The 209693-nt window shown below is 39.6% G+C and overlaps 47 protein-coding genes and 1 non-coding gene across 73 annotated transcripts; 22 read left to right on the plus strand and 26 right to left on the minus strand.

The window, feature by feature from the left end:
* Window positions 1–24229: 24229 nt before the first annotated feature.
* LOC108125859 (uncharacterized) lies at window positions 24230–25226 on the plus strand. 2 transcript variants are annotated; one of them, XM_017242201.3, is made up of 3 exons: window positions 24230–24387; window positions 24445–24569; window positions 24621–25226. In XM_017242201.3, exons 1-3 carry the CDS (start codon window positions 24339–24341, stop codon window positions 25128–25130), a joined length of 684 nt encoding a protein of 227 aa, XP_017097690.3. In that variant the 5' UTR covers window positions 24230–24338; the 3' UTR covers window positions 25131–25226. The 2 variants fall into 2 exon arrangements, with proteins under 2 accessions (XP_017097690.3, XP_070132874.1); XM_070276773.1 differs by having other exon boundaries at window positions 24237–24569.
* Window positions 25227–25277: 51 nt separating this feature from the next.
* LOC108125882 (uncharacterized) lies at window positions 25278–26475 on the minus strand. Its single transcript, XM_017242223.3, has 5 exons — window positions 26317–26475; window positions 26201–26257; window positions 26032–26130; window positions 25906–25971; window positions 25278–25851 (listed from the first exon to the last, which is right to left on the minus strand). Exons 1-5 carry the CDS (start codon window positions 26367–26369, stop codon window positions 25386–25388), a joined length of 741 nt encoding a protein of 246 aa, XP_017097712.2. The 5' UTR covers window positions 26370–26475; the 3' UTR covers window positions 25278–25385.
* Window positions 26476–26674: 199 nt separating this feature from the next.
* Tsp33B (Tetraspanin 33B) lies at window positions 26675–27947 on the minus strand. The gene is made up of 3 exons (XM_017242405.3): window positions 27089–27947; window positions 26930–27037; window positions 26675–26872 (listed from the first exon to the last, which is right to left on the minus strand). The coding sequence occupies exons 1-3, from the start codon at window positions 27827–27829 to the stop codon at window positions 26756–26758; spliced, it is 966 nt and encodes a 321-aa protein (XP_017097894.2). The 5' UTR covers window positions 27830–27947; the 3' UTR covers window positions 26675–26755.
* A 161-nt stretch (window positions 27948–28108) lies between these two features.
* On the plus strand, window positions 28109–28979 carry Sirup (Starvation-upregulated protein). Its single transcript, XM_017242406.3, has 2 exons — window positions 28109–28458; window positions 28527–28979. Exons 1-2 carry the CDS (start codon window positions 28404–28406, stop codon window positions 28826–28828), a joined length of 357 nt encoding a protein of 118 aa, XP_017097895.2. The 5' UTR covers window positions 28109–28403; the 3' UTR covers window positions 28829–28979.
* Window positions 28980–29007: 28 nt separating this feature from the next.
* Window positions 29008–33264, minus strand: Wwox (WW domain-containing oxidoreductase). 2 transcript variants are annotated; one of them, XM_070276774.1, is made up of 6 exons: window positions 33075–33264; window positions 32506–33015; window positions 32256–32438; window positions 29491–29620; window positions 29298–29426; window positions 29008–29241 (listed from the first exon to the last, which is right to left on the minus strand). In XM_070276774.1, exons 1-6 carry the CDS (start codon window positions 33164–33166, stop codon window positions 29065–29067), a joined length of 1221 nt encoding a protein of 406 aa, XP_070132875.1. In that variant the 5' UTR covers window positions 33167–33264; the 3' UTR covers window positions 29008–29064. The 2 variants fall into 2 exon arrangements, with proteins under 2 accessions (XP_070132875.1, XP_017097893.2); XM_017242404.3 differs by having other exon boundaries at window positions 32256–32435; window positions 33075–33262.
* A 289-nt stretch (window positions 33265–33553) lies between these two features.
* On the minus strand, window positions 33554–36392 carry Spn28Dc (Serpin 28Dc). The gene is made up of 2 exons (XM_017242399.3): window positions 35429–36392; window positions 33554–34568 (listed from the first exon to the last, which is right to left on the minus strand). The coding sequence occupies exons 1-2, from the start codon at window positions 36235–36237 to the stop codon at window positions 33653–33655; spliced, it is 1725 nt and encodes a 574-aa protein (XP_017097888.2). The 5' UTR covers window positions 36238–36392; the 3' UTR covers window positions 33554–33652.
* Window positions 36393–37457: 1065 nt separating this feature from the next.
* On the minus strand, window positions 37458–38548 carry LOC108125864 (uncharacterized). The gene is made up of 4 exons (XM_017242207.3): window positions 38305–38548; window positions 37996–38240; window positions 37765–37938; window positions 37458–37701 (listed from the first exon to the last, which is right to left on the minus strand). Exons 1-4 carry the CDS (start codon window positions 38506–38508, stop codon window positions 37491–37493), a joined length of 834 nt encoding a protein of 277 aa, XP_017097696.2. The 5' UTR covers window positions 38509–38548; the 3' UTR covers window positions 37458–37490.
* Window positions 38549–38723: 175 nt separating this feature from the next.
* Window positions 38724–39744, minus strand: Glyat (Glycine N-acyltransferase). Its single transcript, XM_017242220.2, has 4 exons — window positions 39535–39744; window positions 39228–39475; window positions 38995–39168; window positions 38724–38940 (listed from the first exon to the last, which is right to left on the minus strand). Exons 1-4 carry the CDS (start codon window positions 39730–39732, stop codon window positions 38724–38726), a joined length of 837 nt encoding a protein of 278 aa, XP_017097709.2. The 5' UTR covers window positions 39733–39744.
* Window positions 39745–40576: 832 nt separating this feature from the next.
* On the plus strand, window positions 40577–46498 carry Tg (Transglutaminase). 2 transcript variants are annotated; one of them, XM_017242506.3, is made up of 3 exons: window positions 40577–41051; window positions 43651–45617; window positions 46189–46498. In XM_017242506.3, exons 1-3 carry the CDS (start codon window positions 40916–40918, stop codon window positions 46411–46413), a joined length of 2328 nt encoding a protein of 775 aa, XP_017097995.2. In that variant the 5' UTR covers window positions 40577–40915; the 3' UTR covers window positions 46414–46498. The 2 variants fall into 2 exon arrangements, with proteins under 2 accessions (XP_017097995.2, XP_017097996.1); XM_017242507.3 differs by lacking the exon at window positions 40577–41051 and adding an exon at window positions 41776–42107 and having other exon boundaries at window positions 46189–46496.
* Window positions 46449–48417, minus strand: LOC108126065 (inactive pancreatic lipase-related protein 1). Of its 2 annotated transcripts, none has more exons than XM_017242509.3 (5): window positions 47787–48417; window positions 47561–47723; window positions 47164–47506; window positions 46813–47101; window positions 46449–46757 (listed from the first exon to the last, which is right to left on the minus strand). In XM_017242509.3, exons 1-5 carry the CDS (start codon window positions 47965–47967, stop codon window positions 46525–46527), a joined length of 1209 nt encoding a protein of 402 aa, XP_017097998.2. In that variant the 5' UTR covers window positions 47968–48417; the 3' UTR covers window positions 46449–46524. The 2 variants fall into 2 exon arrangements, with proteins under 2 accessions (XP_017097998.2, XP_017097997.2); XM_017242508.3 differs by having other exon boundaries at window positions 48166–48413.
* A 394-nt stretch (window positions 48418–48811) lies between these two features.
* On the plus strand, window positions 48812–49501 carry baf (barrier to autointegration factor). The gene is made up of 2 exons (XM_017242191.3): window positions 48812–49027; window positions 49118–49501. Exons 1-2 carry the CDS (start codon window positions 48902–48904, stop codon window positions 49262–49264), a joined length of 273 nt encoding a protein of 90 aa, XP_017097680.1. The 5' UTR covers window positions 48812–48901; the 3' UTR covers window positions 49265–49501.
* Window positions 49502–50082: 581 nt separating this feature from the next.
* Window positions 50083–58761, plus strand: Cka (Connector of kinase to AP-1). Of its 6 annotated transcripts, none has more exons than XM_070277786.1 (6): window positions 50083–50223; window positions 51460–52067; window positions 54377–54857; window positions 54917–55135; window positions 55418–55474; window positions 55659–58761. In XM_070277786.1, exons 2-6 carry the CDS (start codon window positions 51678–51680, stop codon window positions 56768–56770), a joined length of 2259 nt encoding a protein of 752 aa, XP_070133887.1. In that variant the 5' UTR covers window positions 50083–50223; window positions 51460–51677; the 3' UTR covers window positions 56771–58761. The 6 variants fall into 6 exon arrangements, with proteins under 6 accessions (XP_070133887.1, XP_070133890.1, XP_070133891.1 ...); XM_070277789.1 differs by having other exon boundaries at window positions 54941–55135; XM_070277788.1 differs by lacking the exon at window positions 50083–50223 and adding an exon at window positions 50622–50640.
* A 929-nt stretch (window positions 58762–59690) lies between these two features.
* CCDC53 (Coiled-coil domain containing 53) lies at window positions 59691–60462 on the plus strand. Its single transcript, XM_017242331.3, has 3 exons — window positions 59691–59800; window positions 59858–60279; window positions 60338–60462. The coding sequence occupies exons 1-3, from the start codon at window positions 59699–59701 to the stop codon at window positions 60375–60377; spliced, it is 564 nt and encodes a 187-aa protein (XP_017097820.2). The 5' UTR covers window positions 59691–59698; the 3' UTR covers window positions 60378–60462.
* On the minus strand, window positions 60458–61671 carry RpL36A (ribosomal protein L36A). The gene is made up of 3 exons (XM_017242332.3): window positions 61517–61671; window positions 61107–61280; window positions 60458–60697 (listed from the first exon to the last, which is right to left on the minus strand). The coding sequence occupies exons 1-3, from the start codon at window positions 61517–61519 to the stop codon at window positions 60560–60562; spliced, it is 315 nt and encodes a 104-aa protein (XP_017097821.1). The 5' UTR covers window positions 61520–61671; the 3' UTR covers window positions 60458–60559.
* Window positions 61672–62017: 346 nt separating this feature from the next.
* On the plus strand, window positions 62018–64935 carry pkaap (A-kinase anchoring protein pkaap). The gene is made up of 4 exons (XM_017242542.3): window positions 62018–62190; window positions 62305–62544; window positions 62890–63933; window positions 63993–64935. The coding sequence occupies exons 1-4, from the start codon at window positions 62163–62165 to the stop codon at window positions 64496–64498; spliced, it is 1818 nt and encodes a 605-aa protein (XP_017098031.2). The 5' UTR covers window positions 62018–62162; the 3' UTR covers window positions 64499–64935.
* A 194-nt stretch (window positions 64936–65129) lies between these two features.
* Window positions 65130–65869, minus strand: LOC108125774 (uncharacterized). Its single transcript, XM_017242101.2, has 2 exons — window positions 65859–65869; window positions 65130–65730 (listed from the first exon to the last, which is right to left on the minus strand). The coding sequence occupies exons 1-2, from the start codon at window positions 65867–65869 to the stop codon at window positions 65130–65132; spliced, it is 612 nt and encodes a 203-aa protein (XP_017097590.2).
* Window positions 65870–67211: 1342 nt separating this feature from the next.
* Cyp303a1 (Probable cytochrome P450 303a1) lies at window positions 67212–68726 on the plus strand. Its single transcript, XM_017242103.2, has one exon. The coding sequence runs from the start codon at window positions 67212–67214 to the stop codon at window positions 68724–68726; it is 1515 nt and encodes a 504-aa protein (XP_017097592.2).
* Window positions 68727–68776: 50 nt separating this feature from the next.
* On the minus strand, window positions 68777–72249 carry heix (UbiA prenyltransferase domain-containing heix). Its single transcript, XM_017242531.3, has 2 exons — window positions 71151–72249; window positions 68777–70653 (listed from the first exon to the last, which is right to left on the minus strand). The coding sequence occupies exons 1-2, from the start codon at window positions 71619–71621 to the stop codon at window positions 70015–70017; spliced, it is 1110 nt and encodes a 369-aa protein (XP_017098020.1). The 5' UTR covers window positions 71622–72249; the 3' UTR covers window positions 68777–70014.
* A 271-nt stretch (window positions 72250–72520) lies between these two features.
* On the plus strand, window positions 72521–73950 carry LOC108125811 (transcriptional repressor RHIT). The gene is made up of 2 exons (XM_017242145.3): window positions 72521–72709; window positions 72772–73950. The coding sequence occupies exons 1-2, from the start codon at window positions 72578–72580 to the stop codon at window positions 73933–73935; spliced, it is 1296 nt and encodes a 431-aa protein (XP_017097634.1). The 5' UTR covers window positions 72521–72577; the 3' UTR covers window positions 73936–73950.
* Window positions 73951–74008: 58 nt separating this feature from the next.
* On the minus strand, window positions 74009–75333 carry GMF (Glia maturation factor). Its single transcript, XM_017242146.3, has 4 exons — window positions 75179–75333; window positions 74921–75014; window positions 74609–74799; window positions 74009–74543 (listed from the first exon to the last, which is right to left on the minus strand). Exons 1-4 carry the CDS (start codon window positions 75179–75181, stop codon window positions 74415–74417), a joined length of 417 nt encoding a protein of 138 aa, XP_017097635.1. The 5' UTR covers window positions 75182–75333; the 3' UTR covers window positions 74009–74414.
* Window positions 75334–75539: 206 nt separating this feature from the next.
* Window positions 75540–77872, plus strand: c(2)M (crossover suppressor on 2 of Manheim). Its single transcript, XM_017242104.3, has 8 exons — window positions 75540–75779; window positions 75842–75999; window positions 76064–76353; window positions 76413–76584; window positions 76640–77039; window positions 77099–77424; window positions 77483–77617; window positions 77671–77872. The coding sequence occupies exons 1-8, from the start codon at window positions 75634–75636 to the stop codon at window positions 77793–77795; spliced, it is 1752 nt and encodes a 583-aa protein (XP_017097593.3). The 5' UTR covers window positions 75540–75633; the 3' UTR covers window positions 77796–77872.
* A 95-nt stretch (window positions 77873–77967) lies between these two features.
* LOC108125822 (BOS complex subunit TMEM147) lies at window positions 77968–79110 on the minus strand. The gene is made up of 4 exons (XM_017242156.3): window positions 78940–79110; window positions 78706–78847; window positions 78537–78645; window positions 77968–78480 (listed from the first exon to the last, which is right to left on the minus strand). Exons 1-4 carry the CDS (start codon window positions 79011–79013, stop codon window positions 78119–78121), a joined length of 687 nt encoding a protein of 228 aa, XP_017097645.1. The 5' UTR covers window positions 79014–79110; the 3' UTR covers window positions 77968–78118.
* Window positions 79111–79250: 140 nt separating this feature from the next.
* Syx5 (syntaxin 5) lies at window positions 79251–81266 on the plus strand. The gene is made up of 3 exons (XM_017242293.3): window positions 79251–79371; window positions 79463–80319; window positions 80382–81266. Exons 2-3 carry the CDS (start codon window positions 79650–79652, stop codon window positions 81113–81115), a joined length of 1404 nt encoding a protein of 467 aa, XP_017097782.2. The 5' UTR covers window positions 79251–79371; window positions 79463–79649; the 3' UTR covers window positions 81116–81266.
* A 247-nt stretch (window positions 81267–81513) lies between these two features.
* cni (protein cornichon) lies at window positions 81514–82788 on the minus strand. Of its 3 annotated transcripts, none has more exons than XM_017242294.3 (5): window positions 82633–82788; window positions 82388–82570; window positions 82218–82330; window positions 81914–82057; window positions 81514–81849 (listed from the first exon to the last, which is right to left on the minus strand). In XM_017242294.3, exons 2-5 carry the CDS (start codon window positions 82535–82537, stop codon window positions 81822–81824), a joined length of 435 nt encoding a protein of 144 aa, XP_017097783.1. In that variant the 5' UTR covers window positions 82538–82570; window positions 82633–82788; the 3' UTR covers window positions 81514–81821. The 3 variants fall into 3 exon arrangements, with proteins under 3 accessions (XP_017097783.1, XP_017097784.1, XP_043067451.1); XM_017242295.3 differs by having other exon boundaries at window positions 82388–82583; window positions 82633–82750; XM_043211516.2 differs by lacking the exon at window positions 82633–82788 and having other exon boundaries at window positions 82388–82616.
* A 178-nt stretch (window positions 82789–82966) lies between these two features.
* fzy (cell division cycle 20 protein fzy) lies at window positions 82967–85234 on the plus strand. The gene is made up of 3 exons (XM_017242290.3): window positions 82967–83505; window positions 83589–83913; window positions 83979–85234. The coding sequence occupies exons 1-3, from the start codon at window positions 83194–83196 to the stop codon at window positions 84929–84931; spliced, it is 1590 nt and encodes a 529-aa protein (XP_017097779.2). The 5' UTR covers window positions 82967–83193; the 3' UTR covers window positions 84932–85234.
* On the minus strand, window positions 85228–97860 carry cact (NF-kappa-B inhibitor cactus). The gene is made up of 7 exons (XM_017242291.3): window positions 97705–97860; window positions 96399–97130; window positions 95403–95580; window positions 94959–95169; window positions 87010–87098; window positions 86690–86947; window positions 85228–85588 (listed from the first exon to the last, which is right to left on the minus strand). Exons 2-7 carry the CDS (start codon window positions 97100–97102, stop codon window positions 85517–85519), a joined length of 1512 nt encoding a protein of 503 aa, XP_017097780.2. The 5' UTR covers window positions 97103–97130; window positions 97705–97860; the 3' UTR covers window positions 85228–85516.
* A 1191-nt stretch (window positions 97861–99051) lies between these two features.
* LOC108125807 (NIF3-like protein 1) lies at window positions 99052–100042 on the plus strand. The gene has a single exon (XM_017242140.3). It carries the CDS (start codon window positions 99164–99166, stop codon window positions 100025–100027), a length of 864 nt encoding a protein of 287 aa, XP_017097629.2. The 5' UTR covers window positions 99052–99163; the 3' UTR covers window positions 100028–100042.
* An 82-nt stretch (window positions 100043–100124) lies between these two features.
* mRpL4 (mitochondrial ribosomal protein L4) lies at window positions 100125–101200 on the minus strand. The gene is made up of 2 exons (XM_017242139.3): window positions 100483–101200; window positions 100125–100425 (listed from the first exon to the last, which is right to left on the minus strand). Exons 1-2 carry the CDS (start codon window positions 101151–101153, stop codon window positions 100206–100208), a joined length of 891 nt encoding a protein of 296 aa, XP_017097628.2. The 5' UTR covers window positions 101154–101200; the 3' UTR covers window positions 100125–100205.
* A 221-nt stretch (window positions 101201–101421) lies between these two features.
* Window positions 101422–102662, minus strand: Uro (Urate oxidase). Its single transcript, XM_017242192.3, has 2 exons — window positions 102051–102662; window positions 101422–101984 (listed from the first exon to the last, which is right to left on the minus strand). Exons 1-2 carry the CDS (start codon window positions 102619–102621, stop codon window positions 101500–101502), a joined length of 1056 nt encoding a protein of 351 aa, XP_017097681.1. The 5' UTR covers window positions 102622–102662; the 3' UTR covers window positions 101422–101499.
* Window positions 102663–104567: 1905 nt separating this feature from the next.
* LOC108125841 (uncharacterized) lies at window positions 104568–106671 on the plus strand. The gene has a single exon (XM_017242182.3). The coding sequence runs from the start codon at window positions 104574–104576 to the stop codon at window positions 106629–106631; it is 2058 nt and encodes a 685-aa protein (XP_017097671.3). The 5' UTR covers window positions 104568–104573; the 3' UTR covers window positions 106632–106671.
* A 746-nt stretch (window positions 106672–107417) lies between these two features.
* Window positions 107418–116828, minus strand: LOC108125830 (uncharacterized). 3 transcript variants are annotated; one of them, XM_070277144.1, is made up of 6 exons: window positions 116644–116828; window positions 116146–116588; window positions 110506–110852; window positions 109042–109274; window positions 108735–108928; window positions 107418–108281 (listed from the first exon to the last, which is right to left on the minus strand). In XM_070277144.1, the coding sequence occupies exons 3-6, from the start codon at window positions 110792–110794 to the stop codon at window positions 108110–108112; spliced, it is 888 nt and encodes a 295-aa protein (XP_070133245.1). In that variant the 5' UTR covers window positions 110795–110852; window positions 116146–116588; window positions 116644–116828; the 3' UTR covers window positions 107418–108109. The 3 variants fall into 3 exon arrangements, with proteins under 3 accessions (XP_070133245.1, XP_070133244.1, XP_017097656.2); XM_070277143.1 differs by having other exon boundaries at window positions 107418–108305; XM_017242167.3 differs by lacking the exons at window positions 116146–116588; window positions 116644–116828 and adding an exon at window positions 114743–114847 and having other exon boundaries at window positions 107418–108305.
* A 144-nt stretch (window positions 116829–116972) lies between these two features.
* LOC108125826 (cilia- and flagella-associated protein 53) lies at window positions 116973–130076 on the minus strand. Its single transcript, XM_017242162.3, has 8 exons — window positions 129862–130076; window positions 129715–129803; window positions 120660–120810; window positions 119125–119259; window positions 118872–119062; window positions 117838–117984; window positions 117384–117774; window positions 116973–117326 (listed from the first exon to the last, which is right to left on the minus strand). Exons 1-8 carry the CDS (start codon window positions 129919–129921, stop codon window positions 117171–117173), a joined length of 1320 nt encoding a protein of 439 aa, XP_017097651.2. The 5' UTR covers window positions 129922–130076; the 3' UTR covers window positions 116973–117170.
* A 1035-nt stretch (window positions 130077–131111) lies between these two features.
* LOC108125856 (adult cuticle protein 1) lies at window positions 131112–132120 on the plus strand. The gene is made up of 2 exons (XM_017242198.3): window positions 131112–131165; window positions 131449–132120. The coding sequence occupies exons 1-2, from the start codon at window positions 131112–131114 to the stop codon at window positions 131854–131856; spliced, it is 462 nt and encodes a 153-aa protein (XP_017097687.1). The 3' UTR covers window positions 131857–132120.
* A 3954-nt stretch (window positions 132121–136074) lies between these two features.
* On the minus strand, window positions 136075–136730 carry ATPsynGL (ATP synthase, subunit G-like). The gene is made up of 2 exons (XM_017242227.3): window positions 136562–136730; window positions 136075–136505 (listed from the first exon to the last, which is right to left on the minus strand). Exons 1-2 carry the CDS (start codon window positions 136599–136601, stop codon window positions 136222–136224), a joined length of 324 nt encoding a protein of 107 aa, XP_017097716.2. The 5' UTR covers window positions 136602–136730; the 3' UTR covers window positions 136075–136221.
* Window positions 136731–139289: 2559 nt separating this feature from the next.
* LOC108125854 (adult cuticle protein 1) lies at window positions 139290–140510 on the plus strand. The gene is made up of 2 exons (XM_017242196.3): window positions 139290–139363; window positions 139542–140510. The coding sequence occupies exons 1-2, from the start codon at window positions 139358–139360 to the stop codon at window positions 139974–139976; spliced, it is 441 nt and encodes a 146-aa protein (XP_017097685.1). The 5' UTR covers window positions 139290–139357; the 3' UTR covers window positions 139977–140510.
* A 2322-nt stretch (window positions 140511–142832) lies between these two features.
* On the plus strand, window positions 142833–143850 carry Acp1 (Adult cuticle protein 1). The gene is made up of 2 exons (XM_017242194.2): window positions 142833–142882; window positions 143126–143850. The coding sequence occupies exons 1-2, from the start codon at window positions 142877–142879 to the stop codon at window positions 143522–143524; spliced, it is 405 nt and encodes a 134-aa protein (XP_017097683.1). The 5' UTR covers window positions 142833–142876; the 3' UTR covers window positions 143525–143850.
* Window positions 143851–145720: 1870 nt separating this feature from the next.
* Window positions 145721–155542, plus strand: LOC108126096 (sodium- and chloride-dependent glycine transporter 1). 3 transcript variants are annotated; one of them, XM_043211522.2, is made up of 11 exons: window positions 145721–145954; window positions 147762–148392; window positions 148910–149041; window positions 149100–149275; window positions 149334–149374; window positions 149438–149558; window positions 149620–149959; window positions 150015–150172; window positions 150233–150361; window positions 150457–150663; window positions 150725–151353. In XM_043211522.2, the coding sequence occupies exons 2-11, from the start codon at window positions 148014–148016 to the stop codon at window positions 150983–150985; spliced, it is 1944 nt and encodes a 647-aa protein (XP_043067457.1). In that variant the 5' UTR covers window positions 145721–145954; window positions 147762–148013; the 3' UTR covers window positions 150986–151353. The 3 variants fall into 3 exon arrangements, with proteins under 3 accessions (XP_043067457.1, XP_017098029.2, XP_070133600.1); XM_017242540.3 differs by having other exon boundaries at window positions 147770–148392; XM_070277499.1 differs by lacking the exons at window positions 145721–145954; window positions 150725–151353 and adding an exon at window positions 155371–155542 and having other exon boundaries at window positions 147494–148392.
* LOC108125846 (sodium- and chloride-dependent glycine transporter 1-like) lies at window positions 152327–154986 on the plus strand. 2 transcript variants are annotated; one of them, XM_070277655.1, is made up of 9 exons: window positions 152327–152655; window positions 152862–152993; window positions 153053–153216; window positions 153287–153384; window positions 153443–153924; window positions 153982–154136; window positions 154194–154322; window positions 154378–154584; window positions 154654–154986. In XM_070277655.1, the coding sequence occupies exons 1-9, from the start codon at window positions 152493–152495 to the stop codon at window positions 154933–154935; spliced, it is 1812 nt and encodes a 603-aa protein (XP_070133756.1). In that variant the 5' UTR covers window positions 152327–152492; the 3' UTR covers window positions 154936–154986. The 2 variants fall into 2 exon arrangements, with proteins under 2 accessions (XP_070133756.1, XP_070133757.1); XM_070277656.1 differs by having other exon boundaries at window positions 153988–154136.
* A 1109-nt stretch (window positions 155543–156651) lies between the features above and the next one.
* LOC108125829 (sodium- and chloride-dependent glycine transporter 1-like) lies at window positions 156652–159110 on the plus strand. The gene is made up of 9 exons (XM_017242165.3): window positions 156652–156841; window positions 157047–157178; window positions 157245–157408; window positions 157479–157576; window positions 157635–158110; window positions 158169–158317; window positions 158373–158501; window positions 158557–158763; window positions 158829–159110. The coding sequence occupies exons 1-9, from the start codon at window positions 156679–156681 to the stop codon at window positions 159108–159110; spliced, it is 1800 nt and encodes a 599-aa protein (XP_017097654.2). The 5' UTR covers window positions 156652–156678.
* Window positions 159111–159411: 301 nt separating this feature from the next.
* LOC108125995 (sodium- and chloride-dependent glycine transporter 1-like) lies at window positions 159412–162121 on the plus strand. The gene is made up of 9 exons (XM_017242396.3): window positions 159412–159708; window positions 159941–160072; window positions 160137–160300; window positions 160378–160478; window positions 160570–161045; window positions 161101–161249; window positions 161321–161449; window positions 161504–161710; window positions 161772–162121. Exons 1-9 carry the CDS (start codon window positions 159546–159548, stop codon window positions 162045–162047), a joined length of 1797 nt encoding a protein of 598 aa, XP_017097885.2. The 5' UTR covers window positions 159412–159545; the 3' UTR covers window positions 162048–162121.
* Window positions 162115–165063, minus strand: Ntl (Neurotransmitter transporter-like). Of its 2 annotated transcripts, XM_017242397.3 has the most exons (9): window positions 164777–165061; window positions 163938–164233; window positions 163820–163878; window positions 163642–163765; window positions 163236–163569; window positions 163032–163183; window positions 162841–162969; window positions 162583–162783; window positions 162115–162525 (listed from the first exon to the last, which is right to left on the minus strand). In XM_017242397.3, the coding sequence occupies exons 1-9, from the start codon at window positions 164946–164948 to the stop codon at window positions 162217–162219; spliced, it is 1776 nt and encodes a 591-aa protein (XP_017097886.2). In that variant the 5' UTR covers window positions 164949–165061; the 3' UTR covers window positions 162115–162216. The 2 variants fall into 2 exon arrangements, 1 of the variants encoding a protein (XP_017097886.2); XR_011441960.1 differs by lacking the exon at window positions 162115–162525 and having other exon boundaries at window positions 162642–162783; window positions 163032–163178; window positions 164777–165063.
* On the minus strand, window positions 164278–164466 carry TRNAY-GUA (transfer RNA tyrosine (anticodon GUA)). The gene is made up of 2 exons: window positions 164430–164466; window positions 164278–164313 (listed from the first exon to the last, which is right to left on the minus strand). It is a non-coding gene; the product is annotated as a tRNA-Tyr (tRNA).
* Window positions 165064–166163: 1100 nt separating the features above from the next.
* On the minus strand, window positions 166164–174301 carry Tep3 (Thioester-containing protein 3). Its single transcript, XM_017242395.3, has 15 exons — window positions 173889–174301; window positions 171301–171478; window positions 170760–171238; window positions 170370–170700; window positions 170031–170314; window positions 169855–169966; window positions 169640–169786; window positions 168904–169579; window positions 168704–168835; window positions 168220–168638; window positions 167806–168153; window positions 167567–167744; window positions 167150–167505; window positions 166634–167090; window positions 166164–166576 (listed from the first exon to the last, which is right to left on the minus strand). The coding sequence occupies exons 1-15, from the start codon at window positions 173975–173977 to the stop codon at window positions 166347–166349; spliced, it is 4416 nt and encodes a 1471-aa protein (XP_017097884.3). The 5' UTR covers window positions 173978–174301; the 3' UTR covers window positions 166164–166346.
* Window positions 174302–177384: 3083 nt separating this feature from the next.
* On the plus strand, window positions 177385–187706 carry Tep2 (Thioester-containing protein 2). 9 transcript variants are annotated; one of them, XM_017242354.3, is made up of 9 exons: window positions 177385–177442; window positions 177563–177646; window positions 178223–179500; window positions 179553–179814; window positions 179876–180143; window positions 180295–180490; window positions 185358–185536; window positions 185597–186495; window positions 186553–187706. In XM_017242354.3, the coding sequence occupies exons 2-9, from the start codon at window positions 177585–177587 to the stop codon at window positions 187648–187650; spliced, it is 4242 nt and encodes a 1413-aa protein (XP_017097843.2). In that variant the 5' UTR covers window positions 177385–177442; window positions 177563–177584; the 3' UTR covers window positions 187651–187706. The 9 variants fall into 9 exon arrangements, with proteins under 9 accessions (XP_017097843.2, XP_017097841.2, XP_017097835.2 ...); XM_017242352.3 differs by lacking the exon at window positions 180295–180490 and adding an exon at window positions 180858–181008; XM_017242346.3 differs by lacking the exon at window positions 180295–180490 and adding an exon at window positions 181547–181769.
* Window positions 187707–187730: 24 nt separating this feature from the next.
* Window positions 187731–188290, minus strand: LOC108125972 (uncharacterized). Its single transcript, XM_017242355.3, has 3 exons — window positions 188082–188290; window positions 187892–188019; window positions 187731–187829 (listed from the first exon to the last, which is right to left on the minus strand). The coding sequence occupies exons 1-3, from the start codon at window positions 188235–188237 to the stop codon at window positions 187793–187795; spliced, it is 321 nt and encodes a 106-aa protein (XP_017097844.2). The 5' UTR covers window positions 188238–188290; the 3' UTR covers window positions 187731–187792.
* A 1793-nt stretch (window positions 188291–190083) lies between these two features.
* Window positions 190084–190489, minus strand: LOC108125870 (uncharacterized). The gene has a single exon (XM_017242213.3). It carries the CDS (start codon window positions 190482–190484, stop codon window positions 190143–190145), a length of 342 nt encoding a protein of 113 aa, XP_017097702.2. The 5' UTR covers window positions 190485–190489; the 3' UTR covers window positions 190084–190142.
* A 63-nt stretch (window positions 190490–190552) lies between these two features.
* Window positions 190553–191610, minus strand: LOC108125869 (protein lifeguard 3). The gene is made up of 3 exons (XM_017242212.3): window positions 191376–191610; window positions 191064–191312; window positions 190553–191008 (listed from the first exon to the last, which is right to left on the minus strand). Exons 1-3 carry the CDS (start codon window positions 191484–191486, stop codon window positions 190643–190645), a joined length of 726 nt encoding a protein of 241 aa, XP_017097701.1. The 5' UTR covers window positions 191487–191610; the 3' UTR covers window positions 190553–190642.
* A 4452-nt stretch (window positions 191611–196062) lies between these two features.
* Window positions 196063–200345, minus strand: erm (earmuff). Its single transcript, XM_017242551.3, has 2 exons — window positions 200070–200345; window positions 196063–198426 (listed from the first exon to the last, which is right to left on the minus strand). The coding sequence occupies exons 1-2, from the start codon at window positions 200079–200081 to the stop codon at window positions 196570–196572; spliced, it is 1869 nt and encodes a 622-aa protein (XP_017098040.3). The 5' UTR covers window positions 200082–200345; the 3' UTR covers window positions 196063–196569.
* Window positions 200346–209693: the final 9348 nt, after the last annotated feature.

Here is a 209693-nt window from a genome sequence, read left to right on the forward strand (position 1 = left end):
TATATTTCCAACATCTGCCATAAAAGGAAAGCACATTTTCACCCTTTTTGTACCTCAGTCGCTTTTGCGCGAGTTTTTAGCTTCAACCAGTTGTTGCTATTGCTGTGGACTCTGACCTTGTGCTGAAATAAAACTGAAAATAATGGCAGTTAGCGCTAAATGGAAGCAAAGTTGCAGCAGCATTAGTGCTGAAATGTTGAAATGCGATATGATGAAATGAGGCAGAAGCGGCGGCGGCGAGTTCTGGCCCCAAACGAGAGTTTCTGGCTAAAGCCCAGCGATAAAATTGGGGTTTATATTTGATAGTTTAATGAGTTGCGGAATGGTTGAGCTTAAATACAAAATCTATTACAAAATGTACAAAGTTTCTACTTTGGCACTAATCCAAATTGAATTTTCGAATGCTTACCACTTAATGTTACCTCTGTGAATTGCGATTTCAATTTACAAAAATATAATGGTAAGAGAACCATTTTTTAAATTTGTTAGCCTCTTGCTTACCCTTTTCAAGTTCATTTGCTGAAGGCAACAATAAAGTGTTGTTTAAAACCGGCCAGCTGACAGCAATTAATAAGCCATTTGGTTTGTGTTTTTTCCCCAGACCCGCCACTGCCACTGCCACCCTCGTAAAAAATTGCATATATCCGAGCACAGGGCTCTGCGGTTACACTAATGTTGATTAAATGGCATCGGAGTCACGCTTCCCGACGCAGATTGCACTCGTTGCAGTGGCCCTGAAAATCTCCAGGGATACTCTGCAGGATACCACAATGCAGTGCCAGTAAACAGGAAGGATACACATCAACCATCCCTAGTGTGAAGTCTAAAAAATATTTTAAAACATTTTAATTTCCCCTTCATATAATAATGTCTCTCAGAACAATATTCAACAAATTCTTTTTTTATTTCTCTCATACTAAGCAAATAATAGATCAAAGTGTCGGCTTTATTAAATTCTTTGTTGGCTTCTAGAGCTTGGAAAATTGCAATGAAAATGGTTTTGGGGAAAAATATTATAGCCAAATTCATGATATGGTTTACCTTACCGCAGTCTCAACCTCAAGCCTCCTGCTTGGAACTCTGTCTCTCCGCCAGCTGGCTATGATATAAGCTGTCCAGGCTCAGTTGCCAGATGAGTCAGTGGCTAAGTTGGTAAGCATTTGTTATGGCAAATACACACACAAAGACATACAAACGACAAGGAGCAACAAAAAGGCGAAGACACCGCGCACATTTTCTTTACAGCCATTTACCAGGCGATTTACGTAAATCTTTTATTTATACAGAATACGTATAAGTTGCAATTTATCAAAATCTAAAATGTTTACCCGCACAAGTTATTCACTTGAAATCTGTACAGCGTTGCAGTGTTGCAGCCGGGCCGGGAGCCGGGCATCCTTTATATCCTTTATATCCCAGTGCCCGTAGAATCGTATATATATAAATATGTAGGAGTATTGCTGGATCCTAGACGTATTGTAGTTGGGCTGCGCGTTACGTATACGCGATGTGTGCCAAGCGTCCCTTGAGCCTGATGCCAGGCTGGAGCTGAACAACTGTGCCATGCATATGCACATTGGTGTGAGTCTCTCTATAAATATGTATGTATGTATGTGGTTGGATATGTGCATCTCATTGCCAGGATGTACGTGTCCAAGTGTGTGTATGGTAGTGTGTATTATTTTGTGTTTTGCGCGCACAAATTGTCTTGTGACAGACAGTGAAAACTGCAGAAGCGGCGCCGAGGATGTTGCGGCTGCCTCCCAGCCCCCTGCCTTCCACAATCCTTTTTCCCTTGCCCCTTAGGGCATGGTTTTAGTCAATTTGCGGTTGGTGGCGGTGCAATGTGTTTTGCATTTGCCTGAACGTGTGTATATCACACACAGATACACTGTCTAGCGTAAAAGCAGTTTATTCTCATCTTATCTCTTAAAGCCAATAATACGCTCCCAAGCCCACTTAAATGCGCAGCCATAGAATATCCTTATTTTTCCCGTTGCTATATACTGTGAGCCTGAAAAAAAACAAATTCCAACGAAAAAATATATAAAATCAGGACAAAAAACTAAAAGCAATTGAATGATTATATTACTAATTGGATAGTCATAAATATATCAATTATGGTCACTGCTTTTCATCTCTATTCATTTTCATAATAAAAGGAAAAAATTGAAAGGCACTAAAAACACTTCGACATTGTGACTCTCAAGCCCATTAGTTAGTTAGTTAATCAATTTTTTATTAGTATTGATATGAAAAATAATGGCCATGAATTTATTTATATGTTTTGATTAAGCTGCCAGAAAAATACCAATACACAATATTTTTAAAATGTCCTTGCAAATACACAGAAAAAGAAGCTCATCTATTGAATACTTTTGATAAAAAAATGAATATTTTCTCATATGGAGAGGCTATTTTTTAGTCACATCTCCTGTCAACCCAATAAAGATAATAAAATGGACCATAACTCTCAATAATAAGATACTTTGTCTTGTTTGCAGTTTCTTTTAGGGCCAAATGTCAAGTGTAGGTGGAAAAATAACCTAGCCTGAAGCAAAAGGGCAAAAGCATCCGCTTACCTGTTCAAAACGGAACTCGGGAAATTTTCTTAGAAATTTTTGAACTTGAAAAGCTACTCAAATATTTATTTGTTGTCTTTAAGACATGTACATCTAAAACACAAGAGTGTATTTAATTCTTGGGTTTGGTCAGTCATCAGCTGTTTTTTTAGTAAGCCAACTTCCCACTCGGCTCAAATCTTATTTTTGCAGCTTTGGTAAGAGCTTTTGCTCCCAAATCATTGTATAATAATGGCAGGAGAGAGTCAGTATTTGGCTTAAATAGAACGAAAGCTTTTACAGGCTAAGCCTTCTAAAAATATAAGAGTTTGGTTGGGGAAAATGAATCAGACCTCGTGATAGGATATAATGGGAACAGTTTAGATTTGGGAGTTAAGGCTAAGACCTTATTAGCCAAAAAATATATAAACTAACGTTTCAATATAATTATAAGCTTCAATATTTATCGACGTATTTTTAGATTAAACATTTAATAAATTATTAAATAAATATTAAATACCCACGCTTCCTCTTTAAACCTAAAACATCTTTTTTTTTTTGCACACATGTTCGTATAATAATTCAAATATCATAAACATATGCATCTCCCACTCATTATAGATTAAACATCAATTTCCGTTTTTCCAAAATAAATTATGAGCTAATTATTCAGCATGGGAATACCAATTTCATTTCGCTAGATAATATTATACACGTGGTCACGAACAAATGTGTTAACAAACTAAATAATGTTTAATTCCCCAAAAAATGTAAATATCGAAAAATAATAATTTGCGCTTAATTAGACCTGGGACATAAATGCAATTTGATAATACAACTGAAAACCCCAAAACAATTCTAATTAAATGTTTGGGCAGCTTAAAGCCTTGATGACAAAACCAGAACCGAGAAATAGAAGCGAAAAACATGAAATACATTACAAAAATAATTTAAGTGCCGACATGTAGCAATAAATTAAAAATTTGTATGTCGGTTGACCAGGACAGAACAAAACAAACCGCAGCCGCAAAAATAAGGCAAAATTGCCAAACTGTGATACTCATTCTGGTAGTTAAAAAATAATTATAAAGCTCATTTGGCAACAGAACATGGTGGGTGGGTGGCACACAGAGTCACATTTTCGGATGGGCTGGAGGGTTGGCGGGTGGAAAACACACGTAATCAGCATCTAATAACTAAAATCCAAATTAGCTAATTCAGAAATCAACACGCACAATTGACAAATTATGCCGCAGCAACATTTCCGGCCAATTGGATGCGTGAGAGAGCAGATCGATGGTCTAAATGAACTGACGGGCGATGCCATGGATGGTAGGAGGAAGGTAAAAGGTGATTTGGAGACAGGGAGTGGGGGATAAGTGGTCGAAATGTTAGGCACGTGCGGAAATATTGTCAAATTATTGGCAATAGTTGTTGCTGCTGTAAATTGTGTCGTCTGTTGCTGAGTTATTCATTAAGTGGCATTATTCGCAGACATTTTCCACTCATAAATAAGAACCGCAAACTGGCAACGATTTAAACCCTTTGGAGGAGGAAACGGGGGCGTTATATGTACAGGTAAGAGTCCAATGCCCTTACCAACTGACATTTCCACCTCATTTACAGTTCAAACACGTCGCATGCATTAACCCCAGGCTGCCTGGTTAAGTGCGCGACGCTCTTGATGGGAATTCTACTACGGTGCTAGTGGTGCTGCCTCGGCTTCTAATTATTAACTAATAACATCAAATTGATTTGCAACAACATCGAGATCACGGGTGCCCACATGGCTCACTCGCATCGTTAAACTGGCACTGAGAGAAATTTATATGTTTAAAAACAAAATAAAAATGATGTCATGATAAATGTGAAGTAAAATATTCTACCTAATTATGAACTTTAAAAAGCTTTATGTTTATTAAATTATTGTATTATTATTTTATTGTATTATATTTGTATTATAATATATATATTTTTTTGAGGTGTGGTTATGCTTGATTTCGTTTCCGTTCGGTTCGGTTCGTTCGGCGTACTATAATTAACATGCATTCCACATGATTGCCCCTCTGGCGCATAAATCTCTGGCACTCATACACAAGCATACAAGGTCCTCAAGCCCACCCTCTAGGCCTTCGACATCTCCCCAAACCCTCCCAATTGAACCCTAAGTGGTGCCAGCAATCAGTTTTAAGCAGAGTCTAGACCAAAGCCGAAGAAGGAAATTAACATTGTAACATAAAACGTGGCCCAAACTGGCCATTGAACGGGCACTTAACTTGCTGCCAACTAACCGGCAAACTGAGAAATCCGAGCGGACAGAGAAGCGGTCGAGACGGACAAGCGGACAACCGGACTGGCGGACAAACGGACAGACGCTGCTCTAATGCACGATGATAGATGGCATACGATACGTTTCAGCATTTGTCAGCTTGTCTTCGGCGAAGCGCAACACAAAGCCAACGCCCATTGCCCATCGTCCACCAACTACCGACCATCACCCTGGAGATTCTAGGTCTTGGAAGGAAAAATCGAAAGGAAAATGGAGAGGTGTTGGTGGGAGGGCGTGGGCGACAGCGAAACGAAAAACCATTTTCACGCTCACGCGAATGCTTGTAGCAAGTTTTCGTTGCTTCCGGTGCTTAAGTTGCCTTTTTTTTTTAGATATTTTACTGCCACTGCCACAACTATCAACTGACTCACACCTGGCAATCCACCAAAACGCGTCCCAAACCGACGACTCGACTGACCACTTTCTTGGCTCGAGAGATAAGCAGACAAGAAAATGTAAGAAGGATGATTTGGATATTGTGGCTAGTGGCTTAAAAGAAAGGAAAGGATATTAAATAATCAATGAATCTCTCTTAAACTAAGATTTTAAATAGACGATCAACAATTATAGATTTATTTCAACGGAAATCCTTTACAGCCAGTACCCCATTTTGTTCATCATACACTATCCCTGGGTATCACCACAACCATCATCGCCACTTAGTCAGCCGTCTCAAGTCTCACGTCGCGGGTCATAATTTATGTGGCGCTGTCTACGCCGGAAATGGGTTAATTTGCTATGATTTAAGCGTAAAATTATTGAATTATTGGCGCTAAGGATTTAGTGGCGCTATTCGCGCTGTCTATACTATATAAGCGATAACCGAAACAAGGTGCAGCTGAAAATAATAATAAATAAGAAACCAAAGACCAAAGACCCATTTCATTATGCTGGTTTGGGGGGCGTATGAGTAATCTGTTGTGCATCTGACGTGCCAGAACGTTAGCACGATCCGACCGAATGCATTTACCAAATTGCTATAAACTGATATTTTTATAGTTTCCGTTTCCATCCAAGCCCAAAAATGCCATGACTACAAGTTATTTGAGTTGAGGGATATCAAATTTTCTTAAATTGACAAGGCTTGGCCAAGTTGCAGAGGCCAATGACTCAATCTAAAAATATTAAAGTTTCGGAAATAAAATTGTAGTATTTTCTGATTTAATTTCTTTTTAACTTAAATAGAAATGTTTAAAGTAAAATTTTAAATTAAATCAGTTTGTATTTTGTAAAGATAAAGAGACATGAAGTAGGAAAGAGCAAATACAACTAAAGTTCTGGCTCTGGTCTTGAGTTTCCTAGCAACTACCAAATTTTATGTTGATGCATTTTGCATTCCAAATATGCTGACTCTAAAGGACGCATTTGCAAAATTACAATGTGATAACGCTATATAAGGACTGGTCTCTACTCTATAGTTTTTTTTATCTCATATTTATGGGTCGTGGGAAGAAATTCTAGACGCTTTAGTTTTCGGCATACTGGCACACGCAATGAAGATAAACGATATGCAAGGAAAAAATGACGCCGATTTTAAAGTGCAATAAATCAGGCGGCCAGCAAGGAAAAATGTCTGGGGCCTAGTCGTCTGGCACTTTTTTTCTTATTTAGTTGACAAGTCTCGGGCGGAAGTTGCGCCATTTTGCGCGGAATGACGGTTTCCGGGATGGAGTCTAAGCCATAACCATCCAAGCAGACATATTTTGCCTATTGCAGTTTCAAGTCCCATGAAGTACTTGGAAAGATTTACTGAGGAAGGCAATTAACTTTAAAATGGTGGGTTTCGTCGACAGAAGCAGCAGTAAAGCACTTTGGATAAATTTAAGAATTTAATAATTCTGCCTATATTTACTCTAAGCTTTGGCTTAACATATTTTTTTCTTTGACGCCATGTAACAAGAGTTCCTTGTACCTCTTATGGGTTTTTATGGCGGCCATCATTGACATGTCGTAAAATGCGAGTGACGACACCCGGCACACCCGTCAAATATTTCATAAGCTTGTGCTTGAATTTTTTACATGCTCTGCATGATGGTCGGAAATGCCAGCTGTGCGGATTGTAAACACGTGCTGCAAGCCAGAACTTCTTGCCACTTGCAGGCTATTTGAATTCGAGTTAATTATTTGGAAGCTCAGCTTCGAACTAGGGCATCCGTATTTTGGGGTAGACAATAAGACCAAAATGGATAATCAAAAATAGCTTGCAGACAAATGATTGATACATACAGAGGTGACGATGGCGAAATCTAAAATAGGGATATTTTGCAGAGATTGACAATTTTGGAAGAGAAGGGGAGTAGCGACGGGCAGTCTTGACGCCATTCATCATATAATCGTCACGCTTGTTGCACGAGTGCCCTGAAAAGTATGCTAAAAATGTCTCGAGTCCCAGCAGGCAATGAATTTTACAAACATATGAGTGCACAGGACGAAATCATTTCGTTATTATATTGAAAATGTACAAATTAAGGGAATTTGCAATATATGCATTATTTTTTGAATGTAAAAGATGAAAGGGTAAAAGTATCAGCTACAAATAAATAATATAAAATTTTAAAAGAATATAAATTTAAAATGGCATAATAAACATTAATTATGCCATCATTTTTTTCTTAAATGATTTTTTCGTTAATTCGAAATGTAAAAAATATAAATTAATCCCCTGTACAATTTTTTTGCAAGTGTGCGATGCACGGTTGTCTGGTTTTCATGTCAGCAACAGGCTTCTTGTTTTCAAAAACACAAAAACAAAGCAGCACCAACAACACTCACAAACAATACCAGCAGCTATTCATTATGGCGCAAACAACGGGTGGGATGGGGATAAAGGGGCTGTTCGAAAAACCACAAAACCCAACCCGAAAGGGAGAACTTCATCAATGCGGTTTCTCGTATGCAATGCGTTTTCGATTTGATTCGTTTGCAATTTTCCTTTGCTCCGATTTTGTAATCACGCACGCATATGTAAGCCAAACCCATATATATTCGTATTGCCATTGGCAATCCCTATATTTATGGCCAGCTTAAAGTGAATTGCAACTGAAAGTCAAATACGTTAAACTAAACAATCTATTTTTGATATCCCAACTAAGTGTAGTTGGTACTATATATTTTTGTGCAAGAAAAATTGAGTTCCAAAGCAATCCGGTCGCTGCATCAACTAATCCATTTTGGCCGGCTAATGACATTACTTAAGTTATTATTTTCAATGCTGAAATGCTATGCTCCCGCCCAAGGACAACTGGCAATGGCAGGAGCCGTGGCAAGAGTGGCTAAAAATGCCACAACACCAACAAAAATTCAAGTGGAAAGGCGAAATTTTCTTTCAACTTACAGTTGCACTTGCCACGATGCCTCCAGTTGCTTGAGTTGGGGCAGGGTACCCTTGTTTTTCGTAAAAAATAAAAAGGGGTATTCGGGGAAAAGAAAATACTAAAAAAATAGTATTTTACGCAAGGTTTATCTTTTTAAAAATGGAGAGACCTATTATTTAAATAATAATTAAATATTTTATTATTTTAAAAAAGCCAAAACTTTAAGTCCATCATTTTCAAAAACCTTTTTTCTGCTTTCGACTGTGTAGTTGTGTGAGCAAGTTTTCGCGAAGCGCATTTCATGTAATGGACTTTAATGGAATTACAGTTTTATATACATTTCTGTAGACCCTTGAACACACATACCATATCTATATATATATATATATTTAGGTATATCTCTATTTTCGCTTGTGAGTGTTTGTGTGTTCAAGTGCACGGCATAAGCACGAAAAAGGGCGCTCGTATTTAGTTACAAAGTTTACTCGAGCTTGGGCTATTATATTATTTTTAAGTGCCAACCATGTGCGCACTTAACAACACCGGAAGCAGCTTCTTGGGCATCTTGGGCAGTTTCTCCTTCCCCCACTCTACTCTACGCCCTCCACCGTCTTCCAGCAATTTGGCTAAAATGCAACAGAGGCAAGGGGTCTTCGAGCAGCTTCAGCTATTGACACTTTGAAGCTCCACTCGAGTGGCATAAATCAATGGCCAGCCAATGGCGAGCACGTAAAATATTTCACAACTCTCCTTGAGGTCAGCACGTGCCACTCGGCCATGCTTAATCTTCGTTAGTTTTGGCACTTTGCTCGGGCTTTGCATGCCAAGCAAACTGCAAGCCATACCTCCCCCACATACTCCCGTAATACCCGTCTAAAAAAATAATAAAAAGTCTTGGGAATTGGGGGCGTGGCAGAAAGCCAAACTCATCAAAAGTGGGCGACAGGTCCTGTGGTCCTGCGGTCCTGCTGCGACTTGACACCGACTTGACTTGCCTCAAACTGGGACTTCAGGGAAAATATTTTAAGAAGGAAATGAGTTTGCAATGCTGTTGCAGTGTGTTTAAAACTTATATGAACCTACACACAAACATTCTTTGTCAGTATTTTAAAGGCTTTTTCCATATTGTTTTGGGGTAAATGGGAAAATAAAGCACAAAATACAAACTTTACACAAAACGGCCATAAGACCCACAGAGAATATCATATCTCTGCCAATAATCATCCGATTCTTGAGCGGAATACCTTAAACGATTTGTGGATGGATTCTCCATAAATTTGCATTAAAATCTAGAAACAAAATATTTTTAAGATTTTTTGTCAAATTTTCTAGGGGAGACCCTTTTAAAATGGGGAAATAGCGTGGCAGCCCAATATGGCCAGAGCGATGGCCATATCTTTGGCAATAATGATCCGATTCTTGAGCGAAATACCTTAAACGATTTTTGGATGGATTCTCCATAAATCTACATTAAAATCTAGGAACAAAATAGTTTTTCGATTTTTCGTCAAATTTTCTAGGGGATACCCTTTTAAAATGGGGAAAATGCGTAGAAGCTTAAAGGTGTTGTATTTTCCACCAATCTCCATTAAATTCTCATGAAAATACCTACATTTATTATTATTATTTTGTTCTATAATCAAGTTTTAAAGAATAGTTGGGAATGCGTTGGATTTCAAACATTAGAATAGCTTTCATGTTCATATACCATAGTTTATGAAACACCGATTGCATGTGCGTAATATTCATGTTACTGCTGTCAACGCGAAAAAGCCAAACGCAAGCTTAAAATGCAAAAGAAGGCAAAAATCAGCAAAAATGGGTGGTCATGTACCGCGACGTTTGTTTGCCTTTGCATCGCGTAAAAAAAAAAAGAGAATACCATGCGTGTTGCTATTTTTTTGTTTGTTTACTCCCTTCAGCTTGTTTGCAACAGTGGCACATTATAAATGCAGGAGCAACTGCAACGCAGCCGCAAACTATGCAAATCAGACAAATGCATTGCTCGACCCAACTTTCTACCCAAAATGCCGATCCCTTTTCTTTTCTAAAGTCTTTCTCTTTAGCCACCCACACCTTTGAATTTTTTTGGTAAAAAGAGGTGTACTTTAAAAAAACTTTTCGCAAAAAAAAAAGTTTAAATAATAAAAAGTAGTTTTAAATCTAAAATTTTAATGATCAACACAGCAATAAGTATCATAATTATTATTCAATAAATTTTTAACATTTTTTCAAGTGCAGGAGAAACTCTAAGAAGTTTTACAATGTGCATCTCGTATAAAATTGGCTGCCTTTCAGCGGCGTTTGCATTGCATTTTCTTGGAAAATGTTCGCCCTTGTCTTGGCCAGGTCCTCGTCTCCGCCACCCTTATCGCCACCACCCTCGCACGATACCCGATACCCACTTTTCCGATTTCCCTCTACCATTCCCTCTGAAAAGAGCCCGCCTGCACAGCTGCATACATATGTGGCCAAATGGGTATTATCTATAAAATGCCCGCAGGTACTTTTCCACTGTTTTGGCCATATTTCAATGCAGCCCGACTGCTGATAGCCAACTGCTGCCACAGCCGCGTTGCATTGTTGTAAATTTTGATAATTCAGGGTGTTGGTAAAAACTTTGAAGTGGCATTAATACGCCGAATGTTGGTTCTTGGCTCTCTTTTTCTTGGCCAAGTCTTTTATCGGAAACTTGGCTCGGGTGGCATTTCCGTTTCCGCCTGCATTCATTTTTTTTACGGGGGGGTTATATGGAGCACAATGAAGACGTTTAAATTAGTTAGCTTTTTGGTTTCGAATATGTCTGTCTGCGTGGCCCAATTCCCTATGGCTAACTATCGTTATCCTGCTTGATTCCTGTTCACATCCTCGACAGCCCTAAGTTTCAAGCCTTCGTGATTGTTGTGGTTAGAAGTCCTGCGCTGTGGTTTGGTACTCTAAGATCCAAGAACCAAGATTTGTTTTGGAAAGGGCATAATGGGGTATATATTACATTTTAGGGTTTTGGTGTTCAATTATATTTGGAATAAGTATAATATTTTTGGAAAACTACCAAACAATAGGAACTATCAATTACCTTTAGCTCCTACTTTTTTTAAAACCTCTTGCAAATAAAATAGAAAACCAATCAAGTCGCCTATAACTCACTGAAAACTGTATAGAATGTAATATTGTTTTGGCGCAAGTTCGGGCCGCTTCAAAGTTTTGGCCCATTGTTTGGCTTTGCCTAACCACATGCTCTGCATTTAATAACATTTAATGTTTGGCTACCTCAGCGGTTTCTTCTTTGTGTTTGTGTAGCGACGATGGGGGGAGAATTGGAAGAGGGGCGGTGCCCACCTGAGGGTCTGACACAATCTACATTTTTGTTATAAATATAAATTAAGTGCACCCATTGTTGCATTTGCCGCATTGTTTGCCTCCGACTTGTACGGAAGTTTGTTGGAAAAGTGTACGTTGGGAACAAAGAATATGCATGCAGGCTATGAATATTGATTGATTGTCAAATTGTGTTATAAATCTATCAAGGATCCGAGAAGGACTCAATTGTGTGCACCTAGAAGGCAATGAAAGGATAAGAAAGGAAGCCACAAACAGTGTAATTGGATTGGATTAAGTTGGCTCCATGAAAGGTTTTAAAGGAATAGGAAATTGACTTATTTCCAATAAAAGTGAGAGGTCATTATGAGGTTTAATATTCAGTATTTTAATATTAAGCTTCACTATTTTAAATATTTGTTTAGGCTTAGAATAGTCAAGCCCTCTCTACAATTATTTCAATTAATAAGTGCTACTACTTAATAAGGATTTGGCTTCCTGTAGAATGCGTTGAAAACAAAGAGTCCTTCAACTGGCTTTGGTTATTTAATCCTCTTTGGAATAACAAAAACTACTTCTTCCATTTAAGTTGTAATCTCACACTTGAGAAGTGCTTTTATTTATTGATTTGTTTATTTAACCTGAATGCTGGTTGTCCAATTCACTAAACCAAGGCATCAAAATTAGCCTTGAGAACCTCTAGAGTGCCGTCGACCATAACCAAGCTCCTGCAGGACTCGAGCTTTTGTTTTGTTTTAGCTTTTATCCTGCCGGAGGATACCCCTCGCTAGGATGTTGCAGCCTGGATAGAGCAACATTTCTTGATTGCATTTTGAAAGAATAATGAAAATTAGCCGCACACACACAAAGCACAACATTCGGTTCATTTTCTCCCTTATTTTTTGTATTTTATATTTTTTCCTTTTTGTTTAAGATTTTTTTTTTGTCCTGACTGGAGGGCTAGCCGAGTGTATTGTTTTTACGTATTCCGCGCAGCTATCAAATTGCTTTTGCCGGCGCATTTTTAAGCAGCACCAAGTTGCAAGTTTCGCTTAGAAGGACCAAGCCTCCAGCTACCCAGATAGTGAAATTAAATAAAAATGTAACACAAAGTTTGCCACGCTTGGAGTTCTTGGTTCTGGTTCTCGCTTCTCTGTTCTTGGATTATTTGAATTTGAATTATGCTGAATTAAGAATGTTTATTTTTTGTGTGTGTAAGGGAGTGAGTTGTTGGGTTTCATTTCGATATGCAAAAGTTGATTAAAGTTCCTGGCATAAGGACAATGGGGAGAAAAGAACACTGCTGCCAAATGCATAATTCATAGCAGTTTGCCTTACAATTAGCGAAGAACCTAAAAAATGCATTAAACTTTCAGTAAGCGAGTACCCCAGTATACCCGAGCACAATGTCTGGGGCAGTTAAACTTTAAAGAATACAAATTCCCAGTTCCCAGTTCTCCGTAGAAGTCCTGGCAACGTCGTAGTAGTCGTCTTCGTTGGTTGGCCTTCATAAATCTTCATTAGGGTCTTGCCTGCAATGGCGGTGAGTTGGAAAGCGTTGAAAAGTGAAAATTCAGCGCTCTTAATGAGCATCGTTGAGTAATTAGCCAACATTGTGGCTCGCCAGACCTTATCCTTGTACCGACCGACCAACCAATGCAGTTGCATTAAGCATCCTTGCCATCGTTACGAGTCCTGGCCCTATTTCTTTAACTCAGCTAATCAATTATTTATTGAAGTCGCTTTGCTTTTTCTTACATTTTTATTTCGCTCTCTTCGCTTTTCATTGGCAAGCCGAAGCCAATTCAAAGCCGCACAGAAAAATAGCTAAAGTTGTTGAAATTTAGTTTTCTTTTCTTTTTGCCGGAATTCTAGAGAATATTTACTGCATTGAGGTTGCAGGATAAGTGCTCTACAAATGAGTTCATCAATTAACGCTCAACTCGTATAGGGGAGTGGGGTTTCCTTATAATTAATAGAGTCCATCGATTTTTTCTTTGAACTAATTAAACCAAAAATGGGCATAATTTTAAACACCACATGTGTTTATTTGTTACCAAATTAAAAACAGTTTATTTATTGAAAACTTTCTCTCTTATCAACTTTATATTTGCCCATTTTAAGCACACTGTTGCCCCTTTTCAGCCAAAAACTGATTGAGGGCCAAGTCTGGCAGTAACCCACATTCTATTGGCATTCTATTGGCCTTGATTGCTTTCCCTTTTATGGATACCTGGAGTTCAATGCTCAGGTTAGCTATGGCTATACAGTATACTGCTAAAAACACAACAACGCACTTTAGAGCCCCACAAAACATTTAATTGGTCGCTCAGCTGTAAATTCACTCGACTGCATCAAAGATTTACAACTTGGCTCTGGACAGGACCCCCAGTAGGGGGTGTGAGGGGATTTTCCAATTGCTTGGTCCGCAAAGAGGTAATGGGAGCTAAAAGCGAGTAGAGCAGGGCAGGGCAGATGTTTTTGGTCTATGCAAGCGGTTTGCATTTGGCATTTATTGCCAAGCTACCAATGGTAACTGGGCAACACCATCTCCTCCCCAACTCCTCGACTTTCCATCTCCCAAATGCCACTTCCAAATGCCTGATTTCGGGTCCTGTTCCTGTTTCTGTTCCTGTTTGGCTTAGCCATGAGCAGCTGCACTTGGCTTTTGTGCTATTTGTTGTTTGTCCTTTCTGGCTCTAAGCCGGCAAATTCAAACTCAAATTGCGTTGACTGCAAGCCCGTGAAGAACGACCTTTCAGGCAGGCTAATAAATTACTTAATTGTTAGCTGACACATTGACTTTGATTACATTTTAAGACAGTACTTAATCACTTTTGTTATTTCTTCGTTTGGTCTAGTTATTTTGAGCTCTTTAAAAGTAGTCTGTACCTTAATTATCCTTTTCTGTTTCATAACCTGCAGGACCATCAATGGCGCTTGAAAACTTTGATTCAATGTGTTTCCCATACATAGCTGCATAACCGACCTCTTTTCGATATCCGGATGGACAACCGTTCAGCTGTAAATTTGTATTCAATTAAAAATCATTTCTTTGTCAATTATTCATTCATTGTGCAACGAGTCCTGGCAAATGGGGCGCCGTTCTGGCTCAGCCAGTCAGACAACCAGTCAGCCGTTCATTAAATTTATGAAAAACATAAAAATCAATTTTTATTTATATACACATATATATTTATATTCCCCAACAAAAGCTTTGCACATTCCCGCACCAGCCAACTGCCTGACAGTCCGACCATATTTATTTCATCTATTTTTTTGTTGCATTTTTTTGTTGCACATTCGAGGCTTTTGTGCGGGCCTGTGTGGGAATTGTGAATTTCGCATTTTTACTTGACTGAAAGTTGCATAAATCAAAATTGTTAATCAATACACATTGTCCATAAACAAAATCCAAGTCGGGAAAGTAAAAACAAGGGGTAGCTTTCACAGGAGATCATAAATACAAATATTCATTTGTCTCGAATGATTTTTTATTATTTTTTACGGTTGTGGTTTAAAAAACTCACATCAGTTGAAATATTTTGTTAATGACTTGTGTGTCTCATAGACTTAATATATAAATTTTTGTTAAAAATTTAATAGAGAAACTTTAAATTTGTATTTATAATAATGTCTAATATTGAAAGCACAATTTCCATTACGCTCTTGACCCAGTTTATCCAATTTATAATCTGTTAAGTAAAACTAATAATAAACATTTGACAATCTGGGAAATCTGGACCAACTACCAGGCCAGTGTTTTCCTTGAAGCAGAAACCTGATACAAGAGAAACCAATCTGAGTACCTCTTGTGCATGTGCCTGTGCCGATCCAGTGGGGGAACACCATGTGCGCCATGTGTGTAAGCCCCATAATATATATCGATAATATTTCATTACACCATTCCTCCCGCCCCCACATCCATTCTCTCCACCCCTCTGACAGGGCTACCCGTGAGTGCGTCGAAGTGCGCACATAAATTTGGCAAAAGTAAATGCACTAGCATATTGGCCAAGAGGTTGTAAGAGGGCTTTCCAAGTCCAACTCACAAAGATGTTTTCCCGGACGAGGGCAGTTTGCTTGTAATGGAGCTTAATGCAATTTCCACCCACAGACACATCCACCCACTACCTCCCACACACTCTACTTCGATATTGAAGCAAACGCCAGGACAATTTCACTCACAGAATACATATTTTTACTTTGAGCTGTTAACCTTTTGGTCAAAAGGCAAAGAACAGGCAAAAGTAAGTTAAAAACATTAAACAGAAAAATACAAAAATGAGAACATTGAAAGAAAGGGAAAATGCCATTTGTTTGGCACTTGTTATACGGGGCGTATACACGATGTCGACATTTGCCACTCGAGAGTCTCGCTAATTAGCTGCTGGCAGATTTGCAACCAAAGAAGCCACCCGGCAACATCTGAGCCGTAAGTTAGAACATGAATGGCATATTCCCCATCCTTCCTCGAAAGCTCCCATCCAAACTGCAGATCCTGTGGACTTCTTGCCATCGCTGGCCGCATAAAAAATCGCTTAAGTTAAGCGAAGCGTCAAGTCGTTTGGTTGTCTGTGTCCACCACAAAGGATTTGGCCAGTTAGCCAGCCAACACTCCAGTGGTTACCACTTTGTCCCCATCCTCCGTTAAAGACATGGCTTAGAGATGTGCAGCGGAAGTTTGTTGCCAGTTTTTATGAGATTTTGCCTTGAAAGTTGCATTTTAAAAGGAGTATTCCAAAAAGGCAACTGTGTGTGTATATTGAAATGTATCTTAGTTTCAGATATTCAAAATATCTCTTAGTAAACCCCATCCTGACCAGCTCGTCCATCTCTAGTTGCAGACCAGTGCGGAACTAACCAACTGAAATGTTGTCTTTGACATGGCTGTCGGTTTATCGCGCCGCTTGTCAGCACAGCTTCCTCTTCCACCGCCAGGATCTTGCTTTTTTTAGCTTCTCCTCAACCATTTTTTTTTTGTCTGTGGAATAGCTTTTGTTGCATGTCATTTGCCAGTGGGAGAGCTAATCGAAAGAACGAGATAGAAAGAGCAAGTAACCGGAACAGCCTCAATTTATTTGCACTTAGGTTGCAAAGGACAAGAGGTTAACAACGCCACTGGCAGCTGCTTTGGCCAACTCGCTGCTGGTGTTCACTCACTCCACCATCCTTTTGACCTGTTCCATTGGCTTATCTCCGGGGAAAATGGTTGAATGCAACGCACACACCTGTGGCCAAGGTGACCGGGTCGGACCACTTAATTGCTTAAAAATGCGAAAATAATTGCAGCAAATGCATTCAAGCCATGGCCTGCCAAGCAGCTGCAGTTAACCGAAAAATGGACCAGATGGCCAAAAGGGCCAGAGAGACGGGAAGCAGCTCCCGAAAAAGGCCCCATGCATTTTCATTACGTTAACGGGAGAAAAACACACGGAAAATGCAATGCCATTTCGGCCAATAAGCGACAATTGTCGCTACCAACTCGTCGTCGTCGTCTTCTTCCGGCTGCAGTTCTGCTTCTTTGGGTCTTAGCCGGCCAGCCATGCAAATTCAATTTGGCCAAAGGACCGGGCGAGAAAAAACGCTCGAAAAAACACGCCAACATGCGTCCAAAAGTCGCGAATCGTCAAGTGAGTGACAGGTGAAGTGGGTCAAGAAACGAAATTTATTTAACAAGAGTCGAATTAAATATACACTTTATTTTCCAGACCAAAATCATTTGTTTATGATGTATTTTATGTACAAGTATTATGTATGTATTTTAATATGTATTAATTTTTATGTATTTTAATATTTTGGTAAGAACTCCTGCACCTTCGTGCCAGAATTACCATTTTTTTCGAGATGGATCTACCTCGATACTATGAACTTAAACGTAAGCTGCAAAAGTATTTTTCACCATAAACATTTGCAGACTTTTTTTTATTATTGTATGTTTAAAAGTTTGTTGTTATGTACTTTAATATTTTCATAGTCTATCTTACATGGATTTTATTAAAATATTCCTTTTTGTCATCATTTAAAGAGTAACTAGTATATTTAAATAGTATAATTCATAGTTAGAGTCTAAGAACTTGTCATATCACTGTAGAAGTTCCTTTGCTGGGTCCTTTTCGGTCCCAAAATGTCGACAAAAAAATATCTCGACAAATGACGAATGCAATTGGGACATCTCCCGAATGTCCTTTTCTCCTTTCGAAAGTTAAACATGCGCAGCTTCAGCTTTGTGGCTTAAACTACTTCTGGCTTTTTATTATCCAACCAAAGCGATTTTGAACTTACCTTTGGCCAATTTTGGGCAATTGTTTTTACTTTTAAAAGAGGAAACTTTAAGGAAACATTGCATAAATTGATTAAGCTTAACCCCTCTATTAAAACCTCGAATGATCTAATCCCTAAAAAAAAGCCACATTGAAAATGAAAAAGGATATGTCTGCACATGCATTTGCATTTTTCTTTTCCTACATATCTTCCTCTAAACGCTGACCAAATATATGTGGTATAAATTTTCTTGAACAATTTACAAGCCAACTGTATGGGAAAAAAATAGCGCCACCCACTTTCATGCTAAAAATTATGCTATAATTCAAAAACAGCGCCAACGCACAAACACAGACACACACAATGGCGAAAAAACATGGGCCGTTCATTAGCACAAAACCCACACATTAATTTTTTTCCCGCCTGTATGTGTGTGCGAACTGCTGCTAATCTTGTGGGAGTAAAAATGCAAGCCTGTATGTGTTACATGCATGTGTGTGTGTGTCGCCATAAAGGATATAAGCCGTGTTTTTAGCACGCTGTGTCTGTGGGCATGTGTTAGTTACTTTATGTAGCACCATGACTGCAGCAGGAGCATCAAAAACATGAGATAAAGAATAAAGATGTTTTAGTTAAGGATTTTTGGGACTATAAGATACCTGGTACGATCAGTTTTTTAATGAAAATATTGAAAAGATATATTATGTTAAATAAAAAAAAAATGAAGTCACAAGACAAAGAATGATTACAAGATGAATTTTGAAAATATTCCGTATATTGTTATAATTTTTTACTATTTTTAAAAAATATTTTTCCTATAATACATTAAATCTTCAAAGATTTCATTAATAATATTGCCAAATAACACAATATACCCCACAACCAATATTAAAGCCAATGCCCACTTTTCGACTCCTTTCGCTCGAGATTCTGTGGCAGCTTTGGTTTAAGCCATGACACACAGCCGGGCGCCAGGACTCAGGAGCTAGGAGCCAAGGGAGCCAAGAGTCGGGGCCAATTTCAGTTTCGGTGATAAATTCCCTATAATAAAGAAGACATTAAGCAAACGCCGGCAACTGTCGCTGCGAATGGTGAATGAGGATGACAAGGACAACGACAACAAGGACCGCCCGCTGCCTGAACACATTTTACACCTTGCTGGAGTAGCACTAAAAAAATTTATATTATCCCCACCAACAAAAAAACGTGTATTTTATAGTGTAAACGTTTTAGGGTTTGCTGGTATACAGTCCCAACTAATTGCGCCCTTAAATTCATCCAGCGGTCTGGTGAAAGTGGAATTCTATGAGATATTCCCTTTAAAATGTGCTAACCTTTCAACAGTGGCGGCAAATGAATCAAGTTTATTGATGCCCCTGGGGTTATTTGGGCATATTTAATTTTTGCCGAGTTCATTGAACCAAAACCCAAAAATAACTACTATAAACACAAAATCTGAGATAAAAGCATTCCATTTGTGTTGCTAAAAATATGGAAATGCATTGTGCTGAAAAGAAAATTTCATTCAATATTTATGCATATTTATTATTGATTATGATTATTCCGCTTTACGGGTCATCGATGGGCACTCTGCACCTGTAATGCCTTTCGGCAAATTCCTTTTTGAATGAAAAATGAATCAATGAAAGTGCCAAAGAGACAATTATAATGTATACTCATATTCCTATTTAAAACTTATTTAAAAATCCAAGAAGGACCACAACCGGAAGACGGTTACTACCAAAAGCTATCCACCTGACAAGCCAACACAGGGTCTTTTACCACCTGTGTTGCTGGTACTTTGGACTTTTTTTTGTGGTTTTTTTTTTGGAAAACATCTTGTAGTTGCGTTTGACACTTTTCCCTTAGAAACGGAAACCTGCTGCAGTGGAGCAATCAAAGTGCACCAAGGCAGGGACACAACAAGCCATGCACGTTAAAGTCAGACGGCTTCGTGGCGGTGATACGGACTGAGAAATAAGAAAAGGGAAAGGGGCACAAAGGACGAAGGACATACGCAACCAAGGACCAACCACAAACCAAACAAGCGGCAACAGCAGAAAGAAATTACATGCAAACAGCAAGACAACAAAGTTGTCAATGTCGATGTTGTTGACGTTGTTTGGCTTGCAACAAAATTTCCATGTGTTAGACACTAGAAAAAATATAAAAATACTAAAAATTACAGTACGAATACCATTTAAGAAATATTTTCTACTGATTTGATTTAAAATTTGTGCAGATTTATGACAAATGACAAATGAATAGATAGAAGACAAATGATTATCAGCATTATGACATAAGAAAAAGCTTTTTTAGGTTTTCAAAAAATATTTCTTAAATATTTTGTAATATTTTTTAATTAAAATCCTCTATAATAACTATTTCAGTCAGTCCATCTTCAGTCCAGACTCATATTCAAAGCTTAGATAACAATGCTGTGGCCACAACCACCTACATACACCACCGCCTTTTTCCCTTTCCCTTTCAACGTACAAATATTAGCTGCTAAACAAGTGTTACCTTTGTTGCTTTTGTGTTGCCCGTCCCCGCCGAACAAACAAACAAAATTCACAATCACACATGCAATGCCCGAAAAAAGCAAAGCTATGCAGACAAAAATTCAACAACAACAAAATTGCATAAAAAGCTTACAAAAAATGTAAATGCAACAAGAAAAAAAAAAATTGTGCTTCGTTAAGTTTTCGATGTGCATGTGCAACAAGAGAAACTATAAAGTGTTAATGTGTGCAAACTAATGTGTGCAAAAAAACCACAAAAAATGCAAAACACATGCCCTGTAAAAAGGACATAAAAATGAGGACAGACACAGGGAGCAGGAGCACACTCGATGGATGATAACTCAAGGATACAAGACGTTGTCATTTTGGAAGCAAATGCAAATGCAATAAAGTGAAATATTGTAAAAAAAGAAATACAAATGTATCCGCTTGATTTAGAAATACATAAATTTAGTATTCAAATAAAAAATGTCAGTTTACATATTCCTTATAGAAAATGAATTCTTTAGGAAATGTTTTACTTTATAGTCCAGAGTCCTTTTTCAATTCAAAACATGTTTAAACATAAATTAAAAATTGAATTCAGTGTTGTCAAAATGTTGGCTAGTTTAAAAAACAATTTATTTGCAAAAAGCTTGAGTTGAAAAGTGGCAACTTTTAACACCAGCTCCACGAAGTTGAAATACAACGTGTAAAAAGTAAACGCTTTGCCAAACTTTTTATGTGGTCAACCCGTGGAGCAAAGTTGTAGCTTTTGCTGTCCGCAACGCTGGCAATTGTTTTTCTAATTTACCAAAAATAAAAAAAATAAACAGAAAAAACACACCAAAAATGCGTTTCTCTACATTTCGTTTGCATGGCGAACCACCTGCGAGTACCAGTTTCTTTCACTTTTTTTGTTTTTTTTTTGGAAACCCACTGGCCGCTAACTCTAAACCACAGCTCACCCACTGACCCCTGTCCTTTCACCTCAAACGAGAGGCGAGAGTTGAAATTCAACAAAATGTCAAAATGCCACTTGAAGTCAGTTTTGGCTTTTTCGCTACCATGCAGCTCGCTTTTTCTCCAATTTTGCACCCTCTGCAAATTTGACTTTGTGTGGGGCAGTTTTCTGCATGAGTTCTTCAGTTTAAATACCCAGCATGTGTCCCTATAAACCGAATTAGATGCATGGTTAAATAACAGTTTACTAATCAAATTTATGAACTAATTTTTAAAAAAATAGGATAAATTTATAAAAATATTATTTTTATTAATCGGTTTAGGTATTTTGAGCTTCTAACACCCTTGGCCACAATCGAGTCTCCACTTTTTTATATTTTTGGCTTAATATAACCAAACTCTTCTGTTGCCCAATGCGAATAAAATAAGAGCTACCAAAAAAAATGGCAGAAAAAGTTTCGATGTCGTCGTGTTGGCGGGCTGTGCTTCTTTTGCATGAAAGTCGCCAAGCAGTCGCAACTGCATCCAATACTAACCCCAATGCCCCACCTTAGCCTCTGCATTTTAGTAAAAAATAAAAAACACTAAGCCGTTTGTGTTAGCCCGCATTTTGCACATTTTTTGGCTGGCATTTAAAGTCCGTTCAATTACCGCTGCCTGAACAAGTTTGACAGGAAAAATAAAAACATAAAAGAAAAATATTAAGTCAGGGTGAAATATTAAACCGGCCGTTGAATATTTATAGCAATTTTCGCTTTTGGCCTTAACCCTTAGTAGTCAGTGAGGCAGCTAACACTTATTTGATTAGCAAATATGTGCCCCTCTCGATTGGCTTTTAGTGGGGCGACCATTTTATGTTTTCATTTTCATGCTGGGGCAGTAAAGGCTTTTTGCCATTAACTTTTGTTCGCCAGATTTCCGGAACATTAGGCAGCCATTATTTGGCTAATTTTGCATCTTTTGGCCATATAATTTACACCAAATAACACACGACTGCACACCCACGCACACATACCTTGGCCACATACCGTTAAAAGGGCTGCGTGACTGTTGCTGAAATATTCGCGTAACACTCATACGCCCTGTAGACCCATTTCCGGTCATACGCCAATTCCAGGGCCGCCAAGCAGCCTAATCAATGATTTGGAAATTCCTTACACAACATTAATTTTATGCTTTAGTATTTGAATGTTTGCCTTTAAACTAAATCTAAGAAATAGGAACCTTTAAAAATGACAGAGTTATATTAATATAGTAATGTGCATTGTCTATTATTAATGTACGATGTATCGATAAAATCTTGAAAGCGATACTATCGAAGATAGTTCATCATCAAGAAGAACAATAAATGGTAACTCTGTCAAGAATTCAAGAATTTTTTCTCTAATTTAAATCCAATAATTGTCACAATTTGCACAGTTTTCTACATATCTGTGGTAGCATACCGAAAAACTGAGTTTTTGGTATTTGCATTTGCATTTTCGCAGCATACGCTGCACAAATAAAATATGCAAGCAACAAATTTGTTGCCAGACATAGTCAATAGCGTAAATTTATTGGCAATTTTTGGGATTTGCAGAGACTCCGTTGGCCTTTTGCCTGCCTCTGCTGCATGGCCATGGCTACAGCTCCTAGATACATTTCCATTTCGAGTTCCTGCCTCTGCGAGCCTTGCAAAAGAGTTTGATTGTGCAAAATTGCAAATCAAACATGACTAAGGGACACCAGCTATCCCTGGGTGGGATATGCTATGTGTGGGACCGGAATTCCTATACAATTGGCAACAAAATGTTTAGAATTTTTTTTCTATAGGATATTTTTTCATGTTTATCCTGCACAGCTGCTGCTGGAAAATTTGTGTTTCCTTCTATTTTATTCTTACTTGTAGAACTACCGAATATTGTGAAAAGGAATTTCCTTATTAAGTTTTGGTAACAAATTCAAATGTATTTAGGTAAACTAACAGACTTTGTATGTGAAAATTATATTTACACTGCACTTAAGTTAAAGTACCACCATTTAACATTATATTTAAGCACATACAGGTCCTGACCATCATTTTATTAACCCTTTTCATTGATGTTCCCTTTTCGAGTGCTTGGAATTTGTTAGCCAGCCCACGGGTAAGCTGCTTATGAACCGCAGGTACATTACCGTAAACAAGCTTAAATGCTAAAAGCACACAAATGCATAAATACATTTTGGAAAATTTCTCAATTCTGTTTATTTATTTGTTTTGTCTAAATTCAACTTAAGCTACAAAAGTGAACTTTTTCACATTCCGGCTATTACCACTATTTGTCGACTAATTTAGCAACTCCACATACGGATTCAGAGTTCAGGGGTCAGATGTGAGGTCAGATAAGGATACAGTTGCAGATATGTACACATGCAGATGCAAATCCGCCCCAGGCGCTTAGATGTATGCTATAGCTTCACCACAAATTCGCGTGGTGTGCGCCGAGATAAATGAGCGTGTTTTAGTTAGACTTCCTCTCCTCAGTTTCCGTGCCAAATAAAATGAAATAAAATATATGCAAATAAACATAAATAACATAAATAAGATGGAAACCGCAAGCAGACATAACTAACAGTGAGTGCTAAATAAAAATGAAATGCGAATGCATGTGTGGGTGCATTGCATATGCTTATATTTATGTTTGTGTGCAATTTCCCCCTTGGCCGTCATGTCCTTGTGCAAAAATAAATGTTCCTGTGTGTGTTGCAAATTTGGTTTCCTTGCCGGCTTCTATTTCCGCTCTTGGGGTGATGTTTGATTAGTTTGAATTTTTTTATAATTGAAATAAAAATTGGGTATTTAGAAAAAGTTTTTTTTTAACACGATATAAGTATATTTAGAAATAAGTAAATTAAATATATATATTACCTTTTATAGTGTTTCTAATTTTTGAAAAGCTTATAATTATTTTAATCGTTATTTATTACCATCTCTAATAAGAAGAAGAAGTTCCGATAAGTTTTTTTGTTTTCGGTTTTGTTTTCTTTTTACTTTTTCTCTTGTTTTCACACGAATTCCGTTCATCAGTGAGGTTATAACTTCGATTTAAAGAAATTAAAAACCATAGTCATGGAATTGCGCAGTCAAACATTCAATAATTTAGTTGACATTCTGAAAGGTACTCAAAATTGTAATGTGTTGAATATTCTTGAAATTCAAAACCGCATCATCGCAGGCGCTGGCGTCTATGAGGAGGGCATGGACATGGAGGAGATGCGCAACTTGGCCGATGCTATGCAACTCTCAACCGCCTGGCCCCAACAATCCTCTGTAGATCAGGATTTGGAAAGGGCTCTACTGGTGAGCTTAAAGCAAATTTTATTTCACAACCTAATCCTCTACCTTTTCTAGGAAAGCGAACTCGAATTCATGTACTTGCATCCAGCTCAACTTCTAAATTCCACAATGATTCAAGAAAACCCGATTGCAATTCCAGAATCGAGTCCTGATCGCGACTGCGATAGTCCTCCAACTGCACCCATACATATGACGGTCCGTGCATTGGTTCATCATCCACTCGACTGGAGTCCCACATCCCAAAGGCGTTCATTACTCAAGCGGCCATCTGTTTCTAATAGTTCTGGCCCTGTTTTGGGTGGCAAAAGAATTGGAGTCGTCATCCGCGATGGTGGCAAGCGTGGCGATCAACCGGGAGCACCTCCCGAATATAATCCCGACGAAACGCCCATATCGGTGGTAGATTCAGGTGTCAGTAGCCAGGAGATTATGCTCTCCAGCCTCAGTTCAGAGGGCAGCACGGAGATATCCATCGGCGAAATGCCCAGCCGTCATTTGATCAGCACCAGTAGTGCTGCTGTTTCAGATTTCTCCTCTAGCCACGATCAAGAAAATCAAGAATGATCATCGATCAGATCGTTAAATCGATTTAATAAAATATTATAGCCTAAGATTTTTGTGAGTTAGCGAAGTTCCAAATAAAGAAAATTAAAATATGAATGAGTGCTTCTAAGTTCTCCACTAAGATTCTTTATTTGTTAGGTAAAAAGTTGATCTCAAAATGATTAATAATTCAATTGTTGACAATAAATGATTATAAAAAATTAAAATTATAAAAATTAATTAAAACTGAAAGCTTCAAGCTTGGTAAATAATTCCTTAAAAAGAACGTTTGCGCAAAGTCTTCGATGAATTCGAATGTTGCTCCAACAAGCGATCAAGTTGCTCTCGCAAAGACTTGAAGGCTTCAGCGCTGACCCGTTTCTGGACTAGATCCGACGACACCTTATGAAAATATGCGGTGACCTCCATTGGTTTAGCCAGAGGCTCAGCCACTGAATCCCCTTCAGGGGAATGAATAGTAGAAATGCTTCGCCGTCCTCGCCGAGCTACACGTCCGCCAATGGTTGTCGGGAAAGAATAATCCGCTTTCGAGGCACAATTGCGACGAAGATCGGATACGGATGGATAGGGCTGTGACTCGTTCATCCTCTTTCGAAAGCGTAGTTTAGGCGGCAGTACCGGAGTGGTGCATTGGGAACCTGAGGGAAGTTCCTCATCCTTAACAGAAGAAACTGTGCTGCCAACTTCCAAATCATCTGGATTAGGGCTTGACTCGCGCTCGCTGTAAAAATGTAAGAGTTGGAAAATGTTTCTGAGGGAAATTGGATAGACTCACGGAGTTCGTGCGATGTGGCTGACTATCATTGACCAGTCGGCTCCATCATAGCTGTCCATAGTCACACTGCATATAGAGATATTAATATTATACTGAGTTGGACATGTGTTGGACTACTTTTCTTACTCTTCGTCAGTTCCAGCTTCCGTTCCTTCATAAGAGACATAAGAAGTCTCTGAATGACTTGGAGACTTGGGATTGGGCGAATTGGAACTCTTGTTTTCACTATTTAAAAAATTTTATGAAAATATGTATGAAATTCTGTAATTCGCAAAATAGCCTTGAAGAAACTTACTCAATAGACACGGAATCGTCATCACCAACAATATGTGGAACGACCGATATATGGGGCCTGCAAATTAAGAGATTTTAATTATTCACATTTCACATTTACAAATTCACTTTGATTACATGGTATAAAAGTATCTAAAAATTATGAAGAGAAACTGCCTGATGGAATTCATGTAGACGCGTCTGCCAACGAAAAAAAAAATGAACCAAGCCGGAAGTTTTGAAAAATTGGTGTGTTAGCACTGAAATATATTGCAAAGCCCACGTGGTATGGAAAATTAAAACTGTTGGATTCGTAATATAAACTCGATAAAATTAAACTTAAAAAAAAAAAAATAATAAAAAAATTATAATTTATTAATTTAAGAACTGATGGACAAAATATATAAAAATTCAAATATATACAAATTTATGCAGTGTTGAATAACGTCAAAATTAAAGCTCAGACCCGTAAGTGTCACCACCAAATTACTCAAAATTTCGTAACCAATACATTTAATCAACTAATTGTTAAAATTAATATAAAATATATAAACTAAAACCAAAAAAAAATAAAAGTTTAGTAGTCGTTGCAATTATCTTCATCCACCTCATTGCAATTGCAGTAGTTGGGTGCTATATCGGATCCCAGATCTTCCTCGCCAATAGTAACACAACGCACGTTGCATGGATATTTCTGAAAAATCCGTTTGAATAAAAGAAATTTCAAAATTTAAATTTAATATAAGCCCACCACTATGACCAGCGGATGTCCATTTTCATCTGATAGGCCAACATTGTCGCACCCATCACCTTGGTTCTGCCGATTCAGGATGTACTTGCTTATGCAGCAAATCATTATCTGAAAATTAGCTTATCGATAAACCTATTCATTTAATCCTATTTTACTTACTAGAAACTTCAAGGATAATGCCCAAAGAGCCAGAAGAATGTAGACAAAATTCGTAATAGCTCCGTGGAATATTGGCAGACACCCGTTCGTGTTTATCGACTCCACGGTGAGGGCAGGGATGGGCCTGCTTTCAGAAATACCACCACCGGGCGAAAAGTTGTTGTAGCAACTTTCACAGGATCTTTTGCAACAGGCATATGGAGCAAGGATTGTCAACGAACAGTTATCCCCCTGGTTGGGCATCCACTCTGCATTCATCCAGTCCTTGTAGTCATGCGCACCGCAGCACTCTTTGTGCCACTGCAATCCGTCCCAGAGCAGTTTCCACTCCGGGCACGAGTAATACAAGTCGATCCCCCGGATTAGAGAGGTTTCAACCGCACTTTCCAGTACATTGACTCCATGGTATAGGTTCCAAACACATCCGAAGCCAGAGGCTACAATAACGCAGGAGTACAAGAGCCACAAGGCTAAGATCAGGTGGACGTTCGGTGTACATCGCCTCCTCCACAATCGCCGCCACATGGAGATGCTAACCAGAAACGTCACCAGTAGCTGGACACCGTACATGTACAAACCGAACACGTAGCCGTAGACAAGTCTGGACTCAATATCTGCCAGGTAGCTGGTAAGTACAACGTGATAGTAGGCGGTAACCACCAGGAATAGTAATCCGATCACAGCCTCGGCTATCAACAGCAGGGTAACGTAAAGGGATGCACGTCGGAAAGGTTGGCGCATTTGGTCATCCTCGTGGGCATAGGACAATTATTTGGGTTGTCGACAATGTGAAAGATCTGAACTCGAATTTCATTTGAAGTGACGGTCAAAGCAAGGATTGAAATCAATTCCAACAAAACCTAAGGGTATTTTATACTTATTTGTCTTTTAAATATTTTAAAATTTGCTACATTTTTTAGCCAAAACATTGTTTTTTTTACAAAAATTTAAACAAACCTCCCGTTGTTTATTTCGAACGGTACGGCAGCACTGCTCCTGTGTTATTCAAACGTGGCGCCATTATGAAAAATGTGACCAGATAAAAGGTAGCTAATGGGAAGATGGTAGCGACGTTACACAACACTGGATTTGAACAAGACCCATCTGTTTACCGAACCACCCAACCTTCTTCTCCGGGGCTATAAAAACAATACTCTGGCTGTTGATGCAACTCAGACGTGGGCAACCAAAGCCAGAGAAAAGAACTCAAAGTAGAGACACCTGTGAAACCCCAAAGTAAATAAACAACAGAGTTTGGAGCCATTCGATTTGCCGGCATCTTGCATAACCAAAAGACTAAGAAAACAAAAACAAAATGCAATCCATGGCCAGACAATCCGCTAAAATGTTTCCCCAGGTGGGAAAACAAGGTGTGTGCGATTATCCCGTGTCCATTGTGAAGTGTTATTAATTATAATTATTAATTTTTTTAAATTAGTGAGCTACCTTTCGACCAGTGCCTCCTGGAGGGCAGCAACTGGTGGCAACGACATGGTTGTGGAGATCAAGGAGCCGAAGACCCGCTCCGAGAAACTCATGGCCTTCCAAAAGAAGCTGCGCGCCAAGACGCCGTTGGGCAAGCTGGACGAATTCTCGAGGCATCCCTTCCAGGAGAAGGAGCCCCTGAAGCCGTGGCCGAACCAAACGAATCCCTACACCGGAGAGATTGGAGGACCATCTGGTCCGGAGCCAACGCGATATGGTGACTGGGAGCGAAAAGGTCGCGTCTCGGATTTCTAGTCACCCCTTCCGAACAAGTTCCTTAATTAGAAAATAGGCTGTCATTTAAATGCTACCCACTAAGACTAAAAGCACATGTATACTCGAGTAATAATGTTTAATGTTTAGTGTATAAATAGAAAAAAAATACAAATATTTTTGAAAAACTTAACTATTGATTTTTGAATTTAATAACTTAATTTTCAGATAAAAGATTATTTATTGTTTAAATACATGGAATACAAAATATAAAGTTCTTATTCAACTAACTCTTTAATGAGGTTTTCACTGATTTCCCAAAGCTGTCGCTGCAATGAAGGGCTTTTCGACAACTTGCTGGGCTCGCAAAAGAAACAATTATTAAAGTACAGTCCAGACAGGCCCGTCAGTTCATTGGCAGTGGCGCAGTAAATGCTGGTAGCAGCCGCTTGTTGCTGGATAGTGGATACATCAATAAATAATTGGGGAGAGTTCAGTAGAGAAGACTTACCAAAGACTTCGTAAAGGGTCGAACTATGGCAAATAGTACCCTGTAGAACCAATAGTTACGCGAGAGATCAGTGGATACCATATTGCCAGGATGCACGCTGAACACAGAAATCCCTCGCTGTTTCCAGCGCTGGAGAAAAAATAAATATAATTTAATTGACCCAATTTTGTAATAATTAAGCTTAATGACTCACCTGAGCTAATTCCTGGGCAAATAAGACATTGCACAATTTGGCATTATTGTAGGCCATCATGCTCCAGTACTTCTCTGGTGGCGGGGACAGATGATGCACTGCTAGATTCTCCACAGGAAGATTGGCGAATCTGGGGGAGAGAGGAAAAAGGAGCATTAGTTTGCCACACATTCTATCTTGTCCCGGGATTGTTTGTTTCACTCCACATCCAGCTGAACCCATTGGACTTTGCCCCGCCGGCCGACACAATCGCAAAACGAGTCTTGATTGCCATTGTTGGTGGCTTTTCATTAATGAGATGCAGGCAGAGGAACTGGATGGGTCGCTGACAAAGACCCGAGGAGACCCTACACCTAACAAAGGCGCCAACAAGTGGCTGGCAAAACACAGCCCGATAAAAACAAGGACACTAGGAAATGATCAATGAACTTTTTATAGAATGTACCCTATAAGTGGGCAAGTCCATAGTTCTGGTCACGTGTAGTGGATGCTCATGTCGCATACTCCTCAGGGAACATGTATGTGGCTTGTACATAAACTACTGCGCACATTTTGGACTTTGGATTTGTTTTCATATTATTCACAGACACCCGACGATGCTCGGAGTCGACTCGACTTGGTTTGGCTTGGCTTGGCTTGGGGGCGATGTAAAAATAACGTCGCAAAATGTATGCAAATTCCAATTTATTTATAAGACCTGGGTGGACAGCTATCGCCGCTTTCCATAATAAATATGTAGAACTTGTTGTGGTAGGTGCAGGCTGGACGAGTATGATATACTATATTGTTTATCTGGTTAGTATTTGAATAAATTATAAACAAATTTCTTTCCAGGGGTGTTAAGAGTATTTAAATTGCAGAAATCAGCTATCCATGGCGTGATTATTATTTGTCTTTTTAAAAAGATTTGCCCTTAAAAACAAACTAATTTGATTAACTTTATAGCTAAAGAGGTCTATCTTAAAAATAAAAGTATCTACATCCTTTTATGAAATATACTTTTATTGAAATATGATTTAGAATCTTTTAAAACCCTTTTTTTAAAAGAAAAATTCGTGATCATCTTCAACCAGTTCCCAAATTTGTGTTTAATTCTAATTTTAATAATAAAAAAATATATTCCAAATCTTGTTAAAAAGCAGCCTAATTTAATGCTTTGTATTATCAGTTAGCACTTAGTACCGATTACTCTACTTTGACCCCATTAGCAACTAAGTCGGTAGTATTAGTCATATCTGGAAAGCAATTGGTGGCATACATGACTATCTGCGAGTACTCCGCTGTGGCGCACGAGACTCTATGTTGCACGTTCGCCAGATATCCACCAACCCTGCCAGTTTTTTCTGTATTTCTCTCGGTGAAGCCAAAAATGTTGTACGTGAGAAAAGCAACGAACGCAGCAGTAGAGCACCAGATACAGATACAAAGATACTCAACTTCAATTTTGGTTTATGTTTCTTCCGCTGCTTCACGCGATTCGTTCAATGATGATTTATTTGTGACATCATGCACAGTGGATCGATAGTAAATAAATTAAATAAAACTAATAATTTAAATAATAAGTTTTTATATTAAAAAAACAAAATATTTGCAATGATCTATTTGAAGTTGAATTAGAGCGAGTTTAAAAATATTGAGCTGAAATTTTAATACAAACATGTATTCAAGAAACATAATTATATCCTTACAAATCCTTTTTTAAAATCTTAATTTAAATTTTTAGTAAAAAAATCCACTTCATACCACTGTGTTTACATGCTCGCACGTGAGGGCGATCATATAGTTTCTATAGGTTCGAGGGCGGTATGGAAGTGGGGGCTTTGAGGTTTACTGATAATACAATCACAGCTGTCACAATTATATGGTTATTCAGATTTCTTCATTTACAAAACAGAACGCAGATGGCAATGTAAACAAAGCTGTTGGGGTCTGGGAAAAAAAAGAAACTTTATTCCCCAACTGGAGTTCAATTGCGTTTCGCCTTGAAATTATAACAAACAACATCTCGCTTGTAAATAAAACACGAGACTATGGAAAAACAAAAAACAATTTAACAAACACTACACTAGCCAACATAACAAGGCAAGAAATACATATTTATATCTGGCCTGGTCTATGAATAGTTTTGGCCTGGCCCCAAAGTGCGAAAAGAAACCGGTCGGTCCAAAGTCCAAAATGCGGAGGCATAAAAGTGCAATCAACTCGCCAAAATAAAAGACGACTACTTGGAATGCTAGACATATATCTGAAATTATGAGGTAGCGACTAGGATATATCCTGTAATTTATATTTTTTAAAACTTTTAAATATAGTCAGCAAAACAAATAATTATGATTAAAATGTGACCCCTATTTATATTATTAGAATAAAGGTTACAGATTCTAATAAAAAGGTGATAAGAAAAATGTATTATTATTAGTTTTTTACTAGAATATAGCGATTAAATATATAATTTAATGAATTTAAATCTCTTTACGGTGCGGGGAAAATATGAGAACTTAAACTTGAAACTAGCTTGACAGTAAAGGCCATAAAAAATGGAACACATACCCCTTTAATGAAATGTACTTTTTAAAAAACTCACGTAAGTTTATCATGTAAGATTTTTTAATCTAAAAAAAGGAACTATCGTAACCAGAAAGACATTGTAAATATTTTAATTATAATTCCTTACCCTTAAAATGTTCCTTCATGCTTATTTAACCAATTTTTTATTATATTCCTGTTCTATTTACGTGATAAAGTTCTCAAATTCCAAAACTTACCTATGTGACTCGGATGACAACACCACAATCCGTGTTTTGTAATCAAATAAAGTCTCCAGTTGCAATGTCAGGTAGAAATGCGACAGGTGAGAGACCTGGAATGTGGTTTCCAGACCATCTTCGGTTTTCGTATAAGGCAAGGCGAAAACACCCGCATTTAGAATTAGATAATCAATGTGACTGGTAGGGAGAGTATTTTTTAAATAAATATTGAAGAGGATGACGCAGAAGCTTTGGTTCGAGGACGTACCTCACACTCTCTTTGATCTCCGCAACAAATTGCTTCACTGAGTGCAAGGAACTCAAGTCCAAAGCCACAAAACGACATCGAGAACGGGCTGCTGGTCGCTCCTGGGCAATCCTATCGATGGCTGCCTCAGCCGAGTTATTGTTCCTACAGGCCAAGATTATCTCGCACCCATGTTGGGCCAGCGATCGAGCCGTTTCGAAACCAATCCCACAATTAGCACCGGTTATGAGGGCAATGCGGCCGTGCAAATCCTTGCCGTGAAGGACTTGAAGCGCCGTGGAGCAAGAGTCAAACCTTTGACGTACCCGGGTCACATCCTGCGTGGGCTCTTCAACAGCAAAAGCTAGCCGGGGATCCACATTCGTTCTTTGCTGCGTTGTCTTATTGAGAAACATAAACCGGCGACTCTGATCGTCGTAATACTTTTCCCATCCAATAGGAAGTTCACCGGTGATTCTTTTAGAGCGCCCGGTACGTGGGTGTGTCCATTGGGAAGTCTTACTTTGTTGGCTGACAGAAAAAATTGAAGATAAAATTAAGGTTGCTATAGGAGTGTCTATTTTTCTTACTTGACATAGCAAACGGTTCCATCGTCGGTGGCACGTTCTTCCCAGCCTGGTGGCAGCTCATCCTCGCTATCTGAATCTGGCAAAGCTATCATTTTTGGGCGTTGGAATGTATTTTTCTTTAAAGTTTAACAAAGCTAAACTCCCTAAAACGAGTTGATAAAAATATAAACATAGCAAATCAGCTGTTTTGGTTCATGACTTTGCTTTTTTGTTATCGCCGGTTAGAGTTAGTGATGTACCTTTTAACATAAACTGTTAACTTAACATAAGCTGTTAAGTGTCAAAAAGTTAACAGAGAAACGTTATTAATTTAAATTAAATCTATTTTGAAAAAATAAAATGTAATCTGTATAGTAACACCAATTTAAAATTAGTTTTTTACTTTGTAAATTGTTTTTACCATTTAACTAATTACAACTAATGTCTTTTTAAACCTTGAAAGTAATTACTAGCCTCCCAATATAGCAAGTAAAATAAGCTTTTATGATCTTAAAATATGAATTATATTTATTTTTAGCATCATTTTAAATGATATCATTGATTCCTAACTAAAAGTCGACGAACTAAGGTGCTACTTTTCAGCGTTCAGCCGGTGGCTGGTTGATGATCCCGTAGAAAAGCACCAGCTTGGTGGGATCGTGGCGCACGATGACCATGAATGGTGTGTCGCACCGGAAGAGAACATCCGGGCCGGATTTCTTTAGGTACGTGACCGTGGCAGCCGCCGCTTCCGTACCCTGTTCATTGACCGTGAAATCCACTTTGTGGACTATATCGTCCACCACCAGATCAGAGCGTCCTCCTCCCGCTCCGGCGGCTCTTCGCTGTGCTTCCAGATTCTGAAGGCTGTTGCCGCCACCATAGGAATTGGCCGCCGTGGGCTCTCGTGTGGCAATCAGGGAGAGATCATTTTGAACGGCACTGAAAATGCCACCCAGTCCCATCTTTTGCAAAATGGTTTTAAGATTCACGGACTCCGTAAGGTGCAGTTTGGGGAAAGCCAACAGAGCCGTTCGTCTGTACATTTTACCAATGAGATCTTCTATAAGCTCCGGAGTCAGTTTCCTTTGCAGTGCCTGCAGTTCCTGCTGAGAGGATTGCAGGGGCTGGATAACGTACATGGTGCTCAGGTTGCCTCTGTAGGGAAGTCCAATGATCCTGCAGCCCAGCTGGTGATCTTCGTGGTAGGGGAAGGAGCCAGCAGTTGCCATCATCCTAACCCGCACCACCGGCTGGGTGCCCTCGCCGTTCGGATAAAAGTTATCCAACCTGGTAGCACTCTCTATGAAGTCAGTTTCCCAAAAGGCCTTAAAGTACAATGCGTTGGCCAGAATCATCTTGGTGCTCTGAGGAATTTTACTCGAAATAATGTTATCAATGTGGTTGTTGGTGTTCCTCGCCACCCAGTTGTTAATGTTGTATCGGGATCCCTCAGGACTGCCTTCAAAGTCCATGCTCTGAATTTCCGATCCATATACTTCGGCAGCTGCTTGTCTGAAATTGCGACAAAATGGAACAAATAAGTAATCAAGTAAACAACAAGGTGTTGCATATTTTAATATTAGTATGCAAACATCATCAGGTATGCAAAGTGGATCAAGATCATTGGGAACAATTGATTTCTATGGGTGGGTACTGATGTGTCATGTTTAAAATATGTTTTTACTAATATTATAAAGGGCTCGTCTATTAAGTAATTACAAGACCTTTTTAAAAAACTCTACTTTTCTGATCATAAAGACTTGAGAAGAAATCTTTACCCCTTTTTGCTTTAAAAACCAGTTTAATTCACATTATATAACTTTAATTCATCACTTTAAAACCTCATTACTATATAACAAAAAAAGAATCACTTTCTTATCTTTAAATCATTTTCAGTTCCGGTAGTATTTTAGTATTATATTTTTTAATCAAAATAATTGCAAAAATCTCTCAAATTTAAATGGGAAATGCTAAGTCAAGCCTCTCGTGTTGTTTTTTTTTTTATAAATATTTCCCACACTAGCTTTCTCATAGGGAAATTCTCAAACAAAAAAAAATTCTATGAATATATGATTAGCATTTGTTTCCTTATTAGCTCGTAAACATTGTAACTTTGAGTTCAAAAATTCATTTTGAACTGGGACTTTGTACCATAATAATATTACTAAAATATCTAATAAAATATGGTTTAAAAGAATATTCAGAGTTCATCAGTTAAGCCTTAGTTCCCTATATTTAAAAATAGACTTTAATATTTTTCCCTGTGTAGAACATCAAGGCAGCCTATAATCATCTGGCTTTTCCCAGCACCCATCCCAACCTGATCTCGCTTCGGATCCAGTTTGCGTTCAATTATCCACACCGGCACTCACCTGTAGTCAGGGTTGAGCGAGTACCCATTCTGGGTGAATATTCCATTGGCGAGGTGCACCTCATGGGCTCCTGGCCTCTGGGCCCGGCGATTGGCTCGCATTCCGTTGACAGCCCTCCAGTTGACCACAGGTCGTCCCTGGGACACCAGATCCCTTGTCGGTTGCTGCAAATCCTTCAGCATTAATCCAAACTGTTCATGCAACTTAATCGGATCTACTTGTGCGAAAACATATTCCAATTCACGGTGGCTAGGTCCCTTGGCGCCCAAATATAAAAGTGCCAGGGCGTTGACAATGCTCAGTGGTGAGAAGATTTCCGTTTTCTTGTTGCTCAAATTTTGGCCCAAAAGATTGGCAAAGTGCAGGACACTTTTGGCTACTCCATCCGAGGTGGCTAGATCGACACGTGTTTGGCCAAAGCCGGAACTTGCAGCCGGAAATGGATTTTGTATAGCACTTGGAGGCTGGATGCGGGCCCCCACTGGGTCGATTTTATTGCCAAGGCCATTGACAAGGCCGGGAGAGGTAAGGGGTGGCAGTGTTGGTAACAAAACAGTTGGTTGGTCCTTTGAAAATGGATTTTGTGGTTGAGACTGTTGCTGTTGCTGCTGCAGTAGTTCCTGTTGAATTTGTTGTTGTTTCTGTTTCTCTTGTTGCTTTAATTGATATTGTTGTTGCTGCTCTTTCCATTCTTGGCCAATTCGATCTATATAGGCCATGTTTTCGGGCGACCTCAAATCTGGCCGCCAAAGATCCATCTCACAGCAAGCCGCACTTATCATCATCGATGCCATAAGTAAGCGCCACATTTTGTAAATATTCAATTTTAATCTTTTACGCACACAGCACTATAATATATTTATTCTATATATAGATTTATTTCTTCTATTTTTTTTTTGTTATATTTTTTATTTTTAAACTAAGCGCGATGTGGCCGTTTGGATTGTTAAAGCCAGACTGAGCTGATCCCGCTCAGTGCCCATCTTTTTAAAACTGGAATCGCAAAACTCGTTATCTCGGTAAGCTATGGATCGAGACATACTCTGGGCCTTTGAATATGGATGGATGGCTCTCTGGTAAGTACTCAGCTGATCCCGGGGAGCTCTCTGATGACGAGTCATCGGTAATGCCCCAAGTTTGTTTACAATGATATTCTGCACTTGTTATTATTGATTAGTAGGTACCTTTTGTATTGATTTTTCTTTGAATCCACAGAATGGAATCCCATTCAGGTTTCCCTCTCCAATATCTCTTGACTTATGACGTTAATCTCTATTCTCTATATCTCTCTCTATTGTACCTTTGTATCTCTTCAAACCCGGCGAGAACCTATTTGAAATATTTATAAGCTATACTATATAATTTATGTTAGATGCGTATTCTAAAGCTTTGTCATTGGAAAGTCTGAGAGTAATAATGCTGGGGATTACCCATTTGGATACCCATAGGACTTATAGTCTATTTCCTTAAGAACTTTAAGAAATGCAAATGACTTTAGATGACTCAAATTAAGTCATTTCAAATATCCGTAACGAGTTCAACAGAAATCTGACTTGCATCTCAATGTGTTTGCAAATTCTTCAACAAAAGCCCTTTGCCTTAAAATGATATATTTTTGTATAAATTTTAAAATATTTTTATCTGGGTGCATCTGAAATCATCTTATCCGGAAATTAAAAGGTTCTGACAATTTTAAAACAAAGAGCGATCGGTCACGCGTTGCAAAAAGTTAATAAATAAAAACTAAACGTGACTTTAATTTAAAAATTCAAAGGACAGGTGAATAATACATTTTATAAAAATAAATAAATTACTTTTTTACTAAGTAGTACTACGATGCTACCTTTTAAACTAGTACTATGTACTGCTTTTTATTTGTTTTAAAATTATTACAAAATATTAATACTGATTCACGAATTATAGATATTACCAGTTTATTTAGAAAAATAACCTTTAATAAAAACGCTCACTCCATAATTATATTTTTAATAAATGTTTGCTAATTCATTTTATTTTTTTAAAATTTTCAAATATAATCCTGACTTTTAAACAATGTCTTTTTTTAATCAGCCCAATAGATTGTATCGATGGCGCGGAAACCAATCTTTTCAAACATAGTCCGGGAAGGAATATTTTTGGTAACCACTGGAGCCAAAACTTGATCCCCCAAGGCGGAAATTTTAATGGCCATAGATTTTACTAGTAAGCTTCCCAGACCCAGACGTTTGTGGGTATCAAGAACTTGCAGTAAGCCCAAGGAGCCAATGGGTAATCTGAAACGTAATATGAAATATAAATCAATTCTCAAGGTAAATGTTTAGTTTCCAAAAACCCACCTTAAACACCACGCAACTAATTTTCCATTATCATCATAAGCTCCAACATTAACATTTAATTTTATAAGATGTCGCACAAAGTTAACCGATTTATCGCTTCGATGAGGCCATATTTCATTGATAGTTTCGGCATCTTCTATTTTTAAGTTTGATAAAGTAATTCCAGTAGGGGCTCTAGAAGAAATTTGATTTTTAAAAGTGTAAAAGAAAAGATATATCTTTAAAACTTACTCAATTTTAAAAGTATCTATCAGATCTTTGCTGACCTGATACCAAATAGTATCCACAATATGAAGCTCCTTGGTGTAATATTTTTTGGAAATTGTTTCAACCACTGGTTTCAGACGTGAACAAAATCCGAAGAATGTATACTCATTCTCTATGTTTTTCAGGCACTCAATAGCTCTTGTCACACGGTCCAAATTATCAGAGAGTGTGTTGAAATACAGATGCTTGATGCCGACATCCAAATCCAACTAAATTGTGGGAATTCTTTATTAAAATTTAAGCTGACTCTGATAATATTGTGACTCTACTTACAGTTAATAAAAAGGTTCCGTCGTCTTCCCAGTTGCCATTTAGAGATAAGATTTTTGCTTCTATACTGGGTTCATATTCCACCCAACTGATGAAATTATTAAGGCAAGGATAACCCTGAGGATCGGTATCCCTGTGGGCATATAGAGCCCTTAGCTTCGTCCATTCGGTGCGGCGAATCTCAATTAATGAATCCTCTCCAGACATAACGACTACCTCCCTTTGCAAATTCCAATCGAAGACTGATCTTGAAAACTAAATAAAAATAAAGAGAAATGATTTTCTTTGTCATAGATTTAAGAGAAAGTTCGTAAAAAAAGAGTGCAAGATAATGAATTAGTCGAATTTTATAACATGCAATAAATAATTTTTAATAGGGTGAACAATACTTTTTATTTTAAACAAAAAAAATAAAGTTTACATCATGGAATTACTGCCCAATATAGTATATTAATTGGTCTAAACCCCAGTTTTTCAAACATATTCCGACTACTTTTATTTTCCAACAATACTGTGGCCAAAACTTCCGAGCCAGTTTTTAATATTTCTTTGGCTATAAATTGCACAACCATGGACCCCAAACCCTTTCTTCTATGATCGGTTAGGACATGCAGATTTCCCAGACTTCCATGGGGAGATCTAATAGAAAAAATATTAAAAATATTTAATAAAAAAATAGAAATATTATTTTACCTCAGACACCAAGCTAAAGGCTCTCCGCTTGAATTAAAAACACCAGCACTGACATGGTGTTCCATTAATCCTCTTATCAATGTTAAAGAATCGTCGGAGCGATAAGCCCAGTGCTGATCTATCAAGTTAACATGTTCCAAACTAAGATAATCAACTTTAAACGAAGGGTTTACACTAAGAATTTTAAAAATCAGTATAATGTAATTTACTATTCAATTTTTAATAAAATTTACCCATCCGTTTTCATGTTTTCAACTTCAGAACTGGGCAAGTGATAAACTACAGCACCCGGATGTTCCAATTTATTCAGATCTTGACCTCTTTTCAACCAGTATTGCTCCACTAGTGGTTTCAAGTCTTCCCCATAGGCATTTATCAAATGAAAACCTTTGATTTTTAAAGAACATAATAAATAACCAAGATCTTTTAAGGATCCTCTAATGGTATTCAGGTACAAGAATGACATTTTGGTCATTTTATGCTGAAAATTAAATTCATAAATTAATTATAAATAAAAAGTCCGATTGAAATACTTCCTACAATGAGTATATAGTTGCCATGGGCCGACCAATTCTTATCGGTTGTATATATCTTAATTGACTCGCCATCTGATAATGGCTGGTAGTTTATAAAGTACTCCAATAGATCGAATCCCGTGAGATTTTTGCGATCGCCGGCATATAAATCTCTCAGAAGTGCCCACTGATCTCGTGCGATTTCTGTTGTTGTAGAACCCATTGAAGTCAAATTAAAGCTAAGACTGCAACAAAAAACGTGTTAAAAAGTACAGATGTTGTCACAAATACATATAGCCACCCCGGAGAGTATATTTTTATTCTCTTAAAGCTTTATTCTCTTAATTCTTTAGAAGATTCTCTCACTTGGAACACCTTCAGAGATTCTTACATTTTAAAAAGATATATCGATAACAACGGATTGTTTTTAGCCAGCTGTTAATATTGGCGGTTTATTTAAATTTTAAAAATAATTAATGTATTCTTAATTAAATCTTTTTAACAAAGTTAAGGGAGTAGTTTTAAGCTAACATTTTTTAAGTCTGAAACTTAGTATTTAATGATAGAATTGTTTGTTTTATTCTGTTTGGTAATATTTTGGAAAATATTTTGTTTATAATATATTTAACTATTTATTAGTCATATTTATGTAATATAATAAATAAATAAAGAATCGCCTATTAGCTGTTTCCTAATCATCAATCAATTACCTTGCATTATTTGTTAGTTTCCGATTTTCCAAGAAATAAGCCCTGACTGCGTTTCTGCGTTAGCAGGGAAGATTTAATGCCGGACACACCTCTCCAGTGACATCCTAGAAACACCTTTTGGAAGCACTTTGGAAGCCACAAGCCACAAGTGGCAATCAAAGTCAAAATAGTGATTCAGAGTGACCCATGTCCATACTACTTACGATCCGATCAATTTACACACGCATGTCTGGTTTTTGGACACCCGAGGCCATCGACTAGCTGACACTGGGGTCGCTCGGGCATCTGCTATATATGTAAAATATTTGTGTGTTTTGTGGAAAAGATTCTCAAACGCCGGAGAAGTTGTCTAATCAGAAACAGTATCATTCTAGCGTCGGAGCATTCTGGTCCGATTCGACTTACCTCCGTAGCCACCGTGATGACGTGATCGCAGCTGTTACAGTTTATAAACCTCCTCAATTTTGCATTCCCAAAAATGACACGCCAGTTAATTGCGGACAGCTTAAACGTCGCGATCGTCGAGTTACAGTGAAAAAACGGCCACAACCCCAAGTTCAAATACCACTCCTACAAATTCATCAGAGAATCAATAGACTTACTTGGGCTTATCAACAGACTGGCAGGCGAACCGGTTTGCCCAATAGACTTCAAGCCCCCAATTGGATAATACTATTGAATAGTTCTACTTTAGACATGGGCCAGAAGCTAACGTGTTGCAGGAAGTGCGAGGAGTGGCTGGAATCCCACAGAAATGAAGACGAGCCCAAGCTGCGTATACGTAATATCAATGCCAATTACTTGGCAGGAGGCCCAAATAAAGATCAAATAGGTGAGATATTTAATATGATAACCTTCAGCTCCTGCTCCCATTTGATAATATCTCTCAATAATACACAGTAATATTTTTTGAAAATTGATTTATTTTATAGTTTTTGTGCCATAGAATTTGATTTGATCTTTGAGTTTTGCTCGGCAAGCGTTTAAAATGGATTTTCTTTGTAGCATTTAATGCCTTACGAACAATTATGCATTCTGTTCTGTAGTTTTCGCCTTTTATGAATGCAAATTTGTTGCCGTGGGTGTTAGACACTCATAGATGACTGCCCACAGTGGGGGTATTACCCATTAAATTGCTCATATCGTGCTTGCAAATTTTTCGAGAATCCAATTCAAAAATAAACAAACACCTGCCTGGAAGAGCAAATTGGCCAAAAACTGTGATATTTATTATTGAAATTAATGATAAACATGCAATGAAATGATTAATAAGAGCACGATGATGCCTTTAATGGCGAAATGCAAATTAAAGATGGGTTCCGCTTGAGAAAACAATTTGGAGAGCACTGTGACCGTTTTGGATCAAGATGTTGCCAATCAACGATGACGTAGTGGCTGGTAACCACAGCTTCTGGCCAACAACGGGTCCATCAAGCTGAGCCAAAACATAATTACTAATAAACCGAGAGATGTGAAGAATCTTAGAGAGAATGAGTATCTTTTTCATTCGAAATTGGAGAGAAGAACGCAGTCGAAACTATCTGGTAGAACCAATAATTTCCGATCAGTTGAGTTTCAAACGTCGCGCTGTTCGCACGCTAGCGGTTCTAGCCAGTCCGAGTATCTGAAAGATACAAAACGCTCTTTGAAGCGCAGTTTCCGTTAGTTTCATTCTGACTTGGTTGTGGCTTTTGTGCTAACCGTAACACACTAATCGCGGCTCAAAACGGTGTTTATTGTTACCAGAATCGTTAAAGCCGGAAACTAGAAATGAGTTACTGGTATCGGAACTATGCCCCAAGTTGGTTACAGAAATGGTGGCACACAAATAATCCCCCCCGAAGAGTGAATCCCTTTCGTAGTACTCGACCACTGGCCAATATTGAAGGTATTTTTGTGAATCATGTTAATTCGATTTTAATTGGTTTGGTCTTTATTCCAACCAATGACTTCACTTTCGCGGGTTTCGTTTTTATTTTGAATTCTTTTGGTTAGCTGTCTGACGGGTTTTAAGGTTTAAAATAAAATAAACATTTGTTTAATTCACTTGTTCAAATCAAGAGGTCTTTTTACGGTAGATGACTTCATTGATTGTTTTTATTTTTTCAAATAATATTATTATTATTTATAGACCAACATTTTCAGATTAAAAGTTCACCCTTAGAATATGATAATCAAATATAATGATCTGAGAGTGACACACATGTTGTCAAGTGCTGTAATTATTTTCAAATAATTTGAATAGTTTCTCTATTTATTTTATTTTTGGTGAATAGTTTTTGTTTTTGGACTATGACTTCATTATATGTGCCTTTGTTTTGTGAATTTCGGTTTCCGTTTTGGAATTTGCGTGCTGGCTGGTTTGACACGTTCTGTGAGGTTTTTGCTATTTTGCAAAATTATTAGCATATATCCACACAATATTTCAGAACTACACACTTTTAATATTCCAACAAATATTTGAAATGTTTAATTTATTTGCTTTAACACTTTGCTAAGAATTTTTTTCTAAAAACAGCATCGATCAGGAAAAGAAAACACATGCCTTTACTTATACAATTGCAATATAATTTTAATTGAAATGATTTATGAAATAGATCTCTTAGCTTTCGGCGGATTCTTTTGATGTCCATGAAGAAACCTATTTTTAGGTGCAGGAATATGACCCCAAGTCACCCAAGTAAATTGATTTTCATACAGTATGCCCTTTATTGAACTTTCCAAAAAAAAATGTTAGTGCTCCACTTAAAAGGTTTATTTTAGAATTCCAGGTATCTATAAGAAAAAAGCAAATCAGTGTTTTGATTGGCATTAATAGAAGAATCAATCATTGGTTTCTTAAAAAAAATGTATTTTAGATTTATGAAGCAAGGTGTCTTAATGAATAAAAACAATCAAGTTTTGGTCTGTAGCTTTGTCTTTAAAATTAATGCGGGATATTTCTACCCAACAGCTGCATCTTAAAATTTGAAATAAAATTACTAAATAGAATTTTAAGCTGTGTTTTTTATTTAAATTACTATTTTTGTTTTTTTAGTGAGGCGTTGGCGTCACTTTGATTGTCTTCCGAGACAATTAATTGCCTTGGCATTGATCTTTTGGTCACCGCGGCACAAGTTTTCTATGTTTATGGCCAAAGGCGATTAGTCAATATGATTCTCTGGGACTTTCGGGTCTTGACAGGCCATTTGCTTTATGATATCATAGTCTCCCCAAGGCAGAGGCACTTTGGTCAAAATAAGATCGTCGGATATCCCGCCTCCATAACGATGACAGACTTTATTCAGAACCTGTCGAAAAACTAATTATTGCTCTTCTGCCGAATAAAAGTTTCAAGAAACTCTAGATTCTAGACATATTTTAAGACCAATAAGCTTTTATTATTTTATAATCTAAAATAAATACTAAAATTTCCCTTACCCATTTTTTAGATTCTGCCAACTCGGCAGTGCTGGGAGTAGTTCGGATAGATCCCTGCCTGGAGGACAACCACGATGAGCACCATACGAGTCACTTTTATGCCGCAGCTGCCAAGGAAGCCCTCATCGTGAGGAGAGGAGAACCCTTCAGACTCCGCATCCACTTTAATCGCGACTACAGTCCCAGCAAGGATGCCATCAGTTTTATTTTCAGTGTGGCCGATGATGTCAGACCGAGTCCTGGCCATGGAACGCTCACAGCTTTGGTGCCCCACGATGGTATCGATTACCTGGGCGACACCCTGGAGTGGGGGGCTGGAATTGAGTCCCACGAGGGTCAAATCCTTACAGTCCTGATCAAGCCACCTTCCACTTGCCCGGTGACCGAATGGAAATTGGATATTGACACCAAGCTTCTGGGAGATGGCTCCAAGAGTTATCCCCTCCCTCTGCCTTTGTATGTGCTCTTTAATCCTTGGTGCCCTGAGGATCAGGTGTACCTGAAGGATCATGATCAGCGAAAGGAATATGTGATGCACGATACGACTTTGATCTGGAGAGGATCCTACAATAGACTGCGTCCCTCGGTCTGGAAAATTGGGCAATTCGAGAGGCACGTGTTGGAGTGCAGCTTAAAGGTCCTAGGCACTGTCGGGAGGATTCCTCCTGCCTACAGGGGTGATCCTGTGCGGGTGGCCCGTGCCCTGTCCGCCTTGGTCAACTCCGTGGATGATGATGGTGTGCTGCTGGGAAATTGGTCAGAGGACTTCTCCGGTGGAGTGGCCCCCACCAAGTGGACCGGTTCCGCCGAGATCCTTCAGCAGTTCTACAAAACCCAGAGATCCGTGAAATTTGCCCAGTGCTGGAACTTTAGCGGTGTACTGGCCACCATTGCCAGGAGTCTGGGAATTCCGGCCAGGATTATCACCTGCTACTCCTCCGCCCACGACACCCAGGCCTCCCTAACCGTCGATGTTTTCATCGATGAGAACAACAAGAAACTAGAGGCGGAGACTACGGATTCGATTTGGAACTACCATGTGTGGAATGAGCTGTGGATGCAGCGTCCTGACCTGGGAGTGGGTCTGCACGGCTCCTACGACGGCTGGCAGGTGGTAGATGCCACACCACAGGAGGCATCTGACAATATGTACCGCGTGGGTCCTGCCTCTGTTCTGGCCGTAAAACATGGCGAGATCCTGCGACCCTTTGATGGAGGCTTCGTCTTTGCGGAGGTTAATGCAGACAAGCTCTACTGGCGCTACAATGGACCCAGTCAGCCCCTGAAACTCCTTCGCAAGGATACCCTGGCCATAGGTCATCTAATAAGCACCAAGGCGGTACTGAAATGGGAGAGGGAGGACATCACGGACAGCTACAAACACGCCGAGCGTTCCGAGGAGGAGAGGAGCACTATGCTCAAGGCCCTCAAGCAGTCCCGTCACGCCTTTAGTCGGTATTACCTGAATGACAACTTCAATGAAGTGGAATTCGACATGGAGCTCAAGGACGACATCAAAGTGGGTGAGAACTTCAGTGTGGTTCTGAAAGTCTCCAACAAAAGCGAGACTCGCGTCCACTTGGCCACAGGGCAGATTAGTTGCGATGCTGTCCTCTACACCGGAGTGGGCGCCGTGGAGGTCAAGTCCCTGGGCTTTGAACTGGAACTCCAGCCGAAGAGCAGCGACTACGTGCGCATGGAGGTCATCTTTGAGGAGTACTACGAGAAGCTGTCCTCACAGGCCGCCTTCCAGATTTCGGTCGCCGCCAAGGTCAAGGACACGGACTACGACTACTATGCACAGGATGACTTCCGGGTTCGCAAGCCGGACATTAAATTCCAACTGGGCGAGGCCAACATTGTGGCCCAAAAGGAGCTGGACGTGATTGTCCGACTGGCCAACCCCCTGCCCATTCCCCTTCACAAAGGAGTCTTCACGGTGGAGGGTCCTGGCATCGAACAGCCTTTGAAATTTAAGGTAACTTTGGTGTTTTCTCTCTTTTATATCAAGGGCTTTTCCCATACGATTCTTAAGCGGAATACCTCAAACGATTTGTATTTCGATTCTGCACAAATCTGCATCAAAATCTAGAAACAAAATTTTCGATCGATATTTTTCCCATTTTTCTGATGGAGCCCCCTTCCAAAATGCTGATTTTTCATATATGGCCCCAAGTCATGACTATATCTTGGCCAATTCGCATCCGATTCTTGAGCGGAATACCTCAAACGATTTGTATTTCGATTCTGTACAAATCTGCATCAAAATCTAGAAACAAAATTTTTGATCCATATTTTTCCCATTTTTCTGATGGAGCCCCTTCAAGAATGCTGATTTTTCATATATGGCCCCAAGTCATGACTATATCTTGGCCAATTCGTATCCGATTCTTGAGCGGAATACCTCAAACGATTTGTATTTCGATTCTGCACAAATCTGCATCAAGCCCCCAAATTTATAGGTGTCCTCAAGCCATGGCTATACATTTATATACAAATTAAATTGTTTTCCATTTTCTGATATTAATTTATTTTTTATGGTCCTTTAGATCGCCGAGATCCCTGTGGGTGGCACCGCGGCAGCCACATTTAAGTACACTCCTCCGTATGCGGGTCGTGGAACCATGCTGGCCAAGTTTACCTCCAAGGAGCTGGACGACGTGGATGGCTACAAGCACTACGAGATTGAACCTCGCCCGGAGGACCTACTGCAGCCCAATGGAAGCCATCGAAGAAGCAATATTATTCGCCGACGTACCGATGTTATTCCCTAAGCTAACCTCTCTAGAAACCAGTTTCTTTTTGTATTTTTAGATATAGTTATTTGTTGTAAATAATATTAATAATACATATTAATTTTTGATATTTAAAAACGAGATAATAGTTCAGTTACTCAGAATTTCATCGATTCCCAGGGCATAGGTTGGTTTGTTGGCCGTTTTAACAAAGAAAATACCCCTAGCATCCCGAGGAACAGGATCACCCATAAGGATCTTTCCGCCAGTACAGTTTTTACCCTTGAGTTCATCAAGTCCTGTACAGGGAACACCGTAAAATCCTTTTGGCGAGTTGATAGATTCCGCATAATATTCATAGGATCGTCCATGACTGCAGCCAGCTGGAAAGACTCATTAGTTAGAATAATTAAATTATTTCCAAAAATAAAGTCTTACTAAAAATCTGAGATAACTCTTTGCATCCTGGTTGTGGTGGTCCACCTCCATTTGGATAGAAATCAACCATTCCAATCGGTTTGCGGAAACCCAAATATCCGGCACAACTATGAATGACATCCACAAAGTTGGCATCCGTATCGTCCAAATGGTTCTCGGGCCCAATGCAATCTTCGAAAGCGGGACGTGCCGGATCCAAGCCAGTTATGCGATTAACTCTGTATTTTGTATAAGAGCCAGCATAACCCATTATATGGGCACCTAAACTATGACCTATTAGATGTATTCTCTGCCGGTAGAAAAATAAATATTATTTATTTTGTGGACTATTTCAAATAGTTATCCAAGTACCTGTGGATCTGCATCCTTTTCCTCAACCAGAAGATCTATCAGCTTGGCCACTGCCCTGCCCACTTGGACAGTATATCGTGCTGGGGTCAGGTAATAAATATTATCCGCCTGATCCTTCCAATTGATGGCGAATACATTCACCTGACCCCGTTCTATGTAGGCTCCTCGAATCGATTGAATGGAATTACTCATGGTGCTGGACTTCCAGCCATGAACAAGGATTTTAGTGTCCAGATCGGGATTAAACTTCTCGGCCATTTCCTGCCAGGTGTCGCGTTTGTGGCGTTGCGGGAACTCGAAATTATTGTCGTCTATCCAGAAGTCGGCACTGGAACTGGACTCACTAAAAAATAGTAGGTCAGTTAAAGCTTAAATAAAGATTTATGATAAGACTTACCTTCCATAAAGTTCAAACTTGATAAGTTGCGGCAAATTAATACGATTCTCTGGAGGAGGCTCCACCAAGTAGGCCACTTCCGGCTTTCCCTCCCCATTGGGCATATAAATCCAGGTCTTGTTGTAATCCTCCTGATTCAGAGCCACCTCGCCACGTATGCCAACTGAAAAAAGATAAAGAAAAGTGTGTAAATAAAATATCTTGAATTATTTAAAAAGAAATTTACAAAGCAAGAGCACGGGTCGCACCACCTGGGCTAGGGCCGCGAATCCGGTGATGAGCCACTGCACCACCACAAAGGTGGTGGACACCTCGTTACGGCAGGGATTTATGACATTGCAGATGCAGGCCAACGCATTGGAGGACATCTTGACCAGGTGACCGTCGATCGTCAACTGATCGGACATCGGACTGGAGGCCTCAAGCTCATTAAGACGGCTGACGCATTAGTAATCCTCGAAACCGGTTCTGACCCAGCAATTAATTCTTGGCCTGGAGCACTTTAATTACTCAACCTGGCATCAGGGCGTTGTATTGGCTCGAATCTCGGTCAGCAGACAAAGCCCAATCCCATCGAATTCGCAGATCCCACGTATGAAACTTACCCATCCAGGCAAGGGTTAACCCAAAAAGCCAGTGTAATTGCAACATCTCTGCTGCAATGATACTTTAACTCTAATTCTAACGAGGAAAGTTCGTATTTTATAATGCCTAGCTACTGGTCTATGATAAACTAGAACAGGGCCAAGTGTCAATCAAGACTGGAGTTTGGCTTTAACCACAAACCAGGTTGAAGCCTCGGTTTCGGGAGTCTTATCAATGGGTCACAGCGGGATGTCAAAGGTACGGCACTGTTTAATTGGGTTGGAGATAGTTTTGCGATGCATACTAATTAAAAAGAGGTGCATTGCCCTTTGATTAAGGGGAAATAACATCAAAATTAACAAAAAATGTATAATTTTAAAAAAGCTTTACTTATTTTTCGGAAAAAGTCATAAAGAAAATAGGTAACAACTTCAAAAAAAAAAAAAAAGAATAAGAAGAGTCATAAAAAAATAACTTAATTAATCTAAGATTATTAAAATTTACCTAATTAAATTAATAGTTAATTATAGTAATAGAATATTTAACATAAATATATGGCGGGCAACAAATGTTAACATTTATCATATTTACATAAATTGGCAACACTGACCGATAACTCTTTAGAGATGTGTTCGCAAAATATCGATACATCGATGGTTTTACCATCTATAATATGCGTCACTTTTAGAAACGCCGCGAAGTTTTTTTTGCACAAGAATCTCTCCCCGCTTACACCAAATTACAAAGAACCTAAATATGTCGGGAACCTCTCAAAAGTACAGGAATTTCGTGGCTGAGCCCATGGGCGACAAGGCGGTGACCGAGTTGGCTGGCATCGGTGACACGCTGGGTGGAAGGCTAATTGAAGCTGGTTTTGATAAGGTGCGTGTGTGTAAATATGATGACGCCATGTGCGCAAATAAACAAAGTGCCTGAATGTTTACAATTTTAATCTGACATTGATTTCAACAGGCATATACCGTTCTGGGCCAGTATCTGGTCCTTAAGAAGGACGAGGAGCTCTTCAAGGACTGGATGAAGGAGGTCTGTCACGCCAGCTCCAAACAAGCGTCGGATTGCTACAACTGCCTGAACGATTGGTGCGAGGAGTTCTTGTAAGCGGCGCTATACACCTGGAGCAGAGTCAATCTGTGCATCTGAAAAAAAATCCTAAGCCGAAGCTAATCAAAGCATTTATTTATAAGGCTTTCGTTTACGTTCTTTGTTAGATTTTAAGGTGTAATAAATGTACAGTTGCCAGATAGATCCTGCAGGTGGTACAGTTCCGTTTGGCTGCTAATGTAATTTATAAATTCCAAATTTTTTAACCTGTACAATAAAAAATAATAGCATATATCCTGAATGTACTCCATATTGGCACATATCTCCGTTTATGTAATTATTACCCATTCTACATTATTTACAAAGCGTGAAGATAGTGAATAAAGTATATATGTATTTCGTAAGTAAAAAAAATTGTATAACTAAAATGTAGTTAATTGTATCCTAGTGGGCGTTGAACTTGATCGGGCGATGCTGTAACTCGTAGGTGTCAGTAGATTCTGTAAAATGTGGTGCAGTGGTTATAGTTTAACAAAAAAGATATAGATCAGCTTAGATAAACAAGAGGACAGACATTTTTTATTCAGCCAACCTAGATTCTTTATTTGAAATTCTGTTCTCTTTGTAGTTCTGGCTTGCAATATTCGAACTCAAATGTTAACGTTCCCGCTAAGTATTCGATAGTTGTTTTTTAAATTTATCGAATATATCCGCCGCCGTAAAACATTAGATTGGCACGATCTAGTGCGGAATAAGTTTATATCTCTAGTCTGCAATCCATACGAGTACAATCCGCTTGCAAGATCGGTAAACCTGTTTTAAATGTGCTTAAAATATACCTTAATTATCGATATATCGAAATACATTCCATATATCGGTACTTGAATCGCAGCTCGTGGTATCGATACATTAACTCTCTCACCTCTATTTTACTGACGAGAATTACGCGTGAAAATACCAATGAAAATCAAGAGGAAAATCTCGCAATATAGCCAAGCGGTGCAGTAAATTGCAAAGTAAGCGAAGCAGATCGGCTTGGGCCCACGCAAGGCCCAAAATGCAAAAACCACACACGCCAAATTCAACAAAGTGAAAATATTCGGTGTAGAGTCCTATGTGCTGGTGTGTGTGTGTGTTTTTCTTTGTATATAGACTTGAGACAACCGTGCGAGGCGGGCCGCGAGTGCGAGCGAGAGAACTGCTGTGGTGTGGCTGTGTTATTTCAGATTCTTAAATAAATCCGAATTAAATCGAATTGAATCGACTTTTATCATTCGGCCCTTTCGTCTTAGTTGATTAGTAATTAAAAACAGGCGTATTGCCAGTGCTAAAACTGCCCTATGGCCAAAAACAGTGCCGCTTGGGGACTTTTGTAGCCCCCGCCGCCTCGCCGTCTCGATATTTATATGTAGTTTGCTCGCCCAAAACGAAAGGTAGCAACAACGTTTCCTTGGAAAAAGCTGTAAATAGTAAACAAAATTGTCAAGTAAACGGGACGAAGCTATTGAAAGGTTTCGAGAGTTCGAGTGCGTTGTCAGCGGCTGCCCAGCGAGCTAAATCCCCCAGGCGCTGCCCTGGGCTAGCTATAGAATCGGGGAAAAGAAAACACAAAAAAAAATTTAATAATAACAATAAAGAAAAGAACATCAAACACTCAATACAGGAACTCTCTTTGCCCAGATCCGTAATCGTCTTTGAAATTCGTTCCTAGTGCCATTCAAATATCCGTGCCAGTGGTGAGTGTCAGTCTCCGTCAAATCTAGCCATTTTTCCGTGTTTCGAATATCCCGGATTACGCCTTACTCGGGTATCCTCCGGGAAAATTCCAACTCCGTCATTACATCAGCTGTTTCTACGGCTTTTGTGCTATAATTTAGCCTTTTTCTGTTCGCGGGTCGCGCGTGTGACGTTGTTGTAACCGTAAAACGAGAGAGAGAGGCCGAAAGAGAGTCGTTGGAAAGCGGGCGAGAGAAAGCAGCAGTGAAGGGCACGGAGCGGGGGCGGTTCCGGTGCGAGAGAGCGTAGTAGAATATAGTAGATAGGGCGGCTAGTGTGCAAGCGAGCAAGCGAGAGGGAGCCAGGGTGTCCAAGAGAGCGAGAGCGAGTGTCCTGTTGGTGCTCTACCTCCCTTCTCCCCCTGCTCCACTCCCGTGTACGGAAAATTCAATGACCTCATTTGTCTCATGTACGGAACTTTGCCTTTTTTTTTCCATCCATCCATCCCCCCAACCCCCCCGGGAAAATCGAAACAGGACTAAAAGGAAGACCAGCAGCGACAAGGAACCAACCAAGTTCGAGAGCAACAAACAAAGGGCACACCACTAGGCTACAGCAACGGCAGCACCAGGCAAAAGAAAAACTATTTGGAGCTGGACAAGGAGCTGCTGCAGAACCAAAACGATAACGATAACGAGCACCAGCCGCAGCAGCAGGAGCAGCAGCAAGTACCCACACAGAGCGACGTTAACCAATGGGCACCAACTCGGGAGCCACCGCTGGCATCAATAACAAGCCGGTTGGCGGTGCGGGAGCAGGCGTACTCGGCGGTGTTAACTCCTCGATCGGCGGCGTTCTAACCAACAGCCTGGGCGGCGGAGGAGGCGGCGGCAGTGGCGGTCTGAGCATCAGCGGTCTCAACGCTGGTGGGCAGAACGCCAATGTGGGCGGCTTGGTCACCGGCATGGGAAACGTTGGCGACGAGGGCGGTAACGGTATGGCCGGTGGCGGCGGCGGACCCAACAATCAGCAGGCAACAACGCCCCAATACACAATACCGGGCATATTGCACTTCATCCAACACGAATGGTCACGATTTGAACTGGAGCGGTCACAATGGGATGTGGACAGGGCCGAATTGCAGGTGAGTTATCCTTTAAGTCTATTTATACTCTAGTTTTAGAAACTAAACTAATCACTTTAGTCTACTAACTTAAGTAGCACCCTACTACATAAGACATTTTCGATTTTTTTAGCCATGGAGTTCGGTTTGGGGTCCTTGGGGGCCCACTTTCCATTTCAATGATTTGTTTCCGAGGCGCTAATGCATGAACATGCAAGGAAGGAGCACCACCAGGAGGTGGAGGAGGGCCTTTGCTGTCTGCATGCAAGCGAATCGTGGCAACCAATTGGCGTAATCGAGTTTCTGCTCCAAAGAGCATTTTAGCCAAAAAAAAATGGATGTACTTGTAACTGAAACGAGGAGGGGGTGGGTGGCAGTACTACCCACCTTATCATCAGTGTCAACGTCTTATCGCTTTCACCTTCCAACCAGGTCGGGACGCGCTCCAATCACACGTATTATGGGTATCGATGGCATCTCTCGCCTCCGGACATTCCGTTACGCTCCAAATGCAACGTGACATTCAAATCTCTCTCGCACTCACACACTTTGCATCTCTGCCGCGAACTGGAAAATGGCTAAAATACAACAAGAAAAAACGAGTTAACATTTGTCGCCGGTCCGGGCCGGGATTTATGAACCTGTTCGCCTTGTTTGCCATTTTGGCCAAAAACGTACCACAAGTTCGAGTGGGCAGAAGTAGCAACAACCCACAGTGGACGCCATTTTAGTTTCGTGCGAGGGGGGGGAGGAAGAACACTATTCCCGCTCCCTTTCCAAGCCCGCTTCTATTTCCGTCCATGTCGTGCACATATTTTTGTGTGTCAGTGTCGACGTCCTTGTCTCACAGAACGACGGTTTCTTCTTCTTCTTGTGAATGCATCCACTTCCACTTCCTCCTACTGGGCCGGCTTTTCCTGCTGTATGGCTGGTCTGGTCTGTCAGGCAATTACCAAGTACAGTGGGGTCTAACTCGCGCATCTAACTGAGTAGTTGGTAAATAAACTTTTAGGTCCCACTGTACCATTCAATTAACACTTATAGTCCCCCCGCCCCCCAACACTGCCATCAAGAAATGACGCGACAGCTGCTAATAAATTTTCAATCATTTCTCTCTGAAAGCTGAAAGGCTGTGTGTGGGAATGCAATTTGTAGAAAAAGCAAACTATTTCATATTAATATTTCTATTTATAAACATTATGTAATAGAAGGGACCTTATTCCATGGATGTGATTCGCCGAGAATTATAAATCTTCAGGGCCATTAAGTAACAAATGCGCACTTGTCATGGCATTTTCGTGAAAACTAGTTGCATGTGTAAGGTGCTAGCCACCTCTTCGGGCCATGCCATTATTTATTTGGAATATCCGGCATAGCGCGGCTTCTAATTAGCCAGCTTAAGGAGCCAAACGAAATGCCATTGAGCTGTAATTTAAATGCATAACATGTTTCCATTAACAAAACCAGCACAAAGTATCCCACTTTTCTCTCCTCTCTAGTTTGTGCTCTCTCTTCCTCTCTCTCTATATCTCTGTGTTGTTGTTAGTTTTGGTTCTGGGCTCCACTCATTCAGCGGATATGCGTTTGCTAAAGACAGGCGAGGGCAGAAAAATAGGAACTACTCATAAATATTATAAATCAAATTATAGGATAGTTATAGTACTTTTTCCAAACAAAATCTTGAATAAATAATAAACTTATTCTTATTTATTTTTCACCCCTACTGTATTTATTTTTCTGACCATCACTGTAGTTACCACCCACTTCTCCCTTGATTGTATTGGGGGCGTTGTCATGGGCTGCTAGGGAGAACTAGGAAAACACAAAAGGAAAACTTTCATTGCTTTACGCACCTTGCTACCCGCCACTGTGTCAGGTCAGGTGCAGGGCCACCCACTTTCGGGTCCACCCTACCAAATTGCGCAGTCTGTTGCTACGCTTCGTGAATGAACATGAAATGGGTGGTAGCGGGGCTGTCTATACATTGCAATTTTTTACGCATTTCGTTTAAATCGACAACAACAACAACAAAGCTTAGATCCTCCCCATCCCCCAGCTAATTGGGCCAACATGTAATTTTAATTTTCTTTTTTTTTTATAATGAATTGAATTTAATTGTTTTTTTTTGTTGTTGTTGTTGACGCAGCGGAGCGTCAATTATGGCCCGCTACGCAACTGGATTGCAACGTTGGGAAAGCCATATGGGAGAGCTTTAACTAGCGATACTAATTGAGTTTCTATAGTTTCCATTGGGGATTTATTACACAAATTAAGTAAATTATATTTTAAACTAGTAACTGGTCTTAAAAAAATCTCCCTTTTCTTTACAGGCCCGCATCGCAATGCTCCTGGGCGAACGCAAGTGCTTGGAAAGCCTCAAATCGGACCTGACGCGACGCATCAAAATGCTGGAGTACGCCCTGCGTCAGGAGCGGGCCAAATTCTATCGGCTCAAATACGGCACCGATCCGCCGCAACTGAACGAGTTCAAGCCCTCCAACGAGGATGCAGCATTGGCCGGCGAGGTGGCCACCGATTCGGAGGTACCATACAGCAGTGTTTCAAACACCACGTGGCGACAAGGACGACAAATGCTGCGCCAGTATCTGGCCGAGATCGGCTATACAGACAACATCATCGATGTACGCTCCAATCGGGTGCGCTCGATCCTCGGGCTGAATAACAATGCCGAGCACGATGGCAGCGGCGGTGGACTGGGCGGTTTGGGTGGCGGCAGTGGGACCGGTGGCGAGAACCTTAACCCGAACATCAATGGAAACGAGAGCAACAAACGCGCCTCGGAGACAGAAGGTAGGCGATTGTGTTGAATGACCCCCTGTTGGGAGATTTGAATAATTTGCTCACATTAGGCCGTCATACTCCCGCTAAAAAAGTGCAACAATCGATCGACGAGATCATCGTGGACACCGAGGCGGCTGTGATGGCGAACTTTGAGTTCCTGGGCCCCAACGAGATGTCCGACGACGACGAAATATCCGACGACCTGGAAATGGTGGCAACCGACAATGATGACACCGACGTTAAAATGGCCAAAAGGGCCAAGTCTGGCAAGGATATGCTAACCGAAGGTAGGTTCTTAACCCGTTACTATCCCAATGATAGCCCTCTTCCCGCATGGGCCCGCCTCGCAATCACGCATTTTGGTTTTTTTATGTTTTCCAAATCTTAGCCATATATTAGTATATATATGGATCCAATTGAATTCGATTGTTTGCTCCAGCTTCCCAGCTCCAGCTCCAGCTCCCAAAAATGTCCTTGTAGCTGTAGCTTCTGTCTTCTGGCTTATTGTCTTATGATTTTTGTTTCTGCTTTTGTTTCATTGGCAACCACCTTCTGCTACGCTCGTGTAGATCTTGAGGCCGAGGTGGGAGAGCAGCTCTTGAACGAAATGAATCTTATGAACGAAGGTGCTTTGCGATGGATCTGACTTGCTTTTGTTTCTCAAATCTGGTTAGAAGCCATAAAGGGAGTCCTCCCCCTCTTCTATTGGCAATAAAGACTCAAAATTTAAGAGGACTGACTCCCTTTACGACTCTACAGATCATCATAATAATTATGTAATAATAATAGTATTTGTTAATCTTCCCGCAGAGGTAGACGGCTCCCTGGGATTGGGCGAACTGGCCCAGCTAACGGTCAATAATGAATCTGACGGAGCTTACGACACAAACTCCAAGGACGGAACTGGCGGCAGTGCCGGCGGTGCTGGTTACCGCAAGACCTGGAACGCCAAATACACGCTTCGCTCTCACTTTGACGGTGTACGCTCATTGATTTTCCATCCGGAGGAGCCGGTCCTGATCACCGCCTCCGAGGATCATACGCTTAAATTGTGGAATCTGCAGAAAACCGTACAGGCCAAGAAGTCAGCCAGTTTGGACGTGGAACCGCTATACACGTTCCGGGCACACACTGGCCCAGTTTTGTGTTTAGGCATGTCGCCCAGCGGCGAGACATGCTACTCAGGTGGATTGGATGGCAACATTGAATGCTGGCAGCTGCCATCGCCGAACATTGATCCGTACGACTGTTACGAACCGAACGTGCACTCCGGCACCCTCGAGGGTCACACAGACGCCGTGTGGGGCCTGACCACGATGCAGAGCAACATTGTGTCCTGCTCGGCGGATGGCACTGTCAAGCTGTGGTCGCCGTTCAACAAAGAGCCACTGCTCCGCACCTACTTGGCATCGGAGGCCGAGGGTGCGCCCTCGTCGGTGGACTTTGTGCGGAACGAGGTGGATCACATTGTGGTGGCGTACAACAGTGCACACTGCATCGTCTACGATACAGAGACGGGCAAGCAAGTGGTGCGGCTGGAGGCGGCGCAAGAGATGTCCGGCAACACGGGGAAGTTCATCAACAAGGTGGTATCGCATCCGACACTCCCGATTACGATTACGGCCCACGAGGATCGTCACATTCGCTTCTGGGACAACACCTCCGGCACACTTATCCATTCGATGGTGGCGCATTTGGAGCCAGTAACCTCATTGGCCGTGGATGCGCATGGTCTGTATTTGTTATCCGGCTCACATGACTGCTCGATACGGCTGTGGAACCTGGACAATAAAACGTGCGTGCAGGAAATAACAGCGCATCGCAAAAAGTTCGACGAAAGTATATTCGATGTGGCCTTCCATGCCACCAAGCCGTATATCGCCAGTGCTGGGGCTGATGGCCTAGCCAAGGTGTTTGTCTAAGGATCATCTAAGCCACAACCACAATCACATGCACCACCAACACCAACACCACCACCACTATGCGCACTCAACGGATAGTAAGAATTGAGAATTCCGAATAGAGTATCCCGTGTGTGTGCGAACTCTGCAAGGATGCAGTATCCACAGCCAGCAGCTCACAGCTAAGCGATTACGAGTTCAAGTTAAATAATTATACATACATTATATATATATACTATACATTTAAATCTAATTATACTTCGAACCGAGAGAACAACAACAAATTATCCATACATAAACGCAAGCGGGGAAGAAAGCAAAACTAAAACCTTAAAAAACCCTTAAAAAAAAAATACAAAAAATAAATTCAAAACGGCATTTTGAGAAAGTCAAGTAGGAGATAATACGTGTAATCTAGGAAAGTAAACTATGAAGCAATGCATATTGTGCAGCATATATAGCCTCAAAATAAGTGCAACACATCAATAAAACTTACAACAACAACACCGTAGCCGCAAAAACAAAAACAAAAAAAAAAAAGAATCTTGATTTTGTTGTAAAATCTTTTACACAAAATCGATTTATCTTTTTTTAATAATTATTAATTTTCCTGGCACTTGCACAGCGATTGTTCAGATATATTTGCCTGTAAATCAGCTCGACTTCCTGTACATTTTTATATATATACAAAAAACGACAAATTATACACCCCATATATATATACACTACATAACATATATACTTAATCAGTGCCCATGGCAAAAAAAAAATAAATAAATCCCTACAGTAGATCGCCTGGCTGATGGTAACTGGTAGATGAACCCTCGCTGTGAAAGTGCTCCTCCTGCATGAGGCCGGATGTCCTGCGGCAGGAATAAAAAATTGAATGATAAAACTTACGTAACTATGTAGACGATCAAATTCTATAGATTAAGCAAAAAAGCAAACATAATGCATAATAACCATGTAACCCCCGACTCCATATTAGCGGAAGGGCGAGAAAAAGTTGTAAATTAACATTAATTAGAGATGATGGCAGAAGAGCAAGAATTAGGCGGGCTTATATATATTTATTTTCGAGTAGCGATGTGAAACTGAAGCAAAACTTTACTAACTTTTAAGTGCAAAACAACAAAAAGCTTATATAATTTTTAATTGTCATTTAAAAAAAAAAAAGGGGAGTAACGCAATGCTTGATGATTGATGAACGAACCACGAGATTGGTGTGCAAATGGCAGATATAAATAATAATAATTGCAGGCAAGCTATAAAAACCGTATGCTAAGCTATTTATTTAATTTATGCCTAGTATTAAAAAGATGGAAAACTAAAAAAAAAAAACAAATGTTGGCGCCAATCGCCGATCCAATGGATTTCGTAGTTGAATATAAAATTAGATTCGCTTATCGATGAATGCGTACTCGTAATTTTAATCAATTAAATCTACGTTGGATGATCAGATATAAAAAAAAAAAATATATGTGACTTGAACGTGAAAGCCGAGCAACTCAATATTAGTTTTTAGTATTACCAATTATTATAATTATGTGAAGCCTTTCACCAACACTCTCCACACAAACACATATATACATCTATATATATATATATATATATATATACAAGCTAAAGTTGATATTCGAAACCGATGAATCAGAATCAAAAAAAAAGTGTACACACCAAGCAAATCCTCTTTTTTTATTATTTTAATTATGTATTTTAATTTACACACCTTAGTTGTTATGATCGAAAAACCGGAATCACCTTCTGGATGGTTCAGCCGATAATGAAGATTGCGTTGATAAATAGTTGAAGTGGATGGTTATGATCGATACCTAGATCTATATATAGATCGGTCTTCTAACCTCCACAAGTAAAACAAAAACAAAAACACAGTTATGTAGCAGATATATACATTTACCTATACATAAATCTATTGATTTCTAATTTTAATTGTAAATTTTTGATTTTTATTACCATGTATTTTTATTTTAAATAAAGTTTTACAAAATGAATCTGTGTGACTTGCGCCTGCCTTTTGATTTTCCAATTTTCCAAACATTTTTTTTTTTTTTTAGAATCTCCTCCAGCAAAAATTAAAAGAAAATCGTTGTAGACTTGCAGCTGGCTCTCGTTTGCAACGGAAAACATGAAACATGAAACGCCAAAAAAAATCGGTTGCCTTTTCTTTTTTGGAAAAGTTTTTCGCTGCTGGCAGCATTTTTTGGGTTTTGGAAATTTTTCAGTTTTTCTTTCGAAATTTTGCAAAGCAAACCGGGCAAACGTATTGCACACAACTCGAATATTTTTTGTTTTTCGAACCGTTTACAAAATCCACTGCCGTAATAAAAGGAAAAAACACCAGCAAAATGCAAGAGTTTCTTTTCACAAATGACAAGAATCTCCCACATAAATATTGTAATTTATTTGCATGCCAGAAGAAGGGAGCTGAAATGTAATAAAAAAAATAAAATATATAAAATAACAATTAAATACAAAATATAAAAACATAAATTGAGAATGGAATTTGACTAGGCCAAGGAGAAAACGCTAAGCATTACTCAACTAAGTCGTAATAAAAGTTCATTGTAGATTTGAGCATATAGGAAAGGTCCCAGATCCTAAAGGAACAGAACACACCCAGCACATAAGTTTATACATACATATAAAGTTAAAAACAAGATTGCATATTAACTGAAAATAACGATACTTTTATAAACAAATCGATGAAGTAAAAAAAATACTCGAAGAAATACCATTCACATTTCATGTTAAGATATAATAAAGTAAATAAATAAAATATTTAAACAGAACGTTAAAGTTGTTCTTTTTTTTTAATTAAAGGGAGTAAAAATATCAGTTTAAATTTCAAAAAACCCGCCTTTAACTTCAACTGTCATTGAATTTTTAGATCAACTAGCTCATATATGCGTGGTCTAATTCTTAGACCTAATGGCATATACGGCATTTGGTCACACTAAAAGCTCTTATAGGGCAGATGATAAAAACATTAAAATTATGGAAAATATTGTAGGAGATATTGATAAATCAGAGGTAAAAGGAGTATTTTATCAGATTATAGACACCTGCAGGAATTTATATTTTTTTTAGATACCGCCTCTCAACCAAAAGCGCATCCTGGCCTTTGTCAACCACTTTCTGGTCAGCACCTGCACCTTCCTCAACGAATTCGCTTTGGGATGCGAAACCAAGTTTGTGCAGATGGAGAGGCAGCTCCAGAAAACCGAAGCATCCCTCCTAATTCTGGAGGCAAAGCTGGCCTCCATACCCACCGAGCAAACTGCACAAGAAGGTGTACCCCCGGAGGAAGCACAAGCCAGTGATCCGAAACCCCAATCCACCGGAGAGGCTGATCCCGAAGCGGAAATTCCATTCCCTTCGGAACCTGTTGGTGTGCGAGCTTGCGAGGATGCGCGATACAGAAAGTTCTTTAAGATGCTGCATGTAGGAGTGCCTGCGCCAGCTGTTAAAATCAAAATGCAATCCGAAGGCCTGGAGCCCAGGATACTAGAGTAAGATCCTCCTAATCCGGTCATCCAAAAGGATAAGATTAATGTATCCATTTTACAGAACTCCCGACCTTATCCTCGCTGACGGTATCCTTGAGTAACCGACTGCCACATTGTGATATAGCACTTGTTGCTACCTTTTTTTGTTTTTTGGAAATAAACATTTTGTACAGCTTACGTCTACAATTTAATTTGTTTTATTTCCCGCCGTGTGGTGGCGGGTGAAAGAAAACAACTTAAAAACACTTCGTTAGAAAAAGAATTTCCGGTTGGAACGAGGAGCCTAGAACTGGATCATCTGTCCCTTGCGCTTCTTGTCTCCTCCCAGCTCGAAGTGCTTGCAACGCTTCAGGGGAGTCTGCTTGCGGTACTTGCACTCAGTGCACTCCATACGCAGCACAATTTTCTTGGTGGTCTTAGCCTGAAAATCGAAAAGAGATTATACCGATTAGTATATATTACTCTAGGAATAATATATATGCTTAGATGGTAATGAGGTGTCTGAAGTTGCAGGTGAGGCGTTGTGTCTGTGGCATCCACAACGCTGCCTTCGCGGCCGCACCAATGCAATAACAGTTTTAATCTGGCACAGTTTGTTCCCGCCGAAAAGCCGAATGCCCGTTGGGCGCAGCAATTTGGTTCTACTAAGTGCCATTATCCGATTTCCAAAGATCTAGAGATCAGATATAGCCTCAAATCTTTGTAGGCATCTGATATTATCTTATCTTGGAGTGGGAAATATCCCAAGGAAGAAGATCTCATATCTCAAGATCCCGATCACCGGGTGATATTTTACAATAACTCCTTTCCAACAGAATCAAAAATCTTACCTTCTTCCTGAAGATGGGCTTGGTCTGACCTCCGAAACCCTGCTGCTTCCTGTCGTAACGTCTCCTGCCCTGAGCACCCTTGCGCTCCTTGGACTTCTTGTACTGCGTTACCTTGTGCAGCTTGTGGACCTTGCACTTCTTGCAGAAAGTGCGACGTTGTTTTGGTACGTTCACCTATGGGGCGACACAACAAACACACAATTAGTTAGTAATTTTTGTCAATTTTACAAGTCACAAACGGGAAATTTTCGTAGCTGAATAAAACCCACTCGGAGCACATCTCGACACTAAATTTTTCACTTAAAGCAAAGTCCGAAATGCACTTTGTGCAATCGCATTCTCTTTTCCGTAAGATATCCATTATTAAAGCCGATGCTCGACGATTTTACGAAAGCAAAAAGGGTGCTTACCATCTTGTTTTCTTGAGCGGCACAAAAAGAAGGAATTAGAGATGGGTAGGTATTTAGAGATTTTCAAAACATCGGTAACACCGGCTGACCACACTATAACGTGAAAATGATATGCGGTCACATTAATAAGTTGCGAGTGATGCCAATTTCTCATTTTCGGGTATAAAAATAAGGTGTTTTCAATTCTTTATTGCAAAAGGAAAAGGTGTTTTCCTTTTTCTAAACTTTTTTTTGACATGTTTGTTGAAATACTAGAAGATTCTGCTACCTAAGTTGACAAAAATCGTCACAGTATTAAAGGATTATAGTTTTTCATATTTTATTGTCTTTTTCAGGCTTTTGAATGTTTTTTGTTAGATTTTTATTATTGTAATTTACTATCCATTTTTATTGTAATTAATTCTTTGTATTTTACTTTTAAGTTTTATAATTTAAATTACAATTTTTGAATTTGGCAGCACTGTTTTCTTTGTGATACCCTGGAATGTTGGTATTTTTTAGATACTGCCACACAGAAAACCATTTTCATAATATTTGTATGAAACTTGGACAATTTCGGCTTGAATCTTAAAGTATAAGCAATTTAAGAGCACAATTGATCCAGTCACCGACTTTCCGAAGCCACCCAAAGCCATAGAATGTAAAGATGTTAAAATACATAAAGAGGCAAACGAGTAAGTGGCTAAACTTTCCGCAACTATTTTCACCCAACCACCCCTCACCACCTCTTTTGCGTATTTCTTTATTATTAAGTTAGTGACACGAATTCTCTGAATGATTTATTACAGGCCGCCGCCGCAGCAGCCAAGATGCCACGGATGCCGCTGCCACCTGTGCCGCCACACCCGACGGTGTTGACGTCGATGCGACCGATGGAGCGGTGTCGCAAAAACGTCACTCGTTGCGCTCCACAACCAGTTTCTGTGATGAAGTGTTCCTCGAAGCGGAGGAGGATGGTTCAGTTGGGGGCGGGGGTATGGGAGTGGGAGGTGGGCCCTCCGATGGCATCAGCCTTTGCAGCCACGATGGTAATTATAATTCATATTATTGCCAATCACGTTCGCACCTTGTCATGTATGTAGTGTGTCTTCCCACGTCCGATAATTCAATTATTATACTGAAAGTCATAATGTATATATATAAGTATTCCCGGTATTCTTTATGGAATGTGCCGAATTATACAAAAAAGGTTCTGCGATGGAGTGGAGTCCAAAGTTTAGCTTTCCATGTCACTAATGACATCGATGATTGGGGTTTAATTATGGGACTCGTTCTTATCTTCTTTGGGTTTTTTTTTTTTTGTGGCTACATCTTCTTTCAATAATTAACACCTCCATTTCATACTGCTTATTTAAGAATTTCTCTTTTTGCAGACATTTTTACATACAATTCGCGGCTTTCGATGAATCTGGCTTCTATTGTGAGTGAACCCAACTGCCTTAGTTACTTTGTGCAGTATCTGGACACACGGCATGCCCTGCCTTTAATTAAGTTCTACCTGGACATTGAGAATTTCAAGAGAGCGGCGCTCACACAAGAAAAAGAGTCACCCCAGGAGGAGATTACCAAGAAGACGGAACAATCTTCGCCGAACAAAGATGACAACGATGTACCTGAACTAAAGACGCTGTGCGATCTTTCTATGCGCAATCCTCTTACCGACGACGAGAAGAGTCGGATTTATGCAGAGACTAATAAACAGATCAATAGACAGAAGTATGGATCCGGAACAGAACTATCCCGGGCCAGTGTCAGCGATGCTATCGCCATCTATCAAAAATATCTGATAGTAAATGCCGCCCTGCAGGTGGAGCTTCCCATTGTTATTCTCGCTCACATATCACTTCTACTGTGTGGCCGGGACAAGGCCCAGCCCAGCAGCCCCATCCCAGCCAGCTGCTTCGACGAGGCGAGGGAGTATGTGCTGGAGCAATTGGAGCGAGACCACGTACAGGGATTTCTACAGAGTGGATACTATTCCACCTACTGCTTGGAGTTGATTGAAGGTGGCTCCATAAACATCTACGATGTCCTCTACAGCGAACTGGCTTTATTCTACTTTACCGAGTACCTGGAGCAGCGACAGGAGCGCGAATGCCTGGAATTCTGGATTACAGGCATTAATTTTCGGAAGAGTTTCGCTTGCGAGGAAAGTGAGGAGGATCGTAAGGCAGCCCAGAGCGACGCGATGATCATATACGACAGATACTTCTCGCTGCAGTCCGACTGCCGGCTCTGGATGTCGCAGAAGCTGCGATTGAGGGTCGAACAGGCCATCTGTGCTCCTGGCGAGCTGTGGCAGGCCTTTGACTTGGCTCTCTTGGTCACGGCAAAGTATCTGGAACAGAAATACTTTACAGACTTCCTAAAATCTCACATCTTTGATAACTATGTCAACGAACTGAAAGCTAAAAGGGGTAGGTGGCACTTTATATTCATTATTATGATATTCTATAATAATATCCCGATTTTGCAGAAACATCCACAACAAACTCGAACATTCAGCACAAGCTAAGTCTACGGAGGACTGGGAAATCGGCAAATGCCCAACAGCGCCACCGCAAGGCTTTATCAATGTCGGATTGCACGCACATCTCGCAGCACAACACCCTGCTGGCCTCGATGGACCAGCTGCCGTCGAAAGCATCCATTAACCAGCCGAGTGGCAACCTAAACATCGATTCCAGGCAGCTGACAAATCCACAGCTGTTGTGGCAACGTCCCAGTGGGGCACTGAAATTCGGTTTTGTAAACTCTTTGGGACGTTACGAGCGGGACTTTGAGGCCGTGGATGCAGTGGCTCACAAATCGCAACCCTGGTCGCTGAGCGTCAGCGGTAATAGGATCAAGAATGCGATGAGAAAGCTGGTGAATCTCCCAGAGGACAATGTGCAGGAGGAGATTGCTTGGCAGGTGGCCGAAATGATTGTCAAGGATGTGACCAGCATTACGCTGAGTGGCAAGACATCTCCACTGGCCTAAAGTGCTATTTAACTTTTTGAATTTATTTCATATATTTTATTTATTTATTATTTTTATGCTCAAATCAATGCGAGAATCTCCCATAGTGCACAAACGCTCTCTAACTCACTTTTTACTCACTTTTAATATTTATCTTTGACTTGTTTATGTACAAAAATGAAAAACAAAACAATCTTATTTATGTTGTGAGCTTTGAAAGCTTAATATTATTAACTAAACTATCGCTCGCTCATTTGTTATTGAACGCAACAAAACCCCAAATCTCCCCAAATCTCAAATATATATACATATAGAAGATAATCGCTTTGAGGTCTTGATTTCATTCCGTTTTTAATTATGAAACATCATTTGTAATATAGAATGTATATGAATATTTTTGCATACTGAACTACAATGAAAAATTTATTGTTATTAATAAAATTTTTCAATAATCATGATTGGTTAGTTTCATTGCCACCTGGAGGAGGCCTAAAACTTGTTTTGGAAATGGATACTTGGACACGAAACAGAGTCATCATACGCACTCACACCTTTTACCAAAAAATAAACAAACAATTTCACTTCCTCATTTCACTCTCTCTTGCTTTAAATTTATTAACTTAATTTTAAAATATTATCAATTATAGACAGACTAATTCCCTTCCTCCAAGGCCACTTCTCCCGCCTCGCTGAACCATCTCAGAATCCTTATCATGGTCTTGGCCGAATATAGGCAGAAAGGATACTCATTGAAGCACAGCTCTGTAGATCCTCTCAATGCCAGTCCTCGACTGAAAGCCCGTCCTATCTTAACAGGAGCCATTTCTAGGGAAGATTCCAGATAGTCCATGAGCACCTCCGCCTCGGGAGACTCTTCCTCCGCTCCAGACATCAACTGGCAGATGAGAGATTGCAGGCACTCGAAGGGATCTCTCGAAAGGATTCGCTTCCAGTCGATGGCAGGAGGAGGTCTTTCTACTCTTCTGCCCTTTTGAAGACCTTCGCCTCCTCCGGAATCCTGGGCTTTTCGCAGCCAACCAAGTTCATGGCTCTGTATGGCGGATCTTCTACTTCGGAAGAGGTTCAAGGAGGCACTGGCCTGTTGAATGGGTGCAATGGCCATTTGAATGGGTTGAGCGGCCATCCCGGCCAGCTGGGTTATACCACGAATGGGCCGGATCTTGACCCAATCCTGGGCTAGCAGATGCATCATGTACATGGCTCCCAGGCCAGTGGCAGCCAGTAGTATCACTCTAAGAAATAGATTAAATTTTTTATTTAAAATGCCATATCTTTCAATTAAAGACCCATATCATAGACAACCCACACTTAACCATATCCTGGGTGGAGCTCCTTGACATCTTAAACACAATCTTCTCACCTGAATCCCATCCTTTGGCAGCAAAGTCGCGGTATCCTGTCAGGTCCGAACAGCTTGAATGTCAGCCTTCAAATGGGCAATCTTCGCGGAGTGGAGCTCATGTTAAAGCCACAAAATTGGATGCCAGGCTCCACTTTGATCGCCCCAAAACGCGGTAAGCTCCCAGTTCCAAGCCGCTATCCCCAGAAACCGGAACCACCACCGAAGTTATCATCAAAACAAAGTCCATCCCACCGCTTTCCGCAACGACTATAGCGTCGGCGATGACATAATAGCCTCATCGAATCGAGTTGTCCAGGCAGCACCTCCTCCTCCTCCTCCTCCATCCTCCTCCTCCTCATCCTCTGTCCATTTGTTTTCCCTTTCATTTGGAGCAAACGGGTTTCTGCTATTTGACTTTTCGCGATTTTTCATCAGCAACTAGTTTTCCTTGACTTTGGACTGTGTCTCCAGTGGTTTGGTGGTCCGCTGATCCGGTCATTTTTGGTGGTTTCTTGGTGGTTTTCATGACCATTGCGGTTGGTGGTTAGCGGCGATCCAACTTGGGATCAAAACTCTGATGAAATTTCCACGAGGCAGTGGGTCAGACGGGTGGAGATGTGGGTCTTTGAGGTGAAATGGTTTCTTTTAAAAGGTTCCTTATTGTTGCTGGAGGGGATTGTACTTTTTATGATAAATAGCTTCTATATATAGCTATAATAATAATAAATATAGCAATAAAATATATAGAGCTTCTAATAATAGTCTTTTATCTGTAAAAATTAAACAGTTTTAGGTTTGAAAAAGAGGTTTCTAAGATATGAAGACTGACATAATATTTCTTTTAACTTCTTTCCGATATTCTATATTTATTCTAACTTTTAAGGATATGAGGTCCTTCCTTATAGGTTTGATCTTAAAACAAAATCCAACATCTTCTAAAATTTAAGCTTTTTAAATAAAAACTTAGCCAAAGAAAGATCACCTTTTAAGATCAACATTAAAAAAGACTTCAATAAACAAATCTTTAACCAAAGTCTCCAAAGTATACTCCCCAAGATCCATTACCGACTCCACCCATCCAATCCAGAGAGTGTACCACTCTCCACTTTCCAGCATCCATTTCCCAAAAACTCCCAACTCTTGCGAAAACTTTTCCGCCCGAAAGCTTTTCCACCTGTTTTCCCGCGGCATCTATAAAAGCCAGATCCCAGCCAGCAAACGGATTCAGTCGATCTGGATGGACGTCGGGTGTGCGAGCAAAGCCTTGACTGGATCACCAGGAAGCCGTGGATTACTGCATCGAATCAAAGACTCCACTTTGGCCAAGATTACGTAACCGGGTGAAAAAGTGAAAGCCACCAAGATAGAAACATGTTTTATGCGGTCATCTGGATTTTCTGCGCCACCCTGTTCGCAATCGTGTTTGGCGGAGTACGGAAACCCAAGAGATTTCCGCCAGGACCTCGCTGGTATCCGGTGGTGGGCAGTGCCCTGCAAGTCTCCCAGCTGCGATGTCGCCTGGGCATGTTCTGCAAAGTGATCGATGTCCTTGCCAGACAATATGTGAATCCTTATGGCTTCTTTGGCCTCAAGATTGGAAAGGACAAGGTGGTGATTGCCTACACGAACGATGCCATTAACGAGATGATGACCAACGAGGATATCGACGGGAGACCGGATGGAATATTCTATCGCCTCAGGACCTTCAACTCCCGGCTGGGTGTCCTGTTGACCGACGGGGAAATGTGGGTGGAGCAGCGAAGATTCATTCTGCGGCATTTGAAGAACTTTGGCTTTGCCAGGAGCGGCATGATGGACATCGTTCACAACGAGGCCACTTGCCTGCTCCAGGACCTGAAGGATCAGGTGCAGAAAGCCGGAGGCAGGCAGGCGAGGATTGAGATGCACGATCTGACCAGCGTATATGTCTTGAACACCCTCTGGTGCATGCTGAGTGGCCAGCGGTACGAGCCGGGCTCCCCGGAGATCACTGAGCTCCTGGAGGTGTTCTTTGAACTTTTCAAAAACATCGACATGGTGGGAGCTCTCTTCAGCCACTTTCCCCTCCTCCGGTTCATTGCTCCGGACTACTCCGGCTACAATGGTTTCGTGGAGAGTCACCGTCACTTGTACTCCTTCATGAGCAAGGAAATCGAACTCCATCGACTGACCTACAAGAACTACGATGAGCCCAGGGATCTGATGGACTCCTATCTGCGCGCCCAGGAGGAGGGCAACGATCCCAAGGGCATGTTCAGTGATGAGAGTCTTCTGGCCATTTGCTTGGACATGTTTCTGGCCGGCTCGGAGACCACCAACAAGAGCCTGGGCTTCTGTTTCATGCACTTGGTGCTGCAGCCGGAAATCCAGGAGAAGGCCTACCAGGAAATCAAGGAGGTGGTGGGCCTGGAAAGGATTCCCGAATGGTCGAGGGATCGCTCAAAGATGCCATACTGCGAGGCCATTACCCTGGAGGCGGTGAGGATGTTTATGTTGCACACCTTCGGAATCCCCCATCGCGCTGTTTGCGACACCCGCTTATCCGGCTACGAGATACCCAAGGATACCATGGTCATAGCTTGTTTCAGGGGTATGCTGATCAATCCCGTGGACTTCCCGGAGCCGGAGGCATTCAATCCGGAGAGATTCCTGTTCGATGGGCAGCTGAAGCTACCGGAAGCTTTCAATCCCTTTGGTTTCGGGCGACATCGGTGCATGGGGGATTTGTTGGGACGCCAAAATCTGTTCATGTTCACCACCACCGTGCTGCAGAACTTCAAAATGGTGGCCATTCCCGGCCAGATGCCAGAGGAGGAGCCACTGGAAGGTGCCACAGCAGCAGTGAAGCCATACGACATAATGCTGGTAGCCAGGGGGGAGAATTAAATAGTTCGACATGATTTACATTCTCTAATTAAACATTTAATTATCAATATCATTATAATTATTATTGTTCATTGTTGTTGTGGTTGATTTAAGTCTACAAAGTTTCCACTTAGTTCGGTATCCAGGCCAAAGCAAACTCTAAAACTCATCTCTAATTTGAACAAACATTTACAAATTATTTCAAAAATTATCTTTTTTGAATACAAATACATTATACAAAAAAAGAAAACTAGCGTCAAAATATTACAAATGGATTTTGAATGCAAATGGGCCTTGTCTCCTCCTCCATCTCTTGTTGTTATTTTAAAGCTATTTGTTTATATGCATATATGCTATTTTTTTTTTTTAATGGAAAACAATTGGTTGGCTCCTTCTGATCCTTGACATCGTCTCTACCTATATACGTAGTAATTCCTCATTTTTTTTAAAAATTTAAATTTGTGTTCTGTTTGATATTCTCACTCTTGAACCGGCCACTGGGCTTACATGATCTAGATGTGTATATAAATATATGTATTTATGCATATATGTATGTGTATATATATATTTTATGTAAAAACTCTAACAATCATTACACAAAAAGCAAGCCAGCTTATTGCCAAATAAAAACTTTCAAAGCACTTCTATATATATATATATAAAGTAAATCTGCATTTTGATTCGCGAAAACTTAAGTAATTGCACCCTAATGAATGTGGGATAACGTATGATATATATATTTTTGTTGGAATATATATATACTATATATTGAATTTGGGTCTGCATTAGCTATTACCGGTTATTTAACACATTCTTGGTCCGTAATTCGCAACGCGCGAGAGGAAGAGTATGATTATTGATTACGATTGGATTAAGATTAGAGATTGTTGTGACGATGGATACAATAAATAAAAAGGGAGTATGGGGGGAGTATGATCTTTGGACAACTATAAGACATTTTGTCATGGAAGCACAATACGTTTTGATTTAAAATCATCTCAAAGTTGAAAATAAATAGTAATCTTGATTAAACTCCATTACAAAATGGCTTATCTTTCCTCCATAGATCCTTTGTCAGAAGAATGGCCCTCCTACAGGGGCTAGGATATGTTCAGTTCAAAGATTCAGACACTAACGGGCGACTAGCAGGCATTAGAAAATTGTGCAACTTGTGGGAAAATTGACAAGGACTGCAGAATCTCGCTACACACGCTGACACACTGACTAAAAACTAATGAAATTCCCTAAAAACGTTGCAGCAGTTTCTTCTCCGATTCTCTGATTACTTTGCCTCTGTTTGGCCAGCGATTCAATGTTTCCTAAATCCAAACGTGGGCAACTGGGTTGCACAACAGCAGGCCACAATGTATAGGATGCCGAAGAAAAAGTTCAGCTTGGCTGTTTGCCGAGGCACCAGGTGCATTGTCTGCTCGTTCCGGAATCGCTTTTCGATTTGAAATGCCTGCGGCAGGGTGACCAGTGGCAGCAGGAACCACAGAGAGTACTTCAACCCGAAGATGAAGAACAGCGAGTAGGGTGCAAATAGCAGCATGGCGTATAAAACGTGCGAGGCAGTGCGTCCTATCAAAATGGCCAGCGTTACGATTCCGGCTCGTCGATCGTTTTCCGCATCTCGTGTGTTATTGCTGTGCAATATGGCCTCCGTGTTGAGGGCCAACGGGATGGCATAGCCCATCGTCGTCCAGTCAACATGGCCCGTTTGCGACATAAAAGCAAAAAGCACTGAAATGGGTCCGAACAGTACCAGGATCACCAGATCGCCCAGGGCGATATACTTGAAACCAATGCCGCCAGTGTACAGAAAGCTCGAAGATAGTCCGCCGAAGTAGATCAGCGCCAGGTGTTCCATTTTCGCTGGACTGAGCACCGCCAGCAGAACGAATCCACCGCAACCGGCCATATAGAGAATGGCACCCAGTGACACCACCTAGAAATAAAAATTTATTTAATTTTTAAAGTTTCTTTAAATTCCATAAAGTTTATATGTCTGTTTGTTATTTAATTAATCATTGTCTTGATTTATTGTGGCCTTCTTACTAATTAGTAGAGTGATAATTGCCGAAAATATTTTAAATTCAAAACACCAGGGTCCATAAAATTATTTTCTAAAGAAACCAGCGGGCAATAGAAACGTTTTTATTTCCAAAATATATTGTAATTTTAATAGAATGCAACCTTCAAGGTGCAATTCATGTTTCAGTTTAGTTCAATAAACTTGCAAGTATTTTTGAAACAAAATATATAAATTGTTTTTGAAAAAAGAATTCAAAGAAATCAAAATTAAATTTTTGCAATTAAATCCCCACAAGGGTGTGTCGTTTTTGGAATTCAACGAAATTTTTCTATGTATTTTTTTGAAAAGTTCCACGAATTACGAACCCACCCTATTGAAGCTAATACCGATCACCTGCTGGAGGCACTTACCTCATCCTTGGTAAGAATGTGATCCACCAGGGTGCGGTCGTCGGCTTTTTGCTTGTCAATGCCCTTGATGAAGTCGAAGTAGGTGTTAACCACATTGCCGGCGCAGTGGACTGTGACGACTGTAAAGGCGGTGAGGAAGAAGGTGGCCAACGAGAACTCCGCCGACCACTGGGACCGGTAGGCGAGTGCCGATCCGAGGAGCGTGGGCACCAAACTAGCTGACAGCGACCAGGGACGCAGAGCTAGGAGATAGGTTTTCAATTTCATAAAGGTTCCGGTTGTGGGAGGTCCTTTTGAATCTATGCCTAAACCTGCATATACTCCTTGGGATCTTCCATCTGCTCCATCCGCTTGTGCCGCTTCTGCTTCCACCTTTCCGGCTCTCTTCTGAATCCCATTTGTGGTAGGGTTTCCGTTGGACAACAGCTGGGAGTGCGAGCTTTCCGTCTCCTCCTCTTTAGTTGCTGCCATTGCAAACTGCACAGGAATACTGGCGGGCACTCGACTATAACTCAACAGAACCAATCGCCAACTTTCGTTGTGTATTTGACCTTGGTCGCCGGTCCAGCCAATTGTTTACAAAAGCTTAAATGTTAAATAGTGTTTTTCGGATGCCGGCACATGCGCTGCGCCACTGCCGCTACCGCTCTGCCTGCTTCTCGGCTGGTCTGCTTCTTTCTCTGCCACCTTCTCCGCCTGTTCCGCCGCCTCCTGCTTTTCTCCGCCTTCTTCTCCTCCTGCCAACAACGTTTCGCCAGGTGCTGTATGTGCGTGTGCTTTCAATAATCGCTAATATTGTATACACAGCATCTTGTGGGGGGGTGCTGTAGTTGCCTAGGGGGCTGCCGTGGGGGGAGGGCGCTTCTGCAGCTTCCAAAACCACGAAATTTCACTCCCAATTTCACCTCTTGGCCTCCGACGCTGCGCTCCTTTTGGCTGATTTCCTCGATGGCGTTTGAAGCTCTGATTTCTGGCGCCTTCTTTGATTGATTGATTTATCTTTAATTGAATACCTATTTATCTAATTTCTTATATTTATTTTAATCAAACAAATCAACTGTCACGTCAGCGCTGACCGAAATAAGGTCATACCTTTCCTAAACAGCCACTGCTGGTATCAGTGCATCCCTGACTACGTGATACAGTGTTTCTTCCATAGCCAAAAATAGAAGGAACTATTTTTATTTAAGTTACAGAAATTTTGATTATGATATTCCTGTAAAATCAAATGACTATGAGCTGTAGAAAAAATTAATGCAATATAAACTCAATGCAGCTAGTAATTGAAATTTGATAACGAAAGCTTTACTGTAAGTTTAGTTATCGATATTGTTATCGACAGAAGTTCATTACAACAGCCCTGGTAATAAACAGCTGTATGATAAGAAATATAACAAATTCTTTATCTTGTAATAAACAAATAAAAAATGGATTATAATATAAACAAAATATGCCGCGTCTGTTTAGAAGAAGGCACACCAGGACCATTAACTTCGATATATAGTACAGATTTTGCGATGATGCCCTCCGTAATGCTGATGCAGTGTGCCAAAATTAGGGTAGGCTTAAAATGCAGAAACAAAAACAAATTGTAAAACATACATATGTAAATGTTTTTTAGGTTTATAAAACAGATGGTTTACCTTCGGTGATCTGCAATAACTGCATTTACCGTCTGGGAGTTGCATTCCACTTCAAACAAGAGTGCGAAAACAGCGATCTCCGTCTGCGACAATATCTGGGCATCCTGGAATCCTGGCGGCAGGATGCGGCCACAAACACGGACTTTGTCTTGGAGAAGCAATCCATACCTCAGCGAGACAGTGATGACGAGGAACCGGTGGATACCAAAGTCAGTAAAAGACGTTCCCGCTATCAGAGAAAGCCACCAGAAGAGCACAAGAAAAGGGGTCCAAAACCAGTGCCTAAGATGCCCCACACCTGCTACGAATGTCACAAAAGCTTTAAGTGCATAGCCCAACTGACCCAGCATATCAGAACTCATACGGGAGAAAAACCGTATCAGTGCAGCTATTGCATTCAACGCTTTGCCCAGAAGTATAACTTGAAGGTTCACGAAAGAACCCATACGGGGGATAAACCCTTCCAATGTGAGATATGCTCCAAGCAGTTCTCAGCACTGGGGAACTTTCAAGCTCACCAGAAGATCCACTTGGGAGTGAGGGATCAGATATGCTCGTTATGCCAAAAAGGTTTCTATACGGCTGGGGATCTTTCCAAGCATATGATCACTCATACGGGAATAAAAAACCATCATTGCGATGTCTGTGGGAAAGCCTTCAGCAGGCGACGGGATATGCGATCCCACAAACTAAAACTGCATCCTTTAGAATCCAGCACGAATCATGACATAGTGGACGACGATGATGACGAGCCTATCGACACGGATCCTGTAGGTTTGGACACACTTGATCACGCTCACTTCAAGTGTCCGGATTGCGACAAGGCTTTCGAAACGGCGGACAGTCTCAGCTTGCACTTCCGAACACATGCGGTTAATAATAACCTCTTGAATCTTCCACTGCCTCCTGCCCCTCCCATGTCACATCACTACCACCACCATCATCCCGCTGGTACGGGTCCAACCACAGCTATGCATCACCATGATGCACTGCACCACCTGGGTCCTCCCAATCCTGCCACTCAAATGGGCATGGCGGCAATGGCTCATATGTTGGCGCCACCGCCACCACCTCCGCCAACGCCTAGCGAAGGACGTTACACAATGCTGCATCACACAGCAGCTCAGAGATTACATTATTAAACTATGGTATAATACTTTTTGTATATAGTTAGCATTAACTTTCTACCAGTATTTAATAAATTGAATCCTAGTATAATATTGAACACTTTTTATTTAGTTTGTCTATTTAAAATGGAATATTTTTGTCATGTTTGCTTTATATCTTTACAATAAATACGTGTAGAAATTTGGCAAGCACAGCTTCTATAAAGATCATTACTTAAATGCAAAACTAAAATCACTAAAACTCTTCGGCACTCTTACCACGTACCTCGTCTATATAAAAATTGTCATTATATGGTATTAACTTAGTTTGATTTGTGTTTTGTGAGTGTAAAAATTGTCGTATCTCAATATTGGTTTGTTTGGTATTGGTATGCATCGTTGGTATCGGCTTGATCCAGTTTGAATATGTCTATAAAAAGCTCCAAAATCAATCCAAGAATTCTTGTAAATATTGCTTTTATAATCGGCCCGGAATGATTGATCCCATCATTACTTTACTTTAGCTTGGCCCGCAGCCAGTCATCGGTTAGTTCTTCCAGTTCGCGTATTTCGTAAACTCGAGTGAGATCCACTTCACGCTGCAGGGCACTCTTAGTACAGGCGTACATCATCTGCAGTTCAATCTGTAAATAGATGTTTAAGAATTTCAGTTCAGATGTACGTATGGTATGAATATATATGTTTTTACCTGACTATCCCTAGGTGTGTAAAAAATAAAACACATGGGATAGGACACACGTTGATCATCATGTACCATTTTGTAAGTGTAAATCACATAGCGAGGCTGATGTCCTGGCAAAGTGTCCTGCAACTCGTCTACGGATATGTCATCAATAAACTCATCCAGAACGACAGATTGCTTCTCCCGATCTACTTTCACTGAAATAAAAAAAACCTTTGTTTAAGTATTCAACATAAGTATAACCTTTAGGTCTCTTATACAGGTATATATCTAATTCCGGGTTGAAAACCCTCGTATCCATGGTGACTATTAACTTACATATCAAAGCAGCATTGTTTTTGCTCTTGCTGAAGCGAAACTTCTTCAACTCTTCCAGAACTTCGTTGCTTATGTCGCAAATTTTGTTATCTCCCTGAAAATGAATGATATTAATTGATAATTGCACAAAAATCACACAACTTATCAGTTAACAAGAATCGTTCACACGGAAACAAAAACAAAAACACACGCCCACACAGGCCATTAGTCATGTTTTTATTTTAGTAATTGATTTAAAAAACGGCCAAGACATCTTACCATGGTTTTTGTTTAAAGGATTTTAAGGAAAAAGCCTGCTGATTCTTTGGCAGTTGTCGTTAGGGATTGGACTCGGGGATTTTTGTTTTAATATTTGTGTGTCGGTTCTTTGTTGTTTTTTTTCTGTAAATGTTTGCCAGACCTGCAGTAGGACCGTATAGTGAACGCTAAAAAATACCAGTTTCACGGTATATTTTTTTAAACTGATGGAAAGTTCTTAAAAATTTAAATTAATTTAAAATAAAGATCTTATAAAGGTATGACAGTTTTTATTTATGCAAAAAAACTTTTAAGCAGAAAATGGAAGGCATAATATTAATCAATAAAAATAATTACTGGTCACTTGACAAGAATTCCAGGGCTGACAAAAAGAACCGTTGTTCGCTAAGCTCTTGACAGCCGTTCAAATCATAGATTAATAATGCCTATAATTGTCATAATCGTTTTCATGAAACATGGAGTTGTTTCGTTCGCGTAATTTAGATTTGGAAAAGTATGATAGCGGTATATTGGAGCCTTGCTGGAAATTTGGGGGTTTTAAATCAAAAACCTCCAATATCCATGGCGATGAGATCGTCGCAGTCGATATAGTGGCTTGTTGGTAAGTTAATAGCTTTAACTTTAGTAAATGTTCATATTTGAATAAAATATAAATTATTTTAGCAAACAAATAAGTGATTTGATAGATCAAGTTATTAAAAGTCGAGAAGAAGAAGAAAACTTGCTAACAAGGATCAGGATCCCTGTAAGTTTTAAAGACATTGTGCGTTTGGCGTATGGAGCCGTGGGTATTTATAGGCGGCAGGTTAATATTCTCTTGGGTGCGTATTGTATTGAAGAACTCTATTGTTTTACAAGATTTCATTGAAATACGTTTTTTTATAGCTGATGCCAAATATTTGCTGGAACAAGTAAAAGGCACCAAATTGGTCTTTGAGTTTTTATCTGAAAAATCTGTTGTGGTTAGACAATCACATGCCTTAACCCATCGCCAGCGGAAGAGAGTTATAACCCAGAAATCGACTGTTACAGTTTCAAAGCGTCCTCGATTGTGTGAACAGGATTTACTAGGTAAATCTTCTCGAAGATATTATGCCAATTTGTTTTCGGAATGTCTGGATGTTCCTCAAATCGAAAGTTCTCAGGAGATAACACAGGAATTACAAGTGGAAGAGGTTATTACGAAAAGATTAAAGTTGATCCTTTATTTATAAATAAATTATTTTTTTCATAGACGATTGAAACTCCTCGAATGTGTTCTATTTCCACATCTTATCAAGCCATAACCATCACTGAAGAATTTGCATTTGAAGAAGATCATACATTTATGTGTCCTTCGGATGGTTTTGGTGAAACCAACCCGGATTTGAGTATTTTCGAAGAACTATTCTCCAGAGACAGACCCTGTAAGACCATTGTTAGTAAACTACTTAAAAAAAGTTAAATACTTGTTATTTTCAGTGAAACGTCCATCAATATGCCTTAATTCCACTGAGATTTTACCAAATAAAATCCCCAGATTGGAAGAAAGTGTAGAAAAAACAATAGATTCCAGTTCTGACAATGCTATTATAACCACAAATAGTTCCAATAGTGTTGATACAGTCGAAGAAACTAATGCTATAGTCTGTGAACCTCTGATTCCAGTAGAGACGTCACCCTTGTCCACTTGTTTTGATTTCAAAAAGGACAAAAAACTTAAAAAAGGAAAGTTAATTGTTGACAAATGTATACAATATTCCAAAGAAAGTTTGCTAAAGCATCGCCAAAAATACATGATTTATTGTAATGCGAGGAAAATTATAGTAACCGCCAAGCCAATCCGCAGTGCAGATGACCTTTTATCAAAACTAAATAAGAAGTAGGTATAAGCTATTCTTTTCTTCAATATTATGATACATATATGCTCCATCTTTGCAGCTCCATTTTTCCAGATTTTCTTTCACAAATACCCATTTGTTTAGACGAAGACCAAAAGGAAGATGACAGTGAGGCAACTCTAAGAAGCATTTTTGCAGAGGATTTCTCCACTGCTTTAGCCAAGGACATTTTGGGGATGGATTTAAACCATTTAGATCCAATAATTCAAAGTGATCCTGTTAAAGTGGAAGAATTTAATCTAAATGAGCTGAATAATAATCATAATTTGGAACAAGCTCCATTGAATCCAAGTTCGCCAACGCCAGAAGAGCAAAATAACAATATTAGTGCCCTAGCATCTCTTTCTTGCCGAGACAATAATATAAGTAAGATAAATTAATAAATAAAAACATATTTTATGCTTTTAAATCTATTCTGAAACAGGTGAACTTGATGTAATGATGGACTTGTTGACCATTTGGAGGAAAAATCCGGAAACAAAAGAAATTGACGCCATGGATTATATAAAATTATTTCCTGATCGTTTGACAGTTTCCATGGTGTTTAGTCACTTATTAAGTAAGTAATGCCCTAACTATCTAATTACTATTGCAAAAGTTGAACCATTTCAGGCCTGGTTAAGAAAAAACTTTTAACGATCTCGAAGAAACCAAATTCGATTCAAATGGACAAAATATCGTTGGGCAAGGAATCCATAAATCTAATTGAAGACATTGCTGTTGATGCTGGGTTATAAAGATGCAAAGGATCAAAAAGAGCCTTTGCTTGTTTCACATCGCGTTGTTTATCTATTTATGATACACTACCTTTTGGGTATTAAAAAAGCAATAGGAAATATTAAGGTTCCTTTTAGAATACTTACTAACGTTAGTAAGGTTAATTGTTATCATCATATACATAAAAAAACATTGTTATTTGTTACTATTACGTTATCGTATCTATAATTCTCTAAACCGTTATTGTTGTCTTTGTTACACAATCTCATTCTCTCTGTGACAACATGAAAAAAATAAACAAATTACAAAACAAGAGGAATACGAATTATTGGCACACTTTTGCTTAAATTCCGATCTGCTGGGCCAGGCCCGAGTAAATGTGCAGTGTGCAGAATCCAATAATGGCAGCCACGAGGGCTTTAACCGCCACCGTCAACCATGGACCGATGGCCAGGATGTGGATCATGCCCTCCAGCCAAACACCCTTAAAAACGGTCACTGCCAGGAGCAGGCTGACTAGCGGCTTCAGCGCCTTGTTCAGATCATGACGAGTGAACAGCCAGATCAACGTGGCCGTGGTAATGTGCTGCACCAGAAGCACATTCGACTCCAAACATTTCAGAATGTAGACCCAACTGAATTCGGTTCCACGTGCTCCAACCCATAGCATTATGCCCCGGGAGAGAACTACTTCAGCGGTTGCCCCTGCAAATAAATTAAAATTAGTAGTTAGTCACTAAAACATTCCGAAAGCCGCTTACATCCAAGTCCAGCAGTGATAAGTTTGGAGTGTCCTTTTCCTGGAATGCGACTAAGGATCAGGGCGAATCCCAGCAGATCAGCAATGTCCACACTGCAACGGAAGATCTCCTACAAAAGAAAACCAAAACTTAACCTTAGCACTATGTAAATATAGATAATCCAACTCACCGCAAAGAAGTTGAACTCGCCGCTGGAGGAGGAGGAGGTATCTGAGTAGAAAAACGTGGCTAGGACAAGCATCTTGCACAGTTGCGTAAATATGTAAATTCCTCCTGCTTGTACACACTTCCAGAATGCCCCATATTCGGACCTGCAAGAAACCGGGACAGTTCATAAATATTTTTATTGATTTAAAGCTGGGAGCATGGGGGCTAATATCGGGTTAATTTATAGAAAACCCACAGGCCGGAGTATTTGTAGGTAAAGTAATACGGTGTCAGCAGAGCCACACAGTTTCCAAAGTGATAGAGCGTCATTTTATTTGATAAACTAAAGGTATTTGGATTAATTAAGTGAAAAATTAAATGTTCAGGAAAAAATTAGCGATGAACTCGCCGGTAATCGATTATTACTCTCAGTGATGGCAAGTTTTTTGAATAAATATATTATTGGTAAGAAAAATAAATATATATAAGAGGAAAGTCAAACAAAAAATAAGAATTGGATTAGGTAGATATATTTTTTTAGATTTTAAATTTTAGTTGACGTTTTAGGTTAAACTAAATATATTAAAAATTGGTAGAGTTTAGCGGAAAATTGTCTGAGGTGTTATCGATAGTTCGTACGTATCAACACGTCATCGCCATCTGACATCTGCGAGGTGTGTTCGTGTGTGTAAGTTTTCTGCAATCTTTACAATTATTATGAACATTTAGGAAAATCAAAGGAAAATGCATAAACAAAATTTATATTATACATTGCTTAGGACTCGCTGGATTAGATATTAAACGCTGAATTAAAGACACCGACGACAGGGTATTCCCAGACCCAAAACAAACGCCAGAAAAATTCGCTATTCAGAAGGAAAGTCCAACAGATCGCTTTTGTGTTGGTTGGGGTGCATGAAAAACAGCAACGTCAACTCCGGGGGAAGAGCTCCAATCTGAAATGAGATGCAAAGAAGACGCCTTCATCAATCGGACCAGCAGGATTACAGCAGCACCAGCACCTATACAATTCAAGCAGCAGCGGATCAGCAGGGAGGACCAACAGGACCAGCAGGATTTGGAGGATCAGGAGCAGTTGGCGGATCGGGAGGTCTTCTAGCTCAGCCTCTGGTTTATCCCACCCAACCCGTGGCCTTTGAGTCAACTATCCAAATCGGAGAATCTGGTCAATCTTTGGCACCAGACTCCGACGACAAGTACGGAAAAGCGGCCCGCCAGTGGAATCTTCGAGCCTTTTCTGGCCAGGCCTTGCGTACATTGAGCGCCGCTGCGGCTGTGGTTACAGGAAATCAGCCAGGCGCCAATAATAACAACCAGGACAGTTATAACTATTCGGCTTCCATTCCCTCCAGTCGGCAGGGATTTATTCAATCAGAGGAACACTTTGAACCCGAACCTGAACCAGAAATATTCGTGATGGCAGCTAGAGATAGGACGGGAGAGTTCGCTAATGCGATAAGATCGCTGCAGGCGAGAAACATAACACGGGCGGTGAATATCCGGGATCCACGCAAGGCCAAGCAGGTGCAGAGTTACTCGGAGTTCATGATGGTTGCCAAATTTGTCGGCAAGAATATAGCCAGTACCTATGCCAAACTTGAAAAGCTCACAATGCGTAAGTACTACACCATAAATCTTTTATAAAGTTCAATTATTGATTGGTTCTCCGCATTTCAGTGGCCAAAAAGAAGAGCTTATTCGATGACAGACCGCAGGAGATCCAAGAACTGACTTATATCATAAAGGGAGATCTGAACGCCTTGAACCAACAGATTGCCCGACTACAGGACATCTCAAAGGACCAGCGACGTCACGCTAGCGGCAAGCATCTGGTCTCACATTCCTCAAATATGGTTCTGGCCCTGCAATCCAAGCTGGCTAGCATGAGTACCGACTTCAAGCAGATACTGGAGGTAAGGACCGAAAATCTGAAACAACAGAAGACACGGAGGGATCAGTTCAGCCAGGGACCAGGTCCACTGGCAGCTCACACCGTCTCGCCGTCTACTGCAAAACAAGGATCGCTGTTACTGAGCGAAGAGAACCAGGCTGTGAGCATAGATATGGGCAGCAGCGATACAACACCCCTCCTGTCAACACAGACCCAGATGGCCATCTACGATGAGTCGGATAGCTATGTACAACAACGAGCCGAGACCATGCAAAATATAGAATCTACGATTGTGGAACTGGGAGGCATTTTCCAACAACTTGCGCATATGGTTAAGGAACAGGAGGAGATCGTTGAGCGTATTGACACGAATGTGGCGGATGCTGAGCTTAACATTGAGGCGGCGCATGGAGAAATTCTTAAATATTTCCAATCGGTTTCCAAAAATCGCTGGCTTATGATTAAGATATTCGGCGTTCTCATATTCTTCTTCCTGTTCTTTGTTGTTTTTATGTCATAATTAAAGCCAATTACCCGCCCCAGCATCCCCATGTACCTACCCTTGTATACAGCATTCTAATTTAACCAAGTTCTATCACAATCTATAGTTTAGTCCAAACTGTGGCCTCCCGGAAATATTGTAAAATAAAGTTATAACGATACGTACAAAATTTGTGGGTTTTTATTTGAGAAAAGTGCAGGATTATTTTCGGATATTCTTTACCATTCAATGGAGCTCTGAAATACCCTAGTTTAAAATGTGTATTCGTGCCAGTGCCATATCTATGCTGACCTAGCTGATAAGATGTAGTTTTTACGATCTTCGCTATCTGAAGTGCTGTGGGCTCTTAGTTCCTCGTTGTTAGTCAAAGATTCCGCTGTCCCTCAAGCTGAAGGTGAAAAATAAATAGGCATTACTTCGGTTTGACTTTTATTTAAGCTTAAAATCCGACTACACCAAAGATGCAAATGTAAAAATAATAATAATAAAAATACGTTACAATCTCCAACTTCACACAATTGATTACAAATTATAAAAAAAAAAACAAAGCTGATCGATGTCTTTATGGATTTATACTAAAATTTACAAGTGAAGTTTTGTTCGCGGTTTATGGGAGGTACTCCCCGCCAAACAGGGAGGATGACCCGAGTTAAATGACAACTAATACACAATGCGGATGCGCTGGCGGCAACAACGAGATCCCCAGGCAACTGCCTCAATGCCTCTATGTCGAGATGAGCGAATAAACCATTCTAAAATTAGCCAAAAATGTTAGACAAACGGGATCCCGTCAACATAAATAATAATGTTAATTACCCGTATATGTAGTAGAAAAAGCTAATCAAGTAGACTGCTAGCTTGATCCAGCCCTCGCGCATGTTTCGGGAAAGGGTGTCCGTCTTAAGAACCGTGGTCGGGTCGTACAGTCCAGGTCCGGACATCACTGGGCGGTTTTTGTAGCTGGAAGGGGAGAGCAATTAATAACAAACTGGAAAAGATATCATAGACTAGGTACTAGGATTTCTATAGGCAGATAAAACATTTCATTTTGTTGCCCTTAAAACAGGTATAACAACCATCAATGTTAGATTATCTTAAAGTTGTTAAGTGAGTCACTTACCGCCAAATATGATAGGCTATTAGGGGAATGTTGATGCACAGAGAGAACCATTCGCCGCAGAACAAGAAGAGTAAATTGAGGAAGATGTGAAGTAGGTACTCCGGCAGAACCAACTGGAGGTCAGTTCAATTAATTAAATGTTGATATGGCATCAATGAAGCTTTACTCACCGGATTGAGACTATTGCACTGGTCAATTGGGTTTTTATAATCAGTTTTCAGCTCGTCAAATGCAATCACATGAAATATGGCGAAAAATATCAAGAAAGCATCGCCAATTAAGGCTACTATATAGGTGAACGCGGTGAAGTTGAAGGCCATCCTGTCTCAAGTTCCTATGACTTCGGCACGTTTCTAAATAAAGTGACTTGCTAATTATTTACGTAAAATTTCGGCATTAGATTGTAAAGACTCACTTGTGTTTTTTACAAGGGCGGCGATGATGACAGCTGTGTGCCAGGGCTGCACACTCCTTTTAATTGACGTTTCTTATGCGGTCTCTTTAAAATAATAATACTTCTTATTATATTAGGGACCTTGTTTCAAATGCATTGATTATTTTTATAAGACATATTGTTTTAGAATTCTTTTGCTTTTTAATCAAAACTTAATACAACTAATATACATAACAAATGTGTTGGATATATTGATTAAACTTTTTTTGACTCTAATCTTTAAAAATAAAAAATGATAATACATAATTACTGTTGGGAACCAATAAAATATCTTTAAAAACACTCTTAATTATCATTTTTAAAAATTTAGACTTTAGTATTTTTTTAAATAATCCTGACAGGATACGATTTCAGCATAGTCGTACTACGGTCACACTATAATCCAAATCGAACCGCCATTATCGGGCATCTCCAAAACCGTAAAGAAATCTAAATCTGACTAGTCTATGACATTTAAAGGACACTCGTGCAATTACTAGACAATTGTGTGATACAAATAGAATATACTTGATACCCCAAACCATGTCGCAGTTCAACTTTGTATCTGATTTGCAAAATGCTCTGATCATGGACGGAGAGACGCGCGGTCCTGCGCCGCGATGGAAGAAGAAGCTGGAGGCGTCTCTCAACGGGAGTGCTAACACAACGAGATCGGTTTTATCCGTGTCGTACAACACCAGTTTCTCCGGAGTACAGGCGCCCACCAAGACCCCTGGCAAAAGCAGCGAAGGAAAGTCTAAGAAGTCAACCAAAACGCCCACAAAGACGCCAGGAGGAGGAGATCGGTTCATACCTAACAGAGCTGCTACAAACTTTGAGTTGGCACATTTTTTGGTAAGACCTACCCTATATAATTAGTTGCAAAGTCACACTGGATCGATAGTCTAATAAAAAATATAAATTACAATCTTTTATAGGTCACCAAAGATGCTGGCGATAAATCCGACGAAGAGAATGACAAGGCCACCACTAGCAACACCAACCAGGGCAATGTTCAGGCATCTGCCCACAAGGGCGAACGACAGAAGCTCATCTCAGAAGTAGCTCAGATTGGTGAGAATGCCGGAGGTGGCCGCATTTTGTGCTACCAGAACAAGGCGCCAGCTGCTCCTGAATCTCACACCAATCCTCTGAAGGTTGTGTACTCCATTAAGACGCCCATCTCAACGAAGAGTGGCTCCCGTTATATTCCAACCACTTCGGAGAGGATACTCGATGCTCCAGACTTTATCAACGATTACTGTACGATACCATCTTCGCCCTATTACTCTGAGCATTATTTAACATTGCTTTCTGCTTTTTGGTAGATCTCAACCTCATGGATTGGAGCGGCGACAACATCGTGGCCGTTGCCTTGGGCAGTTGTGTCTACCTGTGGAACGCAGGCTCCGGTAACATCGAGCAACTGACGGAGTTTGAAGAGGGTGACTACGCAGGATCGCTGTCCTGGATTCAGGAGGGCCAAATTCTGGCCATTGGCAACAGTACCGGAGCTGTAGAGCTTTGGGACTGCTCTAAGGTGAAGAGGTTGCGCGTAATGGATGGGCACAGTGCTCGGGTAGGATCATTAGCCTGGAACTCTTTCCTGGTTTCCTCCGGCAGTCGCGATGGGACTATCATCCACCATGATGTTCGTTCGCGTGAGCACAAGATCTCCTCCCTGGCCGGGCACACGCAAGAGGTATGCGGTCTGAAGTGGTCGACTGATTTCAAATACTTGGCTAGCGGCGGCAACGATAACCTCGTCAACGTTTGGACCCTGGCCAGCAGTGGAGTGGGCACTGCTACCGAACCGCTGCATAAATTCAACGAACATCAAGCGGCAGTGCGAGCTCTGGCCTGGTGTCCCTGGCAGCCGAGTACCCTGGCATCTGGAGGCGGAACCGCCGATCGATGCATTAAATTCTGGAACGTAAACAATGGTTCACTGATGAAATCGGTCGATTCCAAGTCACAAGTCTGCTCTCTGCTCTTCTCGCGTCACTACAAGGAACTGATTTCGGCCCACGGCTTCGCCAACAACCAACTGACCATCTGGAAGTATCCGACAATGGTGAAGCAAGCGGACCTAACTGGACACACGTCGCGTGTCTTGCAAATGGCTATGTCGCCCGATGGCAGCACCGTGATCAGTGCCGGAGCGGATGAAACTCTGCGTTTGTGGAACTGTTTCGCCCCCGATCCACTGGCATCCAAGAAGGCTGCTGCCTCCGCCAATAGCAAAGCAAAGAACAGCGTTTTTAGGCAAAGCATTCGATAATTGTTGCACCCTACATCCTTTTTATTTAATATATTTTTTTAAAATGCCTTTCGAGGGATGGACTACCCTTTTGCAACTCGATTATAGTATAGTATATTTTCCGACTAGACAAATACGTTTTAAATGTTTTACAATTCTATTAAATTTCGTTTAGTGTTTCCTGTGTTTTGCTTAATTAAGAATAAATAACGATTTGATGTATGTCCCACCGACGATTTATGTGAAAGTAATTGATTTTTGTCAAATAGTTTTATTACTTAGAATTAGTATTGTGCGTATAAATAAAATGCTTGACATTCGGCATCCGTTTATGCTTTATTTCGCTTTAAAATACTATCTCGTTTACACAAGCAATTCACATGCAGTTCGTATTCGGCGGATAGATCCTCGTGCTGGACAGGATAGTAAGTACATTTATTTTGGATTGTTGCTGGGTTCGTTTGGTGTTTCGTGAACGTGTGTCGGGGAGCATTGCATACATTTCGGGGCAGGAGTAGGAAGCGTGCGTTCGGGAACAGCAATTAAACCCCACCAGGTTGGGAATATATATAGTCTAGGGTTGTATGTACATAATGGTTGGGTTATTCAAGCAACTGTCATTGGATTGCCGCCGTTGTAGCTGACAAAATAACGCGGATCACCAAAGCGATCATACATCTGCAAATACACAAACGAAAAAAATTGTACAACCAATTAATTATAAAATTAAAACTATTGTTAGGCGTTAATGTTAACCAAAAAACAACAGAAGCAAAGTCTATCAACAAATTAGGCAAAGAATTCAACAAAACAAGCAAACAATTCCGTCGAAAAATATTAAACAAATTCTAAACAAATTTACAAACCTTTTATTTTTACAAGAAACCCACAACACATCAAATTTAAAGAATAATTAGGTAGTTGTTTTTTTTTGTATATATTTTTTTTTAGAGTAAAATATTTATTTTGCAACATTATTTCATTCAGTCAGAACATGAAAACATCAATTAAATTTATCTAGCTTAAAACTACAATTTATGATTCCATTTTTCATCATCATCATCATCGAGTTAAGGTGTATAATTTTAGAATCTAGATCTATATATGGGTTAGTTGGATCACGCACACACACACAAACACACAAAAATACACACGCACAGGCATACGATTACATCAAGTTTTGGGGGGGTAAGGGTAAGGAGTGAGAAACAGCAACAAACATCAAGTTTACATAGGGACAGCTTAATGTTAAATTTAAAATGTTTTTGTTTTTGTTTTTAGTAGACAAAATTTGGGTACAAAATATTGTTTCTAGAAGTTTGTTCGTTACTTTGTTGGTTCTTTTTTTTATTATTTTTTATAATGGTTTCAGTTTCAATGGGCTCTACTAAAACATAGATCCCTGCTCTATATCGATTGTGTGTGTTCTGAATGAACCTGTTGCTCTTCTGTTGTTTGCTTTCTATTTTTTATCATTTTAGGTTTTTCTTTTTTAGTTTTTGTTTTTTTTTTTTTGGTTAACAATACATAATACAATGTTACAATAGTTCATTACTAGGATGTAACATTTTTCTTGCCAACTGAATACCAGTTCAGTTTTTCTTTTTTTAGTTTTTTGGGGGATTCTTTTGCTTCTTAGTTGATTTCCTATATAAATTTTGAACATTTTGGAAGCTGGTGGTGGCCCATTAGAGTTTACTATCTATTTTCTTTTGATTTCTGATTTTTTTTTTTGTTGTTTTGTAGACGGACGGATTTTTTTTATGCAGTGACGCTCACCTTCGTATCGTCTAGATCTTCGATATCGCTACTGTCGTAATCACTATCCGGTGGCGTAATGGTCTCCGCGCCGCGTTTCTCAAGGATATTCTGCATCCGGGACTTGTTCATGATGCAAGCGAACTGGTAGGCCGTCAATCCGGCAAAGGTGGCCGTCTCCAGGTTGAGCTTCTCGCACTCGTCGAGCAGGAAGTTGGCCAGATCCTCGTTGCAGCCCTCGATCGCAATGTGCAGTGGGGTGCGACCCGATTTGCCCTCCTGGAAAGGTATTAGTTATTAGTATTTTTGGTAAAAATTATAAAATTCTCTAATGGACTTACCCCGGCATTAATGTCGGCTCCATGGGATACCAAAATGCGTAAGATATCAATGTGTCCGGCTTCGGCGGCCAAGTGCACGCAACGTTCACCTGGAAAATAGAAAGGGAAACCAAATTGGTTAATCATCGCTGATATGTATTGGCATCCAAAAATAGTGACTACCATTAAAGATGGCTAACGGTTTATTTATGAATGAATTGTGCGATTCCTTCTCCAAAAGCCTCTCAAGCCCCACACACACCCATACTACAGGAAAAAAAAGCTCTTCCGTGCGATCGCTTTTAGTTGTAAAACAAGTAGCGTTTTATAATACGAGCCAAAATAAAAAAAAAAACTTAAAAAAAAAAGCTTTGATTACGACAATGACCACTTTTGAGGTGGAGGGCTGGAGAGGCGTTGGGGCTTACCGGGACGGAGGAAATGGGGGCTGGAGGGTGCCAAGTGGAGGCTTTTGCCTTATAAGACAATATGACAACCCGTTGACTTCACGTTCAAGTATCTCTGTATCTGTAGCTGTGTATATATGTATCTGTATCTGTGTCGACGATTGGCGGCATTGGTGTGCGTTGAAAAACCCAAGAAATTCCCACAATAAAACAGCAGCAATAATACAACCAGTAAACAGCAACAAAAAACCGAGTGACGACGAGTTAAAAAAAAAAATTAAAAAATCAAGCAGTTGGCGGTAAAGTTAAGCTAACAAACCAAACACAAAGTTGGCTTTACTGGCATCGGCAACAAGTTTGGCCAAGTTCAAATTGGTTTGAACACCATTATACAGATCTGATATATGGACAGACAAACAGACAACCTGGCAGGTGTCTTAAACCTAAAATAAAAGTAAAATAGGCAATAATTCAATTGACATTTCAAGCATCACGAGTAATATTCTCAATCGGTTTGAAAAAAATAGTAATTTTTGAACTGACAGGACTTGTACCAGAAACATTTATATTTTATTTAATTTTTTCAGATTTTATTCTTTATTAATTCTCGTATTTTCAGCCACGAAACTAAAAACTAAAAACAAAGCTAGATTGTTTAGTCTAGTCTGGATGGTTGTTTTTGTATTTGGAGACCTTTGCTTTTATGGCTTTATGATTAGTTGACGGAGACTTTGTTGTTATTGGCGGATTTTTTCCCCGACTTAGCTACACGTGCTGTTGATTGACTTTCACACACAAACTGTTGTGGTGGCACATTTGCATAAAGCCCACGAACTAAACGAAACAGGCCGAAGTTTCTGCATGGAATTTGTTAGTGTCTTTAATCAGTTAGGAGGCCTGAGAACCAGAATCAGCCAATACTACTTTGGACATATCATAGTCATACCCAATATTATCGTATCTGAGTCATAGGAAGCATAAGCGATATGAAAGGTCTTGAACTTTTGATTATTCCAGCATAAAGAATGTTATTCAAGGTTATCGGCAGAATACTTAGATTATTTCAAAATAAATTGCGAAGCTGAATTGTACAAAATATATATTATGTTATATGATTTCAGTTCTCATAAAGTATTTCTTTTTGAAAATACAAAGATAAAACCCAGAGAGAGAAAGAAAGCCATCCACGAAAGTCAGCACTACAGTCCAGTTTTTTTTTTTTTTGGTCTTTTCTTGGTTGTATCTCGAACTTGACGGCTTACAAAAGCAACAATTGTGTCACTGGTTTTAAAAATAAACGATGATCACATAAAATGTGTGTGTGTGTATTTTTTTTTATATTTTTATTTTAAAGCCAAAGCTCGACTAACTAAAGAAGAAGGCGATAAGCTAGTAAAAGACAATCCTCATTGTTGTTGCCTTTTCAGCACAGCAACGTGCCAATCGTTAGCATACGATTAAAGTCGAATACCCAGCGATCCGATGATATTAGATATTAATAGACAACCGATCTGGCAGTATAAAACATGAAATATGAAACACAAAAGTTTGTTTCAAACTTTGTTTTGGGAATTCCCCCATCACCGGAGTCGGACTACGTCACACCTCCAATAAGATACAAAAAGATCTTGTGGTTATAATCCAACTGACGACTTTTGGCTTAGGCTTTGGCTTAAAATTTTTTAGCCAGCCAGCCAGCCAGTTAGTCTGAGGTGGAGAGTCCGAAAAAAAAAACCTGACACGTCTCCAGAAAGCCGCTTGACCAGAATACGCACAGTAATTAGCCATAAAAAATGTACGGTGATTGCTCAATAATTAGGCATCTCAGATTTTAGATGAGTTCTCGTATAATTTTGTGAACGTTGTTCGTTTTCATCTCAACAAGCCAGTGAAATGTTAATGGTTTCAATTGTTATCAATATTTCTGTTTTTTTAGATCATTTTTATAGCATTTGTTTTTATGACTTTTAAACAGCTCGATTTTGAAACGTCGATGAACCAGAAATTTCTTTTTGATTATTTTTAAACTTGATGTCATATAATCCCTGTCCATAACGAAGTCTACTTTCCTAGGGATTACTGTAATAGGTTTCTGGTTTTAGCCATTAATTAATGACACTTATGGAATCGTGTTAAACTGCGCATTATGGGAAATTCTAGACACTTGACTACTTAACACTTTCATAAATGGCACCACCACCCATCCACCTATCCACCTACTCGAAATAAGCGTAGCCTGCATGATTTGGTGTTACTATTTACACAGGCGATATAATTATTATTATATATCGGCAAACGACCTTATGAGAAAACCCCAACGGCGCAGTTAAAAGTACTCCACAAGTCACCCAAAGTCGCAAAGTTCATAAATTTATTGACAGCGCAAATATTAAAGGCGAATGCTGTTGTTGCTTAAATTTAATTAATTGTGTTTATTGTTGGAGCAGCCTTTTGGTATTTCTACAACGGGTTTTTTTCCTCCACTCTCTATATACTTTAATTTATTTATTTATTTATAATTATATTTATTTTTTTTATTTTATTTCTTGCATTGCCCGGTTTTTTGGCATATTTGTCCTTCGAATTATCGGGTCATTGATTCATAATTATAGAATTCCTAACAATATTTTCATAGGCCTTAAACTTCAGCGTAATTAGCGATTTCCCCAAACCGGCACGTGCCAAAAAGAAAAGAAGTAACCGTGCCATTAGGGGAATTACCTGGCCCAAAATCCACAACTTAAAAAACCAAACAAAGGTACAATATGTATGGCCGTTGAAATTAAAGCCAACTGTCTAAATAAGACTGGTGTGGGCAAATACCCAAAAACAAATATAAAGCGGAGAAAGACCCAGTCGGAAAGACAATATCAAATTAAATGTTGTTTACCCCAAGACTTCTGGGCGCCGTCGGGTAATATCTTTTGTGCGGTTCGAACTTTCCCAAAGTGGAAATTAGTTGTGGCCCCAAAGTGAAAAACCCAGAGTGGCCGCCAAATGAAGCGAAAACAAACAGCACAATTTAGCACAATTAAAGCCACGGATTTTCCAAGCCATGACTACAACGACGACGTCGACTGACTTGGCAATGAAAGTGTTTTGAAAGCAGCTCCCCCTTCATTATATTCAAAAATATATATATATGGTATATATATGTATGTATATCTGGCTCGATCCGCTCTCGGACTGACTGGTGGGTTATGTCAGCGGATTTGCCTTGTTGACTTTCTTTCGAGCTACATACACTCGATTGTGAATGCGAAATGCAAATATCACACCCGGCTCGTTTTGGATCGGTTCCCCTCCAAAATAACAAAAAAAACTTTAACTTGTTGGGGATCGTCAGCCACGTGTGGCATGCAAAAAAAAATAAAAAATAAGGAGGAAACAAGCAAATGGAATTTTGGGAAAATCCCCCCATGAGTCTCTACACAAAAAAGGTCAACAATTGTTGCAACGAGATCACTTGCTGACTTGTGTATACTATTCGGTTTTTCTGATTTGCCAACTCACATCGATTGGTTTCATTTAGGATTTTCCTTAACTGTCAGATATTATTCATTGCATTATTTAACTTCCGTCATTGTTTTTTATTATTGCAATTAGCATGAGCTCATTGTAAGAATTAAACAGGTAGATGGGTAGGTGGCTCTTTGAAGATTTGTTTACGATTGATTAATAGGAAGTACATTAATTGTGAAAAAGCCATTAAACTCTCAGATGCCTTATTGTACTTGTAGCTATCGGAAATCAGCAAAGAAATTTGAAAGCACTTCCGTTATAACTTATAAGAATCATCTAACCTTGTCCGTTAAAGTGAATAAACTCTGTGAGATCTTAGCCAAATTTTTGGTAAGACTTCTCCTCAAATCTAAGCGGATTATGTTTTAATTTTTCAATTTCAATAAGGAAATGAGTCGGAGAGTGAGAAACGCGATCAAATCAGATACTTGGACTGGTTTCTCCAGCGAGAATTCCAGGTCCAACCTCGTGTCAATCTCATATGACTAATTTGTTGTTGCGAGATCGGGAGATCAAGTACCACAATACATCTACAAGTATATGCATTAATGTAAAGTCATTGATAGACTACAGATTCTAGAATGTCGTAGATTTGAGATGTGAATAAATAACAAACACTAATTGATGCCAGAAACAGGTTTGGGAAAGTGTGGGGCTGCTATCTGAATAGCAAAGTAAACCTAAATTGGATGATCCGTATCTTATATTTTGTCTATCGTTCTAAGCATTTCAATCAAAGTCAAAAGTTCAAAAGGTTTGCTCCTCAAAATTCCAGTGACGCGTATCTAGTGCTTCATTTAGAATTCCCCCCTATAATTCATTTTAATTTGACAATTTTTTAAAAGTACGTACTACGTAAACAATTTAAGATTTCCATTTTTAATCTGCCAAGTCATGATTTGTAGCGGGTTTCTACGGTTTTACGTCCGTGCTGTTTTTTTTCATATTCTAAGGTTTAGTTCAAGGAAGTCGAAACCTTTATGGCCCATATGGGCAAGATCACTCGTAAATAGGGTAATATCGGTATGTGGTAAACCCGACGAACTGATAGCCAGTTATCTTTTCAATGGCAATGGGAGGGAGAAGGACGTTCGCTTGAAGCCCCATTTTGTGGAAATGTGCGCAAATGCACACACGGAATCGTATAATCGCACAATAAACGACCACCTATGGGGTTTTCCTTCCCGCTGATAAGGCCCGATTTCCATTTACCAATGTCTGCTGACGATAGAACACTGCTGGACATATCTTATTTGCTTTTTTTTGCGCCAGCTTATCAGTCGGGGAAGTACGGCAATGACTGCTGCTCCTAACTTGTGATTGCCAGTTGCCAGGCTACAGAATCATAACCAATTTTTCTTTCCACTTTTGGAATCATATGGAGATATGTATGCCAAACATGTGCAGGACAAATGTTTTACCAACGACTCATGTGGCTTCTTAAAATTCCCTGATTGGTTTAACCCAAAAAAAAAAATAAAATAATAATTCCCAGTCCCTGATAGGCTACCATTTCAAACTTTGTCGCTTGGGGAAAATTTAAATGGAATTTGGGATTTTACTAAATACAGGAATATCAGAATAAACACCCAGTAGCTGGTATTCTTTTGAAATTTTGTTGAAACGTTTCTGATAAGCCCGAAAAACGTCACAAATAGAACCCTATATAGTATATTTTATAACACCCACAGATAACACGAATCACAATCAATCGATTTGTAGTGTTTATTAGCCAAAATGGGAAATTCTGTTATTCTCGGTTTTCCAAAAACCAAAGTAAACACAATTGTCAAGCGAACCGATTGGACAAAAGGAAAATATTTCCTATTTATAGAGCCTTGTCCTCGAGCCTTGCGTGCGTTTATTTATATAGACCATAGACCATTTCCCAGTTGCGTGCTGGAAGCGTTAATGGGACCCCAAAATGGATTACGACTTAGGGCTTGGACTCCAAAGCATTTTGACATAATTACTATTGTGTGCCAACTTGGGGATTTCCAGAATGCGTATTATATGTACGTATAATATATAGATTTCAAGGTGGGAGGTCCCCCCCTTTTTGGACTCTGATAACGAACCTTCCCCAATTTCCGTTACTGTCAGCGTCTTTAATCGTTATCATTATTTCTAGGGTCTATTTGGTATATATATTTTTTGGGTGCATTCTTTTACCGTCTACTTTTATTTTGGCTTTAAGCCAATTGAAAAATTGTTGCCTATTTTTAACCAAAAGAGGAATTTCTGTGAATGGAATCCGTAGCATTAAACTGAGATATAAAATGGAAAAAAATTCCTTAGTCTCGGAGTCCCTAAGGCCATTTCTTGGAGCCTTATCTTATTGTTTTTGTTTTTTCCTGTTTACGAAATAATTAGCATTTTTTAAGAAAAAGATAAACAAAAAATATTTAGGATAAATCTGAATGAAATTGGGACAAATATTTCGAGTCCCTGGAGGTGCTGACGTCAATTACTGGAACATATTGTACAATATTGTGTTTTGTTTACACAGAATTGCCCCCGAAGTTCCACCTCGAATCTATGGAATTACTGTTCGATGCCAATGTGGTAGCTGGTGGGACTTGGACGATCGGGAAAACCCAATGATTTCAAACAGGCAAAAATATTCAAAAGCGTCTGACCGTCTCGTTTCTTTTTGCTTTGTTGGTTTTTAATAGTTTTTGTCGGAAATGTCTGCGATGTTGCTTTTGGCTGGCTGGCTAGCCGACAACACATAATGTGCCATGTCTGAATTGCTTTAATATATAGCTTATATATCTATATCTAGCAGCTGTTTCTGTGGGGCCTTAAACCGGTTGGCGCTGCTTAAAGCTGCCCCGATGGGATGTACAAAAAAAAAATGTTTGTTCACCAAATGTTTGCCACTCACGAACTCATTTTGGATTTATTTTTGGCAAGGTTATACATAGACATGGCCAAAAACTAAATCGAGTGGGAGAAAAGCCCTAAAAGCACCAACCAAAATCGATTAAACAAACGAAAGGTTAAACGCAAATCGGTTGTGTATTTGCAATACATTCAAACAAGTTTATTAACCTTTTTTTTGGGAGTCTATTGTTTATAAAAATGCTTTCATTGGGCTTCCCCTTTAGTGGATTTCAAATATAAAAATAAATAGGTTCCGAAACCAATTAAATGAATTCCGAAAGTCATACATATGGGCCATAATTATTTTTAACAACGCCGGTATAGAACACTTTCAAGTCCTTCCACCTTTGTATCCATTCATGCCACCCACACCCACACCCCATCCAAATGCAAATCGATATTTCGATTTCTGGACTGCCGTATACCCGGTGTTTCCACTCAAATAAGGAAACAATTGATAATTTTGAGCCACGCCTTTGTTTTTGGATTTGCGCATGGAAAATAAATTAAACTCGAAACGATTTCCTTCCATCATGCAATGCATTTCAAATTAATGTGTAAATAAATCCATCTAATCATTATATGTAGCTTATGTAAGCGCATTTCTAAATCCCAAAGTAAATATTTTTCCTATCCTTGTACAGCGGGTTTTTATTGTACTTTGCTGACGTCTGAAACTTTGCAAATGGCCCGTTTTCTGTTCGTTTATTTTGGTTAATCAATAACAAAAAAGGCCAAAATGGGGGGAGGTTGAAGGGAGCTATCATATGATGGGGAAAATTTTCAGGGAGGCCAATGTATTTTTGGCATCTGCTCAAAAGTCTATATAGACTATAGTATTCTATATACCAGACGACAATGTCTCGCAATGTGGCTAGCCGCTGGCGGGACATCTCAGATACATATATACAATATATATTCGATATATAAAGAAAATATAATGTGTACGATTTTGGCACAGATTCATAATTTTGGTTGCCAAAAATAATTCAATTACTGACTATATTTTCCGTTCTCAGATTATGGAAGCAGAAGGAACCTTTATTTAGAACACATTTCTAGGGAATTGTGGGTGATATTAATGTTTTTGATTAATGTATTATTTTTTTATGGATGCATATTATGTATTTTTAATATTTCCAGTCTGGTACTTACCATCATAATTGCGAATTTCCAAATCGGCGGGCAGGCGGGCGTAGCTCAAGGAGCTAACAGCCTTGTCGTTGGAACGATGTCCATACTGACGATGGGCCTCATGGATTTCCATAGCTCCAAACTTCTCCGTCAGGGCACGGACGCACTGCTTCTCTCCGGCGATGCAGGACAGATGGAGGGCCGTGTTTCCATGACGATCGCGGACCGTGGGCTATAGTGACGTAAGAATTGTATAATGATTAGATTTAAATAGACTATAAACTATTTTCTGATTAAAATTATGAATCAAATAATCTGTCAGAGTACTTTGTAAAAATATTAACAAAGTAATGAAAATTAATTGGCGCGTATTTCCCAGAAAGTAAAAAAAAAAATAAGTTTACGAAATTGGGAAAGACCCATTTTAGTTGCTAATTAGTCATTAAAAAAAAAAAAAAAACGTACCTCAGCTCCGGATAGTAGGAGCATCCTCATGATGTTCGGCTGGGCAGTGAGAGCGGCCAGATGAAGGGGCGTCTGGGCCACGTCGTTCTGGATGTTGAGCAGGCTCGGATGCGGGGCCATGCGAATTAATGCGGCCACCACGTCCACGGAGCCCGAAATACAAGCCAGGTGCAGAGGCCTAAAGTGAGAGAGAAATGCAAAGCAAAAAAAAAAAATAAAAGAAAACAATGAATTTGTGGGTTTATTTACCTGATGCCCGCACCTCTCCGGCTTGCCGTTCACCTGTTGTCTGTCATATGGCGACGTAAAAACCCAAGTTACGGCAAGCCAGAGTAAGGTACGGTACGGTAAAGGTAAAGGTAAGTAAAGAAAGAAGCAGTGCCCCGAAAACCTGTTCGCGAAGGTGATGATACCTGCCCACATACCAGGAAAACCCCGAAGCCTGACTAAAAACATGTGTCAGTCGCGTTTCTTGACTCTCAAACAATGATGGTCTTTAAAATGATTCATGAAACTCTCCCCTTGGTCAGTATCATAGATTTTTTTTTTGGGAAATTCTCATTCGGAAATACTTGACAATGATACATACATTATTTTCCAAAGAAAGATAATAATTTTTGGTTTCAAAATTCCCATTTCATAAATTAAACAGTCTAATCAAGACTTATTTTTAGATTTCGATTTTAAAGCTTAGATTATGAAAGTTAATTGGCAAAAATATAGCAATGTTTTAGGAATATTTGCCCGTTTTAATTAAGTTGCAATACTTGTTCAGATATTATTTGCATATTGGGGTATACCTAATGAATATTTGCTTAAGTTAAATAGGTATTTAATATTACAGTCAAAGGCGCCAAAGACCAGACGAAAACAATTAAATGAATTGCCAATATTTTTGTACCAGATTACAGATTAAGTTTTAAATATGAAGTTGATTGATATATTCCCTCGTAACTATCTTAAAATTGCTTTAATACAAATAGCTATTTAACTTACGTATCGCCGTCGTCATTTTGCTGATAGAACTGCTCCCAGGGTTTCATGATGGTAATGCTGCTCAGTGGAGCGGATGTAGCTCCAGCCGAGGGATTTGAGGTGGGCGTGACGGTGGATGAGAGGGCCTTGCTGCGGCCCAGGGTGGTGCCAGAACCCTGGCTCTGGGTGGACTGACCCAGGTTGTTAAGCTGTTCGCCGCGACTGGCCAGGTTACTTTGGACCGTCCATTGAGGGATGCCTGTGTCTGCGTTATTTTTAAGTTGCATTTGATCGGCGGATGTTGGGGCCTGGTCTTCCTCTTCCTCGTCAATAATGCCAGAATCGAGAACCACCGGCGGTTGTTCCTTTTGGTTTGACTCCGGATCCTTGGATTCCTGAGGCTCCTTTTGCTGTTGGTCCGTTTCGGGAATGATCTCCTCGCTGAAGATCTGCGAGGATTGCGGTCCGGAAATGAAACCCGAATCGCTGGTCTCGCTCTGTGCAAATAATTCTTTTTGCTTGCCAATGGCGGCCGATGGTTGATCTTCAGTTGTTTTGCCGCCAAATGTTGACTTTGCGTTTTTACCGTTACTGTCGGAGGGGGATTGGGGATTAGGGGGGCGCTGCTCAACACTGGAAGCGCAGCTGCAATCCTCCTGACTGCTATCACTTGTTGTTGCTGTTGCTGTTGATGCTGCTGCCTCTGCGTTTTTTGGGTTCCACATTTTCGAGCTTTTTCCAAATTTCAGATAACTGCAAAGATTGGGGTTTCCGTTTTTGAAAAAAATCTTGGGCTATTTTGAACTTTGCTTTTGAGCTCAGCTCGCTCTCCATCTTTCTCTCCCTCACACACACACACACACACATACACACACAATCTAACTTTTACTCTCTCGAGTTCACGTAACTGCTCTTTGAAGCTTTTGGGGCTCGGGCTCCAATATTGGCAGTGCGAGTGAAACAAACGTATAGAGCTACAAGTGAAAACGCAATAACAGCATTTTGTAGATTAAAGCAAATTATAAACTATACATGTGTAGCGACATCAAATAAACGATTCACTGGGGAACTATTTTTGATTTGTTCCAATCCCCCATTTTTATGTTATTTCATTTAATATTATTTTTGCCTTTTCCTTGTGGAGCATCCGTATTTGTTTCACACGCACACACACAAACACACTAGCATATGCACATGGAAATCTCCTTTATCTCCAGGCACAGCTTCATTTTTCCATTTTTTTTCTTTTTCCTCTTGATTTTTTTTTAGCCTGTTCTTTGTTTTAAATTTTTAATTTTAATACAATTTTCACCATTCTGCTCACTACCTTGTTAGTTAATTGTGGTTTTAAGTTGTTTTCACACTCGTTGGTTTAATCTTTCTGTTTTTGTTTAAATTATTTTGAAATTTGCATAGTAGCCGTGCAACACGTCTGCTTCCTTTCACGTTCCGAATAAGAGTTTTCGAATGAGAGCTAAGCAACATCTATATAAATATATGAATCCATATATTGGGGGCTAGGTTTCCCCCAGATGGGTGCTTTTTTCAAAGCTTAACAACAATGAGAGCATATATGCTCTCTATACGGCGCTCTTAAACCAGAGTGGGGCTGGCTGCTGCCAGATGTAAAATACTGTCTGGCAACCCTACAGCTCCAACCCTACCTACAGGTGAGCGCGAAAAGAGCGCCAAAAACGAAAGCTCCAATCAACGTTTAAATTTAAACAGCAACAAAAGCAACACCTTTGCAACAGCAACAACAAGCCAGTGCTTAATATATTTATTTTTACTTGCGGTGAGTTCCAAGTTCTGAGCGTTGTCGATGTGCAGCTCTCAGTGGGTGAACTGCGTATGACTCGATGATTTCGTCCGGGCAAACATCGGGGAAAACACTCCAGAGCAAACGGAAATCACTCGCATGGTAACCGTCTCGTCAGCTGTGAAGGATAATCTTTTTAAGATTTCTACCTGCGTTTCTTCTCGCTCGGTACTTCACACTCTGATTTTGAGAATTTTATGGGATATCGATTTGTCATGTTCATGGGTACGAAATCGGAAATGATTGGGTAAATCATTTAATTTAAGAATAATAATTTAAGAATTTTAAAAATTCCTAAGTTGGAGATAACATTGAGGGATTTCCCGTGCTGTCAAAAAATAAATGTATAGTATGTTTTCCCTAAAATTATTAGCTGATGATATTTGGTCATCCATGAGATACATAAGTGTACATACATACATATGTACGAATTATTTTATAATTTACCATACATACATAAATGATTTAAAAAAGGTCAATGTCCAAATATTCCATGTCCATCATATATCCAAACGTTTGGATAGTAAGATTGTGTTGAAATATTTTAGTTAGAAGAAAGTTAGAAGAAATCAGTTTTTATAAATCTTATTTGGAAAACATTACATTTTATCTTATGTCTCCAGCCGGATGCTGTTTTTTGGAATTCCTGAAATTTTTTCCGAAATGATAATCAACTAAAGCTAAGAGACAAATGGGGTTTTTTTTATTGCATTAGTAATTGAGTAATGGGATTTTTGAAATTTATTTTATTTGGAAGTGGATTAACCAACAGATTAAAGATAGGAATTTCCACAAAAATTTATTTTATTTTTTAAAAATTTCGCGCCTAAGGGTAGTGTTGGAAAATGTATATTCCAAATAAATGAAAAAGAGGAAGAATTTACAATCAGCCGGCCTGTGTTATTATTCTACCTCTTAAATTGTTAAATAAAAAATATAGCTTAGTAAATTCGAGTTTAGGATTCAAATGCTAAGAAGGATGAGCTCCTTTAGTGGTCAGAAGCTAGCGGCAGTGGTCAAGGAGCTGGAGAACTTCGCACCTGCCAAGTTGGCGGAGAAATGGGACAACGTGGGACTTCTAATTGAGCCACATAAGGAAAAGCCCATAAAAAAAATACTCCTGACCAACGATTTGACTGAGCCTGTAATGGGAGAAGCATTGGATAAGAATATAGATCTTATCATCAGCTATCACCCACCGATATTCAGGCCTCTGACCAGGATCACCCAATCTCATTGGAAGGAGCGTGTGGTGGCCGCTTGTTTGGCCAATAATGTCGCTCTGTATTCGCCCCATACTGCCTGGGATAAAACTTTTGGCGGAGTCAACGATTGGCTTTCTAAAGCAGTTGCAATCCAAAGCATTAGACCCCTGGAACCGGAGTTGGGTGCTCCTCCGGGCACCGGATCTGGACGATTTATCGAAACTGACCAGACCATTCGTCAGTTGGTAGAGTCCCTCCAAAAACACATCCAGACCAGTGTGCACCTTGCTTTGGCGGTGAGTCACACACCCGACACCGTAATTAAGACCGTTGGAATTTGTGCCGGCTCCGGAGGATCTCTTCTTAAAGGATTTGAAGCAGACCTCATCATCACTGGCGAGATGTCTCATCATGAGCTTCTGGAGTTCAATCACAATGATACCACCGTGCTTCTTTGCAACCATAGCAACTCGGAAAGGGGATTTCTTAAAGAATTTTCACCCAAACTCAGCGATCTGTTGAAGGGGGAATGTGAGATCCTTGTGTCTGAAAAGGACAAGGACCCCTTAGTCACTGTGACAAATGCTGATACTATTTGTGATCTTTCCCAGAAAGCTCAACAATGATTGCATTGTTATGAACAATAAAGTGAAGCATTTGAGTTATTGAAATATTGTATCTCTGCACCTTTTTGGCAAAAGAATCTGTGGGATAAAAACTCAGTTTTTAGGTAAACAATGCATTTTCTGGTATTTGCATAAGATTACAAACAAGTAAACTAAAAGGCTTTAACTTTCTTAACATCTAAACTTGATCCAGCTTGAATTTGCCACCCTTGCTGGCGGCGTCACTACGATTCAGTTGGTATAATAGACGCTGCTCCAGATGCTTCACCGCAGCCACTGTTAGAACCAAGGTATCGTGCTTCAGCATGGAATACACATTTAGGCTAAAGGATGGCATCAAGTTGACATAGCCCAGCTCATCGGTAGCCTGGCAAATGTTTGCGGGGAACATGTGATCCCTGGAAAGGCAGGAAAAATTAGGACCCTTGGGAAGATTCATAAATTTCATAACTTACTCATCCACAATCAGGACAGAGGGTCCCCAGTTTCGCTCGGCTATCAAATCCTTGATGAACTGACCATCCTTGGTGGGTATGTCTACATTCTCAATGATGTGTAGATCATCCTGGGCCAGCTTAACGCTCAAAGTCGAGGTTAAGCCCAGAACCCTTTTGTAGAAGGGCAACATGTAGAAGTGGGTGGTTGGAGATCTCGGGCCATGAACTATACCGCCTCCCTTAAAGAGTGGCGATCTGATGGATCCATGACGGGCCCTGCCCATGCCTTTTTGGGGCCACGGCTTTCTTCCGCCACCCCGCACCTCCGCCCGGGTTTTCGTTTGGGCAAAGCTTACATAACGATACTTTCGTTGCCACTCCACATTCTCCTGAATGATGTCCACCCTAGGTTGGGCGGCAAACACATCAGGATGCAGTTCGATGAGACCCACTTTCCTTTCTTGAACGGCATCCGTGTTCTCGATCCACGCCTGGCGCGCAGTATTCCGGCTAGCGGGTGCGTATTCCCCGTAGTTTTGCGGCAGAATCAGCGGTGTCTTTGCTCCTGCCGGCGCGGTCACTGCCGCCTGGGACCCGGTGACCACATTTCCATGTACGCTGCTTCTTGTAAGGGTCCTTGCCACTGGAAAGAGCACCTGCCTGGACTTATCCAAAATATTTTTCAACATTTTCCGGCAGCGTGCTAATCAGTGTGACCGCATTGGGAATGTTGTGAAATACCCAATATTTGTGCGAACAGCTGGGCCATTTTCGAATTCGTTTTCGAATTAGTGGTCACACTTTGAAACGGAAATTTAAAAAATAAGTAAGCTTTTTAACCAAATATTAAGTTTTGTAATATAGTCGTAATTTGTAAAAAATAAAAAAAATTTTCGTTGTGTTGCTTTTTATATTTATACCAACATTATTTAAATTTTTCAATTAAAGACATTCTAATTACATATGTTCAATAAATTTATTTAGTTTTTGAGATTATATGAATTACAATAAGAGATCTAATTTAAAATAAATTGTTTATAGATGACTGTTAATATTCTTCCGGGCCAGTTGAGCGTAGATGGTGCCATGTGGCTTGTCCACCGGAATGAAGACTTCGTTGTTATCCCCGGGAGCGATTTTTTGGAAGGGCTTCGTATCGAAATTGAAATAATGCTTATTTGGCATGGTCATTGAGATTACCGAAACCTGTGGCAGGACATCAAGGACCTGTCTCTCGCTCAGATACAGTGTGTGTTGAACGGAGGGAGACGAAATGCCCACCTGTGGATCGCCAGCAAAGTTACGTAGGATGATATTTTTTACGGTCTGCCAGGCACGTAAAAAGTCTAAATTGTCGGTATGGGAATACTCCCAGGAGCAGTCCACCACTGTACTGAAGATCCTATCGTATTGATCTGGCAGGGATCGGAATTCATCGTTCACAAAGTTCACAAACGACGATTGAGTAGTCTTCAGAACCCGGAGACCCTTAATACCAGTGATCACTGTTTGCTTGGGATCTGTAAATAAGTTATAATATATATAAGATTTTAAATATTTCACAAGATAATAAACTGGAAACTCACCTGTTCTTCTGGCAACGACATCACAATAATGCTGGGCAGTTGGGGTGAAAATAAAGGCATGGTTATGGAGCGATCGGTCGTCAATGGAACTGAAATTACAGGTGCCCTGATTTGAGGTGGATCCCTGGCCATTGATATTGGCCTTAGTCTCGTCCTGGCAAACTCTCTGCCAAGGATACGCCTCCACATGAACATGAGCCTCTTCCACGTGAGAATATTTATTTAAGAAATGCTGGGCCAGAAGAATGGCAAACTTTTCGGGACTCTCAACGCCATGTTTCTTAGCTAGCAAATAGACGGTATTCTTTTGGGAATCCGTTGCCACAATATCGGAGTTGTTGCCCTGGTAGTAGTCTTTCTTGCTATACAACTTCAGGTGGGTGCCCACCTCGTACTCCTGGATGGTGTGCACTGGTCCCTTGCGACTCACATGCAGCACTTTCACCGCATCCTTGCCATAACCATGATCCGTAATCTCGTACTGAAATGGTTTGTCGTGGTCATCCATGCTGGAGGACTGTTTCTGGCTCTTGCTCATGGAGCTGGGCTGTCTCAAGGGAATGGCAAACATTCTGACTGCAATCACTCTCTCTGGAATACTGATTACCCATCAGCTTGCATCCCGTCATTATATAGCCGCGTAATCTGGGTGACATCTTACGTGGGTAAAACAATTTCGCAAAAAAGCTTAAGATGCCATATATCTGTGCTCTCACTTTTGGTCTTAGTAGGGACTTAGGGACTTACCGCGTTTGTGGCCAGTTCTCGGTAGTTTTAGGTCGAAAAATCCAAAGCAAATATGACAAAGCCTCAATGGGTTCCAAGGTCTTGGACGCTGTTGCTGGGCTTCTATCTTGAGAGCTCTCTATCTTGTTTGAATCTCTTGTTTTGCATTTTCGAGTAAGGTGCAGGAAAAGATTATATATTTATGTAAATTTTGGTAATAAAAAAAGGGTTAATTATTGTCTTCAAAATTATAAAATGGTTTTTTATTATAAAATGTAACATAAAGTATATATAGGAAGCTTTAAAGTATTCAGTTCTTAAAAAATTAGGAATACATTTTTTAAAAATGAACATCCTTTTTTTTTTTTTCATTTTCATAAATTGCATAAGTTTTATAAAAATAATAATAGTCTGTAATGTACCTAACCTACTTACTTACTAGAACAAATTTGAAAACTGGGAAATATAATGGAATTATTTTTTGAGCTTGTTCCATTTTGAAAGTTTTGAATGTGCTATCAAAAAACTATTTTTTTATGGAAGAAAAAATATAAAATTTGTTGAAAAAAGATATAACTATTTTATTTTTGTGAAGAAAGTCCAGTATTTCTAGGCAACTCAACATGGACAGCTCCCAGGGAAAAAAAGCTGGTTTGCGGCTTAAAAAATCCTATTTTTTTTTATTATATTACTCACGTTTTTTCCTCTGATCTCCCTTTCATATACCTATTTATAGTATTCATTTCTTTCATTACAAGATAAATTATTTTAACAGATACCCTTTTAATAAACCACGGGGGGTTTTATAAACAAATTTAAGGTAGTTGTTTGGTGACTCAGGGATTAACTTAAATTAAAATAAATAAAAAACATTATTTAGATAAAACAGATTTTTGTTGTTTTGAGCTAATTTTTTATTAGATAAACTCCACAGGTGTGGAAACTCTTCAGTTGAAAGTCTTTTTGGGTTTTAATTTGGGGCTTTGTGTTAATTCACTTTTAAACTTTAGCAAACTGTGGCGGCAGATAAATTTTATGCTTTTAAGAGTTTGTTTGCTTGGCACAAGTTTCGTTTAGGGCTTGACACCAACATACTATAATAACAAACATTTGTATGCCAGATGTGATCCCACGACCAAACAAACATTTCTATTTGTTAATGTTTATGGGTTATGTAAGATCCGTTGGAGGAAGTAAGGTGTAAATATTTTGGTAAATGTTGAATACTGACACGTTACATTAGTCAAAAAATAAATATTATTATTTAGATTCCATCGGTGAACAAAAGCCATAAAAAATACGTCAGAAAAGTGTCTCACATAAAGTGGATTATGTGATAAAAAGGCTTCATAAACTTAATGGTCAGATATAACTTTTTAGCATATTCTACTGATATGATAAACTATATGATCTTGATGATGGATGATTGTAAAGGAATACCCCGAAGATATGATTCATTTTAGAAAGATTTTTCCTTTTGGAATGCGATCTAATTGATGTTAGTTTTATGAAGCTTTTGGCACCTTTTTGAAAACTTGCTGTCCACATGAAACTACAAATTTCACGCAGGTTCAGTGAACTAAAACCTAAAACCCTAAAAAAAAGAGTCTTATGAATGAGAGTTGAACAAGTGAATGCTTTTGTTGCGTCTCCGCAAACAAAAGTGCAAATTGTTTTCAAGTGAAACCACCCGACGCACCCATTTAAGAAAATATTTTTTAATTTTTTGGCAGGCAAACCGCGAAACAACAAGTTAGTTTGGTTTTTGAACGCTGTGCGTACGGACGGGTTTTTAAAATGGAATTGTTCGGCTTTTTGGTCATTTTTCTGGGACTCCTTCTAACCGAATCCTTGGGAGCTGTTCACGATGAGCTGCCTCAGTGCGGATTGCATGGCGTTTACAGACAACGTCAGAGCTTAATCGAATCCCCCAATTATCCGGATAATTATCCCGTCAACACCTGCTGGGATTATGTGGTGCGATCTCCTTACCGTTGCCCCACCAAGTTCCACGTTCAGTTCCTTGATTTTCAACTGGAACTCTCGGAGAATTGCAGTCGGGACTATTTGGCAATTGGTTTACAGAATGATGGCGATGACATGGAGGTCTTATGCGGCCAAGTCCTGGGGATAAAAAAGTATCACACACCCGATGGCATTTTGCGTCTAAGGTTCTTGAGTGACGATTCTCCGTGGACCACGAATGGGGGTTTCCGTCTTCTTGTCACGAGATTGGCTTGCGAGAGAGAGGATCTGGTAGCCAGAGGTCTGCTAGATGACGACGAGGAGGATGTGGACGGGGATACGGTGCAAGTGAGTGCCAAGTCACCGCCAAAGAAATTGCACCAGCACTTGCAACACCTACATCCCCAGCAGCAGCAACATCAGCCACAGCAACCTCTGCAGGAAGCATCCTTGAATTTTACGCAAGCCAATCGATTTGGTTTACCTTCAGCCTTCCCACAAAGTCCAGTTTATCCTGCTGGTTTTTATCCTCCACTTAATGGAGTCTTACCTGTGCAACAATCACCACCATGTAATAACCAGCAACAGCAGCAGCAACTCTTCGAGCAACAGAGAATTCTGCAGCAGCAGCAATTGTTGCAGCAACAGTTCCTGCAACAACAGCCCCAGTTGCTACTCCCACACCAACAGCAACAACAGCAGCAATTGCTCCAGCAGCAACAACAATCACCGTTCCTTTTGCCACAGCAACCTCAACAGATCCTGCAACAGCAACAAGAGTTGCCCCTTATTTCCGATCAATATAAAACGAGTTCCTTTCAACCTCACCCAGTCACCCTCAAGGATTACGACTCACAGTCCCTCCAGCAGTTTGGTGGCCAGCTGGATCTCTGCTGCGCCAGTGGCTTCAACCAAAACCACTTTTATCTCTCGAGTCCTGGCTTTCCAAGGACTGTGTTGAACTATTTGCTGCCCAATCAGCAAAGGGACTGTGTCTTCTACATTGAGAAGAGTTCGCCAAATGTGTGTCGCTTAAGGATTCAGTTCAAGTTCTTCGATTTTGGACAAAATTCAGGAGGCTTGAATGGAGGATTTTCTGGTGGTTTCAATGGAGGATTGGGAGGAGGCTTCGCTGGAGGAGTTTCCGGAGGCCTAAGCAACTGCAATGGTGACTTTATAGAACTAGATGGTCAGCGGTACTGTGGCTGCCGTTCCGGTTATGTCCACAAATCTCACTGGCAGCAGGGAAGGAAAGCAATTCGGATGCGAATCGGACAGTCGAGTAGCACAACCTCCAATGGGTTCCTCTTGGAGATCTTCCAGGATCAGGACTCCGATGGCTGTCGTCAGGACGCCATCCCCGGATTCGGCCTGGGCTTGCAGCAACAACAGCAGCAGCAGCCCCAAAGAGGTTTCGGAGTGTGGCCCCAAGTGGGCCTGCCACCGCAAGTGGGTCTCCCGCAGACTCCTCAAATCTGGCCTGTACAAACCGGCTATCCTGGCTATCTGGGCGGTGGTTATCCTGTTCCGTTCAGTGCCACACCCTATCGCCAGGCGCGGAGGATTTCATATGCTCGTGGCATCGATGCCCAGCAGCCTTCCCGAGTGGTGGAGACGAACTCAACTCGAAAGGAGTTCTATTACTTTGATGGCGATGAGGCCTTTGCCCGTTCCGCCTTAGATGATGAGGATGAGGACAAGACTCCGGTGGCTACACCCAAGCCTCAGGATGCCCAGCCCCAATCCCAGTTGGTAACCAAAGCCTTCGAGCAGAGTAGCTGCAGTTTTGATTACATGGAGGTCCTTAAGCTGTCCGTGGACACTCTGTGGCTGACGAAACCCTTGTGCTTTTCGCCACTGAGAAGTTGGTTTCCCAATATTTTTGGTTAACTAAAAAATAAAGATTAAAGTATTTAATAATTAAGCCTGTACTAATTTTTCTTGAAGGGATTTCAATAAGCTCTATGTATTGAACCACATAACGAAAGAAAAGAAACTACACATTCCTTTTATCAATTAGATGACAATGATTTGTGGATTTCCCTATAATAATCTGCAATCTTAGTTCTCTTCATATCCCTATCTCTGAAATTGTGTTGACGTCATAGTAAGTGTAGAAAAAATATATATATAAAATTATGACAAAAAATGCGCCTTTTCACAACGCTTAGTCATCGGAAAGGGGCTCACACGCACCACGGTCATTACCAGTTTCAGGCACGAGTTACCAACCCATCTTACAGAACGCCGTTGTCAGATACAGATACAGATACAAATGCTCTTCAAATAGATAGAGATAGCCGCGTTTGCCACTTTGTTGTCTCGGCAAATAAACTGAGAAATCGCTGGAAGAGATTCTCGACACCATTCAATCCCAATGTCAGGGCTTCACACTTCGGAAGGTGTTGGCTTGTCGACTCCAACACAATCACGGTGCTTATGTTGGGATTAACAATGGGATGGATTTGTGGGGGAAAATGGAAAATTCAAGGTATTGGTTCCGGAAATGGGTAATGTTTTATAGAGAATAGGAAAATTATGAAGAAACTACAGTTAATATTAAATTTTAACAGATATTTTTACATTTGTCTATTTTTTTTTATTAAAGCTTATAAAAATCAAAGACAAAATTTAAAGATTTTTCTCAACCCACCATTGAAAAACTCATTATCTAAATTTAATTGCACACGAATAATGGTATTTTATAAGTTTATTTTGAAATATATATATTTCCCGACTTTATATTAAACATATATTTGGTTTAGTAAATAGATAATTCATACATATATGAATACACATCAATATTCTCGTATATACACATTGAAGTAGCATTTATATTTGGCCTTCCTCTTATTATATTTTAATAATAATAATGCCATGGATCGATAGATGTTACGAGACTTTCTTTTTATGATATGGCAACGTTTTTTGTTTTAAAGTTATTTTTTTTGTGGTAATTAACATTTGGATTAGCAGGTGCGACAACAACAAAAAAGAGTCTAACAAAGAGAACTTTATTTATTTTTAGTTTGTATATACAACACATTGAGAGCTATAAAAGTTTTAATCGCCTACAATTAAAATTAAGGGCGGGCCAAGAATGGGGGTATTCTAATTGCCACACAAGGGGGTTATCATACTTTCTACAAGATTATCATAAGTAGTTTGTTTAGTTGGGTAGTTAGTAAGTTAGTTTTTAGTTAGTTAGTTAGTTAGGCTAATTGTTAGTGCTTGTTGTTCTCCAGTTTTGCGCTCGACTTGGTCAGCAAATGTACAATTGATGCTTGGTATACATATGTGTCTTGTGTCAGTTGTTTTGTTTTAGTGTATTTTTTGTGTAAATGTCTATTCGTTCATGTCCTTTCAGTTTAGCCCAAAAATCGGATATTGGTGAAGACCGCCTTGGCGGGACGCTTTCGATTGCAGAAGTTCACGGTCTTGCTATGATTCCCTTTACGGTTCTCGTGGAGATTGACCAGGAGCTTGAATATATCCTCCTTACTCGGCGTACATGCGTATCGTAATTCCGGTTCATAGTTGCTGTTGATAGAATTCATGTAAGAACTGATAATGGTAATGGTTATGTAGTTAGCAAATTCGTTCACGTCTCGTCTATCAATAATTATTAAATTATTGGAATAAAATCGATCTCTCAGGGGCTGTGTTGGGGAGTCTACAAATATCGGGGGGTGACTGCGTTTTTATCGGAGCTTTCGGCCTAGAGAGACTCTTGGAAATGCATTACAGTAAGTTGGATAAGATTGATTTTAAACTAGCTACACTATAATTAAAAACTAAGTCTAGAGGTGAGGATACTTAAGAAATTGCTAGGAGAGCTTAGCTTTTCCTGGCAATTTCCAATATAGGGATTTCTGCTGGGAGACTACAACAAACATTTACTAACTACAAATGAAAATGTTATTAAATAAATTAAGCAACTCCTTAGGTGCACTTTGATTTAAAATTTCAATACAAGTATGGAAATAAACATACCCTCGGTTCTTGTTGTGACGCTTCCAAGGATATCTGCGGTAATAGCGAGAACGTTTGGGCTTGTTTTGACCCAAAACCAATTCTTGAACGGCATTATCTATATCAGAGTAGTCGTCATTTCCACCGGAAGGCATTAGGACTTCCGGTTCCTCTTCCTCAACATAAACTAGAGGAAGAGTTTCTAAAGAGGGGTCCTAAAAAGAGTATTTATAGAGCACGCATTTAAAAATTATAATTGCGAAAAGCAAATGCTAATATTAATGTTCTTAGTAGCTTAACAATTTTTTCGCTTTTATTTGTAATGTACCTCTAGCATTTTCATGAGCAAAGCCGATTTATCCACCAGTTCCTGCTCGGCCCGGAAATCCTCTTCCAGCTTCTTAAGGACCTCAAACTTGCTGGCCAATTCCAGTTCGCTTAAGACAGGATCCGCATAGTCTGGCCCCGCAGGTGGAATACCAGCCAGTCCAAGTTCCTGTTCTCGCTGCTCCTGCTCTTGCTGTTCCTTCTGCTGCTCGACATTTAAGGCGCGGAGTAATTCTGGCATGAAATGAGCAAAAACCAAAAACGGTGTTTGTGATTTAAATGTTTATTCAAGCTGGCGCTAATCCGGCCACAGGAAAAAAATAGACTCCTCACTCCGCCAGCAATTTTCCTCCGTTTACAATCCGTATTTTCTCTGGCAAGTTTCCGCCTTCTGACATTTCGAAAGTTTTGTGTAGTTCTGTTTTGTCTGTCAGAGGCTTAAAAAGCATATTTCATAGCCACGACTCTGGCACCGTTTCAATGAAACGGCGGAAATTGACTGGCGGCAATGAGCTCCTGGCAAAGGACTCGTCTCCCCCTCAGCATCCAGCACTTTTTGACCATGTCTGTCAGTCAGAGAGAGGGTGTCCTGCCAGGCTTTTGTCTCCTTTTAGCGGTTAGTCTGTCTATCAGTATTCATGGCTTAGATTGTTTTCCTTTTTTTTACTATATTATGGCTTACATATTTTTTTAAATAATAGATATTTAAAGTATTTAATTCTTAACCCAAAACTTTCTAAAATAACCGTCTCGGCTTAACAAACGGATATTCACTTAAAAACCCAACAAACAGCAATAGAAAATCGTTTAATTTCCAATCCATTTACCCATGTATCCAATTGCTTGGAAAACAAGTCCATTTATTGAAAATTCGATATGACTTTTCATTTTGTGGGCCAGAGAGAGGGCCAGGTCCTTTGCGGGGGCTTCGAAAACTCAAATGTCGAATCAAATTCGTCAACAAAAAGAATCACATATGCTTAGATGGGCGTGTTAAGTGGGTCTACACAAACAAATTTCGGGATTTTGGCCAGGACACTTGTGAAATTGTGCACTGACCGAACATTTTCGGCGACCATTATGGCCATTATTGATGGTGGGCGTTGGTTACGGCTAAGTGCACGCACATCGTATGCCAACCTAACCCACTCAGAGTTACGGCTCACCCCTTTCTGTGTGGAGTCGCCTAAAAGTCGGCAAATGAAAATTGCGAGAGATGCTAGCCTGGCTTTCGACACTTTCGAATTGACATTTTTTGAGGTGTTATGGTAATTTTTTAACAGAATTTTTGTCAGTGATTCAGTGATGAGGTCAGGTAGCACATCTAATCTTCCTATAAGAAAGATTTAAAACAAATCACAAAACTTTATAGTTCTTCCTTCGACTCAGAATAAAAATCTCTTTAAAAAGTTGTCACCGTCTCGTAATTGCTCTGGCTGGAGTAATCCAAAAGTTTATAACTCACCATCGCCGGGATCGTAAACAGCGCGTTCCTGTGCCTCCTGGACATCCGGCGAGGGTGGACCATGGCGCGCTGCATGCTGTGCCACCACCCCAAAGATTGGAAGATGCAGACGATGTGGCGCAGATGCAACGCCTTGGAATTCGTTTTGTCCTTTGAGAAGCCCGACTGCCGTGTCCGTCTCCCTGTTGTTTGTGGGTGGCTGGGGGGCCAGGAAACCGGCTACGTGACGCGTCCCACTGCCCAGGATCGCGGTTGCCAGGATGCAGAGCGCTAGGATGTCTGGCTTCATGATGGTCGCTCTGAATGTCGTCGGGATTAATGCGCGGGTTGCCGTCTCAGTGTCGTATCTGCAAGGCGAGGAAAGTGAAGATGTATATACATGAGGGTAATTACCATCACTACCACTTGCTAGGGATCCCAATCCCCCTCGTCATCCTCGCGGCACCCCCTAAGGCAGCTCATCTGCCAATCCTGCGAGTGGGTGTCCCTTTTGTGTTTAAGCAAACAATACGCACATAAACACGCAAACAAGCGTGGAACCCCAACAAAAAGTGAATATCGTGTCGCAGAATGAGTATACTGAGGGATGAGGGATTTACGGGCTAAAGGGGGGGCAAAGGGGACAAAGGCGGGTATCAGCGAAAAAGGCGTTTGTTAGATAACTTGGCCAACTCCTCAACTTCTACGTCATCTCGATTCTTGGGCTTTTGTTTTACGCGGCTTGTTAATCTTTTCAGTTCGCGATGCACTGTGGTGCAGGTTGTTCAATCTTAATTGATATATTTCTTAATGAGATTTTAGTTAATTTTATAGTAATATTATAATATAGATGTAATTAAGGATTAAAGATTCTGGTATTCATTAAATATAATGCCCAAAAAGGATACAAGTTTCGTTTAAACGTTTATCTCCATTCGCTCACTCTCAGAATTTATGAATATCCCTTTTAAAGACTTAAATAAGATTTAAAAAAAACAACAAATTTATCAAAAAAAATATTTATTAGGGACTTTTTTTTTAGTTAGTGTTAAAATTAGTGTCAAAAACTAAAAAGGTTTTAATTGGAAACTCCATCTGGAATCCCTCTATACATTATACTAAGAGTGCCTCAACCCTCTTCATGATTTTTTATATTCGCTTAAATCTTTTGAGTTAATTTTATTTTTGGTTCATATCCTGGCCACTGTGTCCTAGGTCTTTTTTTTATTTTATGATTTTTTCCATGTACTGCAGCGTGTTTTCATTGTAAGGCCTTCGCTGTATGCTCTGCCATTTCATTTAATTAAGTATGGGCGAGTGGGCGGTAGGCGGTAGGTGGGCTCAACTCTTTCGCAGCGGATTTTCAGACCATTAGCTCAGGTCCATGGCTAGGGATATGGATCCAGAATGAGGATGAGCATCCCATTGTCTGTTTTTTTCTTTCCTCCGTTTAATAACTTTGGCCTGAGCTGTATAAATGAGCTGCATGGCAACTTTTGGCACTTGCGGTCTCGATGGTTGAGATGTCTAGGCTCGGTTTAATTTTGAAAAACCGACGCTACGGAAAATAATGTTTGCTTTACAAATTTAGACAAGAAGTGTGAAGATATTCATAATGAAATGAGTTATTAATTTTTGCTGGATTTAAGGCTCAGTCTTTATTTAGAAGGATTATTTTGAGGCTTTTCTTTAAAAACGGAAAAAATTTGTAAATTTTTAAACACATAATTTTTAGGCTTCTCTGCCTTGGAATAAATTTAAATTTCCATAAATTATATGGTTAATTAACCACAAGTAACCAAGCCACAAGTAAATCAACACAGACACGCCTCAAGAAAAAAGTAAAAGAATTTTTGGTCGAGTTCATTGAAAAATTTCTTTAGGGGCGTAGTCCAATTTCTTTCGGCTTTTTCAGGCACGTTCTCTAGAAATTGATTGAGCTGATTTTATTTAAATATTTGCAAATACACTGTATTTTATTGTATCTTTTTTTTTAGTTAACTTGTTACAAAAATGGCAATACACTGCGGGGTATTTCCGGCCACAAACTTTTTCAATTACTACGCTCTGATTGGCACTCAAAAGTAGGCAACACTTTAGCTTCTGCAGGAAGAACTTGCCACCGAAATTTCTTTCCTTTATTCTGGGGGGAGTCGGAAAAGCCAAACGGCAGGGGGAAGAGCAAGTAAACAAAGCAAACACGAATCGTTGTTAAAATGCTTTAATTAACTTGTTGACACAAAGTCCAAAAAAAAGAGGGACGAGGCCAAAGCCAAGCCGAAAAAAACGTGAAGTTTCACCTACACTTGTGTGTGGTGTCCCCAAAGGTAAAATGAAATTAATTCTCTGGCCAGGTATACACCTGTCCACTGTATATATGGGTGTCCATTTGCTAGCAGGTATAACGGTATTTTTACCTGTCACCTGTGTTTCTTTTTGTGTGCGTTTCATTTTCGCAATAACCGGACGGCTAATTGCTAAATTGAGCTGAAATGTAACTGAAAGTGGAGTACGCAATGGCCAGGGATATGGCCCGAATATGTTTTTACTCCCACATACTTTTGGCCCACACCGACAGGTGTATTGCAGAAACTTCGTTAATTAGGCTAGTGATGGCCAGGAAAATGGTACTCGTACTCGTAGTTGTTCAACTGCAACAGACACATGCCCCCGGGTTGTGTACCAATTATGAATCATATCCTTTGGCAATAATCCCCAATTGATGCCAATTGCATAACTCATACTGTTATTGAAACGCGACAGCTGCGACATTTGTCGAAAATTATACAAAAAGGTTACAGGACCACATTATCGCATGTATGCCTGAAAGGTTAAAAAGGAAAATGTGGAATGGACATCAATTGTTGGAAAGGCTTTAAAGAAGTATACCATTTTCCTCAAAAAATGTCCTAAAGAAAACTTGTTTCATATTTAATACAAATAAAATATAAAGCCACTTCTATCCGGTGTTGAATTTGATCCTTTGGTTAGTTGCTAGGTGAAAAGTAACCAAGTCCTCTACCAAGTAACACATGCCACTTTCGAGTCACTGCAAGGACTCTGGATAAATTCCAAGGGAATGCTGAGTAGCTCTGTCATAGAAATACCTTTGGAACGCCATGAATTCTCTTCACTTTAAATTTATTTATTTTTGATATATATATTTTTTCTATTTTCAAGGCATTTCTCGCACATACTCTTCGATGGGAATAAAGGGGAAAGAACAAGGCCTGCCTGTCAGCATTTTCCGCAAATATTGATATATTTTTTCTATTTGTTTCCCAAGGAGTCTTTCTGATTGGTTTATTTGCGCTTGACATTTATGTTTGGCCTTGGATGGGAATTCCTTCGAGTTATTGATATTGGCATTGATACAATATTTATAAAATCATACACTTATTGGAGTTTAATTAATTTAAACATTTGGTTTTTGAGGAAAAAAAAGAGCATTTTTCAAGGGTTTTTGAGTTAATAAAAGGCAAAAATTTAGCTAATGATTTAGAAATGTATATATATAAGTGTTTTGATTGTATAATTTGTTATGGAGAAAATTAAAGCTGCCTGAAAGTTTTCTATAAGTTTTCTATAAGTTTAGTTTTTCTATAGTTTTAAAAAAGTTAAGTCTCATAAGTTTTAGGAAAAAGTAGTATTATTATTATTATCATTATCATTATTTTGTTAGATATCCTTAAAGGTTTTATTTTGTTATTTAACTTTAACTTAAATAAATTTCTTGAACAATCTTTGGAGGTGAAAAATAACTGATTTTTATTCATATATTTTAACTAACACTTATCCACAATTTATATTGTAATATTAATATTAAATTGCTTCTTTTTTAACCATTAAAATTATATTTATTGGCAAAAAAAATAAATGATAGCCAATAAGAATGATATAGCCAAAATGACATTAAAAAGCCAAGTATAATAAAATTACTAATTAATACATTTAAAAGCTTAAAACTTAGCCTCGTTTTCTCCGAATTGAAGTTGAAACATTTAAATATCCACCCACTAATTTTATATGTTTTTTGTCCATCATCACTCATTAAATCTCAAAATGACGACACTACAATGTAATTGATGACGAAAGCGACGGCATTTCTAAGATTTCACGCCGCGTAAATATATCCGATTCTGTTTATGAAATTGTTTCTCCTTAAAGACCGCAAAGGTATTATTACTTCACAGAAAATCTTGTAAGTAAATTCCAAGGATTTAAATTTAATGAACCGTTTTGTATTTCAGATGCTCACTTTAAAATATCACTGGAATGTGTTTCGAATTACTTTTAGCCAGAATTTCGAATGAGAAACTGGCGAGTGGACTAGGAAACTGTCAACTGTTGCACTTGCTACTTGTTGAACACTGCGTGGTTGACTCGCAGAGCCGCCTCCTTTTATAAAGGCCACGCAGATGGCCTTTCCCGATGTGGAAACCGAATCCAGAGAAAGCCGAATCCAAAACCGAAGCCGAATCGGAAACTCTATTGGCCGTGAAAGAGACGAGGACACGGCGCCAAAAAAATGAAACTCGCGTAAAAGCTTCACCAAGCTTTTCCGAGGCTATTTAGAAAAAAATGGAATAATTCAGAGGGTTTACGTTTTTTATCAATGAAAAATATTTGTTAGATTTAAAAAGTTTTAGCGGCTGCCCGGCGATTTCGGCGAATGAAAAATTTCACAGGAAAGGTGAAAAACCTAAAAGCCGAAAGCCAGGCAATTATTTACTAGGATATGCGCCGTTAAATAGGCAACAAGTCGCGTAATGGCGTCACATCCTCTCTCCTTGTCACTTTCCCTCCAAAAATGTCTTAGGAAATTCAGAGGTTAAACATAATAGATTGACGGTTTGTTGACAATACAGTTTACGGTATAAAAGGCCAAATGGAAGCGTCATAAGATTCTTGGAATCCTGCAGTAGCGTGGGCTTTTCGGCTGCTCCCTCCCATGGGGGAATTTCCAAGGATGACGCCGCGGAAATCCTTGCCGAGTGCAAAAGATTTCCATATAAAATTCATATTCCCTTTTGAAATTCTGGGAAGAGTCACTGTTTGTATTGTCATGTTTCCTGAACATTCCAAATAGAAAATTATTCTATTTTTGGTTAGATGATGATGAGTTTAATATTGACATTGAATATTGCATTTCATTATCAGCAATGATTATCAGTTTTGATTATTTGGGTCAGACTGATAAATCGGTATTTACGATAAATGAGCTCAAAGTTTAAAATTAGAAATTGTGTAATTGGGAATTGTTCTACAGAATTATGTCATGGACTACCATTTTTTTATATTTCTATCTAACTTGAGACCTTTGCCGTCACACTTTTTCAAACTAAAACTTCTTAGCCATATTGCAATCTAACTGGTTGGAGGTCATCCATTCAGATGTCAACAACCGTCAATGTCCTGAGGCCTCAAAACAAAAAAAACACACACTTTAAAGTGAAACAACTGTGAGTAATGGAGGACAATCCAAACGATTTGCATTCGTTTCGATTCCCCCTCAATGTTTTCGTTATTGTTTCGAGTGCCGAGAGTATATGTATGTGGTGTGTGTGTTTGTTGTTTTGGCCTAAAAGGCGGGCCGGGAAAATAAGCATATATAGGGTTTTCTTGCCAATTGCTCGGGGCAACCGAAAAGATGACACTTACCCTCAGAAAACCAATAATAGCGCGCTGAAAAGTTTTAAGTGCTCAAGGGCAGAGGGAATGTGAGGGAGACACCGGATCCGTAACAGGAAGCCACCCATTCTCCAAGGTGAAAGTCATATTTTTATACCATTTTTTGGCTATTTTTAGTCAGTCTTGATTTCTCGATGGCAGACACATTCCCTTGGCCACGTTAAGCGGTTTCGGCGACTTAAGTTGCATCAGGCACCCCACAACCCACACACTTTCCCCGTTTTCATTTTCGTCAGCCAATCGAATCCAATCCAGTCCATGTCCGCCCACCGAATGCGTCACAACATTTTCTGATTTCTGCAATCCCTCAAAGGCAATCGACGTGCTGGCCAAAATGATAAATAAATTAGCCAACAAATAGTGATATTTAGCGGGCGTTCTGGGAAATGATTTCGGATTTTATGATTAGGTAACTAAAAAAAAGAATAGAAGGTTTATAAAGTGGCTAATTCTATAAAACTTGCTTACTACGTGGTATTAAACCATTAGTAATATTAATCTTAGTTTTAGAGGATATCCTTTGGTGGAACCCTCCTAGAAACACCCGCATATTAGCTTCGAAACTGCAATCATTAAGCAAATATTTGTCGACTGGCTGATATTCGAAATTGGCCATTGACTCATACGTTTGTTTTTGGATTTTTCGGTTGCTTTATTCATATTATTATAGTTTAGATCCGGGCACTATCAGTGCCGCATTACAGCTTTAATTAAACCTCATTGACAGTTATCAACCGTGAAACGCCGTGATTGACTGACGCCGCCGACTCGCTGTCATTATAATTCGAGAATCTGTATCGTTTTTGAACTGAGTGCTCTTATGATTATTAACTTCTGTAACAAGTTGACGTATTTGCACAATTTGGTGAAATATTTTGGTTTCCAAGTGTTGGCGACGGGAAGCAAAATATTTGGCCAAACTTTGTAAAGAAACCGTGAAATAATCGACCAAAAAATAAGATGATCAACAACTTGAAATGAATTTTGGTTTGTCCTTAGGCCGGAGGAGGGGGTGCTGGGGGCTCTGGCTCGTCGTCCGCCTCCAATTCCTGCTCCTCCGCGACCTGCTCTTCCTCGACTTCCTCAGGCGCCTCCTCGAATATTTCGCCCATGATTATTTCCTCAGCTAATTGATATAACTCCCGAATGTCCTGTAAGATATTTATATTACATTTGAGGAATTATTTTAGGGTTTTGTAGAGCCTTACCTTGGCATTTCGCAGTGCCACAATTTTCTCATCCTCAAATCGTAACTGGTCGTACTGTTGTTTGGAAATCAAGAGACCACGATTGAACTCGTCCTCCATTTCGGCCTCGAGTTCTTCGGCATATTGCTGCTTGGCCAGGGTGAGGCTGACGGCATCCTCGCTGATTATCGTCTCATCGGAGACATCCGTGACATCGTCCAGGTATTTGCGCTGCACTGCACCCTGATAGTCCTCGTCCTCTACAGATGGTTCTCTTATTACATCCGCACTGGCCCGATGGGCATCCTCGATAATCTCGGTGAGTTGTTGGGTGGTGACGGCTGTCTTGATGTCCTTAAGTTTGTCATCCAATTGATTACGTATGCGGAGCTCGGTTTCACGGAACTTTTGTCTATAAAATCAAGAAGATATTTAACATAAATATATTCTATTAAAACCATTTCGAAATACATACCTGGCTCTTACTATATTCTGTATATCCAGTGGATCCGATGAGAACGGCTGGGAGACGCGCAAGGAACGCTCCTTCATTTTGGCACGTTCCTGTTCCAGAAACTCCTTCAGGTTCTTCTCGCACTCTCTCCAGTCTTCGTTTTCAATGCTGGAAAATATGAAATAAAAAAGAGCAAGAGTTTTCTTTTCATTAGCCTCCATTCTGAAACAAACTCGCTAAACATTCAACTCATGCATATTAATGGCGGCCCCGATAAAGCAAACGTTTTAATGACGTGCCAAGGGAACAAAACGCTTCTATCATCGTTTTTGCTATACCCTTTCCTGGAAAGGACTATAGTAATTACCTGTATAATTCTAAATGAAAGTCATTTTTTACCCAGAATTTTGTGGGTCACAAAAACATTGTGTATAATATCAAAATGATTATATAGTTTTGATTACATTATCAATGTGGATCGGAAATAATAATCTCGGTTGTAAAATATAATAAATGTTCCAAAAATACCTGCCTATAATTGGCATTTATTATTGATTCCATATCAGGTCTTATTTTTAGTTTATTAGACTCTATATAAAATATATTTTATGATATTAATTATGCTGATTATAGTATTAAAGGTCATTCAACTCTACCTAGTATTTGTTCAACAAATTGTGTGCTCTCTATTTTTACTTTTTTAATACAATTTTTTTAAACCAAGAGCATCTAGCCTTGTCCTAAACTTTATAATTTCCCTGCAAGGACCCAGATTTTTTTCTTCCCCCAAGGAAGACCGTTTAAGCCAGTGGGTTCATCTTTTAACAATACATGCATCTTAGCCGGTTCCCGTGCTTTTTTTTTGAGGATAAAAGGCTTCCCAGAAGGCGTCGAGCGTCAACGTGGAATAATGTATTATTATTTTTGTTTTTGCTGTTGCTTTTCCCACACACCCACCCTCTAACACCCCCAGCACCCACACCCACTGCCACGCCCACTGTTTATTTTTTAATTTTACGGGCATTAAGAATAACTTTAAAGCCCTACTGACTTACCGCAGCAGGTCCATGCCCCGTTCGGCATCCTCGGTCCTGTACTGTTCCACCAACAATTTCTGTTGACGTTGTCGCTCCCGTTTCTTCGCCAAAAGTTCCGCTTCCTTGGCCGCATGTTGCAACCTCTCCCGCTCCCATTTCACGCCCTGCAGCTTCAGGCGTTCGGCATTTTTCTCACGAGCGGTTTTTAACTATAAGGGCAGAATATGTAAACTTTTTGGGATATAGTTTGGTTTTTTTCTGGATTTCCCACCTTGGATCGCTCTTTCATTATCTCCATATTGGCATCTTTATTGACCATAAATATGGGATCGTCGGCCAGTTCATCTGGGATCACATCCGACTTGCCCTCGATTATCAGCATGCGTTCACGTTCTACTTCTTTAAGCTTTAAAAATATATAAAAATTATAATTTAAAAAAGTATTTAGTTTATGTATATTTCCTAGTATTGATAAGAAGCTTTTGCTTCTATAAAATTTACTAAAGCCATATATTACTATCTTTTGTTCTTTATTAATAACCTTTTTGATGGCAAGACAAGCTGTTAGCCAAAAATAATGTTGGAATTTTATTAATGTTATTAAAAGCCAAATACAAAAGCCAAATGTTGCGGTTTCTTTGCTCAACTAAGCTTCTTTTGCGGTTCATAATATTATATTTGTTTTCTTTGGTTTCCAAAAATTAAGTAGTTTCGAGAAGTTTCAATTTCCCCAACCCTTCAACACCATTTAATATATATTTTGTTTATTATTTATTTAGTTTTTTTATGCCGCATTGCGCAGCTCTTGGAATTGCAATTTGAAGTGTCAGAAAGTTTAGCCTATTCAGGACTTCAGGTAACTGCAATTGCATTTAAGGACATATCAGACAGACAGATCTCTAAGTACCTGTATCCGCATTGAAGCACTTTCGACTCTACTCTACTCCTCGCATGTCTCACTGGCATAAAATTCAACTTTTACTTTGCCGAAGAGTCTTGTATTTTGTTTCTGGTCTAATTTTTATTACTTTGACGGCTTGGATTTGCCATTTTCATGCCAGGGGCTCATTGAATTCAATTGTTTGTGCTTTTTTTGCGATGGGAAACTCAAAAAGAACTCCACAAAAAAAAGAAGATATGTAAGTAAGTAGGCGGTGTCGGCGTCATTGAAAAACTTTGGGACACTTTCTCGCCATTCCCGCAAAAAAAAAGGAAAACTTGAAAAGGGTAAGCCAGAAAATGAAATCACAGCTAATAAACAAGTGAAAAGTCTCAGAGGGTTTTATTTAATAAATAAGGACTAGAAGTTACTGCTTAAGAAAGGGTTGAAATAATATTAAAAAAAATGATACACAATTATTAATATCGAAATTAAACCTATGTATGTCTTTATTATCTTATGTATACATTTTTAAGATAATTCAGAGGTCTTAGGGAAACTAAAACTTAGAAGCTGTATATGTGTGTATATTTTTCTCATTTCCTAAAGCAAAAAATCATTTTTCTCATATTCATATCGCAGTCTTTAAATTCAATTTTCCTACCAATATTCAGATTTCACAAAACCTTAAACCTTCCACAGTCAATACCTCTCTATACCTCTTAAAGATTTTTTTTGTACGTGACTCTAAGTTGCGACAAAATTTGTTTAGGACTCTCGTCTTGTATTATCCTTATTTTTCAGGCCACTCCACCCGGTGGCAGGAGTAAACTTTATGAAAATTGAATTACCAGCCAAAACAAATTGGTCACATTTGTGTCTAGAGCGGGGGTTTAATTGAGGTCCTTTTCTTCATTCTTACATACCTCTCTGGCCCGGATGCGGGATAGCAGCTGTTTGCGGTAATCCTCGTCGATCCTTTCGCGCAGCTCCTTCATGTAGGCCCGGTCCGTCAGCTTGACCACATTGGTGCCCATCAGACGCTCCAGACGAGCGCTAATGCGCGGCAAATTAAAACTGAAATTGAAACGGAAAAACACAATCAAATTTCTGGAAAAATAATTCCATTTCGAGCATAAATATTCCAAAAGAAAATGAAAGCGAGGGGGACGAGTTAATTGCGATGACCCTGGCGAATGTAAGTCAATAATTTTCACGCTTAATTACAGGCTCAACCTTCGGTTTGTCTTTTGTTTAGTTGTAACCTGAACTCTCACCTGTACCACCTGCTCCTGCAACACCTGAGCCACCAGAGCCGCCTGAACCACCCGCCCCCGCACCTAGACGGTGGGCAAATCCCACATGGGTCCGCTGAGGCGTTTTAGCGCTAGTAACTGTTGGTAACGAATGAGGTCGGGCCGCATTTTAGCCCTGTTACTATAGCGCTGTTCACTCGCTGCGTTCGCCAACTGCCGCCAGTATTTTATTTTGGTTGCCAAACACCCGAAACCGACAACACAAGGACAAGGAGTCGTTCTATGACTTGTTTGCCTTTTTTTTGTGTTTTTGGAAGCTTTCTTAAACACCATGGGATCAAGGTATTACATCAAAGAGTCTTGAGAGAAATAGTAAAAATAATGTAGGTCAAAGTAAACTATTTTGTTGTTAAAGAAATATTTTAAGGACTTTGAAATCCATAAATTTTAATTCCAAAATAAATATGAGCATTTCTGATCCACTGTCCTGCCAAATTTCAGTCATATTTTTCACGTGATATGCACACCAACCGGCAAGAATAACAACAATACGAGTATACCTATATCCTCACCTCCAACCCACAATTTAGCGTAATTTTAGACATGCAGGTCAAAGTAAAACTGAGTTGTAATGAACCAAAAAAATGAAGAGAACAAAACGTTAATTTTATAGAGAGACTACTGTCACAGTTCGTCAGACTTTCATAGACTTTCGCTAGGCTTTTTAGCAAAAAACCAACGACTCACATGGTCTTTGGTGCTTTTTTTGCGGTATGTGGTATTCTATATGGTAAATAGGTATTTTATTTCTACATGCCATAAAGCAACTTAATGCAGGCAGGTCATGAGACTCTCGTGTACTCAGCCAACAAAAACAAAAACCCATGGTACTTCGGCATGTCTTTCTTTTCCCAACGGGGATTAGTCAGCTCTAGTTAATGATTGTCGTTTAGTTGACAATTAGAGGGTTAGTTTATATGTTAGGGTTGAATAAATTGTGAAGGAAAGCAATTTTCTTTGTTTTTTTTCTTTCTGGGTTACAGGTCACACAGGCAAGTATCAATCAAAAATCGTTCACTCACGTAACAGTACTCGCATTTAATGGCTGCAAATACAATGTTGACTTTGATGTCTCAACAAAAATCGTTAGCCGCAATAGTTCAAAGTCATCAAAAGTTCAATTCAATCAATTTCCAATCTACGAGAAGGTTTTTCACGTTTACCCCCCTCGATTTTAGCATTGACATTGATAATGAAATTTCAGGACATCAATGGGTGTTGTCATCGTATCAATAACTCTCGTATCATGTCACATGTTTGCCTCGAATCCGTAGTCTCGATACGAACCACATGCATAAATTACGTATACGCCCCGTCGGCTGGATGGGGGTAAGAAAGCAATCTGTCATGTCTGTGGGGGTGCTGCCTAGAAAAACCCCTTTCGATTTATGACCCCTTCGCCGTAAACAGAAATCCAGCTCACCTTTAACCCCTTTTCGACACAGTAACGGAAGTATCCTTTTCCCATTCTTGTGGGCGCTGTAGTTCACATCTTTTTATTGCAACTTCCGCGAAACTTTCGCGACTGCAACTCTCGTGACATTTGCAAAGCCTTGCATCCGATTCTGTCACAAGTGTCCAGGTGGGCCCTGATTTACGACTCTTGATTCTACGCCCTCGTAGGTTTTTTTGAACTTTCCGTAGAGAGGGAGTGCGTGGTTGGATATGGGTTAATGGGGCTCTAAAAGCCTTTTGATAAATACCTTATGACTATGATTTTTTTCAAGCCAAAGATTATAGATTTAAGATAGTTTTTTAACATTTACAAATGTAAAATATTCCACTATTTTTTTAATCATTTTCCATCCACAGTTCGTAAAGCCCAACGTGTCCGATAGGAAAAAGTCTCATTGATTACATTTATGACTTAATTAGCGGCTCTCGCATGACATTTTGCCATGGCGATGGCAACCATATTAGTTTACAGCCTTGCCTTTGGCTAATTGAAGACGAACTATGAGGCTCAAACTCGCGGAGGGCGTGTCACAGGCACTCGGCCCGTTAGCCGCCTCCAACTTGCAGCACTAATTAATGCCTGCGACGTGCATAAATTTTCCGAAGAGCTGACATTTATGCCCTTTGCCATTCGCCATTTTGCCATTAAAATTGATAATTGCAACACGTAGCAAAGAGGCAATAAATATTGTGGCAATGCGAATGCACTAACAGAATATTGAAATCATATTCCCAGCATCTATATTTAAAATTCTTTTGATTATAAAAGTAACAAACAGAGGATGTTAAAAAGATGCTAGAAAATTAATTTTAAAAACTATTATTTGAATACCTCTCATCCGGCTCTAAGGTGCACTGGACAAAATCAATGAGAAAATCCTCTTCCACACTGATCTCCATCATGGGAACTGTCTTTTTGCTTCTCTTTTTTTTCGACATAATATTTATAAACAATTTTATTTGGAGGCCCGGCAGGTGTTCACTTTAGTTCCTCATTTTCGCACCGATTCGAGCGGGAACGCAACTCGCGGAACTTTCACCCGACAAAGGCGACCGGCGAATGTGGCGCCCTTTTCCACAATTCCTTGGGACTCCTTGAATATCCTTATGTGTTTCTTGTTGTTGACACACCCACCACACACACGTGTGTGTATGGCGTTGAGTGGCACGTGGGGTAAAAGTAAACCGCCCAGGACCTCACATTTTCATTTTGACTTTTACTTTTTTTTTTTGCCTTCCCTAAGTTCCCTAAGCGTTTCAGCTCGAATCGGTATTCGACTCTGAATCGGATTTCTGGTTCCGATTCCCTTTCCAGGACCCCACGACTTTGGTACGATTCTGAATTCCCATCGCATGTTAAAGCGTTTAATGCCGGGCGTAATGACATGACACCAATGTCAATATTACGACCAAGTGTACGGCGTAGTGTGTCAACAAGTTTCCAACATGAAGTTCCCGACTCCCAAGGGGAAGGGCTATGTTAACAATTTAGGGGGGTTTTATTTGTTTATTTTATAGATTAAGTTTAAGGTTTATTGTTAAACTTAAATAGTTATAAAAGGGATGGTTTGGTAAGGTTTATATAGAGGAGTTTTATTTTAATACATTTCTTTATTCAATACTCCCTAAACTAAAGGGAAATAATTCAAAAAATGTTGAAATTCCTCCAGATTTTATATACCGGTTAAGAAAGCATTCGTTTCTTTCAATTAGCTTCTATATCCTCCCTAATATAATCTATATATGTTCTAGAAAGAATATTCAAAGGAAAATATTTAACTAATTTGAGCTAATTTCTTCCTGTGCATTGGAATTAAATAAAGTTTGCGAAACTTTGCGTTCTAAAGGTGACAACTCTATTTGTCTATTTGAATATTGGAAGAAATGGAAAACAATTTTGGCTCTAGCGCAGTCCATATTTCACTTACTGGCTTTCCTCCTTTTAGCCCCTGTTTATGGCCAACAACTGTCGGTGTTTATTTCACCGTTAGATCTCATTTTACCCTTCTCCCTTTGTTTCTGTTCCAGCACGAAGCCGTTGACTGAAAGTTCTCTCCAAGAGAAAGGCACACTATGTCTGTGCCAGGAGGAAGGGTTCCCACAAGGTGGTTGGGCCGGTGGCCTTTCTTGGGTGGTGGGAGGAGTCTCACATTACCGTGAAACCAGATAACAATTTCGCTTTATGGCCACGTTTCATGCCAACAAGGCATACAATAATTTCCTCTAATCGACTCGGAGCGCGGAAATTGAGCAAACACTTGCATCGAGGTGGAGTTTCTGGAGTTTGATGGTTCGGCGACTGGCGGGTTCGACATTTGCCAATTTTGACTTTGACATTCCATGGGCATTGAGTGCACTTTTCCAAACTGCGCTTGCGGGAAATGGCACTCTAACATAAAAAGCAAAAAGAGCCAAGACCAAAACACCCGTCGTATACGTAATGAAAATTGTTGGTACCATTGTATGTATGCATGTACATACATACATACATTAGGTAAGAAGGATATGTATTTCTTTTCAAATTCGCTTCCGATCGGAATACCTCAAACGATTTGTATTTCGATTCTGCACAAATCTGCATCAAAATCTAGAAACGAAATTTTGGATCGATATTTTTTCCATTTTTCTGATGGACCCCCTTCCAAAATGCTGATTTTTCATATATGGCCCCAAGTCATGACTGTATCTTGGCCAATTCGCATCCGATTCTTGAGCGGAATACCTCAAACGATTTGTATTTTGATTCTGCACAAATCTGCATCGAATCCTAGAAACAAAATTTTCGATCGATATTTTTCCCATTTTTCTGATGGACCCCCTTCCAAAATGCTGATTTTTCATATATGGCCTCCAGTCATGTCTATATCTTGGCCAATTCGCATCCGATTCTTGAGCGGAATACCTCAAACGATTTGTATTTTGATTCTGCACAAATCTGCATCAAAATATGGAAACAAAATTTTCGATCGATATTTTTCCCATTTTTCTGATGGACCCCCTTCCAAAATGCTGATTTTTCATATATGGTCCCAAGCATGACTATATCTTGGCCAATTCGCATCCGATTCTTGAGCGGAATACCTCAAACGATTTGTATTTCGATTCTGCACAAATCTGCATCGAAATCTAGAAACAACATTTTCGATCGATATTTTTCCCATTTTTCTGATGGACCCCCTTCCAAAATGCTGATTTTTCATATATGGCCTCCAGTCATGTCTATATCTTGGCCAATTCGCATCAGATTCTTGAGCGGAATACCTCAAACGATTTGTATTTTGATTCTGCACAAATCTGCATCGAATCCTAGAAACAAAATTTTCGATCGATATTTTTCCCATTTTTCTGATGCCAAAATGCTGATTTTTCATATATGGTCCCAAGTCATGACTATATCTTGGCCAATTCGCATCCGATTCTTGAGCGGAATACCTCAAACGATTTGTATTTTGATTCTGCACAAATCTGCATCAAAATCTGGAAACAAAATTTTCGATCGATATTTTTCCCATTTTTCTGATGGACCCCCTTCCAAAATGCTGATTTTTCATATATGGCCTCCAGTCATGTCTATATCATGGCCGATTCGCATCCGATTCTTGAGCGGAATACCTCAAACGATTTGTATTTTGATTCTGCACAAATCTGCATCAAAATATGGAAACAAAATTTTCGATCGATATTTTTCCCATTTTTCTGATGGACCCCCTTCCAAAATGATGATTTTTCATATATGGCCCCAAGATATGACTACATCTTGGCCAATTCGCATCCGATTCTTAAGCGGAAAACCTCAATAGCTTCTGGCTCTTGAGCGAATCGCAAAACATAGTTTTTTTCGATTTTAGATCGAAATTCTTAAACAATTTGTTATAGTTATTTTCTTTGCTCACATACCTGATTGTCGGTTGTAGGAGTTATAAAAATGAATTTAAAAAATTCTTTCCTGTTATAATGTTAAAGTTGACTTCTTTTCAAAAACCAAAGTCTCAAGTATTTGGAGCGGCCATCAGCTTCAAAATGGATGCGTCATTTGATTTCCGGTCCGCCCACTTTCCAAAACCTCCTGCATCGCCAACTTTAATTGCAACGTCTTCCGGCATCGCGATATATGCTTGCAAAAGACCGTAGACGTTTTGCCAACCAGAGTTTTCATTCCCTCTCCTCGAAATATACCTTTGATTTATTTAAATTTATTTTTTTAAAGTGAAAATTTAGTTCAGTTTCTTGGGGACAACAAAATTTTAAATTTGGTCATCGGATTTTAGTTTAGTGCCGCTTTGTCTTGTGTGCCAGATTTGAGGTTAATAGCTTTGATGTACAGCCTTGTAATTTATTGAATTAAGGTTTGTTTTATATATTTTAATTAACTTTATAAAAAAACATAAAACAACTAACTTTATAAAACAAAACTATTATCATCGCATCATGGCCTCTGGCACAAAAATAAAATACGTCGGGTTTGTGTCTTGTCTAGTTTTTCACCTCAGAGCAATGGTTCAAGTTTGCGCTAACGATTTTTGAAGCTTTTTTACTATTTGGTACACTTAAACATTTTTGGATGATTTTCGGTGGACTTATTTAATTATTATTATTAAAAAATATTTATAAAATAACTCTTTCAAAAATGCTTTAAACCGTCTAAGAGATTTCTTGAATTTTTATAGTGTTTGGATGCATTAATTATAGCTCCATTTTATTTGAATCCTTATAATATATCTTACGTGCATTTGACGAGATCCTGGAGATCCTCGGGCGACAGGGCGTACTCCGGATCCAAGGGGACGACATTGCGGCCACGACTTCTACTGCTAAGCTTTCGTCGATGTCCGGATGAAGTTTTTCCGGAACTTTTAACTCCAAAAGGGACACTATCACTTTGAAAACTACTCAGAGGTCGCGGCTCCTCGGCAACGATTAGAGGAGCACTCGCGGTGCGTTCCTCCGGATACTTGACCACCGAAGAGGTAGCACCACCACCGGTCAGCTCTTCGGCCTTGGCCTTCTCCGAGAAACTATCGCGCCGCCAGGAGGGGGTGAGGGTGCGGATCACGTTTTGGGTGTCCGAGAAGCCCTCGTAGTTGTAGCGCTTCCGGAGACTGAGCCCCGACAGATACTCCAATGTCTGCCAGACATTCATTTTGTTCGCACTGTATGACGGCTCCTCGTCGACTGACCAGCAAGCGTTGCGTGCGATCCGTTGGGCCAGGAGCATCGTCACGGTGGCACATCGCTTGCCCGGCGGCGGCGGAGCCCACTCCCGCGACTCGGATGGTGCAACAGTGCCGCTGCCAACGCCCACAACACCGATACCCGCCGTCGCCCCGGCGGCAACATCAATCTTAACAGCTGTGAGTGACATATGCGGAACAGTTTGTTTTGGGTTCCAAAAATTGAAATGTAATTAAGTTTCCGACTCCCACTGCTCTATGTATTAGCGTTTTAAAAACTTCGTCCTCATACTGCCTGCGATGCCGTCGACAACTGAACTTTATATGATGGCAGCACCAGGGCTATCCATCCGTATTCCTATCGGTGTATCCGTATCCGTGTACTTTCCTCCGTGCACTTTCCTTACTCGTTGCGTGGCAGCCACGCGTTCGTACTGTTCTGTTTATTGTATCCATTTTTGCGCCATTAAAAATAATATCATTCTGATTGAGTGACGCGCCGCTTAAGTACTTTCCTCCTTTGTTGTCCTCGCACTGACACCGATTTTCCGCTTTCCCCAAGTCCTTTTTCCCCCCCAAACTCGCTGATTTCCCTTTTTATTGAACACGCAAAGTGTCGGCATTATTGCATCGGTATACGTATACTATGTGCTATAGTATCTCATGCCTCAAACCCAAATGGCTTTTTCATTACCCCGTTCGGTTATTGTTTTGGCTGCCATGCTAGCCGCCACCTCGCACATTGTGGATACGCAGCTCAAAAAGTTGAGTTATGACAGTGCTAATGGAAAGTATACTTTCTATAGTCCTATAGGCTTTCACCACGAAAGAGACCCTTTTCCACAGGAGAAACATTAGCCCCATTTCGAGGGTAGCAATTCATGGTTTTAAAGAGCTTTTAGTTTCCGAAAGAGATATATATTTCTACTTAAGTTCTGTTGTACAAATAAACATAATAAAATAATATAATTTTTTGAACTAGAACTAAGAACATATATCATAAGTTTTATACAAAAAAAATCCTTCGTAGTTTAAACCTAACTTCAAAAACCTAGATAAGTTTCAGCTACCCTCGATTTCTTTCAAGTATCTTAACCTTGACAGCTCCGACAATTCCTGACTTAACCGCCCCCAAAAAGGCAGTCCCTGAAACTTGAGAAGCTTTTCGGCGACCCACTGAGGAGAATAACCAGCCAATTTCCCTTTTCCATCACTCGAGTTCCCCAATTACTTGGTAAAGTTCCGCCGACATCTGATGGCTGCACTTGCTCCCTCACATCCCCTCCATATCCTGGGTGTTCATTTGCATTCGAGAATGCGAGCCATCTATCAAAGGCTTCGTTAGCATCGCGTGACTGAACCAGGCCCGGAAATTAACACCACCCACTCAACTTTTTTGGCCAAAACAACTCCACTAACACCCTCCGGGCGAGAGGGAGGTCCAAGACTTGAGGATGAGAGTAGGATTATATATCTATCATCTTATCAGACGATGTGATGCAATTGAATGTGAGTATTTCCCGTCGCGGATTTAATTGCCATGGAAATATTTCTGGGAGTGGCAGGGCCATACTTTATGAGTACGCCTGACAATTTGATGGATGCAATAAAATATTATGGCCACGGCTATGGCAAAGAATCTTAATTGAATGGCAGCACCAGCGGCTGCACCGGCGCCATTCGGTGTCAGAGCCACTGAACCACCAAAAATACTGAGAAAAAAAGGATGATCTGCCAACAAAACATAAAATGAGTTTTAAATAGATGCTCCTTAAAAGGATTTCCTCGACTATATACCTTATACTTCTTGGATTTAATCTTTATTGACTGTGCTTTAAACTAGACTCAGATTAGAGTGCAAGTTTGTAAAAAAAACTACCTTATGAAATGATTATTTCTCTCTGTGTAGCTATAAACCCAAGGAAAAACACTTGACAACAATCGGAGTTGGCACACGTGTAGCGTTGCCCCCCTGAACCTTCGCAACTCCCAAATGTTTGCAAGTCTTTTGGAATTCTTTGGAAATGTTCAGTACTCACGCAACAATGACATCGGGATCCTCCCACCATTTTTTGTTTGAAGGCTGAAGCAGGAGGCTTACTTGGCGCCAATGGTTCTTGTGAACCACCTAATCGAGAAGTTCAAGATATAAAAATATAGTTTTTTTAAGAAATCCAAAGCCTTACCTTGTACTTCTTGGGATCGTAGGCGTTGTGATCCTTCTCAGTAAAAACCAAACGAGCCATTGTATTGCCTTAAAGGATAATCTTTTATTTTAAAATCCCCCGAAAATGTGTAGTTTTAGGAAATATGTAAATAAATAATATGTTTGCTTGTTTTGAGGGAAGAGAACTTAATTGTTTTTTGTGTAGAGTGACTGAAGATTTGGGTTTGACAACTTTTTAAAATGTTTCTATGGAAAAAATAGTCATTTCCTAGTTTGATAATTTTGTTTAACTGTAAGCCGGTTTGTAAAATATTTTATTGATTAAGAGATAAGATTAAATAATAGTTACTTGCTTAGACTATTTAAATATTATTCCATTAGAAAACGAAAGTGGTTTTGTTTTATGTAATGGATAGTCTAGATTTCTAATGTAGGTGAATTCGAATACACTTAGAATAAAAGGAGTTATGTTTAGAAACCTAAGGTGTATTTGAATGAAGTTCTTCTAGTTCTTAGAATTTTTTCAAGACCCTATACACCCCATATTCTATATATTTTTTTTTTAAATATTGTGCATATTTTTGTTCAAAGTTTTTATAATTTTTTCACACTTTTTTTATAAAATACTTTTATAGAACCCACTTTAGTCTAGCGTTGGTTGCATTTAAAATAAATATGCAAATGAAAAAGTCGGAGACCGAAATGGTTCAGTCTGCCGAGAATTAATTTCAGGGCGAGCTCACTGAAGTGGATTTAATTACATTCAGATGATGAAATTTTAATGGACAGCCAGTGGTGCTGACGCTGGTATAGTATTCTATATAGTGTGGGTCTGCCGGCTTGTAATTTGCCTATCCATTGTTGTTAGGGGCACCCAAGATATACAATATATTATTGAATTATTATATAGAATTCGAGTTATGGAGCAGGTATGTAGGTATATTGATTGTAACCGCTTGAATGGATTGGCCGAATCAAATGCGAACTGTCTTGTTGGCTGGGTCTTGTCAACCGGCGTGGCTAATTGTTGCGCACTTGAATTCTTGTCAATGATCTGGGAAGGTCAAGGGGTTGGGGTTGTGGTACTGGCCAGTGGCTACTATGTCTGTTTGTTCTCTGGTCCAGTTTCCGCATTTGTGCAGCAAACATATACATATCTCACCTAGTCTATCCGCCGACTGGCCTTATATGCTAAATGGAATTATGAATCTCGGAAACCAATCGATCTGGATCGAAACGGAGCTATAAAAGCACTATGGTCGATGGCAGATGTCAGTTAGTTACGTTTCAATCGTTGCTGAGATCACAGAAGCCAACATGAAGGTGAGAAGGCAAAAGATCTATTGGATAAAGTGTATATTCTAAGGGTTCTCAAAAGCCCTTTGGTTCTCAAAAACTTAAGCTCGAAAAGATTAAGTGAAATGATCCTGTGGAAAGAGCTAACATTTGCCTTAAGAAGCATTGATTCCGTGATTCTACTATTAACTCTCAAAAGATTCTTGACTTAATAGTCAGCTTTCTGGACAAAAATAGCCCGTCTTGGACAATTTCTAATAATAAAAATTATCCAATAATTAATCATCTATTATTTTGAATGCCCCCACAGTTCGCCGTTGTCGTAGTCCTGTTCGCTTTGGCCTGGGGAGTCAACTGCTCGGTCGTGCCCCTGCTGACCGCCGCCCATGGTGGTGTAGTGATTGGTGCCCCCGCCGTTGCCGGTTCCGTGGCCATCCAGGCCTCCGCCGTGCCCGCTGCCGTGCCACTTGCCATCGCTCCCCAGGGACCCGTGCTTATCCAGTCCGGCCCGGCTGTGGTTGCCGCCCCTGCTCCCGCTGTGGTGGCCGCCCATGCTCCCGTCGTCCTGGCTGCCCCTGCCCCCGCCGTGGTTGCCGTCGCTGCTCCGGAGGCCAGCTATGTGGCCAAGACCCGTGGTGCCGTCCATGTGGCTCCCCTGCCCGGACACATCCAGTCCGCTGCCTCCGTCAACCTGGAACCCGCACCTGGAACTTTGTAAATCGACCCACTCCCGAATATTTCCATGAACATGAACGACCCCTGTACTGTACTCGCATCTTTCCTTACTTTTTTTGGTTTTGTTCTTTCACTCCTGGGATCCTCGTTGAGGATCAAATTTCTACAGCAATCTAAGTCAGTCCTATCCAGTTCTAATGCTTTCCGCTTTATTTTCTGGTATACATATTTATCCAACCCACTGTTGTCACCTGGAAATTTGTTTCTTTATAAATAAAACAGAAAAAATGTTGTTAAAACAAAAAAAGGATTGTGATTTTTGCTTCGGGAAATTTAAAAAAATATTAGAAATAATAGGCTTTTGTTTTAGCCCGTAAAGACCGTCTGACCCTCTGAGTTCTTGTTTTGTTTTTGGAGACCACACCTTTGGGCCAACTCCCACAGCAAATATTAAACGTCTTAAATGGTTCACAACAATCTTGATCGATGTTAGATTACAGATGCCAACAATTAATCAATTCCGGGGCCTCGGCTTAGACTTCGGCCCATACATAGGTTGGGGCGTTGACAAACAAAAGCTTTTCCAGAAACACGGCTGCAATGCGGCAGCTGGGCTACTTTGTTGCCAACTCGGTAACTTGGCAGCACACAGCCTTTGAGCCAACCGGCTAACTGGTCTCTGATCTGAAATCGAGAGTCTGTCGCGAACTGGAGCAGGGGCGGTTTGCCTTGATCGCCGCACACTCGCACTTGCAATTATTAATAGAAAAAAAAATGTGTGTGTTTGCAAAAAACTGGATATGGCCCCGATGGAGTTAAGTAATGCCCATGCAAAGTAATGCAGTTCAGATCCGCCTTAACGCCCACTTTGGGGCATTGGGGTTGCTAACAGCCGTTACTATAGTGTTCCTGATTGTTAATTTTTACTTGATTTTTGGCTTTTAAATAAAATAGGTTTTTTATTAGGGATATAAAGAAATGTTTCTTGATAATGATTTCTAAATTATATGTTGTTTAGGACATATAAGAAGATATTTTTTTATTGGAAATTTTATTTTATCAGTAATTAAAATCTCAATAAATAATATTCCCAATAAAAATCATACTCACTTTCATTGCAAACATTTTTTTTGAAGAAAAGCTAGCTTGTTAAAGAAATAGCATAAAACAATGCAACATCCTAGTCATTCTTTAGTCTATTAACTAACTAAAAAGTGTAAAATAAAGTTCTTATTTAATAGACAAACAATTAACCCTGCTTGACTGCTGACTTGATGCCCTAGCAGCTAGGGCCTAGCTGTTGACTGAAAATGGATTTGACCGAAAAACATGATAAGCTAAAAAATTCCGTGGCTTTCAATAAAAGTGTCAATTGGCGCCGGAAAACAGAGAGAGGGTTGAAGGGGCAGGGTAGGGGCCGTAGCAGGGGCAGGCGTTGCTTGGGGGGCCAGCAAGTGGCAGCTAAACAAACAGCAGCTAAACATTTTGCCGCCGTTGTACTGGTGTCGTGTCGGCAGCCAAGCCCCAAAGCAATTGGCCATAAATCTGGTCAGAGCCCAAGTACCAGAGCTGCAAGCCATATAGCCATTCACTTTTTGTTTTTTATTTTATACGCCGTTAAGACCCACTCGTTTTGATTCAAGCCAACCGGCGGCTGCGTTTACGCAAATCTACAACGCATGACGCACCACCATCTATTTTTTCTTTTTTTGTAGGAGTGGTGCATTGCAAGTTCAAGTTTACGCACTTTGTGGCTTCCTGCTACAAACGGGTTCAATGCACCTGGCCTGAACGCACCTGAAACGCACCATTGCTGCTGGCTCTGTTTCTGGTCTGTCACGCATGCGCAGAATCCAGTTCAAGTTGGCCCAGTCTTGTATTTGCTTTGCTTTAGTTTTGGTCTACGCAATTGGAAGACAAGACAAGGCTAAGGTGGTTTGGTTTTTAGTTGGTAAATGATATTGTTACAGGAAATATAGTATTACTTTTAAGTGTTATTACAATGTCTTTAGTAAAGATATATAACTAAAATCTATGGACATTTAGATAATTGTTCTTTTAAGTTATATTGGCAATAGTTTTCTGAATTTTATAGCCCAATAAGGTAGGTTTATATTTTATGTCTTTATTTTTTCAAGTGCCATTGAATGTAATTACTATAGTTTTGCGTGGTCGATGAGTTGTTGAATAAGGTCAGTAGATCAGGAATTGAACAAGCTCAGCAGATCGGAGTGATTCATTTTTCAAAACAACTTCAGCTAGAACTAGGTGGGGACCATTGATTTCCAGTCAAAAAAAGACAAAAAATACGCTACGAATTACAAGTCGAATTTCGTAATGTGGCAAACAGAGCGGCTTTCTTATCCGCACCCACAACTGGTGGCTTGGTGGCCTAAATATAGTACGGCCAACAACCTGTGGCCAAAATATTCGCCGGTTGAGAGTGAGCGACAAGTAACTCTCGTGTTGCATGAACGGCGGCGGCAAACAAACTTGTTGCACACACTCGTTCAGATTTTTGTGATTTTTTCCGCTGGCAGGCAGCAGGCACCTGAACTACTGGGATGGAGATTGGAGATGGAGGAAGGAATGGAGTCCACTTGGCAATCCAGACATTCCGTGCTCGAGGGTTCAACTCCAAAGCCGCTACTTGCTAACGCCATAAACACACTAACCAGCCCATATTATGGCAAGAACCCGGTTGAATTAGCAACAAAAACTGTTAGTTGTGACAAGCATGGCCACAAAAGTGGTTAATTATTGACTCGCCTAATGACCATTAAGAGTCCGCTTAGCATGCTAATTGTAATTGGATTAATTACCCCAACAGATCTTGATCAGAGTGCGGGCAGCACTTGACCAATCGATTACGTTACGATTCCAATTGCATCATCAAAGGCATAACTATAGCCAAACCAATTGGCCAAAAATAAAAATAAAGGCATACAGCCTTTTGGAGGCCGCCCACTCGAAATTCCTTAATAGAGTCCAAGTGTGATTGCCTATGCAAGTTGGCTTAAAAAATTCATTTAGTTTGAATTACAATTTAAAAATTGGTAAAAGATTAGTTGGTAGGCACTTGAATGCTCTCTGATAAGAATTGTTACTGTTTTACTATATTATTTTTATATATTTGACTTCGAAGGATCTATTATTAATTATTACTTTTTTATTAAAATGAAATATTAAGTGGACTTATTTGCTATTTCTTTAAATTATTTACCACAACTAGTACCTAGAATTATATAAAATATAATTTATAAATTTTTCTTTCTTTTAAAATCAGTCTTACCTTTTGGAATTTATTTACCTTGTAGAGTATTAAAACCAAATTAAATAATGAGCTGCAAGCCAAAGGTGTTGCTGGTGTGGGTGGCTGGAAATGCTCAGCTTGTTACCAAATTTTGGCAACCAAATTCACAGTTAACCGAGCCGAGAGCTCACCAGCTCGTGGCAAGACCCCTCCTTCTATGAGTTCCAACTTGCAACAATCGGCAGCCGCCCCAAATTGAATTCAAGCGTGGCTAACATTGATTTCCACCAGGTTTTTCCCTCTCTTCCAGCCTGGCTTCTACTACCTCCCTTCAGTCCACATAATTAGTTTTCATTCTTTTTATGCGATTTTAATACGGAATCAACATTCATCTGGCCAAAAGTGGGCGTTGTCTGTGGGGTTGTGGGGCGAGTGTGATAAGGAGCTGGATTTTATGGTGCGCCACGGCGGCCTCAGCATGATGCAATCGGGCTGTGATATTGCAACAAAGGCAGGTTGCTTTTGTTATTAAAATGCCATTAAAATTGGGCCAAACGTTAAATTTGAAATACAGTGGAGCATATGGAAAAATGGCTATTAAGATTCTATAAATTAGTCAATGTTGGTGTTGCAATTTTGAAAATGATTGAAAAAAAAATGCCTTCAATCCATACCCTTCTTAACATGAAGTACCCAATAACTCCAGGCTCACTGTATCTTTTTTGGAAAGACAACTGTAGCTGCCATTGTTTGGCTATATGAATTGTGCAACTGCCACCGTGTCAATCCGATTTATCCCACTTGACCGGACCACCCGCCCGCGGTGTCCACTGTCCGAGCCGTTTAGGAACATAACGCTTTGCCGCTTGGACGCCTGCGTTCGAGGAATCGCGAGGTTTCTGGCCAAGATCAATGCCAGTTTGCCCTGAGCCGAGTGCGCTGCTCATTTCGAACCAATGGTTCTACGGAATTCCAAGGCGGGGCTGAAATAAATGGCCGGAGTGGGAGTTGTAATGCTGAACTGTGTACCGCTTTATTCAGTTGATAGAGTTATAGTTGGTGCTGCAGCACCACCTGGTCACAGAAAATATATGAATGCAAATATTTGCATACAAAAACGCAAAAATAAGGAAAACAGAGTCGCGACACCAGTCTTTAGACCTTGTAGCCGACAAAGTGACGGCGTCCGATGACCTCGCCCATGTAGAACCAGGTGATCACTTCGACGGTGACCAGGATGTTCAGCCAGGCATCTCTAACCTTAACCTGGCCGAGGCCGCCGAGCTTTTTGCCTTGTCCTTTGGCATTTTTGGCCTCCTTGGCAGTGGCCTCGGCAGTTTTCTTCAGCTTCTGAAAATCTGCTGGCATCGGTGGAGTTAGCTCCACTTTGGCATACTTCAAGAATTCCTCAAACTTCGGTTTAGCAGCCACAGCGAGTTCTTAAAAAATTTCACATTTTATTCACGCATTCTATTTTTAATAGAGGTCTACTTACGGTTGACCAGTACTTTGGCCTTTGCTACTAATCCAGCCATCTTGTAGAGTCCGAAAGTAAATCAGAAATGAAGAATTCCGTAGGATTTTATAAATTTTTGTTGGCGTACGGGAGTACAAAGTTATCGAAAGCCGAATTGTCAAGGGACAGTGTTTTGAAGTTTCCCAAAAGGGCTGCTTTAAACTAGACGATTTTTGATCATTTCAAGTTACTTAACACTATAAAAAAAAGGTAGTATTGTTAGAAATATAAAATTTTTAAATAATTTGAAGTTAATTAACGATTATATTTTAATGTGCAAAAGCCCACACCATTATACTTTATGTGCCAGATGCAGAGCTAGGAAAATTTGCATAATTGCCGACTAGTCGAAAATAACCTGCACCAATTACTCGATTTTTGTGGCGATAAACTGACCAATCATTTGAAAACCGACAAGATAGTTATTACCAGAGCATTCCCGCCCACTTGCCGCGGCAAGACAATGGCTCAAAATAGAATATAAAATGCAAAAAAAAGCCAAAACACGCCCTAAAAAATTGGCCTGCATTGTTTGTGCCTGTCGGTCTGGTCATCGTAATAAAAAATCTCAAAAATAATGCAATAATACAGCCAGTATTTCACCATCAACTGGGTGGATTTCTTGGCCATAATGCATATTTTAGGCAGTCGGGTTTGTTAATGAAGCTCTAATAGAACCACCATCATACTAAGTCCGAGGTGAAGGGCTCGTTCTTCAACTGAAAATTGCTCTGGTTTTTTATTGTTTTGTCACATAGTTGATCTAATTGCCCCAGTTAGACGAGTATGACATTCCATTAAGACCCGTTACGGCCCTATGCATAATCATATTGGATGTGATTAATGTTCGTATATATACTTTTTCCACAGCTGTCCATTTCAAAATGGATTCAAAGTCTCACGCGAATATTCCAGCACATTTGGCCAGTTTGACACTCTGACCTGAGGTCTGAAAAACGTGGCTAGCTTTTTGATCTGTAATTGGTCAGGGATTTTAGCCCCAAACATGGAAATGTAGACCAACAATTCGTATTGCTATTTTGCATTTTTATTGTTTGCCAATGCTGACAGCTTTTGATTATATTTATTCTTGGGCGTTGCCCTGATCATTGCCTTCCTATATTTGACGGAGCAACGGGCAGCGAAAACAAGGCAAAAACTGCAAAGGCTAATTGTTTATTTAAAACACTGCGAAAAACTGAGGAATTTCAAAATATTTAAACATCATCACGGAACTACTGACGTCAATAATGTATTTTTTTGCTTAAATTTAAAGATTAAGAGAAATGATTGAAAATATGGAGGGTTTGGTGCCCAAATTCTTGAAAGAAAAAATAATAATATTTAGGTGCTATTCCCCTTTTTTTTCTAAGTGTTTACTAATACTTAAGCTATGTTTTAATCGATTTCCTAAATGCTTTTACAGCTGACTGGCTTTTTGGCATTTATAACTTAATTATTATATTACTTCTTTATTATTAAATTAATTTAGACATTGCAAAAGTAAAGTTCTTAACCTGCCTTGGACTGCAAACCATTGCAGTGTAGGCACGCGACTTTATTTTGCTGAAATTCCTTGCCCCAAGTAACAAAAAATAAAAAACAATATAATTGCAACAAAGAATTCTGAAAGCTAATGCAGCAACAACTGGGCTCTTTGTGGCATTGCAAATTGAATGCTTTGGGCCACATGCTTATGACTTTTTAAATGTGTTTGTGTTTTATCAATATAATTTGGTGTTTGTGGCAATTTTCAGGCCGATTGATTGAGCGAGCCGATTGTGTCAGTTGGATTAGTTGTATGTATTTGTGTTTTACCCTCGGTTTTAAATTCTTGTTTTAACGGTTGTACATGGCTAAAATGGATTTTATAAGCCTTCTTTTTATAGAGCCTGAAATAGATTTATTTAATAATATGCAGATAAGTATAATAGAGAGATTCAGAAGATGGTTATGATCAGGATATTAAGGGAAGATGATGGTTCAGAAGATGGTTATGATCAGGATATTAAGGAAAGATGAAATTTAGAGTTAAATGTTGGAAGTTGTATATTTCAATATTACATTTTTGTACATTTTCAATATATTTTATGTTTTTAAAAACCTGATAAAATTACTAGGGTATAACTAGTAATAATTTTATAATTTTATAAAAAATTAGGGTATAACTTGAGCTCTCTAATAAAACTCTTATAAAGAAGCTACAATTTTTCTTTTGAATTTATAAGAACTTAAGTAGTGGTACCTAGTTCCCACTTAAGGTAGCTTTACTGTGGTAATTTGCGCAACCATTGACGCCCGCCGCCCCTTTTCCGGCAGCAAGGAAGAGATTGGGGGTGCGGTGGGTAGGGTGGGTGGCAGACTGCAGCCGGGTGCAGGAGGAGCAAGAGGCAAGGCGACACCCAAGGCAGAGATCTTCAAGCAGCTGGTCAGTGAAAGGCCAAAACCCGGAGCGAATCTAACAGTACTCCAATTCTGCTCAAGACTTGGGCGTCGGCGTCTCTACAGCAGAGCCCTCTCTTTCTATGCAATTCTCCTCTCTTAGCCATTTTTTTGTTGCTATGTTTTTTTTTGTGATATATTTTCTCGACTTGGGGGCAGGTTTCGGTTTCGTTTTTGGTTTTGAATTGGAAAAGCAAGCAAAGTCCGTGCCAAGCTTTTCGTATATAAGTTGCCACAATTTGGTAGTCGAAATCAGAATCAACTCGTTCGCTGAGTATTCAACAACCACTCTTCCTTCAACCTCACTTCAAAACCCACCCCAAAACAACCAACATGAAGGTAAGGATAATCGAAGGATATAGGCGAGATGACTCAACCAACAAGACATTTTTGAATTTATTCTAAAAATTTCAAAAACTGTTTCTAAAACAAAAAATATCAAGGATTCTGATCAAAAGATTAGAGATTCAAAAACCTATCTTGAGCAAGATTTTTAATGAAAATCATAATTTTCCAGTTCGCCGCTGCCGTAGTCATGTTCGTGTGCGCCCTGGTCGGAGCTCAGGCTTCGTGGAATGTGGCCCAGATTGCCCCCGGTGTCTCCTATGTGAACTCCGTGGCCCATGGACCCGGTCTGTGGGGTGGTGCCTGGAACGGAGCCTGGAACGGTGCCTGGAATGGCGCCTGGAACGCACCTGCCGCCGTCGCCGTCCACGCTAGCGCTGCTCCCTGGGGTCTGACCGCTCCCGGATGGCACGGTGCTTCCATTCCCGGAATTGCCCTGGCTCAGGGTCCCGGACTGGCTGCTGCTGCTCCTCTGGCTGGCAAGCTCCTCGGACACGAGGGTGTCTATGTGGCCAAGACCCGTGGTGCCATCCACACCGCTCCCCTCGCCGGACACATCAACTCTGCCACTTCCGTGAACGTGGCCCCTGCTCCCGGAACCCTGTAAGTTGGACGACAACCACCCACAGATGCCAAATGGAGCGGCTGGACGGCAGGATAACCACTGATCTCCAACTGCTTCAGCGACTTAGCCACGACTCCAACCGGATTAATCCCCATCTCTCTGTACACTTATTGTTAAGCACACCGCTCTTAGTCCCCCTGATACGAACACGATCCTGATCTTGGATCTGGATATATACTTATTAATATATATTCGATTCAACGCACTCAGCAATATAAGTCCAACAGCAATTACAACAACTACAACAAACCAACAAACGACAGCATGTTAATTTTATTTTTTGAGAACTATTCTTCAAATGCTTCCCATCTTCTATCCAAACTGTATATCTCTCTCTCCTATCCTATCACTATGACTACACCTTTCTGTATCTATCACTTTCTGGCATATCCCTAGTTCCGGGCGATATGTCCTGTCAACCTGTATATACCCCATTGTACTTTAGTAATCTGCAACAATGTAAAGATTGACGAAAGCGTTATAAATAAACTCAATCAGCGTTTTTTATACGAATAATATTTGGTATTTTTTTCAAATTTTGGGGGGCTTTTAATATATTGCAAGCAAAAGTCTTGCATTGAAATATAAAACGGACTTGTTTTATCAAAAATATTTTCTTTTTTTTTTAATTCTAAGAATTCAGGAAATTCTTAAGTCACTTCACATACTTTATTATACTTTAATATAATTCACATACTTCACATACTCGCCTCTTAATCCTTGAAACTTCATAAAGCTTAACAGTCTATAGATCATAATGAAACTTCCAGAAATCCGAGTTCTTTTCAAGACAAAGCACTTAATCGCACCTAGATCGGAATCTAATTAAATCCAAACTAAATCATAAAAACCTATATTAGATAATTATAACCTTGGGCCATTGTTGCACCTGTTCGACCTTGAAGTGCCGACAAATTGTACAATTGATTCCATATCTGACCAGAATTGTCTTTGTCTTTCGATTTAAGGTGCTTATTTTAAGTATGTCTTTATTATTATAGTATAGTCTAGTGGCAGTCCTAATTTGTTTGGCCATATTAAAGCACTGCTGAACGGTAGTCAAGTTGGGGGCCAATGGTCATTAGATCGAGTTAATTGGAGCGCACTCATAACGTCTGGGTGTTTGATCGTGGCACGTATTGGGAGCACAGGGCGTATGCTTAATTATGCAAACGCTTAGCGCTAATTACAGATCGCACAAAGACCAAGTTTTGGTCACTGAGACTAGCCCAGCATTCACAGTGCCAGTCACACAGTCAGCACCTGTGCTTCAGGTACAACTAAATAATTGCCATATTGAGTAAATTATAGTAGCCGCTAATTACAGATTATCATCGCATCGCAAGAATTCAACTTGAACTTATTCCATTAAATATTCTCTCTTTTTTTTGGTCAGATGTAGATTTTTGTATTAAGCGCCCACACATTCCATTGAAAACCAGTTGCTTAACATATTTTTTTGGTCCCGGCTTTTTTCGGCATAATTGAATTGTCTTTGCTGGGCTGCATTTGCACTAAAGTTGGCTTAATTGCTGCACCTAATGGTTTTGCCATAGATTTATGTGGGCCGCTCCAGGCCAAATGACACCCACACTTCCGATCCATTTCAGCCAGGTGAACGTTGTGCAATTTCTGTCAATTGCTGAAAACCATTAGGTAATTGTTGGGGAAAAATCATTAAGGAAATGAGTTGGTAGCAGGGATATAAAATGGAATATATTCTTACACATCTCAATATATGTTATTTTTTTTTACTTAGCATCATGTTCTCAACGTCAATAAAAAAGAAATTTGTTGTATAATCATTTGCCAATAAATATATATTATTAGACCACAATTTAGTAGGCGGTTCAATGCATGGCATTAACCCTTAAGACACATAAATCAGTTATTAGACGGCCTTATACAGGATACCGATCGCTCCATAATTGGATTCGTGTTATAAATCATACTGAAATGCTAATCGGGCACAAACAACAATTAAGTAATTAAAGTGGCAGTGTGATGGAGTGAAAATCAACTTACCGGAACTGCAGCTTAAAAGTGGGTTGGGCCACTCACTCAGATAGTTGGACCCACATGGTGGGTTACATGGTTACAGCGATGGAAACCACACTCACCGATAATGCATTTTTTCAAGGGGCGGTGCAAGTTCTCAAGTGTTAAGATAATTTTTTTAGAGAGTTAGTTCAGGGAGATTGTCATTTTAACTACCTATTTTATTTTCCGTACATTTCCTACTTAAATTTTATAAAGATTTTCTAATAAAAATAAATTCTTTTGTCTAAAATACAAAAAGACTTCAATGCTCTGTAGTCTAATGACTTAATAACACCTTTTTTTATTTTATTTTCAATAAGTATAACTGATTTTTTATTTAATGAAAATTTCCTGAAATGGCTATATAAAAAAATATTGCCTATAGAAATCATATATTATTTTTAAACCATTTTATTAATCAGTATTTATTAATAGGCTATTAAAACTATTCAACTAGAACTAGTTCCTTAAACCGACTGCTGTACTTGAGAATTGTTTCGCAGTCAAGGCATTTGGCGTCATAGCCGTGAGATACTACTGCCGATAGATCAATCCAACCCGATCCGATCCGCTCCGATCCGACCTGAATCAGAGCCGAGGCATGTCATTAACGCTGATCATATGCATGCGGAGCAGTGTCAATAGTGTCCACCGTGTCATGGTGTGTGAACTCTCACTTTCATGAACCCTCCAACATGTCTGGGCTTTTTGTTTTTTTTTTATTATTTTGTTCTGCGAGTGATGTGGTCAGCATGTGGGGTATATAACTGGCCGACAGTGCGGCTAACAAATCAGTTCAGAACAAGAGTTCACCAAGAGCACCAACCCAAACAATCAGCAACATGAAAGTGAGTCCTCACAAAAACATTAAAGGATTACTTGTGTGATCCTTTGGCAAGTGGATAAGAATAAGAAAAAGTTTAAAAGAAGTCCTTTTACAAGTTTTGGATATCCCTATAAAAATGTATTAACAAAAAAGCTTTAACCCCAAGGGTCCAAGTGAAAAATCCGAAAAAGAACCAAAAGTTTTCTTAAATTTTATTATAATTTTTGTGAGTATAATTTATAAAGTATATTCCCTAATATTTCAGTTCGCCATCGCCGTTGTCTTCACTCTGGCCCTCGCCATGGGCGTGCAGTCGTCGGTGATCCCTCTGCTGTCCCAGGTGGCTGGTCATGGACTCTCCTACACCGCCGTCTCTGGACCCGCTGTGGTGGCCTCTCCTTGGGGTGTTCCGGCCGCCCACTGGCCCGCCGCCGTGACCGTCGGTGCCTGGCCCCCAGCAGCTATCCATGCCCCGGCCGCCGTGGCCGTTCATGCCGCTGCCCCTGCTGTTGTGGCCGCTGCCCCAGCTCTCGCCGTGGCTCCGGTTGCCCATGAGGGAGTCTACACCGCCCAGACCCGTGGCGCCGTGCACACCGCTCCTCTGGCCGGACACATCCAGTCGGTGGCTTCCATCAACGCTGCCCCCGCTCCCGGAACCCTGTAAATGGATTAATTTCGAAAGAAATTGAAACCCTTTGCCGATTGGACCCACGCCTCTGCCTTGGAAACTGCCATTTGAAGGGGGAACCCTCCCTTCAATTTGTTTTGTAAATACTTGTACATATATTTTGATATATATAGACAGGGTACTCGCACCTAGCACCTGAACAGGAACATCCAAAAAACAGATCCATCCAAATTCCCTTTCGAATCCTAGCACTCTGCCACAGTCACCTTAGTGTCTGTCTCTATCTCTCGCTTAACTATTTATCTAGCATACATTTTCCAAGCATTCCTGTGAAAAATACACTGAAAACTTTCCTTTATAAATGGAGTGTAAAAGCATTCTGTTGAGAAATGTTTAAAGTTGTTGCAAAATAAAGAAAATGTAATTAAAGCTATAAAGTTTCGTTTCCTTTGGGGTGTGAAGCATAAATACAAAATTTCTTACTATATATGTAAATAGTTGAAGAGGAAACGTATTGCATTCTAACATTTAATATGAAACAAGTTATATAAAAATTGATAATTTTCTTGTAATACATGCACATATGTTGGACTCTGATCAAATCAAACTTGTCTCTGCTACTAATAGATCAATTTATTGAATAATTGGTTCCACTAAAACAAGTTCAATGCTTACTGCCGATGGCTCAAGAAACCCGCTACTGAGTTGAACATTCCCCAATACCAATTTGTATACACAGTCCGTTGGCTTTTAAAACTATTATCCCCACACGCCTCTCTATATACGAATGGATACATTTGATTGATTCATTGACTGAAATTGTCACTTCCAACGCTGTTACGGTTACGGCTGCCACTTTCCATAATAATAATCCAAAGTGTCGTTAATTGAATTGAAAGCTAAAATGTCAAGTTCATGCGCATGCGCAAAGTCTCAAGCTGCGTTTTCTTATTTTTCCTTTTTTTATTTGAATGCAAAATGCAGACCACAAATCAAATCAAGCCACTCCTTCACACACTTGTTTTGTAGCTGAGGTTTCTATTTTTCCTGCTACAATTGCGTGATTTTATTTCAGATTCCCCCCGGCCCGCATTGATTTTGATTTTTCCCACTTCAGGTTCCAACTGCGGATTACAAAGTTTAGCGCTTGTTTTTCATGTTTTCATGTTGCGCCTTTGTTGCCGCATTTGGCTGTTGAATGTGCGTCAGTGTATCAATAACAACAGACCGCCCCAAAGGGCACCGACAAAAAATATGTCTAAAAACTAAGATTATTATCTTAAATATTTTAAGATAAAATTTAGATCCCTAAAAGGTTTAGGTTCTTATATCCTGTAGAATAGTTTATAATTTTTTATTTTTTGAGTATATATTTTAGCTATTATTTTTTCAGTGCATCATCTTGCCATCGACTGTATTGAACTGACTGCCATGATTTATTGTACGCCGCCGGCCAAGAGTCAAGCGTCAATCGTGTCGACAGTCTCCGTTTCGCCTTACCTGGAGCCCAGCTCGAAAATGGCAAGAAATTTCCTACTGGGCTTCGTTTTGGCAATAGCCGGTAATTTTCTAACAAAGAGTAAATCATACAAAAGTCACCGGGTCAAGACGAATTTACAAAGCACTTGTGTGTAAAAATAAATTCGCTGTACAAAGTAGTTGCCTATTAAAAGTATTAACTATAAATATTATTAAAAGTCATGTTTAATTTAAACAAAAATATATTAAAACCCAATAAAAAAAAGTAAATAAATTTATGGTTTTCTTATGTTAGGATTTATGTATAGTGTTTTATGTATAAGTATGATTTTAAATTAATGCAAACTTATTTTTTATTAGAATACATATGTTTTCAAAATAATGAAATAATAAAGAAATTTTTTTTGCAATAATTTATAAATATAAAGATTTTATTGTGCTTCATTAAATAAAACATCCTTTAATACTTTTGAGAAATGCTTAAGTATCTTTGTAAATATAGATCCCTTGAGTCTAGTTTCCATCTGAATTTCTGACTCACTTCACCAGTAGAGCATTTATAAAGAAACCATTCCTTTTGCCAACTCTCTTTCTCTCTGGGCCTTTCCCATTTCTCCCGAAGAGCAGCAAAAAACGGCTTAAAGCTGCGATAAGAGTCGTCGGCAATGGCAAAAACAACATTTCGCATTGGTCTGACATTCGGCGACTATCTGGCTGAGTTTTCACTCTTCACTTTTCAGTCGTTGGCTGGCAGACGACCGACAAAGAGCGTCGCCGTCGCCGCACACACTATATACACCTCCGATTCGGATTCGGATCGAAATTCGGACTGTTGTTAGGCACTCGCGTAGTGCAAATTTTGCAGGAGTTTTGTGCGTGATTTTGCGAAAAGTGTCGCCGGAGCTAGATAGAAAAGTGCATTGTCCGCAGGTGCAGGCATGTTTTAGATGCCAGTGATTGCCAACGGATGATAAGCAAATGCATTGAGTATGAACGGCGCCAGTGTGATTATCTATACGTTGTATATGTGCATTTTTTTGTTTGTTATAAGAAGTAAAGGGTGGAGCTGGCAGGCGTGTGTAGGAACTGCCCACGGATTTGGTCAACACTTGAGACGCCAACCATTTGCGTCTCTGGCTGGCAAACAAATAATATGTATTTAAGCAGCCACTGAAAATTATTTTCAAAGTCTTTTTTATTTAAAAAAATGTTTAAATATTATTTATTAAAATAATTACTATAAAACATGAAAATCATTAAAATTGAATAATTTTTAAATAAAATTAAACATTCTTTTAAAACTTATACCCCGTTTCTCTGAGCGTATACTTCATATTTGGTGTGTGCTTTCTTCTTGGCCATTTCAAAGCAATTTTTTTGTGGCTTGCAAATTTATTGCGCACACTTGAATGTTTGTTTGTAAACATTTCGATTCGGCTAATTGGACACGTTCATCGCATTCGGTGCAGTCGCTAATTTACTCATAAACGGAGCCACACCACACACCCCGGCGACGTCATCGGCATGAGGCCGAAAAACGCGTAAACCAAATAGAAAAGCTGAAATGTCGAAAAACCGAAGGCTGAACCCAATAAAGTTGCTCATTACACAATGCTGACGGTTCAAAACAAAAAACAGCTGATTTTCGCGCTCTCGTTTACAATGTCACCCTTGTCTCACACCCCCTTTTTTTATCGCATTTACTTGTTGAAATGCTTTCGGCAAAGAGAGAATCCCTGTCTGATTGGCTCTCTTTTGGGCTAACGCTGCGTATGAGCAATGTCAAGTATACGCCCCGAGGTCCGAGCACCGCAAAGCAGTGCGAGCGAGGGCAGAGAAGAAGGGGAACTGCAGCATCAGCTGTCCATTGCCCCCGTGCGTTTCGTCCGGGCTTTTGTTTTTATTTTCATTCTCTCTTTTGAAACAAAAACAATATATTCCGATGCGAGTGGATTCGATTTTGTTCGATTGCTTTGTGTCTGAAAATGAATTTCCATTTGTTTTGCTTTCCCGTTCACTTGGAATTTTTCTTTGTTTCAAGATACTGATAATAGATACTGGGCTATTTGCAGATACGTAGAAATCTATAGCAGAATGGCTAAGCATAATCTATAGAACAGTGGGTTAGATTGTTTTTTGGTGAGCTTATAAATGTATTTCATGAACAGATAATATTAAGAACACGAAAACGAATATGAAAATATAAATACTTGAATTAATAATTCAAAATATCTTTGTAAAACAAAATATATTATTTTTTTAACATTAATTGAAAACAATTAGTCATTTTTCCAATTTTTTATGCGGTTTTGTAAGATATTAGAAAAAATACACAAAAACTTTGCATAGAAAAGTTCCTATGACACAATAAAAATGCTTAGATATTTATTATAATTAATTTTCTCCCCATCTTGCCCCACTGTCTTTCTCCCATAATCATTGCAATCGCTCTCACATACGCATGCATACAAAAGAAAGAAAAAAAAAAAACAAATTATATACGTAAAAGACGTCTGTATATATTTAATTAAATTCGTGATTTGTTGGGGGTCTTTGTTGTTATTGTTGGTTATAATTCTATATCACTTCTCATCGGGTGAGTGCGGCAATCGCTATGGCCCATCATTTGCCACTGAGCAGGCATCGGAGGCGATTGTTTGCCGGGGACTTGGAGCTCGAATCGGTTTTAATTTGGATTTAATGTTCAGTGTCCGGGGTGAAGTGTCGCATCGTGACGCGCGTCTCTCGATTTCAATTAGGCCCGCAGCTATAAGAGCAGCTTATTATTATTAAGTCTTTTAGAAGATTATCTGTGCCCGGGATTTCCACATACTTCACAAGTGACCCAGAAAAAAGCGACTGAGAACTGGGTCAGAGTGCCAAAACGAGCAGAATCCAGTGAAGAAAGAACAGAGAACTATTAGCTGCGAAAAACGGCATGAACTTGAAGTTCAGTGTGTCTATTTTTAAAAAATAATTGTTAAAACAATCAAAGCTGAGAATAAAGTTTAAATCTTGAACCCGGTGGCCCCTGGATGAGCCCATCATGAAAGGCATCTGCGGTGAGCAGTTCAACAATTGCCTTCTGGTGGGGGATTGTGACGACAGTGAACATGGAACACCAGGACTGACAGGAAATTATCCCGGAATCGTTGCCCTGGACCAGGAGGAGGCCGGTGAGGGCATTAACGGAGAGGGTGGTGCCCTGGCCTTTGCCGCACGCCGGATTCGCAACCGGCAAGTGCACAGCATGGCCGTGAGGTCCGCCAGTGGCTATGATACCCTGGAGCGTCCCTATCGACATGACCAAGCCCGGGGTCGATGGTCTAAGGCGGCGGACTTTTACTTCGCCAGCTGTACACATGCCTTTAATCCCCTCATGTTCTCCGAATACCCCACCTTTGGATTACTACAGGGTGGCTGGAGTAAGTACACTAAACATAAACAACAACAAACTTGAATCTAATATAATTTTTAATTTGAGCACTTCCGATTCCATTGTCATTACTTATCAATTTAATTCAATTAAAAAGACAAAGGTTATCAACCAAAGGCTTTTTAATGCAATTTTTTACAAACAATGTTCGCATTTTAAAAGCGATAAGCTAGAACTGTCATCGGTTGACCGCAAAAACTAAATTAAATATCCCTGAATCTAAGATCTGTTAATAAAACTATCATTAGTTGGGAGGCGATTACAGGTTACTATGAGATTTAATCGCAAGCAATTGTTGGTTATTAGTTAATGACATAAATGGCAAGCATATAGGGGAATTGATCTTATATTAACTAAATATTTAAGATAACTTTCAACTAATTACTGTGTCTTTATATAAGATAAAAAAGTAATTATATTACTCATATTTGTAATCTAAGAAGTTTTTAAAAAGAATGCAATGTTATGACTAATGTTTAATTACAAATGTTTATTTTTTTCTTTAGTTTTGTTCATAGCAGCCTATCTGTTGGGAATGATATTTTATTCGTTGCCCTTGTTTCTGATCCAAGCATTTCTGGGGCAATTCTCATCTTCCGGATCCATTTCAGCATTTCGCGTTGCGCCAATATTCAAAGGTTGTAAATTATTCAAGCTTAGTTTTCAAATAAATATTAATTTATTAATCATTTTTAGGCATCGGGTATTCTATTTTGTTCCTTAACCTGGGTACCCTAACTTATTACAGTATTGGAGCCGGGGTGCCCCTCATCTTTGCCGTGAATTCCCTCCATACTGTGATGCCCTGGATGAGTTGCAATAATACATGGAATACTCCAGATTGTTCAACGCACGACAATTACGATATTAACGTAAGTTTTTCATATATTTACTCGTGGATATTGAGAAGCAATTATTTATTGAATTCAGGAGGACTATGTCGATCCCCATTCCACAGTTGAGTTTTTTAGGTAAGCAAATAATACGTTTAAATTATATAATTTAACTAAACATTTTTCTATAATCTTCTATAGATCAGTTATTGCCTCAACTGCAACAGGATCTACCTCTATGACGATATCGCTTTCAATGCTCGTAGCTGTTCTGGCCATTTGGGTATTAGCTTTGGGTTTAATACTCAAGTCTGTTACTTTTGTAAGTATGATTAAAAACTAAATCAAATACTTAAATTATTGTGTTTATCTTTTGATGGCAGATTGGAAAATTTTTGCGTTGCGCTTGTGTCATAATGTTTAGCTTCTTTTTGGCCATATTCTTATACCTTGTGATTCACGAAGGAGTCAACTTCGACACGATGCATGATAACCTGAAACCCTCACTGGATAGCTTCCAGAGTCTTTTTGGCGTAACACGTACTGCCTTTCTGATGTCGGGAGTGGCCCTGGGTCCCGGATGGGGGAGCGTCATCACCTTGGCGAGCTACAATAGTTTCCGCAGCGATGCCGAGAGGATGAGCTTTTGGGTCTGCATTACGCATGCTGCGGTAGGTTTCCTGGCTCTGCTCTGTTGCAATGTGGCCCACGATCATTTTGAGGGTAAGTTTTTGTTAACTTTATTTGATATCATAACAGCAAAAACATCTTTTTTCAGATCACGTCGGCATGCTGCCTTATCAAGTGAATGAGAATCATTCCTTGCAATTTCTATATCTCTGCTTTTCCTATTTACTCGGTCGCTTTACAACGACACCGAATCTATGGGCTTTTCTTTTCTTTAGCATGATATTTTTATCAGAGTTTTGTGCCTTGGTGAGTCTTTTTTAGAGTATAGTTTAAATTTTAGAAACATTTTTTCTTTTTTATTTAAAGTTAATCCAAATGATGTCAATATTGACGGCACTTTTTGATGAGTTCGAGTTCTTGAGAGCGAAGAAAACACATATTGTTTGTTTACTGGTCCTTGTACTTGCAGGGTCATCAGTGTTTTTTTGCACACAGGTATGTATACTGACCATATATTATTAATGTAGGATTTATTATAAAATCTAAAATATAATTATTTTATTATAAAATTTAATATAACTCAATTTCAGCTTGGATTTAGTCAATTTACGATACTTCCAAACTTGGCCATGTTCACCCATATTATTATTTCGGGAATATTGGCTCTAATGGTTACCTGGGTTTATGGACGAGTACGTTTTCAATGCGATCTGCAGTTTATGCTGGGAAAAACGATCTCAAGTGTCAAAATATTTTTTATTCGAATCGCTACACCATTTTTTCTCAGTTTATGTTTGGTGAGAAATTTTTACAATTTAAAAGAAAGTTGTTTTAACTGATTTGTTTGTTTTATTTTAGATACAAGTATGTTTCTTTATTGATTTACATGAAATACATCATCTCCTGATTTGGATTAGTCAGGGATTGGTCTTAACGATGGCCCTTTCCTATATGGTTTATAAGGTGACCCAAACAAACGGCAGTTGGCGCCAAAGAATCCAACAGTGTTTAGCGCCACACGACTGGCATCCGGTGGATGCGGATAATCGACGTTTCTACGAGGAAATCATGGGCATTTCCGAAATGCTAGTGATCGATACCAATGCCAATACCACATAGTGCCTAACAAATTTCGAATACTCTAAGAATAAAAACAAAAATCATAAAAAAACTCAGCACTTAATGGTAAAAGCTGAACTGAACTGAACTCACTTTTATTATACACTCATACAGACACACACACACACAAAAACACGCACACTAGTATATGTATAAAGATCAAGTGCAATTGGAGATTGTTGATTTTTGAATAAAGTTGTACTGATATTTTCCAAATGCCTAGCTATAGAAAACAGTAAACTGGTGATATTTAGTAGTTGCCTACTTAAAAGTTTAACAAGCTTTCGGCCAAAAAATATTGTTACAAATTAATAAAACTTTACTATTAAAAGATGTACAAAAATAAACTTAATTTTATTTATAAACAATACGGAAACGATTACGGAATATTACTACGGTATTATATTACGGTAATGTAAGGGCCATTTTTAAAAATATTCTCAGCATACTTTTAGGTGTGGGAATTAGAGGTAAATCTTTTAGGTTGGTTTTCATTTTAATAAATTATTATATCTAGTTTTATGTGGGATAAAATATTAAAGAACATTTAGACAAAAAGAAATTTTTTTAACAATTTCGATTATTTTTGTTGGAATAAATTCCTAAAAAAGACCTTTGAAACTCAAAAACTATGGAATATTTGCTGTAAAATTATATACATATACATATTGTTTGTTTTATGAAACCCCAGTTCTTCGGGTTATCTGCACTAGAATATAAATTAAAATAACATGTAATAGAAAAAACAATATCAATTAGTTTTAAAAGCCATTAAGCTGTGATTGTTTCTTATAATCTTAACCTGAGTTAATTTAAGTGCCACCTTATCAAAAAAATATTTATCATCTCGCAGTTATATGAGAAAATTTTACTCTTATCACGGAATAGTCAATAGCAACAGCGTAAATATTTTTATTTTTATTATAATGAATTTTCCTCCCCTCATTTTTCCGCAAACAATAATTGCATCGAAATGAACTTGAAAATGTATGATGCTGCTGACACACATATTAGACACAAATATAACAGCTCAGATAGTGCCAAATAAAATGCATTTATACACAATGGGCTTAAATTTTTAATACCTTACTTATACTCTATACTCTTAATACCCTTATACTAAAATATCTAACAAAAATTGGGAAAATATTTTTAAATTAATGCTTCTATACCAATAATGTACCAATAATGTACAATAATGTTTTTATTTTCTTCAGAGTTCAAACTTTAAGATCAACTGCTTGTCCAAACTGATACTAACCCTACTCAAACCCCTACTTAAGAGTATGCACAGTTGCCATCTATCTAGTGAGATGAGGTAAACGTCCGTTTGCAGTCGGTTTCAGATTCAGTATGCTGGCATCGGCTCTTCCAATTAGTCCGTCAATTTAAAATAAAAACGCTTACGGATCGCGGCGTGCATACAAACCCTATATAATATCCAGCTGAGACGCTAATCGGGTCTTGTTTACCCAAACAAACCAAACACTTAATAAAATCAAAGAAAATGGTGTATGAGACATCGTATGGTACTGGGCAAAAGCCCTTCATACCCGATCTGCATCGAGGAACTTGGGAAAAGCCCTCCGATTACTTATTTGCCTGTTTCGGATTGGCCTTCAAATTGGATATATTTGTGGCAACTGACTTGGGTTACTTCGACATAGGCAGTAAGTAACAGAGAACATTGACTAGAGTCTGTTTTGGACAGATAATGGATTTCAGGGTTAGTCTAATGTTTATAGGGGCGTTGCATCGCAGCAAAGTCTGACATACGACCTAGAAATTATATGGAATTTGTATGAATTTTTAATCAGTACATATTGACTATATAATTTTACCTGTTAATAATAAAAGTTATTTTATTTACCTTTAGTTATTGGAATATTACCCTATTACCTGTATATGGTTATCTATCTAGTGCCAATTTTAGTCATCCATTCGTTTATGGGACAGTTCTCAAGTAGTAGCTATATCTCAGCGTTTCGCCTGTCCCCTTTTTTTAAAGGTAAGTCGATTTTACCTTATTACAATATACTAAATGTATACTAAATTCTTTAATTTCAGGCATGGGCTATGTGAGCTGTTGCCTGAGTACGGGTGTGGTTATATACTATGGCATTTTTGCGGCTGTTCCAATTCTTTACATGGTGAACTCACTTCGACCAACCTTGCCCTGGAGTTGCGAAGGTCTGAAGTCTTGGTATAACGAATCGGAGAAGGAAGCAACAGTAAGGACTTAACTTTATTAGCTAAAATCTATAAGAGTAATTGGCTTATGTATAATACTTTTCTATTTAGGTTTGTAACATCTCATTGGCCAAAACTAAGTCTTATGAAGTTAACAATGTGACGTACTACTATAGATTGCATTATATTCCGTCAGTTCTATTCTTTCAGTAAGCAAATAATATTCCTTATAGATTATTATAAAATATAAATTAATTTGTTATTTAGAGACCACTATAAAAGTATGAATGAATCTTCCTTAGTTTATAACGATTTGGAACAGGAATATGAACTTTCATATCATATTGTGATATATTTTGTTGTCGTTTGGGTCCTGATTGCCCTTATATTTTACAAGTTCTCGGAAGTAGCAAAGTTTGGAAGATTCATCCGTTTCATGGTGACAGGAACCCTGGGACTTGCTGTCGTTTGTTTCGTGAGGCTTATATTCTTGCCCGGAGCTCTAACAGGACTACTCACCTATGTGGCACCAAAGAATCCTGTGGGGGAACTATTTATGGGTTTCAGTTCCACTTTCATAATGGTATTACAAGCCTTTGGAGCCGGCTGGGGTAGTGTGATAGCATTATCCAGTTTCAATCGATTCAAGACGAACATCATGTCCTATAGTTGGATCGCCGCCTTTGGTCAAGTGCTCATCTATATCCTGTTTGGCATAATTTCTCGTATTATAAAAAAGCTTCATACTGGTAAGGATTCTATGAAAATGACTCGTCTATAAATATCGTGAATTTAATGGATTTTAGATGCAGAGGTATTAGGAGAGTCATATAAAACCTACTTTCCCAGCTATTGGTTGTTATTCTTGTCCAGTGCCAGCGCCATGGTTGAAATGCATTGGGCCAATCTTTGGACCATTATTTACTACATGATGTATTTAATGGCTTCTTTGATAGTGATGGTTTGTTATTTTATTTTATATGAAAGTTAGGTATTTTTAATTAATTTTTTTTTCTAGACAACGCAAATCTTTACCATCCTCCAGACTTTGTTTGACGAATTTGAGTCTTTGAGGCTCAAAAGACAAGAGCTTACTTTTGGCTTCATTGGAGGTCTTGCCGTTTGTTCCTTTTTCTTCTGCACAAATGTAATATACAAAATTATTTATGATTATAGAAACTTATTAATTGATCTTATCTTAGCATGGAATTATTTACTTTGACACTTTAACCATGGATGCAATTGTCTTACATAACGTGCTCCACTTACTTCTGCTTTTGGTGATTTTGTGGATTTATGGACGAGTGCGGTTCCAAAGGGATATTAAATTCATGTTGGGTCAACCTTTTGCCAACTGGAAGGTGTTCATATTGCGCTTTATTTCTCCGTTTATTTTGCTTATTTCCTTGGTATATTAATATTGGATACCTTTTTTCAAAAACAAACCCTTTCATATTAACTATTGGATCAATTTATAGATATATGGAACCAGTATAGCTTTAAGGGAGCATTCCTATACATCCACATTGGTTTCGGCAGTTACCTTCATGATAGTATTGGTTCCCCTTTTGGCCATACCATGCTATGGATTTTACTACCTATACCAGAACACTGGCACTTTTAGCGAGCGTTTCAGACGCGCCTGTCGCCCCACCGACTGGTATCCTGTGGAAATGGAGCATCGCCAACAGTACGAGTTGAGTGTGGGCAGCACCGAGATGACCCATCAACTTTTTGAGTTTACCGAAGCAGTTAACTAATTGTTATTTAATTTGTTATTAAAAAATAAATTTTTATATGTTGTAAAAAAAGTGAATTTTTACATTGACAGTCCATTCTGCACTCTACAATTTACTTATTTGTATAAAATTTCATAAATTGAAAATTTAAGTTTTTTAACATCGCACATTTGTATTTTCAAGTGTGAGATCAACTGTTTTCAATATTCTGTTTCCAAAATTAATCAACTGTGTTCAACTGTTTCCAAAATTAATATACTTTACCTTAGTGTATGTTCAGCAGCAGTCTATTGATATGAGCATAACGTTCATCGCAGTCGGTCTCAAATGTCACAATATTTATACCCTCGTTTTTTATTCGATTCGCTACACAATTTATTCTGAGTTTATGTTTGGTGAGAAATTTTTACAATTTAAAAGAAAGTTGTTCTAACTGATTTATTTATTTTCTTTTAGATACAAGTATGTTTCTTTATTGATTTACATGAAATACATCATCTCCTGATTTGGATTAGTCAGGGACTGGTCTTATATGGTTTACAAGGTGACCCAAACGAATGGCAGTTGGCGCCAAAGAATCCAACAGTGTTTAGCGCCACACGACTATAATTAAAACTTAAAAAATGATTAAAACTTAACTATTAAAAGATGTACAAAAATAAACTTAATTTTATTTATAAACAATTCGGAAACGATTACGGAATATTACTACGGTATTATATTACGGTAATGTAAGGGCCATTTTGAAAAATATTCTCAGCATACTTTTAGGTGTGGGAATTAGATGTTAATCTTTTAGGTTGTTTTTCGTTTTAATCAATGTTTAGTTTTATGTGGGATAAAATATTATAGAACATTTAGACAAAAATAAATTTTTTTTTTAACAATTTCGATTATTTTTGTTGGAATAAATCCCTAAAAAAGACCTTTGAAACTCAAAAACCATGAAATATTTTGTCAAATTATATGTATTTTGTTTTATGAAGCCCAGTTCTTCAGGTTATCTGCACTAGAATATAAATTAAAATAACATATAATAGAAAAAAACAATATCAATTAGTTTTAAAAGCCATTAAGCTGTGATTGTTCCTTATAATCTTAACCTGAGTTAATTTAAGTGCCACCTTATCAGTAAGAACATTTTACTCTTATCACGGAGTAGTCAATAGCAACAGCTCAAATATTTTTATTTTTATTCTAATGAATTTTCCTCCCCTCATTTTTCCGCAAACACAAATATCAATTTCCATTTTCAAGTTGCATCGAAATGAACTTGAAAATGTATGATGCTGCTCACACACAAATTAGACACAGATATAAGAGCTTAGATAGTGCCAAATGAAATGCATTTATACACAATGATTTTAAAGTTTTAATACTGTATCCCCTATACTCTTAATACCCTAATACTAAAAAATCTAACAAAAATTGGAAAATTTTTCAGAATTGATGCTTTAAACCAATAATTTATTGTTTTTTTTTTTATTAAAGTTTTAACTTTCAGATCTACGCTTGTCAAAACTGATATACCCTACTTAAGAGTATGCACAGTTGCCATCTATCTAGTGAGATGAGGTAAACGTCCGTTTGCAGTCGGTTTCAGATTCAGTATGCCGGCATCGGCTCTTCTAATTAGTCCGTCAATTTAAAATAAAAACGCGGATCGCGGCGTGCATACAAACCCTATATAATATAAATCCAGCTGAGACGCAAATCGGGTCTTGTTTACCCAAACAAACCAAACATTTAATAAAATCAAAGAAAATGGTCTATGAGTCATCGTATGGTACTGGGCAAAAGCCCTTCTCTCCCGATCTCCAGCGTGGAACTTGGGAAAAGCCCTCCGATTACTTATTTGCCTGTTTCGGATTGGCCTTCAAATTGGATATATTTGTGGCATCCTACTGGTTTTTCTTTGACATGGGCAGTAAGTAACAGAGAACATACACTCGAGTCTGTTTTGGACAGATAATGGATTTCAGGGTTAGTCTAATCTTTTTAGGGGCGTTGCATCGCAGCAAAGTCTGACATACACCTAGAAATTATACGGATTTTGTATGATTTCTTAATCAGTACATATTGACTATATAATTTCACCTGTTAATAATAAAAGTTATTTTATTTACCTTTAGTTATTGGAATATTACCCTATTACCTGTATATGGTAATCTATCTAGTGCCAATTTTGGTTATCCATTCGTTTATGGGACAGTTCTCAAGCAGTAGCTATATCTCAGCGTTTCGCCTGTCCCCTTTTTTTAAAGGTAAAGCAACATAAGTCGATTTCACCTTATTACAATAATCCTTATACCTTATATCTTTAATTTCAGGCATGGGCTATGTGAGCTGTTGCCTGAGTACGGGTATGCTTATATACTATGGGATTTTTGCGGCTGTTCCAATTCTTTACATGGCGAACTCACTTCGACCAACCTTGCCCTGGAGTTGCGAAGGTCTGAAGTCCTGGTATAACGAGTCGGAGAGGGAAGCAACAGTAAGGTCTTAACTTTATTTACTGAAATCTACAATACTAATTGTCGTAATTATAATACTTTTCTTTTTAGGTTTGTAACATCACATTGGCCAATAATAAGACATATGAAGTTAACAATGTGACACAATACTACCAATTGTTTCATGTTCCGTCAGTTCTATTCTTTCAGTAAGCCAATAATATTCCTCATAGATTATTATAAAATATTAATTAACTTTTTGTTTAGAGACCACTATAAAAGTATGAATGAATCTTACTTTCCTGATTTGGAACAGGAATATGAACTATCATATCATATTGTGATATATTTTGTTGTCGTTTGGGCCCTGATTGCCCTTATATTTTACAAGTTCTCGGAAGTAGCAAAGTTTGGAAGATTCATCCGTTTCATGGTGATAGGAACCCTGGGACTCGTTGTCGTTTGTTTCGTGAGGCTTATATTCTTGCCCGGAGCTCTAACAGGACTACTCACCTATGTGGCACCAAAGAATCCTGTGGGGGAACTATTTATGGGTTTCAGTTCCACTTTTATAATGGTATTACAAGCCTTTGGAGCCGGCTGGGGTAGTGTGATAGCACTATCCAGTTTTAATGGATTCAAGACGAACATCATGTCCTATAGTTGGATCGCCGCCTTTGGTCAAGTGCTCATCTATATCCTGTTTGGCATGATTTCTTTTATGATAGATAAGCACTATACTGGTAAGTGTTCTATAAAAATGACTCGTCTATAAATATCGTTAATTTAATGCATTTTAAGAAATGTCAACAGAGTCATATGATACCCACGTGCTCAACCATTGGTTGTTATTTTTGTCCAGTGCCAGCGCCATGGCTGGAATGCATTGGGCCAATCTTTGGACTATTATTTACTACTTTATGTTATTAATGGCTTCTTTGATAGTGATGGTGTGTTATTTTATTTTATATTACAGTTTAATATTTGTAAATATTTTTTTTCTAGACAACGCAAATCTTTACCATCCTCCAGACTTTGTTTGACGAATTTGAGTCTTTGAGGCTCAAAAGACAAGAGGTTACTTTTGGCTTCATTGGAGGTCTTGCCGTTTGTTCCTTTTTCTTCTGCACAAATGTAATATACAAAATTATTTATGATTTTAAAAACTTATTAATTGATCCTCTCTTAGCATGGAATTATTTACTTTAGCACTATAACCATGGATACAATTTTCTCACATAACGTGCTCCACTTACTTCTGCTTTTGGTGATTTTGTGGATTTACGGACGAGTGCGATTCCAGAGGGATATAGAATTCATGTTGGGTCAACCTTTTGCCAACTGGAAAGTGTTCATATTGCGCTTTATTTCTCCGTTTATTTTGCTCATTTCCTTGGTATATTAATATTGGCATTTTTCAAAAACAAACCATTTCATATTAACTATTGGATCAATATATAGATATCTGGAACCAGTATGGCGATAGTGGAGCATACCTATACATCCACAACGGTTTTGGTTATTACCTTCATGATAGTATTGGTTCCCCTTTTGGCCATACCATGCTATGGATTTTATTACCTATACCAGAACACTGGCACTTTTAGCGAGCGTTTCAGACGCGCCTGTCGCCCCACCGACTGGTATCCTGTGGAAATGGAGCATCGCCAACAGTACGAGTTGAGTGTGGGCAGCACCGAGATGACCCATCAACTTTTTGAGGTTACCGAAGAAGTTAACTAATTGTTATTTAATTTTGTATTAAAAAATAAATTTTTATATGTTATGAAAAAGTGAATTTTTATGTTGACAGTCCATTCTGCACTCTACAATTTACTTATTGGTATAAAATTTCATAAATTGAAAATTTAAGTTTTTAAACATCGCATCGTTTTCCATATAATGTTTAAAAAATTAATTAGCTGCGTTCAACTGTTTCCAAAATTAATATACTTTACCTTAGGGTATGTTCAGCAGCAATCTAGTGATATGGGCACAACGTTCTTCGCAGTCGGTTTCGGATTCAGTATGCCGGCGGCGGCTCTCTGAATTAGTTCATTATTTTGAAATTAAATCGCGGCTTGCACAAAGAAAAAGATTTACTTATATAAATCCAGCTGATACCGTCTCAGCACTTGTTTATACAACAAATCTAAACACTCATCAAAATCAAAGAAAATGGTCTATGAATCATCGTATGGCACTGGGCAAAAGCCCTTCTCACCCGATCTGCAGCGTGGAACTTGGGAAAAGCCGTCCGATTTTTTATATGCCTGTTTCGGATTGGCCTTCAAAATGGATATTCTAGTGGCTTCGCATTGGTACTTCTTCGATATGGGCAGTAAGTATTGGCGGGTGTCTGTTTTGCACAGAAAAGAGACTCCAAAGCTAGTATAATCTTTTTGGGGGCGTTGTATCGCTACACAGTTTCACATTTGACCCATGAAATATATATATTATGAATTTTAAATCATTATCAGGGTGTTCTAATTTTATACAAACGTATGCAAAACGAATTTTTAATAAGAATGTAACTCAATGCACACTTTTAATTTTTTTTTATATATTTTTAGTTATTGGAATATTGCCGTTTTACATGTATATGGTTATATATCTAGTCCCAATATTAGTAATACATTCGTTTATGGGACAATTCTCTAGCAGTGGCTATATCTCAGCCTTCCGTTTGTCTCCCTTTTTCAAAGGTAAGTAAAATACAGAAATCTATCAGTAAAATATATATTTTAACTTTAATTAATTTAATTGTAGGCATGGGCTATGTCAGTTGTGTTCTGAGTATAGCCGTCCTTATATACTATGGGGTTTTTGCCGCTATACCCATTTATTTTATGGCGAACTCATTTCGACCCACATTGCCCTGGAGTTGCGACGGGATGAAGTCCTGGTATAACGAGTCGGATAAGGAATCAACCGTGAGGACATTTTACTTTATTAGCACAAATCTAAGAATACAGTGGTAATCCATTTATACATAATTTTTATGCTTCAGGTTTGTAACTTAACATTAACTAAGGACGAAGTACTCGAGAATGAGAATGAACCTGAATTTTTCCTCAAGATACTTCAAGTTCCGTCAGTTCTCTTTTTCCAGTAAGTAAATCAATTTGAAATTATATTAAGTGGTGTAGGGAATTATATTTTTGAATTTGACGTATAACATTTTGCATAAATTTTCTTTTAGAGACCACTTTCTAAGTGAAATGGATTCGCATGTTCCTGATTATGAATTGGACTACAAAATGTCTTGGATTTTGCTTACATTATTTGTTGTTGTTTGGGCATTGATTGCTTTAATATTTTACAAATTCTCTGATGTTGCGAAGTTCGGAAAGTTGATCCGTTTTATGGTGATTGGGACGCTTGGCCTCTTAGTCATTTGTTTCGTGCGATTCCTCTTTTTGCCTGGGGCACTGAAAGGATTATTCACTTATGTCACACCAAAGGATCCTGTGGAACAGTTAATTATGGGTCTCGGATCCACTTTCATAATGGTTCTACAAGCCTTTGGAGCCGGCTGGGGTAGTGTTATAGCATTATCCAGTTTTAATGGATTCAAGACGAACATCATGTCCTACAGTTGGATCACCGCCTTTGGTCAAGTGCTTATCTACATATTGTTTGGCATGGTTTCCTTTATGTTAGAGCATCACTTTAAGGGTGAGTATATAAAAAATTTTCTTGTATTTACTTAATACCTTTAATGTATTTAAAGAGGTTACATCTGCTTCTTATGACACCCATGTGGTAACCTATTGGTTGTTATATTTGTCAAGTGCCAGCGCCATGGCTGGAATGCATTGGGCCAATCTTTGGACCTTTATTTACTACACTATGTTATTAATGGCTGCTTTAATAGTGATGGTATATGAATTTATTTTTAATGATTTATTTGGAGCTCTTCTTATGAAGCAAATTTCTTTTTTTACTTCCAGACAACACAAATCTTTACCATTCTTCAGACATTGTTTGATGAATTTGAGGCTTTGAGACTCAAAAGACAAGAGGTTACCTTTGGCTTCATTGGAGGTCTTGCCGTTTGTTCCTTTTTATTTTGCACAAATGTGAGATACGAAATTACTATTTATTTTGGTAACTTATTTATTGTTTTCTCTTAGCATGGAATTATTTTCTTTAGCACAATAACCATGGATACAATTTTCTCACATAACGTGCTGCACTTACTTCTGCTCTTGGTGATTTTGTGGATTTATGGACGAGTGCGATTCCAGAGGGATATAGAATTCATGTTGGGTCAACCTTTTGCCAACTGGAAGGTGTTTATATTGCGCTTTATTTCTCCGCTTATATTGATAATTTCCCTGGTATGTCATTTTGTGTTCCAACTTTTAACCATTTTGGATAATATAAAATACAAATTTACAGCTCGTTGGAATATTTATGTCCATAATGGAGCATGCCTTCACGTCCGCCTTGTTTGAGGCCATATCCATTATACTTGTGGTTATTCCTATTTTAGCCATACCAGGTTATGGATTTTATTACCTCTACCAGAGCAATGGCACATTTAGCGAGCGTTTTAAACGCGCCTGTCGACCCACCGACTGGTATCCTGTAGAGCTGGAGCATCGCCAGCAGTACGAATTGGCTGTGGGAAACACAGAGATGACCCAACAACTGGTTACCGAAGAAGTTAACTAATTCTTATTTTAATGAATAAAACTAGAGTTTTTTGTATTAAAAAATATATTGTTTTTATATACAAAAGTATGAAATTGTACTTTGAATTAAAGGGATAGAAAAATATGTGTATGTATTGAAAAAATATTATAGCAATTAATATTTAATTTTAAAGAGTTTAATAGAAATCCTATCGGCCAGTAACCGATTCTAAATCGGTTTCAGACATAAAGGCCGGCATTTGCCGCTGCCCCCGGTAGGCAACGTATTCCGCTCGATCTTCTGGGTCTCCCGGAGTCCAGTCCAGGGGCCGGAGACGCTTTTTCATACTATCCCGGAATGTGGCCCGTTTTTTAATCATAACGTAGATAATGTATAGAGGTATAAACATTACAGATGATACGAAACTGCACCAACCAAGAATCACCGCCCACGTAGGATAAGGAGCGTCTTTGTACGTGATCGTTCGAATGAAGGCGATGCTCATAATTAGTATAAACTTAAAACGAAAAAATGTATATAAATTTAAAATATAAGAATGGTAAATATGACTTACTATTATCATGACAGGAGTTACCCATTGCCACAGGATCTGCCAATACAGGCTTGGTCGTTTTTTCAACATGAACTCAACATCCATCATGAAGTTCTTGGTGCCATAAATCCAGGACACCATTATAATCTCCACCATACAAATAAATATAACGGCAATGGACGAAGAGTACCAGTCGAACAATTGAAGGATAAACATTCCAGCCTTGAAATATAAATAAACTAATGAATGAAGAGTTAGGACCCCAGCCGGCATACTCACATTGGTGCACATTATGGAGGACAGACCTAAGAACATTATACAAGTGCAGAGAGTTAGTTGCCATTTGTAGCTCCTTGCCCACATCCACTCATCCAGGACAGAGGATACGAATGACTCCAATATCACAAACTGAAGATTTAAAAAATTTTAAATTAATAAATTAGTTTTAAAACATTTTAAATAAAACATACCACTGTGCTGACACCCAGCAGGAAGAGCATAAAAAAGAACATAAGGGCCCAGAGCTGAGGAATCGGCATCATAGCCAGGGCCTCTGGATAGGCTATGAAAGCTAAGCCAGCACCTCCAGTAGCCACATTTTCTACAGGTATTCCCGACTTTTCTTTGGATAGAGTGTCAGAGATCAAATATAATGGAAAGTGCTGAAAACTTACCTGAGAGAAAGCCTAGTACCGAAAAGACCACCAAGCCGGCAAAGAAACTGGTAAAAACATTGATTGATACTACCAAATATGTATCCAACTTGGCGTTATTTCGAAAGGTATTGAAGCTGGCCATGTTGATGAGACCTCCCCAGCCGGGTCCCAGGCCGAAGAACATCTGTATGGAGGCATCGGCCCAGACCTTAAGATCCAGTAGGTATTTCCACTCCGGATACACAAAGTACTTGATGCCTGACCAGGCTCCGGGCAGGGTGACTCCTCGCAAGAAAAGGATAAACAGCAGGATGTAAGGGAAGGGGGCCGTAAAATATACGACCTTGCCAACCTGTGTAGTTTTTTGTTAGTATTTTCATATATTTTACTAAAATAGTTTCTTAATAGGAATTGATGAACTTACTGATTTAACACCACCCATTACACAAAAGTAAACAATTATCCACACCAGTATAAGGGCAACCAATTGCTCCCAAACTATGCCGCCTATTTCGGATATGCTTGAGGAGATGCGCAGGATTTCAAGACTGAATTCAATCAGATTATATAAAAAATTTTAAAATATTTTATGAAAAACTTACTGAAAAAACTCATCGGAAGAGGTGACTATAATATCCGTACTATTTCCTTCTGAAGAAATCTAGAAAAACAACCTTAGTGCTTTTAGTCATTAATGGGTTATAGACATTGGTAACATACTTCATCGGCTACTACACAGGACGGTGTATTCCAGGGGTTATGACAGCTTATCCATGGCACTGTCTTAACGAAACAGTAGGACATCATACGGATCGGGTAAGAAATGATCACCGAGTAATAGCACATACAGTAGGAATTTACGATTATTTGGGCAATTCCTGCTCCTTTAAATATGGGTACTAGACGCCACATTCCAGTGCATCCAGTGCTTGAAAATTGTCCTATCAAGATCTCCATGTAAAATAAGGGAACTCCCGCTAAGATTACCATCAGTGTATAGGGTATTAAAAATGCAGCTAAGAAATAAAAGAAAAATAAAATAAATAAAAAAAAGTTATTATCCTTCGAGCCGGATTTGAACCAGCGACCTATGGATTTCAACATCCAAATGAATGCACAAGTGACACGAGAGTTGAGCGCTATCCTGAGCCGTGGTATTGTTTGGCCCAGTGTCCTGCCAACTTTGCCCCGGAACACTCGGTCTTGGAAACTCTACAGTCCACCGCTCTACCAACTGAGCTATCGAAGGCGACGCTCATGGGGCGTCCAGAGCCCCCTCATAAGCGCTGGAGCTTTGCCAGCTTTCACTCGAAAGCTAAACACAAAAAGCTAAAAATAGCCATCACCGCCCCCCCAATGGCACTGCACTCTTGCTGACGCCATTCGATGGTGCGCTATTTTTGGCATTGTTTGAGCAACATAACAAAAACAATAATAATAATGAGCATTGTGCTCAGTCATCAATTTCCAGTGGACGAGTGTATTTTGCGCGATTTGAGTGACTTGCGTGAGCGAGTGAAAGTGGATGGAGAGTAGAGAGGGAGGTGGGCGGGACTCACCGCCGCCACTTCGGTAGCACAAATATGGAAAGCGCCACACATTTCCAATACCAATAGCGTATCCGATGAGGGTCAAAACAAACTCAGCTTTGGAATTCCAGTGGCCACGTTCCTCATCGCGCACGATTCGCTTCTCCTTGCGTTGCGCTCCTTGTGCTTGGTTGTTAGCCATTTTCACTCAAGGCAAGCCCTATGGTTCTGTTTTTATTTTTTGAGTTTCCAACTTATTTTAAATTCAATAAATTTTGATAAAAGTGACATATGAAAATAAAAGATTGCTTAAACGGGGAAAATTATTAACATAGTGCTTAAAAGAATAAAGAAGGAAATCAAAGAAGGCAACATGGCGGATGGGTAATTTTTCTATGGGGTGTTCAGGACTTTATTTTTTTTATAGTCTATAAAATTATTAACGTTTTTTTTAAAGCTAATTTTTTGTTTAGTTTGGCTTAAGCTTTTTAATAAAATCCTTATTAGTTTCCGCACCAATTATTTCAGGACAACATGGCGGATGAGTAATGTCCTAAAAAAAATTTTATCTTGCCAATTTGCACCCGATTCCTACCCCATGGAGCCCCTTCCAAAATGCTGATTTTTCATATATGGCCCCATGTCATGACTGCATCTTGGCCAATTCGCATCCGATTCTTGAGCGGAATACCTCAAACGATTTGTATTCTGATTCTGCACAAATCTGCACCAAAATCTAGAACAGAAATTTTCGATCGATATTTTTCCCATTTTTCTGATGGAGCCCCTTCCAAAATGCTGATTTTTCATATATGGCCCCATGTCATGACTGCATCTTGGCCAATTCGCATTCGATTCTTGAGCGGAATACCTCAAACGATTTGTATTTCGATTCTGCAGAAATCTGCATCAAAATCTAGAAACAACATTTTTGATCGATATTTTTCGATATATTTTGCGAAATATTTTTTTCTCATATAAGGCCCCAAGCCATGGCCATATTTCGGCCAATTCGCATCCGATTCTTGAGAGAAATGCCTTAAACGATTTGTATTTCGATTCTCCACCAATCTGCATCAATATCCTTTCATAAAATTTTCGATCGATATTTTTCCCATTTTTCTAATATAGCCCCTTGAAAAGTACTGGTTTTTCACATATGGGCCCAAGTCATGACTATATCTTGCCCAATTCGCATCCGATTCTTGAGTGGAATTCTACAATCAATTAGTATTTCGATTCTGCACCAATCTGCATAAAATTTTTCATCGATACTTTTATCATTTGTTTTATGGAGGCCTTAAAAAAATAATTGTTCACATATATACCCAAGTCAGGTGAAGAAACGCTATCAGTTTTCAGAACATAAGCTAAATTTTTTGTTGTTTTCTGCCCTTTGAATAAAACGTTTTTGCACTTAAGTTTTTAGTAAACGTTATAACATTTTATTGGCAACATTTTAGCATCTTTAAATGTACTTTGCTTTCAGGTTTTAGTTCACGGCATTCATTAGACTAACTTATGGACTATGTGAGTGGGTTTTTGTTAAAGCTTCGATTTCCATATTGCTGTTAACCACTGGGCTAATTCACACATATTTCTAGCAGCGCACAGTTTTCAAAAGAACCATCAGAACCAACAAACCAATCACTTGGACTGGAAGAGCCTTAAGGTCGCGACCTGAACTACGACCTGCTATCGCAACGTAGTCGTCGGGTCGACCAGATTCCCGTTTTAGGGCTTTTTCGCAAAGGTCTCCGCAGTTGGCGTGTTCGCAAATATCGCAGATATTCGACTTGGGTGCCCTATAGAATTGTCTAGCTCGACGAGCTGGAAAGAGAGGGTATCATTTTAGTCACAGAAGTATAAAGTTTGTATAGTTCTTACCATTATCGTAGTAGTCATACATAACTACTGCCACTGGGCGATGTTTGGTGACCTTCACCGTCTTGTAGGCGTGCAGGGTGGGGCACACCTCCCTCCTGTCCAGGTAATCGAAATAAATGACAACCTTGGTGTTGCGATTCTGGGTCTCCACCTTCTTGATACGATCACTGGACTCCAGGGTGGGCAGTGTATCCCTGTCCACCACAAAGCCACTGGGCAGCTGTACCTCCATTACAGCCATATTGGAGCGCTGCTCCGCCTCACCGGCCACGGATACAAAACTGGCACAGGCCGAAAGGTGAAGATAGTCCGCATGGGAGTTCCTATTGACGGTGGGGTCCAGAACAAATCGAGGCCAGGCACTAGTGACATTGGTATTGTATTTGTAGCTGACTTGGGCCAAGGCCATACCCCGTCCGGTGGCCGAAATGCTCAGGTTTTTCAGGTTGTTGGGCAACTTAATTAGAAGTTTATTATTAGTAATAATTTCTTAAGGATTTCTTAGCGCCAACTCACCTCTACAGTTTGCAGTGCCAGGGAGTTTTGAGCATTTACATTGATAATGGTTTCGGCGCCTTCTCCATAATGGAAACCCACTTGGACATTATTTCCTTGACTCGAGAAACGTTCGGCAAAAGAGAGAAGAGCCTGCAGGCCCACTACCGTGTCCTGGGAGGCCACAAAGCCTCCTCTGGAATTCCTTTGATCCATTAACCAGTTAAGAACAGGCAGGGCATCGCCTACAAGATTATTCTCCAAAAGAGCCAAGGCGGCATAGGCAGAAATTTCAATGTTTACACTTCGAGTGGCATTGTACCAGGGCGATTGCTGTTCCCCAGCAGGAGCTGTTTTGTTCCACCATTTGTGGCCATCTGAGGAATAAGATTTAGTTTTGGATTTATGATTTCATCATATTATGGGTATATAACTTACCTCCATTTATTGCCATAGAATCTAATCTCTGCAGGAATGCCGCCTTGGCATTGTGATTGGCTCGCGAAAGGACATAAGTTCCCAAAGCCATGGCATGCAGATTGTTGGAGCCATCCAGTCCTCGGGTTATGAAATCTAAAGCCTTGTTAATGCTATTACGATACTCAGGGTAGAGGTCCTGAAAAGAATACGAGTGTCTCATTATTTAGCTACATTTTTTATGTATATGTATAGCTTACCACATTCTCCATCAGAGCCAGAGTAACAAAGCCAGTGAGACTGATGCCATCATCGCCAAATCTTTCAAAGACATCGCCGTGCTCCTCAAAGCCACCATTCGAAGACTGAACACTGGCCAGGTAAGTCAAAGCAGTCTGAAGGACATTACTGTCTACCTGGATGAAAGGAGCAGCCTGACGTAGGGATCTGGCCACATAGGCAGTTAGCCAAGTGGAACTCCTTTTAGCATCCAAGCCAAAGGCACTAAAGGCACCATTTTCATGGCGATAGTAGAGCAGTCTTTGGTAGCCCAAGGCCAGATTATTGGAGGCCTCTAATTCAATTTCGGGAGTAAGTTGGCGAAGGCGCTGTGGATCAGAATGAGAAATTAATATTTAAATATTTAAAATTAAAATATAATACAAATAACCTACCCCGAAGTACCGCAGCACCATAAGATTGGGCACAAATTTCACCATGGTCTGTTCTCCACATCCAGAAGGCAGAAGGATCAGGTTCTCCAGATTTCCAACAATACTTCCAATTAGATCTCCCACAGCAGAGACTTCGATGCTGGTGGATTCGGGAATGGCATTCCGAGGAACCTGGATGGTTACATTTCTCCTATTCTGGGCATTCGAGTTGAGTTCGAAGAGGAAACCTCGATTGATCCTCTCTGTTGCGCCCGGGTGTTCCACCAGCAAGTTCTGCTCCACCGTATCGCCGGCCTGGGAAGAGGCTGCCATGGCCTTGACTGGAAGGGAACCCACCCTCTTGGGTGTCACAATAAAGGACACAGAACGGGCAGATCGACCTGGCACTTGCAGAGATCGTTTTCTATAGAGTTCAATCTCTGAAAAGAGTTTTTAAAATAATTTTTAAGTTTAAAAACTAACTTTAGAGAACAGTGATACCCACTTGGCTTGTTTGTGTCCTTGGGATCCAGTTGCGGAAAATCAAAATCCAAAGCTGAATTGTAGAAGGTGACCTCCACATTCAGGTCACTATCCCTGTTGTTGTGAACCACGAATGGCAGGGCAATTAGTTCATCTGAAAGACAAATAAAGTAATCAATAAATTATGCTTAATTTTAAATGTTTAATAAAGACAACACCCACCTCTGCGAATAGAATAGGGCAGTTCTGTGGTAATGTAGAACTCCTTGTAGGCCTCCAATCTTCCATTTGGCGACGATAACCCCAATCCATTGACAGGATCCAGGGCGAAACCGGAAACCACCCAGGAAGTCATATCACTGGGAATTCTACGATGAATTGAATTCCGGCCATCACTGCTGGCGGATATGTTCAGGAAGAGCCATGTATCCGCCGGATTTCGCATTACATGGACCCGGGGATTGTGCCAGAAGGGTTTGGGGGTGTACGAGAAGGCATAACGCCCCTTGCCGGGTGGCAGGGTATTAACCTCGATTTTATGGGCCGGACCAATATCGGTTTTCCGTACTGTTGTCAATCGATCCTCCTCGGCGCCCGTCGATGCTTCACGTCCTTGTACCGGATTACTTTCGGCTTCTTTTTCAATAAAATAGTCAGTATTGGACATGGTTATAACACCAGACTCTTTCCCTGGAGAGCCCATGGGTGTGTTGACATCACTAAGTTCGTAGGATCTCAAAGCATCCATTAGACGTTTGTGGGTTAGATCATTGCCACTTCTCAGGGCTGCCGCATTCTGGTCCACCAACATGAGTCCCACATAGGAATAGGGCTTAGTGCTGATGCCAATGTCTATATCTTGGCCAGGAGGAGCACGTATGGGAGCCTCGATTTGAACCTATTTATAAGGAAAAGTATAATTAAAAGAATTTCTTAGAGGTGTAGAAGAATCACCTACCGCATTTAGTAAATTCTCTTCAAACTGTATGACTTGTTCGTCATAAACAAATTCTCCATTTATTACAGTATAAACAAGAAGTTTGGCCCGAGGCATCATGGCAAAGGAGGCCAGGAATTTGATGGTATGGAAGGTGCCCGGGGATACCTTGAATAATTAATATATTTCTAATGAATCTATATTACTAATGAATATATATTACTAATATTACTTACATCCACATTACGCGACAGAATTATATCACCTCGCCCCACAACTTGGTACATAAAGTACTTAATAGGTTCATAAGAACGAACCACCACGGATATTTCCTGATTAACAGTAGGCCTGAAAAACGAATAGATTTTTAAAAATAAATAAATAGTTTTTGTAGTAAAAAACTTTCACTTACTTATCGTTTAATATCTTGGCTGTTACATAGCTCTTGCTGTGCAAATGTTTTCTTGGAACTTTTCCAACCTCACTGATCACTCCCAGATAGTCGACAATTATAGAATGAAACTCATCACGATCACCCAGAGGCACTGTGAATTTCATTTTTATTTCACCACTGGCATCCAAACTATAGGTAGTACGATTATACATTTCACTGCTGCCATAAACATTCGTCAAATAGGCAGTGATTTGTGGGTTAAAGTCCCTTAGAGGTTGGCCATCATTACGGGCTATGCGAGCCTGGAAAATAAATCTTTAGAATTAAAAAAAAAATCCCTGTCTAGAAATCTCTTACAGTAGCTTCAAAGGGCACTCCAGGAATATAGTAACTGGGCACTTTGACGGTTTCCACACGATAATGATTAAGATGAAGAGTCAAAACTGTTGAATAATTTTGCACAGAGCCCGTGGACTTCTCCTCCACCAAAGCATCTAGAAGATACTGTCGTTCATAATCCTGCTTGAGATGCAGTTCGTTTTCAATATCGAATTCAAAGTAGGCATTTCCATCTATGGGAACTACTTTTCGGGTTATGAGATCATTAACGAAGGGCTGGAGGGAACCAAAGAACGTAGGGTATATGGAGAGGGTAGCCTCGCCCACGATTGGCTGGCCAAAGGCATAGCTAAGGATTATATTTTAAATTTTAGTATGAATTTTATAATAATTATTATCTTTACTTACTGCGCCTTGACCGTGGCTGTAATTTTTCCATCCTTATAAATGGCATTCTTGGGTGTATCGATGTCTACCACAAATTTGGGTAAAATATGATCCAAAATCTCAAAGGTTTGCGAATGAGTTTGTTCAGCAACTTCCACAACAATAGACCAAGTTCCAAAACGTGGATAGTCCGACAAACGAAGCTCGTTGGAATAAATGGAGTTTGTCAAACGTATATCCTTGTAGCTCCTTATGATGTTATCACCCGAGTCCTTGATATCCACATGGACACGTCCATAGGCACGAGCTGGCTTTAAATTAGAGTCCAAGACGAGAACTCTATAATGAACCAAGTCGCCGGGCTTGTAGATACTCTTGTCCGTTTGGACCAGAACCGTGTGCTGTTTGGCCTCGAAATGCAATTGAGTTTCGTTTGTGAACTGAACACCGCCCTGACCCTCGGCCGTTAGCCGATATCTATCAGGTTTTAGATCTGGAATCTATTGTTTTAAAGGTTTAAATTATTACTCTTTAAATAAAAAAAAATAAAATGTTCACCCACTTCAAAGTGCAATAATTGTGTGGAAAAGGGTCGTATCTCCACTGTCTTGAAATCCGTGTAAGTACTGCCCAGTATTCCCACCTTGAATCGGGCCGATTCTGGAGCATTATGCAAGCTCACTGCCACATGGAATTGTGAATTGGGACGCACTGTATTCGGTGCTATTATGGAATAAAGACTGTAGGAAAAAAACCCAATATATAAACTTATTAAATAGTGAATAGTTTTTGAAAGTTTTTTTATTTCAGATAAGTCAGTGATAAATTTTTAAAGATCAACCTCTGTTCCTAATTTTCACAAACTAATTTAATGTATGTGTGTGCTACACCCCTCTATAAAAAAAAACCTTAAAAAACCCGAAAACCTTTACAATTGCCGCTGAAAAAAACAAACGAAAAGAGCGTCAGATTTAATGGTCGTAGATAAGTGGATTACACCTATGTTGTTATGCTATCTGAATCTTTTCTTCGCCATTCATTCACGCGTCTAACGGAAGACAATATATATTGTGGTAGTACGTAGTGCCCGATCCCTCGGAGGGTAATGTACTTTCGGCTCTTCGGGTCAGCATCAATCGCTATGATGCGGTACAAGTCGGAAATGGTTTCGGGGCTTGGGGTTAGAGGTATGGAGTGGGGAAGTGCCACCGAATGGCCCGAGCCATAACCATATATTTTGTTTTTTTGTGGTTTTCTTTTGTCTCTTCCTTGTAATGCAACAAAAAGCTACCAATCTTCAAGCCAAGTCGAACAATTGCAGTTGCCAGTGGAAGATTTCATATCTCATTTGAATATGTTTTGTTTTTTGTTGTTAAGCTTAATTATTGGTTAAAGATAATGGGGCTTAGCTACTTTGGCTACAACCAGTTATTCGGAGATGCGATTGATGTTTTGGGAAATAAAAACGCAATCTTAAAAGCAAAGAAAATGGTTTTTGTGGGAAATATTTTATCTATCAAGATATCATGTTTTGAAAACCAGAATCAGAAAGTAATAACGCTGGCATAATACTTTCCAATTTTATTTGAAAGTAAGGCTTTCTGGATCTCCCATTTAAAGCCCCTTTTTAAAGTCGACACCTTCACTAAACTCTATTTAATCACTGTTTTTGTTAGTTAATTTCTCTGCATTTTAGGTGTTTTCTTAGTTAGTTGGCCAACAGGTAGTTTTAAGATTTATGGGCTGGCTCCTAACTGTGCCAGCACTTGGCGTAATTCACAGTTTGCCGCCTGTTCTAATTCCAATTGGTCGGCAGTGGCGGTGGTGGCGGGCAGAAAAATCCCGCCATCTAACCGCCTAACCTGTTCCCACCAAATACAATTTTCTTTTGTGTTTATGTCACGTTTGTTAGCCTAAAAAAACAGGTTTCATCCGGTGGTCGCAAAACGGTTTAGAGCCACCAGTCAAAGCAACAGCAGCAGCAGCAGGTAAATGGCAAAAACAATTTCGCTTTTTGCTCAAATTGGCCGCAAAATGCAGGCTTCAAGTTTCCAAGTTGCCACTTGCAACTGCATTCGAGATGTTCCACCTGATTGATTTTTCTATTTTTTTTTTTTTAGTTTTTGTTATGGAATGTTAAACGAATGTAACCAGGTGAATTTCATAGTTGATCTCCGATCGGCACAAAAACCTATTCGTTCCGAGTTCAATTGCCCAGAATTCACCTACATGAGCTCCTTGAACAAGTGGCCCATATATGGATCGAGCTCGTATTGAATGCGAAACACTCAATGACAGATCATCGATCTGGGAAGTAAGAGAAGGAAAGCTCCAGAAGTGGACGCCTCCAGTGGGTATACCAGAGTGTTCGATCAATGACAGTTCTTGGCGACGGAATAAATTCGCAATGTGATTATAAGATCTGGTCCCAGACTGGTCAGCATTCAAGGTGAGCCATCGGAAATGAGTACATAAGTAGCAGTCCGAGTTTATGTGTCACCTTAAAAAATGGCATTAGGGTGATTCAGGTGTGGTAATAAATTTTAAATAGATAATTATTTAGTAACGACTTTGCTTAAACTGATACCCCCTTTAAAATGTCATATAACTTAAAAAACACTCTGTGGTAATAACAACTTGTTTGGTGTGTTAAGCCAAACCTTATTTAGTTGAAATTATTTAACACATGTCTTTCTTTTTATTGCAAAGTTTTTGCTTAATTGGAATGCAGCTTGTTTTTGGCATCTTCCCACCACATGGATCACCCCAATGATTTTGAAATGCGTAGGCAGTTTGAAATTACGGCCGAAAAAATCGCGTTGGCTTCGGGTTATTTCATCTCCGAACTTGTTTCAGACTCGTCAGCTTATTATGACAGTAATAAAGGCCAGGGCTAATTCCTTGATTACATGTTGTTAATTACAGATCTTAGCGGTGGCGGCATCTTCGGCGGCAAGTTCTCTTCCTAAGTCTTTTGTTTTTCAAAGTCTATTTTTGCTTTCTCGGCTTGAAACTCATCTGGATCTGATGGAATGATGTCATTTCTTGGCACTTTAAATATTTTTTAACATTATTATGAGCTTGTATCATTGTGTCACCTGGGGGTTATGAGAGTGTGGGTTGTGTGTTTTGGTTTTAAAAATTACTAACCCCTGGGCAGCTGTTTGGGAAAACAAACATACGACGGTGACTAAGATCACCGCTCGAATGGATTCCATTTCCGTTGCCTGCGGCTGCATATTATTTACTTTTCTCTGTATCACTTAATTTTTTATTTATTTTCACGTATTTAGCAAATTAAGTGTAAACACGTTTTTTCGTTTTCGTTTGCCGAATTGTGTATTGGCATCACATATTAAAGCACAAGTCCTACTTAAATGCTGTGGGTAGGCGATATTCTCTCCCGCTTGCACACTATAGCTGCCTCCCTGTCGCTCTCACTGCATCAGCACCACCGGAGATTGCTCAAGACGCTCGACTCGCCGTGCCAGTCGCGTTTTTTGGAGCGTTTTTCTTTCACTTTCGTTGCGGAGCGCTCGCGATCACCTGTTGCCCGCTCGTAAGCTCGCTGCCAACTGATTTGTTTGTTGCAAAACGAGCAGGCCCAAAAACGCTGGCTTTAACCCAAGATGGCCAAGTGGGTGATTTCTCAAAATAAATAATAATTAGTAATATGATATTTATAGCGTCTTTTGAGTATTTTAACAAGAGTTAAAGTCTTAAAAAAATATATTAAAAATATTTTATTAACCATACAAATTTTTATTTTTTAAACTCACTTATAATGGGTTAAAAATATGGTACCAGTTTGTATACAAATTTAACTCCTCAGTAACAAACCTCAAAAAAAATCCCGAACCATTCCCACTTTGGGTTTGTGCATAGGCTTAGTCAATACCGCAACCTGCTTGCAAACCCAGTATTAAGGTTTCAAGCTCAACTTTAATTTTCTGAATGAAATGTTATTTATAATCAGAAATAAAAATATCTAAATAAAAAAAGCATGAATTAAATTGTTTTAGATATTTTCTTTAAAAAAAAATAATGCTTGAACTAAAATGTTGTACAATGCTATTTCAAAAGTATTCGAAATGTATTCAATATTTACTGCTAAAATTCGGCTAATGTTAAAGTCCTGGCTGCTCGACGTCTAATTAATTTAAATTATTATCTTAAAAAAATTAATCATTTCCTGTGGGTTCCTCCCAAGTTTACGCATAGAGTTTAGATTTAGAGTTCAATCCGCTGCTGAAGCCCCTTGCAATCCGCTTCAAACTTTTTTTATCGCCCCTTAAAATGTCTGTTATTTTCACCGAGCAGCTAACTGGAAACCAACAGAATGCATCCACTACTGTGTATCTGAATCGAAAACCCTACAAGTTGCAGCAAGTAAATTGGCGACCTGACGCCTTCAAGTCTAATACGATTTATGTTGTTGTAGATGGTTCTCCAGTTGTTAATTCAATTAAAAAAGTCGAGTTATCTTTGTTTGAAGTTTCTTTCGTTTTTCATCCGCACATCGAAACAGGAATCAAATATGAAGAGCCTCTGAACGAGAATGGCATTGCCACCTTCCAGGTTACACTTCCCTCCAAAGCTTCAACCTACTATAGATTTTTATTGATAGCTATATCTTCCCCAATTCTCATCCGATTCTCAAGCGGAGTACCTTAAACGATTTGTGGATCGATTTTCCACCATTCTGCATCAAAATCCCAAGAAAACATATTTTTTTAGACTTTTTGTCCATTTTCCAGATGGCATCCCCCGACAATCCTCTTTCCCCTATATGGCCCACATTGATAGCTATATCTTCCCCAATTCTCATCCGATTCTCAAGCGGAGTACCTTCAACGATTTGTAAAAATCCCAAGAAAACATATTTTTTAGACTTTTTGTCCATTTTTGTGATGGGATCCCTTGAAAATGGGGTTTTTCCCTATAGGGTCCACTGTGATGGCCATATCTTCCTCAATTCTCATCCGATTCTTAAGAGGAGTACCTTAAACGATTTGTGGATTGATTTTCCACCATTCTGCATCAAAATCCTGAGACAAAATATTTTTTAGATTTTTTGTCCATTTTTGTGATGGGATCCCTTGAAAATCGGGTATTCTCTATATGGCCCACATTGATAGCCATATCTTCCTCAATTCTCATCCGATTCTCAAGCGGAGTACCTTCAACGATTTGTGGATCGATTTGCTACCATTCTGGATCAAAATCCCAAGACAAAATATTTTTTAGATTTTTTGTCCATTTTTGTGATGGGATCCCTTGAAAATGGGGTTTTTCCCTATAGGGTCCACTGTGATGGCCATATCTTCCTCAATTCTCATCCGATTCTCAAGAGGAGTACCTTAAACGATTTGTGGGTCGATTTTCCACCATTCTGCATTAAAATCCCAGAAAACATATTTTTTAGACTTTTTGTCCATTTTTGTGATGGGATCCCTTGAAAATGGGGTTTTTCCCTATAGGGTCCACTGTGATGGCCATATCTTCCTCAATTCTCATCCGATTCTCAAGAGGAGTACCTTAAACGATTTGTGGGTCGATTTTCCACCATTCTTCATCAAAATCCTGAGACAAAATATTTTTTTAATTTTTTGTCCATTTTTGTGATGGGATCCCTTGAAAATGGGGTTTTTCCCTATAGGGTCCACTGTGATGGCCGTATCTTCCTCAATTCTCATCCGATTCTCAATCGGAGTATCTTAAACGATTTGTGGATCGATTTGCCACCATTCTGAATCAAAATCCCAAGACAAAATATTTTTTATATTTTTTTTCCATTTTTGCTATGGGATCCCTATCCCAAATCCTGCGACAAAATATTTTTTAGATTTTTTTCCCATTTTTCGTGATGGGATCCCTTGAAAATGGGGTTTTTCCACATGAAGCAGATTAAAAAGCTTGAACCCAAAACTTAGTTTGGGATTGTGTACACACTAAGAAAACCTGTATTATGGTTTTGAAAATAGCTTACATTTTACTCAATGTTGTTTTTAAATCACAAATATACATATATAAAATAAAATCAATATAATAAATTAAATAAATTTCAGATATCTTCTGAGAAAAAATAAATATTAATTTCATTTAAATATTTCACAATGCTATATTTCTCATATTCCTGCCAAAAGAAAGGTAAACAGAAAAATGCATGTTTACTTAGTAATTAGCACAAAACTGCATTGTTTGTTTAAAAAAGGAACGTTTATTGAAATTTTTTCAACTTTAAAGCATATTTCGTTTTGTAATTTTTTAAAACAAAAGGTAATATTTTGTAAAGATGTTTTTGTGCTAAAGGTCTGATGCCGGGGTTTTCCGTTCAATTGAGTTTATTATTTCTTAAGAAATTCTCGGTACCTAATAAGAGAAGCCTCATAAAAAATATTCTCCCTGCTCAAATAGCAATGCTTCAACAATTTCATTAACAATCAGATTTATCATCAGTGACGTAAACAAACAAATTATTGTGTGAGCCGGCATATGCCGATCTATCAGACACTGATATCTCATGCCTGCCGAAATTCCCCGAGTATATGTAGCGAAAACCGAGAGAAATATTGACTGACGAGAATCGTACATTATCTCTATAAGCCGCAGAGAGACCTCCAATTCTATTTAAAGCCGGTCTGAACTGAAGCCGAGCTCATTGTAGATCGTCGCTAGCTGGCGATCGGTTCAGTTTTTTACAGGTCAGTTCAGTTTTATTGATTTTTTGTGTGCCCAGTGTAATAATCAAAATTTATATATGTGATAGACTGTTTAAACTTTAAAGTGATAGACTGTTAAATAATAGTAAAATTATATTTCAGTTCGCGTGTGATCCACTGCAATATGTTGAGGATTGTGTTGTGTGGTTTTCTTTTGCAATATGCCCTGCTTATCAGTGCCTCTGGGTAAGTCTGTAATTAAATATATTTCCATCATTATCAATTATACAAAGAAAGATAGGTCAGAATTCAGAATTTCTAAAAAATATATATGACACTATGTTTATATTATATACATTATTTATTCTACTTGCCACGTATCGAAATGTTTGAATGCCGATTCCCTTGAAACCGGTTGGAAAGCCTTGGTAGTTTGCAGTTATAATTTACTTTTTTGAAACAAAAAAAAAACAGGGAAATCTTAACGGGAGATCACCTCATCAATATAATATTCAAATTAAATTACAATTGGTGGGATGGCCATAAAACAAATTAGTTTTTATGGGCCTATGGAAAGTTTAAACTCACTAACTTTATGAGGCATGTCATTAAAAAAAAAGTACAGTTGAGAGAAGTGTGGAAATCCCATCTTGTTTGTTTTTTCATTATCAGAACATTTGAAATCAATCACAAACAAAATACAACAAAATAATTAATTAGCTTTGTTTTTATAAAAATATAGACATGATTTTGCAATTAAACTTTGGTAATCCGCTAATGATTATTCTGCCGAAGCTGATAGATCATTATATTCTTTTTCAGTTTGTATTCTGTGGTGGGGCCCGGCACTATCAGATCGAACTCGAAGTACAATGTCGCTGTGTCTGTCCTCAAGGCCGATGGTCCCAGCCAAATAAAAGTCAGCCTGAATGGACCTTCCTTTAATGAAACCAAGGAGATCGAAGTCCTGCCTTCGGCCACCCAGAATGTGGAGTTTGAAGTGCCCAAGCTGGCATCGGGAGACTACAATCTGACCGCAGAGGGAGTGTCGGGTGTGGTGTTCCGCAACACCACCAAACTGAATCATGCCGACGAGAAGCCATCGGTGTTTGTTCAGACCGATAAGGCCACCTATAAGCCGGCTGATCTTGTACAGTTCCGTGTCCTCTTCCTTGATGAGAACACCCGGCCGGCAAGGATCGAGGGGCCCATTTCTGTGGTGATCACCGATGGAGCCCAGAACAGGATCAAACAGATTTCCAATGTCAATCTGACAAAAGGCGTGTACACCGGGGAACTGCAGCTATCGGAGCAGCCTGTCCTGGGAACTTGGAAGCTGGCCATCAACGTGGATGGGGAGACTCGTGAAACCAAGTCCTTTGAGGTTGACAAATATGTTCTGCCCAAGTTCGAGGTGCAAATCGACACAGCCAAGGATGTGGTTGCAGCCGATAACGTTATCAAGGCCACCATCCGGGCCAAGTACACTTACGGAAAGCCGGTAAAGGGAAAGGCCACCGTCTCCCTAGAAGCGGTCTATGGTTGGGCTTCAACAACTAAGCAAGAGAAGACCATCGATGTGGATGGCAAGGGCCATGTGGAGTTCAGTCTGCAGGGAGTCACAGCCAGCTCCTATCTGCCGCCCTACAAAATGTTTGCTGTTGTCACCGAGGAGCTAACTGGCAACAAACAGAATGCATCCGCTACCGTGAATCTCCACCAGCAACGCTACAAGCTGCAGGCTGTGGATAGTCCATCCACCTTTAAGCCCAACAAGTCTTTCACCTACCAGGTGGCTGTCAAGAATGTGGATGGTTCTCCAGTTTTGGGTTCGACGAAAAAAGTCACATTAGCTTTCGAAGAGCCAAATCGATACTTTGGACCTATGAGCAGCAATTTCCCGATTCCCCGATTCACATTTGAAGAGCCCTTGAACGAGAATGGTATTGCCACTTTTCAGGTTACACTTTTGACGAATTCTTCAAACTATTATAGAATTGTGGCGAGTTTTGATAATGCCCAAGAACATTTGGGCACCATCTCGAAGTTCCAGGAGTCAGAGAATAGAGAGCCTCTAAGGATTAAGGTTAACACCAAAAAGTAGGTTTTTATTTAACATCTTTGAGTTGTTTTTGAACTTTTTCATTTCCAGTCCTCGTTTGGGCGAGAAAGTTTCATTCAATGTGATTTCGACTGGAAATATACCCTATTTCGTCTACACAATCGTGGCTAGGGGTAATATTGTCCTTACTGATTATGTCGCAGTGCCCGAAAATACCAAGAAGTACACTGTGAATTTTACACCCACATTTGATATGGTTCCCCAGGCCACGATCTATATTCATTATGTTATCAACAACGACTTGAATTTCGAGGAAAAAACCATTGATTTCGAAAAGGATTTTACTAACTCGGTGAGATTTTGATTTTTGACTCTCCATACTTAAACCTACAATTATACATTTCATCCTATAGATAGATATTGTGGCTCCGGTTAATGCTAAGCCCAGTGAGGAAGTTAAACTTAAAGTAAAGACTGATGCCGACTCCTTTGTGGGTCTGCTTGGTGTGGACCAGAGTGTCCTTTTGCTGAAGTCCGACAATGATCTTAACAAGGACGACATCTTCAATAGCCTCAACAAATACAAGACCTCAACACCCTGGCTGCGGGGATATGGACGTTATCCTGGACAAACCTCCGGAGTGGTAACCCTCACTAATGCCAATTATCCCTACAATACGGGTAAGTGTCGAGATAAAACTATTGGAGGGTAATAGTTTTTTTAACTTTGAAGATTTCTGGTCCAAAGGACCTAATCTTTAGGAAGATTTTAGATTTCAAAACATACAACCTATAAAATATACAATATACCTAAAACTGATTGAATCACTAGATTTTCCCGAATATGTCGAAGATGACCCTGGAGTCTTTCCAATTGATGAAGAAAATGAAGATATAGTGTATCAGATAGTGGCCGTAGATTATCCTGCCCCTGCTTTTGAGGCACAGACAACAGAGAGTCCTGTTGAACCTGTCGAAATTCGAAAGAACTTTGCCGAGATCTGGATCTGGCAATCGATCGACGATCGGTGGGTTCTCGAATAAAAACTCACAAGATCTTTTAACACCCTGCTATCTACTGCTTTTTAATCCAAACTAAATATTCTGCAACAGGATGAGGCTTTTTATGCAAACCAGCTTTACTAATAATTGTATTTTGCAGCAGATTCTTATTCAATCGTTATGTATCGTTCTGGATACAGTTTTGATGATTTTGTTGAATATGATATGAAAAATCCAAAGATTCGCAAAGAATTTCCAGAGAGCTGGTTATTTTCTAACTCAGAAGAGTAAGATTATAACTTTTAATACTTAAAGTTTATAACTTACGGATTGCACATTTCATATGGTGATTAATATTTTCATTAACGAAATTCTTAAATTTGTCTTCACCAGTTAAAAGGTATTTTCCAAATTACGAACAACACTATGAATATGACTACGAAGAGCTTATGAGCCCCGAGATATTTATTGATCCAGATATTGTCAAAGCTAATAAAATTCGTGCAAAGTTTTCAGAAACATGGGTTTTTCAAAATACAAACAAGTACGATATTTTTTCAATAACTATTAGAAGGATTATTATACAGTTTTGGGATACAAATTCATTTTTATTTTCATTAAAAATTTTTTAATGTAGGAAATATAAGACGGTGTTTATTCGCTTATTTTTCACGAGTGCAAATCATTTTTCATTTGGCAAAATATTACATCATTTTTACTTGGAAATACTTCAAAGAAATTTTCATAAAGCTAAAAAAGTATGATATGGAATTTACAATCTTTTTCACATTTCTCCACGTGCCTTGATAGATTTTTTAAAACTTTCCTTTCTCTATATTATGCACGCTTTTATTATAAATTTAAATATTATAATACTTCGAATATATGGACGCAAAAGCTTCGACGAATAAATTTCAAAGAATGTAGATCCACAAAACTTAATTGTTCGAAGGCGGAGGGAGGCGGGTTTTTCAAATTTGTTCCAATTTGAATGAAACTTTTTTGATTTTAATGAACTTTACACTATTTTACATATTTGCAAATAACCTTTTAACCTTTCTAATATATATTTAATATCCTAGATGAAGAATATGTTATATATGAGGAAATAGGCCTAAACTTCGAATTCGATGCATACCCCGTTATGGGTTTTGATCTAGAAAATGATATTCAACCGAGAATATTGATCGGGGATAATGTTATTCAAGAGAGAAATGGGGTTTTTGATCCGGAAAATGTTATTCGACAAAAGCAACAAATAAGAAAAGAGTTTCCAGAAACATGGATTTTTCAAAATACGGAAAAGTACGACTTTAAATTTTTTAATATTTGAAAGTTATTCTGCACGGGCAATAACATCATTTCCTTTGTTGCAAATTTTGTACATGTTTTTCAAAATTAATCCGTTCATTTTCGCAAATGCAGATCATTTTTTGTTTGGGAAAGAGTCATATAGTTTTGACGAAAAAATATCTCCTAGAAATAATCATAATACTTCTTTTATTCGGAGAAACTTGTCAGAGACATGGACATTTAATAATCATGTTATTAGGTATGGCTTCATACAATTTACAAACTAATTCCCAATTTTTCCGTGTTCGATAACTTCTCAAATATGTCTACGTCTATTCACAAACTTCCATTCACGCACGTTGGCAATGCAATTTTTAGCTAAAATATTAGATGACTACGAATATTTGGACGCTGTTTTATTGGATACAGAAGATGTCAAAGTTGAAGAAGAAATTGAAGTGCTTTTAGACTCAGAGGAAGTGCCACAAATATTCGAAGTAGTTCGAAAGCATTTTGCCGAAGTCTGGATATGGCAAGCATTTTTAAATGGGAGGTTGGTTTTGTTCCAAATTGTTTCATAAATTAAATCATGGCACTTATAGTTATAGTAAGAATCTGTGGTAAAGGTTTGACTAATCTATATTTTAAAGATCATTTCAAAATAATGTATTGTAAAGCTAATGTCTATGATGAGGTTGATTCGGCACTGTTTAAAGAGAATGATGGCAAAGAGATAGTTCGCATCAATTTTGCAGATGTCTGGATTTGGGAATCCATTAATAATGGAAGGTGGGTTTTATATGTATTTTACAATGCATGAACTCCGATTAACTTGTTCTATCCAAAATTTCCTCAAAAGACTAAGGTTACGGACCTTGAAGGGATCTAACAATATACTAATAAATAAAAAAATTGATGAGTGTTCCAAGAAAGTTTAAGAAGAAAGTCCGTAGTAATTTTTTGTGTTCCAGAGTTTACGAGTATCAGGAGTACCTTGGAGAAACTACAGAAACTTTTATAAACTTTTTTTTTCTTTACTAATGAGAGATATATATTTCTGCAGATGATATATATTTCCATCCATTTTGGCTTGGTGGGCCTGGGCCCATGCCGGTAGCCTTTTCTCTTGCGGCTCCGGCAACAGGTTTTGCTTCAATGGGCTCTTTTGCTAGGCCAGGAGTTCCCGGATCCATAGGTCCTCCGCCGGCCTCAATGCCGGCTCCACAAATTCGCAAAGAGTTCCCGGAAAATTGGATATTTTATGATGTTGAAAAGTATGAAAAGGCTTATGATTCTCACAGTTTTGGCTGTGTCCATCTTTCTATTTGTTTACGTGTTTGGCTTATCTTTAAGATTCACTTATGTACATCATTGCTACTAAAACCGTTCTATTAACTTATGATAGAATCTACCTATTATGCTTTGTAGAAAGACGCTTTTTTCCTAGACCCATATTTATGCGTCCTCAACTTGGAAATCAGATACTAATTAACCGACTAACAGCAACTGGAATCGCAACTCAAGCGTCCATCCCAGAGATCCTAATTCGAAAAGAATTTCCGGAAACTTGGATATTCTTGAATTTCGAAAAGTATGATAAAACTAATCGGTTATTTTTATGTTTTTCTAATTGATACTCACAACACTACATAAATTCGTTTGGAATTTTACACTTTAAATTTTAAACACTGTACTTCAAATCTATACATTTATAAGTTTGGTGCAATTTTTAGAGAAATTAGTAGGTTCTTTTGAGTATCGTAGTTGCTAGTCTTCTAAAAGCATTACATCTACATCTTTATAGTTTGGGTTTCGTTAGATATATTAGTAGGTTTATTTGTTTGTTTTATTTGCTTGTCTCTTTAAAAAGACTTTAATTATTTAATTAATTTTGGAGAATATTAGGTATAATAGTGTCGACCAAAATTCATCTTCCGGCTTAGTAAACCCATACAGTCAATAGAAATGAGTAATTTCCTTTGTTTAAGGCAAGAATTTACAGAATCTTAGTAATTTGAAAAGATTGGACCTTTTTTATTTGATATATTTGGCGTTCCAGTAATTTATTATTATTATAAATCAAAATTATTATTCAAAATTCTAAAACAAGATTATAATTCTTAGTTACCACATATACGTGGGACAGACCCCCAGTACGCTGTGGTGGACGAATTTTCGGTAAATGCTATAAAAAAAAAACCTACACAAGCACCCCAAGAAGATACTATTCAAACAGATTACCCCGTCCACGATGGCGAGGCGGAATAACCTACGCTACCTCTCGAGGCAGCACGTCTTATGGCCATGGTTCCTATTCCCCATCTTCCTATTCAACTCGAAATTCATATTTTAGAAGGCCTTATATTGGGCCTTCAATTGGTTGGAATATAAAACCAATTCAAAAACCAGCAGCGATTCCAGAAATTATACGAAAAGAGTTTCCTGATACTTGGATGTTTCCAAATAAATATGAGTAATTAATAATTATAAGAGACTTTTTTGGTTTTCTCATCTATGGGTTTCATAAAAATGCATGCCATTATGACAAGATAGGAATAGGGTTTTTATTAGAAGATTTTACTATCAAACATTTTTTAAATTTAAATTCTATTTCATAGCTCGCAGATTGAATTGGTATAATGAAGGTTGGAGACGTATAGCCCTTCCAGGGGGAGGAGTACATCCTACATACTGTAATGGACACTATTTCCCTGGGTGCAATCCGAGTGTAACATGGGATGGACGGATTCGAAGTGGTCCTTTCTACCCAGGCGCTTTTACCCCACCACCTATTACATTTAGGACCCATGCTTCGTATTTTCCATCTTCTTTTCTAACTTCAAACGTGCATCCTTTGAGTGCACAGTATGCAAGTTCTAATTTTGCGCCTTCTTTTAATTGGAATGAAACCCCAATACCCCCAAAACCAGCACCAATTCCACAAGTTATACGAAAAGAGTTTCCCGATACTTGGATGGTGGCAAACATATATGAGTAATTATTAATTATAAAAGGTCTATTTGTTTCCGCATCTGTGGGATTCATAATAATGCATGCCACTACGACAAGAAGAGGAATAAGGAGAATTTTTGTTGAATATGCAGAATTATATGATTATTTTTCTCCTGAGTTGGTCCTAGATAGTCATAGTTTTTGTTAAAAGGGCTCATTTAATTTCGATTACTTTAAGGGAATGGCCAGAAAGGCGACAACTTGCCAGCAGTTCCCATCATGAAGGCCAGTGCGGATAGACAGGGATCTAACAAAAAGCGAAAGACCACAATTAAACCACCAACAGAATCCACACAAGAAACCCCACTAGATGGGCAAGAAACTCATAACAATTTCGGCGTTAGATCAAAATTTTCAGAAACTTGGATATACGAATTGGCAGAAGATTTCCTTACAGAGTAACTAATTCCCTTCCAATGCTTTGTTAATCCTTTTTTCCTTATGCATGCTTGTCTGTGAATAGAAATATATTAACCCACTGACCCCCAATAGCACACATACCTAACCCAACGTTTGTACATACACTGTGTGGTGGAATTATAGTTTTAAATCATTGAAGTATTAATCTATTCATTTGTGACTTCGTAGTGTCGATAATAGTGGATTTACTCTGACCAAGAAAGTACCGGATACGATTACCTCGTGGGTGGTTACTGGCTTTTCCCTGAATCCCACTTCCGGAATCGCCTTGACCAAGAATCCCAGCATGATACGAGTGTTCCAGCCATTCTTCGTGTCCACCAACTTGCCATACTCCGTCAAGAGGGGTAAGACATAATATTCTTCATTTTAAGGTAAGGTTTAATAAAATATTTTCTAAACCCAAGGTGAGGTTATTTCCGTGCCTGTTGTGGTTTTCAACTATTTGGACAAGGCCCTTGATGTCGAGGTGACAATGGATAATTCCGACCGGGAGTACGAGTTCACGGAAGCCACCAACGATGTCCTGGAGAAAGCCAGCGACGAAGTCCAAAGGACCAAGCGGGAAACAGTTCCGGCCAATAGTGGCAAGAGTCTTTCCTTTATGATACGTCCCAAAAATGTGGGCACTACCACATTGAAGATTACGGCCACTTCACCCCTAGCCGGGGATACCATCCATCAGAAGTTAAAGGTAGAGCCCGAGGGAGTGACCCAGTTTGAGAACCGTGCTGTCTTCATTAATCTGAAGGATCAGCCGGAGTTCTCCCAGTCCCTGGAAGCTGAGATACCGCAGGAGGCAGTTCCTCAGTCGGAATTCATTGAGTTTTCCGTGGTCGGCGATCTCCTGGGTCCCACACTCCAAAATCTGGACAATCTGGTGCGGATGCCCTACGGGTGTGGCGAGCAGAACATGGTAAACTTTGTGCCCAACATCCTCGTGCTGAAGTACTTGGAAGTGACGGGACGGAAAATGCCCGCCGTGGAGACCAAGGCCAAGAAGTTCCTGGAGATTGGCTACCAGCGGGAGTTGACCTACAAGCACGATGATGGATCCTACAGTGCCTTTGGAAAATCCGACCGTGCTGGCAGCACTTGGTTAACTGCCTACGTGATGAGGTCCTTCCACCAGGCTGGAAAGTATACCGACGTGGATCCCAAGGTGGTAATTGCTGGCCTCGACTTCCTGGTGTCGAAGCAGAAGGAGAACGGCGAGTTCCCCGAGCTGGGAAAACTTTTCGATAATGCCAATCAGAATGCCCTGGCTCTTACATCCTTCGTCCTGCTGGCTTTCTTCGAGAATCATGTAAGTGGAAACAGCATAGTTGTGATTAAGAATACTTACAATACTTCTTTATCGTAGGAACTCATTGAAAAATACCAGAGCGCCATCGGAAAGGGAGTGAACTACGTGGCCGAGGAGGTAGACAAATCGGATGATCTATATCCTTTGGCCATCGCCGTGGTGGCTTTGCAATTGGCCAAACATCCGCAGGCCGATAAGGTCCTGGCCAAGTTGGAGACGCTGGCCCGGCAGGAGAACGATCGCAAATGGTGGTCGAAGGTGGCACCGACCTCGAGCGGCGAAGATGGACGCGTCCTCTACTGGAGACCTCGTAGCAACGATGTCGAAATCACCTCTTACGTCCTGTTGGCTCTCCTCGAAAAGGAAGCGGCGGATAAGACCCTACCCATTATCAAGTGGCTGATAGCTCAGCGAAACAGCAACGGAGGATTCTCGTCCACCCAGGACACGGTGATTGGATTGCAGGCCCTGACCAAGTTCGCCTACAAAACTGGATCTGGTTCCGGCAGCATGGACATTGAATTTACTCCTGCTGGAGGTACTAAAGACACCGTCAAAGTGAACCCCGAAAACTCATTGGTCCTGCAGACCCATGTGCTGCCAAAGAATACGCGCAAGGTAGACTTTACAGCCAAGGGAACAGGATCTGCCATGGTGCAGTTATCCTACCGCTACAACTTGGCCGATAAGGAGAAGAAGCCCAGCTTCAAAGTGACCCCAACGGTGAAGGACTCCCCCAGTCCCCAGCTCCTTGACGTGGATATCTGCGCCGAATTTGTGCCCCTGGAAGAGGCCGACAAGGAGAAGGACTCCAACATGGCTGTCATGGAGATTGCCCTGCCCTCCGGTTTTGTGAGCGACTCGGATACTTTGGACGGAATTCAGACCGTGGACAGGGTTAAGCGGGTGGAGACCAAGAACTCCGACTCGACAGTTATTGTTTACTTTGATAGTCTGACCCCAGGCGATGTCCGTTGTCTCCCGGTCAAGGCCACCAAGGCCCATGCGTTGGCCAAGCAGAAGCCCGCCTCCGTGTCCTTGTACGACTACTACGACACCGAGCGCCGAGCTACCGAGTACTACCAGGTGGCCTCCTCCTTGTGCGATATTTGCCAAGGATCCGACTGCGGTGAGGGATGCAAAAAGAGTGCCTAAATAAAATATTTAAAGTAATGTTTTAAAAATAAAAAAAGTGGCCTTCTAAAAAATAAATATTAAATAAAAGTAACAATTTGTTTGTTTTTTGTTTTCATTTTTTAATAAAAACCATGATTACGTGCTACAAACTATAATTTCATCATATCCTTCGATATCCTGTTTGATTTTCTATAAGGCTGTAATAAGAACAACTCGTTAATATAAGTTTAATCAAAACAAAAATCAAAGCTCAACTTACGCTTGAACATTTGGAATCAATACTTCAGTTTTTATATGATTTTTCAGCATTATTTTGCGAAATTCACTTTGAACTCTGGGATTTACCATTAAATGTACTTCTCTGACAGTTCGATGCCACAAGTTGTACTAGAAAAATGTTTAAAAATAATACTAAAACATTTAATTAATATTTGAAGAATGATATTTACATTATCAGGTTGTTCTAGTAATTGATCAATTATCTTTTGCTGATGGGAGTTTTTGATGTAGACCCTGTAAACAGTATAGTTGTCGTAGTAGCGAGGATCCGCCAATGTCCTGGACAGACAAACTACAAGGAATAACAATGCAATCGATTGCTTCATTGTGGATTAACTGAAATTTTTTGCATTGCGAAACTAGTTTTAATGCGAAATGAGTGTTTCACAGCAGCTGTTTTTTGCAGTTGAAAAAGCAAACAAAAGTAGTTGTAAGATTAAAATACGTAAGGTAATACTTTTCAAAGTAAAATGGGTCATAATACGTTTTAAACAAAGAAAAACAATAAATAATTTAAATAAAAGACTAGATTGACTAGCTTTTGTTAAAAAAAAACTGCAGTCGCATTTTAGTTATTGTTTCTTGTCTTTATATTATACATTGTATTGTTACTTTAAAAAGCGAATATCAGATATAGCTGGCAGATTTTAAAGTGAATCTTTATGTCAGACCTTATAGAACAGATTTTACTGAGATAGTTCCTTTGCAAATTTGGAGTTAAATTTTGTTGGTAACAATTTAATTTTTGACTCAATTCTCAGCAAATATTTTAATTCATTTGGAACCGATGGAAAACCCAAATACCATTTATAAAATAGAACTTCAATGCTCGTCGATCTGCATAAAAAAATGGGGAAAACATCCAAAAACCATTTTATACTTTAAAATTTTAGATAAAATGGGCAAAGTTAGAGTTTTTTAATTTTTTATTGAAAATGATTCTACTCAAAGTTTTAAGAATGGGAAGGTATAACATTTCTAGATCTGACAAGGATCTATTAGAAGAGTTAGAAATATTTTTTCATTTCAAAAAGTGCAAAAATTAGTTGGTTTATTTATTTGGCCAAAATATAAGCTTTTAAACGGCTACCCTTTTTGAAAAAATTACGAAAAGTTTTTGTTTCTAGGCTTTGATTACAAATAATACAACTTGAAAATCTTAGATCAGCCACATAGCGACCAAGTTGTTCACATTTATCCAATACAAAGTTGAAAAATTTGATCCAAATTTTTTTCCATTATTTATCTGGCAAAAATATAAATCTTTATTTTACTCTTTAAGGAATATTTTAACTATTTTGTAACCGATTCTAAAACGGAGTACCATTTAACAATCCGAGATCGAATCCCCTTTGTTCTGGATCATAAGATGGAAACAATCGACCAACTAATGCCAATTTTGTGCCAATTTATGGCCAAAATAATAAATAAACCTCTAAGAAAAATTACGAAAAATGGGTCAAATTTTAAATAGTCGGATTTCCAAAGGCCATATAAGGACTGTTTGGGCCAGCAGGTGGTACCATTGACACTGAAAAAATGTTAGCACCAGAATATTTAGGCCAAAACATAACATTATATATTACTTATTTTAGATTAAAATACAATTTAAGACGATAAAATGATCATCATGCCAAAATGTTTCAAATTTTTGGTTAAATAGCCATTTCAAATGTTTTTGGAAGTGTACTACCGAGGCCCACCCCAGTTTAGCTTGGAAACAGAAATAACGCCACTCCCGCCTCCTGATTCCAACATGTGAGCAGGCAATGGTTGTTCAGTTCATCGCTGACCCAACGGCTAAGGGATGCGGCCATTGATACTTTTGGCAGCCGTTGGGCTTCAATTAACTTGTGTCAATATTGAGCTAGGCCAACAACCCGGACAATATGTGGATTGGGGATGGCCGGGTGTGGGGAGCCCAATAAAACTGTATGGCCTTGTTCGATGATTGGGACTCACCCTCGAAAGGGAATCCACCCCGCATGCTCCTCCGCCTCATCGTTCGGTCTCTGTCTGGCTTTATGCTTTTTGCATAATTTATGGCAGCGCCCAATCGTGAAGCGGGTGCAAAAAAAAAGACAAAAATTGTACACGAAATATTCTCCATAAGTGCCAGACACGCCCTGGCCGGGTTTTAAAGGTTTATCATTACATTTTGGTAATGGAGAATAATGGCAAAATATAATAATCTTTATTTTTTTAATACGAAATATAAGTTATTAACACTATCAGTAAATCACTTCGCAATCAGTGTACTTGTACAGAAAGGTCGATTCACAGGCACTGCTTCCATATGCCCTCATATGATTGTGGCGTCTCACCACATGAAGGATATATCCATAGAGCAAGAGTAACAGTAGACAACTGATGATAAGAATGGTTCGAATCCTGCCTGGAGGGGAAGACTTCATAGGTCGGCTCTGCAGCTCCAGATTCTGCATTCGCATCTTGTGTCCACATTCGCAACAACGGACCTGGTTAAGAATCTGGACCAGCTCCAGACGACGCATATCCTTGAACTTCCGAAAAGTCTTGCAGAGGCCATCGAGAAACTCTTGAACTTCACACATTTTTGTAGAATCAGGTAATCTATATAGTCTTCGTTACAGCTCTTATAATATATTTTGAAATGCTAGAGTGTTTGTAGTCATTGACGTTTTATTCTAAGGTTGAGATGTTATACTAATAATTTTTTTCAGGGACAGACTCTCACAAATAATTTCTTTTTTTAACAATCATCTAATAGACCTAATAGCTGCAATATGTAAAGAAACAAAAATATAATATCATGGTAAATGGACAAGGCTGCCAGAACGTATTCATCTTCTTCGAACTGATGCCTTCGGTGTTTGCCACCGACTATCATTTGGATGTCCACCACCAGATACAAGGAATATAGCAGTATCCCAAGACTAGCAAATATTAAATGGAGTATTGGCATGTAGACAAAAATGCAAACAATGCCGATGAGCATCATGGCGATGCCCAGGAGGAAGAGAAAAACCCAGCAGCTTGTGAAATCGCAAGGAGCAACTATCGCGAATAGTGTCAGTGCTAGAACCAAAATCGCACAAATTCCGAAGGCCATCAAAATCTATTGCAATCGAAGGCTTTAGAAAATCGAAAATCATTAATTTGGTTTCACTTACAAGGATTGGCGCATATATGGTTGCTAAAACGGCTACCACAATGCTGTGGGCCAGCATATAGAGTACGAAAAGTATCCACTTGCAAGGCGACGAAGTAAAACAGTTTTTACAGCAGCACATTATAAAGTGTATGAATATTATAATCCCCATGCCTATAAACATAATCCACCGATGTCGCCAGGCCCACCGACGGGCTTCTCTCACAAACACAAATGGTGCAGTTATGGCTGTTGTAATTACCAAGAGTATCTAAAAATATTATTATTCCAAAATTTACATCAAGTATTTATATACACTAAGATGTTAACTTACAGTCACCAAGGTAAGAACTTTTCGGATAAACTGGCGCCTGGCAAAGCGATCCTCAAAGGGATTGATTCTATCCCGGTTTTCCTCCTCCTCTTCATCGCCACAACAAGCCATATTGGCTACTAGATGTCCAATTCAACACCAATTAAATATATACCTAAGTACATATATCTATATATATTTTAGTATAAAGTAAATGTAATTATTGAGTGTTTATTGACAAAAAATGCAAAGATGTTTATTGAAAGCATTGGATTTCCAATTTATCCTTTTAATTTCTTTAAAAGAAACTCTTAAACATATTTTCAAAAAAATTATTTTGAAAAAGTATACTCTGGAAAGAATATTACGTAGCCAAACTAAACCATAATATCCGGACTAATTAATGGAAAGTGGGTGTCTCCGGGCCAGCGGCTTTTCGCGTAATGAGAGACGCCTCGCTGCCCGCCAATGTGAAAATGTGGTCCGGAAAACTCTCGGAAAGGCATTCGTAATACGTCAGGCAGCAACAACGAAAAATGTAGGAAAAACCCAGCAATATGCCAGCCAGCGGGGCGGTTTTTTGTGCTCAGGTGTGAAAAAGCGTGCAAGAAGTTGACACAAAGCCAGACAATGGTAGCAGCAGGATGGCAAGTATGACAGGATGCCAGGATGATATCCGGAGGACTATGAAGCCCCGAGAAGCTGCATTGGAAGCCGCTGAACCGCACTAATTGAGCCGCGTTACGTCGAGTCGAATGCATTTCAATGTGTCAATGTTGCCGAGCAGCGCGGCAGGCCCATCATCACACATATTGTCATCATTTTACAGTTTCTCGCCTCGCTCCACGGTCTGGGAAGTCGTCCAACTGCTCCGACCGTCCCGGAAACACCACCGTAACCACCGCAACATTCTGACCCAGCCGGGTCACCCACCCAATATCCGAGAGCTCCTGATCCCAGTCAGCTGCACTTGCTCAAAAAGGTAAAGATTAGGATGGCTTACACTCCTTGACCCATGTCAGCTGTAATGTATTCATAATTTTCTGATTTATAAGCCAAATGATAGAGTAATCTGGTGGCTAATTTGGGACTTGGGGTTTTTGATATGTGAGACGGAAATAGATGACTACCCAAGGACTATTAATTGTTGGAAACTTAAGAATCTTATAATTCATGTAGGAGTTTTAAACTATTATTTTAAAATATTAAGATTATGCCCGTGCCCATTTTAAAGGGTCCTTAATAAAATTCTTTTTTAAAAAAAACCTTTTTCTCACTTCACACCTGTCATTTTGTCAGTGTAACCTCACGCATCCTCATCCCAGCTGCCTTAAAAAGGACTTGGAAACTATAAGTACTCATATAGAATGTTATAATGCTCTACTCTTCAGCCCTCATGGTTTCATATACTTTTTTTTTAATGGCATGGGACATATTCGAAGAGGAGGCATTGAATGAGGCGGGGGCAGGGGCGAGGATTATGTCATAGTTCAGAGAGTCGACAATTAACGGCACAATTACCGAGCGGAATGCTATGGCGTGGGTTAAGTGTTTTTTTTTTGTTACCACAGGACTAGGAGCAGGAGCAAGAGCCAGAGCCGGAGAAGGAGCAGGGGTTGGTTGAATGAGATACACTTATATGGCCATTAAGAGGTGCCGAGGATGCCTCATAATTGAAAGGAAAATGCAGCTTTAGCTTTTTAAGAAATTGTAATCACAGCAGATTGCGCTGAACCGAAGGCGACTGAGCCCGGCTCAGATACAAAGATACAGATACAAAGCTGATAGGTCACAACAGCAGCAGCTATCGTATCCGGAAGAGATTAAGCCGCATCCCCTCCAGTGCATCCATCCAGGGTGTCCTCATTGTCCTGGATGATAAGCGCAGTCGTTGTCTGCAGTTTTTCCCACCCCATCGATTCGGCCAGACAATGGAATTGGATTATAATTTTTTATTGTACGATTTTTTTTGCTCTCAATCGAGGTTTTTTGTTGCCCCTGTTGCGTGCTTGAGTTGATGTAGCAAGCACGAAGGGGCATGCCACAGTCCCCCAAACCATGATAAGAGCTATTGATATACTAAAAACAAAACACAAAATTATTATGCTTATTTTGAAGTGGGGGCAAGAAATTATGGCGCCTCCGGAAATTGTTTATGGCGGGTAAACAATTCACGGACTTCTGAAGTGGGTGCCTGAAAATATGGCAGAAGCTATTATCTAATATTGAGTGGGTGGGTAGCCTTGCAATTATGAAGCCAATTATAATGAATCAAATTAGTTTTAATAATTTAAATGCTATTAATATTAAAGGTGGAAGGGGAAGGGAAACCTTAGATTTGTGAGGTACATCTGCTAAATTAAAGTTCTTATTGTAAGGGACCTTTTCTTATTGGCTAATATATGTCTTTAAAATCCTTAAAATAGGAACAGCACCCATAAGACTATTGTTAAAATCTTAAGAATTAGATTACACAAAAAGTCTTCAGGATTTTCTTGAGAAGTAGAGAAAAAGTTGAGAACCTTGGAAGTTGAGAAACTTGAAACTTCAAATGGATTTTTCTATATATAAGACATATTATTAAAAAAGACTAATAGAATTAATATTTTAAAATTTAAATTATATATGTATCTTAAGCATTATTTATTCCTTTATTAAATGAAGATTATTTAAGAAAATTTCCCAAATAAAATTTGTTTAGATTCCAATCAATTTTAATTGTGAAAACCCCTCCCAGCCACTTGATAAACTTCTCACCTGGCCCAGAACCTACCAAACAGCTTACCTTTTCATCGACAAATGGAAAACTTTCGCCTGAGCCGCGTATCAATGGCTATTAATTAGCTTAATTAATGTCATTCGACTGAGTGACCAAAAGCTGATTTTATGGAGTGCCGAGGCGTCATGCATAAGCGAGCCGGAAAGTGGAAAAAGTGCGGAATTATCTGGAATAGATCTGCATGAGGTTGGGTGGGGGCTATTGGAGAGTGGGTGGATGTCCTGGCACCACCGACCGTCCAACCGCGTTCAATTAGCCAAATAAGTCAGTAGTCTGTGTCACTGGATAGATTGTGGATGAGCTCAGATGGATACTCGAATGGTCGACTGGGCGTGCATAAGGCAAACATCAAAAGGATTCAAACCGGGCGATGGGCCACTGACGGGGGGGCATTGGGCGAAGCGGACATCATGACAACAGCTCAAGGACCATTCACAGTCATTCCACAATTGGGGGTTGTCCTTCGACTTTCGCCGTTGCTGTCGCCATTGCCGCCTCCCTCCTGCCCCATCGCATTATGATAGAAATCGGGTTCAAAAGAATGCCGCGAGGCGGTGTCAAAAGTCATCCAAAAATTGAGCACAAGCTTCTACTTCCTTCAAACTGAATGGCTGTAAAGGACAATTGGGAATGGGCACGGGACTATCAGTGGGCGGTGTGCTTGAGCATATGCTGAGGGCCCACTGTACGTCAGTCTTTGATTATTTGCATAAAACGAACAAAAAAAACACAAACGCATCGCCCTGCTTGATTTCGCTTTTCGTTCCCATTTTCGAGATTCGATTCGCTTTGAATTATTCATACGATACTCGTCAAGCCGTTCAAAAAGCCGAAATCAAAAATGTCAACTCGAGTGTCACATCACATGCGTCGTCCCAGGCGGGGGTGATTTTTTCATCCAACAAATCAAAGTCAATCGAATAACAGTTGTCTTTATGAATGTAAATATTTGCGAGAGTTGACATTAATAAAATAAAGTGTTTTTAAACATGATTAAATATTTGACTTAGATTTCCTATCTTTTTTTTTCAAACAAAAGCTTTAAAAAATGGCATATAGTTTGCAAGACATATTAAAATGGATAAAATATAGTACTCTATCCTTTAATTGATAAAACAATTACCAAAGAAACATCCCATGACAGAAAAGAGAATAAGAAACGAAAGCTGCATTTTTCTGTAGCATATTTTTAAGGGCCTCGCCTTGCCGCACGAAACTCCGCCTGTTTCAGTTCCATATCCTGTGATTCCTCACAGATCAAAGCAGTATGCAAATGTTTGAGGCGTGAGCCTTGAGGGTCTTGCCACCTGCAGAGCTCCTTCCGAGTGGGAAGAGTCTTCGAAGGGGGCGAGCAGGGGGCAGGCTGCCACTAATTAAGTTGCAAATGTCATGCGGCAGACATGGCGACAGTTTAGAGCCCATTAAACGCGGCTCAGCAATAATTGTTTTCATTATGCATTCATTTGCATATAGATCTGGATTTTTCTTCTGCTTTTTGTCTTAAATCGCAGTAGACAGTGGGAACTCAAGGACACACCATGCCGCAGCCCGGATATTTGCATATATGCGAAAATAAAGAGTTGCAGGACCTTTAATTTCCCCCTTTAAGTCAGATTTAAAAAGCACATGTACATTTAATAATTGAAGAATTGATTTATTGCTTAAACACTATCAATAATATCACTTACGGACTAAACAAATTCAATGCATTCGTCGATCGTCAAAATGTTTTGCTTGATTTCTTCGATTAAACAGACACTTAGGGATACATACATACATATATGCAAATACGTACAGTACAGATATTTAGTACAACTCTAAGATACACATCCTTCTATGTATTTCCGGTTGAAAGCTAAAAAACACAATGCCAAAGCACTCGAGAATATCCATGTATTTCCATACACGGAACTCAGTGCTGTGCATTTAACCTTTAGAACTAACTAGTTAATCCCTTTATCTATAGCCTATTCACATCGAGAACTCGAAGATTCTACGTCTAAGGATAACACATTGGCCGGGCTTAAGACTACGTTCCTATATACATAATTGTGGTTTTGCAGTAATTTTTTTTTGAGCTGGTGGTATAGTGGGGGATATTGCACAATTTGAAACCATTTAGTGGCTGTTGAGGTTTTACTTTGGGGGATTTAATTCCTTTGCTTCCTCCGTCGTCTAGAAAAGTCCGTTCAAGGCTCTCACCGCACTTCCCAGGGCTGTACACTCCAGCTCCGGGGATGGGGACTCCTTGCGACTGGGGTTCGGGTCCTGCGAACTACTTGCAGCGGCTGCCGCTGCCACAAACTGCAGTCAGTCGATCAACAGATCGTTCCTGGAGGTGCAATTGCTAGTGCTGGTACTGTTACTGGTACTGGCGGCCATGGAATTCGACGTGGCCGTCGTGGAGCTGTTCAGGCTATCGGCATAGTAGCGCTGTCAAAACACCTTGGCTATGAACGTCTCGGAGAGCCGCTGCTGTTGCGGCATGTGAGGGGGCTGCTGTTGCCCCAGCTGCGGCTGCTGCTGATGCGCCGGGTGATGATGCAAGAAGGCAGAGCCGCTGGCATACTCCGGTGGCGGTGGTGGCGGAGGCACTCCCAGTTGGTAGGACCCCCCTGCCGTGGGATACACTCCTCCTACAGAGCGCGGCCAGGCGGGATTGCTGGTTTCCCCGCTGGAAAGCGGCGGAGTGGTCACATTTATTGGCGGCGACATGCTCCCGGAACTCGAGTCCGGCGTCAATTGGCCAGAGGCCTGTCCGTGGGGATAGCCCCCGGAGCCGGAGAGCGGTTCCCGGCGGGTGTACTCCCTCCGCCGCTCGTAGGACGGCGGCAGGTCCAGATCCAGGTCCAAATCCCCACCGATCTCGTGCAGCTTCCGCATGTGCTTCTTCAGGTCGAAGTTGCGGCAGAATCCCTTGGCACACACGCGGCAGGTGTAGGGCTTTTTGTCGTTGTGGGTGTGCATGTGGAAGGTGAGGTTGTAGATCTGGTGGAAGGCCTTGTTGCAGATGCTGCACTTGTAGGCCTTCTCGCCGCTGTGGGTCAACTTGTGGTTCTTGTAGTTGCCCTTCTGGTGGAAGCCCTTGCCGCAGTACTCGCACACGAACGGCTTGTACCCGGCATGGATGCGGGCGTGGGTGTTCAGAGTGGAGGAGCGGTTGAAGGCCTTGCCGCAGGTCTGGCACTTGTGAGGCTTCTCGGACGTATGAATGATCTTGTGACGGCACAGAGTCGACGCCTGCCGGAATCCCTTGCCGCACACTTTGCATACGAAGGGCCGGGCTCCGGTGTGCACGGGCATATGGCGCGTCAGATTGTAGTGGGCGTTGAAGACCTTTCCACACTCCAGGCATGAGAAGGTCTTTGGCTTGCCGCCATTGGCCGAGCCGGGGCTGCTGTCTTCTATGGATCCGTGCGGAGAGGGGGATCGCGGCGAGCGAGATCGGGAGCGATTGGAGCCGCTAGCTGCAGGGGCAGATCCCGCCGGAGGTGGGGTGACCTCGCCCTGGACCTGCGGTGATCGTTTGCGTTTCAGGTTAGCCTGCTGACTGGCCCCGCTGGATGCCCTCTGTGCCACCGGCGACTTCTCCAAACTCTGCTGCAGATTTGGCACCACTGCCTGGGACTGAGCCACTGCCGCTGCGGCGGCTGCTGCGGCCAAAGGATGCCCCAGGTTGCGGCGCAGGGACTGTGAGTGGTGAAGACTGGCATTCAAGGAAGCTGTAAAGCTGCTCAGGTGGGTCAGTGACTGCTGCTGGGCGGTCAGGGCGGCGTACTGGGCGGCGGCGGCAGCGCACATCAGCTGGTTGGGGGCGTAGTAGAGCAGGGGATACTGGGAGAGCAGCTCCTGGTGGCGGGTGTTCACGAATTGCTGCACAGCTGTGGCCGAGTTGGTGGCGCCTCCACATGTAGCCGGCACATACTTCTTGAAAGCGGAATCGTAGTTCACCGGCGACTGCTCCAGGCTGGTCACCTCAATGGGGCTGCAGGATCGCTCCGAATCGGCATCGATTTCGGGATCTTCTTCTTCCTCGTTGTCGTCCTGCAACATAGAGGATGGGGGCAGCTGCGGTGGGGGAGGCGGCGCTACTGCCACCTGACTGGGCTTGTGGTCCGGCTCCATGATCTTGGCGATCGAAAACTTCAAGGGACATGCCCGCTTAGCACTCTGCTCCGCCGGGGCCTGGCCGGGATTCTGGTCAGAGGCGGCACTCTCCATGACAGGGCTCTTCGAGGGCGGCATCATTGCGACTTCTCCCGCTGGACTACACGGTTGCATGCCACGCGGACTCTGCAATCGAAAGAGGCAAAAGAATGGGGTTAAAAATTGAGTATGCAAAACTTAGCAACGGGTTATCAATTAATCGAAGGACACGCCTCCTTTGTTTGTGCCAAAAACCGCACAGCAGCGGGTAGCAGGATTATTTAAATATTTAAACTCTGTTTTTTATCAGAAATTTACCCCAAAAATTCGACGGAAATTATGCGAATGCCCCCCGGTGTACCTATATAGGCTCTGAATGCGGTCCAGTCAAGTGCAAGTAATGTGGAAACACATAAACAAACGCCAGCGGAGGGCGTGCTCCCACCGGCAGGACATTTACCCTTGGATCATTCATGGCCAGTCAGCGGGTTGCAATTAAAAGCGACCGCAATGCGTTTCATAATATTCCCAATCGATTTTGCATATTCCCGTGCTTTGCATTTAACCCGTGCTTTGCATTTAACCCGTGCTTGTCCCCGCCTCACGGTCCACTTAACCCAAACAAAGCCGGGCCTCAATCCTTTGGCCCAATCCTTTACCGCAAGCAGCATATTGCCATCAATCATAACATTCTTTATGTATTATTATTTTTGGCGCGGGTCTTGGGTTTATTCGCACATCATTAAATCGCTTATACTCGAATGCAAGTGTAAGAATCCGACCTCGGGTTTGGGTTCCGTTTTCTCCATCTTCCCCATGTGCCCTCGAGTGTGGCTAATGTGCGACATCCGTTGCGATTACCGACTTCCTTACCGATTTTAATTAACTTGATTTGACGCCTCACCAAGTAAGTCCCGCCACGTCAAGCTCCTCGCCAAGTCTGGAAATCAGCCTCTGGCAGTGCCATTTAATCTTATTAAAACAAAAAAGGGGGCGTAGCCCGTTTCACACGCTGACCCGGAGGCAGCAACGGTCAGCCCTCGATTCGGAACTTTCATCCAGACTATAGTGCCATAACTACACAAGTTTTGGGGCAGTTTTCTTTTTGAAGAGCCCGAATTAGGCTGGTGTTCTAGTGGCCACTTTAGAAATCACTCTCGAGGAGTGTGAATATGTGGAATCAAGCTTATTAACAATGTGTGGGCTCTTATAAAGATAGAAAGATTTGGGGAATAATTTTGTCTCAAGTTGAGTTCAGAATTAGGTTTTGGAAGAGCTTAAACTTTGGGAAAGGCATATCGGTTGTATGAAGTTGTGTTTGACTTTGTCTAATAGAGACCTTATATTTTGGAACCCATTTAGTTATTCTCTTAAAGAAATAATAGTTGTTAAAGGATTTAATATATGTACTTCATATATGAAAGATCTTTATCTAGGTTGTTGAACCAGATTTGAATATTTTTTCCCAAATAAACCTTCATTGCCTTTAGTTTTTATAATAAAATCTTCTTTATAGATATCACGATAGACAACTTACAATAGACATCTTCATAGTAGGACATATTTATAAGAAATAAAAACTTTTATATTCCCATAAAGTATTTTTTAAGTTCAAACTATGATAATACCATACTTTCTATTTTTAAAATATTATTTGATTAAAAAACACAAAAACATTAAGTATACGCACTGATCCCCCAACGTATTCCCTATTTCACAATTTCCGACGGCATTATCACAAATAAAACAATTTTCCCTTAAATTTAACAAAAATATTAAAAAATACGTACAAAGTAAACCATATTTAGGCGCTGCCTATATGAGTATCCAATTCCTTGGGCAGGAGAAGACCAGTCTCCGCGGATGTATAAGGATATTTATCAAGACACACACTTATATTTCAGGTTAAAGTTCACTTGTTTCGTAAAAAGATATATTTGTATTATTTTTTCGTCTGTTAGTCTGTGGAATTCAAATGCAAATTCCGAAAAGGCGAAACGCGAAAAACAGGACGCGTTCAGGATGCGTTCAGCACAGGATAAGCGACCGAAGCGGAATGAAGGCAAACATCGAGCGGTGCGGGCCTTAAGAAATATGAAAAGGACACACACTGAGGTCGGAGGGTTGCCCCTGGAATCAACCCCTATAACTCTGCCAACTAGTATCCTTTTGGCCAGAGTGAGAGAGGGCATCCCGCTAAAAAAAGAGAGACAAATACTTGGCAAATGGCAGAGCGAGACGGATTGATGGACCGACAGGCAAAAGGAGAACTTCATCATCATGTTCAGATTGGATGGCACATATCCTGACGTCGACGGCGGCAGCGACGTTTGCAGAGCATTATGAATGAAAGGACAAAATGTCGAATTGGAATATTATGATGAAAGAGAGAGGGCGAGCCAAAGAGCGGGAGGGGTGTTCTGAACGTAAAGATACCGCCCCTAAAATATTTATATAGAGATAATGCTGAAGAGTCCATTCCGGAGAGAGGAAGAGGCTACATGGGGAAAGAGATAGCGAGCGTTGGAGAGCAACCTTTGCCCGGATTCCGTTCACACTTGATTTGGATGTGATGCAGACACCAAAAAATGGCAGCCACCAGACCAGGCTCCCTCGCAAGTTGACTTTTTGCACTACTCTATGTAGCCCAACCCCGAATTCTCGAATCCTTGAATCCTCGAAACCCCGATCCCCCTAATTCCCCCCCTTTGGACAGTCTCTGCCTTTTGTTGGGCGTTTCAATTGTCGTTTTGGCATTTCGTTTTATCAGCGTCTTTGTTTGCTCACCTTTAGCCCGCCAGCGGGCAAGGATTCTCTGGCAGACACATACCCATATCCTTGTAGTCCGAAACACGAAAAGAATGGTACTAGCTAGCATAAAATAAAGGATATTATACACAAACTATGTAAAATTATTTAAAAATTAAATGAAAACAATACTTGAAGTATTAAAGATCCCTAAAAAAAATATACCCAAGAAAAACTGATGACTTTCTTTAATCCTTCATCACTGGATTTATTAAATCACCATATATATCATAAACCATTTAATCTTAAATAATCATTTTTCAAATGGTTTTATATTTATATCCTTTATATAAGATCCTTAAAAAAAATTATACCGAAGAAACCCTGATAACTTTTTTAAATCCTTCATTCCTGGATTTGTTAAATCACCATAAATATCTTAAACTATGTCCAATTTCTACCATTTTATGTTAAATATTTTTAAAATGGTTTTATCTTATCATATCCTTCTAAGTTTTAACACTTCAGTATCCCTGAAACCCGGCACTAGTCAAATATAATTTCATATTCATTTTGACGATGTCTCCAGAGCGGCTTTCTTGACTTTGTTTGCTTTTGGAGCGTTTGTCATCCTTCTGTTGCTGCTGCCTGCCCGCTACTCCCCCTGACAAGGACCAAAGCCAGGACCAAAGTCCTAGGACCTTGGTTGGGCATTGCAATGCACATCGCTGCCGTGGCTGCCTTGGCTGGAGTTGAGTTGAGCAGTTGCAGCTACAGAATCGCACAAAAGCACAACCCTTCAGGGACTCCGCAAGGGACAAGAGGATAACGGGGGATCCTTGGCCGCCATTTTCAATGCATTTTCAGGTAAACTTGCTCATTGTGTTGGTTTTGTGTAAGGAAATCGATATGTAAATAGGATTTCTTTGTTGATTAGATAGCCGAAATGGAAGAGCATCTCTGTGGGAATATCAGTTTATTAAATAAAAAGTAAAATAGCCTATGAAATGCACAAAAAGGTCAAAGCTTAATTCACATTGACATTGGATAACTATCAAGTCGTGAGCACTTGTTTGTTGAAAACTCATGTCTGAGTGCTTTTTAAACAAACTCACATGTCACTCATCATAAAAAGCCCGGCTGCTGATAATCGCAATTATGGCCAAAGAACCAAAAACAACAGCGTTATTAACTGGAAACGAAATGACCTGCACACGATGCAGAAATGTGCAATCTGCATTTAGTTGAATAAATAAAAATACAAAAAAAAAATATATATATCAACAACAAGGACAGCATAAATAACAACAAACTGGACATTCAACAAACAAAATGTCACAGGCCTCTAAAGCTCAATACACTGAAAGAAAGATTATGCCTATCTTTTAATATAAAAGCTATAAACGCAATTTAATATATCATTTAAAAATATTAATTAACAACAATATACTGTTGTATTTCCTGTTCAAAAGTTAGGACTACATTTTTTAGACGTACTTTTTTCGCTTTCTTCTATCTCTTCTCCTTTCACCTAATCTCTCCTGCTATCTCTGACCATTTTTTATCTCTGTTTTTCCGCATTCATTCAAAGGACATGCAAGCATGACCAAACACACACTTTCAAAGGAGAGGATGCTGGAAGCAGAGACCAAGCTGGGGAGCAGGTGGGAAGCTGGGGCACTGTAGAAAGGTGGCAAGGCTAAAAAGAGGCGGTCAGAGTGGACTAACTGTAAATGCAGAGCAGCACAGAACGAACTAAGCTTTAGGAACAACAACAATTACAACTATGACGAGAGAAAAAGGACTTGAAAATCCTGCAAAATGTGCAAAAATAAAATATCAAAGCAAAAAGCAAAGGGATGCAAATAGTGCAGAGTGCAATGGTAAATAAACGAGTGAAAAAGAGAGGGTAAAAGTGTGCAATTTAAAAAAAAATGCCTTTTTTCAGACAAGCTCTGCGCTTTTTTTTGTTTAATTTTTAATGAGTTTACAAAATGGCTAAAGTGAACCTTTTTTTAATATATTTTAAAGTTTAAGATGTATTATTTCTCACAAGGTTGTTAAGCTTAGAGAAGTTTTTTATATTTTGAAAAATATTATTTAGTTCAAGTTCCAAATACTTTGTAATATGCCAAGTCCAATGTATTCTGCCTTTAATCAACACCTCATAGATGTAGTCTTCCCTACGCCCCCTGACTGCTCTACTAAACCAATAAAATAGTTTCGCATTTCTCGCACCTCATCGAAAAATTAACCTTAAAATTGAAGATTTACACCTCCGGATGGGAGAGGGGCTGGGTCTTTTCAGCTGATGCCAGATTGCAGCTGAGATTTGGCCGAGTTTTTCCTTGGAAAATAGAATCAATTCTATGGGTAATAGAGAACACGGCTTGCATAATCTGCGGTAAGCCAGAAGCGATTACAAGCCATTGAACAAGGGGACGGCCTATACTGCGTATCCATGAGATACATTCACTATCCTAAGCATGCGTAAGCATCGGTCCTACTACATAAATGCATTCATATTCATATACGCATATATGTGTAACTAGGACGAAAACACGGATGGACAATGGCCGGCGATGAGAGGCCTCTCAAAGGGAAACTCAACAGCTGCCCGGGGATTCGTCCTTTTCGTCCTTTTGTGGCCGTGTGGGTGAGCGCGTTTCCAGGGGCAGTCGTATATCCGATTTGCGAATGAAACAATTGCGGTGTTTGACCAATTTTACAATTGATGTAATCCCCCAAATCGCCTATATTAGCGCTGAGCGGCTTCAGTATCCTTGCCTCCATTACGATTGTCAAATTGAAATGTTTTCAGTTCATTCAAGAGTAAACACAGGCACATGTGAAACCAGGTACACATAGAGAAATAAATGTATTTAATATTTGAGTTTGAGAATTTTAAAAATATCTAATGAAATAGGAAAGAAGAATAGGAAGATAAGTTTTTATTTATGTATAGATATATTTTATAAAATAAATAAAATATTTGTAACTCAAGACAACAACCGTAATGTAACCTAAAGTAGGTGATGTGAATATTTTCTAAAAGGTTTATATTCAGATGTTTTCTTGAATATCCTTTCAGTAGCTTAGGCTGTTATGTAGAGGCATTCTTTTAAGGATGTTAAGAATAGAAATCGAACAATTTCTTTTAAGATATTTTTAAATAATTTTTCCTATGTGTACCACTTTGTTTATGTGGGTTACGCTTCTGTAGGTTTGTAATAATATTTTGCTAACCTTCTTTTGCGCCCATGGAAAAAAAGTTCAAAAGGATCTCGACCGCTCTGCTTTTGTGCCTGCGTGTCCTGCGATTTTCACCGATTACCGATTACCGACACAGATTAAGGGATGTTCCCAAACAATTGGCAGGTTCTCTTGGTCTTGGTCTTGGTCCCGCTCTGCATTCTGTCGGGATTCTGTCGTTCTAGGTTCCTGGATTCTTTTGCTTCCTTCATAGGCGCGCAATTAGACGAGTTTCGTCCTTTGTCCGCTACCGGTCACACAGACAGATTTCCTTCGGCCTTCCTTCGATCGTCCTTTGATCCGTTCTATCCTTAAATCTGTTCACTCGACCATGTACTCCTCCGTGCACTTCTCCGGGCGATTCTTTTGCTTTTGGTGATTTGCCATTGTGTCGCGCGTATTTGGCGCGTTTAAATAGATTAACCGCCTGGCAATTTGCAAGGTTCCTATCTCGGATCCAGGATCTCCTACCTACAGGAACTTCTGCTGCCGTCCCTCTCTAGCTCTGTCTTTCCTTTTTTACAATTAGCTGCGGCCGCCTCCTTTGTTTGCCATCTTAATCTTGAGTAAATTAGTTCATTAAGAGGTTAATTCCCCATAACACCCACAAATTAGACTACCAGTGGCTGGTCAGGCACTCCTGGGTTCCTGCATACTTTTTTCCCAGACCGTAGTAGGGTATTGTTTGATTGCTTTATGGCTATCCTGCAGTTGACAGACCATCCTAGCAATTATTTTATATTTTTTATTCCCACCAAACTGATTAATCAGTTGACCGACTAATCGTCTAATCGCATCTTAAATTTGTAAACATCCTAAAAATGCATTTGACACTTTCCCAGATTCATTCGAAACTTTTTAGATTCTCAAACCTATTCGAAATCCTTTTGGAAATAATTTTTTAATTGACACTAATAGGCTTAAGCAGGCATTCCATAAAAAGATGGAAGCCTTTTGCGGAGTCGCGTGACCCACAAAACGATGTCACCATCTACTTAATCGGAAGTCCTGCCAAAAAAAAAAGTGGGAATACGTGTAGTCCTGTTGAACTTCACAAAAAGGGTTGTTGGGTTTTCCGGTTTAAAGTAAGGTGAGAGATTTGCCTCGTCACCCTTGGAAACTTTTCGGTTATTGTTTGATTCTGTTTTAAGGACTTCAGTTTACAGCTTTGATTCGCCTGCCGGTTGGGCGGTGGTTCGGTGGTTTTTTGTGGGCGTTTGTTTGCCAAGTACTTGTTTAATCGGTTTGTTTGTGACATTTCTATTGCCCACCCACACCCCGAATGCCTGGGCATCCCCCAGGGATTGGGTGGTTTATGGTGTACGCTTTTTGGGCTTACGGTGGACCAACCCAAGCTGGTCTTTGTTTATTCAGTGGGTAGGCCTAGCACGCGTTCAGCCTCCCAGAAAAAAGGCGGAAAAACCCAAGCACTTGGAAAAAAATGGGAGAGTTTAAGGTAGAAGAACTTTAATAAATATTATGATCTAAAAGTATCTTTTAACCTTAACTAACTTAAGCCAATACTTTTAAAACTTAAAAGTATGAATCATAAAAAAATAAAATTTTTAGAGATAATAGGTTTATTTAATTCAATAAAAAGGACTCTATTTTATGCATTAAAATAAAAGCTAAACCATTTTCCCTTTCAAAACTCCAAAAAAAATAACCCCAGTGTATTATAAAGAGTTTCCACCAAAATCCACCCATTTCTTCCACCCTTTCTCCTCCCCCTCGTAGAACGGGTGGGTGTGTCTGTTTTGCGGTTTTCGCCAACTCATCATCATCATCAGCAAACCTCAGAAGCAGGCCCTCACTCCTGTGGACAAAAAAACGTCTGCCAGAGGGTGGCTGCGGGGGAGGCCATCGCTTAAGTGCTGCCAAACAAAAAGAACACATTTGCAGGATGTTTTTATTTCCCCTTGCCGGGATTACAAGCTCCCCCCCACCGCCAAACACCCCCTTAAGGGAGTGTGAATTGTAATTACAGTGAAATCAGCTTTTGGCACTTGCTTGGTTTCCTTTTTTTTTTTGGTGGGTGGGGGTGTGGTGCGTTGTCTACTGTACTTGTGGGTCTATGTGTGCGGTTTTTGTGCATGTGTATGAGGGTTTCGTGGATTTCTTTGTCTGTGGGCGGCTGTTTCAAGTGGTAAGTGCACTGAGATAAATACTTTAAGTAGGGCAAGGTATATTAGTATACTTTCAGCTAGAAAAACTTCAAAAATTTCTTCAATCTTTATGAGGGACATACCATAACTATATCTCCTAAAGAGCAACTATTTATTTTCCTTTTTTTTCAGTGCATCCTTGTCTTTCAGTCAAGTCCTTCTGCCTTCGAAGCGTGATTTATTTTTTTCCTAATTGGCTTTCGATGCGTATGCTGGCATTTTGTCACACACGCATTTGAGGAACACATCCCTATTTTTGTGGAATACACGGATATAAAATAGTACTCCCCATCCCGGCTGTCATAATTTCGTATTGTGGGCCGCATTTTGACAGCTTCGAGTCCTTGATTTGATGTCTGTTGGGGGCGTTGCCTTCTGCTTCCCGTTATGGTAGGTAGGTGTCACCGGAAATTGTGGCTTAGCCGAAGGAAATTAAATATCAGGCGGGTGGATGGGTGGCATTATTTTTCGCCAGCATTGCCAAAACACTTTTATTAGCGAAATTGACTGTGAAGACTCATTCAGAATTTATACGCATTGGGTCTTTGTTTGGTAGAATGTTAAGTGGATTGGACTCGAGGGTATTTTCCGAAGGGGAGCGAATTATTAATAGGAAATCTGCAAATTGTTTGGAGATCTGCAATTGTCATTAAGCCAAATGCTTGGAAAAGATTACAGGATTAAATAATTGTCTAAAAATAAGTACAACTCATTACAACTCTTCTATATATATAGAAAATTTTCAAATACCCCTTAGCCTGCATTTTGCAAAGGATTTTCAATCACACATTTCACCAAAAACATCATCTCTCCTCAGGATACATGCAGAGATGTGTAGCCCGAAGTGCTTTGTACCCTTTCATGATTAACCAAAATATTTAAGGCAAATATTTTATAAGCTATGCATACATTTAAGCACAATTAAGCATCTAAGCAGTCCAAATTACAGGTATAATCCCAACCAGGACCTCTCCTTCAAAAATATTTTTCTTTTGGGTCCGATACAATACCGTCCGAGACCCACGACCCACACATAGAGATTAGTGGATATGAAAGCGGGTGTATGTAGGTAGCCTATGTAGGTCCTTTGTCGGTCCTTTTCAAAGATATGTAGTTCTCTATTCGGGGCTCTCTAGAGAACAATTATAACACAAGTGCTGAGATGGATAGAGAGATTTGGGAAACGTATTGACAGTATTTTGACATGTTTCCACTATATTTTGATGGGTTATTAGACAGCGGCACAACATAAATCCCTGCTCCTTTGTAAAGGATATATCTTTCTATGATTTTCTATACCCACATTCGTGTGGACCCAAATTAGCACAAATTACTGCCGAAATCCTTTGAGCGTTTTCATTCCGAATAAAACATTGTTTTGATTTTTCAGCTGGCCAGTGTGGGTTTTTAAAAATCTTGTACAATATTGTATCAATGATCTGATAAAACTAATCACCTAATTGCGGTTTCGACTGACCAACCACCAGCTGCGGTTTTACTTTTGCAGATAATTTTTGCGGATAATTTCAGTGATTATGTATGCAAATATGATAATCGAGACCACCACGATTGTAAATTATATATTTGGATACTTTTTAAAAGTATTCTCTCATGTCTATTTATAGATGACAGTTAATAAAAACCTGGAACCATAATCGCTTTATTTTTTCCCCAAAAGTCATCACCATGTGTCAACTACCAGAAGGGACAAAAAAAGCGAGGGGTCTCAAGAGAAAGCCAATAAAAGAGTCCTTAAGCCAAATTGCCCTTAACCGTCCGGAGGACATCGTTGGACACGGCCGGAAATAAGTAAAAGCCAATAAATCAACCGTAGGCGACGTGTGGCAAACAGCCAATGAGAAAGGAAGGAAAAAAATTGAGAATATCGAGCCGTTGGGGGAAAAACAAAGTTACCAAGTTGCACCACCCAACCTATCAATCCACCAAAAAAAAACCACCCAATCCGCCCAACATCCGACAATCTGTTCTTCGTGCCACCGGATGATGAGCTAATAGAGACGCGTGCCACCGGCGGCGTTCAATTTGTTGCAATTATAATTGTATTGGTCCGGGTCGCGTGTCCAGTCCTGACGAAGGACACAGGACTCAGGACACAATGTTGCATAATACACTTAACCGCAGGTTGAAACGGGTCTGGGTGCGTCCGACATGAGCATGTTAATAATTTCCCGCCTAAAACGTTGACACGCGCTTAACTTTTTCAAATATATATTTATTTTTTTCCTTGTTCTTTCCGGCAACTCAACCCTTGTACCCGGCGACCTGCTAAACTGCGCCTGTGACCTGTGACCCGCCCGCGAAGGGGGAAGTGTCACAAATTGTTGTTGTTACATTTTATGACAGGAAGCGAAGCGGCGGCACACGGCTCGACAATGTTTCCAGTGAACACGAAAACATTTTTCGTATCCTTATGCTAATCAGTCGGAAAGTGTTTTATTTGCTATTATGATTTGTCCCCCTTTGGTCGTGGGAGAATTATTTTTCCTCCGTGCAACCTTGCAACGCGATAGTTAAATATTTTGTTAGGGCTTGTCGCTAAATAAATTTCAGTTTAAGGCCGGAGAAGGTAAAAGGGCAAGCGGCGTTAAAAAAGGGGAAATGTTTAACAGGATAATTAGCTTAAGCGGAAGAGGAAAGGGGCCTAAGTGGTTATGACAGTTGCCAATGGGATTTGAAGTAATAGGATTTAAGGTGAAACAGAATAATATAATTCTTTAAAGGGTTTGGAGGGCTTTAATTTAAAGATATATGAAATATTAAAAAGATTTATATATCTATAATTACAACCGCCACTGGAAACCTACAACCTCTTGCCTCTAGCATTTATTATAAACCAGAAAGTACAAGGATTCAAGAAGTTTATCCTTAACTATTTACTCGAAATCTTTGGAAAGATTTGCCCTGTTATAAGAAATTTATTAAACAGAGTGCCAGCTGCCGCTCTATAAGAATAATTCCTTGCCATCACAACCACACCCCCTTCAATGCTTAAGAAGATCGGATGACATTGGTGGCTCGGGGAGGGAATTGCAGCAGGCGCTACGCCCCCCGGATGACGCCTATTTTCTAAAGACGCGAGGCACGCGCTCAAGGACATGCTGGTCGGATTTTGCACATGTCCTGTTAATTGCTACATATGCGACACACACCAGCGAACACGCCTCCAAAAAACGCATTATATTAGAAATCTAGATCAGAAGGGGGATGAAGTGAGCTAGGATCCCGGGT

Source organism: Drosophila bipectinata, chromosome 2L, assembly GCF_030179905.1.
Source record: "Drosophila bipectinata strain 14024-0381.07 chromosome 2L, DbipHiC1v2, whole genome shotgun sequence".
NCBI classification, from domain to species: domain Eukaryota; kingdom Metazoa; phylum Arthropoda; class Insecta; order Diptera; family Drosophilidae; genus Drosophila; species Drosophila bipectinata.

What these genes read in the sequence shown, in the direction of transcription:
- LOC108125829 (XM_017242165.3), top strand. Translation starts at nt 156,679, where the DNA reads ATGGTCTATGAGTCATCGTATGGTACTGGGCAAAAGCCCTTCTCTCCC. An exon ending in CCTGTCCCCTTTTTTTAAAG is followed by an intron (nt 157,179 to 157,244) that starts GTAAAGCAACAT and finishes CTTTAATTTCAG; the next exon opens with GCATGGGCTATGTGAGCTGT. An exon ending in GATAGATAAGCACTATACTG is followed by an intron (nt 158,111 to 158,168) that starts GTAAGTGTTCTA and finishes ATGCATTTTAAG; the next exon opens with AAATGTCAACAGAGTCATAT.
- Sirup (XM_017242406.3), top strand. Translation starts at nt 28,404, where the DNA reads ATGCAATCCATGGCCAGACAATCCGCTAAAATGTTTCCCCAGGTGGGA. An exon ending in TCCCCAGGTGGGAAAACAAG is followed by an intron (nt 28,459 to 28,526) that starts GTGTGTGCGATT and finishes TTTTTAAATTAG; the next exon opens with TGAGCTACCTTTCGACCAGT.
- cni (XM_017242294.3), bottom strand. Translation starts at nt 82,537, where the DNA reads ATGGCCTTCAACTTCACCGCGTTCACCTATATAGTAGCCTTAATTGGC. An exon ending in AGTGCAATAGTCTCAATCCG is followed by an intron (nt 82,331 to 82,387) that starts GTGAGTAAAGCT and finishes ACTGACCTCCAG; the next exon opens with TTGGTTCTGCCGGAGTACCT. An exon ending in TTTTTCTACTACATATACGG is followed by an intron (nt 81,850 to 81,913) that starts GTAATTAACATT and finishes GGCTAATTTTAG; the next exon opens with AATGGTTTATTCGCTCATCT.
- Tg (XM_017242506.3), top strand. Translation starts at nt 40,916, where the DNA reads ATGGGCCAGAAGCTAACGTGTTGCAGGAAGTGCGAGGAGTGGCTGGAA. An exon ending in CCCAAATAAAGATCAAATAG is followed by an intron (nt 41,052 to 43,650) that starts GTGAGATATTTA and finishes CCCATTTTTTAG; the next exon opens with ATTCTGCCAACTCGGCAGTG. An exon ending in AACAGCCTTTGAAATTTAAG is followed by an intron (nt 45,618 to 46,188) that starts GTAACTTTGGTG and finishes ATGGTCCTTTAG; the next exon opens with ATCGCCGAGATCCCTGTGGG.
- LOC108126096 (XM_043211522.2), top strand. Translation starts at nt 148,014, where the DNA reads ATGAAAGGCATCTGCGGTGAGCAGTTCAACAATTGCCTTCTGGTGGGG. An exon ending in ATTACTACAGGGTGGCTGGA is followed by an intron (nt 148,393 to 148,909) that starts GTAAGTACACTA and finishes TTTTTTCTTTAG; the next exon opens with TTTTGTTCATAGCAGCCTAT. An exon ending in CAGTGTTTTTTTGCACACAG is followed by an intron (nt 150,362 to 150,456) that starts GTATGTATACTG and finishes ACTCAATTTCAG; the next exon opens with CTTGGATTTAGTCAATTTAC.
- LOC108125846 (XM_070277655.1), top strand. Translation starts at nt 152,493, where the DNA reads ATGGTGTATGAGACATCGTATGGTACTGGGCAAAAGCCCTTCATACCC. An exon ending in GGGTTACTTCGACATAGGCA is followed by an intron (nt 152,656 to 152,861) that starts GTAAGTAACAGA and finishes ATTTACCTTTAG; the next exon opens with TTATTGGAATATTACCCTAT. An exon ending in CCGTCAGTTCTATTCTTTCA is followed by an intron (nt 153,385 to 153,442) that starts GTAAGCAAATAA and finishes TTTGTTATTTAG; the next exon opens with AGACCACTATAAAAGTATGA.
- LOC108125807 (XM_017242140.3), top strand. Translation starts at nt 99,164, where the DNA reads ATGCTAAGAAGGATGAGCTCCTTTAGTGGTCAGAAGCTAGCGGCAGTG.
- LOC108125864 (XM_017242207.3), bottom strand. Translation starts at nt 38,508, where the DNA reads ATGTCTGGAGAGGATTCATTAATTGAGATTCGCCGCACCGAATGGACG. An exon ending in ATAGATACTTTTAAAATTGA is followed by an intron (nt 37,939 to 37,995) that starts GTAAGTTTTAAA and finishes AATTTCTTCTAG; the next exon opens with AGCCCCTACTGGAATTACTT. An exon ending in TTAGTTGCGTGGTGTTTAAG is followed by an intron (nt 37,702 to 37,764) that starts GTGGGTTTTTGG and finishes ATTACGTTTCAG; the next exon opens with ATTACCCATTGGCTCCTTGG.
- LOC108125822 (XM_017242156.3), bottom strand. Translation starts at nt 79,013, where the DNA reads ATGACGCTCTATCACTTTGGAAACTGTGTGGCTCTGCTGACACCGTAT. An exon ending in GCGAGTTCAACTTCTTTGCG is followed by an intron (nt 78,646 to 78,705) that starts GTGAGTTGGATT and finishes TTTCTTTTGTAG; the next exon opens with GAGATCTTCCGTTGCAGTGT. An exon ending in TATCACTGCTGGACTTGGAT is followed by an intron (nt 78,481 to 78,536) that starts GTAAGCGGCTTT and finishes ATTTATTTGCAG; the next exon opens with GGGCAACCGCTGAAGTAGTT.
- Spn28Dc (XM_017242399.3), bottom strand. Translation starts at nt 36,237, where the DNA reads ATGTGGCGCTTACTTATGGCATCGATGATGATAAGTGCGGCTTGCTGT. An exon ending in TCGCTCAACCCTGACTACAG is followed by an intron (nt 34,569 to 35,428) that starts GTGAGTGCCGGT and finishes TCGCAATTTCAG; the next exon opens with ACAAGCAGCTGCCGAAGTAT.
- CCDC53 (XM_017242331.3), top strand. Translation starts at nt 59,699, where the DNA reads ATGGCATATACGGCATTTGGTCACACTAAAAGCTCTTATAGGGCAGAT. An exon ending in GAGATATTGATAAATCAGAG is followed by an intron (nt 59,801 to 59,857) that starts GTAAAAGGAGTA and finishes TATTTTTTTTAG; the next exon opens with ATACCGCCTCTCAACCAAAA. An exon ending in CTGGAGCCCAGGATACTAGA is followed by an intron (nt 60,280 to 60,337) that starts GTAAGATCCTCC and finishes TCCATTTTACAG; the next exon opens with AACTCCCGACCTTATCCTCG.
- Tep3 (XM_017242395.3), bottom strand. Translation starts at nt 173,977, where the DNA reads ATGCAGCCGCAGGCAACGGAAATGGAATCCATTCGAGCGGTGATCTTA. An exon ending in TTCTGTCGCGTAATGTGGAT is followed by an intron (nt 169,787 to 169,854) that starts GTAAGTAATATT and finishes TAATTATTCAAG; the next exon opens with GTATCCCCGGGCACCTTCCA. An exon ending in TTCTATGGCAATAAATGGAG is followed by an intron (nt 167,506 to 167,566) that starts GTAAGTTATATA and finishes CTTATTCCTCAG; the next exon opens with ATGGCCACAAATGGTGGAAC.
- Tsp33B (XM_017242405.3), bottom strand. Translation starts at nt 27,829, where the DNA reads ATGCGCCAACCTTTCCGACGTGCATCCCTTTACGTTACCCTGCTGTTG. An exon ending in CATTATCCTTGAAGTTTCTA is followed by an intron (nt 27,038 to 27,088) that starts GTAAGTAAAATA and finishes GCTAATTTTCAG; the next exon opens with ATAATGATTTGCTGCATAAG. An exon ending in GACATCCGCTGGTCATAGTG is followed by an intron (nt 26,873 to 26,929) that starts GTGGGCTTATAT and finishes CGGATTTTTCAG; the next exon opens with AAATATCCATGCAACGTGCG.
- cact (XM_017242291.3), bottom strand. Translation starts at nt 97,102, where the DNA reads ATGTGGAACCCAAAAAACGCAGAGGCAGCAGCATCAACAGCAACAGCA. An exon ending in GGAAATTCGCAATTATGATG is followed by an intron (nt 87,099 to 94,958) that starts GTAAGTACCAGA and finishes TCTATTTTCCAG; the next exon opens with GTGAACGTTGCGTGCACTTG. An exon ending in GAGCCGACATTAATGCCGGG is followed by an intron (nt 86,948 to 87,009) that starts GTAAGTCCATTA and finishes ATACCTTTCCAG; the next exon opens with GAGGGCAAATCGGGTCGCAC.
- Cka (XM_070277786.1), top strand. Translation starts at nt 51,678, where the DNA reads ATGGGCACCAACTCGGGAGCCACCGCTGGCATCAATAACAAGCCGGTT. An exon ending in TGGACAGGGCCGAATTGCAG is followed by an intron (nt 52,068 to 54,376) that starts GTGAGTTATCCT and finishes TTTTCTTTACAG; the next exon opens with GCCCGCATCGCAATGCTCCT. An exon ending in AATGAATCTTATGAACGAAG is followed by an intron (nt 55,475 to 55,658) that starts GTGCTTTGCGAT and finishes ATCTTCCCGCAG; the next exon opens with AGGTAGACGGCTCCCTGGGA.
- GMF (XM_017242146.3), bottom strand. An exon ending in AAACAATGCTGCTTTGATAT is followed by an intron (nt 74,800 to 74,920) that starts GTAAGTTAATAG and finishes TTTTTATTTCAG; the next exon opens with TGAAAGTAGATCGGGAGAAG. An exon ending in ACACACCTAGGGATAGTCAG is followed by an intron (nt 74,544 to 74,608) that starts GTAAAAACATAT and finishes ATCTATTTACAG; the next exon opens with ATTGAACTGCAGATGATGTA.
- RpL36A (XM_017242332.3), bottom strand. An exon ending in AGCCCATCTTCAGGAAGAAG is followed by an intron (nt 60,698 to 61,106) that starts GTAAGATTTTTG and finishes TTCGATTTTCAG; the next exon opens with GCTAAGACCACCAAGAAAAT.
- Cyp303a1 (XM_017242103.2), top strand. Translation starts at nt 67,212, where the DNA reads ATGTTTTATGCGGTCATCTGGATTTTCTGCGCCACCCTGTTCGCAATC.
- LOC108125826 (XM_017242162.3), bottom strand. Translation starts at nt 129,921, where the DNA reads ATGGCTCGTTTGGTTTTTACTGAGAAGGATCACAACGCCTACGATCCC. An exon ending in GATCCCGATGTCATTGTTGC is followed by an intron (nt 120,811 to 129,714) that starts GTGAGTACTGAA and finishes TTTCAATTTCAG; the next exon opens with TTTTAATTTGCCGCGCATTA. An exon ending in TGGCACTGCGAAATGCCAAG is followed by an intron (nt 117,327 to 117,383) that starts GTAAGGCTCTAC and finishes AATATCTTACAG; the next exon opens with GACATTCGGGAGTTATATCA.
- Uro (XM_017242192.3), bottom strand. Translation starts at nt 102,621, where the DNA reads ATGTTTGCCATTCCCTTGAGACAGCCCAGCTCCATGAGCAAGAGCCAG. An exon ending in TGTCGTTGCCAGAAGAACAG is followed by an intron (nt 101,985 to 102,050) that starts GTGAGTTTCCAG and finishes ACTTATTTACAG; the next exon opens with ATCCCAAGCAAACAGTGATC.
- LOC108126065 (XM_017242509.3), bottom strand. Translation starts at nt 47,967, where the DNA reads ATGTCCGATCAGTTGACGATCGACGGTCACCTGGTCAAGATGTCCTCC. An exon ending in GCGACCCGTGCTCTTGCTTT is followed by an intron (nt 47,724 to 47,786) that starts GTAAATTTCTTT and finishes ATCTTTTTTCAG; the next exon opens with TTGGCATACGTGGCGAGGTG. An exon ending in AAAAGGATGCAGATCCACAG is followed by an intron (nt 47,102 to 47,163) that starts GTACTTGGATAA and finishes TTCTACCGGCAG; the next exon opens with AGAATACATCTAATAGGTCA.
- LOC108125811 (XM_017242145.3), top strand. Translation starts at nt 72,578, where the DNA reads ATGGATTATAATATAAACAAAATATGCCGCGTCTGTTTAGAAGAAGGC. An exon ending in TGCAGTGTGCCAAAATTAGG is followed by an intron (nt 72,710 to 72,771) that starts GTAGGCTTAAAA and finishes AATGTTTTTTAG; the next exon opens with GTTTATAAAACAGATGGTTT.
- LOC108125882 (XM_017242223.3), bottom strand. Translation starts at nt 26,369, where the DNA reads ATGAATTCCATCAGGCAGTTTCTCTTCATAATTTTTAGATACTTTTAT. An exon ending in GACGATTCCGTGTCTATTGA is followed by an intron (nt 26,131 to 26,200) that starts GTAAGTTTCTTC and finishes TTTTTTAAATAG; the next exon opens with TGAAAACAAGAGTTCCAATT. An exon ending in AGCCACATCGCACGAACTCC is followed by an intron (nt 25,852 to 25,905) that starts GTGAGTCTATCC and finishes ACATTTTTACAG; the next exon opens with CGAGCGCGAGTCAAGCCCTA.
- baf (XM_017242191.3), top strand. Translation starts at nt 48,902, where the DNA reads ATGTCGGGAACCTCTCAAAAGTACAGGAATTTCGTGGCTGAGCCCATG. An exon ending in TTGAAGCTGGTTTTGATAAG is followed by an intron (nt 49,028 to 49,117) that starts GTGCGTGTGTGT and finishes TGATTTCAACAG; the next exon opens with GCATATACCGTTCTGGGCCA.
- LOC108125856 (XM_017242198.3), top strand. Translation starts at nt 131,112, where the DNA reads ATGTCAGTTAGTTACGTTTCAATCGTTGCTGAGATCACAGAAGCCAAC. An exon ending in TCACAGAAGCCAACATGAAG is followed by an intron (nt 131,166 to 131,448) that starts GTGAGAAGGCAA and finishes ATGCCCCCACAG; the next exon opens with TTCGCCGTTGTCGTAGTCCT.
- Ntl (XM_017242397.3), bottom strand. Translation starts at nt 164,948, where the DNA reads ATGGCTAACAACCAAGCACAAGGAGCGCAACGCAAGGAGAAGCGAATC. An exon ending in TAATGGGTGGTGTTAAATCA is followed by an intron (nt 163,570 to 163,641) that starts GTAAGTTCATCA and finishes AAAACTACACAG; the next exon opens with GTTGGCAAGGTCGTATATTT. An exon ending in TAACTCCTGTCATGATAATA is followed by an intron (nt 162,526 to 162,582) that starts GTAAGTCATATT and finishes TTTCGTTTTAAG; the next exon opens with TTTATACTAATTATGAGCAT.
- Tep2 (XM_017242344.3), top strand. Translation starts at nt 177,585, where the DNA reads ATGTTGAGGATTGTGTTGTGTGGTTTTCTTTTGCAATATGCCCTGCTT. An exon ending in ATGGTGGCAAACATATATGA is followed by an intron (nt 184,752 to 185,357) that starts GTAATTATTAAT and finishes GTGACTTCGTAG; the next exon opens with TGTCGATAATAGTGGATTTA. An exon ending in GCCATACTCCGTCAAGAGGG is followed by an intron (nt 185,537 to 185,596) that starts GTAAGACATAAT and finishes TCTAAACCCAAG; the next exon opens with GTGAGGTTATTTCCGTGCCT.
- Syx5 (XM_017242293.3), top strand. Translation starts at nt 79,650, where the DNA reads ATGCAAAGAAGACGCCTTCATCAATCGGACCAGCAGGATTACAGCAGC. An exon ending in ACTTGAAAAGCTCACAATGC is followed by an intron (nt 80,320 to 80,381) that starts GTAAGTACTACA and finishes TCCGCATTTCAG; the next exon opens with TGGCCAAAAAGAAGAGCTTA.
- LOC108125869 (XM_017242212.3), bottom strand. Translation starts at nt 191,486, where the DNA reads ATGGCTTGTTGTGGCGATGAAGAGGAGGAGGAAAACCGGGATAGAATC. An exon ending in AAGTTCTTACCTTGGTGACT is followed by an intron (nt 191,313 to 191,375) that starts GTAAGTTAACAT and finishes TAATATTTTTAG; the next exon opens with ATACTCTTGGTAATTACAAC. An exon ending in CCATATATGCGCCAATCCTT is followed by an intron (nt 191,009 to 191,063) that starts GTAAGTGAAACC and finishes CGATTGCAATAG; the next exon opens with ATTTTGATGGCCTTCGGAAT.
- Wwox (XM_070276774.1), bottom strand. Translation starts at nt 33,166, where the DNA reads ATGATAGCTTTGCCAGATTCAGATAGCGAGGATGAGCTGCCACCAGGC. An exon ending in GGAACCGTTTGCTATGTCAA is followed by an intron (nt 33,016 to 33,074) that starts GTAAGAAAAATA and finishes TTTTTCTGTCAG; the next exon opens with CCAACAAAGTAAGACTTCCC. An exon ending in TTGTCATCCGAGTCACATAG is followed by an intron (nt 29,621 to 32,255) that starts GTAAGTTTTGGA and finishes TCTCTCCCCCAG; the next exon opens with ATTCGCCAATCTTCCTGTGG.
- heix (XM_017242531.3), bottom strand. Translation starts at nt 71,621, where the DNA reads ATGGCAGCAACTAAAGAGGAGGAGACGGAAAGCTCGCACTCCCAGCTG. An exon ending in ACATTCTTACCAAGGATGAG is followed by an intron (nt 70,654 to 71,150) that starts GTAAGTGCCTCC and finishes TTTTATTTCTAG; the next exon opens with GTGGTGTCACTGGGTGCCAT.
- LOC108125841 (XM_017242182.3), top strand. Translation starts at nt 104,574, where the DNA reads ATGGAATTGTTCGGCTTTTTGGTCATTTTTCTGGGACTCCTTCTAACC.
- LOC108125870 (XM_017242213.3), bottom strand. Translation starts at nt 190,484, where the DNA reads ATGTGTGAAGTTCAAGAGTTTCTCGATGGCCTCTGCAAGACTTTTCGG.
- LOC108125995 (XM_017242396.3), top strand. Translation starts at nt 159,546, where the DNA reads ATGGTCTATGAATCATCGTATGGCACTGGGCAAAAGCCCTTCTCACCC. An exon ending in GTACTTCTTCGATATGGGCA is followed by an intron (nt 159,709 to 159,940) that starts GTAAGTATTGGC and finishes ATATATTTTTAG; the next exon opens with TTATTGGAATATTGCCGTTT. An exon ending in TTTGTCTCCCTTTTTCAAAG is followed by an intron (nt 160,073 to 160,136) that starts GTAAGTAAAATA and finishes ATTTAATTGTAG; the next exon opens with GCATGGGCTATGTCAGTTGT.
- ATPsynGL (XM_017242227.3), bottom strand. Translation starts at nt 136,601, where the DNA reads ATGGCTGGATTAGTAGCAAAGGCCAAAGTACTGGTCAACC. An exon ending in GGCCAAAGTACTGGTCAACC is followed by an intron (nt 136,506 to 136,561) that starts GTAAGTAGACCT and finishes AAATTTTTTAAG; the next exon opens with AACTCGCTGTGGCTGCTAAA.
- pkaap (XM_017242542.3), top strand. Translation starts at nt 62,163, where the DNA reads ATGTTAAAATACATAAAGAGGCAAACGA. An exon ending in ATACATAAAGAGGCAAACGA is followed by an intron (nt 62,191 to 62,304) that starts GTAAGTGGCTAA and finishes GATTTATTACAG; the next exon opens with GCCGCCGCCGCAGCAGCCAA. An exon ending in CGAACTGAAAGCTAAAAGGG is followed by an intron (nt 63,934 to 63,992) that starts GTAGGTGGCACT and finishes CCGATTTTGCAG; the next exon opens with AAACATCCACAACAAACTCG.
- Glyat (XM_017242220.2), bottom strand. Translation starts at nt 39,732, where the DNA reads ATGGGTTCTACAACAACAGAAATCGCACGAGATCAGTGGGCACTTCTG. An exon ending in GAAAACATGAAAACGGATGG is followed by an intron (nt 39,169 to 39,227) that starts GTAAATTTTATT and finishes TAAAATTCTTAG; the next exon opens with TGTAAACCCTTCGTTTAAAG. An exon ending in CCTTTAGCTTGGTGTCTGAG is followed by an intron (nt 38,941 to 38,994) that starts GTAAAATAATAT and finishes TTTTTCTATTAG; the next exon opens with ATCTCCCCATGGAAGTCTGG.
- mRpL4 (XM_017242139.3), bottom strand. Translation starts at nt 101,153, where the DNA reads ATGTTGAAAAATATTTTGGATAAGTCCAGGCAGGTGCTCTTTCCAGTG. An exon ending in TCTGTCCTGATTGTGGATGA is followed by an intron (nt 100,426 to 100,482) that starts GTAAGTTATGAA and finishes CTGCCTTTCCAG; the next exon opens with GGATCACATGTTCCCCGCAA.
- LOC108125830 (XM_070277143.1), bottom strand. Translation starts at nt 110,794, where the DNA reads ATGAAGCCAGACATCCTAGCGCTCTGCATCCTGGCAACCGCGATCCTG. An exon ending in TGCTCATGAAAATGCTAGAG is followed by an intron (nt 108,929 to 109,041) that starts GTACATTACAAA and finishes TACTCTTTTTAG; the next exon opens with GACCCCTCTTTAGAAACTCT. An exon ending in CGTCACAACAAGAACCGAGG is followed by an intron (nt 108,306 to 108,734) that starts GTATGTTTATTT and finishes TACCATTATCAG; the next exon opens with TTCTTACATGAATTCTATCA.
- LOC108125859 (XM_070276773.1), top strand. Translation starts at nt 24,339, where the DNA reads ATGGAATTGCGCAGTCAAACATTCAATAATTTAGTTGACATTCTGAAA. An exon ending in ATTTGGAAAGGGCTCTACTG is followed by an intron (nt 24,570 to 24,620) that starts GTGAGCTTAAAG and finishes TACCTTTTCTAG; the next exon opens with GAAAGCGAACTCGAATTCAT.
- LOC108125972 (XM_017242355.3), bottom strand. Translation starts at nt 188,237, where the DNA reads ATGAAGCAATCGATTGCATTGTTATTCCTTGTAGTTTGTCTGTCCAGG. An exon ending in TACTAGAACAACCTGATAAT is followed by an intron (nt 188,020 to 188,081) that starts GTAAATATCATT and finishes ACATTTTTCTAG; the next exon opens with TACAACTTGTGGCATCGAAC. An exon ending in TTGATTCCAAATGTTCAAGC is followed by an intron (nt 187,830 to 187,891) that starts GTAAGTTGAGCT and finishes TTCTTATTACAG; the next exon opens with CCTTATAGAAAATCAAACAG.
- fzy (XM_017242290.3), top strand. Translation starts at nt 83,194, where the DNA reads ATGTCGCAGTTCAACTTTGTATCTGATTTGCAAAATGCTCTGATCATG. An exon ending in TTGAGTTGGCACATTTTTTG is followed by an intron (nt 83,506 to 83,588) that starts GTAAGACCTACC and finishes AATCTTTTATAG; the next exon opens with GTCACCAAAGATGCTGGCGA. An exon ending in AGACTTTATCAACGATTACT is followed by an intron (nt 83,914 to 83,978) that starts GTACGATACCAT and finishes GCTTTTTGGTAG; the next exon opens with ATCTCAACCTCATGGATTGG.